The sequence below is a fragment of the Heterocephalus glaber genome, unplaced genomic scaffold (assembly GCF_053883595.1).
Source record: "Heterocephalus glaber isolate CG9 unplaced genomic scaffold, H.glaber_assembly_v1.0 deba00001586, whole genome shotgun sequence".
Classification (NCBI taxonomy): Eukaryota; Metazoa; Chordata; class Mammalia; order Rodentia; family Bathyergidae; genus Heterocephalus; species Heterocephalus glaber.
The window spans coordinates 1-288,358 of NW_028258364.1; the positions used below are offsets into that span (position 1 = coordinate 1).

At 38.3% G+C, this 288,358-nt stretch overlaps 2 protein-coding genes and 1 pseudogene across 4 annotated transcripts; 1 reads left to right on the top strand and 2 right to left on the bottom strand.

The window, feature by feature from the left end:
• Positions 1–7,497: 7,497 nt before the first annotated feature.
• On the bottom strand, positions 7,498–47,308 carry LOC147823384 (microtubule-associated tumor suppressor 1 homolog). 3 transcript variants are annotated; one of them, XM_087193240.1, is made up of 9 exons: positions 46,483–47,308; positions 45,792–46,032; positions 18,367–18,581; positions 17,524–17,629; positions 16,375–16,448; positions 16,143–16,238; positions 13,060–13,176; positions 10,362–10,459; positions 7,498–9,699 (listed from the first exon to the last, which is right to left on the bottom strand). In XM_087193240.1, the coding sequence occupies exons 5-9, from the start codon at positions 16,426–16,428 to the stop codon at positions 9,522–9,524; spliced, it is 543 nt and encodes a 180-aa protein (XP_087049366.1). In that variant the 5' UTR covers positions 16,429–16,448; positions 17,524–17,629; positions 18,367–18,581; positions 45,792–46,032; positions 46,483–47,308; the 3' UTR covers positions 7,498–9,521. The 3 variants fall into 3 exon arrangements, with proteins under 3 accessions (XP_087049366.1, XP_087049365.1, XP_087049364.1); XM_087193239.1 differs by having other exon boundaries at positions 13,060–13,185; positions 45,792–45,974; positions 46,483–46,989; XM_087193238.1 differs by having other exon boundaries at positions 13,060–13,185; positions 46,483–46,989.
• Positions 26,751–26,859, top strand: LOC147823385 (U2 spliceosomal RNA; annotated as a pseudogene).
• Positions 47,309–62,119: 14,811 nt separating the features above from the next.
• Pde5a (phosphodiesterase 5A) lies at positions 62,120–206,630 on the bottom strand. The gene is given in 22 exon segments (XM_087193237.1): positions 62,120–66,296; positions 68,430–68,513; positions 69,412–69,486; positions 70,239–70,302; positions 72,293–72,370; positions 74,175–74,275; positions 78,342–78,429; positions 86,246–86,340; positions 89,481–89,606; positions 94,271–94,417; positions 113,295–113,354; positions 114,796–114,971; positions 132,847–132,934; positions 133,892–134,000; positions 144,924–144,991; positions 147,229–147,366; positions 150,932–151,021; positions 152,551–152,622; positions 176,586–176,675; positions 191,926–192,257; positions 192,260–192,513; positions 206,176–206,630. Coding segments are annotated over 22 exon segments (2,589 nt in total). The 5' UTR covers positions 206,292–206,630; the 3' UTR covers positions 62,120–66,158.
• Positions 206,631–288,358: the final 81,728 nt, after the last annotated feature.

Below are 288,358 nucleotides of genomic sequence, written 5' to 3' on the forward strand. Positions count from 1 at the left end.
CATGGAGTGTCCAAAACAGCCACAGCTGTCATGGTGTCAGTTGGTGATAGGAGATGTGACTGTTTGATTGACAGCTGTTGTGACTCCCTGAAAATTAATGGATCTAAAACCAGGGAATCTTCGAAGGGTGGATGTGTTCATCTAAGCTTACTAGGAGTTGGGGGAGGTTGGGGATATTAATGAAATGGGCCCCATATCCTCCCTGTCTTTTTGCCATGTTTTAATTTCCTTTTTCATTAAGTTTAGCGGTTCAGTTTTAGGTAATAAATACAGTTACACTCATCATTGGAGCTTGTACCTTTAGACGATTTATGGTTTTTTTTTTGGGTACCAGGGGATCAAACTCGAGACCTTGCACTTGCAAGGCAGGCACCGGGACCACTGAGCTAAATCCCCAGCCCTAGATGATTTATCTTAATTCTTATTTTTTTCCCCATTTCCCTGCCCTCACTTCATGCCCTCCACCTCTCCCTATTTACAGAGACTTTTTTTCCATTTCTCATATTTTTTTCTTTTCCCTTCTTTCCTTTCCCCTACCCTTCTCACTTCCCCAACTCCTTTAGACCTTTTCTTCCTATTTCACATTATCAATTAGTATCAATTATATGATTTGAAGCTTATTTACACTTTCAGTATTTCACACCAGAGAAACTATTTGTTATTTACACATGTGTGTCCTATTTATTTCACTTAAGAGTATGGCCTCAATGTGCATCCATTTAGATATAAATGTCTCTAGTTTCTCATTATTTATGGCTGAATAGTACTCCATTTTATAGAAAAACCACATCTTCTTTATCCAGTCTCCAGTTGATGGGCATTTGGGCTGTTTCCAAGTTTTAGCTATTACAAACTGTGCTGCTATAAACATGGGGTTGTCATGTTAATTTAGAGGTGGTTTCCCTTACAGCTTTTTAAAAAGCCAGCAGCATCTAGAGCTGCTGGAGTGGGGGAGGGACACCTCTGCTGCCCTCTGTCAGAGTGGCCTGGAGAGAGGCCACAAAGTGACCTGAAGGGCAGCAGGAGGACATTGGGGCAAGTTGTCCTAATCTACCCTCCAGCAATCATTGGGGAGTGAAGGGGAATGAGAGGCAGGGTGTGGCAGCTGTTGGCCAAACCATGCCTCCTCTGGTGTCATAGGAAAGAAATAGTCTGTATCGCCACCTCTCACAGCAGTCCAGCCAGCTTGTGTTGTGCAGTGCACCTCCATTGTGCACCTCCTTCTGTCTCCTCTCAGGAGATATCCTTCCCCTGGAAAGCACATTCTCACTTTATACATGTTGAAATCCTTCAGGACCCTTTGGATGTTGGAGCTTTTCCTGGGTATCCTACTGAGAAGATTGCTGCAGGATTTGCTCTAGAGGAACTTGAGAGCAGAGAAGGCTCTAGACATCGCTGCATTCCTCCTCTCCACTTCAGTGCCTTCCACTTTAATTTGCACTCGTGAAGTGTTTATGGAGCTAATGAATAATTATCTTATAACCAGGAGCTTGCTTCCTGCCCTGGGCTGGCTGAGTCTGGAGGAGGACTCCATCATTGTTACCTGGTCATTGTCCTGGTTGAGAGGCATAATGGCCCCTGACTATGGAAGGTGTCAGCTTCCTCCTTTGTGCTATCCTAGGACTTCTGAACCACCTTCACAAGAGAGTATCCTGGGCTGAATGCAGGAAGCTTCAGAGCTCCACTGATGGGAATAGAATTCCATACCTATAAAGGCCACGGGAGCCAACTGGAGACACATTCCACACACACACACACACACTCACATGTATGTGCATACACATGCACACGTGCAAATGCAAAATCTGAAATTTTGAAACAAATGCTCTTTGAATCCTGGCCTTGTCCATCACTGAGCTCTCCATGGGTCAGAGCTGGAAGGCTAGTTTGGAAGAAAATGGCCTGAGGTGAGCTGATGTGTTGGGATATTCAGAGCTGCTCCAGTTGATGTAAGTTCTACTGATTTTATTTCACTTTTTTCACAGCACCTTTTATTGCTCCATTCACATTTCACATCCTCCATTTCTTTCCTCTTTGGAGGTGTTCATTGGTTACAAGTGAAAGCGCAGTCGTTGGATGAAGCATTTCTTTACAAACAGTGGCTCTGTAAGTTTAAATAAATTTTTTCTCTATTTCATGACAGTTTTAGCCCTTCCCCCCAAGACTGTAGTCTGTCTTCCACCACTTGGGCTGCTTGCTGCTTGGACTGTGGAAGACCATTAGCAGAAATGGACACTTTAAATCCAGGCATTAAACTTTAATCCTGCTAAATAATTTATTTCCTGTTTTATATGGTCTGCGTAGAAGAGGGGGTGGAAATATGCAGAACGTTTTCCAGCGCATTTCCTTCCTTCCGCCCCCAATCCTGCTAAAGGTACAGCAAGCTGACTTCACGATGGTGCTAGGGTTATTCCCAGGTGTTAGACTTTTATGTGCCCCACTTACTTTCCCAGTGGGAATGGCGTCTTGTACATTCTGTCACTGCAATGTGAACAAGTGCCGGGGCCAGAGAAGGTGCTCAGTGAATTCATTCGTTAACTGCTGGCTTTGTACCCTCGTTCTGAGCTCTGCAGCAATGTGGCTAGGCACCATGATCCACAGGGGGAGACCTCCACCTTCACTTTCTTTTTGCCACTTTTTATCTCCTGAAATCTAGCTCCATCCTTAAAACGGAAATTGACTTTTTCCAGTTGCCCAAGACTTTCATTCCGCCAAATGAAATGTGTGTGCGTGCGTGTGTGTGTGTATACATGTGTGTGTGAGACCACAACCACACCCAGCCACCTCCTACACCAGCCCAGACCCCAGTGCTCCTTCCTTGGCTGCTTGGTAAGTGAACCATGCACCCCTCTCACTCTTCTGAACAATACGTCTGTGACTTCCAACCTCTGCTTCTGTCTTATTCTGGAATTAATGGATGAAGTCGCCAGTCACTGTTAGGCTGCTTCCACACACTGCATAGCAGGGCCACAACAGTGAACACTGCAGACCAGATCCCCGCAACCCCAGCATGGCTCATAGTTTCCTGAGCAAGTACGCTGTGGTTGCTGCCTGCTGGTGTCCTGCAGTCCCCCTCTGCCTCCCCCTACCTTTATATGTCTACCTCGTCTCACCTCCTCTTCAAACTACCTTCAGTCTCTTCAGCCCACAGGTGCAATCCCTTTCAGGATTTCTTCCATTCTTATGTGAGGGTTCCTTTAATTATTCTCAGATATTTCCATGTATATTAGTTTTAACTCCTTAGCCAGATTGTGGTTTCCTTAAGTTTCAGTGTTTTTATTTGCTATGTTCTCTCTCCAATGCTGAGTGTGTTGTTTGTCATTGCTATAGTACGGTAGTATCCACAATAATCACTACTTAATTATGTGTAATTAGAAATAATTAGGGTAATACACTGAACTTGACATTGCATGAAGTGGTTTATAGGCCATTTCTTATCTAATGAATGGGTATTCAGCATGTACTCAAGTGACTTAGGAAGACTTGCTCAATTGGTCAGCAGCTGTAGGTCTCAGGATGTCACTTCTGTGACTGAGACTCAGCTTTTCCATCTCTGGTCTCACCTTCCTGTTACTGTGAGATACAGAAGAAAGGTTTATTTTGACTTACACTTACAACTTTGAGGTTCCAGGCTGTGATTTATTGGCTTGTGGATTTGGGCCAGTGTTAGCACATCATGGTGGGGGTTTGTGGTGGAACAAAACCCCTCTCCTCATGGGTGGAGAGCAGAAAAAGAGGAAAAGGAAGAGACAGAGAGGGTCTTACTCTCCCCTACGCCCACAATGACTAGAAGACCTCCCCCACCCCCTTCTAAAGGTTCCACCGCTTCCTAAAGGTGCCATGGGCTGGGTTCAAGCCTGCAGCACAGGAGCCTTTGAGCGACCCAAACTACAGCATCTACACAATGGAGAGCTGGATGCCTGCTTTTCAAGGTTCTTGCCATTTTCAACTGTCTGGTTCAATCCAATTTCAAATCACTCTTGTTTAGGGAATCCTTACATGTACTCTATACAGATTTGTCACTTAGGGAATATAAACCAAATAGGGCTCAGTCCCTTCCTTATTACGATCTAGTGTAATAACAGGAAGCCGGAGGTATCCAGGGATAGAGAACAAGGGAGCAAATTACTTCACGAGGAGAAAGTGGGGGAGATTCCTGACAGTCTATTGTAATTAGAAGCTTCGTGAGGGAGGAGAGATTTCCTTCCAGTGTAAAGGAGGCAGTTGATGGAGCGGGAGTACAGAGACACCTCTTGGCAGCACTGGTGACCACAACAAGCTATTCAGCAGTGAATCAGGCAGGGCTCTGTTTAGGAGCCACCAACTGGACATTTTGGGTGTGTTAAATTTCCAGTGGTGAACATGTGGATATTGATGTAACATAAAACAGGAGAATCTTGACTACATCCAAAAAGTATGTGGAGCTCAGAGAAGTGAAGCATTTGGACATTTGAGATGATCCTCTGGCTAGAGCCATTTATTTTGGATCCCCAAAAGCTGAGAGTCAGCCACGGGAGAGCATCCATTGTGAGGATGATAAATCTGGATTCCTGTCATGCTATTATACAATTAATTACAATTGGCCAATACTAGTGTTTACTGGGCAACATGTCTTTCTTCAACTCGAAAAGGAATTGAAGTGTCTTGCAAACATATTTGCCACAGGACAAAATAAAAATACAAGAGAGAAAATAAAAACAGAAATAATAGGGTGAGACCATAGGAAAAGCCGAAGGTCCACCAGAGGTGGGCTGCATGCTGGATATTTTCCTGTAGCTGGGATATAATACTCCACACCCACGATTTAAAGAGGGGAGACAGTTATTTTGGCTCACAGGTTTTAGAGGATTCAGTTCGTAGTCGGTTGGCTCCAAGCCAGGAAGAACGTGCTGGAAGGGTTCTGTGGAGGAAGCTGCCCATGTCTTGGCAGTCAGAAAGTAGAGTCAAGGGGGAAGCCAAAGAGGAGAATACACCTTTCCGGGTCACCCCTCTAGTGAACAGTGGCCTCAAAGAGGAAGGAGGGACCTCAGTCTTTAAAAGCCTGATCTGCTGGGTCTACTAAACATTAATCTTACCTCCTTCCGGTGTTGTCATAATATTCTCCATCCAAGCCGTGCCCTGTGATGGGAGCTCTGAGCAGACACCCAAGTGGGAATATAAATATAGGCCTGTCATAAAGGTGCTGTGAAGCCAGAGATCATTTAAAGATAGACTTTCCATAAAAGCAACTACAGCATATTTAGCCTTTGTGCATGTTCTGCTCACTGAAATAAATAGCTTTGCTACCAACATGGAATAATCCCTTTATTGCCAGAAGAGATTTCACTTCTCAGTGGCCAATATACTTCTGACCTAAAAGCTGTCATGACTGGGAAATAACTATCCCTGAAGAGTAATATTTTCCAGCATCCTAGTACCAGGTACTTGTTATTAAAAAATGTTGCCACACTGGGACGATGTTAATAATGATTCCCAACAGAGGGCTGATATTTTTTACATTGTTAATTTCTATTTTATGAGCAGAAAATATTAACTTAGTAACATTAGTATTAAATTGATTCAGAAAACACTACATTTTAATCACTAAATTTGGCTGAAACATCTCAAAAGTGACCATTTCCGTCTAGAAAGGGATGTCATATAATCTAGGGCATCATTTTATCCATTCAGAGTACAACTTTCCTCCCTCTGAAGTCCCATGGCTCTTATGCCTAATCGTACCTCTTCTCTCCAAGGCCGAACTAGGAGTTCTTCTTCATTTACAATGAGTGCTTTGGGCTTCTGATTTTAAATTGTGAATAAGAACCACTTGGGGAGATGTAAGAGAGCAATATAAAGATGGAAGCAGTGAAAAATTTGGTCCATATTTTTATGCTCAATACCAGTTCCATTTAGAGTTCCAAAAGAATATGCGTTTTATTAAGTATAAGCTTACTGAAGAAGAGGGCAGAAAGAAATCACCAAACAGCATCCCAAAATTTAAGACTCCACTTGGAAAAAATGCAGTCTTGACTGATTACACAGTGGAAAAGCTCCCAGAACCCATGGGCACTGCATACCAAATACAAAAAGCTCACACAGAAGTGTGAGTTTTGCACTTCGAAAGGAACAGTGTGTTGGGTGGATGGGAGCTGTTTAGAGCAGCTTGTCGCTCTTGCTTCAGTCTGTGTTGGTGTCATTGAACAGGATGAAAGGCCTGTAACAATTCAAGATACTTGGAGGCTGATCCACAGAGGACTCGGGCACACCACAAGAATCTCCCAGAGTATCCTCACAGTTGAAGACTTTGAGACCATCGATGCAGGCTATTACATCTGCACTGCTCAGAATCCCCGAGGACAGACTACAGTAGCCACCACTGTTGAGTTTTCCTGACTTGGAAAGTGAAGTATCGTGAACTGATGGAAAGCCCATTTGTGTACACAATCAATCTTGGGCTTTTTATTAGTGCTTTGCCAGAGGCTGATATCAATAGCAAGTGGCAATCCCTGCCTGTGAGTCAGACCCAGACATCCCAAATAAAAGGAAGTCATCCATCTATTAACAGAAAGCATGTATTTCTGACAGAAAGCATGTATTTTGATTGCTTACCTATGTCCATGTTTTTTATACTAAAAAAGCATATACACCAACAACCTTATATAATCATTTCTAGTAAATGAGCAAGTTTTTATAAAAAATTTAAAAGTGGGTTAAGTGCTTGTTTTTTAAGTTGGCTTAAAGGATACTAAGAAAGATTTGTTGACAGTAATACTTCAGTCAATATATAGGGTTCTCTTTGATGTAACAATCCTACTACATCAGATTTTTTAAATGTACTCATACATAGTTCAGCTACTTATCTACAAGCAGCAACTTAACTTTCAAATGCTTAGACATACCACTTTTCCTCAGTAGCAATTTTAAAGCTAATGTGATTTTACAAAGGTATCAAAAAAATCAAGCATAACTTGCTTCTTTGTAAATGGATGAACTCTAAAGTCCTAATTTTAGATTATTCAATAAGAACTAGAACATGTGTTTTTAGAGGTTTAACTTTCAACATAGATAAACAGATTAAGAAATATTTAATTTTTTGAATGGTGTCAAAAGTTTATTTGAAAAGTGAAAGGTGAAGGGGTAAGGGAAAAACTGGCTCTGCAGAGCACACTTGAGCCAAGCGAATGAAAGGAGAAAAAGAGCAAAAATAAAAGTACACCCTGGTCTAGAAGGGTTACTGTGAAGAGTCATGCTAGACAAGAAATATTTAACCTTGTCTAGACCTATCTTTAAAAGTATTTAGACTGCAGTGTATTAAAACCAGGCAAAATTTCTCAAATACATGTCTTTGAATTTAAAAAAGTTCAGCCCTAACTCTAGCTCCGTGAGCCAATTTTAGTCCATGACAAATTCCATGGTTTGGACTAGAAATTTCTGTGAAATGGCTTAGGAGACATAATCTTGGTTATAAGAAGTACAGTGAGTGACATTTTGAAAAGTAAAATAGACCAGAGGCTGCAATTCTTATATTGGATATTCCAGCATTATTTATTTGATCAAAATAAAAAATTTTCCATCCCTACAAACAGCACAGCTACCACTGTTTACACATCTATTTTGATGACGTGCCAACATTTTGCATCCTGTGTGAAACATTTGGTTTAAACAAATCTCAAAAATTCTCTATTTTATTTCCTATCTTCTCTCCTGTTGTCTCCCATCCTCTGAGAACATTTTTGTTAATTGCTGTAAGATTTCCGAGACACCTAAACAATATGGAGGATAGCAGGGAATAGCATGAGATTACAATGCATAGGGGATGAATGGCAAACCCAACTTTGGCTAATGTCATTGAGAACAACATAGAAGTGGGAGCAGAGATATTCCAGGAGCGGGCAGTGAATCTATGACCCACTTATCGGAAGCAAACGTGGAAGTTACATACATAATAAACTCGTGGAGGTTAAAGACATCAAACACAATCACTATTTAAAATAAACATGCATGATGAATATCAATTGGCCATGTATTGTATTGTACATGTAGCTGATGACTCAAATACCCACCTCTAGTTTCCTAATCTGTTCTTACTATAGGGGCTATTTGCACAGCCATCCAATGCAGATTAGTAAATACTGACACATCACAAGATTGACATGCAGGGAGGGATGGGAGGAAAAGCCACAGTTGTCCTACCACCTTCCACAAAGTTTTGAGCTGGGGGTGGATAAGGGAAGTTCTAAAAAGTTCAAATGTAACTTGGAGAGTTGTCAAGCCACATTTTCCACTTGTCAGCTGGCTATGCTGCTACCTTTCTAAAGAAAGGCGTGCTCCGAGGTTACCCTTAAACTAGCACCATCTTCCCAGGCTATTCTGTTCCATTAAACACAGTGTTATTGCCTTAATCAAGGTGCTTTTACTTACCAGTGAGTGCTGAATCCTAGCCTTCTTACTTCTAGCAATAACTGCCTCTTTCTCATCATTCTATATGAGTTTCCAAAACTGTGTATCAGATCCAGGTCTTAGTTTATATGGGAAATGAGCTGGCTCTGGAAAGGCCTAAGTAGGAGGTATAGGGTTTGCTTTTGTGGCTGTGGATGGTAGAAAAAGGAAAGGGAGAGATAAGGATAATGGGAGAGAAGATAAGAGTTTAAATCTGTAAGGATAGCTTAGCTCAAAGGTAAAAATAAGGAACAACAATCCATTGGTACTGCATTTTTTCTTTAGATTTTTAAAAAAATTACGCTTCTATATTTGCACATAGCCTGAGAAAATCGATCATAGTAGAGTGTTAGGATTATGTAACCTACAGAAACGTCTAATAGTTTACTGATGAGGATGAACATTGAAAAACTCTCAAGTTACTCTAAAAAGATATGGAGACTACACAGACACTGACAAGTCAGAGCTTTTATCATACCCTCTCTGCTATGTCACAGGCTTGAGTACAGTTGGTGGTAGGTAATTATAACTCAAGCAACTACTGCTTTGTCTTCTATGGCTTTTGTTGAAATGTGTACACTACGACCTGATTTAGTACATACCCAACTATATTGAGCTTTTGACTTTTGTCACACAGTAAAGAAGGCTGCACCAGACACATGACACTCTCACATCCATTCCATTCATATACCCCACCCACAGTCAGAACGAAATAAAAATCACAAGAAGGTGTCGGTGGGGAAGAACATTACAAAGGTTATAAATCTTTATCTTGATAGGGCCCTGAGTTTTTCCTCTTAAGCTTAGGTGAAAAAGGCAATGAACAAGGTTCTCTCATTCCTTAAGTGCTTTGTGCAACAAGTTCCATGTCAGTGCTGAAATCTTTTTTAGAGGAATCTTTGGACAGAGTCAAAAGTCTTCCTCCAGAGTTCCAGTCTCCTATGTAGCCAATTTTGGTGGTAGCTGCTTTCCAGTTATCCTGCAGAAATTCCATGCGAGCTAATATAGCTCTTGCTCCCATGATGGTTATTAGGGCCGGTCCTGCAGACCTGCATCCAACTGCCCTCAGAGTCTGAAACGCTAAGGCTGGGGAAGGAGCCCTAATTCCTGGGTGACTGAAAGGGGATGGCTGAGGACGTGGGGGACCTCTTGGGCCTGCACAGGTCCCCATTGTGCAGCTTCCACAGCAGTTCCTCATTCTCCATGGAGAGTCGCTTGTTGACTTTTGACTCCTTCTCCAGCGACTCCTGCAGCACGGCCTGTTCAGTGGAAAGTTGCCTTGAACACAAAAAAGAGCCAGAAACCATGTGAATTTAAGTTAAAAACCAACTTGAAAAACTTCAGCATTTTAACTTTGAAAGTCCAAAAACCTACAGCATTGAGAGAAAATAGAAACCTGCAGAAGGTCATGGGTATTAAAGCTGGCCAAACCCAGCCAGATATTAAACCCAAATACCTGAAACATAAGCCTGAGCAAAAGAGATTAAAAAACAAAAAAAGGGCTGCACCTTTGGGGCAGTCTGTAGTAGGCTACGTGACACAGGTATGCAACATGTTTTATGACTATCTTATATTTGGAGCTGTTTTCTTTTTTTAAAAGACTTACTTATCTGTTGGTGCTGGGTTAGGGTTAAAAAGCCAAGGCCCTGTGGGTGCTAGGCAAGTGCTCTGGACAAGCCACACCCACAGGCCTGAATGTGGTCTCAGTCAGTAAGGCAGGGACTCTGGGAGAAGAGTTCCCCACTCAGGTCTCTGTTTAGTCCAGGCCATTTTGGTAAAAGCATGAACAGATCAATCTAATTTTTCATATTTTGGAAACTAGTACTTTTGTAACCACCTGCTTCAAATACATTTCCGGGGGGACATGGAGGAGTGTGGAATGAACTAACATGTTCAAGGATGGAAGGCGATCAGGAAAAATGGGACTGGTTTATTTTTACCTTGAAATTGCCATGTGCTTGTCCATCCGAGCTTTTAATTCTTCGTTCTCCTGCTGGGATCGCTTCAATTTGTCAATCAGAGTTGTGTTGTTGTCCACCTTGGCATAAAGAAGAATTCCAACTTCTATTATACAGTAGTGAGAAATACAATTCCTTTGTTTCTTAAGATATATTCCTGACACGCTCATATACTTTGGAGAGATTTAATTAGATAAATTTAAAAGCACATTGAGGTATTTATACCCTGACCCACGACAAAGAGACTCTAAAGCAACAAAATAGAGCATGTAGATACTATGTATTTAAAAAAAATATGCCAGGCCACTTAAAAACTGACACGCCCAGGTCACATTTTTAGAATCTCCTCTGAGAGCTGGTGCCCTGCCCCGGGGAACCTGGGCACTGGGCCTGTTCTCTTTTAAGGTGGTATAGCAAATGCTGCAGCTGAGCAGCCTGTGTTTGTCACAGCTACTCCTGTCATGAGTTTTGGGTGAAAAAACCCAAAAAACAACTCACGTGAAAACTTGTATGCCAACAGTTCATAGTTCTTGGCTGCTTTTAGTAAGGCCTTAAATACATTTCAAATTTACAGTTACTCTTCAGCACTTATCTCTGAGTGGCCACACAAAAGTACAATGCAGCAAAGTTCGTAGAGCATCCAAATGAAAGAAGTAACACTACAGAAGGTTTCTCTCCTCGGCTCAATGCAAAATACACCTGTTCTCCTGCCTATGCTGAACTTTCAAGGGGAGCGAGCTGATCAGCTGAGAGGATTAAAGACATTTAATCACTTAACATGATGGGGAGCTGATTTCCATCCCAGCTCACTTTCTAAAGCCACGATTTCATTACTTAATAGGCAACAACACAGCTTGGTCAGAGTTAATTTTAAGGTACTGTCATTGCAGCATTATGATTACTCTACTTTGACTAAAGTGCCTAGTTTGGATCTCTATTCTGAAGACATTCCAGTATCAAGAAAATGCTCAGGGCAAGCCATTCAGGTGAAACAACTTCCTAGAAAACAAGTCTACAATAAAATAAAAAGGGACTATGAAATGCTTGGTAACTATGGAAATTCAAAATAAAAACATAAGGTGGGAAAATCTGGAATTACAGACTGGGTGGTGATTGATCTTAAAATACTATCTGGTCCAGGCCAGGGATTTAGCTCAGTGGTTCCGCCGCCTGCCTCGCAAGCGCAAGTGCAAGGACCTGAGTTTGATCCCCAGTACCAAAATAAAACAAAGCAAAACAAAACAACCTATCTGGTCCAATCCTTCATTTAAAAAAAAAAAAAAAGAAAGAAAGAAAAGGAAACTAGTCCTGAAAATGTCAGAGCTAATTATTGGCAGAGCTAGTTTTCACATTCATATCAAGTTTTCTTCCTTAGTCAACCTCAGGCTGTAGCTGTCATCATAACAACACATGCTTGTGTACAAACATATAACAATTGGACACCAACTGATAGTAACAGGATACCTCTTGGGTGTGACAAGAAACAAATACTATGGATCAACAAAAAATTAAAGCATGTTATTACTTCTACAACAGGGTCTGTTTTTTATTGCACATGATCATCTAGAAAGTTCTGATGCATACATGGCATATGGGCAACACATTAACAACAGGATAATCTGAGTCATCACTGCCTGCCTGATTAGCACAGCTAACACACCCGGTCTAACAGCGTGACCTTTGGCAGCAACCGGTATGCCTGCTAGGTTGGGCCTATTAACCGCGAGTTCCTTTCAGTTCTTAAAACAAAAACAAACAAAAAACAAGATTTCTTGATGATATGAAGTTTATATACATATGTACACACAGACAAGTCATAGTCTCTAGACCAAACTAAATCAAATCTTCAAACTCCAAATGAACAAAAAACAGACAAGGGTGACTTCCAGGCTCCCTATTGTTCAGGGCTGCTCTGGGTTTGAAAGAGAAACTTATTCAACTATGAGTCACCCATAACTAGGGGGAGCAAGGCAAGTAGTGCTAGGTGATGGGCACAGTCAGGGGCAAAGCACAGCAACACCTGGGATCACTTAAGCTGCTTTGCCAGCCCTGCCAACTTGGTTAGAGTGCTGGCTAGCAGCAGCTGTGTCAAGGCCAAGCCAAGACTGACAATGAACACTCGGCAAGCTCCTCAAACACATGGTGCTGGGTAGACTCGGCACGCACACATTTCTGTTCTCTGTCCTGCATGCTGTGAATTAAATTTATTCATATTTTTCACAATGCTTGCTATTTGTCCAAATGGATTAATCTTATTAAAGCATAATTATTTTATATTTTAATTTACTGAAAAAAAGATGAGGATTTAGACAGATTACATTGCCCCAATGGTTTGGGTATGTTAAAATATTGATTTTATATTATTTAAAATCTTTTCTTATGCAGGTAAAGATTCACACACCACTGAACATGAGCTCATCTGTTTGTTATAGTTTGTCCAAGAACTGAATGCTATTTTAACATGGGCCTTGAAAAATAAATGTTTGAGAAGGCCACAATAAATCAGCCTTGAATAAGCTTGGAAAAGAAAATGGAACTTTTACCTTTTGTATGATTTCAAATATCTTTAAGTAGCAGCTAACTCAAGTCCACAATCCTAAATCTCCAAGCTCAATTCCTATTTCACAAGTATTACCCCATTTGGTAAGATCCTCAATCCACTGTTCTGAAGGAGACATACCAGTTTTTCCATTTTCATCAACTTGACATCCTGCTGATGCAGTTTCTCATTCTTGATCTCTAACACAGCTTTCAGGCTTTCTACTTCTTGCTCCAGATACGTGATCTCAGGGTTTTTCTGGAAAGACTACAGGAAGACGTTGCTCTGACTTATTTCACAAAATCACATAGTTCAAGTTCTTACCATAAAGAATCTTTGACTGGATTTAGATGTTAGATGAAGAAGCAGCAAAGAACTTCCTTCCTCTTAACAGTAATTTCAAAGAAAGAGGTGAGAAAGAATAGCTAATATTTTAATCTCAAATAATTTGGTTATAATAGTGAAAACAAAAAATATCACTTATTAGTAATATCGAAAAAATATTTGTTGCATCAAACATGTTACTAGAAACAATAAGGAAACCACTGTTTGCAATACAAGAAGAGAGGTCTGACTAGAGATTAGCCACAAGGTGTTTGGAGGGACAAAAGGGAACAATAGTTCTCTCTAAGCAAAGCCAGTACCTGATCAGAAAGGGAACAATACTACATTTATAGAGCTCACTTGAAAGTAAGCAAAATAGTAATCAGGTCTTGAGTCTGAGTTTTTTCATGATGGTGCCATGTGACCTGTCATATTACTAGGGCAGTCATAACACTATCATTTTATATTGTGACATCCCAATATAAAACGATAGTATTATGTGGCATATAGCACATACTCTACTATGATTCTTCCCAAAGTGAACTCTTGTGAGGAGAGATATCTACCTTATGCCTTGCTTAATGGAAATTAAACTGAACCATCCAAAATTTTGATACAAATTAATAGTACAAGATCTACTGGTAAGCTGTTTAACGAGGGCATTTCTTAGATAAGATTCAGTGTTGTGCATATCAAAACCACCCTTTGGGGCAGTTGATTCCATTTTGGACCAATTCTTTGGGAGAATCCAAACGCCTTCCTTTAAAGAAAGATGAAAACTGTCCTGGAGGTTAACGGATTACTCAGAAAAGGTCAGGAAAGGTACCAGAGCCAGAAAGGGTCAGGACAGGGCAAACATCCAGATCTTCATTTCCAAGCTTCACAAACCTTTCATGTAATATTTTTACATATGATTTTTCAGAAAATAACAAACCTTACTTTTTGCTGGTGGGAACAGCATAATTTCTTCTGTTATTTTTAAATAAGAGCATTTACAGCCAGTACCTTCTGTATCACTTCTTCTCTGTCAGCCTGTCTCTTTCTGATCTCACTCTTTTGTGCTCTTTTTCTACAACCTCTGATGCTGAGGTGGGCAGGGTTCTGGTTATTACTGCTCCCCTAGACCTGTTTCTTCCTCTGCTTTTCAAAACTGGCTGCAGTAGAAGAACCCTCTTTGTGTTCCAGGAAGCTCTTTAAAACCTATTCCCTGAAACATTAGTGAGGTCTACACTTTGTGTGTAAAGACAGGGTGTCACTATGTAGTTCAGGCTGACCTTGAACTCACTGTGGAGGCCATCCTCCTGCCTCAGCCTCCCGAGTGTTGGGATTACAGGCGTGTGCTGTCACACACTGACTTTGGCTAAGATTCTTCCAGAATAAAGAATTTTGAAATTTTCTTGAACATGATCTCAGTTAATTTTATCAAATGTCTAGGGGATTGTCCAAGCTGATCGTCGGAAGAGGATCTCACTGAGAGTTCTACAAATGTACTTGGAAAGCTGGCAACAGATTTTAAGTGTCAAAAATGCTTTGCTTCTGCAGTTCCAGAGCATAAATGTATAGAATGCAAACAGTGGTACTAAAGACATAAGCAGGAAAAAATATCCCCCGCCCAATAAATAAGGGTGAGAGTAAGGACACAAGTCGTAAGAGAAAGCCGGGTTTACAAGACCAACCAGTACTTTGCCAAAGAGACAATTATCCATAAGATGACACAGTATTTATCCATAAAGAAGAATGATGTGCTAAGGCGTGCTACCACACGGATGAACCCTGAGAACCCGGAGCCTCAAGTGAAGGAGACAATCACAAAAGGCTTACATGATGTGATTATTTTCATGAAATGTCCAGAACAAGCAAATCCACAGAGGTGGAGTGTAGACAGGTGGCTACTCACTGCTGGGGTACTAAGAGTGGGAGGTGAATGCTAATGAATTGAGTTTTCTTTTTTGGATGATAAAAATGTTCTAGAATTAGGTACTGGTGACCAATGTACAACTTTATGAATATACTAAAACCCAATGAATTGTACATGCAATGGACCATCGAGTTATGACAGGCTTGACATATGAACAACTTGGGTTACTATCAGATTTTGTTTTAACTTACAGCCAAAGCCTTGAGTTATGACCTGAATGGTGGGTGCTTGTGCTTCCAGATGGTCTCAGATAAAGATTTAACCTTTAAAGAGTTCTGGAAGGAAGATTACAACATCCTCTCCTGTATGGGGTTCATTGTGAAATCCTGGGCCAATATCTCTCTAAGGACACTGAGATCTGCCTATACACAGGAGAGAGACTTTGAAGATTGTGTAGAGGAGCCTGAGACTTCAGTTGACCAACTTGAGTTACAACCAGCCCTAGTGAATGAAATGAGTCTGTAAGTCAAGAGTCCACTGTGTTTGTTTTTTTGAGACAGGGTCTTACAATGTAGTCCAGGCCACTCTTGAACTCATAACAATTCTCCTGCCTTAGTTACCTGAGTGCTGGTATTACAGGTGTGTACCACCACACCTGGCTTGAATTGTATATTTTAAAATGGTGAACTCTGTGGTATGTAAATTATATCACAGTTTAGTGGTTACTAACAAAAATAAGGTCTTTACATAAAAGATTGATAGTTTTCTTATTTTCCTACAGGTATTCACTTAGACCAATCAAAATATATTGGATTTCATCTGTAAGTCAATTCTTAGGATGAAAAAGAGACACCAGTGATCAAAGAAGTTGTTTTAACCAGTTAAACACATATACACACACACATACACACACACACACGCACACAAAAACCTGCAAACTCCAAACCTGTATTACTTCTCTGGCTGCAGAACATATAATTGACCCTAAAAGGCAACTGAGCAGAAGGAAAAATGAGAAATGACAGATTAACACAAAACTCACTAAATTTGCCTTCTCTTTTGATACTCTTTTTTGTTCTTCTGATTTCAGCTTTTCATTCAAAGCATCATTTTCACTCTTCAGATCACTGATTTGTTTCTAAAACACAATGACATGTAGAACGTTAGTTAATAAGAAGATGCCAGAAACAGGATAAAGAGACACAGAAACATACACCCAAGCAAGCCACATAGACATCAAGAAAGGTGATGGGGGGAGATTCAGATTTACCCACCTCCAATGATTCCTGCTTCTCATAAAGTAAATTCTCAAGTGATTTCTTTTCCATTTCATGGCTTTTCTTGATTTCTGGAAAGAAGGGATTTTTTTTTTTTTTTTGCTACCGGGATCGAACTCGGGTCCTTCCGCTTGCGAGGCAGGTGGTGGAACCACTGAGCTAAATCCCCCAGCCCCAGAAGGGATTTTTTTTAAAGCAATACTATTCAATGAGATCACTGTGCTCCACAATTACTGAAGGATATAATGTAGGAGCTGATTATGAAGTTATGACTGTGTTCCTTTACATCTGTCTGATGCTGTTATTGAAACTGAGCAATCTCTTCTCAGAATAGGCTTATGAGGTGGGTAGGGTAGAGGTTCCCATCTTACAACTGGGCATGCTGAGGCCAAGAGACCTTAGATAACAGAGTGAAGGTCAGGGTTTCAAGACACTGGCTTCAGACTCCAAACAGAAGTCTGAATGTAATCACATTCCTAACAGGAAGAAGAAAAAACCATGTTTACTAAATGTCTACCTTGAACCAGTCACTTTTATATCTCATCACCTGTGACATCACATGCTTCTGTTTTTCTGATAAGTCCTGCTAAAGGTCAGACAGCCAGCTAATACACGCCCATGTGCTGCTGTGTAGGATGCAGCTGGTTTACTGTAGGCTACAGCTGCACTGCAACTAAGTTCTGGCAGACTGGCTTTTTGTTTTTTTCCCCTCCACTCAGCCTTTCTGGTAATGAGAGGTGAGATAATAACAAAAGGTTTGCTCTTCTTCCGACAAGTGCCATTTGCCTTTCCCAGCAGTGCTGGTGTGCAAGCGTGCCCAGTGTGGATTCTCCATGCGGCCAGGATTTACACTAGCGTCTTCAACTTCCCAGAAACCTGAAGTAGCAACCACCACTCACCACCACCACCAAAGAGGCCTTCCAAATCTTTTCTTCCTAAAATCTTGCGTTTATGACAAACTATTATTTGACTGCTTGGTGGCAAAGGGCATCCATTAACAATTAACAATGCAAAAAGAAACCAAAACACGCCAAACAAATACCACAGGGCATTCTCTGAGGGGAAAAGTTATAAATCATTTCCATCTTTAAAAAATACCAAGCTTTTCCATTATATCATGTTTAAATAGCATGAAAGGATGCTTGCCTGAAAGGGAAGTTTCATAGGCTTCCTTTAGCAAGTCTATTTTCTCCGAGTGGCTAGCTTCAACTTCCAACTTAGAGGTTTCATGGGCAGCATTTAAGTTGTCAAACTGTAAGAAACAAGCAACACGAAAATTTACCAGGGAAACAAAAAGTCCTGAGTTGAACAAGCAGCAACATTAGGAGACTTTATATACAAGCATGTTTGAGTTTATGGGGTACCTAACACATCTAAACCACAGCCCAATGTAGAGTGGCCACTGCTGACTCTCTACGCTGTCCTCCTGGGGGACACAGAGCTCACGCTCTGCAGAGTTCATTAATGGCAACGGAGGAGCTCATCATAATGAGTAGGATATGTTTCACAGTGCCTGTCACACTGTCCACTATATCCTCAGCCCCATCACATGTAGCACCGCGTGATGTCACTGTATCAAACTAGCAGGCACTCTGTAAATTTCCACTATATTAAAAACTAAGCAAGAAAATTTAAAAGTCTGCAGCATACTAGTTAGTGGGAGGAAAGCGTTATTTTAAAGGTGCTTTTTTTAAAAAAAAAAAAAAAAAAAAAAGAAGAAGAAATGCAAATCAATGATTTAGTAGCATAATACCAGCATAGTTCCAAAGGCATTATTTCTAGACAGGGCTGTCTTAAATTTTATCTTTTCTTTTTCTCTTCTCTTCAATTCAACATATGTACACCATTTTGACCACAAGAAAAAATTCAACTAAAACTTTTTCCATCTACTAAAGGACTAAGAAAAACTCATACAAACATGTGAACAGCAATCAGAATTCAAGCAAGCAGCCATGACTGAGAACACGCTCCTGTTCCTAAGGCACAGACCTGCTCTTGCAACTGAGCTTTATACTTCTCGGCTTCTTCAATGTAAATGTTCTGAAGCTTTTCACATTCCCCAGTGTAAAATTCCTTAAGCCAATTTTCTAGCTCTGTTCGATCAGCCTGGTGCTGCTGGTTTAGCTTCTGGACAAATGCTTCATATGCTGCTTGCAACTCATTCCCGGCTTTTTTTAATTTCTCACAGGTGGTTGAAGCAGCAACTAAAAAGAGATGAAAAAGAAAAGGGAAAATGCCATTTAATTTGTTCAATGTCCTAAATTCACAATATAAATACATAGCTGTGATAACTTTAGAGTTATCACATAATAGTCTGTCAACAAAACACAGTAGCGTCTCAGCTCTTGGGGACCAGAGTTATCATTTGGATTGTAAATGTTCCCCAAACCCCGTGTTTAAGGCTTGATCCTCAGCCCACAGTGCTACTGGGAAGTGGTAGGACCTTTAAGAGGTACAGTTCAGGTCACTAATTATTCTAAGGAATATAAAATTGGTTGGTTCCTGGAATGAGTTTCCTCTCATGCTTTATGTTTCTTTGGGAACATGGCAAGTGGCAATAGAAGTAACCAATACACATTGTCACAAATGATTATTCCTTCAGCTATAAATGAAGATATATTAAAATAATGACAAGATTAACGCCTAGAAAGAGAGGCCTTAAAAATAAGATACATCCATAAATAATGAAGGGATGCAATCAATAGTTTGGATGGTAAAGCCTTGCTCCCCAGCATGGCACCACTGGGAGGCGGGGGTGCCCTCAAGAGGTGGGGTCTAGTCAGAAAGTCTTTAGATTACTGGGGCTGTGCCCTCAAAGGGGACTGTGGGACCCCAAGCTCCTCTTCTCTCTCATTCTCTTCCCAACTATGAGCAGGGTTTTGCTTGGCCCTGCGGTCCTGTCATGAAGTGCTGCCTCACTCAAGTAAAGGGAGCAACCAATCACAGACTAAAGCCCCTAAACACATGAGCCAAAGTAAACCTTTTTTTGTGTATAGGTTAATTACCTCGAGTGTTAGTTAAAGTAATGGAAAGTTGACTAACTCAGAGGGAAAGGAACTAACATCAAACAAACAAGCAAACACTGTGATAAAAACAGCATGGTACTGGCAAAAGAACAGACCCAAGGATCAGTGGAATAGATTAGAAGATGCAGAAACAACTCCAGACATACTCAGCCACCTCATCTTTGACAAAGGAGCCAACCACCCTCATTGGAAGAAAGATAGCCTATTTAATAAATGGTGTTGGAAAAACTGGATTTCAACCTGCCAAAGATTAAAACTAGACCCATACCTATCACCATGTACTAAACTAAGATCAAAGTGGATTAAAGATCTAAATATTAAAACAGAAACACTAAACTTGCTGGAAGATAAGTTAGGTAGAACCCTTGAAGACAAGTTAGGTAGAACTCTTGAAGACATCGGCATAGGAAAAGACTTCATGAACAAAACCTCAGTAGCATGGGAACTAGCACAAAGAACCAACACCTGCGATATCACTTATTAAAAAGCTTTTGCACTGCAAGAGAAACCACCAACAGAGCTAAGAGACAACCTACAATATGAGAAAAATTTTTTAGCAGCTGTACCTCAAAGGACTACTATCTAGAATACATAAAGAACTGAAAAAAAATCAGACCCCCGAAATTCAAAGACCCAATTCAATAATGGACATCTGAAATGAACAGACATTTCTCAGACAAAGAAGCAAAAGCAGCAAATATATGAAAAAATGTTCAACATCACTGGTCATTCAAGACATGCAGATGAAAACAACACTGAGATTCCACCTCATCCCAGAAAGAATGGCTGCTATCAAGAAATCAACCAATAACAAATGCTGGCGGGGCTGTGGGGAGAAAGGAACCCTTCTCCACTGCTAGTGGGAGTGTAGACCGGTGCAACCACTGTGGAAATCAGTATGGAGATACCTCAAAGAACTAGGACTACAGGTCCCATTTGACCCAGCTATTTCCCTGCTGGGAAAGAATTAAAAGAATCCTACCACAGTGACATATGTGCACCCATGTTCATAGCGGCACAGTTTGTAATAGCTAAAGCTTGGAAGCAGCCCAAGTGCCCATCAACTGGAAACTGGATAAAGAAGATGTGGGGTTTTTTAATAAAATGGAGTACTACTCAGCCATAAAGAACAAAAAACTAGTCATTTATAGCTAAATGGATGCATATGGAGGCCATACTCTTAAGTGAAATAAATAGGACACATGTGTAAATACCGAATAGTTTCTCTAGTGTGAGAGACTGATAGTGTAAACAGGGGTTAACATCATTAAAACGAATAATTGATAACTTGAAATAGGAAAAAAGGTCCAAAGACGAAGGGGTGAAGCTAGGGGAAGGGGAAAGGAAAGGAGGGAAAGGAAAAACTATGAGAAAATTTTTTAAAAAAGGAAATGATGTCTATGTAAATAGGGAAGGGCGGAGGGGGTGAAGGGCGCACAGGGAATGGGGAAAAAATAAGAACCAAGGTACATCATGTACAGGTACAAACACCCAATGATAAATGTAAACGAATTGTATACCTAAAATGTACCAAGAAAGGAACTTAAGAAAAACAAACAAGCAAACAAATAAATAAAGCAAACAAATGAAACTACCCCATGCCTTGCACAGAATAGAGTCCCATTATCTTGCCTAGCCCTCCAGAGGGCCTGAGAAAATTGGATTCCTAAATGTATGTATGTATATGTGTGTATTTAATTTTATTGGTACATTTTAGATGTACATAATGACATTCATCATGGGGAATCTACACCTGTACATGATATATTGGGTTTTTCCCCCATTCCTCTCCCCTCCCTTCAACCCCTCTTCCCTTCCATATTTACAAAAGCTTTGTTTCCATTTTTTCCTTCTTTTTTTTTCTTGGCCCTTCCTTCCTTTCCCCCTCTTCCCTCGTTTCACTTCCCATTTGAACATTTTCTTCCCATTTTCCAATATCTATTATACTTTTTGGTCCTTATTTACACTTTCAGTTTCTCACACCAGAGGAACAATGTGGTATTTAAACATGTGTTCGATTTCACTTAAGAGCATGGTCTCAAGGTGCATCCATTTAGCTATAAATGTCTCAAGTTTATCCTTCTTCATGCCAGAGTAGTACTCCATTGTATGTTTTTAAAAAAACACATCTTCTTTATCCATTCATCAGTTGATGGGCATTTGGGCTGTTTCCAAAATTTAGCTATTACAAACTGTGCTGCTATAAACATGAGTGTGCATATACCAATGTGGTATGACGCTTTTAATTCTTTCAGGAAAATACCAAGACGTGGAATAGTTGGGTCAAATGGAATCTCTAGTTTTAGCTTTTTGAGGAATCTCCACACTGCTTTCCACAGTGGTTGCACCAGTCTACACTCCCACCAACAGTGGAGAAGGATTCCTTTTTCCCCACTGGCCTGCCATTATTTGTTACTGGTTGATTTCTTGATAACAGCTATTCTTTCTGGAGATGGAATCTCCGCGTTATTTTGCATCTCTTGAATGACCAGTGATGCTGAACATTTTTTCATATATTTCTTTGCCATTTCTACTCATTCATTTGAGAAGTGTCCATTTCAGGTGCCCATTTTTGGATTAGGGCTTTAAATTTGAGGGATCTAATTTTTTTCAGTTCTTTATATATTCTAGATACTATTCATTTGTCTGAGGAACAGCTGGTAAACTTTTTTTCCTACTCTGTGGGTTGTGTCTTCACTCTGTGGGTTGTGTCTTCACTCTGTTGGTGGTTTCTTTTGCTGTGCAAAAGTTTTTTAATAAGATGAGATCCCAGTTGTTGATTCTTTGTGATAATTGCTGTGCAATTGGGGTTTTGTTGATAAAGTCTTTGCCTACACCAGTGTCTTCAAGAGTTCTATGTATTCTATCTTCCAGCAGATTTAGTGTTTCTGTTTCAATATTTAGATTTTTTATTGATTTTGATTTGAATTTAGTGCATGGTGAACGATACGGGTCTAGTTTTAATCTTCAGCATGTGGAAAGCCAGTTTTTCCAGCACCATGTATTAAAGAGGCTATCTTTCCTCCAGTGAGGGTGTTTGGCTCCTTTGTCAAAGATGAGGTGGCTGAGTGTGTCTGGAGTTGTTTCTGGATCTTCTAATCTGTTCCACTGGTCCCACTGAGAGAGGGTAAACAATTTGCCCACAGGCACCAAGCTAGTAAACAGCAGGGGACTGGATTTTGGTAAGCAATGTTCTTGGTGTGTGGCCTGGATCCCTGGCACCCCACCAAGCTGCCTCTTGTATCAAGGCTGATGAGGCACATGAGGGGCCTCTCACTTGGAGACGCATTGTCTAACTGAGCAGACACAGACACAGGAGAACCAGCAGTACTGGGCCCACAGAGGGGCACTCAGGGTAGAACAGAAGGTTTGATTTTTAATTTTTTTTTTTTTTTTTTTTTGGTACCGGGGATGGAACTCCAGTCCTTGTGCTTGCAAGGCAGGCGTCGGCACCGCTAAGCTAAATCCCCGGCCAGATCTTTAATTTAAAAATAAATTTTTTTGTAAAATTGATTTACCTAAAATTTATTGGTCTTAATAATTTTGATTGTACAATTCAGTGGCATTAAGTACATTTACACTGTTGTGCAACCATCACTTTACCATCCATTTCCAGAGCTTTTACCACCAAGTTCCCCAGCCTCTAGCAACCATTACTTTATTTTCATCCTCTGTGAGTTTGACTTTCCTGGGAAGCTCATATAAATGGAATCACACAGTACTTGTCCTTTTTTTGCCTGGCTTATTTAATTTAGCACAATGTCTTCAAGGTTCATCCATCTGTCAGGATTTCCATCTTTTTAAGCCTGAATAATTTCATTGTACTAATATATCACATTGTAAAATATATTTATCTGTTGATAGATGTTTAGTTTGCTTCCACCATTTGGCCATTGAGAATAATGCTGCTACGACTCTGGCAGCACAAATATATGTTGAATCCCTCCTTCCAATTCTTCTGTGTGTGTGTGTGTGTGTATATCCAGTAGTAGAATTCCTGGATCATACAGTAATTCTAATTTTATTTGAGGGACCACCATACTCTCTTGCATCGTGGTTGCACCATATAATAATAGGCGTGGGTACAAGTTTCTCCATAGCCTCATCAAAGCATGCTTTTTTTTCCAAATATATCTAACAGTCATCCTAATGCATGTGAGGTGGTTTGGCTTAGGCTCACAGACTGTTAAATGAGCCATGTGATATAAATAACATTCTGGTGTCAACAGTGGAATTGTACTCCAACAGGAGCAATCGTGGGAGACTAGACTATTGCTATCTATAACATCTATGATATGAACTTTCAGTCAGGCTTGCAACTTTTTTTCTCCTTTATAGAACTGATATCTGAAATTCTCAAGGAATTAAGTGAAAAGCTATCTATGCCTTCATTGATTGGTTACAAGTATTTTTTCATCACCTGCTTTCAATGTCTAATACAGGGTGCACACAAAGAACCTTCAGAGAAAGGATCCCATACTTACAGTCCCACTGTTTTATCTGTGTACACTGCAAAGTCAGCTGGCTGAAGCTAACGTTACTGTGTTTACTATTTAAGATCAAATAGGATATACAGAAATTCTTTCACATTAGCCACCAGATAGGGCTGTTTCCTGTTTAAAAGCCCCAAATAGTGTGCACTTTTGTTGGCTACCATGCACAATATGATGGGAGGACAGATGGAAGGAGTGGGAGAGAAGAAAGTGGGTCGGGTGGGAGAGTGGCTGGCTCACTTGTTATTCCAACAATCCGCAGCAGCAGACCCAGCCCCAGACAGTGACATCACCCTGAAGCTGTGCAGAGACCTCTACTCTGTTTGCTGGGCTGGGCTGTACAGTATACACAACAGCTGGGCTGCAATTACCACTGGCACAAATGGCTTTCATTTCAATAAACTGGCTTGATTTCCTAAAGAAACATTTATTTGGCATAAGAAGTCCTGAACTATTTTTAAAAGGATGCACATGTAAACATTGTATTAAAGCTTCTCAGCGTGCTCCTCGTCTGCTGCGATACTGTGTGTGTAGGGAGGTCGTCACCCAATTTCAGGCCGTGGACTTTCCCTTGCACTTAACGCAGCACAGGCGAGATTTACAGTGCACCTGTGTGGGCTCCCATTCCTGCCCTCGGTCCACCCTTTTCTTGCTTACTCTCCAGAGTTCTACTTACCTTCAGTTCATCAAATACCAAAACCAAATATAAAACCATCAAGACTCTGGAATACGTAAGCACAGAGTTTTCCCACAGTGATAGGAGCAAGGTTTAAAGAAGTTGCTACACCAATACACAACCCATCTGCTAAAGTCAGAGGAGTCCTTTTGCCCTTGCTTTAACCATTCCTTTAGTCAGTCTTTAAAAGGACATTATGATTAAACACACCAAGAGACCACTGCCTGTAGAAGATCTGTTTGATTATAACTTTTGTACGCAGTTGTGAAATACAGAAGCTAGCTACCTTAAAGTGGAAAATGCAGTTTTCAGGGTTAACAAAACAACACAATCTACCAGCTCATTCAAAAAATCATCTCTAAAACTAAAGAGCACAAGTTGATACTTACGCCTTGCGACAGGCCAGCCCTGAGAATTCCAGGCCAACGAAAGAAAAGGAAAAATGCAAGACGCATCCTGATAGTTAATCATGGCTATCTAAGCAAGGAAAAAAATATTCCATAAGAAGTGGATGAGTGCTTTAAGTTTTGCTTTTTAAACAACTGTTTGGAGGACATAGAAAAGTGCCACGCCATAGCCAAATCTAACCTCAGGAAAACAGAACCAGGTTCTCCACAGGTCCATCAGTAGCTGCCCCTGCAGAGTGGAAAAGTAGCCATTGCTCAATTAGTCCTCATGGACTTTCGTTGGAGGGAATGGTTAGACTTATTATTTCCATCTCATAGCGACGTTTCCCTTTGTTGATGGATAAATGTTCTGTTTACCATGAAAAACATTACACAGCCATGGCCTGACATTAATATTCTTTTGAAATGACACAGAGCTTTCTGAATTTTATTATAATATATGCTATATTATGCTATAATATATGTATATAATATACATAATATATGTGTATATATGTATATAATATACAATATATGCTATATTACAATAGCATGCTTCATATGCGACAACAAAAATATTCTAATGCTCAAGAACATAAATAAGTATCTTAGTAGAGTCAGAATACTTAGGTTCAAATCTCAGCCATGGTATTTATCTGCTCTGTGACTTGAGCAGATTACTTAAGCTTTCTAAGTCTACATTTCCTCATTTTTAAATGGAGATAATACCAGTGGCTTGCCTATGGGATTAAATAAGGTAAGACCTATAAAGCACCTGGCTCTGTGCCTGATCAGAGTAAGTGTAAAATAAATGCTACTGCTTTTATTACTAACCAATTCAAATCAGATGTGAAGATTTCTCAGAGACATGCTTGGGATTCCATAAGAGAAGATAACAATTACTGGATGCAGTCTCCAGCTCCACTACCACCAAACAACAAATAAGCAAACATTCCCCCCCAAATAACAATAGAGAAAACCACACACACACACAAGAAAACAGTTAAAAAGAACCATTTCTGGTCTAGTACTTAGAAAAATTAATTATACATGCACACACACAGATGGTAGGACGTTACAGTGAGTATACATCTACCTCAATCTTCACCTATGGTTACTGTTATTATTGACATTATACACAACTGAATCCTCTTGAGTTTTACTTTTTTTCCTAAATCATTCCTAAAATAAAAGAAAGAAAAGAGAAAATAAAGCAAAGGAGTCAGGATTTCAAGGAAGGTCAGGCAAGTTTTCATGATGCCATACAGACATTGTGGCAGAAAGAAGGAACAAACAGAAAAAGATGACAACTCCACTTTCCAACTGTATACACATATACACACTTCCCTTAATGCTTCTGGCAAGCCTGCTGTGGGCAGCAACCTTTATTCAGCGGGCACCCCTTCTCTGCACTATGAGGGAAATGAGATGCCTGTGTCCAACTCTGCTTGCCGGATTCAGTCCCTCTCTGGTCACCTGGGGAGCTGGCCACCTGCACTGAGTTGTGGGCTCCTGCACACTCTTCTTTACTAACACACAGTCAATGCATTTCTCAGGGTAAATATTAACATCTTTATCTTACTTCTCCTGGACCCCATCTTCAGAACCACAAATGGAGACATGACCTTCTACCATAGTAGTATAATTGTTTCATAATAATATGTGAAGAAGAATTCAGGGCAAGGGACTATCTTAGTGATTCTCTTAAAGAAGGGTATAATCTGTTTTAAATGGAGATAGTAATATCATTGAACAAAATAACCAATAAACCATTTTTAAAAGTAAACTGATGATTGCTTCTCAGCCTTTTGGCTAAGATCAAGTGTAGTATTTGTTCTTATCAGTTGAAAAGTAAACTGGTAGTTTGTGAAAAGGCAGCAGCAGTTCATTAAACAACAAAAGGGTGGGACCCAGGGTATCTGAAAAGTTAGGCATTTCCAACTTGCAGGGCCCCTGTGATCTGATTAGCAATGTAGGAAAAATAGCACCTGTTCTGCCAACCTTATAGCTTGGGGAGAATGCAGTGAAATACAGAGTTATCACTATTCTTTGTCTAGCAAGCCTTCACAGACCAGGGAACAGTCACCTCCTCATAAGAGTTCCAGCTTTTGCTTCTCAAAAGGTACTTTTTCGCATGACCAAGAAGGTAGGCAAGACTCTTTTCTAAATTTTCAAAGTTAGCTGCAAATGGCTTTCTGATTGCTCTTGGGCATTATATTCATGAATCAACATGAACCAATTTCAAAGTCCTCCACTAATCATAACTTATGAGGAATTGACTTTTATAAAATGCCTGCACTATCAACTCTCATAAATATTGCTCTACCTTTCAAACTTACTTCAGACTTCACAAAGAGCTCTTGCATTTATTTCTCCATATAATAATGCTTTGATATGATCTGTAGGTATTATCATAAATCTCATTTTGCCAAAGAGGCAGGTCATCATCTTGACCTGGGAAAAGTCCTCAGGGCCCCTCAGTTCCATGGCACAGGCTACCAAACAGGATCTGATGGGCTACTTTCCCAACTTAAGAGGTAAAAGAGAGAAGTTAATTCAGACATACAGAGGATCTCTGGGGATATCAAGTCCTAACTGTCCTGTGGAGGCACTACTGAAGGCAGGTGGAAAATGGTCCCTTTTCTTCTCCTACACTGATTAGTCCTGACAAAGTTGTGCTGGCCGACAGGGTGGTAATCTGGCCCAGTGTGCCTATCTTCTGTCTTCTGACACGGGTGCCAGCAGGGCCTCCACTGTGCTGTGAGATTCTCCCTGCCAATGCCCGTCCAGCCCTGAAGACAGGTCTGAGAGAGCTTTGCTGATTTTCAGTTCACTCACTGGCCAATGACTGGCTCCAAAACACATGCTCTTCTTTTCACAACAAACATTCCATATAAAAATGAAACCATCTAGGGCCGGGGATTTAGCTCTGTGGTTCCGGCGCCTGCCTCGAAAGCGCAAGGTCCCGAGTTCGATCCCCGGTACAAAAAAACAAACAAACACACACACACACACACAAAATGAAAGCATCTAGAAATGACAGCAGATCAAAGATGAAAGCATGGCTGGGTGACTGACAGTGTATTCCAAGATTCTGGCCCAAGAGAAAGGAGTTTGAATTTAAAGAATCACACTTCAATCAAAAGAGTAAGCTTAATGTTAACAAATACGTGGTTCTGAGTCAGGTACTAACTAGTCTGCCTCTCATTCTCCCTGATGAACATTTTTAGAGCATGAAGGCCAAAGAGCTGGTAAGAGTCCTTGGCATGCATAAAATCTGGAAGCCTGATTTACCTGAATGGGACTCAATTCCCATAGCTGGAGCTACCTGGTATTACTAGTACTATGCTTATTTGGTTTTTATATGTTTTTTAGCATAAAAGAAAGAACATTCTAGACAGCTAGTGTGGTGTCAGAGTGTACTCCCAGGAGCACCTGTGTCAGAGTCACCTGGCTGATTATTAAAGTGCAGATGTCTGGACTCCCTCCCGAGCTGGCTGAGTCAGAATGGCTCAGTTCTCATGCCTTTTGATGGGTGTGAGAACTGAAAGTCTGCACTTGAACTGAGTCTATTTCATGACACAATAAAGCTTAAAAGCCACTGCTCTAGACAAATGACATTAAGTTAGGAAAATCAAAAAGTCAAGAGTCTGGGGTTAAGACAAAGAAAAATTACGCTTTTAAAATATGCTTTTAAAAACAGATACCACTGGTAATATTTTTCATCCTTGCAGGTGAAAGAAATGGCCTTTTACTTATAAATAGAGCCAGCGAATGTCCAAATTTAGGATAGACATGGTTGGAAAACAGTGAACTAAGTCTGAAGTAGCTATCAACCCCATCTCAAATAACTCAGCAAGATAAAGAGCTCTGTTTGGGTGTATAATTGTTTTTGTTGTATTGATAGTTTTAAAAAAATTATTATTAAAGGTGCTTCAAGAAAATCACTTCTGGAATTTTGTAACTCAAAAGTGACTTAAGTATAAAGACTTTTTTTTTTTTTTTTTCCTTTTTTGGTACCGGGGATTGAACTCCGGTCCTTGTGCTTGCGCAGCAGGCAGTGAAACCACTGAGCTAAATCCCCGGCCCAAGTATAAAGAATTTTTAAAGTTACTTTAAATATATAGCCCTGTTAAACCAAAATTATAGCCCACACTGGACTGATGAAAGAATTAACACATTCCTTAAGGTGTGAGGGAGTCTGATACTCAAGGGACTGGGTAAGTTTTGATCATATGACTTATATACTGCTTTTGACAAGTTACTTTTTAAGAAGATAATAAAACATTCTTGTTTAACAATACTGTACTTCATAAACTCTTGATTAGAAGAAAAAGATTCCAAAAGAGGTTATTAATGCAAACTAGTGTATATTTCAAATGATTTCCAACATTTAGAAAAGTTACCTGAAGCTTTCCCTGTTTTCATTGACAGTTGCTGAGAAACCTGGTCATCCTGGGTTCGTATCCAAGATCTTTGTTTTCGAGGTTTTTTTAACCTTAGGAAAGTTACTTAATTTTCCTTTACTTTCTTTTTTGTACTAGGGATTGAACCAGGGCCTTTGCACTGCACTATATCTCCAGCCCATTTTTTAACTGTAAACTTTGAGATGGTCTAAGTTGCTAAGCTGTACAGGATGGGCTCCAATTTATGATCCTCTTGCCTCAGCCTCCCAGAGTGCTGGGACTATAGGTATACTATCTTTCTTTTTATATAATGCAAACTACTGAAAGCTGAACATTGCTTGTTAGTAAAGTGTAGGTACCCAATAAATGTTACTTCCATATTCACCTCACTGTTTATGCACAGCAGGCAAAATCAACTAGTCTTTTATACTTTATGGGAATTCCAGGAATGTTTGGAAATTAAGGGTTAAAATACTATTTTCTTCGTAAAATAGAAGCAATCGGGATTAGTGCATAAAATAATGTGAGAGTTAACTGTCAGTTCTTATGGCTAAAAACTAATTTTGAATAGAAAATCACCTTTATCTTTCTTAATTTAGATGAAAAGTCTGATTCCGAGGATTAAAGTTAGTAAAGAGCAATAGTAACCCCAAAGATCATAAGGATGCCCCCTTATATTACCAGCTTTTACTCAACAAGACCCTAAACTAAAATGACCTACTTACTCCCTGAGAGGCAAAACGTTGACTGTGCATGTAGATCATTAAATTGGACTGTAAACTATATCAAAGGCTGACACTTTCAAAATGATCTAATGATTAACTGGGATTGTCCAACATATGGTTACAAGAGAATTTAGCGCATCTTTATTATTATGCATTCCTAAAGAAATGTTTATTATTAAAATAGTTTCTAGAGAAACATTTGTACATATGTTCCATTAAGTATTTATGTATTACAAGGAGAAAAATCACCTTTCTCCTGCTTCCATCCTCAGTAGGACAATCTATTCATTGGCTACAGCTTAAGAACCAGGGACCCAGGCTGGGGATTTAGCTCAGTGGCATCACGCCTGCCTCACAAGCACAAGGTTGCGAGTTCAATCCCTGGTACCACACACACACAACAAAAAAACCCCAGGTACCTGCCAGGCAGGAGGTGGGAGAGGTATAAAAGTGAAGGAGACACAAAGCTTGCCTTTGAAAAGCTCATAGTTCCGGATGGCAAGAGGAGGTCTATAAACAAATATAACAATAAAGACAAGTTTGTATAAAGTACAATGAAGGGCATAAGAAAAGGCAAAATGGATTTGCTTGAAAGATTTGGTCAAAACTCAACGGAAGACAAGATAGTTTAGCTAAGACTTAAAAATAAGCAAAAATGAAAAGCTGAGAGGCAAGAAGAGAAGGGTAGTAGAAAGAGGGACAGCACACCAGGCAGACAGGATAACATGCAAAAGAGATGGAAGAGGTAGGGATGTGCCCATGCTTAGGGCTTGGGAAGACAAGGATGGGGTGAAGTCAGGCTGAAAGGTCATGGCCATTCTGATCAGTGTTGTGCTTTAGTATGTCTAGATGTTTCCCCAAAGCTAGACAGAGTCATTTACATATCTTAAAAATGTCTAGTAGAGGACATGTATCAGATTTATTAGTATAGTCTTGGGATCATGTGGTGAAGAGAAATTTGGGCCTGGAGGCAAGGTGACCTGTTGTGTGTTCACTGCAGTGTCTTCTAGGTAGAGAAACTATGGAGCTTAAATTAGAATAGTAGTGCCCAGAATGCTGAGGAAGGTGGATCTGGGTAATACTCAGAACACAGACTGACATGCAAGTAGAGGATGGAGGGAAAGAAGTATGATTCAGTTGTTAGCTTGGGTGGTAAGTGAACTAACACTGTCACCACAGAAGCTGAGGATAGATTTTGAGAAATAGGTTTGAATGAGAAGACATTGCAGAAGGTTCAGGAAGCAAGGGGCTGTGCAGCTACGAAGGTCTGACCACACAAGATGGCTCACCTGGAGACAGCCCTATAGGAGGAAGAATGTGCCTACAGCTTAGAAAGGAGAGGACTAGGAAAACACACCCAGAAGTCCTCATCATTTGTATCCATGACCGCAAACCTTTCAGAGACCAAGTGCCCAAACTGCAACCCAAAACCCACTTATTTATCACAAAGTGCCAAGACTGCAATTAAACCTGAATACTGAGGTTTTAGTTTAGAAAAAACAACTCTACATTAACACCTTTTGTCTTAAAAGAAAAATATAATAACACATGTGCCATAGGTTCGCCACCACTGATCTATATGATAAGAGAGTGAAGCCATGGTACAGAGAATGGATGGGAAAACAGTGGATTACAAGTATTGGAGAGCTAAGTGAATCTGTGGTACCTCTACTACATGGACTTGGCCACAGTCATTAAACATGATCATAATGCAGGCTATGATGCAATACAGGAAAAGGGCTTGATCTGTTCACTTTTAAAAGATCAGAGGATTCATATAGCAATATAAGCACCTCTCAAAAACACTGGAATGCTTGTGCTGGGCCTGGTGGTACACACTTATAATCCCAGCACTGAAGCAGGGGATCGCTGCAAGTTCCAGGTCAGCATGGGCTATATAGCGAGACCCTGTCTCAAAAAACCAAATCAACACACACACACACACACACACACTACACTGGGTGAAAGAAGTCAAACACAAAAACAAACATAATTTATATGAAATTCTGAAATAGACAAAACTAACCGATGGCAGTAAAAATCAGATCAGCATTTGCTTCTGGGGGGATAAAGAGGAACCAATAGAAAGGATAAAAAGGTGCACAAGGGAGTTTTCTGGGGTCACAGAAATGTTCTATTCCTTGCTAAGGGTGTAGGTTATGTGAGTATATATGTTTGTCATAACTGATGGAATAAGAATCCATTATGCATAAATTATACCTTCATTTAAAACATCAGAGTATAAAGTTGTACACATTCATTTAAACAAAGACAAGGGACTATGCATATAAAAGTTATGTCAGGGTAGTGGAGCTATGGGCTATTCTTGCTTAAAATCTTTCTTTTAATACATTCTTCTTAAATAAAAAGGAACCTGAAAACCACAGACGCCAATAAATATTTATCAATTACCAATGAGAATGGAAGGCCTATTATAATTTTTTCCCAGTAGTAAGCAGGAAAGAATCTCTGCATTAAGGACTTTACTATCTGAAGATAAGGGAGACAGACACAAGATCAGTAAATAAACCAGTTTAAAATATCCAGGGATGACTGCAGCAAGGGGAGTGTCCTGGTTTTAAGGAGACTGAGTGAGAGGTTTCCAGAAGAGCTTTTGCAGAAGCAAGTAGTGAATCATCCTGTAGGGGTGTGGCTCAGATGGCAGAAGCAGGCAGGGTGCATCTGCAATGAGCTGGCTTAATTTGGTAGGAAGCACACGCATCAGGGAAATGAGAAGGTCAGTCAATGGTAGGGATGGACAGAGGGCCTGTATTATAGTTTGTGCCCAAAACCTCATGAAGTCTTAGATGGGGCTTTTTAAGAGGTGGCTGAATCTAGAGTGTGTGACTGATTCATGGTGCAATGCTAGGCTCAAGGGTACTAGGATTAAGGAAGGGTGTGAGTGCTACCTGCTCTAAGTGGTCTGGATAAAAGGGACAGAAAGGCTGTTAAAATTCCCTTGTTGTTTTGCTACCTTCGGTCCGCCATGAAATGTTGCCCCTCTGCCACGTGCCATCCTACCTTGGAGCCAGCTGGTTAAGGATTGAAACCTCTACGGACTGTGAGCTAAATAAACCTTTCCCCCTTTAACTTTGGGTGTCGGGTATTTTGTCTCAGCAACGAGAGAAAAGTAACTAAGATAGCTTGAGAGTCTGAAGGTGACAAGTACAGACTTTACCCAGGGTGCCTGGGTGTATGAGCTGTCTTTTTTTTTTTGGTACCAGGGATCAAACTCAGGTTCGGTGCCACTGAGCTAAATCCCCAGCCCTGAGCTATCTTTTATTCTTTGCAATTTTTTGTAGTTTGGGAACCTTGTCCCAACTCACAGAGAAGGTAAAGAAAAATTATCCAATGGGAGAGTGATATCAATGACCCTGCATTATTCATTTGGGGGGAAAAGGTGGATACCTTGGAGATGGGGATGATGATGACAATGCTAAAAGTGATGGGCGCTCTCTCCCCTTGAGTTGTCTGTGATGGACCAGGTCCTGTCCATTGTTTCATACACATTAGCATTCTACTCGGCTCTGCAGCAACCCAGCAAAACACATATAGACTTCATATCACTAATTAATAAACTGTACTCAAAGAATTAAGGTCACTTTTAACTAGGAATGAATGGACAGAAACTTAGACTATCAGACTCCACACACTGAACTCCCCGGTATCACGAAAGGCTTGATCAGGTCTCACTTCCATTTGTGTCTGAAGAGCCTGTCCTGAGGGATTTCTAATATTTCACTTAATTACCCTTCCTTCTTGTAATACTGTTTATGCCCTCACAAAACAACAAAGGTAGTTAATTACTACACTATAAAACTGCATATATCTTAATACCCGTTTCTCAGCAGTTAACACTTGGTGATAGATGCTTTACAATTACTTCATGTGATTCTTACAACTACCCTTGGGGAAGAACATTATTACTGACATATTAGAGAGAATAAAATTGGGACAAACACACGTAGCTTGACTTGCTCTAGGTCACCCAGCTAAAAGGGATTTGACTCTGGACACTGTGACAACATAATCCAGAGCACTTTACTGTTTCAAATTTTAAAATAGAATTTTGAACTCTGCTATGAAAACCTCTTTCCATCTCAGCTCATGCTAAAACTTCAAATCTAACTGGAAGCCTTGAGACATTCTTCCTGGCCAGTTTCATCACAAACGTTTAAAGGATTCTCTTCTCTATCCACACAGAACCAAACTCTCTCCAAAATGCTTTATCCTATTACTTGAGCAATGCTTTCTTATTCAAAAGCAGCAATGACACATTCCCTGTGTACAGCATCAGGTGACAGAACAGTACAGACAGGCCATCCATTGTGTCCTGACACTTTGACAGCAGCAGGAAAAAGCACACCAGGACACACACCCCTTATCACAGATGGAAGGTGAGAGTGGGTACAGGCTGGTGGCTATTTCCTGACAGGCTATGTGGCTAACTGGAGGTGCTGAGTACCTGGACCCCTATTTAAATTGCTTAACTATGTCACCCACTGAAAGGTAAAAGAGGATCCCCATTCAAGCAGAGTGAATAAGCACAGTGTTCCATTTTGGTTCTGGTTCTGCCTTAGAGAGAGACTGAAACATGAAACCCAAGGTAGGCTCATCTCTTCCTCTACTGGGGAGTAATGAATTCCAACACACACAAAAGGCCTCTTTCCTGATCTTCTAACTGAGACACAGACAAAAGCAAATTAAGTTGGTCATCTGGATAATCCAAAGGGCAGCATTTAAGCCAAGTCACATATCAGGAAGCCTTCAGTCTCTAAGGACTGGCTGCTTGCTCCTCAGCTGTGGTTTCCTTAAACTGTTTCACTAGAAGTCTAAAGTTTTGTTTGCCTTAAAATTACTTTTTCATAAAGTATCCTTAATTCCCATAGTCTAAAATAAGGTCAAGAATGATGTCTTGGCTAGGTATTAGTAAGAATCCGAGAGTGAACCAAGAGTTTGGCCTTGCCTCCCAGTGGGAGGTGAAAGAGATGAGGAATGCAGAAAGTTCTGACGCCACATGCAGTGCCCTTTCATCTTTGCCCTGATTGGGCTGGGGTTGGTGGTGGAGGAGGAGTACTCCAGTCTAGCAAGCTAGATTGGCGATGCTTAACATCTTCCCACTAGCTTGAATCACCAGTGTGGTACATGTGTGACTATCCCACTGGGTGGCTTGTACCACTGATGGTAGGAGTGGTACAGTCATGCTTAGAACAGTCATGCATGTACCACCAGTGGTTCAAGCCACCCAGCACCGAGACATACGAATTATGACCCATCATGAATGTGTTAAGCTCTGGTCTTGTCCATAGAAAAATGGGCAGATTATTTCCTAATTGGATGAACAATTTGCTTCTCTAGCTGTTACCTTTGTATTCATTACTTACACTTAAGTCTATGCATACTTCCAGTGGAGTTGGCTGGTAGGCACAGAAAGCTGCAAAGGGCAAGGAAAGCAGCCTTTTGTTGAACAACTTTAGATCTGGCTAAGGCTAGAGCAGGAAACTGGTTTTCTAGACTGGGGAGCCACTGTAGACTGGGGGACCCCACCCTAGTCAGCTCATTCCAACACAGGAAGGGGGGAGTGGAACCTTCTCTGTGCTGCAACAGGGTCTCCGGGGCAGAGAAGAACGGAAACAGTCTGGCTTCTGGAGAGGAACGCTGAGTGTGTCCTGCCCAGACACAATGCACCCTGTGATGCTGTGTGGTCATTCACCTTCAGCCCCATCCAAGTTGTTAGATTGGCACAGAATATGCCTTTTTTTCAGATGGACTGTTGTAACAAGCAGTGCCCTTTCAACTTTATACTCACTGCTCACAAACCACCCCCAGGAAGGGTAACGTAATTACTGTTATCAGAGAGGGAATTTCCAAAACACTCTTTAATAGTACATGTTTGCAATACATGACAGCTCTACTAATTTTTTTATAAAATCAATCAGGGGCCTACTTTACACCATCAAGCAAAGTGTAAGTTTTCACAAGTACTTACATGCTTTGTGTTTAAAGGTATAATTCATGTACTTATTCATTCTTTAATGATTTTTTCAGTACTCTGAGGAGTTACAAAGCCATGTCTGACAAGAGGCTTAATTAGCCTATCCAAGAAACTGAGAGCCCAGCTAAACTTAAAATGAAGACCTAGAAGACATTTCCTGTGTAGTAATGAAACAAACTCTGCCACTGAAATGAAACAAATGGGTCGACAAGACTCACACATCTTCTGATGCCATGCATTCAACACAGGACTCAGCGTTACCCTGTAAACCCAGCTCCAAGTTGAAGCCCAGCCTGGGAAACTTAGTGATGCAGAGACCTTGTTTCAAAATACATTTTTTTAAAAAGGGTTAAGGCAGGGGCCAGGGATTTAGCTCCGTTGTTCCAGCGTCTGCCTCACAAGCACAAGGTCCACAGTTCGATCCCCGGTACCCTCCCCCCCAAAAAAGGGCTAGGGCTACAGCTTTGTGCAAAGACCTTGTATACAATCCCCAGCACTTCAAAGACAGAAAAAAAAAGTCTTTATCAAGAACCAACTTGTTACCCACAATTATCTTTACCTACACTGATTCCTGTCCAAAATTCTAGGGGTAAGAATCAAACATTTTGTCTCTTCTCTCCAGCAGGTTCCTTTCTTTCTCTCTAACATTCTTAGCAGCTGAGCAGGACTCTACCGGCAGGAGGGGAGGAAAGGAGAAGGCTGGCCACAAACACTCCAGGGCTGGTGGGGCCTGGCACCTCAACTCCCAAAGCTTCACCTCCTCGTTAAACCCTCAATTCCTATTTTCTCTTTTGAAACTTTAGACCAACAATCCCACGATCTCATGAGCTACCTCACCTCTCCTTTAGAACAGGCAAGATAAATAAAGTCCTTTAAGTGACCGAAGCATGGCAGGAGATATATTTGTCAAAGTGGGAAACATGAAGAAACCAGAACTCTAGGGGTAGACTCTTTCGGGGAAAAAAGAAACTTTTCTGCACATTTAACATCTTTCTCAGCTATTTAAAGGCCCTCTCCCCAAATTTTCTCTCTTTCTACACTCAAACTACACTTGGAAGGGGCCAGGGATTTAGCTCAGTGGCACCGCACCTGCCTCACAAGCACAAGGTCCTGAATTCAATCCCTGGTACCAAAAAAAATTACATCGAGAAGACTAAACCTATAGAGGTAACACAAGAACACCACATAAACGCCTCTACTTGAATTTGCGTAGGAAATCCTCAAGTGTCTGGCTCTGAACCGCCAGAGTAGCCCTACCTGGTGTGAGGAAGGGAAGGACCAGGTCTGACCTATCTCCGCCACTTAGATACCAACTGAGGTGAGGACGGGGAGATGGCAGGGAGGCTCCAATACTGGCATATTGGAATTCTGAGAAAAGGGAGCGAATGAATATATCAAACAAGTCTTGTAAAGTCCCACAGGACAAGGTATAGAGCTCTTAACATGAAGGGTCCAGAATGGGATTTGGGAACCAAAGGGGCCACGAACTGGATGTTAGGGTAGACAGGGAAAGACACTGGCCTCACAGACAGGGAGGAGTAAGTGTGGGAAAGTGAGGCACAGTCACCCAAAACCAGGCCTGAGAAAGCCAGTCCCTGGAGCAGAGGAGCCAGAAGCCCCCGGGCCCTGAGGGTTCGGAAAGTGAGAGCTTCGCCTAAGCCAAACAGTGTCCCCACCACCACCTCCTTACCTCGGGGCTTCTCCCGGTCACTGATGTGGCATGGGAGGTGGCCATGCCTGGTTCCCACGGAAATCTCAGACTCGAAGTCTGGCTCCACTGGCCCCTTGCGCCGGCCCGGCTCGCGGCTGGCACTGGAGCGCACACAACACCTCAGAATGTTCCCCATGGGGCACCACTGCACCTTGGCTCAGTCCCACTTGAGTATCTCAGCAATGCAGAGCAGACTCTTCTGCGGTTCTTCCACCCACCCTCTGGCCAGCAGGCTGGCCTTACCCTCACCCCCACCCCCCAGCCCCCCAAGCTGACTGGTCTTCTGAGGGGCAGTGATCTGGCTTATTTAAAGGGGCCAGAGATCCCACAAATGCTAAGAGCCAAAGCCACTGCCAGAGATCAAGCCAGACTTCTTTCTCCTTCGGCCACCTCCGACCAAATGACTAGGTCAGCACTTGCCAACTAGAATGCATCCTGCAACACCTGGTTACCAGCAGCCAATCACGACCAGAGTTCTGTCCGCATGCCTGCCCAGTTGGCACCCAGGCATTTGATTCAAAATACCCTGGCCCACCTGGGGCTGTCATCTCCCTCACACATAGGGTCAGGATGCCTGTTTCCATTCTTCAGGTGCTGCCTGGAGCTTCTCTGGCTTTTGTAACTCTACAGGTGGTCTGGGTCAACAGGCTTTATAGAAAGCCCCGGTTAATAAGAAGCTGGTTCCATAGGCAATTCAGCTTCTCTGAGTGGTCCAGCTCTCACTTTTCTCAGAGGACGTAGCTGCACCCAAACTCTTGACTGTTTCTGTACCTAAATGCTCCTCTACTGTTAGTTTTGGTTTGAAATCCACTTCCTCTACATATTGGCTAAAGGAACAATTCAACAGGAAGAGATAATGATTATAAACATACAGTATATATACCAAACACTGGCACACCCAACCTCATAAAACAAACTAATTGACAAGAAAAGTCAGATAAACACCAATGTAGTTGTAATGGGGGTCCTCAATACCCCACTGTCCCAAATGGATAGATCAACTAGACCCAAAAAAATCAACAAAAAAGTCAAAGAGTTGAATCAAACCTTCAAACAAATAGACTTAATAGATGTCTACAGGGTATTCCTTCCAAAACCAACAAAATGCACATTCTTCTCAGCAGCACATGGGACTTTCTCCAAAACAGCCCACATGCTAGCCCATAAAGCATGCAGAAATAAATGCAAAAGAATCAAAATTATCCCATCTATATTATCAGATCATAATGAAACTAGAAAGCAATGGCAAAAGACAATAGAAATTATGCACACATATGGAAACTAAATAATGATCTTGAGTGATCAAAGGGTCACAGATGAAATTAATGAAGAAAGTAGTTACTATAATCGAACAATCACGATAGTATGACATATTGGAACCTATGGAACATAATGAAAGTAGTCTGAAGAGGGAAGTGTATAGAGGTGAATTGCCACATCAGGAAAACCGAGTGAACTCAAATAAATGAGCTAATGATGCTCCCCAAGGTCCGAGAAAAGCAATCCAAGCCCAAAGGTAGGAAATTATAAATATCAGAGCAGAAATTACTGAAATTGTGACTAAAAAAATACAAAGCATCCATGAATCAAAGAGTTGGTTCTTTGAAGGATAAAACAAAATACACAAACCCTTAGCCAACCTTATAAAACAAAAGGAAAAAAGACTCAAATCCATGCAACTAGAAATGAAAAGGCTGAAATCACAACAAATCCCACAGAAATCCAGAGGATCATCAGTACCTACTTTGAGAACCTGTACTCATTAATAAGAAGATGGAAAATTCAGAAAAAATGGACATAATCCTAGATTTGTATGAATTGCCAAGATGATATAAAAATTTTAAATAATCCAATATCAGCCAATGAAACTGAAGATATAATTTAAAATCTACCAACAGTGCTCACTTTGGCAGCACGTATACTAAAATCTACCCACAAAGAAAAGTCCAGGTCCTGAAAGAGTCACTGCTGAATTCTTCAAGAAATGTAAAGAAGACCTAATGCCGCTACTTCTGAAACTCTTCAGTGAAATTGAGAAGGAAGCAATGCTTCCAATTCATTCCTGGAAGCAAGCATTACCTTAATTCCAAAACCAGAGAAGGATTCAACCAAAAAAAAGAGAACTACCGGCCAATCTCCCTAATGACCATAGACACAAAAATCCTTAATAAGATACAGGCAAACAGAATGCTCCAAATCATCAAGAAAATTAGACAACATGACCAAGCAGGATTCATCCCAAAGATGCAGGGATGGTTCAACATGCACAAATCAGTAACTGTAATACCCCATATAAAACACAGCCAAGAAGAAACACCATATGATCATCTCAATAGATGCAGAAAAAGCATTTGACAAAGTCCAACACCCGACAGAAAACTGGAATAGATAGTCTTTATCTCAATGTGATAAAAGCCATCTATGACAAACCAACAGCCAACATCATACTAAATGGACAAAAACTGAAAACTTTCACTCTAAAATCAGGAACAAGACAAGGATGTCCACTGTCACCACTCTTTTTTCTTTTCTTTTCTTTTCTTTTCTTTTTTGTGGTACTGGGGATCAAACTCGGGTCCTTGTGCCTGCAAGGCAGGCAGCAGAGCCACTGAGCTAAATCCCTGGCATGTCACCACTCTTATTCAATATACTTCTGGAAACATTAGCCAGAGCAATTAGAAGAGAAATAAAAGGAATAAAGAAAGGAAAGGAAGAACTTAAACTGTCATTGTTTGCACATGACATGATACTCTACATAGAAGACCCCCAAAACGCCACCAAAAGACTTCTAGATTTAATAACCAAATACAGTAACATAGCTGGATAGAAGGTCAACACTTAAAAATCAATACCATTCCTTACACAAATAACAAACTCACTGAGAGAGAAATTGTGGAAATCACACCTTTCACAATACATCCAGAAAAGTGAAATACATAAGAATCAATCTAACAAAGGAAGTGAAAGACCTTTATATTGAAAACTACAGTACTCTGAAAAAGGAGATCAAAGAGGATAACAGAAAATGGAAAGATATCCCTTGTTTTTGGGTAGGAAGAACCAATACAGTGAAAACAGCCATACTTCCACAATTGTTATACAGATATAATGCAATCCCAATCAAAATACCAATAGCCGGCCAGGGATTTAGCTCAGTGGCACAGCACCTGTCTTGCAAGCACAAGGTCCTGCGTTCGATCCCCAGTACCAAAAGTAAAATAAAATACCAATAGCACATTTCAAAGAATTAGAGGAACAATCCTAAAATGTGCTTGGAACCGGAAGATACCTAGAGTAGCAAAAGCATTTCTGGGCAATTAAGGCAAGGCAGGGGCATCACAATCCCTGACTTGAAATTATACTACAAAGCTACTGTGATTAAAAACAGCATGGTACTGGCCAAAATAGCAGACCAAAGGATCAATGGAACAGATTAGACGATCCAGAAACAACTCCAAACACACTCAGCCACCCTATCTTTGACAAAGGAGTCATACACTTTCACTGGAAGAACACTAACCTCTTTAATAAATGGTGCAGAAAAACTGCCTTTCCACGTGCCAAAGATTAAAACTAGACCTGTACCTTTCACCATCACTAAACTAAAATCTAATTGGATCAAACATCTTAATATTAAAATAGAAACACTAAATCTACGGGAAGATAGAGTAGGTAGAACTCTTGAAGACATTGGTGTAGGCAAAAACTTTATGACCAAAACCCTGATTGCACAGGAAATATGACAAAGAATCAACAACCAAGATCTCATATTATTAAAAAGCTTTGGCACAGCAAAAGAAACCACCAACAGCATCAAGAGACAACCCACACTGTGATTAAAAAAAAATTTTGCCAGCTGTTCCTCAAAGGACTAATATCTAGAATATATAAAGAACTTAAAAAAATCAGACCCCCCTAAATTAAAGACCCAATCCAAAAAAGACCATCTAAAATGAATAGACACTTCTCAGATGAACAAGCAGAAATGGTAAATAAATATATGGAAAAATGCTCAACATCACTGCTCATTCAAGAGATGCAAATTAAAACAACACTGAGATTCCATCTCACTCCAGAAAAAATGGCTGTTATCAAGAAATCAACCAATAACAAATGCTGGTAGAGCTGTGGGGAAAAAGGAACCCTTATCCACTGTTGGTGGGAGTGCAGACTGGTACAACCACTATGGAAATCAGTGTGGAGATCCCTCAAAAAAAGAAAACTAGAGGTTCCATTTAACCACCTAGCCCCCTTCCTGGTATCTTCCTTAAAGAATTAAAAGCATCATACCACAGTGATATATGCACACGTTTATAGCAGAACACTTCGTAATAGCTAAATCTTGGGAACAGCCCACATGCCCATCAACTGATGAGTGGATAAAAAAAGATGTGGGGTTTTTTATACAATGGGATGATACTGTGCAATAAAGAAGGATGAGCTTGAGACATTTCTAGATAAAAGGATGTATCTTGAAACCATACTCTTCAGTGAAATCCATCAGACACACGTGTTTAAACATTGCATTGTTTCTCTGGCATGAGAAACCAAAACTCTACATAAATGTGTAATAGATATAGGGAAATGGGAAGAAAGTGTTCAAGTGAGAAGAGGAACAAGGGACAGGGAGGAGAAAAGGAAAAAAAGGGACGAGAAAAAAAGAATAGAAAGAAAGAATGGAAACAAAAGCTTTTGTAAATAAGAAGGGGAAGGGCAGGGGATTTAGTTCAGTGGTTTCCCCCGCCTGCCTCACAACTGCAAGAACCAGAGTTTCATCCCTGCTACCATAAAAACAAAAAAACAAACAAAAAAAAAATGGGAAGAGGGGAGGAAGGGAGGGGAAAGGAATGGGAAAAAAAGAAGACAGCTATACCATGTACAGGTACAAATTCCCTATGTTGAATGTCATCATTACAAATATCTAAACTGTACCAATCAACTTGTTTTTTGGTACCGGGGATCAAGCTCAGGACCTTGCGCTTTCGAGGCAGGTGGTGGAACCACTGAGCTAAATGCCCGGCCCAATAAAAATTGTTTTAAAAAGAAAAACAAACAAATCACAAACACAGCAAATGACCAATACAGAAACAAAGGAACGATAAATCGGCAAAAAATAAAATAAATAAATAACACAAGTAAGAGAATGACCATAATAAACCCACACATATCCATAATTAACTGGAATGTCAATGTATTAAATCCTTCAATTCTAAGACACACAAAGGCTGGGTGCAAAACAAAACAAAACAAAACAAAACAAAGTGCTGCAACCTTCAAGATAGAAAAGCTTTAAGGGGCCGGGGATTTAGCACAGTGGTTTCGCCGCCTGCTGCACAAGCACAAGGACCCGAGTTTGATCCTCGGTAACAACAACAACAACAAAAAATACATTGCGAAAGCTTTAAGGACACTCAGACATGGGAAGTCAATGGATGGAAGTAGATATTTTATGCAAATAGAAACCAAAAAACAGCAGACCTAGGTATACAGTAAGTCCCCAAATTACAAACATTCAAATCGCAAACTATCGCAGGTGTATTGTGTAAGACTCACTTTGTCAGACTTAGGAATGAATCTGACTTACAAACGTTCTCTGAGAATGAACTTGTTTGTAAGTCAGCAACTTCATCTACTTCTATCCGGCAAAAGGAACTTTAAAGTTTTTTCTGCTCTGAGTCAAATTCACTGGATAATGGTAAATGAGTCAATTTATTAACAAAACATAAAAAATCCAAAGACATATATACACTCAAGATTGGAGCACCTAAATACATGAAAAAATATTAATAGATCTGAAGAGAGACATAAACAGCAATACAAAAACATTAGCTTTTAATCACCTACTTTTGTTTTTTTGCTACCGGGAATCAAACTCCGGTCTTTGCGCTTGCGCAGCAGGTTGCGAAACCACTAAGCTAAATCCCTGGCCCTAATCCCCTACTTTTAACCACAGATAGAGCATCCTGATAGTAATCAATAAAGACTTGAATTTATACTGCAAAAGATATGTACAGAACATGCCACTGAAAAGTACAAGAGGAAAAGTGCACACAAAGCACTCTTCTGGATGGAGGACATATTAGGTCACAAAACAATTCTTAGTAAATTGGAGAAGACTGAAATCACAGTAAGAATAGTTTCTGACTACCGTGGTATTACACAAGAAATCAGTTGTAGGAGAAAAACTAAAATGTGCACAAATATGTAGATAGTAAACACCATTCCCTAAGCAGAAAATGGGTCCAAAAAAAGAAATCCCAAAGATATTCAAAAAAACAACTGTTACAGCAAAGTGCCACAGCTCAGCCTTACATCCAAGTGTTATAGCTCTGTGTTACAACCAATGTGAGTTATCTGAAGGTCTCTGGTGGCGAAGAAGTCAAGCGGTGCTCAGAAAGATGGAGGGATTTTTTATTATGCTGGAGGACTCAGAAGAGTTCATACTCTGAAGGCTAAAGCCCTGAACGGTAATGCAAGCAACCTTACATAGACATCTCTGGGGTAGGGGGTGGGCCCACCTACTGGGCGAGCATGCTCATTGAGGCAGATGGGCAGAGTTAACAGAACATTCTGGAAACCTTAGGTATAAGCATCCTGCAGTACAAACAGTTACACTGCTTGAACACAACATCCTATGGAAAACCATCGGGGGGGGGGGCAACAGAAAAAGGCCTGCCCTGTTGTGCATTATTTCTTTATCACAACAACTTAGGACAAACAACAATGGAAACACAACACACCAAGACTCATGGACTACTACAATGTACTACTCAAAAGAAGGAAGTTTATATCAATAAAAGCTTACCATAAGAAACAAGACCTCCAACCACCTACATTTAATATCTCAAAAGAATAGGAAGAGAACAACAAACTAAGCCCAAAGTTAGGAGGAGGAAGGAACTAAAGAATCAGAGAAGAAAATAAATGATACAGACAATAGAAAAACAGGAAAGATCAACAAAGCTGAGTTATTTTGTAAAAGATGAAATTGACAAAACATTCGCTGGGCTAACTAGGAATAAAACAGTTCTGGAATCTCATCAGAAAAGAAAGGTCACATTCCAACTGATACCCCAAAAGTACCTAGGATCATAAGAGACTACTGTGCTCAATAAATGCCTGAAAATTGTATAACATGAGCCAGGCACGGTGGCACACACCTGTAATCCCTGCACTGGGAAGGCCGAGGCAGGAGGACTGTCCCGAGTTCAAAGCCAGTTTCAGCTACACAGTGAACTCAAAGTCAGCCTGAACTGCACAGTGAGAGCCTGCTTCAGAAAGAAAAAGAAAGAGAGAAAGACAGAAAGAGAGGAGGAGAGGAAGAGAGGAAGAGAGGAAGACAGGAAGACAGGAAGAGAGGAAGAGAGGGACAGAGAGAGAGAGATTGATTTACAACCTGAAAGGAATTGCTAATTCCTGAACATATACAATCTATCAAGGCTCAGCCATGTAGAAACGGGATATCTGAAAGGACCAGTAACCAAGGACATTGGATCAATAATAAAATCTCTAATCAAAGAAAATCCGGGACATGATGCCTTTTTAGCCTAGTTCCACCCCATATTTAAAGAACAAATACAGTCTTTCTCAAGCTCTTCCAAAATACTGAAGAGGTCACAATATGCCCAAACTGTTTTTGGAGCTCAGTCTTACCCTGATAGCAAAGCCAGACAAGTTCATTACAAAATAAATGTACACGCAAGTATTTCTGAGGAACAGATGCAAAATTCGCCAACAAAATACTAGCCAGTCAATTTCGACACCACAGCAACAAATCAAACGAGCTATCAAATTATGAAAAGAGGGCCGGGGATTTAGCTCAGTGGTTTTGCCACCTGCCGCCCAAGCGCAAGGACCCGAGTTTCATCCCCGGTACCAAAGAAACAAAACCAAACCAAACAGAAACCAAGTTATGAAAAGACAGAAAAACTGAAATACATGTGATTAAGAAAAACAAAGACTCTAACTCCAAGCATGACATTCTTACCCTCCTTACCTGCTGGGCCCCGTTAGTTCTGCCGGTCAAGTTGCAGGAAGGCCTTGAGGGGCATGGTCAGCTGGGTATCCTGGGTGGACGTGCGCAGTGCTAGGCAGCAGCCTCGAACCCTGGAGCGTGGCACCAGATGTCCCAGGTAGGGGCCTCCACAGCTAGGTGTCTGGCGTCCCGGAAGGTGGTGGTCTGGAGTGGTGAAGGCAGTGCGTGAGTCCTCGGGCCCCAAACCACCCACGGACTGGCTCTGAGGACAAAGGCAAGGCTTCAACCTGATGCTCCCGAGGTTTAGCAGGAGGAAAAGATTACACTTCATTATGGTTTGCACACTACAGAAACACACACAGCCTCCACCCAACACCGGTCCCAAGGGAAAGAAGGTTGTGCAGGTAGAACAGATCTTAGATGGAGAGGCAGCGGGCGGGGTGGGGATATAAGGACAGGGAGAGGGGGGCAAAGAGGGACAGGAAGAGACGAAGGGAGGGGTAGGAGAGAAGAGACCCAGGAGAAGACTGGTAGAAGGGGGGGGATGGGGGGGACACTGGGGGGGGGGGAGGCCCCACCGGACCAAGGGAGTTGGAGAGTGGAGCAGCGGCATGGTCCTTGGGGCAGAGAGGAGGGTGAAAATGGCCAGGCCTCCGGCCCCAGCCGCTGGAAAACCATCTCTCAGGGCCTCAGCCTGGAGACTGCTCCTTACCTTCATAGCTGGAACGTGGAGTGACGCATCGGGTGGGACCTGCAAAACATTTGACTGCTTGCGCCTGAGCAGGGAAACGTGGGGGGTGGGCAATTTGGCGGAAGGGGCGGGGCCGAGCCCGGTCGCCTGTAACTTGGCCACACCCCCGGCCCAGGGGCCCTCTGCAGGTGCAGCCCTTCCACTCCTAAAACCCGGTTCAGTTCAGTTCCCCTCGGTCCCAGGGCCTCGGCCCTGTAGTCTTCCACACTGACTAACCCTCCCCATCCAGTTCTGGTAACTGGACCTTGGGCTGATCAAGGCCAGACTCCAACTGACAGGCCCACTGCCTGCAGGCCGCGCCCTCTCAGCCAATGGCGACACCCACTTTCCGGGGCAGGTGCCTGTGCAGTCATGGGCCTCACACTACTCACACAGCTGACCAGGAGGAAAGCATACAGTCCAGTGTTCCAGCTGCACGGGTAATGGAGCCTGAGGGCCCCAGGCCTCGGGCCTCGGCCCTCCCGCTGGGAGATTTTCCAAGCGCCGCATGGAGTCCCCAAGGGGGCAGAGGACGCCTTGCTGGCTCCCCTGGATTGCCAGCCCATCACCTTCAAGCCTGAGGAGATGAAGAAGGCCGGCAAGCTCCAGCAGGCCACGCCGCAGCACATCCAACAACAGCTGCTGGCCAAGCAAGTGAAGGCCTTCTCTGCCTCGGCTGCCCTTGCCCCCGGCCACCTCTGCCCTGCAGCCCATCCACCTGCGGCATCTCGCCGCGACCTCGGCCATCCTGCAGCACCACCTGGCCGCCACCGCCACCATTGGCATCCACCCCCACGCCCACACACAGCCCCCGGCCCACGTGCACCACATCCCCCAGCCCCACCTGACGCCCAGCTCCCTGTCGCACCTCACTCACTCCATCATCCCCGGCCACCCGGCCACCTTCCTCGCCAGTCACCCCATCCACATCATCCCCGCCTCTGCCATCCACCCCAGGCCCTTCACCTTCCATGCTGTCCTGCACGCTGCCCTCTAACCAACCCTGCTCGCTCCTGGGCCTGCAGAGGCAGCTACCACCGCCCTGCACCTCCACCCGCAGCACCTGCAGCAACCCCCCCCCCCCAAGCCACAGAAGTCAGGGCTTGGGAGTCTCCTGGGCTAGGGCAGGCGCCCCGCGGTTCCTCCCTTCGGGTGTGCAGCCAAGATTGCCAGCCTGGGCACACTGGGCGTGCAGGGTCCACTGTCTGGGAGCCAAAGAGTCGAGCTTTGGCTCGCAGGCATGGGCTGGGAGTGAGGCTGGCTTTGGGTTTCCTATCAGGGATCTCTTCCTCCTTCTGCTGTCCTCCTCTCCTGTGTCCCTGGGCTAGGGAGCTCCTGTCAGTGCTGCCCACAACTCCAGGTTGTCACCTCCACATGGCCCCCTCTTGCGTCTATCTTCTGTCCTGCGCTCCTCTCCTCTTCAGGCCTCAAGACACTCTCCTTGTCTCTGGGCCCCGAAAGGTCCCACGCCATGCACTCCTGCGTTCCCGATGCCCTGCTGCTCCCACTCTGCAGCCTGTGGGCAGTGTCTTCCCTGTCCTCAGTGACACGTTGCCCAGGTGAGGTGGGAAGGAAATCTGACCTGGAACCAGATGTGACCCAGTCCCTCGCCCAGAAGAGGCCTCCGCGTGGCCCCCGGGGAATCAGCCCGCTGCAGACATGCAGGTCTGTGCACGCCCTACCGAGGTCCTGAGTCACACAGAAGACACCGAATCACCCCGCTGCAGACAGGCAGCCACCTGATTCCACATTTCCAAGGCGCAGAGGACACCAGACCACCAGACCAAGGTACTGAGTCCCACTGTTCCCTGCCTAGAGGTAGGGGCTTCTGAGCCGTCGTCCCACTGCTCCTGGTCCAGAGGAAGGGGCTTCCCAGTCACCATCCCTCCCGCTGCTCCCAGCCCAGAGGAAAGGGCTTTTGGGCCACCTTCTGTCCCACTGCTTCTGGCCCAGAGGAAGGGGCTTCGGGGCCACCATCCCTCCCACCACTCCCGGCCCAAAGGGAGGGGCTTTTGAGCCACCATCCCACTGCTCCTGGTGCAGAGGAAGGGGTTTCCCGGCCACCATCTCTCCGGCTGCTCCCAGCACACAGGAAAGGGCTTTTGGGTCACCATCCCTACCGCTGCTCCCGGCCCCTGTCCCACCTAACCCAGCTCAGAGGAGGTAATCCCTGCAGGCGCTAACAGCCCCCCGCCCCAGTTGAAATGAGAAAACACATAAATAAGTCTCAAAACCAGACTTCCAGATCACCTACAGCAACCTCAAAGGGAAATGAGATGGAACCCTCTGATACTCAACCACCTGGACCCACTGAACTGGCAACAAAAGGGGATCTGGAAAAAATGAAATCAGAAATAATTTCTCAGATAACAGGAGAAATTGTGCCCCTAGTGCAAGACATGATTAATAAATCTAGAGAGGAGCTGAGGAACATGATGGAATCCCAACATAAGAAACAAATGGAATCCATAAAAGAGATGCAAATAGATTTCCAGGACATGAAAAACTCCACTGAAAGTCTACACAGCAGAATGAGCCAGTGTGAGGACAGAATTTCAGATATAGAAGATAAGATTGCAATTAGTGACCAGGAAAAGAAATATTGCTTCAAAATTATAAGGGAATGTGAGAAATCAATCCAGCAGCTGCTAGATGATGCAAAAAAGAATAACATAAGACAGATTGGGCTCAATGAAGAAACAGGATGACATAAAAAATCTCTTCACAGAAATGATGGCAGAAAACTTCCCAAGCAGGGGAAAAGAGCTTGACATACAGATAAGTGAGGCATATAGGACTCCAAATAGACTTGATCAAAAAAAAATCTACACATAGGCATATAATTGTTAAGATTCCAGCAACACAACAGAAGAACAAAGTTCTCCACGTAGTCAGAGAAAAGCAACAAATCACATACAAAGGAAAGCCCATCAGAATCACAGCAGACTTCTCCACACAAACCATCAAGGCAAGAAGAGCTTGGAGTGACATATTCCAAGCCCTAAAAGAAAACAGCCTCCAACCCAGATTGATGTGCCCTGCAAAACTATCTTTCAAAATGGATGGAGAAATAAGATACTTTCATGACAAAGAGCACCTTAGGAACTTCGTGAATACCAAAGCAGCACTCCAAAGTATTTTACACAAAAGCCTAGGAACAGACATTGAGGATCACAACCCCAGGAGGCAAAGCAGAATGAACCCATCTGGCATAACAAGAAATTACATGTAAAGGGGGAGAAGCCAACAAAAAGAAAAAGTCATGGCAATGACAAGTCAATACGTTTCAGTTATAACCATCAACGTTAATGGTCTCAATTCACCAATCAAAAGAAATAGACTGGCAGAATGGGTCAAGAAGCAAAATCCAACAATATGCTGCATCCAAGAAACACACTTAATTCAAAAGGAAACTCATAGACTGAAAGTGAAAGGGTGGAAAACAATACTGCATGCGACAGGAACCCGAAAAAAGGCAGGAGTAGCTATCCTCTTGGCAGATCAAGTAGATTTCAAACCAACATTAACTAAGAGAGATGAAGAAGGACACTACATCCTTGTAAAGGGAAGAATCCAAGAGGAAGAGATGACAATCATAAATATCTATGCACCAAACACTAGTGCACCCAACTATCTAAAACAAATACTAACGGACATGAAAAGTCATATATGCACTAATACAATTGTAGTGGGGGACCTCAACACCCCACTGTCACAAGTAGATAGATCAACTAGACTAAAAATAAGTAATGAAATACTAGAACTCAATCGAACTCTTGAACAAATGAACTTAACAGATATTTGCAGAGTCTTCCACCCCACAAAATCAGAATACACATTCTTCTCAGCTGCACATGGGTCATCCTCCAAAATAGACCACATACTCACACATAGAACATGTTTAAGTAAGTGCAAAGGAATTGAAATTATCCCCTGTATATTATCAGACCATAGTGTGATGAAATTGGAGATCCATAGCAAAAGAAACTCAAAAAATGTCATCAACAAGTGGAAATTGAACAACACACTTCTGAATAACCAATGGGTCACAGAGGAAATTAAAGAAGCAATCAGACAGTTCCTTCAATTAAATGACAATACAACATATCAGAATCTATGGGACACAATGAAAGCAGTCTTACGAGGGAAATTCATAGCAGTGAATATGCATATTAGGAAAACAGAATGAGCCCAATTAAACAACCTGATGCTGAACCTCAAGCTTCTAGAAAAAGAAGAGCAGGAAACCCCAAAGCTCACACAAGGGAGGAAATTATAAAGATCAGAGGAGAAATCAATGCAATGGAGACTAAGAGAACGATACAAAAAATCAATGAAGCCAAGAGTTGGTTCTTCGAAAAAATCAACAAAATTGTCAAACCTTTAGTCAACCTTGTCAGAAAAAGGAAAGAAAAGGCCCAAATCCATGCAATTAGGAATGAAAAGGGTGAAATTACAACAGAACCAGCAGAAATTCAGAGCATCATCAATACCTACTCCCAGAACCTATATGCCAATAAGATGGACAACACAGAAGAAATGGACAGATTCCTAGATACATATGAATTACCAAAGTTGAACGAAGAAGACCTAAAAATTCTGAACAACCCAATATCAACCAATGAAACTGAAAATGTAATTAAAAACTTATCAAATTATAAAAGCTGTAGTTTTCAGTGTAGAGGTCTTTTGCTTCTTTTGTTAGATTGATTCCTAGATACTTCATTTTTTTAGATGCTATTGTGAAAGAAATTACTTCCCGAATTTCTCTCTCAATGAGTCTGCTATTTTTGTATAAGAAGGCTATTGTTTTTTGAGTGTTGACCTTGGATCCATCTGCTCTATTGAATCTGTAAATTAGGCCTAGAAGACTTTTGACTGAGTTTTTTGGGTCTTCTATGTAAAGTATCATATCATCAGCAAATAATGACAGTTTCACTTCTTCCTTTCCTATCTTTATTCCTTTTATTCCTTTCTCTTTTTTACTTGCTGTGGCCAATGTTTCCAGAATAATACAATTTATCTTTTTCAAAAATATACTTGTTTCAAATACTTATACTTTCAAATACACACATGTCAATATTTTTAAATGTCTCTGTTTTATTCTTTTACAGAAATGTGTCTTATTTTTTTAATTAGCCCTTCAAGGATTGGATATTTATATTATTTGAAATTTGCATTATTATAACATTGTACAAATTTTATTTATTGTACATCTTTCTTTCTTTCTTTTTTTTTGTGTGTGTATGCTTGTATGTGTGTTGTGGGGGTGGACTACTCAGGATTGAACCCAGGGCCTTCACACTATGCTGAATCCATAGCCCTTCTGTTATGTTTCTTTTGATACAGAGTCTTGCTCAATCTCCCAGCTTGGGTTTGCACTTGACTCCCCGAGTCCTGGGCTTACAGGCATGTGCCCCACACCCAGCTACCTCTTTATTTCTTTAGAAATTCCTATAAGAGACTCTTTGGCAAATTAGTCCTAGTCAAAGTGGCTTTCACACAGATGAGTGTGAGTGCTCCACCCTCTAGGTCATGTCGGAAAAATCCTGGGCTGACTACAAATGCTTTGCTGCTCCATTCCAAACTGTTTGCTCTGTTCTGGCAAGCAATACTGTGCCATCTGGGAATTCCTTGCAGAACTGGATTCACAGAGTTGCCTTGACAAATAGCTTATAAAAAGAAAAATATAATTGTAGTTCACAAACACAAAGTAAGGTATTTATAATAGTAAAAATTCCAATAAGGAATACTAGGTATCCATTCATAACACACACACACACACACATGCACACACACATACACACACATATACACACACACAAGCATACACGTTTGTGTAGGTCATCACAAATGAATGATTAACTGACTTTAATATCACTGTCAGAGTATGTGGTATCTCCAACTAGTTCAAGGCACATAAAACGACACTTCCAAACTTATGCCGAAAAAGCTGATTGCAGCAAGTGCTCTTTGATTACCTTAGAATAAAATGCTCACCTCAACCCTGTTTTTCCCCTCATGTGAGAGATAACAGAAACCACTGTTTTTCTGTTTATCTGGGAGGAGGGCAGGTAATATGAAGGAAGGAGATTGGATGGAGAAAGCAGAATAGACAGAATAAATAAGGATCATCTATGCAGGAAACTACCAACATGGCTGGCTTTAATCTCTAACCCCTTCTATCAGTGGGTGGAGACGTACGTAACAATTTTCTCAGGACAGCATGATCAGGATACATGTTGCAGAGCAAGAAAGAGGATGTCTACCCTGTAAACTCCATTTACCTGGGGGTCGAAACTCACAGAAGAGGGCTTGAAGTGACTGTTCTCTCAGAGGCAGGGCACCAGTCCTTTTTGCTGTGATGGCACAGTGGTGAGAAGAACATGGACTGTGGAGCCAGGTCTCAGTTCATGCCCTCCGTGTGACACTTGCAGCTTGTGTGACTTAGAGTAAGTAACATAACCCTCTCTGCCCTGATTTTCTGCCTGAAAAATCAGATAAAACCTATACTTTGTTGCAAAGAAAAAATAAATTAATGTATGAAAAAGGTTTGGCACGTAGTTACTGCTCAGTGATGTCTTCCTTCCTCCCTTTATTCTGTTGGAAGCCTTTCCAGTAAGGCAGAGAAGTGTCCCCCGGTAACGTTATAGAAAAGATGTCTTGAAGGCTGGCATCTGCGTGAAGAGATAGACTGCATGCAGCAGTCTTGGAGGCTCAGGATGGACAGATGCTTCACTGTAGCTGCTGCCGGATGATCTCCAGGGCACTGTCCCCATATACTTGACAGCCTCATTTTCATTTGAAGTTTACACTAGAGAGGTTTTGAAGAGGCTGCAAACGAGGCAGCAAGGAAGGCTTAGGGATGAGTGGAGGACAAGTTCCTACCCTGCATTTTTACTTCTACTGAAAGCACCACTAATTTCACCTTCTCTCCTAAGTCTCTTTGGAAATACCTACTCTCTGTGATAGGACTTGGAATGTTCTCAAGAACTTCCCTTCAGTCATCTTCCCCGAGGCTCCGTTCTATGCAGGACCAATCTTTTCATTTTGATAAGGAATCACAGATAGTGAACCAAAGACTTCTAGGGTGGTGACTGGTAGGGATCTTTGCCCTTCCAAATTGCTCCTATAAGTTGAGCCAGTGCGTCAGGACAGATTTAGATGATACATCAGAAAGGACACTTTTGCCCTGTATTCCCAGGCTCTAGGAATGATTTGGTGAATTACTAGTATGCAACATCAGCAACAGATAAAATATCAGCTTTCCCTTTGCCCTCCTCAACCCGTGTCATGTCATGCTACATCCAATTGGTCTTTTTTTCCTCCAACCATGAGAGGCTTAATCTCATCATTCTGGCCTTTTGCAGGTCAAGGGTATGATCTATAAAGAGGAAGACTGATAGTGAAGCTCATCTATCAAGGTGCTGCTTTGGCAATGCTAGGTAATGCAGGTGATCATGGTGACCCTGGTTCTGCTGCTGCTGAAAGGCAAACCAGAGCAGCCTGTATTTTCACTTCTCTTCTCTCTACATAAATGGATTATTAGTATATAAATAAATTAGTAGTACTTCTGTCAAGAAACAGTCCAAATAACTTGAGAGTGAATAAGTTTCATGAGTTTGCTGTTTATACTCCTAGGAGTCTCTCTAATGAAAGTGCCATTTTAAACATTGAGCCATGCTTTGTGGAACTACGTCTTCTCTTTCTCTAATCTGGGGATCCTAAATAGTTATAAGAAAAATGCCATGTCTTAGATCACACTTTGAAGTGCATCAGAATAATCCAAAATAAAACACAGATTTCTTAGTCTCACCTTCATTAGATGGGCATGGGGCCAAGAACTAGTTCAAAATTCTTGATATGGGGTCCAGGAGTTACATTTTACTAAAAGATTCATCATTTGGCCACTTTAGAGAAAGGAACTGTTTTGGAATGCAGAATGTACCAGGTTTAATGTAGGAAGACCCAGGGTTCAAGGAGCAACTCTGCCAGGAATGAATATAATGCCTATACCTTGGAAATCCTGTAAAGGTGTGATAAGGATCCCTATGGGACAGTGCTTGGTAGATGGCAAAGCACAATCTAAGGTTAACTTTTTCTCGAGGTTCTTTCAATCATCAAGTTTTATCTACCTAAGAATAAAAGCTTTCATTCAAACCCCTAGGACTGAAATCTTTCTTTATCATCATCGTTGTAGAAATAATGATAGCAGTGGATGTCTACTAGTCCCCTAAGATGTAAGGACACTTAGATTTTACTAAGTGAAAGCAGCCATTCTAAAATGCCTAAATATTGTATTGATCCAATGATTTGTTATTCTGGAAAAGGCAAAACTATGGAGACAAAAAGGATCAGTGGTTGCCAGAGATTGGGGGGCTGGGGATGGAATGGAGGATGAGTAGGCAGAGCACAGAGGAATTTTGGAACAATGAAATTGTCCTGTATGATACATAATGGTGGATATGACACAGTTAGAAATCACCTAGGAACAAAAGACAAACACACTCCTGGGTCCTTAACCTGTTACTCATTCAAAGCATGATCTATGTTTTCTTCTGAGGCCGATGAGGGTGTATTTTTTACTACAGATGACCAATCAGTGATTAAAATTGAAGCAAAATTTGACCTTTATTTTGTAAAACTTTAGGTCAATCCCTTCTCAGCTCTGCAAATACTCATGTTGGCCATTTAGGGAATACCTGCCTTAAAAAGTTGGCAAAACAAGATTTATTGGCCCCTAAACTTACCTACCTTATTTAATTCCCTTTCAAGTCTGAAGATACCAGGATAAGAGTACTTGAGATCATTTTTAGGATTTACAGGGGCAGCCAATTGCCAGCTTTACAACACCCACTTCCAAATCCTCATAGAGCAACATCGGGAATGTCCAGCCATTGTCCTAAGCCTGTCGTAAGCGGGGCCCCAGAAAAAGCAGAGGCTCACAGACCACTGCATGGTGAGGTCATCTTGTGGGAACTGAACTGACCCTCAAGCCATAAGGATTCCTCTAGAGGTATGAAGCCAACACACTGATGATGATCAACGAGACCCACGCCCACCATTAGAACCCCTTAAAACTTGTCCCCACTCCATTTTTGTCAGGCCAGTCTGATTCTCCTCTTCACATCTGTACCCCCTTCAGTTCCTCAAACTGAAGCCCCTTCCCTATTTTCTCTTACTTTCCTTTGTTAGAGGACTTGATCTTTGTCAGAGCTGTGCCCTCTTTCATTGTCCCTTACACTTCAGTTTTTCCTGGTAATTCAGGCTAAATGCCTCATTTTTAATTTCCACTATCACTAAAGCAAGGACTCGTGGTAGCCAGTGACAGACACATGTCATTATATGTTTGTCCAAACCCACAGAATGTATATCAAGATTAAATCTTGTCTGGCATGGTGGCAACATCTGTAATCTCAGGTAAGGGGATCACCACGAGTTCAAGGTCAGCCTGGGATACATAGTTTAAGGCCAGTCTGAACTACATAGCTAGACCCTGTCACAAAACCAAAGAGAGAAAGGGAGAGAGAGAGGAATAGCGAGAGGGAGGGGGAGGGGGAGGGGGAGGGGAAGGGGGGAGAGAATTCCTTTGATTTTTAATAAATGAACCACTGATGTGTCCAGTGTTGATGGGGTAGGCAGTGGATGGGGGTTGATGGGCAGCCAAAGGATACTTGAAAAATCTGTGAACATTCTACTCAGTTTTGCTATGATTCCAAAATAATTCTAAAAAAATCACTAAAAAAATTACACAAGAATTGCATGATGTCATGGTTTAGATCTAAAATGTTGCCCCCAAATCTTGTGTTCTGAGGTGGGGCCTGATCAGAAGAGGCAAGTCACTGTGAGTGTGACCTGGAGGGGTATATTTTTGTCCTCCATTCCGCTTCTCTCTCTTTCTGCTTCATGACCACCCACCGTGACATGAGCAGCTTTCCTCTGCCAAACCATTCCCCATGTAGTTTCTGTCCTGGAGCTGGATAACTATGGACTAAACCTACTGAACCTATGAGCCAAAATGAGCCTCTCCTCCTTTAAATTGTGAGTGTTGAGTATTTTGCCCCAGCGACAGGAAAGCTATCTTATATATACAGATGAAGGCTGGAATAGACAAAGTAATGGCTCTTAAAAATGTTCACATAATAACTTCTAGAATCAGTGAATATGTTATGTATGTGGTAATAGAGTCTTTGTAGATGTGATTAAAGTAAGGATTCTGAGAGAAGATGATCAGTGGATTGTCAGGGTGGGCCGAATGTACTCAAACAGGAGGGTCATTCAGAGGAGAAATGATGAAAGTAGAGGTGGGGGGGTGACATTACACTTACGGCTTTGAAGGTGGCAGAAGATGCCATGAGCCCAGAGGGGCAGGCAGCCTTTAAAAGCTGTAAAAGTGAAGAAATGGGCTCCAGAAGGAATGGAGCCTGACTCATTTTAGACTTTTGACTTCCTGAGTTGTGAAGTAATAAAATTGTGTTATTTTAAGCCAATCAATTTGTGGTAGTTTGTTACAACAGCAATAGGAAATTAATACGGTGATTTTCTTAATGAAAATTTAGAAAAATAGATGAAGAAGAGGTACTTATATTTCATTGTCCAGCTCTCACGTAACAAATGAATTCACTTGGAGAGTAGTGCCAAGGGACCATCTCTTCCTGTTCAGGTACAAGAACACCCTGCTTGTGTTTCAAAATTGTCAAATTTGCTATTCTTCTCTAATTTCATGTCACCCACTGAGGAAAAAACCACAGCAATGTGCATTCAAAATGCCAGGTTTCTTTAAAACCTGTTTGCATGGAAATCCTATAGATCTTCCTGCCTCTGCCGTTTCCTAATACCATTTATGTAGGATGGCAATATTATCACTCCTGGCATTGTCCCATCCACTGTGCTGCCTGTGAAAACCAGCCTCTGATAAGAAAAAGTTGTTACTGTGTGTGTTTGGTGATCATCACAAATCCAACTGTTTTACAGAATAGGCTGAAGAAAAATGTAAATGATGATTTCTGATTATGTTAAAGTTACTTTTCAGAATTTTACAACATAAAAGAGAAACAATCCATTTTTCAATTATGCTTTCCTTGACAATTTAGGCCACATTCACCTCTTTCCTAGAATGTGATCCTCTTCATTGTTGGCCTCACTCCTGCCTCCCTCACAGCTACCAGCTGGAATTGTTTCTTCAATGTATCTTGCAATTATGAATGCTGGATGAAGAATATTCTCATTGATACAAAGAATGCCTGTGGCTCAGACATCACAACAGAAGACACAACCAAGAAAGCACAAGTTGACCTCAGTGATGAGACACAGGAGAGTACTTTGACTGGAAAGGCCCATTGGGAGTGCAGAGCAGCCATCTGGAAAGCCGCCAGTGGACAGGCACAGTAACCCCTGGAGAACTCTGTGACTCTGGCTGCTTTGGAGCCTTGGGGAGCAGTTGGGTAAGAAAGGGGTTTGGAGAACAAGTTTATGTTGGAGAATATGCTATGGTCAAATATGTTTACTCTAGCTCCCTGCTTCAGGCCAACCCATCCCATGGGCTAGATCTTTGGTTTGGTCCCATCCCAGACACACCTAGGATTCCAAACTTCCACTGGATTAGGGTAGAAAAATAAACAAAAATCCCCAGCATTTACCGTTATTTTATTAGATTAACTTCATCCCTTTAAAGGATGTGGACTGATGGCTGGCACCCTTCAAACAGGTCTGAGTGAATTGAATCAGAGATGGAGCAAGAGGCCAAGAGTGTCGCTTTAGGATCGTTTCTGCACATGGGAAAACAAGATGAGGAACCAGTGATTTCCCTACTAGCCTCAATCAGTACAGTTCTATGTCAACTTCTTGAGGCTCCATCGGTTCCCATAGTCTGGTGACCTCTGACTTCATGCATTATGAATTGTTTCCTGATGTGTTTCACAATTATGAATAAGGACTGGTGTAACTTGGGGCAATTTGTTAAGAATGTTTGTAGGTGTGTTCTTCCAAAGATCATATTTCAACTCTAAATCTGTGTTGATGTGAGAATGTGCTCAATGATCGATAGCTATTTCTATCTCTATCCATATCCAGATCAATCTAACCAGAGTCCAGATTAAGGTACATAGGTTTCCTTCATGTTCTCTTGTGAATCTGAGTGGATTCTCCTCCCCTCCCACTCCATGAGTTCATCAAGGTCATAGTTCTTCAGAGGTTTCAGCCTGGATTGGAAGACCATTCCTCAAATACTTTGTTTCCAGCTTGGGTGACATAGAAACTTCTTTATGACATAGGCACGCAAATATTTCCTGGTCCGATGTAATATTAGCTCACATACTTACCACTTACATTTTTAATTACCTTTGTTTTGTTCTGCAGGACTTCCCCTTACTTAAGAGCTCAGATGTGCCTTTAAAGGACATTTAAAAAATGTTATACAACATTTATGAGTATTTAAGCTTAATACTTTTGACTTTATATGTCATTCATATAATTCATAAGTATAATAATTCAAAAACATCTAAATAAAGTAGTGGACAAGACTTCAAGTTCTCCAGCCTGCCTTTTTTAGGGCTTCCTACACGCTATTCCATCTGCCTGGAACACTCCTCCCTGTGACTCTCGTGTCGGAATTCAGATCGTCTTCTCTCCAACCTCAGTGTGTAGAGCTACTTGTCCATTTGCCCTTGTGTGTGGAGCGCCAGGTATATCTACTTCAGCACTTGCCACAGCAGAGTCACCTATTTGTGAGCCATCATCTTCTGTTGGCTTCTTTGCTTTTTAAAAAAAACCGCAAATCTCTTTTACAAACTCATTGGTTTCTTGCCTTTCTGAATTTTCCTTGGAGCATAGCAATAAAAACCCTTACCAAAAATAATGCCATGAAGGTTATCAATTTATTACAGAAGCTTAGCAATTAACTTATTTTTCACAGTAGAAAAAGAAACATGTTTTTTAGAAAATTGTTGCTAGGTGTGCTGGCACACACCTGTAATCTAAGCCCTCAGAAGGCTGAGGCAGGAGTATCACTGAAAGTTTGAGGCAAGTCTGGGCTACATAAGGAATTTAAGGCCGCCATAGTGAAACCCTGTCTCACAAAACAAAACAAAATTTTAAAAAAGAATGAAAAAGAAAATTGTTTTCTTATTCAAGTTCATTTTCTTATGTTTTACCTCATGTTAAACTGAGAATTTCTAAAAAAAAAATGCCATATTGATTTTCTATTGTCCATGAGAATTACTTTTTCCCTTTCTTTATAAAATATTCAATTTTATGTCAAGTGAGAAAAGATCAAAATCTATTTTTTTCACTAAGTATTTGTTGCTTACCTTCAAAATAAAAGAAAGAATACAGAGAGATATTGGTAGCCCAGGAGAGCTTGGTGGTCCAAGGTAGGTCTTCTTTGGGTCAGGAGAATAAAATGTGCTTGTAAGAAACAGGCATGGCGGTTCACAGATAATCCTAGCACTTTGGGAGGCCAAGACAGAAGGATCAAGTCCCAGCCCAGCATGGGCAACCTAGTGACTTAGTGAGACCCTGTCTCAAAATAAACAATAAAATAAGGGCTGGAGATGTAGCCCAGTGCCAGACCCTGGGTTCGATAGCCAGTACTGCAAAACAAAAGCAAAACTAAAAAAAGGACACAGAAAAAATCCAAAACAAATCACAGCTAAAGAACTTGTTTGTAGGCCTAGGAACAGGATTAGGAAAAGAGGAGCAAAGGTTTCAAGAAACATAAGAAAGAGTCCTGCCTTCCCCTCCTGCAGAGTGCATCATGGGCTATAATAGGCTCAGGGTGACACCCGAAGCTACTTCCACGGGCTTTTCTGAGAGCAGTTTTAAACGGAGGCAGATTTGCTGTTGATCATATTATCCTCCTTGCTCCAAGCAGATTGCTGAGACCAGAGGATTCTTGACTTTCAGTTTGGGAACAGGGAAATGTATTTCTTATAGGACTATGCTGATTGGGGTTATACAGAGCCTAAAAACACTCCTGGTGGTTGTGCAAACAATGATATGAGGTGAAAATGAGAGATACAGCTCCCAAGGTAATTAATACAGGGTACATTGAAGTTGAAAACTCTTATGACAGTTTACTGCTTTTTTTAAAAGCCAAGGCAACTTGTTTCTCAGATTCCAGTTTAGAAAGAGGAGTCTTAAAAGGTGCCATTTGGTGGGATTGGTGCTAGAAAATTGAAAGAGCCAATTTAACATCCTTCAGATCCATCACCAACATTTGTACAGAAGATTAAAATGAGATAATCCAGAAAGAGAAATAGGCATGCATTTAACCAGTCAAAATTTTTTTTGATGCAAATAATTCTGATTTTGATTTCATTATGTAACTTATTTTAACTTTGAACAAACATTTTGTGAACTGGAAACACTTTTTCTCTCCTGAGCTTTAGGCTAAATATAACTTAAAATCATAAGGAATATTCTCTGCAACTTCAAAGTGTTTCTGTAATTCAGTGTTGAGTTCCTTAAAAATCGAAAATCATATCCTGACATTTCCACGTGTCAAATATAGGGATCCCTCTTTGCTGAGAGGCAGCACAGTTGATTGCGAGAATGTGGGCTCGAGGGAGTTGTCAAATGCTTCTCATTTCTATCAGAACGGTTGATGTTTCTGTGACTGGAATATTGAGTATGAGAGAGGCTTCATGCGATCACACAATTTGCTTGGAGAAAATCCTAAAGGCATGATCACCGGACAAAGGGCAATAAGCAAATCTTAACAATTGTATAAGGTAGTTTATTTTTCCTACTTTAAATATTACTGCAAATTTTCTATTGATTTTTGCCCCATTTATTCTCTTTAGCTCCCAAAAGTCTTATGAAAAAGTTTTTATTAATTCTTTGGCCAGTTAAGGATTACTTCTTTAAATACAACTAGATCTCTGGCGCTCTCTAGTGGTCAGAAAATTTAAAACATTCCTTTATGTGAATTTGTATTTTACTTTGCTCTCTAGCTTTGTGCACAAGGTGTAACCTAGATATTCTACCCCATGTGAAGAGGGATTATTTAGTAACAAAATAATGAATTCAGAAATTCTGTAATCACACCTCTATGCCTCTACACTAGGAAGCCTGAGATAGACGAACTAAATTAAGGAATCTGATCATAAAATCCAACTAAAACAAAACCTGTTAGGAGAGGGAAATACTGTCTCTAATGCTTTTGGGTAGCTCCGTCATTATGGCTGTGAGACCTTTACAATTTAAAATTGAAAAAGACGACTAAGTGGAATTAACACCTGTTTTGAAACTACACAGCTCTGGGCTTCATTCTAGCTCCTATCAATTGGCAAGTGTTTAACTCCTAAGCTTCAGATCGTCATATAGCACAGGCTGGTAATAATCACACCCCACAGAGCTTCTGTGGACTTGAAGCATGAAGGCCAGTGGAAAACTTTGCCCTCAAATTGGTGGCAGATGGTATTAAGGGAAGGAAGATGATTATTGAGACAGGTCTAGGTGAAGGCAAGGTTTTATAAAACCAGTTTTCTGCACTAATAGGATTGTTGTGGGTGAGCCTGACTTAAGGTTCTATTGGGCCCATTTTCCCAGCCTATAATCCCAAGTCTCCAATCAATTTGCCCCCTTAAAATACAAGTTCCCTAATAATCACACATTTGCATCTACTTGTCCATTCTTTTTATTTTTCCAGAGCATGGCAAAACAAGGAGACAACTGAATAGGTGAGGGGTTTGCACAACGGAAAACCACCCTGACCATCTTATGACTTCACAGGGACCAAAGATGAGCAAGTGCTCCTGTAAAGCGATTCTGCCACACGAGAGGCTGAGAGGATCCTCAGGGCAAGGAGAGGAAGGAAAAGAAACCGACGTCACAGTTATTTAAAATGACTTCAGAGCTAAACATAATATACATAGTAATGCCATTATCCTAGTATAAAAATAGTGCCAGAAACTATATATTTGTTCAAATACTGAAAAGGTATAAGAAGAATACAAATAGATATTAACAGTGGCTAGTGATGATTCATAAGGTTTATATCTTCAAGTGTAATAGAAATTTATATTTTCAACTATTTACATTGCTTTCAACAACCTTAAGACATACTTAACACAGGCTTTTGATAAGTATATGGAAAGGTGAAATGAGCTTTGATACTTTCTTCTTCGCTCCCTGTGGTAGAGCAGAAGGGGTCCCCAAACTGCACAATTTTACAGTCCATGAGAACTCTTGAGTTATCATTACGTGGCCTGTATATGGAAACATAATGGAATCTATGACTCCTTACATAGGGTGCTCTTTTAGCTGTCAGGAGGTTAAAGTGATTCACACTATCAGGATGCTCACTGATAGATTCTTAATGAAAGGTGCATAGCACATATGTTACAGATGAAAATGAAAGAGACAGAATATACTCTATATTTTCATGTTCAATTTGCAGGATCAGAAACTGTTAGGTGTCTTAACTGGCATTGCATGCATAGACTGTGAATTCACTATAGTAACTGTTCTGTCTCCACAGCTAGGCACAATGCCTTATATGCGGCAAGGATTCAATAAAAGGTGGGCTGATGCATGTTTGATACTGAACAATTAAACTGTACCATCTGAATTTTAACTATACCCATCACAGGAAAGGTTAGCAATTAAACTTTCTTCCTCTCATCTTAAATGTACTGTATATACCATATTGCTTCTGATGGCCCAATAATATTTAGGAGTACCGAGTACAATCTGGTGAAAACTAAAGGAAAACTGAAAATCAAATTGGAGCAGGTCTAATATTTGTCCTATATCCTGAAAATAAAGGCACTTTACTGCTAGGCAAGAATCTGTCTGTGATCCATTTCCTTGTAAGAATCCGATATTTCTAGTACATTTTCATGCACAGTACTTTCTTATCTCCAATACTGCTGATAAAGGAGACTATTCTTCATAATTAAGAGATCAGTGGTGACAGCCTCATCATCCTGGGTTTGTATCCCAGGCAAAACACTCAAGTAGCTCAAAAATCTCATACCGATTGTGATCTGAACATGGAGCTGAATGACTGTATATTGCCTTTGCTTTGTCAGTCTTGGAAATGCACATAAGAAGTGATCTATAGTATTAGGTCTTGCCTCTCTCACACAATATCCCATTTTGGACAGTGGTCTCCGAGGCTCACTGGGGATCTCCAAGTAGCTGCCTTCTCCACCACTCCACCTCAACCCTACCCCCAAGACAGGCTTTGGCCAAGCCGAACTACTTTAAAAAACACAACTTGTTCAGGCACACAGAGGTTAAGTGACTTGTACACAGGACTGTGATGGGCACAGGCCAACGTGCTGAAAAATGTAAGGCAATCTTACAGACATCTTTCAGCAAGTTAGTAAAATAGTGGCAACTTTTCTGGCTGAAAATTGAAATTAAATGCACCCTGTCATTCTGCTAAAATCAAACACCCAGCCAACCACCAACCAACCAAACAAACAAAAAACAAACAATATAGAACAAGAACAACTTCTTGCTAGTTATGGGTAGTATAAATACAGGGTAGGGTGAGGAAGTCCTATATGTATTTTTTTCTAACTTGGGAAGATACTGGCAAGGAAATACTCACATAAGAACAAAGATTCCGATTTGTGCCCAGATACCACAGATAATAATCTATGCATGGAATGATTTTCTTACAAACTAAAAATTCTTTTAATTAATTAACCAGTCCTAAAGAAGTATTCTTTTCTATATGAACTAAACTATCCAACAATAGGCATGGCAGTACCTAACTTCTTTTAACGCCTAAACTACTGAAGTGAAGTAAACTATTATCTAAAGGCAAACCAAACAATTTCTAATCTAAATATATCTTCTTGTTTGTTAAAATGGCACGTGTCCACATCCTCCACACACTATCTACCATGTCTTTAAAAAAATTCTCAATGACAGCAGAGAGGTCTAAAAACGCTACTGAAGTATATGAATATATATTTTAGTATAATTGCTAAATCACAATGTGTGTGAAAAAAGATAGCTTCACTAAATATTACTGTTCTTTAAATAATTTGTCTATACTAAGGAATTATGTAGGCATGCACAAGTGTTTACCAATATGTGGATGTGGCTATTATTTTAGGGAGTCCCTGTAATTTACACATCAGTGCCACCAAGATTTGACCAGTATGACATGAAATAAAAATAACTTTCTGCAAATACAACCATTGCAGTAACACATAGCAACCGCTGATAACTTTTAGGGTTAGCCTTTACCAAGACAAAGTAACAGCAATACAATGTAGATTTCTTTGGTGCCTAATTGATAAGGATAAAGCCACATAACTTCAAAATATGCGTACATAGTCAGAATTTTGAACGGGTTGAATTTTAGGCAAAGATTAGAGGGAAAAACAAATGAAGCACACATTTTAGAGAAGAGTCTTTGAAACTGTTGCATTACAGGCATTTTATCCAAATCAGTAGTAAAAAATCAGTTTAACACTTTCTTCTTGAAGGGGTGAGGGTGGAAACTAACAAATCAAATCTCTCTTCCTATTGCCCCCAAATCTGATCATTTATTCATATTTGGAATAGACTTTCCTTTCTTAAAGTAGCTGCTCAATTCAAAATCTATTTCTCCAAAGTGAATTCAGGGGCACCAATGGGCTCATATCCCAAGAAAATGTAAACTACTAAAACTTATGGGAAGGAAATTCCCCAGACTATGACCTAAAAGTCAGTATTTAGGTCACACACCCAAAATTCTTTGATTTTGGCTTGACTCATCCTATAAACCAGTGGTGGTGAACCTATGGCACAAGTGCCACAGTGGGCTGTTTGTATCACCGAAAGCTCTAAAAGGTTTGCCATCACTGCTCTAGACCAAAATATAGCAGTTTCTCAGTTGCATTCAAAACACGGATTCTCAGAAGGATCTTCCAACAGAACTTTTCTCTTGGCTGACCGGCACTCAGGCCCTTGCACTTCTGGATCACACTCATCCTCAGGAAGTCAGTGACTGCGTCTTCACCTGGTTTCTCCTGCTCACGGTCAGGTAGGGGATACTGCAGTGCTTTGCAGGCCATCTTGGGACAGAAGGGACTGCACTGAAATGACAGAATTCTCTCCTGCCTGTTCTTTCAAAAACAGTAAATCAATGGCCTACTGTGGTTTCTTTACAATACTGTCTCATAGTACTTGCTGTGTGTTTTTCAGTGTCTTAAATTTAAGACATTTTTGACAAATGTATGCTTTTCTCTTTAAAATCCTCTCAGCTGACATTTACTCTATCCTATGATGGCCTTAGATGTCCCAGAGTGTATTTAATTTTCTCCTAACCTACTTTGAGAAAAGAAAGACTCCAAACATTGTTGAAAGATTGGTAACTCAGAAAACACAAAAACTAGTTATTCATAATTCCCAATCACAAAACAACCTCAGTGCAAGAACGCCTCTTACACTGTGCAGTACCCAAAGTACCACAAACAGTGGTCTGATCAATGTGTTAAGTAATGATAGGTGTCATTAGTCACTTCAGTGGCATATAACAATTGTACAGAAAAAAATGTAATTGACCGTATTCATGCTATGCTCTAAAAAGTTGTGCAAAAATAAAAATTCAGCAGTGGCGAAGCATACACCCAATCTAAACAGTGCACAGTGAAACCAGGTATACTGCGGATACACAGTCTCGGCAAACTCTAATTCTGTGCGGAGCAGGCAGCTTAGTTCTGCTTGGCCTGGCTGTTTTCCCCATTCACCATGATCTTCTCCTGCTGCTCTGCGAGGGCCTGCCATTTCTGCCTGTTCTTCCTGCAGCCGTCTAGCAAAGGCATGCAGTCCTCTGATACGTGGGTCAGGGCCTAGAGCAAGAAAAAGAAAGGAAATAACTAGAAGGAAGCCAGGAAATAAGCCCTCTCCCAAGCCCTGTCCCGAAGGGCCACATTCCACACTCATTTCATGAGCAGGCCCCCTGCAGGGGGTTTTCCCAAGCTGCATGAAATCTACATCCACACCTCACTCCTGAAGGATTCCTCAGAAGCTGTTCAAATAAGGAGGACACACTGAGAGACAGGACAAGTGCACACATTCCAAAGCAACCTCACTGAATCATGCAGACAGCTCTGCATGGAATCTGCTTTTCAGGGAACAGTGCATTTGTTTCTATGTAGCACAGATGGCTCCCTGAATGCAGAGAGCTGCTGAGTTTTTGTGTTCTTCTACAGATTGCCTTTATACAATGGTCTTAGGTTTTCATCCAAGATCATAATAAAGGTTAATTAATAATTGATTTATCTTCCTTTTTGTTTCTCTGTACTGTCTGGTTTTTCTACAAGGAGAACATTTACTTCTGTAATAACAGTGAAAATATAAGGCAGTGTCACAGGATTTTCAACACATTCAAATGGAATGAATCCTTACACTTACATAAAACATAGAAGGTTAAAATCTATAGTAGGTGATGTGATTAACTATTTGCATGAATTCATAGAGATGGCAAAAATCAAAGGGCCTTTAGCATTTTCAGCTAAGGAGCTCTATCCAACCAGTAGGGAAGGAATCGGCTATGCAAAGAATGAGATGGTCCAGAGGGCTTACAAGACTGCTCCAAACCCTTCTGAGGAAGAACCTGTAAATAAGTAGAAGGCTAGGAAAAGGTGGGAGCTAGCAGCATTGTGCCCCTAGTGGCCTTTTTTCTTGTTTCTTTTTCTGGTTTCTTTTTTCTGGCTCTTTGCTCTTCTTCTCTTTCCTCCTCAGCCACAGCTTCTTTATGGATTTCTCCTGATGGCTAGAGCACTAGGGGGACTAGGGGTGAGAAATGGATTCCGGATGCAGTTGCCCACTAACTACCTGTTGTCTGGGGCAAACATTGTTTCCCTGGAAAAGGAACTTAATAAATTCAATTATTGAATATACGTAATACCTGAATTAGAAAACTCTAGGTTTCTTCTGGTTTTGATGTTCTGTGATAACTCCACAATAAATGTTCTTTTCCAAATTAATAAAAAGTCTCCAGTTTCAACTTCTTGGGATTTCACATAGAACCTCATGCATAGTAGGCAAGCACTGTACAGTATCACTGAGCTATATCCCCAGCTCCAGTTTTACATTTCAAAGACAAAGGCAGTTTCTACTTCCTGTACTTGGGCCATACACATCTAATCTGGTAAACTGGATATTTTAGGGAGAATCTTTATACTTGAAAAAACCCAAAACAGACAAAACCAAACCCCAAAGAAACTAAGCTATCAGAAGTATAGAAATGGGAGCCTGCAATATTCTTACAGCCATTTGCTGTTAGTTCTCAGAAAAATTCTCTTCATATTATATCCACAGTATGACAGTGAGAAAAGATTGGATAATTCTTTCTCCTTACTTAGGCTAAAATTTAAACTTAAAAAGTAGAATGCTAATGGAGAATCTGCACAATATACTTCCTGGAGGGCAGGCACCACGAACACACATTTTGTCTTAGCTTTCCTAAATCAATGTGTTGGTACTTAGCACACAGTAGGCACTCAACAGATATCCAGACAGAAAATGAATTAAAATCTTAGAGAAGCAGAAAATACAGTGGTTGATTCATGAACTTGATTCTTTCCATGATTCTGGTTGCAAAATGAGTTGGACAGGAACTGAATCAAATTCAATGGTTAGGTTCAATGTTGACCTTATGGGAAAATTTAATTCAGTTCTCGCCCTGTTTGGTTTGTGATCAGAATCATGAATGAGAATTGAGCTTGCGAATTGAGGTATCGCTGTATAAATGTGTTCCTTGGTCAATGAAAACATGTTCCTCAGGAAAAAAAAAAACCCACTATAGTAATTTTATTTATTTTTTCTTGATCTGGAAACAAAAAACATCCAACTACATTTAATTTTAGCCAAAAGGCAGAGAAGTAATAAAACATGCAACCAGTTGTTTAATTTCTTGAATTTGCTTCAGGTTTTAATTCCTAACACAATCTAAATTTAGCAAGTTTTCATATAAATACCTCATATAGTTGCAAGCAGATGGCATCTATAAACCCAACTTGCATACTTGGGATTTTGTTTTTCTTCTCTCTATTCATTAGATCCTGAAAATGTAAACAAAGACCCACACAAGCACATGTATATTTACTTCAAGAACAATGAAGGTTGGTTCAAAAACAATAGATTCTCTAATGAGAAGGGAAACTACAGATGTAGTGGGGGTGGGAGGGGCAGAGAAGGGGAAATAAAAAGAATTAAGATATGTTATGCATATGTACTAATTCCCCATGAGGAATGCAAACATGTATTAATAAATGTAAAATAAATATAAAAAATATAAAATATAAATAAATATAAAAAATAAAAAGATCACATAATGGGCTAGCTCAGAAAGGTCAGATAGCAATTACTTATGTGCATCTCCTGTACCCCCTGAAAGAAAAAAGACCTTGTTTCATTTTTAAAAGACAGAAGTGGTTTGAGAAGAATCTTTTATCTTGGGTTTGGGGGTCTACATTCTACGTGAAAAGGAGTACACATCGAACACCTTTGAATTCCTTCTGGAAATTTACCCTAAAAGGATAATAAACAATGGCACAAAAAACTTTAGCAACACTGATGTTTTTGAACATGCTGTCTGTAACAGTGAATACTGCTAACATCATTACACCAAAAGGAGTGGATAAATTATGGCCACATTTATTTCAAGCAACTGTAATATATAAAACACAAAGGAGCACCTGTTAGAATACAAAGTGGCTTATGCTATTTAAGTGGAAAAAGCAGAATGTAAAAATGTGGGTGACTTCAAGGGCCTTTTGTGTCCTCTTATTTGCATGTGCTTTCTGTAAGGAACATGTATAGCCCTTTTAATAAGAAAAAATGTTACAAAATAGAATGGGAAATTGCATGCCCAAGAAGAGATCTCATAGAAACATAAAAAAGAATACAATGTTAAAAAATTCATTTGAATAATTCCCACCAACAAAGTCTCACACTTACAGTGGGCTCTATGTTGAGTTCTTTTCTCTCTCTGTCTCCTTGATCGAAAAATTCAGTTGCTACAAGTTCTGCTATCTGAAATAAAAAGCAGACTGAGTTTTGGGAAGGAAAAGTTTAACGTTCTTTAAAGCAGAGGCTTTCAAAGAAGATAATAAAATCTATTGAATGTAATAGTTTGCTGCCACATCAATAAAATTAAAATAAAGTTGTAATGCATAGTAGAAATAATACTTCACTTGTTTTAAATATAAGAGTAATAATAAGACTAGAGTTTGTAATCTTGTATAACTAAGCATAAAAAAGCAACATGTTATTTCAACTCTACCAATTAGTGGAAAAACTGTGTGGCCACCTGCAGGCACAATCAGTGAGTTGTTTATTAAGCACCTGTTCATAAAAGGTGCAGTGGAAAAACACAGCATCAAACAAGTCCATTTATTGCAATTGGCTTTTTAAATGTCTTTTAATCTACAGGTTCTCCTCTTTCATCTCTTTAAATTTTTCTTGCACTTTTATTTTCAAGATTAAATGGATATGCTAAAAAAAATTCCCAAAGGGAGCCAGAATAGTACTGAAATTGAAACTTATTAACAATTCGATTTTTTCTCTGTTAATATCTGTTCTTTTCCTTAGTATATCACAGGCATTAAGTGCAAATGAATCTTCTAAAAAGGAAAGCTATTTCATGCCCAACTCTCTGCTTTTAATAGTGCTTAAAATTAGGGAAAAAGTTTCATAAGTACTTAGTTTAGAAGCTATCTATAAGTGCAAAGATATTTTTATTTTGGCTGTTTAGTTATTACATTTATCATCACTAAGCAACATACCCGTTGCTGAATAGGCCAAGGTTTTGTAATTGCAGAAAGATCACAGGCTGTCATCAACATGGCTCTGTTAGGGGAAAAAGAAATCCCAAACTTCTATTTACTTTTATGTGAATATATACCTTCAGTAAAACATCACTAATAAAGACATAAAATTAAACACCTCTCAACCATTAGGAAAAGTAGGTCACGGAGGCCAAAGGAACAGAGACAGAATTTACACAGGAGTGATCACAGTGTGTGGTTGTTTTGGTTCTCTGTGAGCTCTTGGGATTTGTCCTCAAACTCCTTATTCAGCTCCAGGTTGGCACAGAGAGAAATTATTACCCTTTGCATAAAAACTTGCCTGCTTTTATTATTTCTTTCAGTGTGCCAGCTATTCTCAGTGGCAGTATGATAAAAGCACTCTATTAATCATTAGCTACCAGGATATACCATCAGCTTACTGATGAAAGTCCTGTATCGGAAATGACAGCGTGTCAGGCTAACTCACAACCTGTAGTGCCTTCTATGCAAAAAGTCTTTGAATGATTAAACAGTGAAAGGAGAAGACCCTGTCAATCCTTCCCTGGTTAGAGAAACGCAAACCACAGCATCCCTGGTGTGCTAAGGAGGTGCTCAGGGGCTGAAAGCTACAGCTACTGTGTGAAAACTGTCCAGTCTTTAGTACCCCATCCCAGGTATCCCACGTCAGATCCAAGTGTCTGCCAAATAATCCCTTTAATTTGTTTGAAGAAGTAGACAAAAAGGCCATTCCTATAAAAGAAAAAAAGTCAGGGCAAAGCATCATTCGTCCCTCTAGTGAAACACACCTTAAAGTGTACTCTCGCTACCGGACTGATGCTCTATACCTTTTACCAACTCCCCCTCGGGAAAGGAGCACACCACAGGGATTTGTGATCACTGTTGGAACCCACTGTGGTGAAGGATTTTAGTAATACTTGCAATAAGAACTGCCTCCTCCAAGGAAGACTGTGCACCTAAATGAGCTTAACTACAACCCCCAAAATGAAGGGGTGGGCAGGGATGCTGAGTGCTAGGTCTGCCAGGCCCTTGGTGGGGGGTTGTAATAACCTTGGAAGAGCTCAGCAGGGAAAACCAGCACACTCCCGGGAGTTCGTGTTTCTTTTTAATTAGTGAAAAAAGCTGTGCACTACTTGCAGTGGCACGTCTGCACTTTTCTATTCTGAAAAACATGTTGAGGCTATTAAGTGATACATTACTATCCAGAACACACAGCTGGCCATTTGTATCTTGTTTCCTTCTAATTTGCATTTTTCTTTGTGTGCTAAGTACTCTCAATCTGTTTAAAGAAATGTTGATTTCAAAATTGTATCAGCACTGTTAGTTCTTTCTCTCCCTCCTTTCCTTCCTTTCTTCCTTCTTTTCTTCTTAACTTTTAAGACAGGGTCTCCTTAAATCACCTAGGCTGGCCTCAAACTTATGATGACCCTTCTGGCTCATCCTCCCAGATGCCGGGATTACAGGCATGTACCAGCACACTTGGCTGCTTTTTTTTCTTCGTTACTGACTCTTAATTCTTTTTTATTGATCCAGTTCCTGTCATGGCTAAGGCAGTAAAAGTGACAGCAAAAAGCTAGAAGGAGGCAGGAAGGTGTACTGATGAGGAAAAACAGAAGTCTTCATGTCCCCCAGTTCTGAATGTGCTATGTTTTTATAACCTGAGACAAGTGAGCACTTCTCAGCTAGCTTTCTGCTACAGCCATCTATAGAATGCTACCTTCAGCACTTCCATTCCAAACCATGAGAGAATGAAGAAAAGGGAAACTTATGGCTCTGAAATGATACTCTACTACTCTATCACATTTGAAAGGTTCATCTAGAACAAGAGAACAATTTATTCACTTGGATTCACAAATGCATTTCTTTTCAAGTGTATGTTCATATTCAGTTCTTTGTATGATACTCTACAGCCTCACAGATAATCATGTTGTAACGAACAATTGCAATAAAAACTAATAGGGGGAAAATTAACTGAGTAGCAGTTAATTTGTAACTTGCAACAGTGAACTCGTAAGGATAATAGACGGACTTACAAAAACAATTCCTTTTGATGAGGATCTTCCAAATTGAATTGATTTTTTCTTATAAGTTCAAAAAACTCTCCTCGTCTCCTTGAAAATAAAGAATTCAGTAGTTATGTTGAGTCCACAGGTTTTTATCCTTTTGCTCTTCAAGACTCATGGAGTAAGATATTAAAACATCTTTAATTGTGTTCTATCTCTACTTTTTCTCTCATCCTAGAACCCAGTATAAAAGCCATCATTTAAAATATTTCATACCTCTTTTCTTCTTCTCATTTGCTTTGCGTAGAACATGAAACCTCACCTAATTTTAATTACAGATCACAAATAATGGTAATTCAAATTTGGAATCTTTTTAATTAAAAACAATTATAAATGTGATGTCAAATGATTTAAGATATTTTAAGTTCATGGCATAATAGGATCTATAGGCTTCAGCTTAGCATCACCTATCTTATTCATGTATATTAAGGTATAGGGTAAAAAAGGACAATAAGTTGTGAAGGGAACTGAAGTAAAGAAAGACCAAGTTTAGAATACCATTTATTATTATTCTGGGAATATAATATTCAGTGTACTTCCTATGTGCCCAACATTGTTTCAAGAAGTCACAAAAGTTATTCTTTTCACATCTAACCAGAGACACAAGACTCAAGAAAAAAAAGACTTATGTAGTAAAATTGTCTAGTACTGAACATTCAATATGAGACGCAGGCTTCATAAGGGATCACAGGAGAGGTTCACATGATTAGGAAAGACTGGAAAGGCGTGGTGATTACTGATATTTTCAAATTCTTGGTAATTTGATAATCCTTATTCTGTAATTATTTTGAATAAACTGTAGTTTACTGTATTTTCGTTTGTTTAATTAAAGTTAGACTGCTCCAAAACTCAATGAAGCCAACACGATCATTTTTTCATATAGAAGAGTAGATATTTGTTGTTCGTTTTTTTATGTTTATTCTATTTGCTTTGCTTCTCATAGAGGGGGCTGGGAATCAGTCTAGTGGTGGGTGGGGAGAGACTTGTGCTACACAGATGTCCTGTTAGTGTGACTCCCGGCTTCTGGAGTACCCACACATGCATCAAAGATCCCAGTCCTTAATTGGAAACTAAAGATTGTCCAAAAGCAGGAAAATATTTTTTAGCTTTTAGAAAAGCAGTTTAATCATGGGAATACACAGTCACAAGTACCACTTTTATACATAGTCGTATTTTGGAACTCGTCACCTCCAATTTCTACATTCATACTCTTCTGCCAAAATCAAATAAACAGAAACAAGAATTGCTTTTCTTGGGATTTGGCTCCTTTAACTGCCCACCTAGGCTGAGACAACAGTGTAAAGATGTCATGAGATGGACAGAGGTTGAGGGAGCAAGGGAAGGAAGAGAAAATAGGCTAGAGCATCTTTAGATTGGCTCTGCTGGCCTGAAAGGAGCTCGAGATGGCTATTTGATGTGAGCAGCTCCAGAGACACACGGGTAGATAAATATTAATGACAGCGGTGTTTTCTGTAATTTTGAGCAGTAGCTAAACCAAAGGAGCAGATTTCTCTGGCTGCCTTTAAGAAACTGCTCCACAGATGATAAACAGCTTTGTCAGGATGTTCCTCTTGGTAATTAAAGACCTTCCAATGTGGATGCTAAAAGCTTGAACCAATGCAAATACTCCCAAGACCTCTTTTGGAGGGTATTTCTCTTTTTTCATGATTATTATTATTTTTTGAGTGATAAAAACTTTATTGGTACATTTTGGCCATACATAATGCTAACACTCATCATAGGGAATTTGCACCTGTACATGATACATCCCGCCTCTTTTTTCCCAGCCACCCTGCCCCTTCCCTCCCTATGTACAAAAGCTTTGTTTTGGAGAGTATTTCTTAAAACTTACTTAATGTACAGTGCTAGATCTGTAGCTAAAATAGCTTGCTTGATTATTTTCAGTGTGGTCTTATATTCTTCAATGGAGAGGCCACTGAGAATTTGATTGCCCTTTATTAAAAAAGACAGAAAAGAAAACTATTGTTAGCATTCTACCTGAAGTAGGCACTGACAATAACAAATTGTCTTAAGCATATGCCTAGTGTTCTGCACTCGTGAATATGAAGGATACTTGCTTACTTAAATACCATGAAATCAAGTCATATTTCCCCTCTACACACATCCACATCCTGTCATATAAGAAAAAAAAGACAGCTTCATATCTGCCTACGTATGCATGTTTGTTCAGCTATTCTACTCCTTGAGCCTTCTCCAGACCTAACATCTAATAGCTACATATCTTCCCTTTGGGCAGTTTAATTCATATAATCTAAGACCAAGCAAAACTGAAAAATCAAAGCCATATTGGTGGATGTAAAGAACAGAATTGTGAAGTTTTTAATTAATTGACTATTATAAAGTCACTTCTCTTTGGCTTTTGTAATAAAAACAGTAATATTTCTTGTTCTGGTGCAAATTTATAGACCTTATTCAGCATTGAGAACCACGTGTTTCCCTTAGGAATATAAGAATACAGATGGTTGGTGGCATAAGAAAGCATGGGCTGAACCATCTACAAGGAATACATAAAAAGGGAGCTGATCCATGTGTACACCATTAAAAGTTTTCCCCACATAATCATTTTTTATTTCTTGCCTATAATTTAAAGCAGAAAACCTCTATCATCTTGAACTAAGTGAAGCACATAGCTTGGGCACTCAGAGTATATGCAGAACATCTGTAAATAGAGCCAGATGTGTTTCATAAATCATAGGGCCAAGGAGAAGCCCAGAGGCATAGGAATAAGATCAGGAGGCAAAGCATTTGTTGTGAAGATGGGGGAACTGCTGGGAGTGCTGGGTGGAGGCCAAAACACACTGGTTAGAGGATCACCCCATGCGGCAACTATGGCATGGACCTAATTAATGACAAAAATCTGTGACTACAATCAAAAACATTTAAAAATATTAAATCATTTTAGATTTGAGGCCAACAGAAAACTATTCAAAAAACTTCTGATACTTTTAAGATAAAAAATTTCAAACAGAAAATGATATGTCTTTGGTGCTATATTCTTACTTTTCTCCACAAATGCAAAAGTGGCAATTTTTTTTCTGCAACTGTACTTAAAGAGAGGATTTATAGATAGCTCTGATCATGTGAGTCAGCCATATATACAACTGGATATGTTTAAGTAATAACTTATTATATAAAAGAAGTAACTGAAGCTGGCTGTCTTACTTTTCTCTCCTTGCTGAGACAAAATATGTAACACCCACAAGTTAAGGGAGAAAAGGTTCATTTAGCTGGCAGTTTGTATAAGTTTCAGTCCATAATCGGCTGGCTCTAGGGCAGGGTGGCATAGGAGACAGGCATCACAGAGGAGATACAGTCCACGGCAGGCAGAAGGTAGCAAAGCAAGCAAGCAATGGACAACCACAGCTCTTTCTATCCCTTATATTTTATTCAGGCTACTTAGAGCAGGTAGCACTCACACCCTTAATTTTAGTGCCCTTGATCCTAGCATTGCACCATGAATTAATTCCAGAACCACATACTCTAGGTCAAGCCAGCTCTGAAAAATCCCCACCTATGACTGCAGGAGGCTTTGGGGAACAGCTAGACACAAGCCTTAAGACTGGGTAGAGCGGTGCACCTCCATAATCCAAGCTAATTTCCAGAGACAGGGGGATTGCAAGTTTGAGGCAAGGCTGGGTAACTTAGTGAACTGTTTCAAAATAAAAAATAAAAAAGGGTGGTGATCTAGCTTGGTGGTAGAGAAGCCCTGGGTTCAATCCCCAGTATCACAGACATACACAGTAACTACAATAGGAATATCATTACATATGTTTCAAAAAATGGTTAGCATATTTTCTTACCTTGGAACTGATGTTTAATAGATATTAAAATAAAAGTTTTACTTCAAGTACATTGATTGCAAATTCCCAGCAAGTAGAGATGTATTTACAATGATGTAACATATACATTTTTGCAAAGTTTCAGCTTTGGAAAGCTACACACTAAAAATAACATGGTTTGTGGGCAAAACAGTGTTGGGGCACACCCCTCAGAACCTAAGCAACTTTGTAACCAGAGCTTAAACTGAATCCACAACCAGTGCCTCTGCCTGCTGCCTCAGCAGGCTGCCCTGGAGGATCTTAAACACACACACAAAAGCAGCCAAGCAGAAGTGCTGGATCATGGGGCCCTGGGACAAAGCTGACAGAGCGGGATCACTGAGACCTTGGGGCTGTGTAAAGGTGGATGCTAACTAAGGAAGAGCAAATGCCAAGAGCCCACAGCAGGGAAAGCAAGGGGAAGGGCCCTGGGCAAGAGTCCATTTTTATTATTCTTAGGATGGAAAAGGCTATATGTGTAGAGGTTCAGTGGAGCTTTTTCTTTTTTTTTTTTGGTTAAGGTCAAAATTCAACTTCCACCATTCTGGTAACTCATTCCCCTGACAATTCGTGTATGGACTAATATTAACTTCTACAGCATTACTGTTCTACTTACCAATCACACAGTTACTAATTCGTGCCAAACACTCACACATCGCGGCAAAGCAGTTATATCAGGGCACATGCAAACTTTCTAAGGAGACTGCCCAAGCAGCCACTGTGAGATGTTCTGGGAGGGGTAAGAGTGTGCTCCCCTCACCTTAAGTAAGAGAGAGGCCCAGAGGTCCTGTGTGTCTCTCGTAGTTTACTGGGTAGAGATGGGATAGAGTAGAATTTGTGTGTGACCTTTTTGAGAAGTCTAAAAGACAAGGCACAGGCTGCCTAGCCCCTCTGTGCCTATTCAGGGTGCCAGGCACAAACAGTGAGGCTGGGAATAGAATCAGTATGCTAAATGACCCTGGTCCCTACTTTCCCTTCATATTCTCCAGGTCTAGGGTAGGAAACTATAGGGAGGTTTGGAAGTGAGGATGGAGTTAGAAGAAACATAATGTAAGGAACAAGAACCGGAAACTTAAAGTAAGCTCTAAATTTGAACAATTAGCCAGGACTGGACACTGGTTTCTGAACTGTATACTGCATGTTGGAACCTAAAGCAACTAGAGGGCTTTTACTTATAAAACAGTGACCAAAGAAGGTCATGTGACTCCCTCAGTTTTCTTTCCGGGCTCAGGGAATGACTAACCCTTTAGGCAAAGTTAAAGATACATTAATGAAATTGATTTAGAAGTGTGTATGCCATGCATCGTGCTCCTTCAATGTAATAGTTAACAATTTTCAGTTTTATTCCCCATAACAAATGATGTGAGCAACGCCTCCCAATAACAAAAAGTATTAATAATTTCACCTCACAAAATTATTGTTAATATTCTACTGTATATTATTTTAATCCTATTTTCCTCAACAATAGCATGTTTAGTGTATCATATCATATGTTTTCTTACACTGATAAATATACATTTAGCCAAGTTGTCACACAGCTTTACTCCTTAATAAAAGTTTGTTAGTGATTAGAAGTTTCAATAATAAGAGAGGGATGGCAACATAGTTCAGTGGTAGAGCATTTGCTTAACACATGCAAGGCCCTGGGCTCAACTGCCAGTACTGCAAACAAACTTAAAATCACAACAACAACAGCAACAAAAATGAACAAAAACTGGGCCAGGGATTTGGCTCAGTGGTTCTGTCGCCTACTGTGCAAGCACAAGTACCTGAGTTCAATCCCTGGTGCCAATAAATAAATAAATAAATAAATACAAACAAAAACTAAAAAGGAAAGCATTGCTTTGTGGAAAAAAGAACCCCCTGGGTTGTATAAATTACTTTATTTGATTAAAGAAAAAAAAGAATACTTAACCAAGAACTCACCAAATACCAATGTCACTTGGAGTAACCAATTACAATGACCAAATTTCCCTGATTGATTGGCACCATTTAGACAGTATTGGTTTTCTAGAGAAGTGAAGCTGGGAGGATCTCAAATGTTTTGTCTTTGCCTTCTTTACCCAAAAAGGAATAGAGTATGTTCAAGAATTTATGGTGCTGGGAATAAGTCCAAAACCTAAAAATAAAACAGCTTATAGAGCTCTCTTTGAAAATTCCACAGTAAATTAGGTACTTACTGGACTATTAAGGATCATCAGGCACTGGTCAAAGTGGTGGTGCTCCATGATGGAATGGCAATAGAGTTGAGCAAGTGGGTGTTCACTTCTAAAAAATATTTTATTGAAGAAAGAAAAAGAAATCATTTTCCAAAAATATGCCAGCCAATCAATTCAGTCCTATTATTACTATTATTATTTTTTATTATTATTACTATTATTGTTTGACTAAACAAGAAGGTATTTCACAAAACTAATCAGACAAGTTTCTGTTCTGCTGAGAAAAAAGGGAGGTAATCTCTGGAAAATAAACACAAAGAGTCAGATTATTTTCAACTATCAATGTAACTGCTGCCAGTTTAAAGTATGAACAATTTCATTGGTTTTAATGCTGAATAAGACAGTAGATGTAAAGAATAAGGACAAAGAAAAAAAAGAAGAAGGACAAAGCTAATTTTCTTAAACATGAAAAAAAAACCCCTCTATTGTATTATGTGTGTTAGGGTTTATATCTAGATGTCACCCCAATGCCTCATGAGCTCACAGGCAGGGCTTTTTGAAGCTGACTGGATCCTGGAGGACTGGTGTAGATCAATTTATACCTAGATGTGAGGATGGGACATGGAACCTGCTGGAGGAGGTGGGTCACTGGGGGTGTGCTCGGCACAGTCTACCTCCTTGACGCACTGCTCCCTTGACTCTCGCTGCCTCCTGTCTGCCATGACATGAGCAGCTCCCCACTGTTGTGCCCCTCCACCATGCTGTCCTGTTTGGGAGTTAGCCCATCGTGGACCGTAGATGTGAGCCAAAAGAAATATCTCCTCTAACTTTGCAGGTGTTGGGTATTGTGTCTCAGCAATGAGGAAAGTGACTAAGGCGATATGTAAATTGTATTGTACCAATAATATTTTTCAGTGGCAAATCACAATTGACTTAACACCTCAAACCAGTTCACATGATAGCTTTTCCTCTGAAGTAATGCTCATGATGCAGGTCAGCATATTCATGAATGTACAGAACAAATGAGTAAGATGGAATGAACTGGGGTAATGACAGGCAAGGGGGCCAGTGAGTGCACAGACCCCCTGGAAGGAGGAAGGAGCCCAGTGAGTCAGAAAGTCCTCCATGTAGGGACGGGGTCATTCCAGTGTGGGATATCCTGACAGCTCTCTAATCTGAACTCGGGGGATCTGCGGAGACCCTCTGGCTGAGTCAAGAGAGGGGGGAAGGATATTATTCTTAGTTTACTACAGTGGGATGTCACAAATCAAGTGCTAACGCATGACAGACACACTGCTCCATGTCACAGTACTCGTGACCTTCCACATATGTATATAAAAGTTTTCAACATTGTTCAAAAGAAAGTTTCTGAAGATCTCTGTTTCTCAAATTTACAGGAAAGAGTGTGTATGAACTGCGAAGCACCCACCGAAGTATTCCATGATTATTGGAGTGATTGTTTTACTCTGCATTTGTTTTACAAATGAGAAGCTGTTGTTGAGGATAGAGAAGCTACCCAAGGTGGAAGCAATGTAATGTAGGAAAAAATGGGCAAAATGAGAGAAGCTTAGGGAAAGCAAAAACAGTGAAATAAAAATACAGGTGAGAGAATGAGAAATCTCACCTATTCCCCTGGTTAAACTATCACCTCTCTTGCAGACTTATTGCCCTGATTAACTCGTGCCTGCTTGTCTTTTTTCCCCTTCCATATTGAATGAGCTGTACTGTGGATCAGGCTCTGTGCTTATTGTTGGTGGACAGAAAGAACGTATGGAATAACAGAGCAGTTCTGAGAAAAGGAAGAACCTGTTGGAAATGAGACTGTGGATATATGGCTTACTGGGAGGTAATTATGAGACCATCACGATGCTTCTAGTATCCTCAACAAATGAGTCTGGATGAAGAGGAAAGTTTTCTGAGAACTGTTCAGGAGGTAGACTGGGTAGGCTTTGGCACTGGATCCAGATTGGGAGTGGGAATGAGGGAGATTAAGGAAAAAAGAATGGATGCTAAACTTCCTTAGGCAACCAGATAGATGAGGATCTCCCTGGCCCAGGAAAATGGAAGGTGATTACAGGTGGGGGATGAAGGAAGGGAAGCTGGCTAGTCAGGTCTTTTGGTTTTATGGTGCCCGAGAAATGCCTCACAGGATATAAATGCTGAACTTGGGACTGGGTTGAGGATACAGGTTTGTGATGCAGCAAAATGCGGGTGGTTATCTCAGGGATGGCATCAGACAAGATAAACAGGGAGCTGGCCTGCAATGACAGCAGTGGCCCAAAACAAACAGAATCAATGATGTTTCTTTTGAACACCACTTTTATTCTATATTCAGTATTTTGGCAACACTGTTTTTCTCATCACTCAGATTAGATGTGTTAAAGTTAACTTTAACATAGCAAATCACCACTTTCCCCATTCCTTTTACTTAAAATAAAAAGAAAATCTTTTTCTGGTATTCTCATTTATGTAAGAAATTCAAGGACACACAATTAGTTGAGTATCAACTTTATTCTGCCAAGTGTTAGCTGTTTACAAGTCTATCACCCTGCTGCCATGTAAATCATATCTCCTGAATTTGCTGACATTTATTTCCCCTCCTGATAAAAATTTCCACTTACTTAAAGTCTGTAACAGCGATGGCAAACCTTTTAAAACTCTCAATGGTACAAACAGTGACACCATACACTGTGATACAACTACTGCAGGCACTCTGTCAGGTAGTTAATTATATTTAATTTTTACAATCATCCTGTAGAGGACACGTCCATTGGCCACATCAGAATCCTCACTCCCAGCTTTTGCATCAGCCACTGATAAAGTGTCCAGTTTAATGCCCACTTTAAAAGGCTTCAGGCAGGTACCAATCAGAAGTCACCTTGCCCTGGCCCACTCTTGTACCTCTCAGGCCCTGAAGCTCACTAACCCACAGCTGGTGCCCATGGTGCTCTTTGTGCTCACACCTGTTCAACCTGGGAATGTGGTGGCATGGAGGTCACCTCTGACTAATGGGGCATAGGAGCTTATGGAGAAGCTGCCTTTGTCTTGCGGGTGAACATTTCTGGGTCTCATTTAATAAGAATCACCACAGGCACCTAGCAAGGTTGAGCACCAGTTGCCTGTATGGGTGGATAGCTGGTTGTCTCATGCGTCTACTGGATTTCCCTCCTGTTTCATTCCCAGTCCTGTTCTCTGGGTTATATTCACAAAAATGCTACATGCACAGCAACTGCAGTCTCAAGCTGTATCTTCAGATAACCTAGTCTGACATCACTCTAAAATGAGCATTTCTGTAGAGTTTAGTTGACTCCAGGTTCAGGGAGATTATCTAACCAGCTCAAGGTCGGTATGGCAGAACTGGGATTCAAATGTATCCTCTTCCCTGAACCACAGTGTCTTATGACACCACAGCACTTTGTGCACAGCATCCACTCACTGACCTAGTTAGGAGCCAGACCACAAAATGCAATTAGGTGACTATTACACAAACGAGTTAGAACTTCAGATGCACAATACATTTTTAGGATGATGCAGAAAGGACTGTTTTACATTAGAGAAAATTCTTGGCTTGTGAGATAGGCAGATGCAAATTGTGTTTGTCTTTACTTGCATTCTAAAAATACAGATTTATGAATCAATAAAAGGGTGACAAATGCCTCAGATTTCCTGTTTACAAAAATATGCATGGAAACCAATGTACTCAACATCCTGTTGCTTTTCACTCTTTTAAACACAAGGCTGCATTGCCTCACTATTTGAAGTTGCACCAGAAAGACCTATTTAAATCACCACTGCTGCTGGATTTTGTTCCCACTGATGTCAATGAGTGTTAATGGACCAGCACACTCTCCATTTACCTCCATCCTACACAACATAGGTCCATCTCTAAGATTGGCATCAGTGGAACAGATTAGAAGATGCAGAAACAACACCAGACACACTCAGCCACCTCATCTTCGACAAAGGAGCCAAACACCCTCACTGGAAGAAAGATAACCTCTTTAATAAATGGTGCTGGAAAAATTGAGTTTCAACTTGCCAAAGATTAAAACTAGACCTATATCTCTCGCCATGCTCTAAACTAAAATCAAAATAGATTAAAGATCTAAATATTAAAACAGGATACCCACATAGAAGCCAGACCAATATTGTAGAAACAGAAAGCCTTTGAAATCAATTGAAAAAAAATAAAAGTCCTGTGAGAAAAATGATCATGCCATGCTAGTCTTTCCCTTTCTCCAACACTAACACTGTGATACTTCTCATTCACATTATTACCCTGTGCTCAGATCTCTACAATTGCACTGCAACCTACGTCAACCCCACTTAGTTCTTCACATCATTATTTCTCTCCAAATCTACTGTCTTCTTTGGCCATTTTGCCTTCCTTTTCCCATTCTCTGGAATCATAATGATGCCATAGCCATTCAAGCCAATAATTCATTTAACTTTTTGACCCTAAATTTCTTTGATCTCTTTACACTAATCATTGCCTTTTTTCACATCAACAACAGACATGGGCTCACTTTGTACCACACTACTGGGTGCCACTAGGCATAGTATCTTGGCTCTTCTTCCTTAATCCACAATAGCACAAGGCAAGATCTTGAAGTTCTATCTATCATTTCAAGCAACTCCTATGAAAACAGCTAAACTCTGAAGAGTATTTGCTAAGTATTCCAAGCATTTCACATTTGTATTCCTCTAGTCCTAACAAAAATCCTGAGATGAGGACTCTCATTATACAGAGAAGGAAACAGGGATAGAGTTTAAATGACTAGTGTGAGGTCACATGAGAGAAGGAATCAGACTTTGAACGGAGGCATCTGATGTAAATCAAATTTTATCCATCATAACCACCACAGACACTGCAAGGCTGTGAAGGACTAAAGAGTTCCAACTGTTACATGGTAAGGAGTATATTTAGGTATAGCGTCTATTGCTATTACTATGACATTCTGACTAAACTTGCACTTTTCCCCCTCCAGTGGTGAGGACTGAATCTAAGGCTTCATGCACGCTAGGCAAATGCTCTACCACTGAGCTTGATTCCTAGCCCTTGGTATTTTTTAAGAGCATCTCACGAACTAGCCCAGGCTGGCCACAACTTGCCATTCTTTTGACTCCAAGTAGCTGGGATTTCAGGCTTATGCCTGGCTCGAACTTTCACTTTATTCATATTCAGATCTCCAGTTTCTCGTGACCTCAGCAATTACCTCACTCCTCGGTAAGTTCCTACATAGTTTGAACTTTGCAACTTGTGACTGTAAGTCTCTCACGCTGCAGACCCTCAATTCCACTGTGCCACCCAGGGCCCCAGCTCCCTCCTGCTCCTTCATCAAGACCAGAGAAGACCAGGCATAGAACGAGTTCAACCAGACACCCACAGCTTGACTGTGGAAATATTATTTTTCTGGTTTTATGCCACTTCTAATCTTGAAAATAAATTTACTGGATGATTTAGCCTCTTCTGTCGGCCAACCCGTTTATTATCTGCCCTCTGCCAAACCACCTTTACCCATCATCCTTGCCCTCCTCCTTTCTCTCTCCCAACACACAGGCCTAACTTTCCTGCTCTTCTGCTTTCACCAACAGCACCACCACCGAGCCACATTCTTGGACTAGAAGTCATCATTTTTTTTCTCCTTTCATGCATATAATAAACTGTTCAATGTTAACAGATTTGTTTTTCTTCTTCCATCTCTTTGTTTCTCACCTGGATTGGTATCAAAGATTTCTAATTAAGCTCTGTGATTTTAATTTCTACCCCTTTACCCTGTAGTTTAATTTTCATCTTTCTTCCTAAACAATTTCTTTATTACATATAGCAGTGGGTCCTTGGTTTTTACTATACCAAATGTAAGATGCACTATTTCATTTTCTGGCCCTCCATCAACAGGGTCTTTAACTTCTATTTAACTTCCACCCTCTGACATTTCATCTTTAGTCAGTGTGAGCCACCTGCCACTAATTGGGCTAACCATCATCGCATTTAAGAATTAGTTTTCTTTACATATTAGTTTAAACATTTGATGAATCCTGGACACAGTACCTTTTATAGAAGATAGTACTTTATATGGGAATGTTGATGGTACTTTTATTCTCTCAAGAATCCCCTGGCTAAGAAAATCCTACAATAAGTTATCATTCATTTACCAGTAAGGAAAATTTTTAAAAATGTCTGGAAAAATTCTTGGTTTCTTCTACTCAAACCACAGGGATGTAAGAAGAAATAAAAGTCTCCAAAACCACTTTAATTTAAACAAAAAGTTATTATTACTTGGTTGAAGTCTGCTTTGTGGTGCAAGATTCTGCAATCTATGACCTTGTTCCCAGGACTTTTTTTCTTTTAAGAGAGAAGATGACGTTTCTCCAGATGTTTTTTTCTGGATAATTATTTTTAAATAAACAAAGGAAAAAATAGTTGAGTGTTGTTTTTCTTTCTTCTTCACTATACAGAGTAACACAGCATGTTGCACAATCTACACACTAACAGTCCATATACTACTACTAATAATGTGGGGTTCAGTTTCAAGCCAGGGAGGGTCATGGCCCATGCTCACTCTGATCTTTTAGGTCATGCTAATTATGAAACGCCACACTATGTGGCTTGACGATGCGATAAATCTTTGGATATGATTTTCCCTTCCATAATGGCTCTTAGTGCCTATGTGAGGCTCAGGATCGCAATCACATGACCAAGCACAGACAAAGGACATGTTACCCAGTCAGTTCTTCAAAACATTTAGGCTTTCAAGAGGAAACAACCAGACTGTGGTACTTAGACAAGAGCCATCTTTTCCCATCAAAGCTCAGCATAGGACATAGCTGTTACATTACTACAATTCCCTTTACATGAAGTTTTCTGTTTATTTAGATAAAGGCACTGTGATTAGAGGGCTTTCTGAAACGTCCTCAAGATAACAGACACCTGTGGTTTCCTTAAGAGATCTACCTACTAGTTGAATCATTTGCATATTTAAAAAGATGTTAGGTAGGAAGCCATTTAACCACTTTTTAAAGACTTAACCACATAGCTGTAAGACAATAAAAGTGTCACAGCGGCTCAAACTTTTGACGAAAACTGATTTTGCCTTATTATCTCAGTTATCATCACAGATACTACTTAAGCGTGGTCCTTTCAGTTTGAAACTCTTGTCCAAAGGGTTAGTGTCTTACTCTCAAACTCTACAAATGATGCTGACGCAACTACCTGCAGGATTGGTTGCTAGGTTGTAACAGTATACAATGGGCCTTCTGCTTGGTACTGATGTGTGCAGTCTCTTAATATTTATACCAACCCCCTTTGTTTTTTTTTGAGACAGAGCCTTGCTGTGTAGTTCAGACTAACCTTGAGCTCACTATGTTGTTCAGGCTGGCATTGAACTCAGCCTCCCAAGTGTTGGAATCACTTCAATTTACAGATCAGAAAATTAAGCTATAAAGAAGTTAGCACTCTTGCCCAAGACCACCCAAGAACTGGGTGGCAGAGCTGGGATTTGAATCCAAAACTGAATACAAAGCCCAAGTTCTCCGATACTATGTCCTAGCGTCTCTATTAGGATCCAAAACCTCTTTCCACCAAACTTTTACTCAGTGAGTGGGACCATGCTAAGCAATTCCCAAATACTATTTTTCTATCTCAGGGTGAAATTCTACTCCCTCTAAATAAGTCTTAATAATTTACTAAGAAGATTTTAAGTCTTTTAGGTATTTTTTAAACTTCAGGCCTTAAACATGATCAACTTAGTATTAAACTCACATTATTTTTTCCATTTCCATTAAATATAACCAGAGTAGTTATGGGAGCTTGATCAATTAAAATTTTGAACCATCAATTTCTTCCTCTGTGGCTTTAATTTTAAAAACACAGCCCTACAATTTAAAGGAAATATTTTCTTGTTCAAGTCGGTAAATCATCTTACCGCTGGATATATGAGTTGTTCACACCACGGTGATCCAAATCGTGGCTGAGCGTAGCAATCAGCAATGCAAGTATCTCCAGGTCTGTCAGTTTGTTCTGTATGGTCAGATGCATTGGAGGAAAAGAAAAATATACATTTTGGCAAGATTAAAACTAGACCCCTATCTTTCACCATGCACTAAACTAAAATTGAAGCAGATTAGAGATCTATATATTAAAACAGAAACAATAAACTTGCTGGAAGATAAGTTAGGTAGAACTCTTCAACACATTGGCATAGGAAAAAACTTTATGAACAAACCTTCAGTAGCATGGGAACTAGCACAAAAAATCAACAACTGGGATCTCATTTTATTAAAAAGCTTCTGCAGTGCAAGAGAAACCACCAACAGAGCTAAGAGACAACCTACAATGTTGGAAAAAAATTTCAAATGCTGTTCCTCAGACAAAGGACTACTATCTAGAATATATAAAGAATTCAAAAAAATCAGACCTTCCAAATATAAAGACCCAATTCAAAAATAGGCATCTGAAATGAACAGACATTTCTCAAACAAAGAAGTAAAAGCAGCAAATAAACATATGAAAAAATGTTCAACATCACTGGTCATTGGAGAGATGCAGATGAAAATAACACTGAGATTCCATCTCACCCCAGAAAGAATGGCTGCTATCAAGGAATCAACCAGTATCAAATGCTGGCGGCGTTGTGGGGAGAAAGGAACCCTTCTCCATTGTTGTTGGGATTGCAGACCGGTGCAACCACTGTGGAAATCAATATGGAGATACCTCAAAAAATTAGGATTAGAAATTCCATTTGACCCACCTATTCTTCGGCAGGGTATCTTTCAAAAAGAATTAAAAGAATCCTACCACAGTGATATATGAGTACCCATGTTTTTTTTGCTGCACAGTTTGTAATAGCTAAAACTTAGAAACAGCCCAATTGCCCATCAACTGGAGACTGGATAAAGAAGATATGGTTGTTTTTTTTTAAATAAAATGGAGCACTACTCAGCCATAAAGAATGAGAAACTAGAGACATTTATAGCTAAGTGGATGCACAGTGAGGCCATACTCTTAAGTGAAATAAATAGGACACACATGTGCAAACACCTAATAGTTTCTGGTGTGAAAAACTAAAAGTGTAAATAAGGATCAACATGTATAATTGATATTGTGAAACAGGAAGAAAAGGTCTAAAGGAGTAGGGGAAGTAGAAGAGGTAGGGGAAAGAAAAGAAGGGAAAAGAAAAAATATGAGAAAAGGAAAACCATGGAAACAAAGTCTTTGTAAATAGGAAGGGTGGAAGAGTGAAGGGAGGGCAGGGGAACGGGGAAAAAATAAGAACCAAGATACGTCATGTAAAGGTACAAGATCCCAATGATGAATGTAATTGTATTGTACACCTAAAATGGACCAATAAACTTAATGGAAAAAGAAAAGAAAAATACACGTTTTGGCAAAGGGCATTTTCCAATTTTTTTTTCAGTAATCTATTTTTGGTTTTCTCAAAGCTTTATGTACATCTATGTAGTCACAAAGGATTCACTCTAGACTCCTATTCTGTAGGAATCAGCTGTACTTTGTCTTTCACAATGGGATTACTGCAAATGTCATTTATCAACCGACAAAGCTGAAATGCCTCATCAAAGAATAATCTGTCTACTTACAGTAAAATCACAACATTTTTTTTTCTGTGCTAGGGATCAAACCCAGGGCCTAACATATGCTAGGCAAGTGTTCTACCACTGAGCTACATGACCAGCCCCAATATCACTAATTCTTAAGTATATGTATGTGGAAAAATCATAATAAGCTTTAAATAATTGCTTTTTCTCTTTTGGTTCCCTGTAGATTGTGCTTTACTATTTGCTGGGAGTAGTTTCCTCAAAGGAATGCAGATGATGTGACTATTACACAAAACAATAGAAGATGGTTAGGAATAAAAGTTTGGCTTTCAAAAGTTGCATTATGTATTTCCAGACCAAACATAGGTTATATTTTAATATCTGCCATTTGTGTTATCTATACTTGTTCCCCTCTATTAGTAAGAAAACACAAGTTAAATCATCATGTCAGCTCTATTCTGCTGGGATTCTCAGTGCTGTAAATAGGTTTTAAAGCATACACAAAAATTATCAATTTATTATTTTTTATAAAAAGCAAGGGCAATTTTTCACAGTGATAATCCTCATAACCTCTGCATACTCCAAACAAGTTTATTCTATTTTTTATAAATGTTTGTTATGGCAGGAAAATAGTACCATGTTGTTTCAATTCTTGGACAATAATTTGTTTGTTTATTGGTTAATGGAAGGTGATGGAACCCAGGGCCTTGCACATACTAGGCAAGCACTTCACCAATGAGTTACTCCCAGCCCAATCACTTCTATTAGAATTAGTCAGTTACAAAATGCAATAGAGATAACATTTTTAGAATTTATTTTTTAAAAAGAGCAGAGAAATTCTGAATTGAAGCAGTTACATGATAGATGTCTGGAATCACTTACCTAGAATAACTAGTTGATTCCCACTGAAGTTAGAATCTAAGGACAGAGCTATGGATAAAATGTGGCCTGGAAAGGAACGAATTACTTGAATGTTTTCTGCATTGATCTTCCTTTTAAACAGCCTCTGATCAATGTATATGAAAACAAAACCTTTTCTTTGAAATAGTAAAAGTGTGTGAGTGGTCCCGAGAAAATACCATGGAGAACCCTGGGCCTCCCACAAAGCCAAGTTCGGGACTTGGGTGGTTTTTGAAGAATGCTACTATAGAACAGGTTGAAGGTGAACATGAGCAATATATACTCATTTTCTGAGGGAAATTTTTATTTTCCCAAAGACAATTAAAATACAACATGAAGTGCTCACTTCAGCAGCACATATACTAAAATACAACATGAAGTTATTTTAAAAATTTCTAAAATGTCATGCATATTTTTTTTTTTTTTGGTACCGGGGATCGAACTTGGATCCTTGCGCTTGCACAGCAGGCGGCGAAACCACTGAGCTAAATCCCCAGCCCATGTCATGCATATTATATATGAAAGAAAGTTAGCAACTAAATATTTTGTCATATTAATCTTCTTTAACAAATGATTTGCTGTGTCAATAGTAGTAAGTTATTTCCAATGAACATTAGTGCACATTAAAAAAACTTGAAAGAACATGCTCTATGTTTTATTGCTAGGTAATAAAATATCTTCAAGATGAGAGTCTGTAAAAAGTACCTGGATTTTGCCAGCTTTTAGGGCAGCAAACATGCACTGAGCTGTATTAAAGGCATGCCTCCAATTGTGATAGGCAACGTTCTTTCGATAATTCTTCTTAACACTTAGAATCCATCTGCAAAGAACCTTTAGGACATAAAATACAAGGAAACAATAGCTGTCAACACTTATCACACACCACCTGTCTCACAGGCACAGTACAAAACATTCACATTTCATCCTTGTGACTGTGAGGAAGGCAGTAGCAGTTTGAGCCTTTAACAGCTGAGGTAACTTGGGGGTGGGGCCCAAATTCAAATTTGAGCAGTTTGACTCCAGAGCTCTGCATGCTAAATTAGATGGAACATACACAACACCTCCCAGAAAGGTATTTTTGGCATGGGAAGGACACTGACTAGCTTTTTACAAGATATTATGTCCCTGTATCCTCAATTAGGAGAGTCTAGAAAATCACATATGTATTAATTCACCTTTAGAGAACAAGTTCTTCATGTTCCCAAGTTGTGCACTTGCAAAAGTGTTCAAGCGGAAGGCTCTGAGGGTGGACTGGGGACAAGGGAGACAGCACATGTGCAAGGACAAATTGGAGCTGCAAGTCCTAACACCACCGTTAGATTTTTGTCCTTTTAAACTATGCTGAAGTATTAAACACAGTTACTTCTTGGCTATAAAGGAGTAAAAATTTTAAGATAGCATATGAAAAATAAAGCCTGGGGCCCCATATGGAAAAAATGTACTTTAAAAGGTGGTAGGGGTAGACGACAAAAGACCAGATTGATCAGCAAGTCCCACAGCTGGGTTTAACTCAACTTTTAAGTGCTGTATTAAGTAAAATCCCTACGGACTCATGGACCCAAAGCATGGTTAGTCTGTCTCTGTTTTAGCATCAGACTCTATCTCTTTTCAAATCTGAATAATTTTCTATACTTTTGGGATTTTGTAAAAATAAATCTGTGCTTCTCCCTGCATATATCACTGTGTATGCTCCAAACACAAAGAGCACTGCACAGGGGAGTAGAAAAAGTGAAAGGGTAAGGGATTTTCATTTGCCAGCATTCAGCACACTGTGGCTAGCTATGGAAGGAGGCCACAACCAAGGCTTCATCATGGTTGCTAGAAACTGGGTAAAGCGGATTTGGCAGGAAATCAGTGCTTTCCCATCTTTCCTTTGCTTTTTAGGTCTTTTTTGTCCCTGTTTTGTAACTTAGTTCCTAGGGAGTTCTAATGATGAAGAACATGGGTGTCCCCTGACCTTTCACGCTCTGAGTTGTATTTCAAGTAGAAACTTTCTTCTTGCCTAAGACTGACATGTATTCACCCCAAGTATAGTGCAGGTTTGACCATTTCTGCATACAGTCTGTCATGAGGATGACAGATTAATCTTTCCAGGAGAAATTTAAGGAAAATTTGTAAGTTTTCTTTGATATGTTTAGAAACTACAATGGTATCCTGTAGAAAATTACTTGTGATTCATTAAAGCAATAAAAAAAATTCCTCAGAAATTTAACATACGGACATCTTTCTGTTACTTCGAAATTTATAGATAATTAAATATATGCTATATATTTAATATAGTATAGATAACTAAATATATATGCTATAAAATCTGAATGACCAAATTGACTGTATGAAACGTAATTCCAGATAGGCTACTGTACTACACATCTTAAAATGGACTTAATGGAATCGGACACTTAATGTCTACAATAGTTGGTAATTACATCTAAGTACAGTTTAAAGTACTATTATCAGGATGGTCTCAACAGCACACAGGAAAATTCAGGTTAGCTTGTATATATCTGGCAACCCTGAGATGGGTGGTAACATGGGATTTTGCACAGGACTATGGAGCAGTCATTTGCAGCATAGATTAGATGGCTCTAGAGAGTGCCTTCAATAATACGGAGTCTTCAACAGTTGTGGAGGCTTCCCTGACTGGCACCCTCAAGATGTCATATGAACAAGAGAAGAAAGAAACTAAACAGAGCTCAGTGCCTTCCTAGAAACCCAATCCAGTGAATATAAGAGAAGTGTGTGTATAACTACAGAAATCAACATAACATTGGGAGCACGAATTTATGAACTGCAAACAGTAGTGCAAAAGGCACAATGTCAATCCTAGAGCTCTCCTGCAGAGATTTTTGAGTCAGGCTTTAAAGAAAGAAGAGAGCAGTATATGGTGGTGTAAAATGCAGTGGACATAATTGAGAGGATAATGCACATAAAAGACAGAAGTTGAAAATAAGCAGCACATGCAGACTTGTTGGACCAGAGACAAGACTCTGCTTCAGAGATTGGCAAGAGGCATGGCTGTGAGCATTACAGAGTAACTCAAGATTCTGAAGACAAGTGGAGATTTAAAGCTCTACTTTTCAATATGAAATACCTTTTACCGGGGCAGCTTCATGATGTTAACATCCTCTCTAGCAATAGCATTTTAATTGTATCATCTTAAAATTATACTGATAATAATACCAGAAATAAACAAAACAGAAGAGGCAGTAAGGCAAGAAGACCAATCAAATGGTCAGGCCGATGGGGCCTGGAGTTGGAATAGTGTTTATTCAAACAAAAAAAGGAAAGTAGATAAATTAGACATTAAGAAGAAATATTTTTCTAAAGATAAAAATCCAAGAAAAGTTAAGAATAAAGATTGTTACAGAAGCTCTGAGTGATTATCTTCCTTATTCAACCCTCAAATGCTATCTAAAAGGCAAATAAGAAATCAACTTATTTCTGGGCAGGCCATTTCAACCTTTCGAGAGAATTATTACAAGTTTCCAGTGTGGGAGCTCTCAAAAGAAATGAAAAGGAACAGAGATGCTATTAGACATTGAGATTCTGACAGCTGTAAATGAGATCTTCACCCCATTAACAGAAGAGGCTTTAAAAAGTGAGCCCTATAGCATACCACAGAAAAATATGATGGTGGTGACAGCCATAGTAAAATCTGGCCTCTAAATGGGATAACTGACATGTGCTCTACACCTGTGTATTAAGCAGAATATCAGACACAAGTATACACTTGCATAGAAATATCACATAGATGAATAGATGTCATGGGCCTCACATCAGGAAGTAACACCATTAACTCTAATTCACAGAGAAGGAAATGGAGAATATGAGAGATTAATCGCCAAGGGAATAAAAGCTGATCACTGGAACATTTGTGACTCAAAATCCATTGCTTTTCTACTGCACCATGCTGCCTTGATTTCTTCACTTATAAAATGGGGATAGCAATAACAATCAAAAGACCTTTCCCAAGAGCTTGTTAAAATAAGTAAATAACAAGAGGGAAGTATTATTAGTCCATGGACAGTTGTTTGTGGTTTTGATTCAAGAAAGAGTAATACAAACTGGTCAAATTTTAAAAAGAACTAGACCTCATCTCCAGTAGTACTATATGAAGCTATGTTAATTTTAGCAATGTTTATTCACCCTTAGTTTTCTTTCCTAAATGAAAGGTCTTTTAGAATAAGGACATGGTGGAAATGTGAAACAATGCTGAGCATACAGAGGGCACTGAATGAAATTTTCTTGTATAAATTAATAGAAAGCTAAATAGTGGAAGGTTTCAAGATACTTAAATTTCCAAATAGGAAATATGTACACGGAGAACAGATAGGCAACTGATTAAAAAAACCCCCCAAAACTTTACAGGCAAGGTTGCTGAATTATTGTTCTAGACAGCCCTTTCTGTCCTTTTTCTGTTTGTTTGTTTTTTGGTGGTGGTATTGAACTCAGGGCCTTCCCATAGAAGGCTCTTTATATTTTTTATTTTGAGACAGGGTTTTACTAAGTCAGTAAGTTGCCCAGGTTGAATTTGAACTTGTAGTCTTCCTGCCTCAGCCTCTCAGAGTGTGCTAGCAGGCCTGGCCTTTCTTATTCTTTTTATTCTTTTTTTTTTTTTCAGTACTAGCAATCAAACCAAAGGCCTGGTGGTTGCATGATAGACAATTGCTCTACTTTTGAGCCACATCCTCAGCCTGTTTTGGAGCAAGGTTTGCTAAGTTGCCCAGGCTGGTCTTGAACTTGCAATCCACCTCCTGAGCAGCTAGGATTATAAGTGTGCATCATCACATCCAGGGCACCCTTACTCTTTGATTCTCTATACCCAGCTGTTACGAGACAAAACAGAATTCTCGAATATCTCCAAACCAATATTACAAGGTATTGATTTAAGTCTTGCTATTTTCTGAGAGGCAATTAAGGCAACCAACAGGTATAAATAAGTTTTCATGTTCATCCCAGGTGACCCTGTTCCAGCTAAGAGTCTGGCCTCACATCAAGTGCCTGTACTCCCTCACTGCCAGAGCAGCTCCCTCTGTTTTGGTCCTTCTTTGTACATTGTTATCACAATCTCTGCAACTGGATCATGTTACTTCCCTGCTTAGAATTCCTCAGTGATTCACATTATTTTCAGGATGAAATCCAAATTTCTCTGAATGGCTTACAAAGTTCTATATAATCTGGTTCTTCATTTCCTCTCCAGTTTCTCTTCTAATCACCCTCATCCTCGACTGGCTGATGTGTCCTGTGACCCTGCCTCTGCTCTTGCTGTTAGCAACATGCTTCTTTACTCTTTGACCTGGGGCTTGATATGTGGCAGGAGCCCGATAAATGTCTTTTTACTGGTTGATAGCTTGCATGAGATGACAGTACAGTAGTCACTGAAATGTAAATATCCCTATATTCCATACGTGTCCAAAGCTAATTCTCTCTTACAGGCACACATACACACCATGTGAGCGCATGTGCCCTTTCCACAGGACATCACTGCCTCCTACCTCATATTTCATCTGGAAGTTCTGCACAAGGTTGAGGTCAGTGAACATCCGAATTGTGCACAGTGCTGTTTCCAGATCCGACAGCTCAAAGTCACTGAAGCTGAAGTCAGTAATTTTAAGGGTCTGGGCAGATGGTACCACAGCAGCCTAAGGCAAGATGAGAAGAAGAAAAGAAATAAAGCTGTTAATTAAGGGCAGTGGTGATTTACAAAGCTTTTTTACTTAGCTACAGGGAAACAGCACACTGTATTTAGTTTTGCTTTTCAATGTTACTATACTGGGGATATAAAATGACCTCTAAAGGCCCAAAAATTAAAAGTTTGTGGTCTCCAGCATGGTTTTACAAGAAAGTCGAGGATCGGACAGAGCCTAGTGAGAGGAAATGAAGTCACTGAGGGTGTGGCCTTGATGGGGATATTGAAACCCTGGCCCCTTTTCTCCTTTTCCACTTCCTGAGCAACTAGCTCCACTTCATGTTTCCCGCCGTGATGTACTGCCTTGCCACAGGTCCCCCAAAGAGGCAACTGATCACAGACTGAAAACTCTAAAACCAAAGGCTAAAATAAACCTTTCCACTTTTAAAAACTGATTATATTATGTATTTTGTCACAGTAATGGAGATCTGCCCAAAACAAATGCAATACTCTAGAAATCTTTTATTACTCATTTTTTAAAAGTGGTTTTTTTTTTTTTTTTTTTAAATAAACTGAGCCATATCGGGTAACTAATATAGTTCCAGCTGAGGTAGGCAGAGGAAAGGAGAAAGTTGCCATCCTGGTATTATACCTATAACAGTAACCCCAAAGATCCAGCCCTTTTATACCTTCCTGGCTTGATTCAGTCAATACATATTTATGGAGTAGATATTCTGGAACTGCTCCAGTGCTAGAAGCTGAGAGTCAAGTAATGAGCAAGATACAGATAATATTCCAAACATTTACATTTCATTTTCAGGCCAATCTTAGGAAGTGGATACTCTAGGTTCATTTTTTTGAGGCACAGAAACTGAAGCACAAAGAAATTCATTTGCTTGCCCATGGTAGCTGCGTTAGGTATGGGATGGAGCCAGGTCTCTAGTCCAGGCAGGCTGGCCAGCTCTCATGTTGACACAGTCTCTCCTCTGCAGATAACCAGAGCTTGTCTGCACCACATTTGCTTTGCCCAGGCCTGATCATGAGACACCTGTGGTGCCTAATACAACCACTAACTTGGAGATTTTCATTTAGTAGCTCTGGGATGGGCCTTGAGAAACTGGTTTTGATTTCTGGAGAGGGATATGCTTCTTAATTGAAATCCTTGGTTTTGATTTTACAGTTAATTAATTGTAGCAAATATCTACATTTTTTCAAACATGCTGCACTTTTTTTCATCAATGCTTCCTTTATACCTGCAGATTTTTCTGTAAGTGCCTACTCTTTTTAACCAATAGAGTCCTTTCCTATGGCCCAGTTTCTATCCAAATAAGGATCAAGAGCACCTCACAGCTAGCTCCTCCCTGCTGAATCACATTCATTTTACCAGAACTTACATCTTCCTTTCTCCAAGACCACACTGGGATCTATAGGCAAGGTTGCATCTTATGTACTTTTGTAATTGTGACTACTGATGAATAGTTTTAGTATTTTTTGACTATTTATTAAATGAACGGGAGGAAATAAAATCTCATCTTCTTTGCTTAATTTGACTCAATAGATTGTATTTTTAAAGTCCCAAATCTTAGGAGGATGAAGTTCATTAATCTGTGTTAGACAACTGGCAGACCTGGCAAGGGCATCTCAATTTGTTTTCTTTGGTATTGATTTTTATTAAATTACTGAATCTTTTATACTGTTTAAAAATTGGAAGAATTTAACAACAAATCTCCAGCTTCTCCTGAAATATTAGGTCATATTGAGCTCTGTTTCCATGAAGCAGCCACTGGCTGAGGCCAAGGAGTCCTGGCTCCCTCAGAACAAGCAGAGCCCATAAAGGTTCTCTCCTAGATTACTGCTGGGCCTTGTGGGCCCTGGAATTTGCAGGAACCCCATTCCTCCATCCCTGGACCGCAGACCCTGTCAGCACTTTTTAAAGTGTTTTAACTGGATCAGGCTGAGATTAATCTGATAAAAAGAGGCTTTTATTTTGGGGCAGAGAAAAGAAATATTAAGAAATTGGAACCAGGTTTCCAAACTCTTAGATTTCCTATGAGTATCCGAGATGTCACTACTCTGCTTTTACCTTCAGCTTTTGTGAGTAAAAAAAGTCAAAATAATAATATCTCACAGAGGTATCAAGAGTTACAGATTTCCCTATAAATTTGAGGGTACTTGTACATCACCCCCTGCTCAAGTTGCCCTTCAGATTTCACCTAAATACACCAGACCTGTTTAAGGTTTCAGTGAAAGTTCACACTCTTAAGAATCTTTCCCCAAGACTAAAATTCACAAGGAAATATGCATTTTCTAAAGTCAGTTCTATGGGCTGAAGCAGGGAAAGAGAAAAATGAAAATTTTAGAGAAAGGCCTCAGTGGTTTACGCTGGCTTCTAGCATTAGAGATGAAGCAGCTATGTGACTTTGGAAAGTGTGGAGGTGGAAGAAGCCCACCTTTTAACTCAAAGCACGCAACAGCTGCTTTCCCTAAATGTATTTGCCAGACAAGAGAACAGATGTTTATTTTTCCCCTTAGGGCATCATTATTCTTATGGCAGGAAATTTTCTTTCTCTCCTTCCACAAAGTACATTCTACAAGCTGCAGGATACAGCAGCCAACTAGCCCATGCCTCTCTCCATTCTGCATTAATTCTCAGCCTTGCTTGTCACATTACACCACGACTCAAACTTCCTGAGCAGGCCCAGTGGGGACATAGAAACATTTTCGTTAAGAGCCTAGTGGTCAGTGATGCAGAGGTTCAGAATGGTGGAACTGATTACTAATGAGGCATGAGAAAATCAGAAATATTTTACAACTCTTATAATCTGCTTCCTTGATCATCACATGGAAATTCAACTTTATGTTGGCTTTGGAGAGACTTAGGATAAAGGTGATTTTAAGTAAAAGGTATTATTACCTATTATTCTTGCTTACCATTTCATAAAACAAAGTATTGTACACTTTGCTAATAGCAGGGAACAAAGTATGTGGTATTTCTAAGATAGGATATGTTTATGCAATTCTAGAATTGCATAGCTTCTCCTTTTAATATAGGCTTTATGTGTTAGAATATGCAAGGTGAGATTTTTAAATTTGATTCTTTTCAGGAAACTATAATTTACTGGGTTATGATCTTAGACTAACAGAAATGACACAGTTTAAAGATTCTGTATAATAATAAGGTATATAAATAGAAATATATACATGTTGAAATATACAGTTCAAAACCCCTGCAACTATAATGCCATCTAATACCATTAAGTGCTGCCTATGTCTTTATATGATAGTACAACACCTATGAAGTTTCAGGTAGCAGTGTTTAGATATTGTGTTGCTTAATTCAAATATGGTTAGGCACTCGTACAGCTATAGTTTCAATTTGTGTCAAATTAACAAAATTTGGAATGCAAAAAAAATAGACAAAACGCATTGGATTAAAGACTCAACTTACCAAACAGATTAGTGGTACACACACACACACACACACACACACACACACACACACACGAAGTACAATCAAAAACTGAAATTTAAACAATGACTACTTAAGTTTAAAAAAATCTGTTTTCTCTCCCTCTCTTTGAGCACATTTATCTTATCATTCTTGCCACCTTCTGAAGCAGTTCTGGAAGACCTCTTGCACTTGTGTCTTCTTGCACTGTCATGGCTGCCTTGATGTCCTGAATCAATTGAAAATGCTTACCTTTCATGGTAATTTGATTTTGGGGAAGAGTCCAATCCAGTGAAAAAGATGGATGTGGACACATCATGATGTTTTTATTGACAGAAATTGCTGTACTAGAAATGACACGTGACATAGAGCATTGTCATGATGGAGGATAAAACTGTTTGCTCACTCCTCGGGTCATTTTCTATACATATGGTTTCTTAAACGCTTAACAGGCCTTTATAATATTCAGAATTCCCAGTAGTGTTTCTGGGTACAAACTCCCCATGAACAATTCCATCAAGGTCAAAAATACAATCAACATCACTTTGAGGTTAGATCTTGATTAACATTTGCTTTTTTCATACCAGGAGAGCTTAATTGATTTCATCTGAGAACTCTGAACTTTGGTCAGGATCATAACTATAGACCCAAGTTTCATCTCCCATGATGACAATTCTTAAAATGCTGGAATCTAAAGAAATATAATTGCCAAATCCACTGAAATGAGGTCCATGATTTATAGTACATTAAAACACATCTTCTCTCAATCATTGCTTATAACTGCACTGAACAAGTTGAAACCCAAACACATACTATTATTAAGGTGTGATGTGCTGCTTCTGGTAGTGAAGATCCCCACCTTTCTGTAGGATGGCATTCAGCAGCTGCATTAAAAACACATATACATATTTTTCACCTTGAGTCTTTTATTTCATCATTCTTTTTTTGTATTAATTTCTTTTATTGGTACATTGTAGGTATACAAGACAATTACATTTCTCATTGGGAATTGTACCTTTACATAATGCATCTTGGTTCTTACTTTTTTCCCATTCCTAGCCCTCCCTTCACCCTCTCCACCCTTCCCTATTTACAAAGACTTTATTTCCATTTTTTCCATTTCTCATCATTTTTTCCTTTCCCCTGTCCTCCTACTACCCCTACCCCTTTGGACCTTTTCTTCCTATTTTACATTATTGATTATTCATTCTAATCATTGGTACATTTTAGGTATAAAATATAATGACATTCATCATTGGAAATTTGCACCTTCACATAGTCTCTCTTGGTTCTTATTTTTCACCCTTGCCCAGCCCTCCCTTCAACCCCTCCAGTCCTCCCTATTTACAAAGATTTTGTTCCTATTTTTCCATTTTCTCATATTAATCCCATTCCCTTCTACCCTTTCCCCTAGCCCTCCCACTTCCTTCCCCTTTGCCCCTTTTCTTCCTATTTCACATTACCTATTATACATTTCATCCTTATTTACACTTTCAGTTTTTCACACCAGAGAAACTATTTGGTATTTACACGTGTGTCCTATTTATTTCACTTAAGAGTATTGCCTCAATGTGCATCCACTTAGCTATAGATGTCTCTAATTTCTCATTTTTGATGGCTGAGTAGTACTCCATTTTATAAAAAAAAACCCCCACATTTTCTTTATCCAGTCTCCAGTTGATGGGCATTTGGGCTGTTTCCAAGTTTTAGCTATTACAAACTGTGCTGCTCTGAACATGGGTGCACATATATCACTGTGGTATGATTCTTTTAATTCTTTGGGGAAGATCCCCAGCAGTGGAATAGCGGGGTCAAATGGGACTTCCAGTCCTGGGTCTTTGAGGTATCTCCATACTGATTTCCACAGTGGTTGCACCAGTCTACACTCCCACCAGCAGTGGAGCAGGGTTCCTCTTTCCCCACAGGCCCACCAGCATTTGTTATTGGTTGATTTCATGATAGCAGCCATTCTTTCTGGAGTGAAGTGGAATCTCAGTGTTGTTTTCATTTGCATCTCTCGAATGACCAGTGATATTGAACATTTTTTCATGTATTTATTTGCTATTTCTACTTCTTTGTCTGAGAAATGTCTCTTCATTTCAGATGCCCATTTTTGGATTGGGTCTTTAAATTTGGGAGGTCTGATCTTTTTAAGTTCTTTATAGATTCAAGATAGTAGGCCTTTGTATGAGGAAGAGCAGGTGAAGATTTTTTCCCACATTGTGGGTTGTCTCTTCACACTGCTGGTGGTTTCTCTTGCTGTGCAGAAACTTTTTAATAAGAAGAGATCCCATTTGTTGATTATTGGTGCTAGTTCACGAGCAACTGAGGTTTTGTTCATAAAATCTTTTCCTACACCGATGTCTTCAAGGGTTCTACCCAACCTCTGTTCCAACTGGTTCAGAGTTTCTATTTTAATATTGAGATTTTTAATCCATTTTGATTTTAGTTGAGTGCATGGTGAGAGATATAGGTCTAGTTTTAATCTTTGGCAAGTTGAAGTCCAATTTTTCCAGCACCATTTATTAAAGAGGCTATCTTTCCTCCAGTGAGGGTGTTTGGCTCCTTTGTCGAAGATGAGATGGCTGAGTGTGTCTGGCATTGTTTCTGCATCTTCTAATCTGTTCCACTGGTCCTCAAGTCTGTTTCTTTGCCAGTACCTTGCTGTTTTTATCACAGTAGCTTTGTAGTAGAGTTTCAGGTTGGGGATTGTGATACCCCCTGCCATGTCTCTCTTACCTAGAATTGTTTTTGCTGTTCTGGGTCTCTTCTTGCTCCAAATGAATTTTTGGACTGTTTTCTCAAGTTCTATGAAGTATGCTGCTGGGATCTCAATTGGAATTGGATGAAATCTATATAGCAGTTTTGGAAGTATGGCCATTTTCACTCTATTAATCCTTCCTACCCAGGAACAGGGGATGTCTGCCCATTATCTGATATCCTCTTCAATCTCTCTTTTCAGGGTGCCATAGTTTTCAGAGAAGTCTTTGATTTCTTTTGTTAGGATGATTCCTAGGTATTTCAGTATTTTGGATGCTACTGTGAAAGGAATTATTTGCCCTGTTTCTCTCTCAGTGAGTCTGTCATTCATGTAGAGGAAAGCTATTGATTTTCGTGTGCTGACCTTGTAACCAGCTACTTGTCTGAATTTGGTTATTAAGTCTAGAAGACTTTTGGTGGAGTTCTTGGGGTCTTCTATATAGAGTATCATGTCAGCTGCAAATAATGACAAGTTGACTTCTTCATTACCTATCATTATTCCTTTTATTTCTTTCTCTTGTCTAATTGCCGTGGCTAATGTTTCCAGAACTATATTGAACAGGAGTGGTGGCAGTAGACATTCTTGTCTTGTTCCTGATTTGAGTGTGAAGGATTTCAGTTTGTGACCATTTAGTATGATATTGGCTGTTGGCTTTTCATAGATGGCTTCTATCTGTTTGAGGTAGAGACCATCTATTCCAATCTTTTGTAGAGTTTTTATCATAAATGCATGTTGGATTTTGTCAAATGCTTTTTCTGCATCTATGGAGATAATCATATGGTTTTTGTCCTTGGCTCTATGGATATAGTGTATTACATTAATTGATTTTCGTATATTGAACCATCCCTGCATCCCTGGGATGAATCCCACTTGATCAGGGTGTATGATCTTCTTGATGATCTTCTGCATTCTGTTTGCCAGTATCTTATTAAGGATTTTTGCATCTATGTTCATTAGTGAGATTGGCCTATAGTTCTCTTTTTTGGTTGGGTCTTTCTCTGCTTTGGGGATCCAGGTGATGCTTGCTTCCAGGAATGAATTTGGGAGTATTGCTTCCCTTTCAATTTCATTGAAGAGTTTAAACAGTAGTGGCAGCAGTTCCTCTCTAAATGTCTTGTAGAATTCAGCAGTGAAGCCATCAGGGCCTGGGCTTTTCTTAGTTGATAAGTTTTTAATTACATTTTCAATTTCATTGGTTGATACTGGGTTGTTCAGAATGTTTAGGTCTTCTTCGTTCAACTTTGGTAATTCATATGTATCTAGGAATCTGTCCATTTCTTCTGTGTTGTCCATCTTATTGGCGTATAGGTTCTGGAAGTAGGTATTGATGATCATCTGGATTTCTGCTGGGTCTTTCACCCTTTTCATTCCTAATTGCATGGATTTGGGCCTTTTCTTTCCTTTTTCTGACAAGGTTGGCTAAAGGTTTGTCAATTTTGTTGATTCTTTCAAAGAACCAACTCTTGGTATCATTGAGTTTTTGTATCGTTCTCTTAGTCTCCATTGCATTGATTTCTCCTCTGATCTTTATAATTTCCTCCCTTGTATGAGCTTTGAGGTTGTCCTGCTCTTCTTTTTCTAGAAGCTTGAGGTTCAGCATCAGGTTGTTTAATTGGGCTCATTCTGTTTTCCTAATATGCATATTCACTGCTATGAATTTCCCTCATAAGACTGCTTTCATTGTGTCCCATAGATTCCGATATGTTGTATTGTCATTGTGATTTAATTGAAGGAACTGTCTGATTTCTTCTTTCATTTCCTCTGTGATCCATTGGTTATTCAGAAGTGTGTTGTTCAATTTCCACATGTTTATGAAATTTTTTGTTTCTTTTGGTATGGATCTCCAATTTCATCCCACTATAGTCTGATAATGTACAGGGGATAACTTCAATTCCTTTGCACTGACTTAAACATGTTCTATGTGTGAGTATGTGGTCTATTTTGGAGAATGACCCATGCACAGCTGAGAAGAATGTGTATTCTGATTTTGTGGGGTGGAAGACTCTGTAAATATCTGTTAAGTTCATTTGTTCAAGAGTTCGATTGAGTTCTAGTATTTCATTCCTTACTTTTAGTCTAGTTGATCTACCTATTTGTGACAGTGGGGTGTTGAGGTCCCCCACTACAATTGTATTAGTGCATATATGACTTTTCATGTGTGTTAGTATTTGTTTTATATAGTTGGGTGCACTAGTGTTTGGTGCATAGATATTTATGATTGTCATCTCTTCCTCTCAGATTCTTCCCTTTGCAAGGATGTAGTGTCCTTCTTCATCTCTCTTAATCAGTGTTGGTTTGAAATCTACTTGATCTGCCAAGAGGATAGCTACTCCTGCTTTTTTTCGGGTTGCTGTCACATGCAGTATTGTTTTCCACCCTTTAACTTTCAGTCTATGAGTTTCCTTTTGAATTAAGTGTGTTTCTTATATGCTGCATATTGTTGGATTTTGCTTCTTGACCCATTCTGCCAGTCTGTTTCTTTTGATTGGTGAATTGAGACCATTAACATCCATGGTTATAACTGAAACATATTGACTTATCATTGTCATGACTTTTTCTTTTTATTGGGTTCTCCTCCTTTACATTTAATTTCCTGTCATGCCAGATGCGTCCATTCTGCTGGGCTTCATGGGGTTGTGATCCTCAATGTCTGTTCCTAGGCTATTGTGTAAAATTCTTTGCAGTGCTAGTTTGGTATTCACGAAGTTCCTAAGGTGCTCTTTGTCATGAAAGTATCTTATTTCTCCATCCATTTTGAAAGATAGTTTTGCAGGGTACATCAATCTGGGTTGGAGGTTGTTTTCTTTTAGGGCTTGGAATATGTCACTCCAAGCTCTTCTTGCCTTGATGGTTTGTGTGGAGAAGTCTGCTGTGATTCTGATGGGCTTTCCTTTGTATGTGATTTGTTTCTTTTCTCTGACTGCTTGGAGAACTTTGTTCTTCTGTTGTGTTGCTGGAATCTTAACAATTATATGCCTATGTATAGATTTTTTTTGATCAAGGCTATTTGGAGTCCTATATGCCTCACTTATCTGTATGTCAAGCTCTTTTCCCCTGCTTGGGAAGTTTTCTGCCATTATTTCTGTGAAGAGAATTTTTATGTCATCTCCAGTCTCTCCTGTTTCTTCATTGAGCCCAATCAGTCTTATGTTATTCTTTTTTGCATCATCCAGCAGCTGCTGGATTGATTTCTCATGTTCCCTTATAATTTTGAAGCAATATTTCTTTTCCTGGTCACTAATTGCAATCTTATCTTCTATATCTGAAATTCTGTCCTCACACTGGCTCATTCTGCTGTGTAGACTTTCAGTGGAGTTTTTCATGTCCTGGAAATCTATTTGCACGTGTTTTATGGATTCCTTTTGTTTCTTATGTTGGGATTCCATCATGTTCCTCAGCTCTAGATTTATTAATCATGTCTTGCACTAGGGGCACAATTTCTCCTGTTATCTGAGAAATTATTTCTGATTTCATTTTTTCCAGATTCCCTTTTGTTGCCAGTTCAGTGGGTCCAGGTGGTTGAGTATCAGAGTGTTCCATCTCATTTCCCTTTGGGGCTGCTGTAGGTGATCTGGAAGTCTGGTTTTGAGACTTATTTATGTGTTTTCTCATTTTGACTTGGGTGGGGGGCTGTTAGCACCTGCATGGATTACCTCCTCTGAGCTGGGTGAGGTGGGACGGGGCCGGGAGCAGCGGTAGGGATGGTGACCCAAAAGCCCTTTCCTGTGAGCTGGGAGCAGCCAGAGGGTTGCTGGCCGGGAAACCCCTTCCTCTGGACCAGGAGCAGTGGGATGGTGGCTCGGAAGCCCCTCCCTCTGTGCCGGGAACAGTGGGAGCGATGGTGGCCCAGAAGCCCCTTCCTCTGGGCCAGGAGCAGCGAGACAGAAGGTGTTCCAAAAGCCCTTTCCTCTGGGCTGGGACCAGCGGGAGGGATGGTGACTGGGAAGCCCCTTCCTCTGGACCAGGAGCAGTGGGATGATGGCTCATAAGCCCCTACCTCTGGGCCGGGAATAGTGGGACTCAGTACCTTGGTGTGGTGGTCTGGTGTTCTCTGCGTCTTTGTAGTGTGGAATCAGGTGGCTGCCTCTCTGCAGCGGGGTGATTCGGTGTCTTCCACATGACTCAGGACCTCGGCAGGGCACGCACAGACTTGCCTGTCTGCAGCGCGATGATTAGGCATCTTCCGCACGACTCAGGACCTCAGTAGTGCGCGCACAGACCTGCCTGACTGCATCGGGCTGATTCAGCATGTTCTGTGTGACTCAGGACCTGTGTGTCTGCAGCAGGCTTATTCAGTGTGTGTCTATTTCATCATTCTTGAAAATATTGAAAGAAAAATCAACTCTGAGAGTGGGATTCACTAAGAGTAGAACTGGAAATACCTTTGCATCTAGGATTGTCTTGGGCTAAAGAATCAGTAGTTGGATTTACAAAAATATTTGTTTCTCAGGGATCTTAAATCAAAACCCATTGTTCTACATACATACCATCTGAGTGATAAAGAATTAAATATTAAATTGATCATCAGCTGATACAGTCTGAAATCAGCTACCAAATTTGTATCTCAGCATTAAATGCTTGCTGGTCATAAAAAGAAAACCTAAATGCAAGGTAAAGCATGTGGTGAAAAGGCATGATGCTCTGATGTTCTGCCGACTTTATCACTCTGAATATGGTATTTAACCTCTCTGCCTACTTTTTCAAATCTGTAAGGTGAGGAAGTTGGAGCAGCCTGTCTCTAAGGTTTCATCTAAGGACTCTCAGATTATGGAATGTTTGCCTTTGTGGCCACAGGACTCCAGCACCTCTTACTGCCTTCTCACTCTGAAACCGAAAGCCATACTATGAGTGGCATCTGAACCTTGCAGGGATCTTCTCAAATAGGGCCCACATTCCATCCCTGATTCTCAGTGGCACTTACTGTAAACTGATGGGTGCAGCCTGTCCTTATGGTTTTGTTATCTTCTCATGTGCGTGATTCATACACATGGCCCCACTTCCTCACAGGCGGGAGAGGAGTGAGTCTACAACTGCTGGCTTAGAGGACCCTCTACCCTCTGTGTGTGTATAGAGGAGTGTTGGACTGGATATGTGTAGCCATTCTTCTTACTGCAATAAGGTTCTAAATGGAAAACTGAGTCTCCTGAAATTGCCATCTGTTTTAAAGGTAAACTAATACTCTTTCACTTGCAGGCCTCTTTAACTGTTTCTCTTCTGCCTAGAATGCACACACTCACAATATCATAGAGCCAACCCTTTCTCATTGTGTAAGTCTACTCTGCATCAGGGAAACATGCACTGGTCCCTGTGACAGATACCATAGCAAGACCCCATTAGTATCTATTTCAACCCTTTTCTGATGGCCTAAAAAACACATTTCTCTGGCTTTCTTGTAGCTTGGAGTATAAATGGATTTGTTTCTCCAAAGGTATATATTTGGAAGAAACTAGAACTTCAAACTAACACAGTGCTAGATGAGAAATGCATTTTTTGAGGGGGTAGAAGTGGGGCTCTCGAGGATGAATTGTGGTATAAGCAGTACTTTCTGATTCCTGACTTATCTAGCATGGTTAACTTAGGAGGGAAAGGGTAGCCAAATGGCTTTCTGATTCTAGTCTGTGAAGAAGATCCCATAGAGAGCTAGAGTAGCAGTTTTCTGGCACTCATTCCTGGCGTCATTCATCATGCTTCTAATAATTTGGTAGAACTTAATTATTTTCTGTCTAAAATAGCTAAAATAGTTTTTATTACCCACAATTGAATACTTATGATTCTCTGGCAATAAAAGTGTTTCAGGTGAAAGACTCTCAAGGTCAAGAATTTAGGATTGGAGAATTGATGTGGATGTATTTGAAGGCAAAGGGGGATCAGGATTCCATCACAGCAGTGGCTCTCAAAAGTTTGATCCTTGGATCACCACCACCACCAGCAGCAGCATCTTTTTAAAAATGCAAATTCTTGGGCCCTAACTCAGACCTACTGAGTCAGAATGCTGGAAGTGGGGCTTGGCAACTTGGCTGCTATAAGTCTTCTACTGATTCTGATGAATGGTGAAATGTGAGGGATGCAGCATCAAGGAGAAGTTATTAACAGTTGATGGCACTTAATAGTCATTTAAATGATCATTTGTGGTTACTTAAATGAAATTCCTTTATGTGGACCCGGTATTGATTCCCATGTCACAGTATGAAGGGCAAAAACTGCAAAGTGGGTTGCCTGCTGCTTCCTTCATTGGAGGGATTAAAAAAAGAAAATAAAGGGCTCTATACTTCAAATTTTTGACTGAAATCATGGTCAAGAAACTAAAGTTTTTATAGGTGCTCCTAAAATATCCCTGCACCACTGATGTAGCCCAAACCCAGATGCAGTCTTATACTGCAGGTTGCTGAATTACAGTGTAAGTTAAAATCACAGACTTGCCCCCTCTACGTGAAAGTTAGAACACTGAGCAGGAAGGAGTAGAATGCCAAGAAACAGAATTGAGGCACTTGAACAGATTTGGATAATGACATGTATCTCAGACCATTCACTTGAATCTAGTGTCTCTATTTAATTTCATGATGCCCTGAATCTCAGTCATAGTGCTTTTAATGACTGTAATTCTATAGTATTATATAACAATGTTCTACATACAAAACTTTATTATTATATCTGGAGTACCTAATATAATGCCCATATGGGGTAGGAAGTTGATTAAATAAGTTTTTTAATTCATCAAGTGCCTAACTAGTTATGCAGAAATGTTCTCCATATTATGCAGAAATGTTTCATATAAATTTAATTTGGCAAAGAGCTATGACAAGAATAATATTAGTATTAACACTGTGGTGGAAACAACAAATATGTTGTGATATATGACTTATTCTTCATAGTTCAATTACTCGGTTTACCTACTTTTTAAAATCTTTAATTATACTTAATTTTCTTCTTTCATCTGCATAATGAATTTACTGTAGTCTTAAAAAGTCAGTTTCAGCTTGTTACAGAGTCACTAAGGTTTGATTCTCTCACTTTCAAGAAATTGGAAACCCAGGTTGAAAAAGCGGTGACCCAAAAGTTTTCCCAAAACTTCCAAAAGTTAGCAGCTCTGGTAAGAAGATACTTACAGAAGTCAATTCTGGATTATGAAAGTAGAGAACTGGTTACACTTTATGAACAACAGGTGTACATCTGTTCTCCTAACACATGACGCTTTTTCTTCCAGTAAGTTTTCCACCTATCTGTATAATTTCTTGAGTGCTTATTATTAGAGTTGCTTGTGTGAAAATCATTGGAACATAAAGACCTAAAAGCTATTAACAGACACTGAGAAGTGATTCCCCCCCCACCAATATTACCACTATTAACAGTAATTAATACTTAATGGAAGTGTATACACCAAAACTCTGGTTACCATAACTCTGTAAGATAAGTACTTTTATTATTCTTTTTTACAGATAAAGAAATTGAGGCACCGAGAAGTTATACACTTGCCTGAGACTATAGTGCCCTTTAACATGGCTGGTTTTACTGCCAGTTAGCAGGCTATTTTATATATTTAACCAATTGTTAAATTACTTCTAAGTTTATAATAATTTCAAGGATAAAGTAATAAAATCTAATTGAATGAACTTCAGGAGCTAGATATATATGTATTTAAATGTTAGATTACAGAGGTTATAGGATATAGGCTTTCTACAAGTACAAGTATGGTCTTGTAGAATCTATTAGTTGACTGATTGATTCATGCAATCACTCAACAAAGCATAAACCATATTCTTGTTATGTAATCAGTAGGTGGTAGCTATTATTGTTTATTATTATGATTCAAGAACTGATAGTCTGATGGAGAAGGTAAGACACATGTATAACTGAAATACACAGCATTTTAAGCACAGTAACAGAAGAAAGCTGGTAGTATATACACAAGTGGTCCCTAATGAGACAGCAACAGAGCTACTGTTAAGTCCACATTTCACTACCTTCTTAGTCAAGGAGAAGCTTTCCTGAGCTTTATCAATCCCCCAGGTTGGTTCTTCCCTTCAGCTATTTCTCATTATGAAGGCCACTCACACAAAATAAGGGCCACATCGCAGTCCCTTCATACAAGTATGGAGGGTGCCTTTTTGTTTAGTCAGCAGATTAATAAAACTTTTAAGAAAATAATATACAGTAGATGGTCTCCTTGAAACCAACAAAACATGTATTCATGGGAAATAATACACATGGGTAAAGTAAATACAATGATCATTTGATAATTATTGAGTTTCTTATTTTTGGTAGCTGCCTCATGAAAAAAGCTTATATTTAGCCTGTGGCAAAGTCCCTACTAACTTCAGCAGGACATAATGACATGGACCCTCTGGCTACATAATTCACACTTTTGTGTGTTCTCTACACAAAAAAGGGCACATTGCTATCAGGGGCATTTTGCCTGTCATAGGTCTGAGGTATCAAATCTCAAGAGGCAAAATAAAAACATGGAAACAACCTCTCATAGCCAACTGTAAGAAAAGGGTTCTTATTCTCGAAGTTATTTATTAAAATAAGTCTGAAAAGAACTTTCTCTTCCATAAAATGTCAAATTCTTCCAATTAGTTTCAGTGATTTACAAAGACATTCTGTTTCATTATTCCTTGATATTCATTCAGTATAAAGGTCAAGAAGAAAAGACATTTCACTCTCAATTGTTCTTTTCTTTAGGAAAATTATTTTCAGGGATAAATTAATACAAGCTATTTGGTAGGTCGAGCTGGTGCTGTGTGGTGAAATCTCTTCTCAGGTGCCCAACCTCTGTGTCAGCCCTGACCACGATCTTCCTCCTGGGGCCTCTTCCACATATAGTAGCTTAGCTCCTGCCTTCGAATAAATCCTCTGTCATAGCCACCACAGTACACACCACAGAGGGCAACTGTCTCTCTCCCTACTTTTAGAATGATCAAAAAACATACAAGCTAATAGACTTTCTTTCTCTGAGAGGGAAGAGAATCCAAATATAGATGAGAAAGAAATGCATGTACATTAAAAGGGACATGAGTATGAATCTCAGTGTGTGCAACCAAATCTACACATAGTAAAAGTGACTAAAGCATACAGAGACCAGACTCATTCTTTCTTTAATAACTAGATCAACATGTAATATGATTTTTCCTTCTTTCTGAGAATATATAAATGGATCCCTTCAAACCTCAGTAGGGAAGAAGCACAGACTATAAAAATCTTGGATAATGAACTTAGAGTTTTTCAAAATCATATACAGAAGGCTGTAATAATGTCAAGGGGATCGAGATAGAGGGAAGGAAGATATCCATTCAATCTAAAGCAGGAATAGGGAATGAAAAAAGGAATTAAGATGTGTCATGTACAGGTATCAACTCCACACAAGGTGTAGAAGAATTATGTACTGCAAACACGTATTCCCCCCAAAGGAGGAAGGGGATCAAGAAATGGTAGAAGAGAAGGGAGAGAAAGGGATTAAAAAAAAGAAATTAAGATGACTTATGTACATGTACCAGCTCTCCAGAAGGTTTGCAAATATTATGTACTAAAACATGTATTGATAAATAAAAAAATTTAAAAAATAGTTTGAAAATTTTACATTTGTAAGTACAACTTCAAAGTCAACTTATGACAATTGGGACTGATACACATAGATCTTAGTTACCTAGTTACATATAGAACTGACAGGAAAACTGTGGTGTTTAGAACTATACACAGTAGTGTGCACAGGAAGCTCAAGAACAGTGCTTCTGCACTTTGGAGGTAAAAGGACTCCTGGAAGTCATCCACTAGTGAAATCAAAACCACACAGGTAAGATTAGTGTGTCAATGAAAGTGGGAAGAACCAAATGGAGAATCTAGTAAGTCTTGCCAATATGAAAGAGACATAGCCCAGTTAATATAAAGGACTTCCATACAAATGAAAGTATCAGTTGATAGCACACAGGAAATCCAAAGGATTGCTTCAAAGTCTACTGGATGTCACAGGTTACTATTGTTCAGCGGCACTGCTTACCAAGAGTTAAAGCTTAAATCATCTGCTCAAAATGTTTCCAGCTTATAATTTAGCTATCTATTAGATTTATTAAAAAGGAAAGGACTGTGATGACTACCTTGCTGTGAGGAATCTGGTCTGTATGCTAACACTGACTTGGGCAGCAGAGATTTGGGTCAGTTTCTGGCTCTGCCTCTAACAACTGTAACTGCAGCAATTGCATATGTGCCTGATCAACACTGGTTCTGAAAGGTTAAGGTCAAGATGAGATGGATTCTGTCCTGGAAAATTCCCCTCAAGTGGTCACCTTCTTCCCTTTGCTATTTTGGAATAGGAGGCCCTTCAGGATCATAAAAGTGTCTGACTGCTTCTAGCTATATCACCTATGATCAAAGACACTGTGGTAGAGCTATAAGGACTGAATGGTGCTGCCACCGCCGCAATGGCAACATTGAGAAGCTTATGTACTTTCATATACACTGTTCTTATTTACTGCTCTTCTAACAAGAGCAGAAGACAGAACAGGCAATTAGTCAATCAAACACATATTCACTTCTATTGTTTGTATAATAAATATTTGTTATATTCTGATATTTTAACTTTCTAATAACCATAACCAGGTCAGCTGGGGTTCTTTTTCTGTTATTTCAAAAACTTGTGTCTAAGGATCATTAAAAGGCACATGGCAAAATGCTCAGTTTAAGTCCTTATTTCTTTTATACCTACTTTTAAGTGAAGAAAAGGTTAGATTAAAAATGGGATTAAGAAACTCAAGTAAAGCTGGGGGAAAATAAGGATGCTGTAAATAATTACATTTTTGTAACTAGAGAACTTTTCTGGATACTGGCAGAATATATTTCAGTATATTATTTAATTCTTACGAGTTTTCAAAAATGAAAGGAAAACATTTATTTTTTAGAATACTATTATTTATTATTTATTAGATTTTCAATTTATTTTAGGTTTTAAATAGAGATAATCGATCAGACGCATGACAAAACAATTTTGGTCATTGGTGGATGATGCAAACACCTGTGTTCTTGGGGCTATAAAAATTTTTATTCAGTTGACAGAAAACTAGAATTGAAATCAGTTGCTGAATTTCAACCAGTTTAAATGAATTATTTGACCCACAGCTATGTGAACCTAAATTTCTCACTGCAGCTGCCAGAAATTTATTTTCCAAATGGGACAACAGATGCTTTTGAACAATATGCAATATAGCAATTTTCAGTTATTGTGGAGTGTTTTTCTGTTGCTAAAATTATAAACATAATAGAGAAAATAATTTTCAGGTTTTTGTGAAAGATTACTGCTATTTTCAAAGTGAAAAACAAAGTTAAAAATACTAGTGGTTTTTAAAGCATTATCTTTAGAAATTACTCTATTTGCCTTTTTTATTTATCTAAAACATCACACATGGCAGAGCGTAACCTTGTCTGCATTTGAGCAATAACTTAATAACCCCATGGTGTCTGTGCACTTCAACATGTATCTTTCCAAGAGATAATTTCCAACTCACAGAACACATTTAGTTGAAAACTATATACTTGTAGAAGGAATAGACAAATGGGCCAATTAATTTTGAGTGAATGATACTTTGAAGTTAAATGCCTCTATAAACAACTGAAAAATTATGCATCACTTCAGATGATATTGTGAGTGCATATGATAAATATAGTAAAGTCTATATGAGCCACCCCTGAAAGATGTGTAACCTTTTATGTAAAAATCATGTGAAGATTCTTGTACTGTTCTTGGCACATAATTCATTTTTCTACTCTCCAATTCAACTGGGAATATCTCCAAGTCTTCAGTCTACATCCTCTTTCTCATTGTCTCTCAGTGCCGTACAATGAAGTGTAAACTTGTGTATAGTATCCTGTGTGGCAGTGTGACTTGAACAAGTCACCTAGCTTCTCCAGGTATCAGTAGGCCTTCACAGCATAACTGTGTAGCTTACTTGAGAAAATGTATGTAAGGGCCAAAAGATTTAGCACCTAGCAAGCCATGATGACAATTATAATCTCAATATGTTCACACTTTATATTCCTTATGTAGACCTTATCTATATCATCTCAAGGAAATTTAAAATAAAAAGATTGCAACATCATATGTGCCTCAAATCTTCATGTACCTCAACTGAAGCAATCCCAAACAAGGCTGAGAACTCTACTTACCTATCAATGTGCTTTTCTCTCATCATACGCTAAGCAACAATGTGATGAGAATTCAGTAACTGACCTTTATTTGAACCCAGTTTCAGATAGCATGCCATGAGCCATATGGTCAGAAATCAAAATCATGCTCAACCCCATACAACACAGAGTTGGTTACTGGTAACAAACTTTAAAGTCTTTGTTGTCATTATTCTCTCCATCTCCCCTGGAACTGAAAGCTAAATTTAATTTTGAGCTTAGAAAGATGTAAAGATTATAACAATTACTGGAAAACAAATCAGAATGATATAATGTATTACAGAGTCAATATATGTTATTACTTGTTTTGTAGTAGGAGTAACTTTGTACTCTTGCAAGCAAAGAGTTGATTAAATATTTTTATTAGTGTCCATGTAAATATTTACCACATTTGATTAAGTATCCAGGGGACTGCAAATAGTAGAAGCAGGTATCCCGAGGAAAGCATATATATGTATTAAGTGAATATAGCTGTGCTTAGTACATTTTAAAAAGAAAGAAGAGAATTACCGCTAAAGATTGGAGCTCTCTTGTTTCTTCCTCTGCTGCTGAAGCATGATACGACAAAACCTACAGGGTAAGACAAAGAGGAGCCATATTACACAGGAGGGGATGAACGAATGAGGACTAGAATTTCAAGCTTGGAATTCTGCTAAACCTTCTTGGAGAGAGAAGTAGGCACCTCAGAATGGCAAATCTTTTCACTGTTTTCTTCAACAGAGGGAAAATCTCAGATTGAGTTTCCATTTCTTGCTTCAGAAAACAGGTATATGCCTTACTCTCAAAGACAACTCTTATAACTTTCATTCTGACAAACTGTTAATATAACAAACACATTAGTATTTATAAGCCCCCCAGAAATAACTATTGGCTCAAACCTGGTCTACAGTTTATTTTGGAAGATATTTTAATACTGACTTTAGTTTTGCTTGTGTACAGAATTAGGGGGAAAAAAACTCTGTTGTATAGATTGACATTTTAAAATTGATCTCTAGAAAACAGTTTTGAAGTGGCTCTCAGATGAGGCTGGTAACCACTGGAGAATTCATACAGAGAACTTCATGGCTGGGATATAATGTCATAGATGTAGAATCCCTTTATACTCATCCAAATCAAGAGCTCAGAAGAGTAGTGCTGGCCTGTACAGCCACCCATTAATAGTTCAGGACACCAAGGCTCAGGGACTCTCGTGACTCAGCTGCAAGCCAACATCTAATAAGAGGTGTGACAAGGAATTCCAGGATCCAACTTTCTACTCCCAACATGTACACCTAGCATTACCCTCAGAATGTTGGGAGTCAGGCTTACTACCTTCTAACTTAACATGAGAATCATTTCCATTTTTGAAAGTGATCGACTGTAAGAGGATAGTATTTGAGACATTCTTTTTCAGCTAAGGAAGTTGTAGTTTAAATATCTATCAGATTTTTAAAATAAACATTGTAAAGTTGTATTTTGACAGACAACATTCCCAGCCTTTCTGTAAGACTTACCAAATCAGAATGGTCAGAAAGAGGGTTCCACAAGTCTGTAGCTACACAAAGAAATCATTCCTGCTTTTCCTTGATTTTCTTTTCCTTTTCTCATTTTAATCCTCTAAGAGTCCCTAGGGAATTTTTCATGTTTGCTGCTGTCTTGGTTTTTTATTTTTGGAAGAGTCCTAATGGACAGATGAGGACACTCAGACAGTACAGAGAAGGGACAGGCCACAGTGGCAGTAGACATCAGTGTGAATGGATTACAAAAGTCCAGAATGACTTTTGCAGACAAAGCAGAGGACTAAGGGAACAAGCAGTAGGAATCTTGGTTTGTCAAATGGCCTTTGACAAGCTTCTCAAATACTCTGTCTTTGTTTCCTTAGCTCTTTAAGGATAAAGATTTCCTATGCAAATCACAGGAATTCTGCTGAGGCTCTAATGCTGGAACCAACCCACACCATGAGGTGCTGGCAAAGAAAGTAAAAGCTGAGTGTTTTGCTGCAGACTTGGGAGCCTGTTAGACATGAGCCCACCTCTAATGTGACCATCTGCTTGGCCATGGCTCTCTCCACCGCTTCGTACATCTGTGTGTTCTGGATCCCCAAGCCACAAAAGATGACAAAAGCTTCTAGAAACTGTTCATCATTGCGGTTGAAAGGCTTAACTTTGCCAGAATTCTCCTCCATCTTATTAACAAGTTGGCAAACCCCTGTAACAATCCAAGAAATTAAGCAAATGTTATTGTGAATTTTCACAGCTTTTCCTAGCTTTAATACACATAAAGATTGTCTTATACTTTTCTTGTAGAAATGCCTACCATCTCTAAATATGCAAATGGACCTCTCCACAAATGTAAACTAGAAAAGTTTACTGTTTGTTTATTTTACTGAATTAATTTACATGAGAATTAGTTTCACACAGTCCTCAATGTACACTGTCTGTGTTCAAAAAATCCTAGAGTACTATTTTCTTCCAGACTTTCAAATCAGTTCAGTACCCCAAGACAATTTGTCTTCAGGAAACTAACTGAATTTTTGTACACTTGCCAGGAGAACAATTTTGATGCACATCAGAATTTTGAGTCACAAATATTTCCTTTCCTTAGAAACCAGAAATTAAAACACAATAAAAAATACAATTACATAGAAAATAGAATGCAGGCAATAGGCAACTCATACAGGTAGTCTTAAATTTCAAATATGCACTTGGGTATTGAGAAGAATCACATCTGTGGACAACTTTTTATACTTCAAATAAATGCAAATAAAAATGACTATTCAGAAATGAAAATAGATCATATCTTTAAAGACTGTCATAACCTTTCAAGTCCTGGCCTCTTTTAGAAAACCAAGCATGCTGTCAAATAAGAATGGAAGATTATGTCAATGTTATAATAGATCTTTGTTTTGAGCTGATCGTTCTGTAAGATTCTGAGCCTAGTGGTCACTCCATGAGGAAGGAGTCTGGTGATGCAGCCTACCTCTGGGTAAAATACATTGTTAGAGTCTTTATCAGTCTGTCTCTGAATATAAGGGACTTCTACTATTTGTGCCCTGTGGGAGGTAGATGTGAACATCTCTACTTTGCAAGTGAGGAAATTGGGTTCTCAGAAAGGTTGTGTCATTTGCTCAAAGCCACTTAGTGTGGGTTTCAAATTCAACCCCTGGCTCAGCCTAGCCATAAAGGCTCTCTCTGCAGTGCATACTGCTGCCCACAGTGCTCTAGGTGCATCTTGCTTGAGCTGTTGCTTGACCTCTGCTTTTCCACAGGCCTGTGCTGCTGCCCACTACCCTGCTGCCTGCCTCTTCATTAATCCCTATTCCTCCTTCATGATGAGCTGCTGGAGGCCTCCTGCCTTCTCTTCTCTCTGGCCTTAACATGTCACCTGGAGCACCATGGTAGAAAAACATCTATCTCTCTTTCTGGGCTGCAACTATCTTAGAAATTATTCATTAATTTAGTAATTAGTAATTATTTTATTATTTATTTGAAATTATTAATTAGTCAATTTGTTTGTTTATTTATTTATTTTTCAGTTCTACTTCCTCAGCTAGCAAAATGCCTAGCACGTAACAGAAACTCAAAAAAAAAAAGGTGAATTAATTAAAAAAAGCAGGACTGCAGCTCTGATCCAAATTACTTTCCCATGAAGATTATAGTTTGTCATCCCTTATTTTTCCTGGAGAATTTCATAGAGTCTAAGGATAGATGGTTACATATTAATTTCCCTTATCATCACTGCTGCTTTTCTCCATTTTTAATGCTATAAATGATCTGGACTCTCCTTTTCGGCTCTTCTTTGTTTACTTGAAGACATCTACAGGCTATTCTATCTGCACAAGTGCTGGAGGGACTATTTCTCTAACACTATCTCACTATCACTGAAACTTTCAAACAAGACAATGAATTTAGACAGTGAAGTAAAAGCCACACACTAAATTACAATCAGCATTCATTATCTTAAAAACACATATCTCCATATATAGTAAAAACAAAAGGGTCATGTCCTCTAACCTTTGTGAATCCCCACATGATAAACATGGAGCTGTTCCTGTAGAATGGTTTCTGGCCATTCTCCAGATCACATTTGCCTGAGAGTCTTGTGCTTTGTGCCCTTATCCTCCCATCAGAGAGGAATTGCCTTTCAATAGTTACTGAAGTTATCTTCTACATGATGGCCCTTTTTTATAAACAAGATTTTCTTTTATTAGTAAGAATTACAGCAAGGAAAGTACAACAAAGAGGGGCTGAGATGTGGACATCAAGTAGTCTGCTAGGCTTCTGGCCTTGCTAAGTAAGTCTCCTGCTCAGTGGTTCAAATCTGCCTCAGTCACAATCCACTGAATGAATAAATGAAGAGATATTATCCCATATCTCTGGAACTGCTCACAAATCATTTGAGTGGAATGTTAAGTGCACAAATATCAGAGGTTTGCTGTAACAACTACAGCTCTGAGCAGAACAGCTAAAATGTGTCTGTGTTAGACTCTACTATCAGAGATACAGAAATACTGACTCACAATTAGGCTCAAGCAAGAAAAGGGATACAGAAGACAATTCTTCCATCTAAGCAAATAATTTAATTTTCCTTTGCAACTGGAATGGACAGTCACATTTATATAGCACTCATGATAATCCCACTGATTTCTCTACATCCTTCAGAAAATCGGATTCTATCAAACAAATACCTATGTTAAAAAAGTCATGAAGGTTTATAACAAACAAATGAGGTTCTTCATTTGAGAAAATTAAAAGCTTGAGTACATTTCCAAATAAGCTTTTACAACTACATCACTAATGATCTGAAAGAATGAATAATGAAATTTAAAACTGGTAAAGTGAGATGTCATACCATAAAAATCTGAATCATTATATCATATATAAAACATAATCATTAATAACAGAACCCAAAATAAAAAAACTACTCAGCCAAAACCAATTAATAACTGCAATCATAAATTAAAACAATATTCAAAACATATACTTTTTCACATTTTATTTATTTTTTTGCAGTATTGGGGATTTCAATTTTAATATTTTTGAAATAATTTATAAACCATAGTTTGTCATATATTCTAGATTTAGGTCTACACTTAGACTTCCTGTTCTCTTCCATCATATGTCTTCTAGCATATATAACAGTCTTTTTAACTATGTTACTTTTACAACATCATTTTAATTTCTGATAAAGCAATTCTATGTCCACCAACTGATTTCTGATACATCATCTAGATGTAAATGTTGTAAATGTTTATGAATGTTGATCAACCCTATTTCCCTTTTATAAGTATAGGCATAAAAATTGGCATAAATCTAGTCTGGGGAGATACAATGTCTTAGAAAATAGATTCTAGTCACTCAGGAAATGTTATTTCACTTGTTAAGATTTTTAAGTTCCTTGGTACTACTTGGTACAATCACAGGTTTCCTCATACACATGGTATATATTTCTGGCCAAATTTATTCCTGTTACTTTAGTGAATAGGATATTTTGACACTACTATTTTCTAACAAATTTTCTTGACATATATTTAAGTTATTTATCTTTAATAAATTTGAGCCCTTTAAAAAGTACTGTCATATTAAACAGGTATTTCAATCAATTCTCTTGGAATTATCCATTTAACAAGCATATCATTTGTAAGTTATTTTATTTTGACTCCTCCTTTTCCGCAACTCCCTTTATTTCATCTCCTTTCATTGCTTCAGTTAGAATTTCCTATGAGCAATAGCTTTATTTTTTTTTTCCTGAGCAATAGCTTTTTAAAAGCAACTTTTATATAACTTTCTCAATTACTTCCATGAGAAATTTTAAACTCCAATTAATATTGGTTATCATCAATCTTTGTAAAATATCTTCCATTTCACCAAAGAATATTACCTACTTGGTACACTGCATTATCTAAATTCATTTATGATTTCTTCTTCATCTGTGGTTATAGTCCCTCTCTTACTCCTGTTCCTGAGTCTCTCTTACCCTAATTATCTGTTATAAGTTTACTATTGTTAAACTTCCTCTATCTTGTTTAACTATCTTTTCCCATTTAAAAAATTTATTATTTCAATTTCATTCTTTTGCTTTCCTTCTTCCTATTTATTTATTTTGGAGAGGCAGCATAAAGCACTGGAAAGAGAAGGGTGATGTTTTTGGAATTTCTTCAGCTGAGAGCTTAGCTAAAATTTCATTATTTCTCGATTAATTATAATGAAATATATATATATATATATATATATATATATCCCTCTGAGTATAGCTTTGACCATGTGGCTTGAGTATTTAAATTGTAGTGCTGCAACTATTACTTTTACAAAATTGTACTATTGACTTTTGATTCCTTCTTTGTAAATTAAGAGAAAGTTCTTCAGATTGCAAGTGAGTTTCTTCCTTCCAATGACTGCTTTTATTATATATTTCCAATTTTGATGCATTGTGATCCATGAGAATCACTGTGACTCATTCTACTTTTCAGAAATTATTTTGTGTTGTATATGTGTAATGTCATTTGTAGTTTTAAATTTTGGATGGCTATTTGAAAATAATTTGTATTATTAAAATTATGAAATATAAAGGTCAATCTACAAAAGGCAAATGAATCTATTATATTCTCTATATTAATCAATGATAATATTTTCTTATTTTTCCTATCCTTTAACACTCTGTGAGAAGTACACCAAAGGGTCCATTATGACTATAGCTAAAGTTCTGTCCATTTCTTCTTGTAGTTTTTAATAGGTTTGGTTTTCACATGTCAATACTAGTTTATTAGGAGAATTCATGACAATTATATTTTCCTCTGTGAGTTTTAATTATAATCAAGGTAAAATGACCCTTTATATTATGTTTTTATTTTAAATTCTGTCATCCCTGTTTTTCCCATTTTGTATCAGATATGTTCTTAGAAATGGCACATTTTTCAGAAGCGTCTCAATGTTTCTGGTCCAGTGTACATATGCTTCTTTGTTTTCTATTGCTACTATGAAGTTTTCCTTGTTTTTCTATTTCCTTAACCAATTAAAGAAATTTTAAACTTTGTTTACTTTACTATGTAGATTTTCACTCTTACAATTTTAGGCTATCACTTCTTGGTTTTGTTTTCTTCCAATTGCTATTGTTCCCTACAGTTTTATTTTCTGGCACTTACTATAACTAAGTATAATTTACAATTCTTTAACAAGGAAAAAAATGTGGATACTTTCAGTAATACAAACAATGTGCACTGTAGAAAACAATGAATGATTTAATTACACTTTCATTGGGAAAATCTTTGCAAATATTTTGTAAGCTAATAAACAGTGATATTGCTAGTGAAAATAACTTTATATAAAGAACAGAATGCTGCAGAAGTCAAATTTAAATTTATATGACCGAATATTTATGCCTTGGAATTGTACTGTAACACATAGACGAGAAGATTACCTCTCCAAATACTTATCTAAGGTTCACACCTGAGTAATTTACTAAGCAAAGCCAAAATAATTTACAGAGCAAGATAAGATGATATGGCCTGACAAGTAATTCAAAGATTTATTGATGCTTACAAAAATCATCCTGTAGGCATGCCTGCGTCCCACATTTTATTGATAGAAATGAACTAAAATAAGGTGTTTTTGGAGCCTCAGAATGATGCAGGTGCCTGAGCAATGCAAATAGGCCAGTAGGACAAGTTAGGACTCAGAACAGGGATAAATATCTCCAGTGTGCATTATCAGGTATTCCATCATAGAATATATTTCAACAAATTTAGATGGCTACAATGCTGCTAGGCAATATAATCTTAAGGGCTCATCATTGTAAAAGTAGTCCACTGTTAACTGAAATATCACCATGTGGTGCATGATCATATAGAAGACTTATAAAATTCATTGTGGAAATCTAAAATACAGTCTTCTTATGGTGTAGATGAGACACAGTTAGCATTGTTACCAGTTTAGAACACATACTCAGTAATAAAAAGATTTATCTCTCATATTTTTCTCTCATACTTCTCTCTCAAACACTGTATCATACCACAGCATAATTTTTATTTTTTAGACTTATTTTACTAATAAGGAGACAGAAATGTAAGCTACTTAAAGAGGAGACATTCTAAACATACTTGGGGGGATGGCTGAGAATGAGATCAATTTCTTCAAAATATGTCCTGAAATTGGTATGGAAAATAGGCATCAAAATTTCTGGTAAACATGATACAAGAAAAAGGCATTGTTAGCCTAGTAAATAGGGGAAATCATTGGTTAAAACAAATGAATATTGAATGAGGAAACTTTTTCCTTCACAGTACTGGAAGCAAAGTGGTAGTGGAAACACTGTATTAGGCAGAGTACTGAGAAAACATTTGTTACTGTGAAACAATACCTCAGGGAATAAATCTGAGGATACAACAGGCTCCATGATGTTCCAATGTCTATAATTCATCTAAATGTCAGTAATAAAAAAATGAGGAGGAAGGAAGAAGATCACAAAAACCACACGGGCTTTTCTGTCTTTCTGCATGTAACTCTATGGGGATTCTCTATTAGAATTATGTAAGAGTGGAATCTGGCCTGTGATAATGTTAAGACAAATTATTCACAATATCGATACTTTCCATCCTGCATCTGTGGGTATGTAAGTATAGTCCAGAATTCAAATTCTTACTTTTGTCATACTTATAGCAAGGAACACTGGAAAATTTTCCCTCTGATGTTTGGCTAACTTGAACTCTTCTCCTGGCCCCACAAATGCATTCTGGAAACCATTTTTTTTCCTTTCTTTTAACTTGCACAGAATTTGTCTTTTCACAAAGAAATATTTGGCTCTGTTATCAAGTAGAGTGACACAAAATATATGCTAAGAGAAGTCTGATTATTTCAATTAGTTTTTTTGCTCCTTTGTCTGAAACAGTTATAGGTTCATGGAATGTGAATTTTGAACAGATCAGAAAGGTTATTAATTGCACAGAGAAGGGTAATGTTCCCATAGTAATTACATGCAATTATCTAGAGTAAAGGAAACATCATGCTGTGAGTCCTATGTTCAGTCCAGTGCTTTCTTCATTTCCTTGAATTTGTCCACATTTACCATATAAATACAGTGATAAAAGAGCCTGAGTATAATTTTCCCCAGTGATTTCCCATCCTGTTATTATGCCAAAGAGACAATACTGAGGACAACTGAAGAGATGACTTCACGTAGTAAGTTGCCATTCTATCTTCTTATGACAACTTACTAGTAAACATCACATGTCTTCTGTAGTACAACTTCACATTTTCATTTAGTTAGCTTGTATAAATCTTTACACTTATATGAAAAAGCATTTTTAAAAAAACATAGCATAATGTGCTTTGCCTTTGATTTCCCCCAGGAAATAAAATTTTATAAGAAACAATAAGACTTTCCTTTGGTATCATACTAGAAGGCACCTTTTTCTTTTATTGCTTATTTTAGAGCTGATTGGTGATAATTTTAGAGGCGAGCTTACTTTTTTTCTCTAGGCACTATAGAAGAGCGCAGTGGACCACACAGCCCAGAAGAGTTGGCCTGCAAGCATCTTAAAGGGGTTACCACATGCAAATCACCAAGCATGGGATTTGACCCTCAGCCTGGTAGGCTAAGAAACTAGATTGGTATGCTGAGGACATATCCACCCCTCTGGGGACTGACAGTGACTAAGTTGACAATGCTGACTTATAAAACCAGAATAATATTAATGTACAAGAACTGTTATCACTGGAACAACAGCATGTGTTCCTGCAGCTCAAGGCCTTAAGTCCAGTTCACTATAGGAAACTACTTCTAAGCAACAATACACTTGAAGTATATGAATAATGCATTCTCTTCCCATGAGCTGCCCTATATCGGAAAGAAAAATAATCCGAACAAGGGAAGTCAAGCTGGCGTGCCCGAAAGAAGAGCAAGAGATGGTGGATTCATGCAATGTTCAATGGCATTAAGCCAATGTATCCATTTCACAATAAGAATGTATATCAGCACAGGGACTGGTATGTTGAAAAATTACTGCCTACAACCTGCTGCATCGATCTGCACCCAAGAAATGGCTTGCCATGTGGTCAGAATTCACAGTGCACACTGATAAAACTCTCTGCATCTTTCTCCACATTAACCAAAAAGTTTTCCTCTCCCTCAGAACTTGGATAAGCACTTTTAATATCTGTAGCTTTAAAAAATTTTTCATGAGTGGTGATAGTGGGCATCCTTGTCTTGTTTCTGATTTTAGTGTAAAAGTTTTCAGTTTTTGACCATTTAGTATGATGTTGGCTGTTGGCTTTTTATAGATAGCCTTAATGAGGTCAAGATAAAGGCCTTCTATTCCAAATTTCTAAAGGGTTTTTATCATGAATAGGTGTTGGATTTTGTCAAATGCCTTTTCTGTGTCTATTGAGATGATCATATGGTTTTTGTCCTTGACTCTGTTAATATAGTGTATTACATTTATTGATTTACAAATATTGAACCATCCTTGTATCCCTGGGATAAATCCGACTTGGTCAAGGTGTATCATCTTCTTGATGATGCTCTGTATGCTGTTTGCCAGTATCTTGTTGAGGATTTTTGCATCTATGTTCATTAGGGAGATTGGCCTGTAGTTCTCTTTTGGGGTTGGGTCTTTCCCAGGTTTTGGAATCAAAGTAATACTTGCTTCCAGGAATGAATTTGGAAGCCTTGCTTCTCTTTCAATTTCCTTGATGAGTTTAAAGAGTAATGGTGATAGTTCTTGTTTAAATGTCTTGTAGAATTCAGCAGTGAAGCCGTCAGGACCTGGGCTTTTCTTTGCTGGTAAATTTTTTTAATACATTTTCAATTTCACTCATTGTAACTGGGGTGTTTGGAATTTCTATATCTTCTTTATTTAACTTTGGCAATTCATATGTATCTAGGAATCTGTCCATTTCTTCTGTGTTTTCCATTTTATTAAGAGTAGAGGTTCTCAAAGGAGGTACTGATGATGCTCTGGATTTCTGCTGGGTCTGTTGTGACTTCAATTTTTTCATTCTTAATTGCATGGGTTTGAGCCTTTTCTTTCCTTTATTTGGTAAGGTTGGGTAAGGATTTATCGATTTTATTTATTCTTTCGAAAAACCAACTCTTTGATTCATTGATTTTTTGTATCACTCTCTTAGTCTCCATTGCATTGATTTCTGCTCTGATCTTTATAATTTCCTCTCTTGTACGAGCTTTGGGTGTTCAACATCACTGGTTATTCGAGAGATGCAGATGAAAACAACACTGAGATTCCACCTCACCCCAGAAAGAATGGCTGCTATCAAGAAATCATCCAATAACAAATGCTGGAGGGGGTGTGGGGAGAAAGGAACCCTTCTCCATTGTTGGTGGGAGTGCAGACTGGTGCAACCACTATGGAAATCAGTATGGAGATACCTCAAAGAACTAGGGTTAGAGGTCTCATTTGACCCAGCTATTCCCCTGCTGGGTATCTTCCCAAAAGAATTAAAAGATTCATACCACAGCGATATATGTGCACGCATGTTTATAGTGACTCAGTTTGTAATAGCTAAAGCTTGGAAACAACCCAAGTGCCCATCAACTGGAAAATGGATAAAGAAGATGTGGGGTTTTTTAATAAAATGGAGTACTACTCAGCCATAAAGTATGAGAAACTAGAGACATTTATAGCTAAATAGATGCATATTGAGGCCATCCTCTTAAGTGAAATAAATAGGACACACATATGCAAATACTGAATAGTTTTTCTAGTGTGAGAAACTGAAAGTGTAATTAAGGATTAAAATGATTAAAATGAATAATGGATACTTTGAAATACAGAGAAAAGGCTCAAAAGCGTAGGGGTGGCAGGAGGGGAAGGGGAGAGATCAGAGTTACAGGCGGGAACCTGGAAAGAATCCATATATAGATTATGTTTAAAAGTATAGGAAGAGGCAGAAGACGACGAATTACCCAGCTGCAGACAGGCAGGTCTGTCCACACCCTACCGAGGTCCCCAGTCCCTCTGAACACTCCGATCAGCCCACTGCAGACAGGCAGGTCTGTGCATGCCCTACCGAGGTCCTGAGTCACACAGAAGACACTGAATCACCCCACTGCAGACAGGCAGCCACCTGATTACACATTACAAAGACGCAGAGGACACCAGACCACCAGACCAAGATATTGAGTCCCACTGTTCCTGGCCCAGAGGTAGGGGCTTCTGAGCCATCATCCCACTGCTCCTGGTCCAGAGGAAAGGGCTTCCCAGTCACCATCCCTCCCGCTGCTCCCAGCCCAGAGGAAAGGGCTTTTGGGCCACCTCCTGTCCCGCTGCTCCTGGGCCAGAGGAAGGGACTTCCGGGCCACCATCCCTCCCACCGCTCGAGGCCCAGTGGGAGGGGCTTCTGAACAACCATCCCACTGCTCCTGGTCCAGAGGAAGGGGTTTCCCGGCCACCATCCCTCCAGCTGCTCCCAGCCCACAGGAAAGGGCTTTTGGGTCACCATCCCTACCGCTGCTCCCGGCCCCTATCCCACCTAACCCAGCTCAGAGGAGGTAATCCGTGCAGGCGCTAACAGCCCCCCGCCCCAGTCGAAATGAGAAAACACGTAAATAAGTCTCAAAACCAGACTTCCAGATCACCGACAGCAACCCCAAAGGGAAATGACATGGAACACTCTGATACTCAATCACCTGAACCCACTGAACTGGCAACAAAAGGAGATCTAGAAAAAATGAAATCAGAAATAATTTCTCAGATAACAGGAGAAATTGTGCCCTTAGTGCAAGACATGATTAATAAATCTAGAGAGGAGCTGAGGAACATGATGGAATCCCAACATAAGAAACAAAAGGAATCCATAAAACAGATGCAAATAGATTTGCAGGACATGAAAAACTCCACTGAAAGTCTACACAGCAGAATGAGCCAGTGTGAGGACAGAATTTCAGATATAGAAGATAAGATTGCAATTAGTGACCAGGAAAAGAAAAATTGCTTCAAAATTATAAGGGAACATGAGAAATCAATCCAGCAGCTGCTAGATGATGCAAAAAAGAATAGCATAAGACTGATTGGGCTTAATGAAGAAACAGGAGAGAGTGCAGATGACATAAAAAATCTTTTCACAGAAATAATGGCAGAAAACTTCCCAAGCAGGGGAAAAGAGCTTGACATACAGATAAGTGAGCCATATAGGAATCCCAATAGCCTTGATCAAAAACAATCTACACATAGGCATATAATTGTTAAGATTCCAGCAACACAACAGAAGAACAAAGTTCTCCAAGCAGTCAGAGAAAAGAAACAAATCACATACAAAGGAAAGCCCATCAGAATCACAGCAGACTTCTCCACACAAACCATCAAGGCAAGAAGAGCTTGGAGTGACATATTCCAAGCCCTAAAAGAAAACAACCTCCAACCCAGATTGATGTGCCCTGCAAAACTATCTTTCAAAATGGATGGAGAAATAAGATACTTTCATGACCAAGAGCACCTTAGGAACTTCGTGAATACCAAACCAGCACTGCAAAGAATTTTACACAATATCCTAGGAACAGACATTGAGGAACACAACCCCAGGAAGTAAAGCAGAATGAACCCATCTGGCATGACAAGAAATTAAATGTAAAGGGGGAGAACCCAACAAAAAGAAAAAGTCATGGCAATGATAAGTCAATACATTGCAGTTTTAACCATCAATGTTAATGGTCTCAATTCACCAATCAAAAGAAATAGACTGGCAGAATGGGTCAAGAAGCAAAATCCAACAATATGCTGCATACAAGAAACACACTTAATTCAAAAGGAAACTCATAGACTGAAAGTTAAAGGGTAGAACAATATTCTATGCAACAGGAACCTGAAAAAAAGCAGGAGCAGCTATCCTCTTGGCAGATCAAGTAGATTTCAAACCAACACTGATTAAGAGAGACGAAGAAGGACCCTACATCCTTGTAAAGGGAAGAATCTGAGAGGAAGAGATGACAATCATAAATATCTATGCACAAACACTAGTGCACCCAACTATATAAAACAAATACTAACGGACATGAAAAGTCATATATGCACTAATACAATTGTAGTGGGGGACCTCAACACCCCACTGTCACAAATAGATAGATCAACTAGACTGAAAATAAGTAATGAAATACTAGAACTCAATCAAACTCTTGAACAAATGAACTTTACAGATGTTTACAGAGTCTTCCACCCCACAAAATCAGAATACACATTCTTCTCAGCTGCACTTGGGTCATTCTTCAAAATAGACCACATACTCACACATAGAACATGTTTAAGTAAGTGCAAAGGAATTGAAGTTATTCCCTGTATATTATCAGACCATAGTGCAATGAAATTGGAGATCCACAGCAAAAGAAACTCAAAAAATTTCATAAACACGTGGAAATTGAACAACATACTTCTGAATAACCAATGGGTCACAGAGGAAATTAAAGAAGCAATCAGACAGTTCCTTCAATTAAATGACAATGTCAATACAACATATCAGAATCTATGGGACACAGTGAAAGCAGTTTTATGAGGGAAATACATAGCAGTGAATATACACATTAGGAAAACAGAATGAGCCCAATTAAACAACCTGATGCTGAACCTCAAGCTTCTAGAAAAAGGAGAGCAGGACAACCCCAAAGCTCACACAAGGGAGGAAATTATAAAGATCAGAGGAGAAATCAATGCAATGGAGACTAAGAGAACGATATAAAAAAATCAATGATACCAAGAGTTGCTTCTTCGAAAAAATCAACAGAATTGTCAAACCTTTAGTCAACCTTATCAGAAAAAAGAAAAAAAAGGCCCAAATCCATGCAAATAGGAATGAAAAGGGTGAAATTACAACAGACCCAGCAGAAATCCAGAGGATCATCAATACCTACTTCCAGAACCTATATGCCAATAAGATGGACGACACAGAAGAAATGGACAGATTCCCAGATACATATGAATTACCAAAGTTGAACGAAGAAGACCTAAAACTTCTGAACAACCAATATCAACCAATGAAATTGAAAATGTAATTAAAAACTTATCAACTAAGAAAAGCCCAGGCCCTGATGGCTTCACTGCTGAATTCTACAAGACATTTAGAGAGGAACTGCTGCCACTACTGTTTAAACTCTTCAATGAAATTGAAAGGGAAGCAATACCCCCAAATTCATTCCTGGAAGCAAGCATCACCTGGATCCCCAAAGCAGAGAAAGACCCAACCAAAAAGGAGAACTATAGGCCAATCTCACTAATGAACATAGATGCAAAAATCCTTAATAAGATACTGGCAAACAGAATGCAGAAGATCATCAAGAAGATCATACACCCTGATCAAGTGGGATTCATCCCAGGGATGCAGGGATGGTTCAATATACGCAAATCAATCAATGTAATACACTATATCAATAGAGCCAAGGACAAAAACGATATGATTATCTCCATAGATGCAGAAAAAGCATTTGACAAAATCCAACATGCATTTATGATAAAACCCTACAAAAAATTGGAATAGATGGTCTCTACCTCAAACGGATAGAAGCCATCTATGAAAAGCCAACAGCCAATATTATACTAAATGGTCAAAAACTGAAATCCTTCACACTCAAATCAGGAGCAAGACAAGGATGTCCACTATCACCACTTTTGTTCAATATAGTTCTGGAAACATTAGCCACGGCAATTAGACAAGAGAAAGAAATAAAAGGAATAATGATAGGTAATGAAGAAGTCAAATTGTCATTATTTGCAGCTGACATGATACTCTATATAGAAGACCCCAAGAACTCCACCAAAAGTCTTCTAGACTTAATAACCAAATTCAGTCAAGTAGCTGGTTACAAGGTCAACACACAAAAATCAATAGCTTTCCTCTACAGGAACAACAGACTCACTGAGAGAGACATAGGGCAAATAATTCCTTTCACAATAGCATCCAAAAACCTGAAATACCTAGGAATCATCCTAACTAAAGAAATCAAAGACCTCTTCTCTGAAAACTATGGCACTCTGAAAAGAGAGATTGAAGAGGATATCAGAAAATGGACAGACATCCCCTGTTCCTGGGTAGGAAGGTTTAATATAGTGAAAATGGCCATACTTCCAAAACTGCTATGGAGATTTAATGCAATTCCAATTGAGATCCCAGCAGCATACTTCATAGACCTCCAGAAAACAATCCAAAAATTCATTTGGAGCAAGAAGAGACCCAGAATAGCAAAAGCAATTCTAGGTAACAGAGACATGGCAGGGGGTATCACAATCCCCAACCTGCAACTCTACTACAAAGCTACTGTGATAAAAACAGCATGGTACTGGCAAAGAAACAGACTTGAGGACCAGTGGAACAGATTAAAAGATGCAGAAACAACGCCAGACACAGTCAGCCATCTCATCTTTGACAAAGGAGCCAAACACCCTCACTGGAGGAAAGATAGCCTCTTTAATAAATGGTGCTGGATAAATTTGGCTTCAACTTGCCAAAGATTAAAACTAGACCTATATCTCTCACCATGCACTAAACTAAAATCAAAATGGATTAAAGATCTCAATATTGAAATAGAAACTCTGAACCAGTTGGAACAGAGGTTGGGTAGAACCCTTGAAGACATCGGTGTAGGAAAAGATTTTATGAACAAAACCTCAGTTGCCTGTGAACTAGCACAAACAATCAACAAATGGGATCTCTTCTTATTAAAAGGCTTCTGTACAGCAAGAGAAACCACCAGCAGTGTGAAGAGACAACCCACAATGTGGGAAAATATCTTCACCTGCTCTTCCTCATACAAAGGTTTACTATCTCGAATCTATAAAGAACTTAAAAAGATCAGACCTCCCAAATTTAAAGACCCAATCCAAAAATGGGCATCTGAAATGAACAGACATTTCTCAGACAAAGAAGTAGAAATAGCAAATAAATACATGAAAAAATGTTCAGTATCACTGGTTATTCGAGAGATGCAAATGAAAACAATGTTGAGATTCCACTTCACTCCATAAAGAATGGCTGCTATCATGAAATCGACCAATAACAAATGCTGGTGGGGCTGTGGGGAAAGAGGAACACTGCTCCACTGCTGGTGGGAGTGTAGACTGGTGCAACCACTGTGGAAATCAGTATGGAGATACCTCAAAGACCCAGGACTGGAAATCCCATTTGACCCCACTATTCCACTGCTGGGGATCTTCCCCAAAGAATTAAAAGAATCATACCACAGTGATATATGTGCACCCATGTTCATAGCAGTGCAGTTTGTAATAGCTAAAACTTGGAAACAGCCCAAATGCCTATCAACTGGTGACTGGATAAAGAAAATGTGGGGTTTTTTTATAAAATCGAGTACTACTCAGCCATAAAAAATGAGAAATTAGAGACATTTATAGCTAGGTGGATGCACATTGAAGCAATACTCTTAAGTGAAATAAATAGGACATACATGTGCAAATACCGAATAGTTTCTCTGGTGTGAAAAACTGAAAGTGTAAATAAGGACTAAATGTATAATAGGTAATGTGAAATAGGAAGAAAAAGGGCAAAGGGGAAGGAAGTGGGAGGGCTAGGGGAAAGGATAGAAGGGAATGGGATTAATATGAGAAAATGGAAAAACAGGAACAAAATCTTTGTAAATGGGGAGGACTGGAGGGGTTGAAGGGAGGGCTGGGCAAGGGTGAAAAATAAGAACCAGGAGAGACTATGTAAAGGCGCAAATTTCCAATGATGAATGTCATTATATTGTATACCTAAAATGTACCAATTATTGGAATGAATAATCAATAATGTAAAATAGGAAGAAAAGGTCCAAAGGGGTAGGGGTAGTGGGAGGCATAGGGGAAAGGAAAAAATGACGAGAAATGGAAAAAATGGAAATAAAGTCTTTGTAAATAGGGAAGGGTGGAGGGCGTGAAGGGAGGGCTAAGAATGGGGAAAAAATAAGAACCAAGATGCATTATATAAAGGTACAATTCCCAATGAGAAATGTAATTGTGTTGTATACCTATAATGTACCAACAAAAGAATTTAATACAAAAAATAAATAAATAAGTAAATAAATAAATAAATAAAAGTATAGGAAGAGATTAGATAGAGGCTAGGCTGGATCTCATCAGTAGGTTGGGAAGGAAGAGTCACTGAGATCAAATGAGAGAAGGGTACATTTCCAGAAGAAGCACATACAACTATGTACAGTACACAGTACTTGATAGTATGATTAATGACTGTTACTGTTTTATGTACTTATCATAACATGCTGTGCTTTTCATCCTTTAGAGCATAATCCTCCTTATGTAAAAGAGTTTACTGTAAAAGTGTGCTGCTATTCCAATGGCAGCCTCATGCATCTTGTGTTTAACTGCATATTTGGATAATATCAAGGGGCCATCACAGATGATTGATGTATACCTTCTCAGTTTGTACTTAGAAGTTGGCACTCTGTGTGGTACTTTGTGATACACACGGATGAAATTGCCTAATAACATATCTCGGATTATAGTTCCACCACGTGTCACATGACTGTATTGAAATTTAAATTTAAAAAAATTTGCCTATGTGGAGTCTACTAGCTAATTAGAACTTTTTTCCAGACCACTATTTGTTCAATATTAGTTTTGAAAATCTTTCTAAAACAAATTACATCCTTTGATGTCTTGTTAATGCTTGAGATTTTTTTTTTAAATTATATGGAAAAATGTTCAAGTACTTTTCAGTTTTGCTTTGGTTGAGTTCTATACATTTGAATGTTATTAGTTTTTTCCCTTGCATTGCTTTCCTTTGAATAATTTTAATTTTTGTATATATGTGTGTTTAGTGAATGATAATAAAGTTACACATTGAAAAAAAATTTTTCATAAATGATATTACTTGTCCTTTCCTCTATCTGATACTCTTCTTTAGTAAAATCAGCCAAATCTTCTCACCTGAAAACTATTCAGACCTTTTAATGTAATTTTATATAGCTAAGTGTTGCTTCGTTAGAGTTTTACTTTTAAAATTTAATCTTTAGGGATTTTGTTTTTGGAGACAGGGTCTTGCTATGTAGTTTAGGCCAGGCTTAACCTCACTATGTATCCCAGGATGGCCTTGAACTTGAGGTGATCCTCCTGTCTCAGTCTCCACAGTGCTGGGACTACAGGTGTCCACCACTGTGCATAGACAAATTACAATCTTTAGAAGGCACTTATCTTTTCTTTACTTCCAGGTTCTTGGGAGAACATAAACAGGTTAGACTTATTTTCACAATCACATATGTCCTGCCTTACAAATATACTGATAATTGGAAACCTTCTGTTATGTGTCTTGATATCCCCCAAAGCCTCATGCCTAGTACAATGCTAGGCTCAAGGGCTCTAGGATTGAGGGTGTGAATGCTACCCACCCTAAGTAATCTGTATAGGATATAAGGGGCAGAAAGATGCTATTAAGTTCTTTTGTTGCTTTTGCTGTCTTCTATTGCTATGAACCATTGCTCCCCTGTTACCCTTCCGTGGTGCCAGCTGATTATGGACTGAACCCTCTACAAACTATGTGCTAAATAAATCTTTTCCCCTTTAATTTTGATTGTTGGGTATTTTGTCTCAGCAATGAAAGAAAAGTAACTAAGACACATTCCATTTTTTGAGATTGTATTATTCCACCATTCCTGAAGTTAATGTTTTTCTCTAACCTGGATATAAACATGTAAGATCTTGAGGGCAGGGACTTTTACTTTGCTCACTGATTTATCCCAAGTGCCTAAAGCAGTGCAGTCAATAAATATTTACTGAATGAATAAATGAATGTGATATTCGAAACCACATATTTAAAAACAATTAAAAAAAGGAAGACACTGAAGCACATTATCAACTTGATGTCTCATTTCATCTACTCAATTAAAACCTATCACTTTTACAAAATTCTTGTGAAATTGAATTATAATAATGATAAAATACACAGTGCAAATACAAAAATAATATTCTAACAAATGTCAGCTGGCTTTATCAACACAAAATTATGTCAAAATTCTTTTATCATTCTATTTTCATTTTTTCTCATACATTTTATTCTTTAAAATTACATTTGAGAGAAAGAAGTATCTGGAGATACGTTGTTTTGAAGTAAGCACCGAGTATAGGTCAATGGAAAGGCTTTACCTATGACTTTATTCTTCTTTCCATTTTTTATAGGTGTACAAAGCAAACTTCTAATGCACTGCTGGTTTACATTTCCCATGTTTTCATTCTAAACAAAAACAAAAACAAAACAGCTAAAAAGATAGACACTGATTTGTCTAGATGCCATATTATCTATATGGTACATCTGAACCTAATATCTTCGCCTCTTGTTAGTTAGATATAAAATAGGAGTATAGAAAATGACCAAATCATAAGTTAGTTCATGTAAGCACAATATGAAGCAATCAGCCTACTTTATTAAAAATAATATTCCAGATTTTTTTTTATTTTAAACTTCCCAAGTAGCTTATAGTAATATTCAGTGAAAATATTTATTCAGTATCTACTATAACAGTGAAGTAGATGCTTCTATTTAACAAAACTGGCAGAATCCAAAAGCATCAAGCCACCTAGGAAACTATGTACAACAAACCTGTTCTTCTTTGGTAATACCACTGGGTCTGCTGCCCACACTGGCAAAGTGGGAAAAAGGTGCCCTGATATGCAAGAGCAAGATCAAGGCAGCTGCTTCAAAGAGCAATGCTTTTCTGAAATAAGATGAAGGAAAATACTAGAATTCTGTGTTTTCAGGGTCTGAGGAAGACATCTTCATTGTTTCACTATGAAGGAAAACAGCTACCCATTTTCTCACAGTCACTATGGTAGATATGTAAGTTCAAACCAAATGAAACTTAATTTTTTAGATAAAATAAAAAACTCCAGCAATACTATTGAAGGACTGCCAAAGACATTATGTAGGTAATAGTTAAGTTATTTCACAACTGGTATATAATAGTTGATTAATACACATTTAAAAACTGGAAGAAGTACAGAGAAAAATACTCAATTGTAGCTCCCAACAGCATGTTATTAGCTATTCTATTCCCCTTCATTAGATCAGGAAAGCACAGATTGCCCCCAGTCATCATTTCTAGAGCTGGTCCTTCAGCTGCAGAGCAGCTGTATGTACAGGTCTGATGGGAAAACAGCCTTTCAGCTCCAAGGCCCAAATCGGGTTACTTACTGTCCAGAGAAACCTTTTGTCCTTGCTGACATCTGGGATATTAAGTGGTTCCATAGTGTTTTTGACATACTGAGCATACATGTAATTGATGTTGTTTGCATCACATTCCCTGTGGAAACAACAGATATGAGTTCCTTCTGTGCAACGAGTAAACTCAAGCAAACAGTTAAATAAATGATGAAAAAGAAAGAACACCAGTCTTAACTTATAGCATAAAAACTGTATCATAGTTGGAAAACACAGCTTTGTTTTGCTTTCTAATACTGAGGATTGAACCCAGGGGCCTGGCACTGAGCTACCTTCACAGCCTTTAAAAAAACTTTTATTTTGAGATAGGGTCTCATTAAGTCATTTAGTTCCCCAGGCAAAGCAATTCTTGATCTTCCTGCATCAGCCTCCCAGGTAGCTAGGATTACAGGCATGCAGCACCATGAACCTTTAAATGCATCTGATGACTTACAACTTTGGTAGTTACTATAATTTAAATGTTTTGAAAAGACAAAAATCTCACAATTTTTAAGCTATCTAAAACAAAAATGTCATTAGTAATCTTATTATAGGTTAAGCATCTATAACATAAAAATGAATAATCTGAAGATACGAAAAGATCCAAAATCCAAAACTTTTGAACACTAACACTAACATGAAGCCTCAAGTAGAGAATTCTACACCTTCCCTTTTACAGAGAGGTGCAACTGAAATAAGGCATGCTAAAAGTATTGCATAAAATTACTTTCAGGCTCTATGTGTGAGGTGTATATGAAACATAAATGAATTTTGTGTTCAGATGTGGGTCCCATCCCCAAAATATCTCATTATGTTTATGTGAATATTACAACATAAAAAAAAATAAAAAAATCTATGACACTTCCAACCCCACGCATTTCAAATAAGGGATACTCAATCTGTACCTTTGTAAATGTCATTTAATGTGAAATTCATTGAATATCTCTCCATTCTTATTTTCTCATCAGATTACAGAATCACTAAGGTCTAGCACTTCTCCTTCCTCAATTATTTATTTTATGTATATCTATGCATTACAACAACCCTGAACACATTCTGTGACTAGAGGAATTACAAAGCGGGCCTAGAACATTTTTACTAAGCTCTTTTCTCTAGGGGAGTCTTTTTCCATGTTCCCTGTCTTTTTCTTTCCTCCTTTTCCTTAACATAGTCCCTATGATTTAAGTTTCATCTCTACATTATTTTTTCTACTTTGAGATCTTTTATGACACTGTTTTTAAATTTTAAAATGGAGTACTACTCAGCCATAAAGAATGTGAAATAGAGACATTTATAGCTAAATGGATGGACCTTGAGGCCATACTCTTCAGGTTTTTTTTTGGTACCAGGGATCGAACTCAGGACCTTGCACTTTCGAGGCAGGTGGCGGAACCACTGAGCTAAAACCCCAGCCCTTGAGGCCATACTCTTAAGTGAAATAAACAGGACACACGTGTAAATACCAAATAGTTTCCTTGGTGTGAGAAACTGAAAGTGTAAATGAGGATCAAAATGTATAACAGATAACGTGAAATAGGAAGAAAAGGTCCAGAGGGGAAGGGGAAGGGGAAGTGGGGATGGGAGAAAGGAAAGAAGGGAAAGGAAAAAATGAGAAAAGAAAAAATGGAAACAAAGTCTTTGTAAATAGGAAGGGGTGCAGAGGTTGAAGGGAGGGCAAGGGAATGGGGAAAATAATAAGAATCAAGATATATTTATTATGTACAGGTACAAATTCCCAATGATGAATGTCATCATATTGCATACCTAAAATGTACCAATATACTTATTGAATTAAAAAAACCTCATCTTCCTCAAATTTTTGAACGAACAATATTTTCACCAGTTTTTCCAGTCTTCTGTTTACTGGGTTGAGCAACAAGTATAAAGCTAATGTCAGAGGGCACACTGTCAGTTCTGGGAGGGGAAACAGGATAGGGCACATGTTTTCATCAGAAAACTCCCTGTGTTCTCTGGGGGTGGGGATGAGTTTGGCAGAGGGTCAGGTTATGGCACCAACTTCAAGAGAAAGAATGTGCCCATCTTAACTGTAATATCACTAACTGAAGAAATAGACTTGTACAAAGACTTGTAGCAGCAGATATTTTAAAATGAGATCTATGACTCAGGAAAAATGTCCACTTGTTTTGCCTTCTCAAAGTTCCAATATTTTGCTTATCTTCTTTCCTTCACACTAAACATACCCAAACTACTTCCCGATACTGGTTTCATATTGTATTCTTGGGCACCAGCAATACCACAAACATTTCTAACGTCTGGGCCTCATTCCTGGCCAAGATATTTTGGTTTCTCTTTCTTTGCTATTTATTTTAGCTTGAGTATAATTTGGTCAAACAGTACCCATCACTGGCCAGGATTATGTGTAAGTGGAAAACAATGTAGAGAAAATGACAGAATAGTAGCATATGACTAAATGAACATTAGATGGAATATTTCTCAAGAATATACTGATAATCTGCAAAGGCACACAAACCATCATGTGCATCAGACCTAAGAACACACTCTCGGGGTCCTGTGTCCTACATACTATCTGGATGATACACAAGAGGAGATTATGAGTAAATGCAGGTTTCAGGTTAATAAAATGATATCCAAAACTACAAATACTTTTTAAACAGACTCGGGGACAGAAAATAAGAAGCTATAGTAAAGATAGGGAAAATCAAGGCATGGCCACTGGAAAAAGTACTACTTTGGAGAAGATGCCTTTGTATCAATCCCTTGAAAAGTGACAATAATAGTAATAACTGTTACTATTTTCATCCCCATCATATGTTAAAAGCAGGAGCCAGAAAAAACATAAAATGCTTAAACAACTTGTCAGAGAGCATAAATTCAAACTTACGGGAGTTGACAGAGAGAAGTAAAAGTACTAAAATTACTTATTAATGAGCAGATACCTAATTTCTTTTTTAATTACCTGAAAGCTTTAAGTTTTCCTGATGATTACTTTAGTGAAGAATGCTTTTTAAATTTAGGAGAGTTTGACATGTTTATTTTTCCCTCTGTAAGAAATGTTGGTAATTTCTTCATCCCTGCACTCCATAAAAACAGCTTGAACATCTGTCCTCTGAGAGGCCCTCTCAGCATTACATGGGAGTAACGCAAGCTCACATACACAGGTCTGTAACTGTCATCAGGAGCTTTCAATCTAGGAGAAAGCTGTGGCCGAATGAGAAACACAATGTCTCATCACATGCACTGTCTGGGCAGAGTCTAGTGCATAGGTGTCCTCTGTTCATCAAGAACTCTTCCCTTCTCCCCTTGTCTGGACAAGGAGCCACTGAGAACAAAAACTGACTGGATTTCTCAGCCATCCTTATGGCTTACTGTCACCGCAGGACTGAGTTCCAGTAGGCTGTAGGAGGCAATATGTCTGACTGTTCCTAAACATATTACTAGGAGACTGCTAACAGACGCTCTCTGCCTACTGTTTCCCTGTTCTCCATTCTACCATTTCAAACATTGATATGATGGCTGGAGCTGCATCCTTGATCCTGAAGGGAAGGGCTTAGGATGCAAGGTGGGGAAGCCCAAAGCTACCTGGTTCCCCGAAGCCTATGTGACACAGCTGAAGCACCAGCCCTGAGCTGCCTCCTTCTGGGCTTTCACAGCAGACAGTAACCCTGCATTCCTGTTGAAGTTATTTTTATTTTGGATTTGCATGATTCAGTTAAACCCAGCTGGTAACAATGCAAATGCCACACATGTAGAGAAGATGGCCACATAGCACCCAATGGGATGGATTAGGGAAGAGGTGGCATGGCAAAAATGCATGACTGGATGGCTGAGACTTAAAAAGGAAAGAAAAACATCACGAATGAAGGGAGGGTGGAAAAAACAGGCAGAAAAATAAAAGCAATATAAAACACATTAAAGTGGAAGAGTCCTATGCATATTTGGAAAACACTAAACAGTTACTGATTGTGTCAGGAATAATAAAATGATGACTTCATGTTGAAAACGTTAGGCTAAGAAGGACTATGGAAGATTTTGACAGTGCAATACAATGAATATAGATGTCATCTTTTAAATAACAGGAGTATTACAGTGGCCTCTCAGAGCTCCGACTGCAGGAAGTGTAACTGAACCATGTCTCTGCTTGCTATGCTCTGGAACCCAGCAGTACGTGACACCTCCCAGGCTGCTCCTACACACAGACAGAACACATCAGCAGTACCAAGGTAGCGCTGTTCGTATGGGGGGGGGGGCACTCAGGACTCCATTGACAGGAAATTTGGGCCAGAGGACCTCCCAACAGCCTTGCCAAACTTTCCTTAGAACTCTCAGGCATCTGAGACCCTTTACACATCCTGTCCCTAACCCTCCGCAGTCTGGGTCAGGCTGTCATATTGGCCTGGCTCTCCTGGCCTTTTCTAGATATCTGCCCTTTTACTTTCACAGGCTCTTTCTCCTGATAAATTTCTGCACATTTAAACCAGGCTTGACATCTGCTTCTTGGAAAATTTGGGCCAAGTCAGACATCTAAGTTTTCTGCATACTGGTGGGTATCAATGATGTAATATAAGAGTGAATTCCTGGGAAGATAAGAATTAGGAATGGGAAACTCAGAAAGAAGCATTGGTATTTTTAAAAATTACATAGGGACCATTTTAGGCCAAAGATTGTAGAATACATCAGAAACACGGAAATAATAACTAACATTTAATGAGAAGTTTTCTGAAGCATTTTATATGCACTAGGTTCATTCAGTGATTACTATAGTTCTGCCACTGCAGATGATGTAATTGAAGCTTCCATAGGTTTAAATAATTACACAAAGATCTATAGCTAGTAGATGGTGGTATTTAAATTTAAAAACAATCAGTCTGATTTCTACTTAATGACCAATTTTTTTCAGTTTTTTTGAGGAATCACCATACTGACACCCATATTAGTTGTACCAATTTACTCTTCTACCAATAGTAGAGAAGTGTTCCTTTTGCCTCAAAGCCTCACCAGCATTTGTTATTGGTTGATTTCTTGGTAATAGCTATTCTTTTTGGATTGAGATGGAATCTCAGTGTTGTTTTAATTTGCATTTCTCAAGTGATCAGTGATGTTGAACATTTTTTTCATGCATTTATTTCCTGTTTCTACTTCTTCATCTGAGAAGTGTCTATTCATTTCAATGCCTGTTTTTGGATTGGGTCTTTACATTTGGGGGTTTGATTTTTTTGAGTTCTTTATAATTCTAGGTATTAATCCTTTGTCTGACGAATAGCTGGTAAAACATTTTCCCCATTCTGTGGGTTTTCTCTTCATTTTGTGGTTTCTTTTCCTGCACAAAAGCTGTCTAATGGGATGAGCTAAAAGATTAATTCTATGTATCTGTCCCTTTATAATTAAAATGTGCTAAGCCTGTTTTTATAAAGAGCATAAAGTTAATTAGTATGGAATTATACCACTCAATATCTATTTCTCAAAATAAAGAGCTAATACAAAGTATATCAGCTTCATATTTACTTCTTCCTTCTAACTGCCTGCCACTCTGAACTGTAGCACAGAAAGTAAAACCTCGTGCCACCCATTCTTTGGGAATTCCTGGGCACCTCAACCCCCAGAGCTTACTGTGCTTCTTCCCACTAATGATATGACTCTAGTAAAGGTGTACAATATTACCTTGAATACTTTTTAGTTTTATACTTAACAGCTCAAATTACAGTCAATATATTACTTTAAGTTATAAACAATAATTAGTGGATTGGTTGGAAAAATCTCAAGAATCATGATTTCCAACTCACAAATAACTGCCTAAAAAGAATGATTTACTAACTACTAGCATGAAAATACCCAGCACCTCATCTTGAAAAGCATTTAGTAGTAAGAATTGGAGAGTGTTAAATCCAATCCATAATCAATTTTAGAAATACAATAGTCTACTAGTGAACAATAAGCATCAATATCTATTTAGTCCTTTTTCAAAATGTTGAGGTTACTAAACACTGGTTCTGGTTTACTTTTCATAAAATTAGCCTGACATCTAAATATTAAATTAAATTTTAACAAAATATTATCACATGACTATGAGGTCGTTTACTGTATCAGTAGAATAAAGGCTGATTTTTAAAATATTTAGCTGACATAAGGCATTAATACTGAATGAATTTTATTACTGTAAAATCAGTTAACAAATCAGTAAATTTAATCTCATTTAAGGTGATCACAATAAGCTCATTGTCAATAACCCTAAAAAATATCTTTATATAGGAAGAAAAGGTCCAAAAGGGAAGGGGAAGTGGGAGGGGTAGGGGAAAGGAAAGAAGGGAAAGGACTAAATATGAGAAAAGGAAAATTGGAAACAAAGTCTTTATAAATAGGGAGGGGTGGAGGGGGTGAAGGGAGGGCAGGGGAATGGGGAAAATATAAGAATCAAGATACATCATGTAAAGGTACAAATTCTCAATGATGAATGTCAGCATATTGCATACCTAAAATGTACCAATAAAATGAATGAATGAAAAAACTCTTTATACTAAGACTATCTTTGAATAGTTAAAATATTGTAAATGGGAAAATAGCTTTGACTGGGCTTACAAAGAAAGAACTACTGACATTACTAGACAATATTCTAGAAATAATAAGTTTTGATTTAAATACACACACTTAACAAGCTAAGCATTTTAAGTCTCTGGAGTCAGTTTCAGAAAAATATAGATTTTATTTGTTTTTTTGAAGCTGAACATTCACCAGCAGAGGTCACTATTATACCAGGTCTCTGGATCTGTTTGGCTATACTAAAAATTAGACCTGACTGAACTTATAATAAAAATCAAAATCCCAACACAGAAAATATATAAGTATATAACTGCTGCATAAAAATTCAAAGGTAAATCTAAATGATTAATCATTTTATACTTTTAATAAGCACCATCATGCAATTTTCCAATTGCCCAATGGAGATAAATATATATGCATATTTACATATTTTGTATATTCATATCATTTTATATACACAGTGATGCATAATATACAATCCCAAAAGTAAAATATTCACATTCTGTATTTACATCTTTTATCTAGAAACATTCTACATTTTTTTTGAAAAAAGCAACAGAGATATACCATCATCAAATCAAGATCATCTATTTTGCTTCTCCTAAGAAGAAACTTCATAATTGTGATTAGCAGTACTTATGAGGAATAGCCTCGACACCAGGACATGCACATAGTTCCACACATTCAAAAAAGCTTCAGTACTAAGTAAAACAATGTCAAATATGCCAGAACACACAATGACAAGAGGCTTGCAAGGAATGGAAATGGAGATGAGATACAGCTTTTAGCTCATTGCCAGCAAGGCCAAGAGGGAAATAGGCCAGCTACTCAGTTGTGACCATGTGAACCCCAAACTCCAGGGTAGCAGAAAAATCTCTGGAAAGAGAGAGACCATGGTGTATCTGCCTCAGACCATGGTGTATCTGCCTCAACTCTGCACCTCATACCCAAGTCAGCAGTCAGATCTATCTTCTGAGTCCACTGAATTCCTCCAACTTACATTCTCACTCCTTTGTTAACTCAAAAATTCTTTTAATGGGAGAAAAGGTCCTTCATTTATTGTTAAAACAGTAGTCTAGCAATAATGAGGTTTGATTTAAATACATACACTTAATCTAACAGCTTTAACTCACTGGGGTCAATAATTTCTCCATCTTGATAGGGTCAGACTTCCAAGGATGGAAAGTATGAAAGGAGATAGAAGGGATGAGGAAAGGGCACAGCCAAAGGGCTGGAGCAGAAGATACTTTCCACAGCCCTCATGGTGCTCTTTGGGCCCAATCTTACTTAAGAAGCTCAGAGCAAAACCAGCCTGAAACCAGCACTGAAGCATTATGTTCTTGGAGCTGTAAAGTCGGCAGTTATAATTTATATGATGTAAAGATGATTTTTCTTTTACTTTATATCTCACATTTTATTACAAAAATTTTCTTCTTATTTTTTTATGTGAACTATTTGAATATACAGAAAATGTAAAAGATACCTGAAGGTAAAATGAACACACTCCTCCTGGATCTGACATTTAAAATTTTGCCACCCTTACTTTACCTATATATGTATGTGAAGATGTATTTATTTAAACATTTAAAAACTATTTACTTACTTATATTTGGCTGAACCATTTTAAACTCAGTTGCAGATATCACTATGCTTTGTCCCTAAATATTTCAGCATAAGTCTCCCAATGATAAGAACATTTTTCTACTGATGCCACTATCTTCTTAATTCCAAAGAAACATTAAGAAATTCCCTATCATGGGCTAGTATCTGGTCCACATTAAAATTTTCGATTGTTCACAAAAATGCTTTTAATAGCTGTCATTGTTTTGAACTACTACAATCTCAACAAAGTTCAAGGATTGCATTTTGTTTTTACTTCCTCAAGAACGTTAGTCTTTACCCACTTTATTCAAAGATACTATTTACAGAGACCAGGCCACTTATCTGAGAGAATATTCTATAAATGTTCACAGAGGTTATCTTCAAAGCACCATCACCAAGGAGGTTAGTTAACTGAAGACTATACTAATTGTTATAACACTCACTACATTAAGTCTACTCAAATGAAAAAATTTGGAAGTTTAATATCAAAAATTGAAATAAAAGCCATAGGGGAGGCTTTTAGATATAGTAGTAATAATGAGGGGTAAAACAGTTTTTAACACAAAAAAAATAAATAATATGACATTATGCCCCAAAATTCCTGATACCTTATCTTGCCAGATTTACATTCCTTAGAACTTAAATTGCTTACAATCCACTATCACTTATCAAACAATGCTAAGTATTTGCTAAGAGGGGGAAAAAAGAAATATGAGTAAGAACATTTGGTATTTTAAATCTATTCCAAGAGTAGCACATACAAAACTGGGACAGTATCATCTGTATCCTCCATCATATAACTACATTACATTGTTTATGAGTAAGAGCTATCAGTAAAGAAATGAACACAAATTTAAAAATAACACAAAGAATTAGACATGGCAAATAAACACATGAAAAAATGTTCAATATCACTGGTCATTCGAGAGATGTAAATGAAAACAATGCTGAGATTCCACCTCACTCCAGAAAGAATGGCTGCTATCATGAAATCAACCAACAACAAATGCTGGCAGGGCTGTGGGGAAAGAGGAACCCTGCTCCACTGCTGGTGGGAGTGTATATTGGTGCAACTACTGTGGAAATCAGTATGGAGATACCTCAAAGAAGTAGGACTGGAAGTCCCATTTGACCCAGCTATTCCTCTGCTGGGGATCTTCCCCAAAGAATTAAAAGAATCCTACCACAGTGATATATGTGCACCTATGTTCATAGCAGTACAGTTTGTAATAGCTAAAACTTGGAAACAGCCCAAATGCCCATCAGCTGGAGACTAGATCAAGAAAATGTGGTTTTTTTATAAAATGGAGTACTGCTGAGCCATCAAAAACGAGAAATTAGAGTCATTTATTGCTACGTGGATGCACACTGAGATGATACTCTTAAGTGAAATAAATAGGACACACGTGTAAATACCGAATAGTTTCTCTAGTGTGAGAAACTGAAAGTGTAAATAAGGACTAAAAGGTATAATAGGTAATGTGAAATAGGAAGAAAAGGGGCAAAGGGGAAGGAAGTGGGAGGGCTAGGGGAAAGGATAGAAGGGAATGGAATTAATATGAGAAAACAAAAAAATGGAAAGAAAAAGTCTTTGTAAATAGGGAGGGATGGAGGAGTTGAAGGGAGGGTAGGGGAAGGGGGAAAAATAAGAACCAAGAGAGTATGTAAAGGTGCGTATCTCCAATGATGAGTGTCATTATGTTGTACACCTAAAATGTACCAATAAAAAGATATACAAAAAAAATAACAAAAAAAAAAACATGGAAAAGAACTAAATGACAATAGAGATCTAACATGATTTAGTGATAGTGGGAACAAATACTTTATGATCAGGACTATAAGCTTCCTTTTATTATTAGTTAAATTCTAATGGCTAATTCCAAATCAGAACAAAGTTTGATCTTTTGGAGAATTATTTCATACAGTGAATGATGTTACAATTTGTGGAGAGCTAGGTATAGTATTATTGTGAACAAGTTCACTTAAGATCCACAACTATATATACACAAGTACTGTATTTCAATAATGTATACAGAAGAGTTTGCTCAGAAATCTATAAAATTTCCAGCAATAGTCTGTGTCTGTTAATGCTGACTACTGTTAACTTGACTCCATTAGAGAGACTCATGGAGAAGTGATTGGATTGTGAGGACACCAACCTCATCGATGGGTGGACCCATTGGGGATTTCATAGCTGAAGGCGCTATGAGGAAGAAAGACCTACTTGGAGGAAATAGGCCACAGGGCACGGGGCAGGACCTTGGGGTCTCCTTTTTTTTTTTGTTACCGGTGATTGAACTCGGGTCCTTGCGCTCGCAGAGCAGGCGGCGAAACCACTGAGCTAAATCCCTGGCCCAAGGACCTTGGAGTCTATATCTGGTCCCTGGCCCCTTCCTCGCCGACACTCTTCTTCTACTCTGCCTCCTGGCTGTCATGGGCTGAGCAGCTTTCTTTTACCATGTCCTTCTGTCATGCCATTGCTGCCTTGGAGACAGCTAACCAAGAACTGAAACCTCTGACACCATGTGCCAAAATAAACCTTTTCTCCTGAAAGTTGTATATGTTAGTACTTTGTCCCGACAACAGAAAAGTGACTAATACAGGTCAATTATGCAAATGAAAAAATATAGTAACTTGTGGATCTTAAATGAACTAGTTCATAGCAACACTATACCTAACCCTACACACATTGTAACCTAATTCACTGTATGAAATAATTCTCGGGTAAGTCAATGCAGTGGAAAAACTACTAACATCAAATAAAGTATTCTGACAACTAAAGTTATTTGTGTGTGTGTGGGGAAACATAGCCCATCACTTATGTCTTACATCAAACTAGGCATGAAAGAGCAATCTGGCCAGTATAATATACCTATAATAAAGACAAATGGAGAATAAGTTAACTTACCGTGCTAAAGTATCACATGCTTTATCTAATTCCTCACACTCCATGTGAAACACGCTAGAGAAAGAATCCTGAAAACAAAGTGACAACACAGATTAAAGTTTGATAAGGTGATGAAAACTACATGCACATACACACATACACACACACTGTGCAATCCACTAAAGGCACCAATTGTTGTAGTATATTTATGTTTACTCCCATCTGAACTGATCCAAGTACTCATCAATAGCATCCCCAAAGTCCCATTATTAAAAGCTTTCTTCATGTTATTTCTGATTTTCACTTGCAAGAAGGTTTGAGTGCCATTTCATTTGTTTGCTTTTTGCCACCAGGTGTTAGTGCATACATTAACTTCAAAATTTTGGCCCAGGAATTTAGCTTAGTGCTCCTGCCACCTGCCCTGCAAGTGCAAGGGCCCAAGTTGGATCCCCAGTACCAAAAAAAAAAAAAAAATTTCTCTTTGCTTGTTTAAAATCCTCAAGTTTGGGCTTTTAAGCATACATTGATGAATATTATTAATTCTCAGGAAGCAAATCCTTTCTCAGTGAGAAGTATCATTCAGTAATATTTTATGAGATAATTAAAATAATGATGAAATCTTCAGTAACCTAGTAATATTTTTGAAATTACTTTAAGAAGGAAAATACCCATTTGCATTAATGCCATATTTACAACTGAATAAAGAATTGGAAAGAAACAAAGAAATAAAACAATGACAGCATAATTGGTGAAGGGGAGAGCTGAGTATATTTTTAGGGGCTTACATTTTTATTTTTGGCTATGTTAAATATTTTTAACTCAAAATAACTGTAATGTCATTAATGTCATTACAGTAATGTCACTGTAATAACTGTAATGAGCAAAAAGTCATCTCATTCTTTTTCTAAGCCCAACAATTTAAAATGTCAAAAAGTAAGCAAAATATATTCAGGGGCACATTGTTTGAGTTGTAGTTCAAAACATCACTAAGCCAAATCAGTCTGCTACCATGACAGGTGCTAACTGGTAGAAGATTGCACTGAATATTAATTAAAGTGATATTTAAGTTGCTTTAAATGGAAATACTTCGTGTATAACTTTCAAAAATTAAATCCTAAAGAGCAGGTCACAGAGCAAAAACAATAAATTGACATATTGCACTAATGAATTCTGACCTGATCTTTAAAAGGCTTCCAGGTATCTTGTAATCACCTCTACATTAAGGATTGTATAACTGATTGAAAATATGAAATAGTATCTAGAAAAATGTTGAGTATCTTTTTGAAGAACAGCAAATTCTCATTTGATATCTTATTAATAAGAATTTTTTATTAATCAACTCATCCATTCTGACATATACATTCATACAAAATGATTTCGGTGATAAGGGATCCTACATGCTTAATATCTAAACCAATTTAAAAGTTTTAATAAAAATTAACAAGTAGCTTTTTACTATTCAACTTCCCCTAACCACATCAATTCCAATATTATACCTGGATTGTAACCGATCCACACACAAGTGGTAGTGTCACTCTTTTTCCCAGCAGCTTACTAATGAATAGCCTAGTTTTAGACTAATGGAAAAAAGTAATCCACCACATCAAAAAGCAATATCCCAGAAGCAACAATTCACAGACTGAGAAGGGAAAAAACCTGTGTGAAGGAAAACTGCCTCAGGCCAGGGATCTGACTCACAGGAAACTCAAGGCAGAAGGCCTGTCTGCAAGCAAGCAGTTCTCAGGAGCTCCACCTCTCCCCACACACCTGGAGGCATTTCTTCACATTACACATCAATGGACTGAAACCAGGCAATTATACTTTAGAGGTTTCCCATTGTTGGTAAAGGCTAACAGACTCCCAAGTACCTTAAATAACAGCCTCTACTGGGCCCTGCCTTCTGGTTCTAAATAATTTGTGATAAAAACAAATGACTATATACAACCCATTCAAGAGTGGGTATCTAACTTTTCACAACAACCTGGGCACCATCACTCCTGACTGTACGAAGCTAGCACAATGCAGTGACAATACATTTCTCCTTCCAGATAGTGCAGTCACTGACAGAAGCAGCTTACAGATGTTCATTCCCATGAGACCCGCTTAGTGGTGGGGGACACAGTAGAAAGGTGGCATGAAAAGCACCTCCACTCTCACCCCCAGCTTCGTTTAACCAGAACAGCCTCTACTCTAATCAACTTTAAATATTCTTATACGGTTGAGTTTGAGAGAGGGTCTTGAGGCTAAAATGAAGCTTTGAAGCAGTGCTTTTAGAAAAGTAAGTTTCTGAATTTCTGAAAAATAAAAAGCCATACTCTGTACTCACGGAGCAATCTTCATCCACTATGAAAATGGTGCATTTCTGCACCTGCATAAAGGAAATAATAGTGGCAGCTATTTTCTTCAGAATTACTTCCAGTGATTGTTGTTCTTCAAAAATTAAACTAGCAAGGTCCAGCAGCACCTAAACAAGGAAAATGAAGAGCTAATTGCTTTGAAGTTATTTGTAATTAATAAAGCAAAATAAAGATCTACAAGGGTTATGCTGTTCATATAATCTAGAAATTTATAACCAAGTCTCAACTCAAGTATTAAATTTGTTTCTACTTATTAACAAAACTCCCTAATGATTGTGAATATGGTTAGTATAAAAGTTAAAATCACAGGCTTTTAAGTCAGATTAATCAGTCATGAATTTTGACTTCCTTTCGTGCTAGGTTGTGACCTATGGCAAGTTTTATGAGAACAGTGAGTACTGAATAATTTAATGTTTATAAAGCACTTTGAAAAGTATCCGGTACGTTATATACAATTACTGCTGTTGTTCCAAACTATTGAGATCAACACTTGTTAACATTATTAATATTTCAGACTAAGTACTATCCAAGGTAAAGTTTAAGAATTCCCTTTGTGTCTTCTGAAATGTCTCTTTCCCCTGAAAGCCAGAGAATTTCATCTGATTTCACAAAGCATTTATGTAATGGGAGAAAGAATTTTCCTCTGGAAGATTTACTTCAGGAGATACCATCCTAATTGAGGTGTGAAGGATGATCAGAAAACAAACAGATGAAATGTGGAAGGAAAATCGTTCAAGAAAAAAAGAACTGAACTGAGAAAAAGCAGAACACTGAAAGTTTTGCTCAAATGTTATGGGAGCAGAGAATACAGAGAAGAACCAGGTGATGAGAATGCAGTGTGCAGAAGGATCCTCAGAGCCTGGCATGATTTTGAAGCAGTTTGTACTGTGACAAATGCAGAACGGAAGCAACATGGTCACATCTATGTTTGTAAACATGAGGACTGGGTAAAGGTGGCAAGAATGGAGCAGAAGAGTTAGCGGATTCTGCAATTTGAGGCAACAGAAGGTCAAATATCTTATTAGCATGAGTTCTAAAAAAATGAAGAAGAAAAAAAAAGAATGAAAAAGGAATTGCACAGAACTAATGGGGTCACTTAAGTCTCCAGACTCAAAGGGCTGACCTGACATGCAGGTACCAGCAGGATGACCAAAAGTCACCTTACGAAATGAAGTTCTGAAAACAAAGCTAAATACTACAAAAGTTTCTGAGGAGACAATACACAGTACCCAATATACAAAATATGTATTATACATAATATGAAAGTATATTATAAGTTATATATTTACATATAGTAGATAACTAACAAAATATTTACAAGTCAAGAATTAGAATAACATGGATGCTAGTTACATCTGTAGGAAAATGTATACGCATCAAAAACATGATGTTAAGTGAAATAAATCTCACGCATGAGCTCAAATACTGTATAGTTTCTCTCACTTGAGTAATTTGAAAGTACATATAAAGAGCAAAATAGAAGACTGATTAAAAAAATGGGAAGATAGATCTTTTGCAAATGGGAAGGGGACCAAGAGTCTGGGTAGGGGACCAAGAGTCTGGGTAGGGGGAAGGAGGGAAAAGAAGGAGACACAAAAACATTTAAGATTCATCATGTACGTGTACCAACTACACTCAATGAATGTAATCTTTGTATGTCATAAACATGAACTAATAATTATAATAATGAAATGCAGAAAGGGTATCCAGAGAGGAAGAGGGAGGTCAGTGAGGAGAGGAAGGGGAATAAAAAGAATCAATATATTGTATGTTCGGTACATATACCCACTCCCAAAGATGAATGTGAATATTATGTACTGCAATCATGTATGAATAAAAAATTTAAAAAGAAACACAATGAAGATTTTAAGAACTGGACAAAAATTTTAAAACTTGGAGCCAAAGTGGTAGGATGGTAAAATAGATATTTTCATATATGCAATTATTCAGAAAGTTTACCTCATCAATTAAAATTCTTATTCATTCTGTCTCTCCCTCTTCCTCTCCCTCTCCCTCTCTCTTGGTTTATATCTAGATGTCCCCTCAAAGCATTATGCAGTCATAGGTGCAATTTTTTCTCGATGGCTGGATCGAGAGTGTGTGATGCTGGGATCAGGGATGTGATGCTGGGATTGACTCATGGTGCAAAGCTAGGATTATAGGTGCCTCATCCTGGGTGCAAGTGCTACCAGCTCTAAGGGCAGGTAGCCTGAATAGAATATAAGGAACAGAAAGAGGGCTTCTGTAGTCACTGCTTGCTGCTTCACTATTTCACTGCTTTGCTGCCTTCTGCCCACCATGAATTATTTCTCCTCTGCAGTGATACTCTGCCATGCCACCCTTCTTTGGAGCCAGCCAACTATGAACTGAAACCTCTACAAACTGTGAGATACAACTAACTTGTCCTCTTTTAACTTTGGGTGTCAGATATTTTGTCTCAGCAATGAGAAAAGTAACCAAGACACTCTATCTCTCCCCACTGGCACATTTGTCCTTCCCTTCCTTACTTTTTCACTCCTTCCCTTCTTCCCTTTTTCTTCTTATATACTGAGAAACTGAACCCAGGCCTTTGTGTTGAGCTACATCCCTAATCCTTTCTTATTTTTTATGGACAGGCTCTCACTAAGACACTAAGTTGCCCAGGCTGGGCTCTACCTTGTAATGCTCCTAACTGGGGTTACAGACATGTACCACCATACCTGACTTACTAGTATTGTTTTCTTAAATATTTAATTAAGAGTGTGTTGGAACAAAAGACAGTAGTAACCGAGCAAGAAAAATTTATAAGGATTGAAAAAAATAAAAGCATCTTTCTAAGAAAGCAGTGAAGGAAAGTTCTGTGATGACATGTGTAGAGCAGACATACGTAGAAAAGCTTAGCTGGAAGAACATGGGTGGAGAACTCCAATTTGACATCTCCAAGAAAAAGAAGAACACAAGAAAAGGCCTAATATAAGGGACTCTTTGGGGAGGAAAGAACACAAAAAACACAAGGCTACACTAGAGCAAATAGTTCTAGGGGAGAAAGAAAAGGTTAAAAGTTGTATGGGCCGGGGATTTAGCTCAGTGGTTCCGCCGCCTGCCTCGCAAGTGCAAGGTCCCGAGTTCAATCTCTGGTATCAAAAAAAAAAGTTGTACAATAAAAGTAATAAGGATAGTATTTATATAGTCATAGTAATAAGAAACATTATTTTGAATTGCAACTTTAGAATTAAACTAGACAAAGCTTAAGAACAGTTCATTGTGGAGGTTGTAGAACAATACATATGCTATCAGTGTGGGCAAAACAGAAGAAATCCAGGTGGCAAGAGCAGAGCTATGGAGTGGGAGCTGGGAAAGAGACAAAGAGAAGGACAGTGGTGCTAAAGTGAAAAGGAAGTCTATAGTTGACAAAACAAGAACTAAAAACATTATTCATGCAGTAACTTTGAACAATGATTTAATGATGCTGGTAGGGTTAGGGTATTCAAATCAAGGACTATTATCTAACAGCGCTAAAGCAACCAAGCACGAAGAATAGGAAACAGAAGTAACTATAACAATTAGAAGAAACAAATACATTTAGAAACTGAGACTATTTGATTTTTCATCATGTGCTTCCATTACTTGGATTAAAAATTGACAATATTTTAAGAAAGGATACCTATTCTCTCCTTTAAGTATTATACTTACCTGATTTCTCTTATTCTCCAGCAGTGAAGTTTCATAGAGTTGAGCATTGTGAAGAACAATACCACAAAATGCCAAATAAGCAGCAAAGTCCTAGAAAACAGAAACAACGTAAAGCCAAATAAAAATTCCTTATAAAATCTTCTACTAATGTGGCCTGAAACATAAAAGGCACTAAAAATATATACTGTTGAAATAAACATTAAAAGCCAAAAGTGTAGACATTTGCTTTGCATAAAACTCATGCAAACTTCTCAAATTAAAATGCTTCAAGTTTATCTTTCTTTATGGCAGAGTAGTACTTCCTTGTGTATAAATACATTTTCCTCATCCACCCATTTGTTGATGAACATACATATACACCATCTCCAAGATCTAGCTATTATAAATTGTGCTGCTATAAACATGGGCATTCATGTATCTCTGTAATATTATGATTTTAATTCTTTAGGAGCGAAGTTCAAATAATCCCTGCGTTACTTATTTCATTATTTCAAAAATATTTTAATATATACACTAATTTATTTCATTTATGCTATTAATTTCTCTTAGTTCACTGAAAAACGTTTTTGTGTTATCATCTATATTTTCTTTTTTGGAAGAGAGAATCTTTTCTATGTCTTGTACTCTGAGTAACTACTTTGAAGATAATGATACACAGTGTATTAACTATTGTTATTCGCTTATTATTTTGTTAAAATTTTTTTTTCACGAAGTCAAAAAAATTTTTTTAAAAGATACATGCTGTGTTCGAAAGCAATTAAAACTCGAGGACCAGCACAGGTGCCAATACAGTCCACAGCATGGAGACAAAAATAACTGCCTTGTTTGGTTGTCCTCCAATTAAAAAAAAAAATTCAAAAATTCAAAAGCTCCTACTAATTTTCAGAGAAGCAACAAAAATAGCAATGGACTTGGAATAGGAGGAATACAATGGGGTGTGATATACATATAATTACATTTGCAAGAGAAGAAATAAAATCTACAGACAGAATGAATTATGAAGAGATTTAAGAGCATTCTTGCAGGGAAAGCATGTCAATGTGGTGTGCAGAATATATTCTTTCAGAGTTGGATGAGAAGCGTAAAAAAATAATAATAATGCTGACTGCTGCTCTTTCTGAAGCTGAATTCACATCATCTAGCCTGAATTTGCACCTTGGCGCCCCAACGTCTGTGTGAAAAGCTTATAAAGCACTGGGAAACTGGCTTCAACAGGAAGCAATTCCAATTCTCAGCCAAGCCGGAGTGCTGAACTTGGAGCACTGCTTTCAAGGGTTTTTTACTCAAGGCTGAAACTCTTCATAGCAGCGATGAAAGGTAAATGAGAGAGATAAAATACTGTAAGTCACCCTCTGTGTGGCTCCACCATGTACCCAGCCCTTGGTGACATAGTGAGGAGGGAATTTGGGAGTTTCTGCAGAATGAATAATTCAGGTATTTGCTATTCAAACCAACTCAGTCTTTAGCTAAGGGTACACTTTTGAACATTTCAAATCATTTTCAATCATCATGTTTTTCATGATCAACAACTTTAGCAACAGCTAATTCTACAGGTCAACATACAAGAAAAAGAAAGCATCTTTCCAATTTGACATAATCCCAAACTGAGGTTTTGGTACCTTTTCATCTTTTTCAGTGAATGTTCCGCCATTTCCTGATTTCTTGTTGATGGCCTGAGCTACACCAACGACCTGGTACAAGAAGAGAAAAGTGACACATTTTTTCTTTGACTGGAATTATCAGTAGAAATTTCCCAAAGTGAATGCGATCACAACAGAATATTTCATGTGCTATAAAATAAACTAACATGAAGCTACAAAACAGAAAAGCAAAAGCCCCCAGTACTTGCATGAATATTGCTTCACTGAATATATTCTTTTTCTTCTCATAAGAATACTAATGTTTTTAAATTCTTGTGACCCAAACTATATTGGATTCTGTGATTCACTCCACAGTTTGTGTTAACTAATTAGTAATCACATTTTAAGTAAATAAATATAAACAACAGATTTCCTTACATTTCAAATAAAATGTGTAATAAAATGAACATTGTGTATTTGTTTAAAATATTTCAAAAGGGCTAAATGCCCTTTTACTAAAAATAAAACAGAATTCAGTGGCCAATGATAAAAGGAATGCAGGAGATCATTAGGGTGCAAAGAATTCCTAACATAGCAAAGTAGTCCAACTTCTTTTGAAATTTCTGCTTTTGAAAACTGACCTTCAAAAGATTTATTTTTGGGGAAAAAGGTTATTGAAAACTCAAAACATAAATTAACATGCAGAGCCAACAGATTAGAAGTCATTTGAAACTACCTTAAGATGACTAAGCTGAACCCAGAATATGTCTTAAGGTTTCACAAAAGATTTACCAAGACTTTAAAAACACTCATCTTTGTGTTTGGAAGTATTTTTTACTTACCTGTTAATTTCCAGCTTCAGTTTCAATGATATAACCTTATTTTTATAAAGACCTTCAACTTACTTCCACTTCCTCTTCATTACTTAGAAATTTTACTCTTTTTTCCTTTCGGAATTTAGTATCAGTGGAATAAGCTAATGTCCCTCACAGTCACACTGCAGGAATATGCAGTCCTTAGTCTTGTGTGCAAGGTTCATCTTTGCTTTCTCAGCTCACTGTGGTCCCTTAGCTTTAAAAAAACAACATATAATTCCTCTTTAAAACAGCAGAACAGGGAAGGGAACTACATTGTTGTCTCATATAGTTTTTTGTTCTTCTCAACTCACTCTCTCTCTTGATAAAAGAATGTTGTTAAGAAAAAACCACAATTATTCATTTATCCTAAGCCATTTGATTGCCTTTAGTTCAGCTCTCTCTTACTTTTGTACACTCTTCAGCCCTTGAAAAATTTCTAGATGCTCCAGCTTCAAAGACAAATGGCTAAGAAAACCTAAGGTCAACACATCTGGATGGCAGCTGGGCATGTTCATTTGAAATGTAACTGATGAGGACCACTGGAGTCAATATAGAATGGTACAACTCTAAGTTGTTTATTTTAAGTATTCATCAATTAATTCATTTATTCAACGGATGCTCAAGTATTTACTATGTTTCACAGAGTGATAAAAACTGAGAAAAAGGATACCCTGAAGGAGCTCAGAATCAATCACGCATGAAACATAATGCATTCATGGCACAGTAGGACGACATGATGAGTTTTATGACACATGTGGCCAGAGATTACTAGAAGCGCTGAGGCATAAAGGAGAAGGCGTCTTACAAATCATGACCTGCTCACTCAGAAAGACAGAGACAAAAATCCAGGTGCTTTTTAAGTGGTCAACTATATTAATATTTTAGTGCATCACGGTACTACCATAAATTTACTGTAAGATGGAGTCTCTTTCAAAGTCTTTAAGAGACTAAATAAGATCAGTTGTACAACATATTTTTCTGAACTCAAGACTGGTTAAAATGATACTGTTTGTTAGGTGAGGTGGTTAGAATCACTTGAAAATGAGTTCAAAGTCGACATGGGCCAATTGGCTTGCTGTGTTCCACGGTCGCTGGCTACAGATACCTTACCCTGGTCAGTAATATGTACAGTGGGTGGATGGGAAATAACAGGGTAGGGTGGTGGGCGATGGAAGAGAAGAGGATGTATAATGTTTAGTGGGTGGGTCAGGGGAGCATCAATCTAGAATAGAAAAGTAGAACCAAAATACAGCATCGCCAGCCGGTCAGCAAGGTCTTCTTTTTCAGCAAGAAAGCACAGGCTCCTGTAGCAGACCTGGATAGTGCCCAGGCCATACCCGTTATTGAAACCTATGTCTCAGTTGCAACTGAAGTTCTACACTCAAGAAGCATTCCTAAGGTAAGCATTCCTTCTATCTGTGGGCTGAAGATTTTTTTCCTTGGTAAAAAAATACTGTCCTCAAAGCCATTCTACAATGTATGCCATGATCTACATTTTCACTCACAGTTCATGCAGTTCAATAACTGGATTTTCATTTCTAGAATTCCTTTTGATTCTTTTTATAAACTTGTAAAAACCTAGTGCCTGTTCTCCTTCATTTCTTTGAATGTACTTATTATGACTGTAAGTTGATCCTTAGCAGGATCTGTTTTCCAGAATCTCCTGTTCCCTGAGTCATGGAGGGTCCACACCCAATGATTCCCTGTTTGTCTCTGCACTGTACTGGAGGTGGAAACTTGAACTCCCCACTTGTGTGTGGCAGAGGCTCTTGTCTCATGGTTCACAAGTGTCTTTTCTTTCATTCCCTGCTCCAGGCAGAAGGCAAGCTTCCTTGCTGCCTGTCCTGGCTGGTGGTGGAGCTTTGCTAGGCTCAGTTGCATGAACAGGATTTCACAGACTTCGACTTTCCATGGAGTTTGGTGTCAGCTCCCCTTGCCTCTTGCTGCAGGTTGGACCTATCCCCAACTCTTTAGAGGGTACCCTCAGGCATGATTCCCACCACACTCAGTCTCAGGCACTGTGAGCCCACCTGGCTTTTGGTTGCTCACTTCTCTTACCTTAGATTCTCTTTTTGATTTCTAGAACCTATGGTTTTTCCTAGTCTTGATCTCATATGAATATTTCAAAAATTGTTTATGGTGAAATTTTGTCTTCTACTTGATGGAAGAATGGAGGATATTCTTCTGCATCTATTAAGTCTTTAAGAGTCTAGTTCATGGGCTTCAAAAACATACTCTGTATCCTTTAAACACTAGACATTTTACTAGGCAGATACTCCTCAATACTCACAGGGAATTGGTTCTGACCACCAAACCATTCTCCAAACCAAAATCTGAGAATGTTCAAGTCCGATAAACAAAATGACACAGTATTTGCACATAACCTATACACATCCTCTCATATACTTTAATTCATCTCTAGGTTACTTATAATACCTAATACATTGTAAATGCTATGTAAATAGTTGAGATATTGTGTTGTTTAGTGGATAACAAGGAAATAGTATGTGTTATTTATAGACCTGATGTTCCCAAATATTTTTATTCAGCAGTTGGCTGAATCCATGAATGTAGAACCCGAAGATATAAGACCCAACCATATTTAATTTTTTCCTCCAATATTAAAGAAAGACTCTTTGACCAGAAAAATATATCTAATATGTATATTTGCCTCTGTGTCCAGATGATGACATTTTACAAATACTACTGATTAAACAAGGAGATTAAAAAATAGAAGAAAAGGTATACTGTTTGTCCAAGGTCACAAAGACAGCCAAATTCTCTGAATTAAGAAGCTGAACAAAACTAGCACTCTGTCCTCCTTGTGTTGATATAAAGTCCTCTCTTCTGACCTCAATTGCCCTTTTAAATAAATGAGTTCATTTTCTACACATAACTTTTAACTATACATTTTTAAATGTCAGTAGTCAATGACAGTTTTTAATGCAAGTACATATGAGGCTTGCCAAGTGAGGAGCAGTCCCCTAAAAAGGTCAGCCGTCAGAAAGTTAATTCATTGCTGCCCACCCTCTGGCTACCTGTACCTTCAAATGCAGGTGGACACTGGTATTTTTTTAAGCATAAAGAAGCCTCTCTGCTTTCTACTTTACTGGCACTTTCCACAGTGTAAACAGACACTATGTCCTCACGGGGTTGAGTGTTCTTTTAGGAATGCAAAGGGCAAGACTTAACTCTTGCTGGATGAGCAGCGTGGAATGTGACAGCTGGTTGCTCCAGGGGCAACTGATCACAGCTACAGTGCTCTTCTTCAATAAGCAGCTGCCCCAGACATTTACTGAGGCCATGCAAATCTCAATACATTTCCCTGCTCCCACTTCTAGGGGATGCTCAGCATAGAGAAAAGCAAACGAGAAAAGGAACAGACTCTGCAGACCTCAGCTCTCCCTCCCAGCTGTAGAATGCCTCTGTCATGATGACAAGATTCTGGATAATCTAACCAGAGCTAAAAATCCGTGTTTCTCCAAGACAGCTAGAATTTAACAAGGAGTTACTGGACAATTCTCACCAGCTCTTTTCCTTCATTCATTGACTTATTGTGCCATAAATATTTTATTCAACTGATAATTACTGAGTGCCCATTACATAGCAGTCTCTGCTGCAGGCAATGAGCACAGGGGCGAACAAGACAGAAAAAAATCCCTGTCTTCACGGAAGTGACATTTTAGTCAGAGAATGTTACGCTCCAAAGGGAATCTCACTTCCTCCTCCTTCTCCACCCATTTCATAGATGAACAAACTAAAACAAAGAAGGTTGGTACTAATCCAGGCTGTTTTAACTCTCTTCCAAATTCTATACAGTCATCAAGATATGATACTATTCCCTGTGATAGGCAAAATATTGGCTCCCATAGCCTTCCTCGTCCTAATCCTGGAACCTCTGAGTATGTTACCTTAAAAGGCAATAGGAAAATGGCAGATTCAATAAAGTTAAGAATTGAGATGGGAAGATGATCCTGAATCATCTGGGTGGGTCCAAAGTATTCACAAGGCCCTTGCAGGGGGAAAAAGAAAGCAGTGGGGTCAGATTGAAAGAGAGAATTGAGGATGCTGTACTGCAGATTTGAAAGATGGAAAAAGGCATCAACACACAAGCAACCTGTGGAAGCTGGGAAAGATAAGAGATTAGATTCTTTGAGACTCCTCACAAGAACACGGCCCTGCAGACACCTGGATTTCAGCCAGTAAGAACTATTTTGGACTCTGATCTCCAAAACTATAATATATTTGTGTTGTTTTAAGCCACAAAATTTAAGTTGATTTTTGTAGCAGCAATAAAAAAACTAATATATTCCATTAAACTATTAAACAGTCCCTCATTTTTCCATTCCTTTTTCCACTTTCTCTCACCACATACACTATTTTGTTTCACCACACAAATACACACTTCCTTTGAAGTTCCTGATATCTCATTTCTAATTGTCTTCTCCCTTTGGTCCATCTTTGATATTTAAACTAAATTTATCTTCTTGGGACACTGTTTAGCATATACAGATCATTTCATTTCTCAAAAAATTTTAATGGCTTCAACTATCTATTGAATTAAAAAGAAAGATGTCCTAACATTCCCCACCCTCAACTTGAACTGTAACCACTTATGTAGGCCTTTGAGTTAGAATATTACAAACAAATGTGCTTTGTTCAAATCACTCGTTAAAGTATTACCTTCTACTGCCTCTATAGAAGCTGAGCTTCCAAAGAGCCTTCCTTTCAAATCTACCCCTCTGAAATTCTCTGTGGCAGCTGTGTTTGCCATCCATCTGGCAATGAAGTATTCTCCTTTTTAACCTCATTTTCTCTGCTCATATCCTGACTCTCCAATTAGATTTTCTATGGACATGATTTATATCTTATGCCTTACGGAATCATCAATACTTTGCATTGTTCCAAATGCACTGAAGACTTGAGAGATATTTGTTGTTAATAATGGAAGAATTGTCAGAGATGAAATTTTATGGTGATGCATTTATCAGATAATTCACATTCCAATACAGTGAATTACATTTTTCATTTTTGTTTTCTACCCTTTGCTCAATAGTAACAGATCTGCACACATCTGAGAACTTCATATGACAGTGAGAAGTTCATGTTCTGAAGCCTGTAGCCATGGAATTGCAACTTAGAGGCTGGGAGAGGGAGACTTTGGGATTTTGGAAGAGGGATTAAGTAAACAATTCTTAACTTTTTTCGACAATTAAAAAAGTATGGAAAGATCACAGACAAAAAGACAGTAAGCACCCATGTCTTTGTCATCTGAAACAGGGACAATGCAGGGCCTCACCTCCAGTGTTTCAGATTCAGTATATCAGGGTTTGGGCCTAGGAATTGTATTTCCACAAGTTTTTAAGCTGTGCCTCTGGTCCAGGGACAAAAGATATTTTTAGAACCACTGACACACAATTACTAAATGTATATCACTGTACTTGGTGATTTCCTTATTATTATTGAATTAAGATAAAATTAAATTATATTTTCCTTTTCCAGTCTCTTTCTTTTCCCTCTTGTCCCACCTCCCAAGAGTCAACCTTGTTCATTATACTCTTATCAAATATATATATATCTATAAACAACACATAGCATGTCCATCTTTCTAAAAGATTATGAAAATAAAATCCTATAATATGCACTATTTTTCAACTTGATTGTATTCAACGTTGCTTTTTTAGATCAAATGATATAGATCTGGTTCATTCATTTTACACACAATATTGTAGTTCCTACCAAATTTTAATTCATTCCATACCAAAATGATAGCTGTTTTAGTTGTTGGCGGTATTTTGCTATAACAAACAATTTATAATGAGTATCTTTCTATGGGTTTCCTTATGCACATATACAAGAGCCTCACTGTAGTTAATTATCCAAACAGATTGCAGAAATTAATAGTTTTAATAGTAAACGGTAAGAGTTTCTGTTAACCTCTTACCCTCACCAGCACCTCAGGCTTTTTTAATATTTGCCAATTGATGGCTATAAAACTATCTCTCATTGTTGTTTTAATTTGAATTTTCCTGATTTCTAGAAAAGATGAACATCTTTATTGGCTACATTGGTTTCCTCTTCTGTGTTGTCTATGTGAGTCTGTGCTAATTTTGACTTTTTATTTGTTTTTGTTGGTTTGTTTTTGGATCATTGGGCATTTATGAACAGATTTGAGAGGCAAAGATGTGATATTCCTTTAAATGTTCAGCAAGATTAATTTTATTTAATTGCAATCTCTTTTATTCACTTGTTTGTGCATCCTCCACACATACCTACTAATTTATCTCAAGAGAAGGTTTATGACATCTCGTTGTCAGACAAGTCGAGTATGAATAGAAGAGAAGGATACTTTTGGTTTACTCTCACAGCCTAGGTGGCTAGGAACAGGCGGCCAAGTGGAACAAAAGCTTCTAGGAAGTTGAAAGATGTGCAAAGCAATACGGGTAAAAGTAATTGGCATCAGATAAATATAATCCATGCCAGTTTCCAGCAGCGTTAATACATCTCTTTCTAGCCAAACACACAACAATTCATATGCTAAATAGTTTGCCTAAAAAAAGACAGTGAGCCTGCCATATGACAGCTATTTTCCATCTGTTAACTCATTTCTTTAATCTTTACCATGATCTCATAAGTAGATATTATTATTCCTGTTTTATCACAGGGTAAGCCGATGTTCAGACAAATTATGGAAATAGTTCAATAATGTACAAACTAAGATATGTTCTTCAGGTCTGACTGCAAAGCCTACATTATTTTTACTACTACTTCCATCCCACCCAACCCCACGCTGGAAAAAGGGAAAGCAGCAGTAGTATAAAACACAAATTCTTAAGGACTACAAAAGTGTGATTGAAAGATAATTTTTGAGTGTTTAAATTTTTAAAAACTTATTACATTTTCAAGAACAATGGGGTAAGTGTGTTCAAAGTGAGGGAGACTATTTTGAGGAAGATTAATAGCAATCTGTCTTTTACTGTAATGCTTTTTAAATTTAAACATTCACTGTATTTTATGGCCACCTCTCATTGATCAAATATTTATGGCAATTTCCGTCAAATACAAACATCACAAGTGACCGCATCCATATTACTCACGGGATCTAGCACTGTGCAACTTCTGGCTCCTCCCCACAGTTAAAATGACCATGACAGGTAAATGTTATAAATCCATTCAGGACATCTAGGCAGCCATGGCAGCACAACTAAAGCTACTCAGGAAAAAGGACTTCCAAAACTGCTTCAGAAAGTGGCAACAGCAGTGGGATAAGTGTGTTCAAAGCAAGGGGGAATATTTTAAAGGGGATTAATGACAGTGTGTCTTTTACTGAAATAATTTTCAAAAACTTAAACCTTCACTGTATTTTTTTATCACAGCTTGTATTTTTATAAATTAAAAGACTCCCAAAGACCAAAGGTTCCTGTACATATTAATGTTTTGCCTTTGGATTCCATCAGTATGCTTATGTCAATGCACATTTTTATAAAAGGGAATGGACCAATTTCAAAATTATAACTTTAAGAAACAAAGACACACCTAAAATGGCTATTAAAAGATGTTTTCTTTGACTTGGATTATAAATCTTGTGGCAAGGTTTTATAGCCAGGAACCACTTACACATTTAAAAAAAATCTTATGTATCAAGGAAAAACGAATAATAAATGTGGTCTCAAAAAATAAATAGATACTATAAGAAAAAGCAAAACTAAATCACTGTGATAAATACCAGGACAATGTTGCCTGTAGGTGGTCAGATTCACTGGGGTATTAAGTCAATGGCGTATATACCTTGTCAAAATTCATTAAATTGTGTATTGAGATCTGTGTACTTCCCTTTATGTATGTTTTCTCTTAGTTAAAAAAAAGTATTTAAAGAAGTGAATTTGTAAGTGCTCCAGGTATGTGAGTCAGAGGCCAGGCGCTGGGTGCCCTGCTGTCTGGAGAATGGTAAAGCAGGCTGAGGTCCTGACCCTTTGCTGGGTGGTATTGGGCAGGATGGATGCTCCCAATGGGTCCAGGGAGTGAGCAGCTGTCCTGCCCAGCAACATTCTGCAATGGGAATACAGCTAACCTGAGACTGGGTTCTTTCCACACAGTGGATACTTGGCATAAGTCTTGATTTGTGTTTATTCTCATCCTTTTTCATAGAAGAAAATTCGTCCTCCCTGCCAAATACTACATCATAGGAACCTTCTGCTTTCTTATTTAGACCTTTCTGTCCCTTGGGATAAAGATTCAGTCCTGAGACAGAATAGCACATAGCCACTGTGAACAAAGTCTCCTCCTGTGCCCTTTTAAAATGGCCGGAGATACAAATTACATAGCAGAAAAGAGCCTGCTGTCTTTCCCATGGCACGGCATGTTCAGTGTTTATTGCTGTTGTTTAACTTTCCATTCCTCCATTTGTCTGGCCTTGCAATATCCCACCCCCTCCAAGCAGGAAATGGATATTTTCCGAATCCCTACTAGGTGATGGGCCCTGTGGTAGGCACTATCACATTCTCTGTCTCAAAGGGACTTCAAAACTTCTCTGTGTGTTTGTACTTCATGTTGAAACTTTACAGGCCAGTCACACAAAGCTTAGAGGGGCAGAAAATTGCTCAAGAAAGGGGTCACTGCTGTTAATATGGGTCATTTTTGCTGAAAAGTCAGAGCTCCTTTCATACTCCGCCTCTTTGTTTAACTGGGAGGAACTCCAAAATTACAATAAAAATTGTTTATCAACATACAGCATATAAACTGTACTTTGTATCGGAACACTTCCAACACTGTTTGTACTCACCCTTTCACATGATATTTCCAAAAATGACTTCAGAGCCTTAGGTCTACTTAATAACTAAGATTTATCTTAAAGGCAGTGTCCGGTCGGCCACCAGGTGCTGGCCTGTGAAGCTTAGGCCTACCTTGGACAGTGTTACTATATCTGGGCTCTGTCAAACCAGGGACAAGTTTGTTCCAGCACTGCCTGCAACTGTAATGGGGCTGTGTCTCTACAGCCTGGTAAAATGCTGTCCTGATAAAAAGTCCTGCTAATTACAGGGTTAAAGATATGCACACAATGTGGATCTAGTACAAATGGAGAGAAATGACACAGTAACAGTGGCAAAAGCAAGTTCATGCACTGAAATATTGAAGAGATGGAACCTCATTTAAAGATGAGGCAATGTCAAAGGGGTCAAGAGAATTCCCTCTGACTAGTCAACTGAATGCTTAGCTCCATGCCCCTGGGCCTGCAGAGCTAATCCTGTCTGTAGGTAGAAAGCTAAGTGGCAGCCTCTGTCTCACTAGTGAATGCTTAGTTAGAAGTGTCACCATGAAAGAGACAGATCCTCATCCACATAGCCACACCAGGCTCCATGGAAGGAAGTAATTCACATTATTGAGAATTACAATTTGCCATTCTGGATTTTATTACTATACTCTTCCAGTTTTCAGAGACTTAGTAGCTTTCCAGGTATAACCACTAGTAAAGATAAAGAAAGGCAATTACTGCATGGAGCAGAAAATACAGCCTTAGACTAAGATGATATGGGTCTGATATGGGGCTTGACCAAGTCCATATTTCCTCATCTAAAATGTGGATGACAATATCAACAAACAAAAGCTATCATCAGTCCCCAAGCATGAAGATCCTATTCCTTGTTCTATTTATTCCACAGCCTTGGCTGAATTTCTACTTGAGAATCCTTAGTTTGTCAGCCAAGTTTGGGTACTATGCTTCAAGATGGTAAAGAAGCACACTGAAAAAGAATCATACCGTAAATTCTCAGATAAACTAGATTGCTGCATACCATAAATGAAGATTAAATGTCACCTCTTCCATGAAACATTTTTGTCTCACCTTGCTCCACGGAGCTTATGGTTTAATGAGAGGAGACAGACAACAGACAGACAAGTAAGTCAACATGTGGTGTGTCAGATGGTGACCAAGTGTCTAAGCGTTAAGGAGAAACCAGAACAAGGAAGCAAGATATTGGTTTGTATTTAACAAGGACAGCCAAAGAAAGTCCTAGTGAGGTCTCATTTGAGTAAAAGCCTAAAGATGTGGAAGTGAGCCATGTGAATAGCTGGGGGAAGAAACTTTCAGTGAAAGGGCACAGCAAGTGTAAATGCCCTGGGGCTAGAGCTTATCTGAGAAACAGCAAGGCTCCTAGTGTGCTGGGGAGGAATGAGTGAGAGTGGAGGGAGGTAAGATCAGTGGGAAAGGTCCCAGGGGCATGACGAGCTACAAATGTAGGGCCTTGGTTCTAGGGTGAGATAGAAAGCCAGTGACGGGGGAGTGATGATATCTAACATATTTTATAAACTCTAGAGTAAACTGTAGACAGTTAAAGGCTTAAAGCAACTATACCAGTTGGGGAGCTGTCATAATAATCCAAGCATTGCATAATGATGGCCTTGATCCAGGAAGTTAGCAGTGCAAGGAACAGTGATAGAAAGTAAAGCCAACAATGTATGGTGACAAACTGATTATCCACTGTGAGAGAAAGAAGTCAAGCATGGCGCTGGCAAATTTAGCCTTTATGGCTGGAATGACAGACTGTTAACAGAGATGGGGATGAGTCTGGTGGATGGAACAGGTTTGTGGGAGAAAGATGAGTTTGGTTTTGGATCTGAGTTCAAGAAGACAGGCATAGATGAACAGAGTGAGGAGCTAAACAGATGAGTTTAAACCGAAGACATAGGTACAGCTCCAATATCAATTTGCTTAGCTTGTAAATGGTGTTTCATGTTTCAAGCTACGAAAGCAGACAAAATCTTGAAAGGAATGAGTGAAGTCATAGAAAAAAGACCAAGGCTGGGCCATTAGCACTGTTGTAATGAGCAGGCACCCATTGAGGAGACAAAAAGAAGTTGTCAGAATATAGGAGGAAAACAGGAGTCCAAGGTCCTAGGAAGCATTAGAAAAAATGTGCCCTGTTGGAAGAAGTGACCACCAACCAAGTTAGCATGCTGCTGGCAGGCTGGGAAACAATCACTACATCTTGTCCAAGGGAAGTCACTGGGGCCTTGCCAGGAGCAGTTTCCTAGTGAAGGTGAAGCCCTGAGTGGGAAATGTTCCAGAGAGAATGGAAAGAAATGGAAGCGGTAAAAATGGACTGGACAGCTCTTTCACAGAGTTTCGTTCTGACAGTGGTCAGAGGAAAGAACTGGGCTCTGAGAGACAGGTGCTCTGGGGGATGTAGAGCTTTTGTTTTAAGATGGGAGAGACAGCCACTTATTTGGGTGCTGATGAACAGATTGGGTAGAGAGGGAAACTGCAAGGAAGAATCAGCTGCCAGCCACGTCTGAAACTGTGAGCCGGGAGACAGTCTGCTACGGGGGTGGGTTACTGACTGAGTGAGGCTCATCCCCAGGAGGCAAAAGAGAAAGAAGAGGACCTGTGGCCCAGGAGCAGGGGCAAGACTTGGGGGGAGCCCTTCTAATTGCTTTATCTTCTCCTGAGAGAGTATGCAAGGCCATCAGCTGATAGGAGGAGATTTGAGGAGAGAGGAGAAAGTTGTAAAACAAAATTGTTTTAAAAGAAAGCTAATTTCTGTTTATCATCAACTGGTTGCATATTTTAGGGCTACCACAGATATCTCCCCTAATAACTTAAGAACCTCTAATGTATTTTAGAGTCTTCCTTCTTTATTGTTCCTCTATCATATCAGTTACTCAAGCTGCCAAGCAGAAGTAACAAATCTACTCTCTTTGTTTCTTCCTCCCAAGCCTTGGCCCATCTTGCCTCTGGATTACTGTAAAAACCTTGCAAGCATTTAAAAAAAAACATTTCTGGGGCTATTTATTTACTTATTTTTAGAACACCTGTCGTGTGGTACATTCACAGGGGCTCCAGCTCCTTCCCATTGGTTCTCACAGTGTTCTTTTAGTAGAGCAGGCTGGTACTTTAGCTGAGCCCAGATACCTTTCTCTTTGGCTTCTTTTTTTTCTGAGTATTTTTCCCTTCACACATTTCAGAAAGTTGTCTTGGCTCTTAGACGATATGCTCAATGGGTACATTAATCTCTTGGCAAGAATCTTGCCTTAATTTGCTTGTTTACAACAGTGCCAGCAGCATGCTGCTGGGTAACACTGAGGACTCTTCCAATTTTTCCATGGTAATTTTTTTCCCTTTTGTATTAGCATATGTTTGTGAAACATAAGTGGGAATTGGTAATACACATATGTCATCTTGATCTTTTTTATTTCCCTTCCCTCCCATCCTCCCTGCCGCCTATCCCTCCCATCCACAGACCCTTTCCCAAATCCAAAGTCCATTTCCCTGTTTCCTACAATCTATATTTGCAAGGCCTTCCTTTTAGAACAGCATCCATTCTCTGGATGTTTATAACATCACCTTTCATATAGATTCACATGTATGTGGTCAAAGGAACAACTCTATGTTTTCTAAAACACCAAAAACAAACACGGGGTGACCCTCTCCTTTCCTCTGTGGTTTCCACTTTGGTGAATTATTCAAAGATAGTGGCTCCTGCCAAAAGCCCTTATCACCTTTCCTGCCCCTAGAAACAGTACATGAAAAAATACGGAAAATATTTATCAAAACCTATCAAGTGTCAAGTTATCAGCTATGGACTAGATAGTAAACAAAATAAAATACATGTATTTAATGCTCTGGCCACACAGATCTTTAATAGCAAATGTTTCCTGGCCTTTAAAAAAATCAGCACCTGTTTGCCTAGTCATAGAAGGCTCTTCATGATCTGGCCTCTGCCTACCTGTATGGCCTCATTTGCAAACACTCCCTTCTCCCAGTTGATACTCAAGCAAACACTGTACCAAAGTAACATTTGTCTCTACTGTATTTGGAACATGAACAGAGGAAGAAAACAACAGAGCAGAAAATATAATAAAAGAATACTAAAGAGCATTCCTGTGGCATTAAGCATTACATGCAGTTAATCCCATCCAGAACCGTATTCGTGCTGTAACAGTGTAAATGTCTTTTAATCCCTCAATCATGGGCCACCGTAGACATCTTCCTCTTTTTCTCTACAGCCTTCCTCTTTTAATTCTCTGCTTCCTCTTTTCCCATTGACTCACAAACCAATTTTGAATATCAACTCGACCCTTTTGTAAACCCAGTCTATGTTGCCTCTGATGGCTCACATAATGATTTAGTGCATGTGAGGATGAAAAAACAATGATCTTATTTTTTTTTAATTAACAAGCAAAGTTTCTCTTATTATCTGGGCAGTTTTAAAAATTGCTTTATGTGTTATATATAATAAATAATAACATCATACTACTTCTGGTGGATTTAAAATATCTCCAGAAATTCTTTGATACGACTCCTCAGGATGTAGAGCCTAATTCCCCTTTCTTGGAGTTTGGGCAGGACTCAACTTCTTGTTTCTGAAGAACAGAGCACTGCTAAGGTTCGGGTGGTATACGACCTTGGAGACCAGATCATACAAGGCACTGTTGCATCCTCCTTGCTTATTCTGCTTTGGATTGCTCACTCTGGGGAAATTAGCTGCTGTGTGCTGAGGACACTGACCAACTTATAGAGAGGTCCACACAGCAAGAAATTGAACCTCCTGCCTCTTGGAAGTGAACACTCATGCACAAATAGAGAAGTCCCTACCCACATCTGAACCAGAAATACCCAGCTTGTTAAGCCATTCCAGAATTCTTGAACCACAAAAACTAACTGTGAGATAATAAATACTTGTTTAGAATCACTTAGTATAATTTGTCAGGTTGCTGGTTATCAAATAATTTATAACAATCAAAAGATCTGAAATTCTAAATCCAGGTCATTTTCACTTTATTTCAGTAGTATGAACTGACACATAAGCAAAATTCAAAATGTTGTAATGTTACCCTTTTAAATTCTTTAATTTAAATTGAACCTGGATTACTAATTTTCACTCTATGAGAAACAAGAAGTGATTTTCAGATAAGGTATGAACATAAAACTTTACATAATGCAGATATTGACAGTAATTGAATTTAAAAGGAATGTAAATTATTTAACACTCCATAAAGCATTTTATCTATGTAATTTTAGCTTTCCAATGATTGTAGTGCTTTCATGTGTATCTATAGAGAGCAACAATTTCATTGACAACTACCTTAGCTCTTTAAGAATGTGTGAAAACATGGAAATTATTTAGTAGTCAAAATCCATCCAGGGTATAATTATGCAGTGTTGGGTCAGATATTGTACAAAGACATTTTTTATGCTTATCTGCAACTGGTTTCAGATATCTAATATTCATTATTCAGTTATTATGTAAAATTTATCAAAATTAAATTTATAAATAATCTATTAATTTAAAAATGTAATGCATTGCAACAAGTATTAGAATGCTTAGCCTGAACAGAGCAATGAAGATAAGCCTGTTCTTGAATGAATAAAACATTCAGTATTCAGTATGAATGAAATTTTCTGAGCATTGAAAACAAGATATTTGGATACATAGTGCCAGCTAATCTCAGGCTTTTATTCACCCTTTCTTCTTCCTGGTCCCACAGTGGAGACTCAGGGATTTCACCTATTAGCACTGTTTTTCACCTGTTTTTAAGTTTTTAAGTGTTTTTTGCCTTAGGGAAGTGGCTAATTTCTTCTTTGTAAAATACACTTGTTTATTATTTAAAGGGCAATGTGGAAAAAGCTAAAGAAAGGCTCATCACCACCACGACATTAAGTCCAGAACAAAAAAACTGTGTGGAGCACTTCTGTTTTGTTTCTAAAACAAAGCTGCAAGAAAGAGTACTGCCTGGGAACAAATACAATTTATAAGCTATTAAAAATGTAACAGTCAATTCTTTAAGACTGAAATAATTCTAGATCAGCTGAGTCTACTGCTACTCTGCTTATTTTTGTAGTCATATTTTCACCTATTTTGACTAAGAATTGAAGGATTACACATGCATAACATTCATTCGCACCAAGTTCACCTGCCAAATTTAAAACAGCACCAGTGAACTCTGTGGGCCTCGACCACAGGCCAGGGTCTCTCTGTCTCCACCCTCCGTGGAGAGCAAACTTCCATCCTGGGAGCGCATGCTTCCTCCCTTAAGCCTGTGGTCAAACACAGGAGCAAACACAGAATTCAGCTTTCCTTCTCCCATAGTAGATACCAATCCAGTGTTGCCTCTCAACTCAAGTATTGATTATCAGACTCATTTAAGATTTAACTTGTTCCCTTGCATGAATATTAAATTTTTGGTGTACAAGATCTACCTCTCCAAACTAAAAGAAATTAAAAGCAAGTATTCTCCTTGCTTCACTTTTTAAAAAATGTCTTTACTGCCTAGACCATTGCTCTACATATTTCAATGATTCAAGAATTACTAGTCAAAATAAGATGCTTTAGAGAAAAGTAAACAGGATTATTTTTAAATGAGATAAAGTCATAAAGCTTCAATTTTAGAAAACATTTACTTTTGTAAATTGTGGTTGGAATTACACATCCTATCACATTTGTGCCTTATTTTGTAATATTTTTGGAGGCATTAAATGGCTTTTGATTCATCAAAGTATCTATCTCATATAATTCTCATAAACATTAGCTGATACTTTAAAAAATATTTTCAGATTTTTCTTAAAAGGAAAATATACCTAACTAGATATTTAATTACTATGCTCCACCATCACGTTGTAAAGAATTTATCATAAATCTTCCACTGAAACTATCATATTTGCATTAAGGAATGCAAGTATATTATGAAGTATGATGAAATAAAATGATATGATAAAAATGAGGAGAGCTCTGATTCCAAATTGGATTTCTACCTGAAGTTAATATTCAACCACAGTGTTCCAGCCTCAGCTGAAAGACACTGTTGGACAGAATCTCCAGCTCAGATCAATAAGAAATCATCAGAGCTTGCATTATTTGATAATGTCCTTTCTTGTGCCTTTTTCTGCTTCTCCCCGAAAGGTCTATTGAGAAAAAAAGCAGTAGGCCACAAGACAAATAAGACTTTCTGTGTAAGTTATATCCAGGGTTGGTTACATTGCTGCAGTCCCTATAAATAAAAAAGAACACTCATCCCTACCATGTCACAACAGGCGGATACTTTGGGGGAGGACAGTGTTTCAAAAATAGGTCATCTGAGCTAGAGTGAAAGAGTTGAATTTCCCTGTACTTCTTTACTAAACATAAAAGAATTGTCTGGTTATAGAATTAACTAATGTAAGTGAAAAAAATATAAACTGGTCCATGTCTGTAGGTCTGAGAGAAGTTTAACAGCAGTCCTAAAAATCCACATACTGGCTGCACTTTTTTTTCATTATGCTTCATGTGGATACCAGAGTTCTTCTCTGGAGTACACTGACCCAGATTAGTATGAAACATGTTCCTGTAACTTTTCTGTCCTGGTAAAATTTTTCTCGTGATTCCTCTTAAGATGTTGCAGAAGATGTGATGATGATATCGCTCTGTCTCTGTCTCTGTCACACACACACACACACACACACCCTCATGCGCAGTTTTCAAAAGGGTCTGCACAGCAGTCTGAACACTAACACTGAGAAGCCACCAGAAGTTAGCCAGGTCTCCTGGTTGTGGCCACGTGAACACATCAGTCACTTTACTCTCTCCACCTGCCAAAGCAACAATCATTTAAAAGGGAGGAAAGCAGAGCCCTCATCCCTGGCAGAATTTGTAAAAAGCCTCTTGTCCAAATTATGACCTTTTAGTCCAATTGCTTAGATTTGAAAGTCAGCTTTGACAGTATTTAGTTATGTGACTTTGAACAAGTTTCAGTCGTAATAAAATAATGACTGCTTCCTATGGTTGTTATGAAGATTAAACCAATTCATATCTTCGAGGTCCTTAGAATGCTTTCTACAGGACCTGCTCAATAAATACCACAGTAACTTTTCCACACATAAAGCAGTTATTTCTAAAGTGATATCCAAAGTTCTACTCCATAACCCCAAACCACTCTCTCATACATACCCTGGACTGGCTCTCTTCTCTCCCTTAATTTTTCCTTTTGTCTTTATTCATTTCCTCTACTTAGTAGCTCTTTGACCTTTTCAAAATAAATTATTTTAACCTCCCTAAGCTTCTCTAGTTTTGTTTTTGTTTTTTCACTTTGCCCATTAACCCCAGACTCTCAGGCAGGGGGAGGAAGAGTGCAAAAACATACCCTTTATGATTTTTTCCCCAAAGATCTACTGTTGTTGGGAGCAATGCTGCATAATTCTAGGGAAAAATCATTTGGTTAGCCTAGTTCTCTTGCCTACAGCCCAGCTACAGAATAACTGTCACAACTGAGACTTCAGTGATCCAGTGATGCTGTGATTCTCCAGGACAAGAAGCATCCTGGGAGCTGAAAACATCCTGGGAGAACAAACATCTGCTCAGTTCCTCGTTGTTCTTGGACTGTTAACATCTTGTTTACCCAAGATGTACTGAACTCTCTGCAAGCCTTTTGTTACACCTTGTTTATCCCAATGGGAACTACTGAACTCTTCTGCAAGTCATTTGTTACATTTGTTTCTCCGGATGTACTGAATAAAAGGTGCAGTAAGCTGGGGGCTTTTGTCTTTGCTGCCCAGAGCAGCACTGATCAGACCCAAAGCTGAGCTTCTTCTCAGTCTCATTTTTCTACCTTTCCTGTAATTCGCTGTGTGCTTCCGTGGCCCGCAGGAGACCAGGACTCACTGCAGAGGTTCTGGTAACGTCCCCTTTCCCTGTTCCCTACATTCTGTCACAGAAGTTTAGGAAGGGTTGTGAGCCCTATTTTGACACAGCTCTGCTATATCTATTACACTTAAGTGTATGACATAAATAAAAAGAACTTCTGAAAAAATTTTAATTAGCTGAAATATTTCACAAGAAGATGCAAAAACAAAATGTAGATATTTCAGTGAATCTTAAAAATCTTTCCAAATTTTCTGCTCTGTGTCACAGTTCAAGTTTTAGAATTTAATATGACTCTACTCCATTCAAGCAGCTTTTCAAAGCTGGCCTTCCTGTGTTGGGAAACCTCTGTCACTAAAAGGTATCAAGGTGTTCTATAACCAATCAGTAAATAGTAATTCAATAACCATAGTTCTTTTTATGTTCTCAGGTATGTAGTTGGAATGGGACCTGGCTTACTCAGTACAGTTGAACTTAACACAAAGATAAGAAGACTCCAGATGTATTTAACTTCACTCATGAGAAAAAGAGTGTAAAGCATTTTTCTTTTAATTTTAACACTTGTTAGAGGATAATGAATAGACTAGTTAAGTCAGGGGCTGTGAGAGTTATTATTTGTTTCCAGCTGGCTGATTATAGTGTGGCTAACAACATCTCTGTAAAACTCTTTCATTCCTTGTCTTTCTTAAAAACTTTGCTAGTTCTGTCTCCTTTTCAAAAATACTAGGGGGAATTTACTGACCACTTCCAGTGTGCCAGGAACACGGATAGGCCCTCTACACTCATGAATGAGTTTTATCCTCCCAACAAGCCCTTTTCTTACCCCTGTTCTGCAGATGAAGAAAGTGAAGCTCAAAGAGATTAACCAGTTCTATCCTGGTTAGTCATCAAGGAAGTGGTTAAAATGGGATTCAATCCCAGAGCAAACAATCTTCACAACTACTCTCGAAAACCTCACTGGAACTCTACATTTTGATTTTGAAAATTTCATGAGAGAAAAAGAAGAGTTGTGTGTGCATACAAAGCAAAAACTGCCCTGAGTATGTTTACATAGCTAAAATTTAGAGATAATTCTGGAAGTCATATACTGCGTCTTGTTATTGCCCTTGATTCCTGCTCAGTCAAGTTACTTTTTTATACAACAGCCATGCTGAGAGTCTATCTACTTTTCTGTTTCTCTTCATTCCTTTCTCCTGAAGAAGTAATTCTCACAGGAAATAACTGCAGACTGGCCCACGAAAATATGGGAAAAGAGGCAGCAAGAGGAGAACAGAGAGGGTCAGCAATACATTTAAAAAGCTATGTTTTGGAAACTCTCTCTTGATTAAAGTGACTAAGTCTCCAGTGAAGTCACCAAAGGGATTTTTTTTTTAATCTCATGGAATGCTTGGTGTGAGTGAACATTTTTGGAAATCAGTGAAGAGCCCAAGCTTCTTATCAAGTTGTCAGAGGGCAAAACAGAGGCAGTAAGAAAGGGCAGAAAGGCACAGGGAAGGACAAGAGAAAGCTCAGGAACCCAACCAAACTCTGAGGGAGAACTTTGGACTCCTGGGTAACTGCAACTGAGCCCACTTTAATCAGATCTGTATTCTTGTAATCAAATTTAAGTCTTCCCCTCTACAGTGGCTAGAATCAAGGATGTTAAACAACTCAACTTCTCTTATTTTGCTACTCTGGTAGTAAGAAAGTAAGTAGAAAGTACTTCTACATTCTCTACTCTCATAAGAATGTAATATGAGATAGCCACTTTAGATGTGAGTTTGGAAATTTTCCAGAAGATTAAACATATATCTGCCATACAACCTAGCAATTACCCTACTATATATTTACCCAAGAGAAATGGAAACACAAGTCCACACAAAAATCTGCATGCAGACATTATAGCAGCTTTTATCAGAATAGAGAGAAACTAGAAAGCTCCAAATGTCTATCAACTGCTGAGTGGATAAACCACTGTAATATAGATCCATACCATGAAATAAATCATTTAGCAATAGAAAGGGTGCACTAATGATACACACAACAATGTGGGTGAGTCTCACAAGCATTGTGCTACGAGAAAGAAGCTAGATACAAAAGACCACAGACTACATGGTTTCACTTATGTAGCATTCTAAACAAAACAAAACAAAACAAAAAATAGTGACAAAGGGAGCTGAGGGACATCTGAGGTGACAGAAATGTTCTGTGTCTTATTGAAGTGGGGTCACATGACTCTATATACATTTATCAAAACTCATCCATTGTCCACTTATGAGCTGTCTTCAAAAAATATAGTGACTGTTTAAGTTACAGTAAGACATATTTGCCATTAATCATAAATGTATCTAGTGCAATGTCATAATTACCTCCATGTCCTCAAACAATTCAAAACATTTACCTTTCCTGGTCACCTGCATTTAGGGGAATAGCTAGAAGTTACATGGTACAAGATCTGGTAAATAAGGTAGATGAAGAGCACCATGTTTATATGAACCTGCCTTTCCATTGGATGGCACTCAACAGTAGCCTTCTCTATAATTTTGATCACACTTTGAAAAGACATTCATGAAAGAGGACTCCAAGAATTGCTTCAGAATGTGGCAAGAACAATAGAATAAGTGTATTTGAAGTGAAGGGTGATATTTTGAGGGGGATAAATGGCATTGTGTCTTTTACTGTAAGACATTTTTAAAATGTAAAATTCACTGTATATTTTGATCTCACCTCAATCTGTGGAATTTTCAGAATGTCTCTGTATTTCTTCTCTATTGCCAAGGCAAGGAACACAAGGTTTTACCATGATAATATTGAGACCTAGAGGAATGAGATGTGGTGGGAGACAGCTGGAACTGGGTAGATATAGTACTTTCATAACATACCTGCTACAAGGCAAGATGAACAGAACTGTGATTTGAGGACCCCAGACATCATCAATCTGGTACTTGTTAGAAAAGAATCTCATGTTCCATCTAAATCTACTGAATTCAGAATCTGTGTCTGAACAAGGTCTCCAGGTGATTCCTATGCACTTTAAGGTCTTATAAGCACTGATTTAGAAAGCCATGTTTTAGGAAAATTCCCAGGGCAGGGATATGCAAGGTGCACTGAGTGGAAACTGCCTGAAAGTCTGGAAAGTCTTATAAGAACATTTAAAAAGTTCAGGCATTGCTTTAAGATCTGAATTATGGTGCGGGGAGAGCAAATGAAAAAGAAAGAAACTGAAATGGGAAGCGCTAATTGGAAAAAAAAAATCAATGGAATCTGGTAGCAGAGTGGATGGAGAAGGGTACAGAAGGATGTCAGAATATAAATCAATTATAGATGCTCCTTGACTTATGATGGGGTGTTGCCCCCCAAACCCCAGCCAACACCAAAAATACCCTAAGTGGAAAATGCACACACCTAATCTACAAACATCCTCGCTTGGCAACACAGTGCACTCCAAGACACCACTTGCTCACCCTCCAGACTGGGCTCGCTGGGGACTCTCAGATGCTGCTGCCACCCAGCATCATGAGAGAGAGTTGTCTACTGCATATCACTAGCCGAGAAAAAGATCAAACTCAAAAATTCAAAATAGACTTTCTACTGGTGTATTGCTTTTGCACCTCCAAAAAGTAAAAATACAAAAACAAAAACACCTCAAACCATTGAAAGTTGGGGACCATCTGCATTTCTAATACAACTGGAAGTGGTTCCTGAACTTGGGCATAAATTATTGTCATCACATGGGAACTTGAGGCAACACCGAGCCTGGGATCCAATCCCAGAGATGGTGATTTAAGGCTGAGCATTAAATTAGAATTTTTAAATGCTTCCCAGGTGATTCTAGGTGATTGTAGTATGGCTAAGAACTATAAATCTTAAATATTTTCTTTTGGTACTGGGGAACCAACTTGGGACCTTGCACTTTTGAGGCAGGTGGCGGCACCATTGAGCTAAATCTCTGGCCCCAAAAACTATAACTCTTACAGTCTATTTGCTTTCACTAAGAGTAGTGATTCTCAACGTTGGTTATACTTTATAATTATTTGAGAGAGCTTTAAATACATGACAGCATTCTGATCCGATCCTTAGATATTCTAAATTAATTAGTATTGATGTTTAAGTTTAATGCCACCTTGCCTGGGTTCAGGGATATCCAGGCTCCTGGAAAATGTTATTTCAGGGTGGGTCTGTGAAGGCAGTTGAGGAAGGAAACAGCATTTGCCAGTAGAGAGAGGAAATGATCCTCTGATGGGCAGGCATTATCCAATTATCCAATCTATTCAGTACCAGGATAGAACAAAAAGGCAGAGGAACAGAAAAAGTTCCCTCTCTTTTAAAGTGGAGATGTCTATTTTTCCCTCCCACCTCAACGTCAGAACCCTGGTTCTTGGGCCTTTGCACCCTTGAACCCAGTTGCTGCTTGGATGCCAGCAGTTCCTCAGTTTCTCAGACTTGAGGGCTCGAAATAAAATTACACCACCCAGTTTCCTGGTTCTTCAGATTGAAAACAGAATATCATACAGGGAATTCCCATAATAAATCCCCTCATATATTTATACACATCCTCTGAGATCTAATTCTCTGGAGAACCCTAATACAACTGGTAATTTATTAGAATTCCCCAGTTGGTCATAATGTGCAGTCAGAGTTGAGAATGCAAATTCATTCAGTTTAATTGATATTTTATTAATTATTTTATCTCAAATAAGTGTAAAATGAAGAAGGAACTCAGTAGTAGCAGAATCTAAATCTTCTAATTAGATGAAATAGAAATGAAGATATTTTCATTTTGTTACAATTTCACACTGAAATTTACACAGTTAGAATTAGCTATCATTTCTTTTTTATGATTTTAAAATTTTTATTGTTGGTGTATGTTTATGATACATCATAATTAAGTTCATGTTGGGGCACTGGCAAATATACATATTGCATCTTGATCACATGACTTCCTCTTACTCCCACACTTCCGTTCTCCCTTTCTTGTCTCCACAAATCTAGCTCCTGGTTTCCTACCATGTCTTTTATTTTGCTCCTTATTTATATTTTCAGTTTCTCATATAAGAGAAAACGTGATACTTATCTTTGTTGGTGTTAGAGATTGAACCTAGGGCCTTCACACTGGACTACAGACTCAGTCTTTTTTATTTTTTGTGATGGGGGTCTCACTAAGCCACTAAATTACCCAGGCTAGGTTCAAACTTAGGATCCTCCTGCCTCATTCTCCAATTGGCTATAATTTCTATTTTTCAAAATTTTAGTTTGAATGCAAAGAAATCAAGTGATGATCATTACAACTGGTTGATCGTTTATAAAATGAGTCAGATACTTAAAATATAATGTGAAATAAACTGATTCTAATCACAACCATAATTATATATCTTAAAAGAATAAGGCAGGGGAATAGAGGAGGTAGGAAATGACATGCATAAAACTTGTTCTAAGACGAAGATCAGGATTCAGCCCCATAAAGTACATAAAAAAATCAAGCAGAACATTTAAATTATTTATATGCTAATTTAAAAGCCAACTAGTCATTGTAGTATGATTTCATATTATGTGCAAAGTAAAAACAATTTTTTCCAGAAAGAAAACAATATTTCCAAATGACCTTTTATAACATGAAAAATTGGCTTACCTCTTCCCTGTGATTCTTAATTGGCATACAAAGAATACTCTGGGTCTTGTAACCTGTAATTTGGTCAACTTCTGCATTGAACCGAGGATCCTAGTAATGAAAAAGAAATTTAATGCAATGACTGACCTGCACAAAGATCAATTTAATCTTTCTAATTTATTAGATTACAGAAATTTAACCTTTGACCTAAATTGTTACTCTATCAATTTTAGCATTACGAAAGGCATTAAATCATGTAAGTGCATATCATCTTTGACAAAAACACAGCTAAGGTTTTAGCAGCTATGTTTGAGGAACAAATAAAAACCCCCAAGCCAGACTTGAACAAACATTAAAAAATAAAAGACATCGAAGATATTAACTAATTAGAGAATCTGACAATTTAAGGAAAAATGGTATTTTTCAAATTTTGAGGTACAATTTGCCTGTTCCCATCTATCTCACTTCCTGATTTTACTGTCATCCTTGGAAAACAAACTCTGTTCTAAAACATTTTCTAAAAACCTACCACTTCCAAGTCACCTTTCCAGTAAATGGCTTCCTTTGTAATTGTTTTGGTTTTCCTCAGTATTCTGTACCTGAAGTAGAATCTCAAGTTTTCATAAGAATTCTTTTTGTTTGTATAAAAAAGCTGCATAGACTTAGTTTGTAAGCAATTACTTAATCTTTTGAATCTCTGCTCTTTTTTGCAAAGCACATTATAAAGAATCACAAACGACTTTCGAAATGTAAAAAGTTCTAAATGTGGGTTGCAGAAAGGTACAAGGCAATTTTCAATTGAACTTTAGATTAGGAAGATCTAAAATTAGGCTATAAACTCTATGAGTTTTAAATTAATTAGTGTATCTCCATACTTAGTTTTTGTTAAAATAAATGAGTATCACAGTTATCAAAAGTGATCATTTTAGCTTATTACCCTGTAGTGTAAAGCAAAACTTGTCAGGCAAGAGTGAAACTACAGTGAAGAAAATCAACAGATACAAATACATGATGTAAAGTTAGAAAGGAAACAGACATTCTAGAACATAAACATCTGAATGAGTGTTGCTCTCTTTAAAGCAATAGCCTTGGGAATTTACACACCCAATCTAAGAATAGCATCACTGCTCCAAAACCGTTGCATTTGGAAATCCTTCCAGAGAATATGGAATATCCACACTGGAAAATCGTCATCTTTGAAGGTCATTTCTATTTTTTCATTAAATTAGTTTAAAGTCATGCAAAGCCAAAGCTGTGAATGAAGTAGGTGATTACATTAAATTCCATCAAATGGGGTCAGAAATGAGGCCAATTTTCCCTTGAGAAGGCCAAACTTGGCTTTAAAGATATTTTCAGGAGAAAAGTTATAAAATGGTGGAAAATCAGCATAAATATTTTATATTACAAATACTACAGCATTTTTGCCTTTTCTGCAAACATACTCAAGGTTATATTAATTGAGATACACAGAAGGCCATAAATGTTTCTAGTAAAATAGTTCTTGTTTTATCTTTAGATATTTAGGAATTTTATCTTTAGATTTCAAGGAAAATAGATAGGATTCTGATAACTGATGAATTAAAGCCGCAAAAAATTACTGTCAAATAGTGAATTATTTCACAAACTAATAAGTCAAAGTGTGAATAAAAATGCACCTCCTGAAATTAACATACTAATTAATATTAGAATTACAAGGCTAGTTTATAAAGAAGAGGATTTAATCCAACTAGCTAATTAAAGCAATAATTTGACAGATGGAAATTAGTAGGACTTCATAGCTTTTTTGGTGTCAATTATTAGACTGAAATCAATAGCAACCTTGGATGTCACTCTTCATTGAAGTGAGTGGGAATGAATATACCCTTCAAATGAACTTTAAGTGAAGGGCCACCTCAGTGTTTCCTTTAATAATGTAGTCAGTGCAAAGGCAGTGAGTAAGCAGAGAACGACTCCACACTTCAGGTCCAAGACACATCAAAGAAAAACTGGAACACTATTGTTACTGCAATTATTGCTTTCACTGTTTATGAGAACATGACAGTACGAAAAAACACAGGGACTGGCTATCACTTGCAAAAACAAAGTAACTTACTGGACTCACCTCCCTCGGAAGGTAACCATAAGTCTAGACACAGACACAGACAAGAGAGGGGAAAGATACACACTTACTATGGGACACTCTGGGTTTTTGCCTTAAGTACTTTCTGTTTGGAAAGGCAGGTGCCACCCATATAGAGCAATAGTTTCAAAAAAGAACTGAAAGGAATCAACATAGAAATGCTATGTTAGGGCAGTCAGAGGAGATTGGTAGGGGAGGGCTGCAGAAGACTGAGTGGCTGTTCACTTTGGATATGTACAGATCAAAATTCTGAGAGGATTAGCAAAATTAGCTGCTGAACTCTGAAAGCTGAATAGCGATACCAGGTGGGGAAGTGTATCAGGAGTTGAGAATGCACTAAGTCCTACAGACATTCCAACTGACACAAGAAAAGGCCATTTCTTAGGAGTAAGGACTACATCTGACAGGTGAGGATACTCCTAAGACTAAATTTGAAATTGAAATACATCCACAATAACACAGTAATACTGAGCTTGAGAGGATTAAAAGGATCTGCCAGTAATTTTACTGCCTGCCAGAACAAATCTCATTCCACAGTAAAATATACATAGTGTCTAATATACAATAAAAAATTACTATACATGTGAAGAAATAGGAAAATGCAACTAACAGTGAAGAGAAAAAGTAGTAAATAGAAAATGACCACAAGATGATTCAAATGTTGGCATTAACAGACAGAGACTTTAAAGCTACTATTCCAAATGTATTTAAAGACATAAAGGAAAATCTAACAATAATAAACAGATGCGAATCTCTCCAAAGAAACAGCTAAATGGAAATTGTGGAACACAATGTATTAAATGAAAAGTTCATTGATAAGTTTAACAGCAGACTGGAAATAGCCAAAGGGGAGAGATCAGTGAATATAACAAGAAGGACCACCTATTCAGATAAAAGACTGAGAAGGGGAAAGAAAACATGAAACATTAACAGTGTTGGTGCTTTCTTGGACAATATCAAATGGTTAATATATAAAGTATGTAACTGGAGTCTCAAAGAGAATTGAGTTAAGGAATACTTAAAGATATATTACAAAAAATTTGCCAAAGTTGATGACAACTTTAAACTTACACACCTGGTGTGAAAACAATAACAGGGTGAAGCATACAAAGTGAAAATGATACAAAGAAGAGCTGAACTCTCAAGAAAAAAATGAAGACTAAAAAAAGGGGGGACTCTTAAAATGTTGAAATTAAACTACTATCAACTGAGAATTGTCTATGCAGTGAAAATAGCCTTCAAAAATAAAGGCAAAATAAAGCAATTTTAATAAACTAAAATTTCAAGGATTTGTCATGATCAGACATAAGAAGTGTTAAGGGCAGTTTTATCATCTGCAGGGAGGGATACCTACAGAATAAAGAGCTAAGAACTTGGCTTGAACACATGCAGCACTATATAAACAATAAGGAAGCCTAATTCTTCATTGTGGAGAAGTAAATACCAAGTAGAGAAAAGAAGAAAAATAATGCACTTTGAGGTGCTGCATTGAAATTGCAAGAATCAGCATAAACCCAATGTTTTAAAGATATTAAGCAGATAGACATAGAATATAGGTGTGGGTGGACATTTATACATTTTTCCTAGTTCTGGCTGCTCACACCAATAGAAATGAACACAAACCAAAAGTAATGAGCATATCTAGTTTCCATTCTTGATTTCTAAATATTCTTCCCTCCACTAAAAAGAACCAGGGCTCCTTGGCAAAAAGAATGATTGCAGAGTGGCACAGAACACGCCGAATCAGCCCGCTGCAGACAGGCAAGTCTGTGCACACCCTACCGAGGTCCCGAGTCGTGCGGAAGACACCAAATCACCCCGCTGCAGACAGGCAGGTCTGCTCATGCCCTACAGAGGTCCTGAATCGCAAGGAATATGCAGAATCAGCCTGCTGCAGACAGGCAGGTCGGTGCACGCCCTACCGAGGTCCTGAGTCGTGCGGAGGATGCCAAATCACCCCGCTGCAGACAGGCAGCCACCTGGTTCCACACTACAAAGACGCAAAGGACACCAGACCACCAGACCAAGGTACTGAGTCCCGCTGCTCCCGGCCCAGAGGTAGGGGCTTCTGAGCCACCGCTGCTCCTGGTCAAGAAGGGGCTTCCCGGTCACCATCCCTCCCACTGCTCCCAGCCCAGAGGAAAGGGCTTTTGCGCCACCTTCTGTCCTGCTGCTCCTGGCCCAGAGGAAGGGGCTTCCCGGCCACCATCCCTCCCGCTGCTCCCAGCCTACAGGAAAGGGCTTTTGGTCACCATCCCTACCGCTGCTCCCGGCCCCGTCCCACCTCACCCAGCTCAGAGGAGGTAATCCATGCAGGTGCTAACAGCCCCCCACCCCAGTCGAAATGAGAAACCACATAAATAAGTCTCAAAACCAGACTTCCAGATCACCTACAGCAACCACAAAGGGAAATGAGATGGAACACTCTGATACTCAAACACCTGGACCCACTGAGCTGGCAACAAAAGGGGATCTAGAAAAAATGAAATCAGAAATAATTTCTCAGATAACAGGAGAAATTGTGCCCCTAGTGCAAGACATGATTAATAAATCTAGAGGAGCTCAGGAACATGATGAAATCTCAACACAAGAAACAAATGGAATCCATAAAACAGATGCAAATAGATTTCCAGGACATGAAAAACTCCACTGAAAGTCTACACAGCAGAATGAGCCAATGTGAGGACAGAATTTCAGATATAGAAGATAAGATTGCAATTAGTGACCAGGAAAAGAAAAATTGCTTCAAAATTATAAGGGAACATGAGAAATCAATCCAGCAGCTGCTAGATGATGCAAAGAAGAATAATATAAGACTGATTGGGCTCAATGAAGAAACAGGAGAGACTGGAGATGACATAAAAAAATCTCTTCACAGAAATAATGGCAGAAAACTTCCCAAGCAGGGGAAAAGAGCTTGACATACAGATAAGTGAGGCACATAGGATTCCAAATAGCCTTGATCAAAAAAAATCTACACATAGGCATATAATTGTTAAGATTCCAGCAACACAACAGAAGAACAAAGTTCTCCAAGCAGTCAGAGAAAAGAAACAAATCACATACAAAGGAAAGCCCATCAGAATCACAGCAGACTTCTCCACACAAACCATCAAGGCAAGAAGAGCTTGGAGTGACATATTCCAAGCCCTAAAAGAAAACAACCTCCAACCCAGATTGATGTACCCTGCAAAACTATCTTTCAAAATGGATGGAGAAATAAGATACTTTCATGACAAAGAGCACCTTAGGAACTTCATGAATACCAAACCAGCACTCCAAATAATTTTACACAGTATCCTAGGAACAGACATTGAGGATCACAACCCCAGGAAGCAAAGCAGAATGAACCCATCTGGCATGACAAGAAATTAAATGTAAAGGGGGAAAACCCAACAAAAAGAAAAAGTCATGGCAAAGACAAGTCAATACATTTCACTTATAACCACCAATGTTAATGGTCTCAATTCACCAATCAAAAGAAATAGACTGGCAGAATGGGCCAAGAAGCAAAATCCAACAATATGCTGCATACAAGAAACACACGTAATTGAAAAAGAAACTCATAGACTGGAAGTTAAAGGGTGGAAAACAATACTGCATGCGACAGCAACCCGAAAAAAAGCAGGAGTAGCTATCCTCTTGGCAGATCAAGTAGATTTCAAACCAACACTGATTAAGAGAGATGAAGAAGGACACTACATCCTTGTAAAGGGAAGAATCCGAGAGGAAAAGATGACAATCATAAATATCTATACACCAAACACTAGTGCACCCAACTATATAAAACAAATACTAACACACATGAAAAGTCATATATGCACTAATACAATTGTAGTGGGGGACCTCAACACCCCACTGTTACAAATAGATAGATCAACTAGACTGAAAATAAGTAATGAAATACTAGAACTCAATCGAACTCTTGAACAAATGAACTTCACAGATGTTTACAGAGTCTTCCACCCCACAAAATCAGAATACACATTCTTCTCAGCTGCACATGGGTCATTCTCCAAAATAGACCACATACTCACACATAGAACATGTTTAAATAAGTGCAAAGGAACTGAAGTTATCCCCTGTATATTATCAGACCATAGTGTGATGAAATTGGAGATCCATAGCAAAAGAAACTCAAAAAATGTCATCAACACGTGGAAATTGAACAACACACTTCTGAATAACCAATGGGTCACAGGAAATTAAAGAAGAAATCAGACAGTTCCTTCAATTAAAAGACAATGACAATACAACATATCAGAATCTAAGTGACAAAATGAAAGCAGTCTTATGAGGGAAATTCATAGCAGTGAATATGCATATTAGGAAAACAGAACGAGCCCAATTAAACAACCTGATGCTGAACCTCAAGCTTCTAGAAAAAGAAGAGCAGGACAACCCCAAAGCTCATACAAGGGAGGAAATTATAAAGATCAGAGGAGAAATCAATGCAATGGAGACTAAGAGAATGACACAAAAAAAATCAGTGAAGCCAAGAGTTGGTTCTTCGAAAGAATCAACAAAATTGACAAAGCTTTAGCCAACCTTGTCAGAAAAAGGAAAGAAAAGGCCCAAATCCATGCAATTAGGAATGAAAAGGGTGAAATTACAACAGACCCAGGAGAAATCCAGAGGATCATGAATACCTACTTCTAGAACCTATACACCAATAAGATGGACAACACAGAAGAAATGGACAGATTCCTAGATACATATGAATTACCAAAGTTGAACGAAGAAGAGCTAAAAATTCAGAACAAGCCAATATCAACCAATGAAATTGAAAATGTAATTAATAACTTATCAACTAAGAAAAGCCCAGGCCCTAATGGCTTCACTGCTGAATTCTACAAGACATTTAGAGAGGAACTGCTGCCACTACTGTTTCAACTCTTCCATGAAATTGAAAGGGAAGCAATACACCCAAATTCATTCCTGGAAGCAAGCACCACCTTGATGCCCAAAGCAGAGAAAGACCCAACTGAAAAAGAGAACTATAGGCCAATCTCACTAATGAACATAGATGCAAAAATCCTTAATAAGACACTGGCAAACAGAATGCAGAAGATCATCAAGAAGATCATACACCCTGATCAAGTGGGATTCATCCCAGGGATGCAGGGATGGTTCAATATACGAAAATCAGTTAATGTAATACACTATATCAATAGAGGCAAGGACAAAAACCATATGATTATCTCCATAGATGCAGAAAAAGCATTTGACAAAATCCAACATGCATTTAAGATAAAAACCCTACAAAAAATTGGGATAGTCTCTACCTCAAACTGATAGAAGCCATCTATGAAAAACCAACAGTCAATATCATACTAAATGGTCAAAAACTGAAATCCTTCACACTCAAATCAGGAACAAGACAAGGATGTCCACTATCACCTCTCTTGTTCAATATAGTTCTGGAACCATTAGCCATGGCAATTAGACAAGAGAAAGAAATAAAAGGAATAAAGATAGGTAATGAAGAAGGCAAATTGTCATTATTTGCAGCTGACATGATACTCTATATAGAAGACCCCAAGAACTCCACCAAAAGTCTTCAAGACTTAATAACCAAATTAGTCAAGTAGCTGGTTACAAGGTCAACACACAAAAATCAATAGCTTTCCTCTACATGAATGACAGACTCACTGAGAGAGAAATAGGTCAAATAATTCACAATAGCATCCAAAAAACTGAAATACCTAGGAATCAACCTGATGAAAGAAATCAAAGACCTCTTCTCTGAAAACTATGGCACTCTGAAAAGAGAGATTGAAGAGGATATCAGAAAATGGACAGACATCCCCTGTTCCTGGGTAGGAAGGACTAATATAGTGAAAATGGTTATACTTCCAAAACTGCTATATAGATTTAATGCAATTCCAATTGAGATCCCAGCAGCATACTTCATGGACCTTGAGAAAACAATCCAAAAATTTATTTGGAACAAGAAGAGACCCAGAATAGCAAAAGCAATTCTAGGTAACAGAGACATGGCAGCAGGTATCACAATCCCCAACCTGCAACTCTACTACAAAGCTACTGTGATAAAAACAGCATGGTACTGGCAAAGAAACAGACTTGAGGACCAGTGGAACAGATTAGAAGATGCAGAAACTACGCCAGACACACTCAGTCATCTCATCTTCGATAAAGGAGCCAAACACCCTCACTGGAGGAAAGATAGCCTCTTTATGAAATGGTGCTGGAAAAATTGGGCTTCAACTTGCCAAAGATTAAAACTAGACCTATATCTCTCACCATGCACTCAACTAAAATCAAAATGGATTAAAGATCTAAACATTAAAATAGAAACTCTGAACCAGTTGGAACAGAGGTTAGGCAGAACCCTTGAAGACATCAGTGTAGGAAAAGATTTTATGAACAAAACCTCAGTTGCCCATGATCTAGCACAAACAATCAACAAGTGGGATCTCTTCTCATTAAAATGCTTCTGCACAGCAAGAGAAACCACCAGCGGTGTGAAGAGACAACCCACAATGTGGGAAAAAATCTTCACCTGCTCTTCCTCAGACAAAGGTCTACTATCTCAAATCTATAAAGAACTTAAAAAGATCAGACCTCCCAAATTTAAAGACCCCATCCAAAAATGGGCATCTGAAATGAACAGACATTTCTCAGACAAAGCAGTAGAAATAGCAAATAAATAGATGAAAAAATGTTCAACATCACTGGTCATTGGAGAGATGCAAATGAAAACAATGCTGAGATTCCACCTCACTCCAGAAAGAATGGCTGCTATCATGAAATCAACCAATAACAAATGCTGGTGGGGCGGTGGGGAAAGAGGAACCGTTGCTTCACCGCTGGCGGGAGTGTAGGCTGGTGCAAGCACTGTGGAAATCAGTATGGAGATACCTCAAAGAACTAGGACTGGAAGTCCCATTTGACTCCGCTCTTCCATTGCTGGGGATCTTCCCCAAAGAATTAAAAGAATCATACCCCAGTGATATATGTGCACCCATGTTCATAGCAGCACAGTTTGTAATAGCTAAAACTTGGAAACAGTCCAAATGCCCATCAACTGGAGACTGGATAAAGAAAATGTGGTTTTTTTATAAAATGGAGTACTACTCAGCCATAAAAAATGAGAAATTAGAGACATCTATAGCTAAGTGGATGCACATTGAGGCAATACTCTTAAGGGAAATAAATAGGACACACATCAGTAAATACCGAATAGTTTCTCTGGTGTGAGAAACTGAAAGTGTAAATAAGGGCTAAATGTATAATAGGTAATGTGAAATAGGAAGAAAAGGGGCAAAGGGGAAGGAAGTTGTAGGGCTAGTGGAAAGGATAGAATGGTATGGGTTTAATATGAGAAAATGGAAAAATAGGAACGAAATCTTTGTAAATAGCTAGGAATGGAGGGGTTGAAGGGAAGGTTGGGCAAGGGTGAAAAATAAGAACCAAGAGAGACTATGTAAAGGTGCAAATTTCCAATGATGAATGTCATTATATTGTATACCTAAAATGTACCAATGATTAGAATGAATAATCAATAATGTAAAATAGGAAGAAATGGTCCAAAGGGGTAGGGGTAGTGGGAGGGGCAGGGGAAAGGAAAGAAGGGAAAGGAAAAATGATGAGAAATGGAAAAAATGGAAATTAAGTCTTTGTAAATAGGGAAGGGTGGAGGGGGTGAAGGGAGGGCTAGGAATGGGAAAAAAAATGAGAACCAAGATGCATTATGTAAAGGTACAATTCCCAATAAGAAATGTAATTGTGTTGTATACCTACAATGTACCAATAAAAGAAGTTAAAAAAATAAAATGAATGATTCTAGGGCTGGGGCAGGAAAACTACAAGACATGCCTCAAACATTCTGATAAGGCAGAAACTGACAAAACACTTAAAAAGTCATGAGGATGTATCACAAACACACAGGAGTCAGCAAATCTGATATCATCTGAACATCAGAAAAAGATAATAGATCATAATTCATTAAATAGAAAGCCATGAGCCCAAACTGATACTGGAGAAGTGAAAATTCTTCCTTATCCTAAAATGCCAGGTAATAAATACAGAAGATATAATGGGAGTTAGGAAACCAGTGGATGATCAAACTGATACCACTGTAATAATCAAATTTAACACCACGAATACTAGGGTAAACTTATCACATGTGTGTCTTGATGAGATACACCAAGATCATAATGAAAAACGCATTTGTTCCTTGTCACAAATTTCTGGCACAGACCTCCTAAAATTTAGAGAATTTCTGAGTGACAGGAGAAAATTTTGATATCCATAAAAAGATCCCCCCAAATATGGCTGTGTTCATGATGATGAGATGGCTTATCTAGGAGTGGAGGGTGTACAGGCTTAGGAAGCTCTAGGATGGGCTGGGCAGGTGAGTAAAGGGTTAGAACTGTCAGTCCCACCACCAATACTTGGGAAGCTAAAGAGGCTGCAGATTGAATCCAGCCACCAATGACCAATAATTTAATCAATCCTGCCTACTTAATGAAACCTCAATTAAAAACTCAGAAAATGAGGTTGAGAGAGCTTCTGGCTTGCTAAACCTATGAGGGCCAGGCGTTCTGGAGAGAGCCAGGAAGCTCTGTGCCCCAGGTCCACACACCTTGTCCTGTGCAACTCTTCCATTGGGCTGTTTGTAACGGTATAATAAGATTGAAACTGCAAAGATAGGGCCTTCCTGGGTTCTGAGAGTCTTTTTATCAAACTACTGAATTTGAGGATTGTCATGGACACACCGAACCTGCAGTCAACCTGGAAGAAGAGTCATCTGGGGGTTCCTGTAAGGAGTGTGGGAGCTGGGAATTCCTGTGGGTACCCTGGGGATCCCATGTGGAGTTGGTGTCTGAAGACAGGGCAGTCTTGTGGGACTGAGAACTTAACCTGTAGGGTCTGTGCTGTAGGGTCCCAGATCAGAACTGAATTGGATTATGGGACACCTAGCTGGTGCTGGAGAATTTGTTGTTGTTTGAAAAAACAAACAACATGAACGTTAACATCTATGACAATGTTCCTAAAAGAGTCTAGTTTAAATTTATTTATGAAGGACATTCTACAAATAACTAGCCTATTTGCTCCAAAAATGTCCAAAGTCAAAAAAGATGAAGAAATGCTAAGATACTGTTCCAATTTGAAAAGAAACTGAAGAGATATGACAAGAATGTGCAATATGTAATCCTGGATTAGATCCCAGATCATAAGGAAAAATAATACATATATGTTATTTATTAATGGGATAATTGACAAAATTTTTGCTCTGGACTAGTAAAGGTATTGTATCAAATTAGAGAATAGCATTATATCAATGAAGAGCACAGAATTTCCTAATTTTGATTAACTATCATGAGGTGTGTTAGAGAATATTATTATTAAGAAATAGGGCAGGGATTTAGCACAGTGGTGCTGCCGCCTGCCTCACAAATGTAAGGTCCTGAGTTCAATCCCTGGTACCAAAAACTAATACAATAAAATAATGAAACATATTTCTTATTATGTTGTTCAAAAAATAAGTGTATATTACTTATACTCATTACAAAGTGTGAGAAAGGAAATGATAAAGCAAATGGGTCAAAAAACAAGTAGAGAATCTGAAAGGTATATGAAAATTTCTTATACTTGCAAGCCTTGTAAATTTTCTGTGAATTTCAAAGAACAGCAAAAAAAAAGAAAAAGAAGGAAATAACATGAAGGACTTGCAAATCTGAAGGTTCATTTTCTCCCACAAAACGGTACTTTTATGATGTCAACAAGTAATTTGAACACTGAACAAGCACAGATACAGCCGCTTCCAAAATGTGTTCCTTAGGGCACAATTAAACACCATAGAGTTTAGTAGATTTACCTAAGTTAAAACAGTTGCTAGCTTGCTTTCTTCTTACAAAATTTATTTTGGGAATAATTTTATTCAAGAGTAATTTACTTGAGAGAGTTCATATTACTTTGGAAAAGTATCTTGATAAAAAAAAAACAAAAAACAACCTTGAAGTAGAAAAGGAAACCTGCAGGGTGAGAGAAGGTGAAGATTTGTTTCTCTGGAGAAATGATGAAGGGAAGGGAAGAGGCACAGGCTACATGCTGAAGGCCAGGCAGGAGGAAATGTGAGCATTCCCTGAGAACTTCTGTGTTCTCTCCAGAACTCCAGGCGCCAAGGAGGGTCTACCTGGAGAAACAACAGAGTCTGAGATTTGCGTCCCAGTTAAGAGGGATGTTTGAACAACATAAATCCTTAAGACAGGGATTCTTGGGGAGGCTTAAGACTTCCTCCTTAGGACACAGAAACAAGGTCTTCAAAGCAATGCTTTATTGGTATTGGGTAATAACTAGTTTCTCATAGGAGAAAAACAACAAATTATTAAGTTAACATCTTCTTATATATTAATATTTTCTTATTAGGAAGAGTTTTGGTGTCTTATTGTTATTAATAAGGGCCCTGCCACAGTTAAGAAGTTGTACAATCAGCAGATGCAGGTGACGTGTGATGCATCAATATACAGGCAGCATTTACCAACTAATCCTTTTAATGATATTTGTGGTCCAACAGAACCACTGCTCGAAGTTGTGGGTGTTGCCTTATAATTTAAATGTTATAAATATTATTATCAGAAATAAAATAATTGTACTTTCAACTTTGTGTCATTTTATATTATTTTCTGTAGCAAAGTTTTAAAAAATGAATCAAATATTAGTAATTCTTACAATTAAGTTATTTCTATTATTATATTTTTTCAATTTTCTGCTTCAATCTGAGCATTATAATATTTCATACCCAACTCTTGGTTTTCCTCTACTACCTTTAAAACATTCTGTGGTCAAATAATTTTAAGAAATAAATGGTGTAGCATTTCTACAGATGAAAGTTTAAATAGGGCCCAGAAGACATTAGAAGGTATTTTCACAAAATGACTACTTTCGTAAAACATGACGAGACAGTATTTTGATGATCAAAATTGTGAGTGAGACTAAATTATCCATTAGACAACAGACTTCTACTGCTAATACAATGCAAATGACATCATAATGTAAGTCAGATTGCAGATCAACTCCCAGAACTTATAATGAAATTCTTAGAGATGAATGAATTTATTTGTAAGACCACTATAAATACAGGTCAGGGGACCATGGGTAAAGTGGCAATGTGAGGAATTCAAAGGCTAAGGCGTCACTCTGGTAGCAGTGCAAATCAAGGACCTTGGTTGTTTAGGTGCTGGTACAAGAATTAAACATTATTAACTGCAAAACAAAAAATACATTGTCAAAACTTTAAAAATGCTAAGTAGATTAAATAATATCTGTGACATTGCATAACTGTCAGGCCTGGAGACACGCAGGACCACGCAAACAAATGGACGCTTTCTCAGCAAAGCTGAAGAATATTTATGGTCCTACTGTACTTGGGACTGTAGTGCCATTGAAAAGTGGAAACCCAGCTGTCACCTAAGACAGGAAGGGAATTCTGCAAATTTGGCAGCAATCCTTCAGCTGTGTCCTTAATACCCCTCTTGGAGTCAGCTATGGTGTGACGTTACTACAGAGCTCAAAGAGGTCACGGAGACAGCTCCATGAAGACTGATACATTTTTCACAGAAAATCAGAACTGAAAAAATTGCCAATCTTGAACAGATTCTGAAAAAGTAGCTCAGGATTTAGCCTACCTGAATGATCATATCTTGAATCCCAGTCCCTCAGTATTCTGTACCACCATCACTATTCAGTCATCCATTTTAACACCTGAGTCATCTTTGATTTCTCTTTTCCCCTTTCTTCTACCTCCTATTAGCTCCCAACTTCAGCAGATTCCAATTCAACTGAAACCCATTCTTTTATCTCTCAGGCCACAGTGCAGTTTGGGTTCTCAGTTCTTCATACTTAGATTGTTAAAAGAATCTTCTATCCTCCCAGCTTCTAGTATTTTTCTTTCTAATTCATTTTATGATCAGAAAGATGAAAACTCATCCTTCTAAGGCACAGTTTTAATTATACTGGTCCCCCTTTCAAAACATCTTCAATTATTCCTCTTGGCTGAGTCACGGCTGGCTCAGCCTGCCATCTGAGGCCCCAGTACATTCCTGGCCATGCACCCATAGCTCCTTCCGGTCTGTTCTGACTCTTACACTTACATTTGCATGGTCCATCTTCCCTGTCTCTTCTTCAAACTTCCAGCTCTAACATTCAAACCCCATATGCTTCCCAGGATCTGTGTCATGCCTTGTGTCCTGGAAGATACCTTTCTCAAGCTCCTGGACTGGACGGCATATTCTGCTTCTCTGAACTGGACCACAGTTTCCTTGGCACTTAACGATAATCTGCCAGAAAGTTGAAATATCTGCTAGAAATTCTATTTATCTATGGCATCAACTCTTATTTTTATCCAACCCATATTTATTAAGACTTCTCTGCTGGGCACTTTAACAGGCCCCAGGAATACAGAACACAGCAATTAAGCCTCTTCAACTTACATAAAGCAAACCAGAATTAACAATGACTCTTCACAGGGCACTGTGAAGTAGGGAGCTAGCACATCTCTTCAGTCAAGGCACTAGAAACTACTTCACAAACATACAAAGTATCATTTCATTAAGATGCTTTGTTTAGCAGTTACAATTCTAATTATAAAAGGGATTATTTTAAATGGGAATTTGAAGAAGTTTAACAGCGTAATCTTTAAATCATAATTAAAGTCCTGTGCATAGCTGTAGCAAAAGTATCGTGCTTGCTCAGGCAGCACATATACTAAAAAGTAGAAGCATCATCTTTCCACTGAAATATTTCAGTGCAAAATCTTCCATTTAAAAAAAAGACACCTTCAAGTTTATTTGTTTAAAACTCAAAGGAAACAGAAGATGGGTTGAAAGAAAATCAGACTTTCGTACCCATGGGGATGAATGAATTTGATTTACTGAATGAAGATGATGGAGTGAAGGAATGAATAAAAAAGATTATGGGGTTGTTTGCGGTTTTTTGACAGTTTTGGAGCCTATCATTTTAGAATCTCAGTAAAATTATCTTCCATTGTGATTAAGTAAATGAACATGGTAAGATTTCCCTCAGACTCATATCCTTGATTGAACCGCCAGAGAAGAAATCGGAATTTAAAAGATGATAAAGTTCTTACTATACATTTAATTTCAAAATGCATATAAAAATTATTACATCGCACTTCAAACATTCCCTCCATTCACAATCGTGGTCCAATTTTCCAGGCATTCTCTTCCCTACTGCCTGCCTGAAGTTCCTACTTACCTCATATGCATCTTTGATGTTCAAGGGCTCACCAAATGCTGCCACATGTCCCACAATGCCTTTGTTCCACTCCAAACGGATACAGTTATTTGAAGCTTCTTCCAGTGTTGAACCTTCAGCAACATCAAAGAGGCGGCTGATAAGAAACTTGTCATTGGAGCTGTCCTCACAGACAAGGAATAGGGAATAACGGTCAGCGGCAATGAGTCCATGGATATGTAAGAAAATTTTGTGGCATAAGGCTGTGACATCCAAATGACTAGAAATATCTTTCACTAATTCCAAGAGTCTTGAGCACTGGTCCCCTTCATCATTATCGAGCCTCGGGGGGTTAGAGGCATCTGTTCCTTCTTCTCTGAGTCAGAAAGGAAGCTCACAGTTCCCTCAGAATCTTTGACAACGATGGGTCTGAGAGGGCGGTCGAATTCTGAGGCAGAAATTTTCCTGGTTGGTGTTGCAGGGGCACTGGTGTCTGCCCGAGGACTCTGCTGTGAGGGGCAGGAGCAAGACTCAGCGTGGCTTCGGGTGCCTTCCTTGAACACAGGGATGGTGTGAACTCTTTCAGAAAACCATGCATTGACCATTTCTCTACAGAACAGAACAGGCAGACAATTAGGTATTTGAAGAGGAAGGCTAGGACCCCTGAAAGCCACTAAACGTCTTCGGTGTAGGGTCATAGTCACTCTTCTTAAATTCTCAGCTATAGGATAAAATTGATACTGCCTCTTTGGGTGTCAAGCAGGCATTATCTAACAAATTTTAAAATGCATCTGTCCTTTGTTCCAGAAAGTGTATACATGTGGCAAAGAGGGTACAAGGATACTCTGAAACTGTTTTCTATAACAAAGACAAGCAGCAACCTAATGCCACCCATAGAAAACTGACTAACATCATAGCACATTTATATAATGGAATATCAGGCTGATACTAAACAGTGATTATATGTACTGGTATAAATAACCTCCATGGGGCTGATGTGTAGCTTAGTGGTAGTTGTATGTGCTTAGTATGCACAAATCCCTGGGTTAATGTGAACATGTATGATATAAAGGTAAAATGTAGAAGATGGGATTCAAGAAATCTGGCTGATAGTTCGGAACAATCACTTCTATGGTCTAGGGTAGGATCTCTACTTTCCATTCTCTTCCTTGACACTTGGTATTCTTTAAAGTATATACTAAACAAAAAGCATCATTTTGTCTAAACTTGTTGAGGCAAACATTAACACTATGAAGCTAACTGAAATGGCTGACTCAAACCCATTCTACTATTCAATGGCAAAACCAGAAATCAAATTCAGGTTTCCTATTCCAGATACTATGGCCTACAAAGAGTACAAAAGTTCCCAGAGGATTGATGGTTGTCATGAAGAAGGCACTCCACAAATCTAGTTGAATTTGAAATTCAAAATCAAATTCAAGCAGAGAAGGCATAAAGGTGAATAAGACCACGCACAGTAACACAGTCTTTAATTTTATCCTTTGTATCAGATCATGAAGAATGGCACACTATTACACTGAGGTAAAAACACTGTTCCAAAGGATTCAGAGAACAAAGATTTTTGAGAATAGTATCCTTAAAAAAAAATGAACTGCATCCCATTATGTCTGTTTCTTTAGAAACAGGTCATGTTTTATATATTGAAAGCAATCCCCTGAAAGGAATGTATAATGAATGTGTTTGATAGAAGAGACATTCTAAGGGTTGACAGATTTAGCAAATAAAAATACAAGACATTGGCTGAAATCGAGTTTCAGGTAAACAATGAATAATTTTTATTAAAAATAAAATCTGGAATTCAAATGTAACTGGGTATCCTCTGTTTTGTCTGGCAGCTCCTGTCATTCTACATTGTTTTTTCTCAAACTGAAATTGTTGGTAAATAGACAACAAAGTTCTGTGCAGAACACCAATGAGTTACAGACCCTCAAATTACTAATTTCATCACGGTAAGAGTTCAAAGGACAACCACATTATGGTCCTGCATATGACAACTGGACTTTCTGAAAGTTCTTGGATTAACAGTTTATGATAAAACTAGAGTGTAAAATTCCTCCTTAAATCAAGCTCTTTTACTTCACTTTCAAAACCATACCATATAATATATTCCAATGGGGGTGGTAGGGGTTGCAAGTCTTTATCCTTTAATTGTATAGTCATTAATTGCTAATGATTCTTGGGATTGTAAAGCTCTGAGGGGCTGTTTTTAGCTGTGAGTTCTGGGTTCTAATTTCAGCATTTGTTATTAATGAAATGTGTGACTAGTGGCAAGCAAGTTTCTTCCTTTGAGTTGCAATTTCATCCTCAATAAAAAGGCAAGATACCGTTAGTTCTGACCTCTTTATTAAGTGTAAGTTGCTGTCTTCAGCAAGGTATAAATTCAATACCAAACTAGCAAACACAGGATAACTGTAGTTCCAGCTACAACACTACACAGATGGGACGTTGAACCAATCATAACTTCCCTGGGGCTTATTTTCTGTGAAGATCAAGTTCTTCCACAGTAACAGTGGGCTGGAGTATCAACAGGCCATTAAGACCCCACAACAGCTTATATTATCAACAGGCCAAGGAGGAGGTGACTCTTGGGTCAGACAACTCACATGCCCTCTTTCTGCCCCTCAACTTCCTCTTTGTCAAGCAGCGGGAAAATCTCCTGACTCTTTTTCTCCCAGAACAGGGCTGATGTAGAAGACAAATTACAAAATATATGTGGAAGCATTTCAAAATCTCCTTAGAAGCTGAAATCAAATTCAAGAAGTGGAGGCATAAAGTGAGTAAGACCAGTATATGAGAGATCTCCTAACACTTAGTACTCATTTCAATGGAGATACCAGGAGGGCCTGGGTAAGGAGAAAACATCATTCATTTCTTCGTCATGTTCCCAGTGGTGCAACCCCACGGGCGGATGGGGACTCCAAGGTTTCTGGGTATAGGTAACTTTACCTACATGCCTCATAAACACTCAAGGTGCTTAGCTGAAGTAGATAGTTCAGGATGTCATTTTTTGCCAAATCCGCTAAGTTCTTTTTTAAGAGTTTAAATTACACCATAGCCAACTAAGCAAAAAGAATGAAACAAAAACAAGAACCACTGAGCTGTTTTCATTTTTTGCTACAAGCACTAATAATTTAGTGTTTAACTTTCACGTATAACCGCGTCTTTGCTAAATGCTCTGCAAACTGTTTCAAGTCTTTCAGTTGATTTAACTTTTACAAGGTTGTTAATGAAAGACAACAGATCCTAGGTGCTTGAAAGAAAGTCTGGGCCAAGGGAAAGGCAATGAAAACGGATGCCAAGAATCTATAATCAGTGACAAGATCCTGATGTTGAACATCTCATCCACATCTTTCCCTCTCCTCACCAAAATCTGTTTTACTATCCTCTAGTCACTTACTTCCTACCTTATTTTATGACACCAAAAAATTCTTACCTCATAAACAAATTCTATTATACATCTGTTTTAAATGGTAAAACTAAATTTGTTTTGTTTTTCAACTTTTACAATGTTTTAAAATCATTGGAGAAACCACGAAGGATACCCGAATCAGTGTCAGGAGTGATTCTGGTAGCACTAATGTGGATATCACTTATGGTGCACACTTGTGTATCCCAACGATGATGTTCTAAGTTAAGGAACTCTTTACCACCCCGAGCACCCCAAGCATAATCTGTATTAGTTAGATGACAGGAAGTAAAGCCAAATGGAAGTTGTCAAAAATGGGCCACAAGTTCTTGTCATAAAAGTGATTTAAATTTTAAATCCTCAACTTTTTAAAACAATGAATCCAATCAGAAATATATTATCCTAATATTCTACTTTAGGGAAGACTCTTGTAGCTCAAATCGCTCATAGAATAATGACAATATAAAAATCAGCTTCACTGAGATGATGTTTAATGCATTTTGATTTCAAGAAGCTGCTACAGCACCAACAAGCGGTACCCTTAAAGATAACGGTGCAATGTGGACAGAGAAGAGGGGAAAACTCAGGAGTTCATGCAGAAGTCTGGCTCCTACAGCTGCTATGTGTTCGTGTCAATGATTCTGGGTCTTCAACATGTGGAGGGGTGAATCAATTCACTCGTGACTAATCAAGAAAAAGAGCAAAGGAATTCTAGGGGAGAGGAAGCTTAGAAGATGAGTTGTTCACAACAGTTTTTAGGAACAACTTTACTTTAGCAAAGTTACATATGTGGCAAAAATAAAATGCTACATACTTCATTCCACATATACTATTTGTTCCATTTTTAAAGTATATGAAAAGTGATAGCATTTTTAAAATGATAGAATCTGGGCTAGAGATTTAGCTCAGTGGCAACACACGTGCCTTGGAAGTACAAGGTCCTGAGTTTGATCCTTGGTACCGAAAAAAATAAAATGACACAATCAATCAAGTTAGTGATTAAATTAAACAGTGCCAAGCTAGTAACACTTTTTAATGGATTTTTAGGTAGGTATAAGTATGCAGACCGAGTATGCTTCATCTCATATTCTCTAAACATTTTATAATTTGGGTTTTAATATTTTTTGAAAACAATGAAAGGTCACACATACTGTGTGAATAATCCAAACTTCCACTTTCCAATTTCTCATATTCACTGGATTATTATAATTGCATCACAGGAAAGAAGACTACAATCTACAGTTTCTGTTTTAGAAACTTCTCACTAGATTGCTCATAGCTCCTTCCAAATGACAACTATCTGAAAGTATTAGATGGAAACACTAAATGCAAACCTCACTGATAGAATACAGGGAAGAGAGTTCTCCCACAGCATTTCAAATATGATTTGCTAGCAAAAGGAATATATACATGTACACACACTCACACACACAACACACACCTCTGTGTCCTTAAGGGACCATGTGGCAAGAACTTTATGTTTTATCAAAGTCAAACTACTCATTCATATTATATAACAAGTCGAAAGACAGAAGTGTCTCAAAATACATATTCAATATACCAGATGTTTTGTAAGAAAATTAATTAAAATTCTGATATAAACCTAATAACCTTAATGAGTTAAAAATATAATTAGATAAAACCTTCTTGTGGAGCAACTAGTTTAATGTGTCTTGTACTTTTGCCTAAAATAATATATCAAAGGATAAAAATTCTTTGAAAATATACTGTACTTAGGATATTTTTTTCTAATACTAAAACTATAATTGTAATAGCTTGGTCCCTAAATTTTCAAGCTACTCTATTTTAAAATGTCATTTGCGATTTCCCACTTTTTATACTCTAAAATTATATATGGAAACTACACTCACTTGGGCAAAGTCTCCAAACACATCATTAAGTAATGTGTGAGCACATCAAGAGGCCAGAAGAGAAACTAACCTCTTCTGAGTTACATTCCTTGTGGCATTAACTCTATGAGTTTTTACTTTGCTTTCATTAAGACCGACTCTGAACTTCAGTATAGTGTGGCGCCTCATAAGGGCTTTGGTGGGACAGACTTAGATTTCAACCCGAGACCACTTCTCTCTAAGAATAGGACATTAAGTATATTATTTATTCTCTCTGAAAAATGGAGATAATGACATTTATCTCATAGTGTTCTTAAGAAGATTAAAGAAAATGATGCACATTAACTGATAACATGAAGACTCACATACAGTGTTTAATACATGACAGCTAGTCTCAGTTGAACATGGAATATAGTATATTTTTTAAAAGTTGATTAGTTTTTTAAATAAAGACAACCTTTTCAATGGGCTAAACAGAATAACTAGATATTAGCCACACTTCCTTTTAAGGTCTAATTTTTAAAAAATTACAGAAACCCTGTATATAAAAAAAAATTGGTTCAATTTTTTTCAAATTAAAACTGAAAAAGAAATGGACTTTCCACATTAATAACTATACTTGTGTATGACATAATTTTCTGATTTTACATAAATATTAGGAAATGAACATTTAGCTTAGAAAAATCAATGTAAGAATGTAAAATTTTTTCAGTACTACTTAGAAATTAATTCTTTTCAAGAAATTCATTTGGAGATCCCCCAAATATCAAAGATGCAACTAACAACAAATATAAGAATATATAAAATAATTATCTATGACAAAAGGTCACAGCAACATTTTATAATAATAACTTAGCAATAATTCTAAACTGTAGCCTACTTTTAATATTTGATATAACAATGCTTAACCCTCTGCCAGAGGCCATTTGAAGACTAGAGTTGGCCTGGTTAGTTCTTACCCAAAAGGGCTTATTTGGGAAAATTCTAAAAGGAAGGTAACACCACCTCTGGGCTCAAGGATGGCCAATGCACAATCGCATGAGCAGTAACTTTTAGGAGAGATTTCCACGGTGCCTCAAACAAAACAGAAGAAAAAGTTGCAGGCCCGAATAACCCCTAAAACACAAGCATTTTCATGTCAATAAGTCTACTACTAAAATGTTATCCCTTTTTACTTTCTTTTCAATGCTTTTTTCATCAGTCTTCTCACTTAATCACTAGTGCCTGAATTACAAAGAATGAACTAAATATTCTGCCTGGAAAGAATGGTTGTATGAAAATCTGCTAAAATTATCTGTAGAAAAAAAAAAAATAACTCACATAAAACATAACATTGGAGATACTTTCCTATTCTTGGATCCTTACTTTATACAATTTTATTTATGCTGTTTGCATAATTTGACCTAGATCCTCTACTCAAATTTGGAAAAATACAAGAATGAAACTATTCAATCTGAGAAGTTGATACTTTGCTGTGTTAGTGAGAATCAAGAACTGTTAGCGCTGAGGGAGATTTTTAAGCTCATTTATGAAGCTCTCTGTCTTAATTCTTTACCATCTCAACTCTCACCTTAACGATACAGCTTATTGACTTGAGCCAATCACAAAGTTCATTAGCAGCTAAGCTAAGAACAAAATCTTAGAATCGAGTTCCCATTTCAATTTCCTTTCCAGTATCTTACACAAGTCCAAACCAGACTATTTTCAAACTATCCATACAAAGTCATCTAAAAACAACACACTTAAGGTCCATAAATTCCTATTCTGTGATTCTAATTTAAAATTACTGGAATAGGGAATGACTATCAAAATTTGTGATTATAATTTAGGTGCTAACATTCTCAGTGTAAAAACGGTAAACTACTAAAAATATCACTACTAAAGCAAGATAAGCAAATATGCATTATGTCTTATAATTCTCTTAAGAATACTATGAGGTAAGTATCATCATCTCCATTTCCTTAAATTTTTTTTTATTGGTACATTTTAGGTATACAATATGTTTACATTTGTCATTGGGTGCTTGTACCTGTACATGATGTATCTTGGCATCATCTCCATTTTACTCAAAGTAGGTAATGTAACTAAAGTCATCCTCCTGGGTAGTTCTAGAGTTGAAAACTAAGTCTGTCCTATCTAAGACTCTTAAGTAGCATAAATAAAAATAAAGTTTAAAGGTTTCATAACAGTGGTTCCCAACCAAATAATACAGCAAACCCTGGAGGGCTATTTGGAAATGTGTGGGAACAGATATGCTTTCACAATACTGGGGACACTCCTGGCATTTAGTGTCTGAGGTCCAGGGATTTTGAATGGCCTGAAATGCACCAGACAGTTTCTCTCCACAAAACTGTCACCATCAAATGCCCATATCTTCTTTTAGAACCATGGTTTAGATGAATAAAAGATTAACTGACTCTAATAGTCAACAGAATGAGAGATCTGGGGCACTGCCATGATACCTCCAATAATCTCTACTCCCAGTAATTCACTTGGGTCTGGCATGGTAAGGAAATCAATGCGCTGCCTAACGTTATGTAGTATTTCCAACTTTTCTCCAGCTATAAAAACATCTCAGACATTTACTGGGATCAAATATAAATAAAATGCAAAATAACTTCATATGGTTTTATATTCATAATTTGAGAGTTGGAAGGGACATAATGTTTTGTCATTTTTCTTGCATTCACAACCCAATGGTAAGAAAGATGTGGCTTGAAGGAAAGAAAACCTACTACATCTGAAAGAAAACATAATTACTGAAATCTGTGTGATAAACATATAAATTGATTTGCTTTGCAGTTTAGGTACAGGAGACCGGACTAGATTAGGCTTTCTCAATCCAAAATCCCTTCAAAACAAGTACGTATGAAGTAATGCCCTGCAATTTTAGTGTGCAGGTTTACATTTGTGTTAATGAGAAAATAAAGGAGGTAAATTTAATGGGCAAATATGCTTCCACACTAAGTCAAAGCCCAAAGCTGATTTGGTATGCTATAGGAACGATTGTTCAGGGAGCCCATGAGAGAAGTGAGTCATCCTAGGGCAACTGTAGCAAAGGCTGCCTGACCCCACTTCACTGTACATTGGAGAAGTAGGGCCATATTTACTGTGCAGGGATGATTTAATGAATGCTGCAAATTTGCATCTGGCTGTAGTTTTATCATTTTTTTCTAAGCAAAAATTTGTTATTACAGTTGCATAAATGCTGTAATGATGATGAAATCATGTCCACTTTTATTTACTCTTCTTTTAAGAATTCTACATTCAACTACGATTAAATAAAAGAAAGTCAACGCTAGATACAGCAGTATCTGGAACTTCTGGGTCCTCTCACATCATTTTCTCTTGGGGATCAGCTCCCCTCTACAAACAAACACACATCCCAAAGGATAGATCACTCTAGGGGCGACCTGCCTGAACAAAGTAGACAATCCTACCTTCCTGGATTCAGTGACTGGTTCAGAGTAGGCAGATGACACAAGCAAGGCCAAAGTATTTGGGGAGGACTGATGTGAATAAGAAGGTACTTCTCTAATATCAGAAATTTAAAACTCATATAAGCTTATCAAGAAGAAATTTTTCCAGCACACAAGTATGTGGAAATATACATCTTTATAAGAGGATTTTAAAAAGCTTTTAAGAATATCAAAATGATTCTTAGGAACTTATGACTCAGTCTTTTATTTTTACCTGCCTTAAACATTAGATTGCAATAAATATAAATTTCTACCATTCAGAGAAAACGAATAAAGCACTTACATTGTAAAATACATACATAATTCAAAATAAGATGAGAATATCAAGTTAGTAAATAAGACTAGAGAGTTTACTAGCAAATGAATGATTCACATCAAAAGACTTTCTTCAATTTTTATTTCTAGGTATGGAGCACTTTTCCCTGAGAACCTGATATGACAGAGAGTTCCAAACCACATCTATCAGCTATAACGCCAGTCAACAGAATCTGCATGTGTGCAGCTAAACTAATTTCACAGGAAGTCCTGCAAAGTCAGTTGGCTGGTCTGCATCCTATATTCAGGAATTAGCCATTTTCCAACCCTCCACTATCAATCAAGTCATTGATTTTATTTAATTGTCCTGGAGTTCTAATTAAAGAATTTTCATCCTAGAAAGAGGTTCTTATCTCACGACCACTTTTGAGAACAATATATATATATCACCACCTATAGGATTAATAAATTATTAGGTTGAAAAGTGTTTGGGGTATAAACTAACAAATACTACACAGTTCTCTTCAGCTGTTCCAATTTCAAAAGAAATCATTTCTGAGCATGATTAAAAGGCACTAGGCAGTTTGAGCAAAGCCGTAAACTAATTTGTGTTTTCAAATCTAGAGAAACAGGTACATCTTGGTAAGATGCATTCTCTGAAAGTAGATAAGGAGTTAAAGTACAACTATACGATGTGGAAAATGTTTCAAATATTCTAAAAGAAATGATATTAGAGATGAGAGTCAAGTAATCTATTTAGATAGAATTTTTGCTTAGTATAATTAAGATACTGAAACAATGCCTAATCTCGAAGTGCTATGGATGTAATCTCATGAAAATATAGGCAAGTAGGTCTTCAGATCACAAACTGAAAAAAGAGCTATTTAATTTTACAAGAAGCTTAGTAAAAAGTTTGTGTTGCACTAAGCAAATCAATTTACTTCAAGATATTCATTTCACTAATTGCTATTCATTCAATCCACCACAGTATTAGGAATCAGGATCATGTAATTCAGGCCCTAAAATGAGTCTGAATTTAGAACTCTAAAAACATCAGAGTTAGAAGAGCAATGAGAACAAACATTTAAGGGCTTCTATGGAATCTTCTAGGCAGAAAGTATTCAACCCACAAGCATTCTTCAAGGACACTAAAAGCCAACTTAGGACTGGCTATAAGGAATCTAGTTATAAACAATACAAGGAAAAAGGGCCATTATTGCACCAATATTACCACCATAAAATATTATAAATAAAACAGAAGTCAGGCTGGGCCAAGGTCTCAGTTTTATTATCTTCAATATCAGCCACTGCTTAACAAAATATGCTTAAAACATCATTTGTTTGAACATTGTGAAAAAGTTTATATTTTCATATAATTATAGAACTAATACTTTTTAAGAATGGAGCACAACATTTATTTTATATCCATCATCTGAATTAATGTAAATACCTTCCAACTATAATGGCTACTGCTTTTGGAAAGGGGAAAAGAATGACAAAGGAAAAAGAAAGAATCCCAAACACAGGAACTGGAAATAACTCATTTGGCACAGCTTTGCAGTGTCAAATAGAAAATCTATCATAGAAAGCTACATAAGACTGTGTGAAACTTCTGTTTCTGAACTTTGATCCAACCTGTCATAAAACTTGAGCTTATTTAATATCTCCCATTTTCATTATTTTTTGCATGGTAGAAAACAAGGCAATAGAAAGTCAAATATGTCACCTCTTCAATACTAAATGATCTGAAACATCACCCACAAATCGCAGAGCTGATTAGGAACTAATGAAAGGTAACATTATTCTAATATGCTGTCAAGAATAACAACAGCTGTTAAGTGGCATTAGCACCAGGAAGGCTTCAACTGGAAATGCATGCATATTACAGCCCCCAATTAACACAGTATCTCAGGCCTGCAAGACTACAAGTTGTCTAGAATAGTGAAGATGAGAGACCCCCCCCATGTATTTTACTCTATTCAAATTAACTTCCATGCCAATAGTTTGTGTTTGAATTGTTCAAATGACACCCTCAAATTCACACAAACAGGTTGTGATTACTAAAAAGCACCTATTTATATACTGTAAGCAATAGTTTTTAATGAGGTGCTTAGCTTGTATTTGAAGATAAATATAGGAAACAAAACTTCATAGCTGTTTTCAAGTTCAATTGAAATTTACAGGTGTTTGAGTAGGAATGCTGGAACCTTTATTTTGTTCAAAGATTACCATTAAAAGTAAACCATTTGGTCTGGGACAGAGAGGCATGTGTGAATGTCAAATGACAACAATTAAAGGATGTGGAAATAGTTCCATCAGCAGTCTGACTGCTGATGCAGATGGAAAAGCTGAATGAATCTAAATTTATTTTAAATCTTAAAACGTTCCATATGCTCCGTAAAACTATTCTATTTCGTGGATTTCCTAAATCACATGCAGTATTCATTTTACACTTAAAAAGCATAAGAAAGTGATGATGAGCTTCTAATTAAAAATTTAAAAAGCTTAGTTGTAAAGTTAAAATATATGCAATAAATTTTTACCAGGATAATATGAACCACACTGGGCTTAACAATTTGGCATTTTTACAGTCAACTGGTGTCAACTTCTTATTCTTATTTTAAAAGTCTCCAGTTCATGCTTCCAACTATAAAGCCAAACTGGAATTGCATTTCATGAAAAACCTCTCGCTGTACAAAAATTCTTAAGACTATATTCTTTACAAAAAAAAAAAAGAAATCAAGACTATATTCTTTACACTGTCAACTCTCAGCATTTTATAATTCTTAAAATTGAGGGCCTGCGCTATCTTTATGTATCTTATACTTTCGTTTTCCAACTTATACTCCACATCAACTACTTCTCACACACACACACACACACACACACACACACACACACAAAGGCACAAAGTGTTCAGCCCATAGCCAACATCAACTCTACTATAAAAACCTTAACTAAAAAATATTTTGGAGTCTCATGCTCCTAAATTTTACAGTGAACATTGCAATTTCAAAAACTGCGATTTTAATCCTGTGCTACTTGAGAGAAACTGTAATGGAAAAAGAAATGTAACAACTGTTCGGATTTATTTTCCAATAATATGCTGCTATACTTTTCAAAGATTTGGTAGGCTCAGACAGTGAAGTGTTCTTATGGATGACTAGTTTTAAACTACCACCAAACCATCTCAAACTTAAGTTTTTAAAGAGGGAAAACAAAGAAAGGGACGTTTATGTTAACTAGACTAACTTTATTCCTTTACTTGTTAATAATCTACCTAAGGAACACCTCCAACACACACTAAAAAACCAGCCTAATTCTCCTGCCCATCCCCTTTCTCAGAGCTCTAATTCAATGGGGAAAAGACGGGGGAGTGCGCAGAAGTGAAAGCTCTAGGTACCTATTGCCTGGAGTAGCAGGTGACCCTGAAAACTGTTGACTCGCAGCAGCAATCAATAATTCTAGACCCATAGGGCCCTAGTACCTCACTCCAAACTCGCAAAAAGTGCTGTTCAAAAGAAACCACGTTCCTTTCAGGATTATCCTCTGACTCTCCAGATCTAGGATTTTGGAGAAGATTGGGAAAAGGGATTTTCAAAGGAAAGCCAGGTCTTTAAACAAAAGAATGTAAGATTTGTCTCGGAGCCGTGGCCTCAGTCAAAAAAGAAAAAAGAAAAAAGAAAGAAAGAAAGAAAAAACTCAAAGGGATTAAATCCGCACCAATTCTGAAATGTTCATTACAAACCCAAATTTAAAAGGCCCAATCTAAGACTCCAAGGAATGCATCTGCGGGACAGTAAAGAAAGACAGAAAATCACACAGTCAACGAGGCATCTCCCCGCTAGTGCAACTCCAGTGCTACCAACCAGCACCGGGTCCTCTCTCGCGCGCCACGAGGGAAATTGGGGAGGGAAGTGCTGAATAAAGTACCTCGTTTTGTCTCCAAAGGGCAACATAGCAACCGTGGGAAGTTCGCTTTCCAACTCCTGCGATCCTGGACTCCAGGAGGCTCCGTGGGGGCGACCACGCGCCCAGGTGAGGCCCGGGCTGGGAGCCGGCTCCCCTAGGGCCCCCGCGGCCACGCAGCCACTGCCGGCCTCCCCCTGGCTCCGCGCTGCGTCGCCCCCTGGCGGGGTGCGCCCGGCAGAGCCCGGGTCGGCGTCTCCACCATCCCCGCCCGGCAAGCGTCGCCCGCCCGGCCCAGGCGGCCAGCACCAGCTGCCCGACAACCGCTGCCCCAAGTTGGCGGCGCCGGGGCCCGGGCCCCTTACTCCGAAGAGCGCGGCTTCGCACCAACTCCTCCAGCTTCGGGGAGCCCGCGCGCCTCGCACACTCTGCGCCACCCTCCTGGTCTCCCCGCTCCAGTCTGTTTCCCCTCCAATTCTGTGCGAGCGTTTCCCACGCGCGCCCGGGCTGCACTGTGCAGCCGCCTCCTAAAGGCCAGGCTCCCCCCTCCCCGCCCTCGCAGCCACCGCCCGGAGCTTGGCTTCCGACCAGGAGGAGCGGCCTCTGGGGTCTCGGCGGCCGCGCTCGACCCGCCAGCCCCCCCGGGATCCGCCAGCCACGGCACCTCCCTCGCGCCCTTTGTGTGTGAGCGGCGAACCCCGACTCTGAGTCCTCTATGGGGAGGCGCAGCCTCGGGCGAGAAAGCAGGAGAAAGGGAGCGCGCCGGACGACCCGGAGACTGGCAGGGGGCAGAGGCGACCGCACTCACTTGGGGAAGACTCCGGCATGTTGCAGCTTGGGGTTCCCTCGCGGTCTCCTCCCTACCCCGCTTCCCCGCCCCGCCAGGGCCAGGGCTAGGGGGGACGGGGGAGGAGCGGAGCCACTGGGACCGAGTTGGCCACGGTGCTTCCGGAGCGGCGGCGAAGGGGCTCGAAACTGTTTTGGTTTTGCTAAGAGGGTTTAGGAGGACCCGGAGGGGACAGGGGGCCGGAGGGAGGCCCGAGGGAGCTGATCTTGCTCCTGAGGAACAGCAGGGACGCGGGGACCGGGGCGGGGGGGCGCACTCAGTTTTGTATTTGAACTTTATAAGCCAAGTTGGCTCGAATCCGGCGCTTGAGGTTTTTGACCGCACGATTAAAATCGGGGACGCGCTCTAGCCCGTAACAGGACCCAGGACTTACTTCAAAAGCCAGGAATCGGGGGGACAAGGGTTGTTTAATGGTGAGCGAAGGGGGAATTCAATAGGGGAGGGAGATCAGCCCCAGGTCACTCTCCATGCCCCGGCCGGGTCTTCCATGGGTCCTCTTCTTACCTGCTGGCCTTTCTAACAAAGTAAGAGAAGGTAAAGTCCCAGTGATCGTCCAGCCACGCTTCGACCGAGTCCTGGTCCCGCTGCGTCCGCCTGGGGCTGGGGCCGGCCGGGTCCATGGTCGCCGTGCGCGTCTCTGCGGCTCGCTGCGGCTGGTTTCCAACCCAGCTAGGCTCCCTCCCTAGGCGGAGCGGGACGCGGCCCCGAGACCCTCTCTCTTCGCCCACTGCAGTGGGGCAGGCTGTAGCCCAAAAAGGCCGGCGCGGGGCCAACTCTCGACCGCCCCGCCCCGCCCCGCGCGCTCCTCGGCTCCCAGGTGTGGCGGGCGAGGCCGCGCAGCAGTCCCGCGCCTTCCTGGGGTTTGGCAGAGGCCGGCTCTCGCAGCCTCCGGAGTGCCCTGGCCCCGAAGCGACCGCAGGGGCGACTGGCGAGCTCTCCGGAAGCCCAGTGGCCGCGAGGACAGGGAGCCAGGCGGCCGCTGGGGTGCGCTGTGTGCTGAGGCGGGGGCTGGGGAGCGCGCAAAGGTGACAGTGGGTGTGTTCGCAGTGTCCCACTCTAGGAAGCGAAAGGTCACAAGGTGGGGCACGCATCCCAAATCCAGAAGGCGGCCGGGAGGGAAAGTTTCGCCCGAAAGTGAGAGAGACGGTGCCCCTTGGGCGCTTTTCCTCTGCCTGGAAGCACCTCGAGGGCGCCACCTCGCTCTTCCCCAGTTCGACCCCAGATCCCGGAGGACGGAGACCGACTTCCCTCGGAGCTCAGCCCAAGCGGTGGCTGCAGGCGGGGGGTGCGGAGAGGTTCCCTAGGAGGTCAGGGAATTGAAGTCTATGCCACCAAGACAGATTTGCAAGTGTAGGTGTGCAACTTCCGACACATCCACACCCGTGCTTATTGTTAGCGTTGGCAACAATAATTGTAGTTAAGTGCCGTTCTTCTTTGGTTCAGACATCTTTAACAGAAAGAGAAAAAGTCAAGCAATCATGGTTGTTTTTCGTATGCTGTTAGAAATCAAGCGCATCGCTCGCTGCTGCACAACTAAGTCAATTTGAGAGCACCAGCGCTACCGGGGTACAGTGGAGAGCGACCATTTAGCCCGATTCTCAATTAATTCATCATTTTTATTTAACTGGAATTAACATGCCCCAAAGTATCCATTAAAAGGGGCTCAGACTTCCTACCCTATATTGTTTGTCCCTATCATGCTGAGAGAGAAAAAGAGAGAATTGGTTTCTTCTTTTCCTTTGTCCTCATCCCAGTCTTCCTGTCACGAATTTGCAATTTTAATATGGCATTCTGCAATGACCTATTTCTTTGGAAAGAATTAAATCTGGAGTTGTATGTTGCACAACGCGTGAATGACACCATTAGAAGTGATATACCAAAAGTAATTTAGCTGACATACTTTTAACAAACCCCCCTCAAGATACACTTGGCAAGACATTACTCAGTACACAGAAACACATAATTAAATTGATGATATGGGAACGTTCCAATCGCTTATTTTCCTGAACTGAATAATCGTCCTTTTGTAACTTTGGTTTCTCTGAAACTTTAAAGGTGTATGCAAGTGATCACAACCAATGTAAAGCAAGTGGAGAAGTAGAGTGTGAAGTAAGGCATGAAAAACTTTTAAATGAGATGTAATTCCTAATTTATTACTGTAATAATGAATACAATGCTCAGGAGATAGAGACTTTCTCCTTATTACTATTTGTTTTCTTATGGAAATCCATTGCTCCTAACAGGAGATCAATTCATTTAAAGTGGATTTTTGGCTTAGTTGTTGTTTCCGTTGGCTGCCCTGGTTAAATAGACAGGTGTGATGATTTAAATGTTTGTGCCCCCTCCATAGTTCATGTTGAAACTTAATCCCCCAGACATCAAGTCTTTTACCACCTTGATCTTGGACTTCCCAGCATCCAAATCTATGAGAAATAAATTTCTATTGTTTATAAATCACTCAGTGTATGGCATTTTGTAAGAGCAGCACAATGGGCAAAGATAATGGGCAATGGTCAAATGTCTATTTTCTCTTCTCACCAGAAAGGATGAAATGATCATGATACAGGGCACCAAATAATCCAAACAAGGGAAATATTATAACTCCCAACTCGCTAGATATCTGAAATGCCCAGTTTGTGTTCTCTAAAATTGAAGAATGAATTCTAGGAACAACAGAGGTTAAGAGTAGGAAGAATTTATTGAGAGCAAGATTCAGTCTAAGAGAGACAGAAGAGGAGCTGGAAAGTAGGTTGCTCACCCACCCCACCTCTCAAAGGTGTTTTATTAAGCAAAGCCACTAGATGAGGTGGGTAGAAGATGGGACAAAAATACAATCAACTAATAAGATTACAAGTATCACCCCTTAGGTAATATAAATCCAATGGGAAATCATGAGGTGGGACAAAACTGTGATCAACCAATAAGATTATAACAAGTATAGTCACTTAGGTAATATTTATTAAATGAGGATCAAATGGGGAAACTAGTCAAGTAGCAAACTTGGTGGAAGGAACAAGGGCTTCCCTGGAAGGGATGGCCTAGGAAGGTTTTGGTCCCAGTCCAAGGTAATTGATACCTATTTAGAAAAATCTATCACTTTTTCATCTCTAGGGGAAGTATGTAAGTGTAGCACTTTTTCCTTTTTTATAATACTGACCTTCAGTGAATGTGTCTTGATTGTCTTTTATATTGACTTCCTCTAATTGTCTACACGATATCAATTAACTTAGTTGTCTACAATAATTTGAAATCAAGGTTTCTGAAAAATTGCCACAGTAAAACCAACACACATATTCTCCATTCTGTGAATCCCAGTTTTGAATGTTGTAAGTGGTGGGCTGGGATTACTGTGAAGGCCTTTCACCCGAAAAACACAGCAAGAGCCTGGAGAACAGGAGTGTTTCAAACTGTTCTAGGTTCTAGACACTCAGATACAATTTGTGGCAAATATGTCTTGTAACTTTAAAGTACATATTTAAAGGTAAGCATATTTTGAATTGGCCTTATGTTGGCCTTTTGTTTACCAGATCTACTTTATTGTTTTTCCCAATGTGGTCAATTACTTTTTTTCAATTTGTGTTAACTTGTTGGAGTTCATTGCTCTAAGCATTTCAAACCTTAGTTTGTAATGAGTTAAAGAATAAGTAAAGAGTAAACATAAATACATGCTGGATTTTGTCGAAGGCTTTTTCTGCATCAATTGAGATGATCATATGGTTTTTGTCCTTGGCTCTATTGATATAGTGTATTACATTTATTGATTTGCATATTGTGAACCATCCCTGCATCCCTGAGATGACTCCCACTTGGTCAGGGTATATGACCTTCTTGCTGATCTTCTGCATTCCATTTGCCAGTATCTTATTAAGGATTTTTGCATCTATGTTCATTAGTGAGATTGGCCTATAGTTTCCTTTTTCGGTTGGGTCTTTCTCTGCTTTGGAGATCAAGGTGATGCTTGCTTCCAGGAATGAATTTGGGAGTATTGCTTCCCTTTCAATTTCATTGAAGAGTTGAAACAGTAGTGGCAGTAGTTCCTCTCTGAAGGTCTTGAAGAATTCAGCAGTGAAGCCATCAGGACTAGGGTTTTTTTTAGTTGTTAAGTTTTTAATTGTGTTTTCAATTTCATTGGTCCATATTGGGTTGTTTAGAATTTTTAGGTCTTCTTCGTTCAACTTTGGTAATTCATACTTATCTAGGAATCTGGCCATTTATTCTGTGTTTTCCATCTTATTGGCGTATAGGTTCTGGAAGTAGGTATTGATGATCCTCTGGATTTCTTCTGGGTCCGTTGTAATTTCACCCTTTTCATTCCTAATTGCATGGATTTGGGCATTTTCTTTCCTTTTTTTGATAAGGTTGGCTCAAGGTTTGTCAATTTTGTTTAGAAGTAGAAATGGCAAATAAACATATGAAAAAATGTTCAACATCACTGGTCATTCGAGAGATGCAAAAGAAAACAATGCTGAGTTTCCACCTCACTCCAGAAAGAATGGCTGCTATCATGAAATCAACCAATAACAAATGCTGGTGGGGCTGTGGGGAAAGAGGAACCCTTCTCTACTGCTGGTGGGAGTGTAGACTGGTGCAACCACTATGGAAATCAGTATGAAGATGCCTCAAAGAACTAGGACTGGAAGTCCCATTTGACCCAGCTGTTCCCGTGCTGGGTATCTTTCCCAAAGAATTAAAAGAATCCTACCACAGTGATATGTGTGCACCCATGTTCATAGCAGCACAATTTGTAATAGCTAAAACTTGGAAGCAGCCCGATTGCCCATCAACTGGAGAGTGGATAAAGAAAGTGATTTTTTGTTGTTGTTGTTTTTTTATAAAATGAAGTACTACTAGCCATAAAAAATGAGAAATTAGAGACATTTATAGCTAAATGAATGCACATTGAGGCAATACTCTTAAATGAAATAAATAAGACACACATGTGTAAATACTGAATAGTTTCTCCAGTATGAGAAACTGAAAGTGTAAATAAGGACTAAAAGGTATAATAGATGATGTGAAATAGGAAGAAAAGGGGCAAAGGGGAAGGGGAAGTTGGAGGGGTAGGGGAAAGGAAAGAAGGGAATGGAATATGAGAAAATGAAAAAAAATGGAAACAAAGTCTTTGTAAATAGGGAAGGATGGAGGGGTTGAAGGGATGGCAGGCGAAGGGGGAAAAATAAGAACCAAGAGAGATTATGTAAAGGTGCAAATTTTCAATAATTAATGTCATTATAGTGTATATCTAAAATGTACCAATAAAATAAAATTTTAAAAAAAGGAATAAACATTACCAGTAAATAAGTTGAGAACATGTTACCACTGATATTTTAACAAGCAAATGTTAAATTAAGTAACAGTAGGGGCCAGGGATTCAGCTCAGTGGTGCCACCTGTCTCGCAAGCATAAGGTCCTGAGTTCAATCCCTGGTACTAAATAAATAAATAAATAAATAAATATTAGGTAACAGTACATTGGAGTCAATGTATTTCCATTGTACTGGAATAAAATCTAAACTCTCTGATATGGAGTGTAGTCGGCTTTCCATGATGGTAACAAATACCTGAGATAATCAGTTTTAAAAGACAGAGGGTTTATTTTGACTTTCAGTTTTGTAAGTTACAGTCCATGACTGATGGCATCACAACACATTATGGCAGGAACACATGGTGAAGGGGTCCATTTGCCTCGTGGCCATGTGCAAAAAAGAGAGAGGGCGAGATGAGCATCCCACAGTTTCCTTTGAGCACACACCCAGGAACCTAAACTTGAGTTTTTACCACCTTCCAGTAGCATCATGCTGTGGATCAAGCATTTTTAACGCATAGCCCTTCAGGGGACGGTTGAGAACCAAACTACTTGACATGGCTTATCAAGTTATGCATTTTTTGGTTTTTACCCACCTCTGTTGAAAGTTTTAGTCACACAGCTAGAAAAACAAACAAAACCATAGATGATCAAATTCTTTTTCAAAAAAAGAAACACAAATTATAAAAGTCATAACACTTCCCCCAGTACTATACACAACATCTTCTATTCCTTTGCCACAAAGTTACAACACATGAAGTGAAATAATAGTAAAGTATACAAAGCAACTTCATGCCCACAAATTCAATAATTTAGATGAAATGGATGAATTAATTGGGGGAGGGCACTAACGCAATCTGACACAAGATGAAATTCAGAATTTCATCGAAATAAAATTCAATAACATATTGATTTTATTCTATAAAAACTTTCCTACAAGGAAACCTTCAGGCTACTGGTGAATTCAATCAAACACTTAAGTGAAAAGTAATAAAATACCAACATTATCCCAACCCTCTCATTAAGCCAGAAAAGCTCTGATAATAAAATATGACATATATTAAATGAAACAATATTCCTTGTGATATAGATATAAAAATCTTAATACATTATTAGTAAATTGAAGCCAACATTACATAAAAATATTTTGAAGGACAATATCCAATGATGAGGTGTGATTTATCCCAAGTATATGTCATTTACATAACATTCAAAGATCATTTAATGCAATTAAGCATATGAGCAAAAATTGGCAAAGGATTATCTCAGTTGATGCAGAAAAAAAATGACAAAATTCATTATTACTCTTTCATGATTTTCTTTTCTTTCTTGGTACCAGGGATCAAACTGGGGACTTTGCACTTGTGAGACAGGCAGTGGAACCGCTGTGCTAAATCCCCAGCCTCCTTCATGATTTTTAGAAAATTTCCAGCCAACACCAATTGGAAAAATAATTTTTAATTTGATAAGGAACATCTATAAAAAAAAATCCCCCTGGAACAAGGAAACCCACTCTTACTATTTCTATTCGGTATTGTCCTAGAGCCTTAAGCAGTGCAGTACATCCAGAAACAAAAAAGAAACACAAAGCAGAAAAACTGAAAAGGGAAAGGTAAAACATTCAATGTTTGCAGACAATGAGTGTCTGTCTGTGAAGAATGCCCAAGGAATATACAAAGCAATGACAGGAATTAAGAGATGAGTGAACAATGTCACAGGATAAATGGCCATATACAAAGTCTATTGTCTATCTGTATACTGGTGCTATGGGCTGAACTGTGTCCCACTGCAACTATGAATTGAAGTCCTAATTCCTGATACTCAAAATGAAGATAAGACTTTTAAAGCGGCCCTTAAGGTCTGTGAGTAGGCCCCACTCCGATCTGACTAATGTCTTTAATGAAAAGAGGAGGAGATTTGCACCCTCTGAGATGCCACAGATGCTCTTGGACACCTATGGGGGCCCACCCTATGGAGTGAAAGCAGAAGCATGGTCTATTTACAACCCAAGCATGGAGGCCTCAGAGGGAACCAGCCCTGCTGGCACTTTGATTTTGAGCTTCTAGTCTCCAACACTGTAGGAAGATAAATTTCCGGTAGTTACACCATTTGGTCTTTGATAACTTCTTTGGAAACCCTAATAAAATAATACAAATAGCAATGGGTGATTAGAAAATAATATTTCTAATAATATAATAATTAAATACTTAGAAATAAATTTAACAAATATGTGTATACACTAAAAGTAATGAAGCATTACTAGGGGAAATTTGAGTTAGAGATCTAAATCAATGGACATATATATCGTGTTCATTGATTGGAGGACTCAATAGTATTTAATGTACTCATTGGATCAATACAATTCTAATTACAATCTCAGCAGGCATTTTCATAGGAAATGAAAATCAGATTTTAAATATTATGTGGAACTATAATGGACATAGAATAACAAAAACAATCTTGGAAAAGAATAGAACTGAAAAATTTATGCTTTCTAACTTCAAGACTTAGTACAAAGCTACAATAATGAAGATGTATGATACCTGCATAAGGCTAGTTAAATGGAAAAACAGGATACAACAAAGAACTTAGAAATACAATTTGTACAATCAACTGATTTTCAATAAAGGTGCCAAAGTTATTCATTCAAGAAAGAAAATCTTTTTTTCTAATTAGGGCTTGAGCAGATAAATCATTGAACGTGTGTTCATGAGTTAGGAATTAAACATTGACTTAAAAACTGAATGTAGTTTCTAGGAGATAACACAGGAGAATATCTTCATAATTTGGAATTATCAGTGATTTCTTAGGAAACAGAAATCAGTAACTATACAGAAATGACAACAGCATCTAGATTTCATTAGAATCTTCTTCTCTTTGACAGACAACATTAAGCAAAGGAAAAGTCAGTTCTTACCCTAGAAGAAAATATTTACAAAATGTATACCTGACAAAGACTTGTATTTAAAATATATAAATACTACCCACAAGTCAAAAATAAAGACAAACACTCTAATAGTGGGAAAACTGTTAAAAGTCTTAAGTAAACCCTTTAAGAGTAAGATATGTGAATGGCCACTAAACATAGGTAAATGTACTCAATACCACAAGGCTTTTGGAAAAGCAAATTAAATAAACAGCAGTGAGATATTGCTACCCATGCTATGGAATGGCCCAAACTAGAAAGAATGACGATACTAAATATTGTTTGATATTTCATCGGTAGCAGCCAGAACTCTCATACACTGCTGCTGGAAAGAAGTTAAACTTGTATAACCACTTTGGAAACAGATTTTACATTTTCTTATAAGGTTCAACATAAACTTACCCTTTCTCATATCAGTTCTGTCCCTAGATATTTACCCAAAAGAAAAGAAAATATATGTCCAAAATACATTTATACAAAAAATTTCAAAACAGCTTTATCCTTAATCAACAAAAGTTCTCAAATCCCAAATGTCTCAACAGGAGGATGGATGAAATTGTTTTAACATTCATTAAATGAAATATGACCAATAAAAAGGAATGAACTACTACTATATTCAAGAAACATGATGAGTATCATAAATATTATGCTGTGCATTCAAAAAGATACATAATGTATGATTCCATTTACATAAAGTTCTAGGACAGACAAATTAAACCTACAATGAAAGTAATTAGAACTGTGGTCACCTCTCCAAGGAGAATTGCCTGACATAAGCTTGAGGGACATTCTTGGGTGAAGACAGCTATGGAATGAGTACATAAGTTTTTCAAAACATATCAAGTTGTACACAAATGAAATTACTGTTTAAAGTTTACCTCAAAAAATCTATAAAAATATCGAAGTCTAGTTGGCAGGAGAATTAATAGTTCTCAAACTACTTTGTGTGTATTCTGGGTTTGTGAAACAAGGAGCAGATACACTTGTACATATAATAAGATCAAAGAGTCTCACTCTTGAGGGAGTTACATATATGCAAAGGAGGAAGACCAGAAGTGACATTGTAGTTCTGAAGTGGAACTGGAGGCTGAAATTTTTATAAACTAATTGAAAAAAAGTACGTGTCATGTAGGGAAAAGCCACACAACAAGGAAATACAGGCAGTTCCTAGAAGCTGTAGGCATCCTCCAGCTGATACCCCACCAGGAGCTCCAGCCAGCAAGAGAATGAAACCCTGACTCTTAGAACCATACAGAACAGAATTCTTCCAACAAGTTGAGTGAACTCCAAAGTGGATGTTTCCCCAGCTAAGCCTCAAATGAGACCACAATCCCAGACAATTTTATTGCAACCTTGTGAGCAACTAAAAAATAGCTTAATAATTAATGTTCTAATAATATGAAGTCTTCCAATCCCTGGACATATTATGGATATAGATAGTATATGGATATGGACAGAATATGAATATACTATGCATATGCCATGGACTAGTATATCTATACACTTATTCAGATATTTAGTTTTTTCCTAGCAATCTGTTGTAGTTTTTAGAGTAAATGTATGACATATGTACAGTTAAATTTATCTGTGTGTATATTTTAGTTCTATCATTGAGAAATACTAGAAGCAATGACATGCCAGTAGCAATGAGTACGTTTAGTACCCAGATTTGGTTTCTAAATACCACTCTTCACGAAAAGAAACCAGGAATCTTTACAGAGAAAATTCCAAGTCTGGGGAAGGGAAAGTACAAGATGTGCTTGGAAAATGTTGTTTTGCCAAAACATAAGCAAGCCTTAAAGAATGACAGAAGCAGACGAGAAAGGTGGTGGATATATACTGAAGAGGATTTCTAATGGGCAGATCTGGAACAATGTAAATATCAAAATACATAGTAGTAACAAATTATAAACAACCGACTACAATAAAAAACTGATTCTACACTGAAATAAATAAATAAATAAATAAATAAATATTATTCCTTATAGTAGAGTGCCATCTAAAAGTATAAAATGTATTGTGTCAATTAAAAAATCATTAATGACTACTAAATCTAATAGGTGAGAGTTTGATGATGAACAGGATATTTACAGTCCTAAAGTGTTCCACCACAAGTTAACTTATTAGTTACCCATGGAAAAATAAGTGCTTATGTTAGGAAGACCTTGTGGATACCAAGCTAACCAAGTGATTAATTTAATATCACTTACATTGGAATTTAAAAAGTACTATATACCTTTTAATAGAATTTACTGAGAAGTATACAGCGTCACTTCTGTGTTATTCCTGCAAAAAAATGCAAATCCTGAATCTGATAATGGGAAATCACCAAACATAGAGGCTCTCTATTAGTTATTTGTTGCTATGTGATTTTACCACTGATGTTAGTGGCGTAAAGAAAAGTACATCCGTTGTTTTCCTGATTCTGAGAATTATGAGTCCAGGCTTGGCTTAGCTGGATTCTCTGCTCAGCGGCTTGCACAACGTTGCAGACAAGATGTCAGCTAGAACTGTGTTCTTAGTCAAGGTTCAACTAGAGAAGAATCCACTTCTAAGTTCACTCAGAATTGAGCTTCTGTGACTATCGAACTGAGGGATTCTTTTTATTGCTTGGTGCTGGCTGGAGACCTTCATAGACTGGCCACTGGAGGCTGGTCTCCATTTCTAAAACCACTTGTAGTTCCTTGCTAAGTGGAGTTCCCCAAATAGCTGCTGTCTTCCTCGAAACCAGCGAAAAAGAAGGGCTACACCAAGATGGGCACTATAACCTTAGGTATAATAACATAATTATGCAACCATGTGCACATAATCACGTACAACTCATCGCCTTCACCATACATGTATTCTATTTTTTGGAAGCAACTCAAGGTCCTGCCTTTACATAAGAGGAGATGACAACAAGGTGGGGATCATGGTGGCCACTATCATTCAACAGTCCAAATAACACTGTGAAATAAGATACAATGACAGGGATATGGTATGTGTTGTGTAAATATTTGTTGGATGAATTTCAAAACAAATATGAATGTTCTCTTGGAGTACCTTGATAGTTCTCCCATGTATTGTATGTAGACATGTCAGCAATCAATCTTTTAAAAAGAGCTAGTACTTTTAGTGGTCTTAATGAGTCTTACCACACAGAACTAGAACTTTTTACACTTAGCAGTACGAGGGTCATATGAAAGAACATACTTTTCTGTTCATAGTGCCAGAGTACATATTTTAAGTTGTTACACATTAGGCTTAATATCAGCCTCATATTTTAAATTCAGCCTAATAGTTTAGATATGTGAATTAAAATTAGATCCTGATTCTCAATTTTATGGACAAAGCCAACTTATGAATAAGAACTCTTATTGTCCAGTGATTCCAGTGAGTATACAGCATTCCCTTTCCCAAATCAAACATCAGGTTTTCTACCAAAGTGTCTTGTAGCAGCCAAGAATTCAGTTTGATATACAAAGGCTGATCCATGTGAAAAGATTTTACACACAGAGGATGGTGAGCAGCTGCTCTTTATATCAACAAAGGTCACACAGAGAGGAAATAAACTGACATTGAAACAGGAGGGATTTGGATACCAGACACACTTTCCAGACAAATGGATGTAATACAGATGGACTTCTGATAAAAAGCAACTGTGGAATTTTTCTCTAGAGATTTTTACAAACAGGGTGGACAATCATCTGTTGACAATGCTTTAAGGTCCTGTCTGAGGAACAGATATACCCAAGGAGTCCTAGAGCTACCTTGCTATCCTTTAACCTGCAAATGCAGAGTGTGTTAAATGGAGGAATTATGTTGTTTGATAAATAATATTAGTCACCCAAAGAAATATAAACAAAACACCAGACACTCATAGTCAGAACAAATCTATTCCTTCCATCCACTTATCTGTTAAAGAAGAGATTCCATTCTCGAGAGAAAATATCCTAGTCAAAATGACTAAAAATAAAATAATTAGTTTAGGATGAAGTAGCAGGAAGTGAAACACTTTTAAGTCAACTGCATCAAGGTGTGACATACTTAACTAAAAACCAGTTTAAAAGTAGGTCATTTAAAATAGACTTTAAAAATTGAAGGAACAAAGATGTGTGTTTTTGAAAGAAAATCTAGAAAATCTGATCTACAGATCTTGAATTTCTAGACTAGAAAATCACTTGTCTTTTCTTTATAAGTACAAAAATTTCTTTGATGCTAAATTTCATTTTAAAAATTTCAAATGGACATGATTCACAGATGGGATTATATACCTTGCTCCTTCCCAAACATGTAAAGAAAAGTGTAATTTAATTATCACATCAGAGAAAAAGAAAAGACCTCATGATTACAAATAATTTTTATCTTTCAGAAATAGCTTTTGGATAAACTTTGAATCAATTCTTTTCAAGCAAGTTTTTACAATTTATTAAAATGAATTAAAAGTCAAAGAAGACCTCAAAATCAGGTTTATTGTAAGTTGTAAAAAAGCTTTTACTCAGCTTTGATAAATGCCTTGAAAATACTCTGTTTTTGAAATATACCAAACACTGCATGGAGATCTGGACTAAGCCAAAATGTATTCTTTATAGATAGATACTCAATTTTCTCAGCACTTTCTTACAGGAATTTAACAATATATTGAAAGGCGATCTTGAGACATTCCAATCTGGAAATTCCAGGATGAAATTTTCAGCTAAGCTTCAGAAAATGTTATCTTCAAATCATAGCACTTCCAAAAAAAGTAATTAATAAATCAAAGCAAAGAAGGAGCTACATCCACAGAACAGGCCCATTCCTTCAGTTCATTTGTTTTCAGTCTTCTCTGCTTGTGAAATCACTGAGATGCATTAATTCACTCTTCACAAGCTCTTCCACCACGACGGCAAGGCATACATCATCACTTTTATAGTATGACTAAAACCTTCATGTGAATCTGAAAAATATCTCAGTAGTTTTTATAATTCTGAAATTTATCAAAATAAGCATCTTCTCTGAAATATTTACCCAAGAAGGCCATGTATATTATAAACTGTGTTACCATTCCTGCAAACATTTTGGTCTGTTGCTTTCAGAATCTACATTCATCTTGCATCTCTTCAGGAGTGATAATAGTTTGGTTTGTTTCTTTTATGCTTTGTTTCTTTTAGATGCTAAAAATCATCCATTTATGGTCTATTGGAGGAATTAAAAAGTTTTGGTTTGGTTTGGTTTTGTACAATAAGAAATAGCTTATAATTTAATGGGGCTGATTTTTGTTCTTTGGATTGGAAATTGATATTGGTTTTCCAATTCCTAGCTATATGACCATGGACAATTTACTTAACTGCTCAATGCCTCAATTGCTCACCTAAAAACAGGAATAACAATGGTCTTCATAGACTTGCCGTAACTATTAAGTAAAATAGAATAAATATACAGTACTAGAGTACCCAACACACATTTAGAGTTCAGTAATTCTTGGGGAATAACAATATTGTAGGGACTTCAGGCCCTCTTCTTACTATAAAATTCATTTCTTCATCTATACAAATTCAAGACATCATTCAAAAGTCACTCCAAATCGAGTCTTCAAAGTCAGCTCTCTGGTGTAATTCATTTTGTACATCTGTCTCTTTCCAGTCATTCATAAGGTCCTAAAGATTGAACTTAAATTCATCAATGTTTTGCTATATCCATGTTCCACCTCTAATAATTGTCTTCAGTCTGAAAACACTTGCGTTTTCTGTGTTTGAAGAAGAGTGATCTTTCTGAAGTACAAATCATCTGTAGTCATTTCCCTCCTAAAACACATTAGTGACTCTCTACTGTCTTCTGGATATAGAACATAGTTCTCAGCAGAAATTACAAGGCTGTTTGTGATGCTTGCCTGCTATAGAAGACTCAGTCCCACATTTCCTCAAATGTAGCATGCTTTTTCTTTTCTAGAACTTTGCACATGACTGAATTTGCTCTCACCCTGGATTTCAGCTGCCATTTAAGAAGTCTGAATGCCCTGAGACTGCCCAGGAAGCCATAAGAAGCTTTGCATGCAAGAAATTGCATGGAGGGAGAGCAATACCTAGTCATCCTTGCCATCTCCAAGCTGTACTAGCCTTTCCAGGTAGATATGTGAGCGAAGACATCTACTTGAAAGACATTCCAACCCTAGCAAATGTGTTGTGCACAAGAACCAAGGAATCCAGCCAAGAGCAGAACTGAGGTCCAAAATATATGACCCTCTTGAGCTGTCCCAACCAACCATCTCTAGCTGCTTAAATCAACCAGCTAAGGCCCCAGGCATTGTGAAACAGAGACGATTCACTCATGCTATGTCTTGCCAGAATTACTGACCCATGAGCATAGTACATAATTTTGTCTTACACTAGTAAGTTTAGGGGTGGTTTTTAGTATAGCAATAAAGAACCAAACACTTGGCAACTTCTGGGCTAGGTCATCCATGGTTAGCTATGTCTTTCTGCCAAAGTTCCTCTAAGATATCGCTCTCCAGGTAACTACTTTTGTCTTCTAGGATATAGGAGGTAATGGCTCCTTGTCCTTGCCAGCTGTGCTAGCCTTTGTTATTGATTTCAATATTGTCCCGTCTATGATCTGGATGTACTAGAAGTTTGGTGCCTGCTATAGTGATATCGAGGTGGTGGATGTTTGAAGAGGTAGAGTCTAGTGAAAGGTAACGAGGTAAGCCCTTACAAGCGTATTATTACTCTTTTGAAATGTAGGTTATGTCTTGGGGGACTGAATTAGTTCCCAAGAAAGCAGATTGATATAAAGGAGTAAGCCTGGCCCCTCCCTGCTCTTCTGCTTCCTGACTCACTATGTAATGGCACCTAGCATGGAATGATGCAGGCAGAGGGTCCTCACCAGAGGAAGAACAGGTGCAGTTATTCAGTCTTGGGCTTTCATCCACCAAAAACCATGAGCTATAGAAGTCTCTTCTCTTACAAAGAACCCCACTTCAGGTGTTATGTAAAAGCACTGCAAACTTGATCACGACAGTCCCCTGTTTAAACTTTCCTGGAGCAGCCAGATTGATGTGAAATGTTACCCACTAGGATGCCGGCTGATTTAATGGCTCTCACATACATTTCTCAAAATATATGACGGAGTTGAGAAGAATTCAATAATCTACAAAGGTGATTCAAAATTATGCTTCAAAAGTCACCCTAGCAAAACTGTTGATATACTTATTGCAAGTATTTATATCTAGCAGTTAATGTGTTATCCTAAATGAGATACTTCAGAGGAGATTGGATTTTTAAGGCCAACCATAATGTTTCTGGATTCAGTGAGTCGAAAAAATTCTTTTGTTTGTGAGGAAAATCATCACTCTGTGACCCATCGCATGTGTCCTGTATTATTTTATTCAGCAGTTAAGTCTCATTTGTTGTATTCCAGGCCCCCTTCTAAGACCTTTACAAATAACACCTCACTGAGTCCTCCTCAATGAGTTTTTTACAAATAATACCTCTTTGCCATTTTATAGATGCAGAAACAAGCATGTAGAGATTACATAATTACCCCAAGTTCTCACTGCTTGTGCATGACGGGGTTAGTACTTAACAGCCAGCCACACAGTTCAGAAGCAGAGTCTGCACACGCTGTCATTTTCTGTTCTGTTAAATCCTACCAGGAGAGATATGGAGAACAGGAGAACTGAATCACCCTGGTCTGCTGTGAGATTAGGTTCAGTACATCCTCTCCTCACAGGTATCAGAGCATTGGGGAGAGAAAGAGATCGAGAGATCCTCAGATGACAGACACTAGACAGGACAAGTATAGTAGTTTCTGCCACTGTGTAACAAATGACCTTAAAGTTTAGTGGCTCTAGTAAGTTTTTATCTTTCACAGTTTTTCTGAATCAGGAATTCAGATAGAGTACACCAGTGTCTCTAACCCAATATATCTGGGGTGTAGGTGACAGACTTGAAGGCTGGGGGTTGGAATCACATGAAGACCCATTCACCTTGATGTGGTCCTAGCTGGTCTCCCGTTAGGAATGCCCTTCTCTCCTCCTTTATCTAATTTCAGGGTGCTTTGAGAAATGCTACCCACAAATTGACACATAGTTTCATGTATGGGAGTTACTAGTTTGGAGAACCTGTCTTGAATGACTATTTAAGTGTGAAGTCGGATTTATGAAAAAAATAGAGGCTAAATTCAAATTGGGTAAAGATTATTTATAAAAGTTGGGAAGAGTTTAAAGAAACCAAAAAAAAAAGCGATTATGCAGAATCCCAGGAACAGCAACAGCAGAGAGTCTGCCTCTCCTGGAACTGCGGGAGCAAAGGAAGGGAAAATTTTCCTGAGCTATTTGTTAGTAGGTATTTGTGGAGAGTAGCTGATAAGAGCTGTGGCCTTACAGATGAAATGCAAATAACCAGGGATGACCCAAAAGAATAGAAGAGAAGGAAGAAACACACTTATTTTATTTTATTTTATTATTTATTTATTTATTTTTGGTACAGGGGATTGAACTCGGGACCTTGCGAGGCGGGCAGTGGAACCACTGAGCTAAATTCCTCCCCCCACCCTTATTTTATTGTCCTCGGATTTTCTACTTTACTAACCCAACTGAATGCCATAAGTCCAGAACATACAGATCTGCCTCCCAGAATCACAGAGGAGGGAAGACAACAGGCCTGGGTAGGTAAGCAGACAGTATCTCTGCCACACATATTACTGGGAGCTTGGAAGAGAGGGTAAGAAGTGAATGTTCTTTAAGAAATCAGCAATTGTACCTTTAGAGTTTTAGGTGAATGCTACTATAATTTGTCATAGCAAGATTAATAGACTCAATATTATGTTAAATCAGATAAAATTACTATTATTGTAAGTAAAATATTAAACAAATGTTGGCAATTTCATCTAGCTCAACTTATTATTCTGCATACTTTCCAATAAAGTTATTAATCCATAAACTGCCCATATTGATGCCTAAAAATGTAACTCCCTTGTTTTATTGTTTGGCATTTTCAAAACTAGAATTGCCTAAAATATTTAAATGGAACAAATATCTTAAATTTCATTGTTGTCTAGGGATGAACTAAGATAATATAAATTCATATATATTAATTAGCTTTAATCACTCCACAATTATGGGTATTTCAAAACATTGTGCTGTACATGAAAAATATATTTAATTTCTACTTGTTACTTAAAACAAATTTATAAGAATAAAAATAGTCATCAATACTTTTAAAGTGGCATGTTGCTTGGTACAGCTTATGTCAGACTGTCCTTTGGTGTTCACCTGAAATGGTTTGACCTAGTTAATTTGGAGTTTGTCTCCAAAGGTGGACAACTTTGAAAACAGAGAATGGTGACAGTCTGATTGCTAGTTTTCATGGAGGTCGGGAAATAAATAAGAGAGGTTCAGTGTCATGGAAAGGGCAACTTTTCCATTTTATGTTTAAATTGTGCCTTTGGCCATATTTCCCTCTAATAATGTATTAGTAACTTATTGGATAAAGAAACACTGAGATTTTGATGTATTTTCTTACTCTACCATGCAACCCAGAAGGTGTAAGTCAGGATATTGGTTAATGTGTATTTTAAAGGGAATCCTCACTGCATTTAAACATTCTGACTCCTTCAACCACTATGCATATGGTGTAAACAGAAGTTGATCTTTGTTATCTAAAGAATTAAGCGACATGGTGACAGTATAGAGGGCCCAGAAAAATGTCTACATCTTAATCCCCAAGCTCTGTGGTAAAAGTAGTTTTGCAAATGTGATTCAGTGAAACATTTTGAGACATAGGGATTATCCTGTATTAGCCTAGTGGTTCCAATGTATCACAAGGGTAATTAAAGAAATATGTAGAAGGGCTAAAACTAGAAGAAGATGAGGTCCTGATAACAAGAGAAGTTGAATGTAAATGTAAATGCATGCAGATTAGGACATGCTGTACCCATTAGATAGGGCAATGTGCCTAGAAATACCAGGAATCCCTGGAAGTAGGAAGACGCAAGGTTTGGAATCTTCTTCAAAAGGAACCAGCTGTACAACACAATGATTTTAGTCCTCTAAGACTCAACTGGAAACTCTGACTTGCAGAATTGTAAAAGAATACATACAAGTTGTGCTAAGTCAATAAATGCTGTAATTTCTTACAGCAGCCGTATGAAATTACAGAAAGTATTTTCCCTGGTTATACGAACATAGGGTGAGAAGGTAGTGATGATTCAGAATACAGTCCTTTTGACACTCCATACTGTCTTTTTGAAAACCCTGACATGGAATTTGAATGAAGACCTCAGAACCCTCAGGAGATTTGGACTAAGACATGTGCCCAGAAATTGGAACTTAAAGGGATCTGTAAGAGAAAGCTGGGGTAACTGGCCAGGACATACAGAAGGGCAATGGGATGCTGGGAGCAAAGTTTGTTTGGGAAAGGAGATGGTGACACATGAAGTAGGCACAATAGAAGATTCTGAGAATTCTGTGAAGTAGGGCTGGGTGATCTGGCAGGGCTTGTAATTTAGGTTAGAATTCCCGCAGTGCCCAGCCACCCAGACAAGCTATCATGCTTTTAGGGAGTAATGACTGAGTAAGACATTATGAATAAAATCACTTTCTCTAGGAATCCAAGTGAGAGACATCCCTGAAGCCAGCGCAAGGCCTTCGACAAGTGCAGGCAAGGGTTAACAAGGAGCTGAGAAATTGTTAAAATCAAGTTTCAATAGTGACATTGTGTGACAATGAGAACCAGTAGTGACAACAGCTGGACTAGATTTTAGTCCCCTCTCCTCTTGGTCTCCAGGCGAGGATTGTCCAATATGAGAGTGAGTAAAAGCTGTAAGTTCTCTGTAAATGAGTGAAGGGGATGAAGATAGGGTGGTGTTTAAGAGGAGATGCTGGGCTATCTAGTGACAAGATCTGTTTACACTGATTAATTAGTAAAATAATAGATATGAATAATTATTCTCTGGGCTTTGCGAGTAGATCATATTAGCTACATATGGGGTGTGTGTGTGTGTGTGTGTGTGTGTGTGTTGGAAGTTTTTTAAAAAGGACCTTTAGGCTACCCCTTGTAAAATGGATCCACCTCTTGTGTAAGAACAGAGATTGGCTTTTGGAATCCTAGAGACATTTCTTGGTAATGTTGTTTTTTGCATTTGCTATTATAAAAAATAAATCTTGTTAAAAGTCCAAAATATATAGTCAGATAGCCGATCTGTTGGTCACAATTTGTTCATATATAGTAACGGTATTGTCATTAACTGATCTAGTAGTAATTATTTTCCAGTACATTCTTGAATTTATGGTTTATGTTAAACACTATTACTTAATAGTAGTGAAATAACTATAATATTTAAAGTAGTGTTTAATGAGTATCACCACATATAAAGTGGTACATTTAAATATTATTTTCTGGCCGGGGATATAGCTCAGTGGCACTGTGCCTGCTTTGCAAGCACAAGGTACTGAGTTCAATCCTCAATACCAAAAAAACCCCCAAATAAACAAAAAAATAAATATTATTATTTTCCATGTTTGATACAAAAATCCAGATTACTTAAGCTACACCATCACCTCTGAAGGTAGAAACAATATCTTAAAATTTTATTTAATAGAAATATAATCACTAACTATAAAGAAGATCTAATTGCAGTAGAAATCAATGGAAACATAAAGTCATAATAAAATCATATTCATTAATAACTCAGTGTTAAATTTGGAAATAAAGTATCTCCTAAAACCCTTTTGAAATCTTTATCACTTTGCCTGTTTAATTCCCTTTTAAATATCTAGTAAATGTGTGGCTCAATTCAGATACATTTATTCCTTGTGTTATTTTTTCTAGAAAAGCTAAAAGATGTGGGTTTATCAAATTGCTTTGGCTACTTTAAGAGCCAAATAGAAGATGTTCCAGAAGGGGAAGCAAGTTATGTATGGGAGAATAGCTCAGCTACTCATAGGATCCAGAAAAGCCCTTGATGCTTCTTCAAGCCTTATTCATCCGTTGGTGTATCCATTGACAAGGAATTTTGAATGCTTCCCATGCAAAATAAATTGTAATTATTTAAAAGTGATGTGTGGAAATATAATGACTAAGAAGGCAGCTATTAGTCCATTTATTTTCCATTCCTTTTGTAAGGAAATGTATCCTTCTGAGCTTGTTTCATTTGGATATGTACTTGTAAAGTAAATATTGTTGTGGTGGCTTCCTGTTTAATGTCAGGCTAGTCAACTGACTGCAGAAATCCAGTTGTGTTAAAAGTTCCTTCAGATGGATTTTAATGTAAATGTTTTCAATAATTTGCTATTTTACCCACTACCTCCTACATTCAAATTTTTATAGCATTTTGACTTTCCATTTTCTAGGAGACTGGAACTACTTTATATTACAATAATAATATTATTTTTAAGTAATGATACTATGTCCCATATAAGTCAGCATTTAACATATGACATATTCATTTTTGGATAGAGATTAAATTAGCTATTCTAGTTTCCTGCTGTTGGAAGGTTACTTTTCCTGCCTTATCTTCAAAATTAAGTTTCACCAAATCTATCATCCTTCCTACATCTCGACCCTGCCTGTCCCACAGTTCCAGCAGTGAGCATGGCTGCCACTCCTCTGCTTTGTTCTAAGTCCTCTTCCTCTCTAACTGCTGTCAGTCAATTGCAGTGAGGCTCTTCTGGCAACTTCTTTCCTGCATCATCATTCTCCATGCACTAATGCATCCCCAAGCATAAACAACATGCTGTAATAGTTTCCATCTTCCATATATTATAAGAACAGAGGGAGTCCTCTGCTGATTACACTCCCACCCCAGCTCTGCCCATCTCTCTGCTCCCCGGAAACTAACAAAACAATCTCTTGAACAATTGTGCTTTTTTTCTATTTCCTTTACACACGCGCACGCGCGCACACACACACACACACCTCAGTAAGGTCACAATGACCTCCACTTTACCATATCCAGTATAAAACACTCAGTCCTCATCTAACTTGACAGCAGCAGTGTTTAGGACAGCCAGTCATCCCTTTGCCCTTTGCTTTACCTATCTTTCAAAACACTGCACTGGTCTGCATTTAGCCCTGTTTCCTGGGCTGCCTTGTCTTTCCTGATGGCTGCATTTGGCTCCTCTTCCTGAAGAGCACTCTGACATCTTTAGTTCCCTTCTCTAGTCACCCTTATTATCTTGGCCATCTCATCTCTGAGCTAAAAAATCCCCAAATCATATCCGCAGGAAATGTTGAGCAGGACTCATTTTTATTTCTCACTGGGACACATAAAGAATGAGAAAGGAAATGTTTAGTACCTTGCTTTCTTATTCTTATTCCATATTCACCCCCTCATTCTGTCTGCTCTCTTTAGGACCAAATAGTATGTTTACTTGTTCATTCATTTGACAAATACATATTGAGCAATATAAGCAAGCTCTATGCTATCTGTCCATAAAACAGGTTCTTGGTGGTTTCTGGTCCTTGGCTTTGTTTGTCCTGTGTCTTTTTTCAGGGCACACAGGCATGCGAGTGTGCGGGCGTGGGGGGTTAGGGGGTGGGGTAATTCATTCCCAATATGTTATAATGACCCTGCAAATTCATATTTCTAATTCAAAGCTTCTCCTTCTGCTGCAGTTTAAAACTCTACCTTCGAGATTGCTATACCTGGAAGAGATATTCAGATTCAACATTACAATTTAAACAGTATTTTGTTAGAAAAATGAACAACTCAAACAGAACTTGATATTCTTCTTGCCCATCAGAGATGAGTTATTCTTTGTTCCTCCTGTTCCCTCAGTTCACAGTGCCTTTCTAGGTGTCTCTGTGAGTAGTCATCCTAACTCTATTTCTTCTAGTTGCACGTCATCATTTTCTTGCCTCAATCATGTATTCTCTAAGGATCCCTGATCTTGGAGTCCTTCCATTCTTGCTCCACATTTCTGTCAGCATGATCCACCTAAATTGAAATCTGAATGCTTCATTTCCTTGAATATAATCTTTGAAGATTTTCCACCTCCCATAGAATAGAGCTCACTTTTCTTTCACATAAGATCGCAAGCCTTACCAGCTCTTCTGCAAAGCTCTAACTTGTGGGTCTGCAGAATGACTTGCAGTCCTGTGAAGCTGATCTGCTCTCGCAGACCTCCTAGCCTTTTCTTTTTTCCTTAAATTTTTTATACAATACATATATATTTTATACAATACATATATATTTCCCATTGGGAACTTGTACCTTCACATGATATATCTTCTTATTTTTTCCCCATTCCCTGACCTCCCTTCACACCCCCACCCTTCCCTATTTACAAAGACTTTCGTTTCATTTTTTCCATTTCTCTTCATTTTTCCTTTCCCTTCTCTCCTTTCTCCCACCCCTCGCACTTCCCCTACCTCTTTGGACCACTTCTTCCTATTTCACATTATCAATTATTCATTCTAATCATTGGTACATTTTAGGTATACAATATAGTGACATTTATCATTGGAAATTTGCACCTTTACATAATCTCTCGGTTCTTATTTTTTCCCCTTCCCCTGCCCTCCCTTCAACCCCTCAATGCCTCCCTATTTACAAAGGTATTGTTTCCTTTTTTTGATTTTCTCATATTAATTCCATTCCCTTCTTTCCTTTCCCTTACCCCTTCTACTTCCCCTCCCCCTTTGCCCCTTTTCTTCCTTTTTCACACTATCCATTATACCTTTTAGTCCTCATTTACACTTTCAGTTTCTCACACTAGAGAAACTATTCGGTATTTACACGTGTGTCCTGTTTATTTCACTTAAGAGTATCATCTCAATGTGCATCCATGTAGCAATAAATGACTCTAATTTCTCATTTTTGATGGCTGAGTAGTACTCCATTTTATAAAAAAAACCACATTTTCTTGATCTAGTCTTGAGCTGATGGGCATTTGGGCTGTTTCCAAGTTTTAGCTATTACAAACTGTGCTGCTATGAACATGGGTGCACATATATCACTGTGGTATGATTCTTTTAATTCTTTGGGGAAGATCCCCAGCAAGGGAATAGTGGAGTTAAATGGGACTTCCAGTCCTAGTTCTTTGAGGTATCTCCATACTGATTTCCATAGTGGTTGCACCAGTCTACACTCCCACCAGCAGTGGACCAGGGTTCCTCTTTCCCCACAGCCCTGCCAGTATTTGTTAGTGGTTGATTTCATGATAGCAGCCATTCTTTCTGGAATGAGGTGGAAACTCAGCATTGTTTTCTTTTGCATCTCTCGAATGACCAGTGATGTTGAACACTTTTTCATATGTTTATTTGCTATTTCTACTTCTTTGTCTGAGAAATGTCTGTTCATTTCAGATGCCTATTTTCAGATTGGGTCTTTAAATTTGGGAGGTCTGATCTTTTTAAGTTCGTTATAGATTCGAGATAGTAGGTGTTTGTCTGAGGAGCAGCAGGTGAAGATTTTCTCCCACACTGTGGGTTGTCAGATCTCCTAGTCTTTACATGTGTTTCCACAACTTGAAATTCTTGGCCTTCACTCTGCATGTCTTGTGAATATGCTTTTTCCATCATGACTTGGATGAAATTATACTCTCTTTAAAGCCCCCTAATCCCCGATGATACCAACCAAAAATACATCTTCTCTGTGTTACAACATTTTCATAGCTCCTAATGTATTTCTGCACATTTCATGTAGTGTCATCATTTGTCTGTACATCTGCCTACCCCACTGGAAACAGAAATCTGTGCAACAATAACTTCACAACTTTAGTCTTTTTATTTTTATTTCATCTTTTTAAGAACAGGGAATGTCTGATGTGTACTATCCCTTTAATGGATATTTTAGAAACTAAAAGTTTAGGTTATAAGACAACATTTTTTAAATACATAACATCTGTTTTCCTAATGTTAATTACTCACTTTTCATTTATTCAACTTATTTCTAAAATTGAAATATTATTCACATATCATAAAATTCACCTTTTAAAATAAAGAATTCAGTAGTTTTCAGAACACAGACAAAGTTGAGCAACCATCATCAACTCCAGAAGAGGTTTATTACCTTCAAAAAAAATCTGATCCCATTAGCAGGCACTCCCCATATCAACCCATGCCAACAAATTTACTTTCTGTCTTTATAGTTTTGCCTGTTCCATTAATGAATATAAATGTGGACTTTTCTGCCTGATTTCTTTCATGTAATATAATGTTTCAAGTTTCATCCATATTATAACATGTACAATTCCCCTTTATGACTAAAGAATATTCCATCACAGATATTACATGTCTTTCTTTTCTATTCTTCAATATATAGGCATTGAGATTATTTGAGCATTATGAATATTGTTCCCATGAATACTCATGCACAAGTTTATGTGCAGACATATATATGTCTTCAACTTCTTAGTTATATGCTTAGGAGTAAAATTGCTGGGTCATGTGATAAAGTAACTGTACTATTTTGCATTCTTATAAGGAGTATATGAGGGTTCCAATTTGTCTACATTTTCATCCACATTTTTTGTTGTTTATCTTATACCTCTTTTAGTGAGTGTGAAGTACTATCTTATCATGTCTGTATAGAATATGAAATCATATTCAGAAAATGGACAGACATCCCCTGCTCCTGGGTAGGAAGGTTTAATATAGTGAAAATGGCCATATTCCAAAACTGCTATAGAGATTTAATGCAATTCCAATTGAGATCCCAGCAGCATACTTCATAGACCTTGAGAAAACAATCCAAAAATTCATTTGGAGCAAGAAGAGACCCAGAATAGCAAAAGCAATTCTAGGGAACAGAGACATGGCAGGGGGGTATCACAATCCCCAACCTGCAACTCTACTGCAAAGCTACTGTGATAAAAACAGCAAGGTACTGGCAAAGAAACAGACTTGAGGACCAGTGGAACAGATTAGAAGATGCACAAACAATGCCAGACACACTCAGCCTTCTCATCTTTGGCAAAGGAGCCAAACATCCTCACTGGAGGAAAGATAGCCTCTTTATGAAATGGTGCTGGAAAAATTGGGCTTCAACTTGCCAAAGATTAAAACTAGACCTATATCTCTCACCATGCACTAAACTAAAATCAAAATGGATTAAAGATCTCAATATTAAAATAGAAACTCTGAACCAGTTGGAACAGAAGTTAGGTAGAACCCTTGAAGACATCGGTGTAGGAAAAGATTTTATGAACAAAACCTCAGTTGCCCGTGAACTAACACAAACAATCAACAAATGGGATCTCTTCTTATTAAAAAGCTTCTGCACAGCAAGAGAAAGCACCAGCAGTGTGAAGAGACAACCCACAATGTGGGAAAAAATCTTCACCTGCTCTTCCTCAGACAAAGGTCTACTATCTCAAATCTATAAAGAACTTAAGAAGATCAGACCTCCCAAATTTAAAGACCCCATCGAAAAATGGGCATCTGAAATGAACAGACATTTCTCAGACAAAGCAGTAGAAATAGCAAATAAATACATGAAAAAATGTTCAACATCACTGGTCATTCGAGAGATGCAAATGAAAACAATGCTGAGATTCCACTTCACTCCAGAAAGAATGGCTGCTATCATGAAATCAACCAATAACAAATGCTGGCAGGGCTGTGGGGAAAGAGGAACCCTGGTCCACTGCTGGTGGGAGTGTAGACTGGTGCAAGCACTGTGGAAATCAGTATGGAGATACCTCAAAGAAGTAGGACTGGAAATCCTATTTGACCCTGCTATTCCACTGCTGGGGATCTTCCCCAAAGAATTAAAAGAATCATACCACAGTGATATATGTGCACCCATGTTCATAGCAGCACAATTTGTAATAGCTAAAACTTGGAAACAGAACAAATGCCCATCAACTGGAGACTGGATAAAGAAAATGTGGTTTTTTAAATAAAATGGAGTACTACTCAGCCATCAAAAATGAGAAATTAGAGATATTTATAGCTAAATGGATGCACATTGAGGCGATACTTTTAAGTGAAATAAATAGACCACACATGTGTACATACCGAATAGTTTCTCTGGTGTGAGAAACTGAAAGTGTAAATAAGAACTAAATGTATAATAGGTAATGTGAAATAGGAAGAAAAGGGGCAAAGGGGAAGGAAGTGGGAGGGCTAGGGGAAAGGATAGAAGGGAATGGGATTAATATGAGAAAATGGAAAAATAGGAACAAAATCTTTGTAAATAGGGAGGAATGGAGGGGTTGAAGGGAGGGCTGGGCAAGAGTGAAAACTAAGAACCAAGAGAGACTATGTAAAGGTGCAAATTTCCAATGATGAAATGTCATTATATTGTATACCTAAAATGTACCAATGATTAGAATGAATAATCTATAATATAAAATAGGAAGAAAAGGTCCAAAGGGGTAGGGGTAGTGGGAGGGGCAGGGGAAAGGAAAGAAGGGAAAGGAAAAAATGATGAGAAATGGAAAAAAATGAAAATAAAGTCTTTGTAAATAGGGAAGGGTGGAGGGTGTGAAGGGAGGGCTAGGAATGGGGAAAAAATAAGAACCAAGATGCATTATATAAAGGTACAATTCCCAATGAGAAATGTACTTGTGTTGTATACCTACAATATACCAATAAAAGAATTTAATGCAAAAAAAAGAATATGATATCATCCTTTCATAAAAGGGCTATAGAGACTTCTATTTTAGCTCAAATCAGTAAACAAATGTAACATTTTATACTGAGCTGAAATAAAAAGGAGTCAAACATCTGAAAAGACAGAAATACCCATATTCTTATCTAAATATTCTTAATGTTTCATAGGCTTTATCATATTTTAAGTTATTTCTTATTCTTCTAAAGATTCTGTACTATATTCTTCTTTTTTTTGGCAATATAAGGCCCTCAGGTGCAAACTTTTTAATTAAAATTTGACTTACTTTAATTTTGAGGGAAAAATACAATCTAGCTCCCATCTTCCTTTCTGGCCTATTCATGTTACCTGACATTGTAGGAGTAAGGATAGGAATAACACATTTAATCTGTAGTCCCTTGGGACTCTGTAGACCTTTTTTCTTGTATTCTTAACCAGTTTTTCCCTATAAGTAGTTCTTACCCTGTTTTGTCCAGACTTAACCCATTTAACTTAATCTTTTTTGAAAAATTAGTAAACTATAAATTCTTTTCTTCTGCTCACCACAGTTTTTGGTATTTGCAGTACATTTTAGAATTTGGATAGTTTTACTTGAACCTGACCTTTGTTTTAGCAGCTGCTTGTACCTTTATGCACACATTCCTTGGTTGAGTCATATAAATGAGGTGTCTATGATTGTGGTCAGCATTCCAGTCTTCAGAGGAGGAGAGAATTATTACAGTTTACACACAAAAAATTACAAGAATGATTTGCCCAGATGGATTCCCCAAGCTGATAAGATATGGCCAGATGGTGTGAGCCATTTTCTGCAGTGTTAGAGCTTTTGAGAGATGTCTGTTGTCATATCCACATATATCCTGATGGAATGGTTGCTTGTTTTTTTCCTTGCATATGCAAATATTCATCCAAAGACCTTGTATTCATATACTTTAAGCATTTCTCAACTTGTCTGTAGGCTTTTTGCTTAGTCGTTAAATGAATGTTTCTTTCTTTTATTCATTCACTGTTTATTCATCCTGGAGCCATAGTGGTTTGCCTATAATTTTCATTTTTATTAACATTTAAACACTACCTTCTCAAAGCTCTTTGACCTTTCTTCAAACCAGCATGTGTTTATACATTTGTGTATAATCTAATCCATCAATTTTAGATGACCTTACTTTAGATAGTCTAGTTTAAATATTACAACTTTGAAATTGAAAACGTAATTAAAAACTTACCAGGCCAGGGATTTAGCTTAGTGGTTCTGCCACATGCCTCACAAGTTCAAGGTCCTGAGTTTGATCCCCAGTACCAAAAAAAAAAAAAAAAACCCTACCAACTAAGAAAAGCCCAGGTCCTGATGGCTTCACTGCTGAATTCTACAAAACATGTAGAGAGGAAGTACTGCCACTACTGTTTAAACTCTTCAGTGAAATTGAAAGGGAAGCAATACTCCCGAATTCATTCCTGGAAGCAAGCATCACCTTGATCCCCAAAGCAGAAAAAGTCCCAACTGAAAAAGAGAACTATAGGCCAATCTCACTAATGAACATAGATGCAAAAATCCTTAATAGGATACCGGCAAACAGAATGCAGAAGATCATCAAGAAGATCATACACCCTGACCAAGTGGGATTCATCCCAGGGATGCAGGGATGGTTTAACATATGCAAATCAATTAATGTAATACATTATATCAATACAGCCAAGGACAAAAACCATATGATTATCTCCATAGATGCAGAAAAAGCATTTGACAAAATCCAACACTCTTTTATGATAAAAACCCTACAAAAAATAGGAATAGATGGTCTGTACCTCAATCTGATAACAGCTATCTATGAAAAGCCAACAGCCAATATCATACTAAATGGTCAAAAACTGAAATCTTTCATACTAAAATCAGGAGCAAGACAAGGATGTCCACTATCACCACTCTTGTTCAGTATAGTTTTGGAAACATTAGCCATGGCAATTAGACAAGAGAAAGAAATAAAAGGAATAAAGATAGGAAATGAAGAAGTCAAATTGTCATTATTTGCAGATGACATGATACTCTATATAGAAGACCCCAAGTACTCCCCAAAAGTCTTCTAGACTTAATAATCAAATTCAGTCAAGTAGCTGGTTACAAGGTCAACACACAAAAATCAATAGCTTTCCTCTACATGAATGACAGACTCACTGAGAGAGAAACAGGGCAAATAATTCCTTTCACAATAGCATCCAAAAACCTGAAATATCTAGGAACCAACCTAATGAAAGAAATCAAAGACCTCTTCTCTGAAAACTATGGCACACTGAAAAGAGAGATTGGAGATGATATCAGAAAATGGACAGACATCCCCTGCTCCTGGGTAGGAAGGACTAATAGAGTGAAAATGGCCATACTTCCAAAACTGCTATAGAGATTTAATACAATTGCAATTGAGATCCCAGCAGCATACTTCATGGACCTTGAGAAAGCAATCCAAAAATTCATTTGGAACAAGAAGAGACCCAGAATAGCAAAAGCAATTCTAGGTAATAGAGACATGGCAGGGGGTATCACAATCCCCAACCTGCAACTCTACTACAAAGCTACAGTGATAAAAACAGCATGGTACTGGCAAAGAAACAGACCTGAGGACCACTGGAACATATTAGAACATGCAGAAACTACGCCAGACACACTCAGTCATCTCTTCTTTGATAAAGGAGTCAAACACCCTCACTGGAGGAAAGATAGCCTCTTTATGAAATGGTGCTGGAAAAATTGTGCTTCAACTTGCCAAAGATTAAAACTAGACCTATATCTCTCACCATGTACTCAACTAAAATCAAAATGGATTAAAGATCTAAATATTAAAATAGAAACTCTGAACCAGTTGGAACAGAGGTTAGGTAGAACTCTTGAAGACAATGGTGTAGGAAAAGATTTTATGAACAAAACCTCAGTTGCCCATGAACTAGCACAAACAATCAACAAGTGGGATCTCTTCTTATTAAAAGGCTTCTGCACAGCAAGAGAAACCACCAGCAGTGTGAAGAGACAACCCACAATGTGGGAAAAAATGTTTCCCAGCTGTTCCTCAGACAAAGGTTTACTGTTTAGAATATACAAAGAACTTAAAAATATCAGACCACCCAAATTTAAAGACCCAATCTAAAAATGGGCATCTGAAATGAACCCACATTTCTCAGACAAAGAAGTAGAAATAGCAAATAAACATACGAAAAAATGTTCAAAGTCTCTGGTCATTTGAGAGATGCAAATGAAAAGAACACTGAGATTCCACCTCACCCCAGAAAGAATGGCTGCTATCATGAAATCAACCAATAAGAAATGCTGGCAGGGCTCTGGGGAAAAAGGAACCCTTCTCCACTGTTGTTGGGAGTGTAAAATGGTGCAAGCACTGTGGAAATCAGTATGGAGATACCACAAAGAACTAGAATTAGAGGTCACTTTTGAACTAGCTATTCCTCTGCTGGGTATCTTCCCAGAAGAATTAAAAGAATCATACCACAGCAATATAAGTGTACCCATGTCCATGGCAGCATAGTTTTTAATAGCTAATTCTTGGAAACAGTCCAGTTGCACATCAACTAGAGACTGGATAAAGAAAATATGGTTTTTTAAAATAAAATGGAGTACTACTCATCCATAAGGAATGTGAAGCTAGAGACATTTATAGCTAAATGGATGCACATTGAGGCCATACTCTTAAGTAAAATAAATAGGTCACACATGTGTAAGTACTGAATAGTTTCTCTAGTGTAGAAACTGAAGGTTTAAATAAGGATCAAAATGTATAACAGATAATGTGAAATTGGAAGAAAAGGTCCGAAGTGGAAGGGGAAAATTGGAGGGGTAAGAGAAGGGAAAGAAGGAAGAGGAAAAAATAGGAGAAAAGGAAAAAATGGAAATAAATTATTTATAAATAAGGAGGGGTACAGAGATTGAAGGGAGGGTGGGAGGATGGGGAAAAATAAGAACCAAGATATATCATGTAAAGGTACAAATTCCCAATGATAAATGTCATCATACTGTATACCTAAAATGTACCAATAAACTTAATGAATAAAAAAAAAGAAACCTTTGGCAGTTGCACTGGCATAGATGCTAGCAGGAAGTGAGAGTGATGTTTGTCAGAGTGGCTTAATTTGTTGATGATTGTTTCATGTTATAGTAACCTTCACTTTCATCTTATCCACTGTAGCACAGTGAATAAATACAGTACTAATATAAGTTATCCCTAATTCACCTTATTATACTTTGAGAAAATAACAAACACATAGCACAAGACACTTAACTTACACACTTAGCACAGTACCTAGAATGTATTCCTGAGGCCAAAGATAGTTGGGATAGTTATTATTTTTAAGATTTTACGTATCTTCTCTAAGGAAGGCAGTTACCCAAAAACAAGTCTTTGGTGTACCTACTTAAGAGAATGGAGCTAACCATCCAGCAATTTACAAATTTTTAGGTTTAACTGAATCACCCATTTTATTTATTTGACTCCCCAGAGTTTACTACCACGGATCAACTGACAAAAGATATTATTTAGAAATTCTGTAGCTCAATTATTCATGTTGCTTTTCTCAAAGGGAATGGGCTAGACAGTATGGTAAAATGATTTAGGATTCTAAGTCAGCAGTTGAGAAAGAGAATGATTATGAGCTAAATCAATAGCTGTGAATGAAAAATCAAGATGTGATTGATGTCAACTGTAAGTTCTTTTAGCAACATTGTCTCTTTCTTTCCTTACAGAACAATCTTTTTTGAGCAATGATGGAAATCAGAAGTAAAATTAATCATTTTGATTTTTAATCATCATGATTTTATTAAATGCTGTGGCAAAGACCACCACACACAAAAAGGGTAATGATTAAAAAGATAAATAACCAAAGACCGAGAGCATTCAGGGCTCAGACATGTATTTGCAGACAAAATGACCTTGATAACAAATCAATTAAAATTTAGGTGATTATTTCATTAGTTTGACTACTCTTGGTGTCTTTATTCTAAATCGTAACTTTATTTTAAAGAAACAAGTTATCTGATTAGTAGATATTTTAATTATTTGGTCCATTGCTTCTCAAAACTTATGTGCATAAGAATTATCTGGAAATTTTGCTAAAATGGAGATTTTTGACTCAGTAGGTCTGAGAAGAGTTTAGGAGGCTGGGTTTCTATACAAGCTTCCTTGAAAATGTGGATAATACTGGCCCCAGGCCAAGGCCAGCACTCTGAGGACCCTGAGAATAAAGTATTCCAGGGAATGTCAGGCTTTTTGATGAGTAAAGGGACTGGATATATTATTTTCTATTTATCAACATTACTTTGCAATATGTCAGAAAAGGAAATTAAATTAGGCTTCCTAGCACTACTTTGGCTTGCAAAGGTAAGCTAATTACTGTATTTCTACTGTCTCAAGGACTTTTCAAAATCATAATGTTCTACTTTGATTTAGATATTATCACTGAACTGTGTGATCTAATTTGGCTTTGAAAAAGTTGTCCAAGTAGATAATCTGGTTTCCCTTGGTTCCATGTTAACTGCTCATCTCTTACCTTTTCTTCTTATGAAGGTTCTACACTTGGTCTAATCAGAGAGCAAATGACAAATAATAACAAGACAAAAGAGAATACAGTTTAAAGCTCTTGCTTATATAAAGAGTACTGTTTTTAAGACACCATGATAAACAAACAGAAATGTGTCTAATGACCTCCTTACTTTATCCCAGGGAGATGGGTGTTATTTTGAAAGGTGAGAACACATGGTCAGTTAAATGACTGCAGTGGTAATAGCTGGAAAGCCCCAGAGTTGAGATAGGAGCCCAGTTTTTTGTTGTTTTCCTTTTTTTACTCCAAAATCCTTCAAAACGCATTCATGAAACAGATTCAAACATATATCCAGGAGATGAAAAATTCCATTGTATTGCTTCTTGGCCTTTTGGCTAAGATCAAGTGTAAAAATTCCATTGAAAGTATGTGCAGCAGAATGAGCCAATGTGAGGACAGAATATCAGATATAGAAGATGGGATTATGATTGATAAGAAAAAAAAGATTTCTTAAAAATAGCAAGGATTCATGAAAAAACAATCCAACAACTGCTAGATGATGCAAAGACGAAAAACATAAGATTGATTGTAGTCGATGATATAGCACAAGATAGCACAAATGACATAAAAAAACCTGTTCACAGAAGTAATGGCAGAAAACTTCTCAAGTATGGAAAAATAATTTGGCATACACATAAGTGGGGCATATGGAACTCCAACTAGCCATGATAAAAAAACTACATGAATATAATAGTCAAGATTCCAGAAATTCAACACAAGAACAGAATAGTAAAAGCCATTAGAGAAAAGAAACAAATCACCTATAAAGGATAGCCCATCAGAATCACAACAGATTTCTCAACACAAAACTTCAAGTCAAGGAGAGCTTGGAGTAAGGTATTTCAAGCTCTAAAAAAAACCCCTCCAAACCAGATTGCTATGCTCCAAAGAACTATCTTTCAAAGTTGATGGAGAAATAAGGGATTTTCATGACAAAGAACATTCAAAAAAATCATGACCAACAAACCAGCACTTCAGCATGTTGTGAAGGACATTCTACAGAAAGATAATGAGGACTACAGTTCCATGAACCCCAGCAGAATGAATCCACCAGGGAAGGCAAGTAATTAAACAGAGGAGGAAAAAGGGAACCAGCAACAGGAAAATAATATGACAAGGATAAGTCAATATATATCAGTTATAACCATCAATGTAAATGGTCTAAATTCACCAATCAAAAGAAACAGACTGGCAGAATAGATCAAGAAGCAAGATCACACAATATGTTGCATACAAGAAGCACATTTAATTTAAAAAAAATTCATAGAGTGAAAGTTAAAGGATGGAAAACAGTACTGCATGTGACAAGAAGTAGGGGTAGTTAGTCTATCTACAGAACAAGTGGATTTCAAGTCAAGACTGATCAAGAGAGATCAAGTTCACTACATCTTTGTAAAGGGAAAAATCTAAAAAGGAGAGATAACAATCATAAATACCAGCACACTTAACTATACAAAACAAATATTACTGGATATGAAAAATCAAATAAGCACTAATACAATTAAAATGGGGGACCTCAATACCCCCACTGTTACAAATAGACAAATCAACTAGACAAAAAAAAATCAACAAAGAATTATCAGAACTGAACCAAACTTTTGAACAAATGGACTTAGTAAATGTCTACAGAATGTTCCACTCCATAACATCAGAATACAAATTCTTCTCAGCTGCACATGGGACATTCTCCAAAATAGACCACATACTAGCTCATACAACATGCTTAAGTAAATGCAAAGGAACTGAAGTTATTCCATGCATATTATCAGACCATAGTGCAATGAAATTGGAAATCAATGGCAAAAGAAACCACAAAATCTTCATAAGGACATGGAAATTAAATAACACAATCCTGAATAGCCAGTGTGTCACAGAAGAAATTAAAGAAGAAATCAGGGACCAGGGATTTAGCTCAGTGGTTCCAGTGCCTGCCTTGCACGCACAAGGTCTCGAGTTCAATTCCTGGTACCAAAAAAGGGAAGAAATCAGACAGTTTCAATGATTAAATAATAATGACAATACAACACACCAGAATTTATGGGACATAATGAAAGCCATCCTATGAGGGAAACTTATAGTGTTGAATTCCCATATCAGAAAAACAGAGCAAGCTCAATAAACAACTTAATGTTGAATCTGAAGCTTTTAAAATAGAACAGCAAGTCAAACCCCAAGGTTTTACTAGAGAGGAAATTATAAAGATCAGAGCAAAAATTTATGCAATGAAGATTAAGAAAACAATACAAAGAATCAATAAATCAAAGAGTTTTTTCTTTAAAAGATTAAATAAAATTGACAAATTCTTAGCCGATCTCATAAAAAAAGGAAGAATCAAATCCCTGCAATTAGGAATGAAAAAGGTGAAATCTCAACAGATCTTGAAGAAATCCAGAAGATCATCAATACTTACTTCAAGAACCTGTGTTCTGCGAAGATGAAAAACACAGAAAAAATGGACAGATTCCTAGATACATATGAATTACCAAAGGTGAATTAGGAAGATATAAAATTCAAATAAACCGATAACAGTCAATGAAATTAAAGATGTAATTAAAAACTTACCAACAAAGAAAAGCCCAGATCCTGACAGATTCACTGCTGAATTCTATAATAAATTTTAAGAAAATCTAATGTCACCACTCCTCAAGCTCTTTAATGAAATAGAAAGGGAAGCAGTACTCTCAAACTCATTCCTGGAAGCAGGCATTACCCTGATACCAAAAGCAGAGAAGGATCCAACTGAAAAAGAAAACTACAGGCCAATCTCCCTAATGAACATAGGTGCAAAAAGTTCTCAATAAGACACTGGCAAAGAAAATGCAGCAAATCAAGAAGAGGCCCCACCACCCAGCAACCAGCAAGCAGACGGTGAGGACCTCTGCAGCATGGAGTGGAGTTCAGTCCTGCCTGCGCCCAACCCCCTAGCAACCACCTTAGCCCTGTGAGACCCTTCAGCACTCCCTAACCGTCCCCACCCCTGTCCTCCTGGCTATGCTGGTACCTGGTTCCACACTACAGAGCCACAGGGTATCATAAAGGCCATTGTCCATTGTCCTGAACTCCAGAAGACAGAGCAGAAGTGAATAAGAGAAAGAGGGCCTCTCTCAGGCCCCTTGATGAAAATTGAAGCCCACTGGAAAAGTGAAGAGAATCTCTGCAAGAAAGGCACACCAGACCACTGTAGGTGAGTTGGAGAGATCACCACCTCCCATTGGAACCTGGACTCTTCAGGGGAAGAGCAGCTGGAACCTGCAGTAGAACTTTGCAGAGTTAAACCCTGCAGGAGGACAGGGAGCTCAACTTGGACTTGCAGCCAGAAATCTGCCTGAATCTCAAGGGTCTGTTACTGCTTGCTGAGACTCATTGACTTATATCTGCACACTGCTGCCTATGTTGTCTATTATGACAGCAGAGACATACTTTGAAGGAGGCCCTTCATTTTTATTTTTTATATGTTATTTTCAAAATTACTTTTCCCTCTTATTTTTAATTTTTAATTTTTTTCCTACTCTTTTCAAATTTTTCTTTTTCTACTTTTTTCTTTACTCTTTTCTTTCTTGCTTTCTCTCACTCCCTCATTCTCTTGCTGTCCCACATTTTTCTTCATTTCCCTTTTTGTTCCTGTTCAGGCCCTAATTCATATTTCTTCTTTATTTTTCTTTTCTTCTCTTTTCCCTTCTCTCAATTGTCATTAGTTTTAAAGGAAAGTAAATACAGTTTCTAGCCTCCCTCTTGCTGTTAGGTGGTTCTGTTCTCATTTTTGTTCTTTCATTCTGTCTTTTCCTCATCTTCAACAGTTTCTTAGAGTTTGTGTGATCTTCCTGTGTCCTCTGGCCTCACTGCTAACCTTTCCCTATCCTTCTACCTATCTATTCCTCCCTCCCCAACTCCTTCTAACTCCCCATCCCGAAGGGTAAAGTTGCTATATTGAAGACTTTATTCACTATAAACACATGTTACACTGGTCCTTGATTTTGATTTAATTCACACAGTAAAAGTGATATGGTTTTGCCACCTGCTGCACAGGTGCAAGAACCCAAGTTCAATCCCTGGTACAAAAAGAAAAAGGTGATTGATTAATAATTATCACAAATTGCCATTTTCTAAGCTGTGCTTGATACCATGGTGTTGCTGATTGTATCACTTGGGCTAAGGTATTGTGATTCATTTAATCAGTTGTCCTTCCTGATATAATGAAAATGAGAGAGCCTCAGAGTCATTAAAGACTCAAAACCTAAAGACCAGATATATCTGGAAGACACCTCTGAGAAGCAGTCATTCCATAAGTGTTCTAAATACAAGCAACAAAGATAATTACAATAAGCAATTTTGAAGTATCAGTGCAGGAATTAAAGCAAGGACAGTACCAAAAATAAAAATGAGAAGACATTTAAGCAAGGCACAAACCCAGACTTCCACCACACTGAAGGCAAATTCTGGGGGAAAGGAGATGGAAAAGTCTGATAATTAACCACCTGGACATCCTGAACTGATAGCACAGGAAGTAACAAAACAGATGAATGAGGCTCTAGAAAAATTCAAAATAGAAATAATCTCCCAGATAACTACAGAGATGGTGAGCAGAGTGAAAGACATGATTAGAGGCTCTACATCAGATACAGATTAAAAAAAATATACATGAGCTCAGAACCATGCTGGAAGCCATGAATGCCCAGCATGAGAAAGAAATGGAAACCATGACTGCCCAACATAGGAAAGAAATGGAATCCATGAAACAGATTCAAACAGATATTCAGGAGATTAAAAATGCCATTGAAAGTATTCACAGCAGATTGAGTGAATGTGAAGATAGAATATCAGATATAGAAGACAAGATTGCAGTTAGTGACCTTGAAAACAGAGATTTCTTATAAATCATAAGGGACCACAAGAAATCAATCCAGCAGCTGCTGGATGATGCAAAGAAGAATAACATAAGACTGATAGAAGTCCAACAAAAAGCAGGAAAAAGTACAAATGACATAAAAAACTCTTCACAGAAGTAATAGTAGAAAATTTCCCAGACAGAGGTAGAGAATTGCACATACAGATAAGTGAGACATATGGAACTCCAACTAGCCATGATCAAAAAAAATCTACACCTAGACATATAATAGTCGTGATCCCAGAAACCCAACAGAAGGCCAAAATCCTACAAGCAATTAGAGAAAGAAACAAATTACATCCAAAGGAAAGCCCATCAGAATCACAGCAGACTTTTCAATACAAACCCTCAAGTCAAGGAGAGCCTGGAGTGAAGTATTTCAAACCCTAAAAGAAAGTAACTTCCAACCTAGACTGTTGAATCCTGAAAAATTATCTTTCAAAATCAATGGGGAAATTAGATACTTCCACAACAAAGAACACCTGAGAAATTTCATGACCACCAAACCAGCACTCCAAACAATTCTAAACAATATCTTAGAAAAAGACAATGAAGGTCACAACTCCAGGAGGTCCAACAGAGTGAAGCCACCAGGCAAGGCAAAAAACTAAAGGGATGGGGGGAAATTAAGAAATAAAAGAGACATTAAAACATCATGACAAGGATGAGTCAATATCTATCAATTATTGCCATCAATGATAATGGTCTCAATTCACCAATCAAAAGAAATAGATTGGCAGAATGGATTAAGAAACAAAATCCAACAATATATTCTATACAGGAAACACACCTAACTTAAATAGAAATTTATAGACTGAAAGTAAAAGGATGGAAAACAGATCTCCATGAGACAGGAACCCAGAAAAAAGCAGGGGTAGCAATCTTATTTGCAGACAAATTAGATTTCAAACCAAAACTATTTAAGAGAGACAAAGATGGTCACTACATCCTTGTGAAGGGAACAATCCAAGGGGAAGAGATGACAATCCTAAATATATATGCACCAAATATGAATGCCTCCAACTATACAAAACAAATATTAATAGACATGAAAAACCAAATAAACACTAACACAATTGTAGTGGGGGACCTCAATACCCCACTATCACAAATAGACAGATCATCTAGACAAAAAGTTAGCAAGGAAATTCTAGAACTGAACCAAGCTATTGAACAAATGGACTTAATAGATGTTTACAGAGTGTTGCACCCTACAAAATCAGAATACACATTCTTTTCAGCTGGACACAGGTCATTATCCAAAACAGACCACATGCTAGCTCATAGGACATGTTTAAGTAAATGTAAAAGAATTGAAGTTACCCCCTGTATATTATCAGACCATAGTGCAATAAAATTGGAGATCAATAGCATAAGAAACCCCAAAACCCCACAAACACATGGAAATTGAATAACACTCTCCTAAACAACCAATGAGTCACACAGGAAATTAAAGAAGAAATTAAAGAGTTTCTACAAGTAAATGACAATGCCAGTACAACATATAGAAATTTATGGAACACAATGTAAGCATTTCTACCAGGGAAATTCACAGCACTGAAAGCTCATATTAGGAAAACAGAGAGAGCTCAAATAAACAACCTAATGCTGAACCTCAAGCTCCTAGAAAAAGAAGAGCATGACAAACCCAAAGCTCATACAAGAGAGGAAATTATAAAGATCAGAGCAGAAATCAATGCAATGGAGACTAAGAGAATGATAAAAAAAAAATCAATGAATCAAAGAGTTGGTTTTTCAAAAGAGTAAATAAAATCAATAAACCTTTAACCAACTTTATCAAAAAAAGGAAAGAAAAGGCTCAAATTCATGCAATTAAAATGAAAAAGGTTAAGTCACAACAGATCCACCAGAAATCCAGAGGATCATCAATGCCTACTTCGAGAAGCTCTGTTCTAATAAAATAGAAAACACAGAAGAAATGGACAGATTCTTAGATACATACGAATTACCAAAGTTAAATGAAGAAGATATAAAAATTCTAAACACCCCAATTACAATGAGTGAAATTGAAAACGTAATTAAAAATTTACCAACAAAGAAAAGCCCAGGTCCTGATGGCTTCACTGCTGAATTCCACAAGACATTTAGAGAAGAACTATCACCATTACTCTTTAAACTCATCAATGAAATTGAAAGGAAGCAATACTTCCAAATTCATTCCTGGAAGCAAGTGTTACTTTGATTCCAAAATCAAGGAAAGACCCAACCAAAAAAGAGAACTACAGGCCTATAGTTCTCCCTAATGAACACAGATACAAAAATCCTCAACAAGATACTGGTAAACAGAATACAGAGGATCATCAAGAAGATCATACACCCTGAGCAAGTTGAATTTATCTCTGGGAAGCAAGGATCATTCAACATAAATCAACTAAATCAATAAATGTAATACACTATATTAACAGAGCCAAGGACAAACACCATGTGATCATCTCAATAGACGCACAAAAAGCATTCAACAAAATCCAACACTGATTCATGATAAAAAAAACCCTACAGAAAATTGGAATAGAAGGTCTTTATCTCAACTTGATTAAGGCTATCTATGAAAAACCAACAGCCAACATCATACTAAATGGTCAAAATCAGAAAACTTTCATGCTTAAATCAGAAACAAGACAAGGATGCCCACTATCACCACTCCTTTTCAATACAGTTCAGGAAACATTAGCCACAGCAATTAGACAAAAGAAAGAAATAAAAGGAAAAAAGATAGGAAAGGAAGAAGTTAAACTGTCATTATTTGCTGACAATATGACACTTTACATAGAAGACCCAAAAAACTGTGAAAAGACTTCTAGACTTAATTGACAGATTCAGTAGAGTAGCTGGATATAAGGTCAACACTCAATAAACAATAGCCTTCTTGTACACAAATAACAGACTCCCTGAGAGAGAAATTTGGGAAACAATTCCTTTTACAATAGCATCCAAAAACATGAAATATCTAGGAATTAGTATAACAAAGGAAGCAAAAGACCTCTACCCTGAAAACTACAGGACTCTGAAAAAAGAGATTTAAGAGGATATAAGAAAATGGAAAAACATCTTTTGTTCCTTGGTAGGAAGAACCAATATAGTGAAAATGGCCATATTTCCAAAAGTGCTATATAGATTTAATGCAATGCCAATTGAAATCCGAACAATATGCTTCACAGAACTAGAGAAAACAATCCAAAAATTCATTTGAAACCTGCAATTCTAGGCAACAGAGACATGGCCCTGGGTATCACAATCCCCAACTTGAAACTATTCTACAAAGCTACTGTGATAAAAACAGCATGGTACTGGCAAAGAAACAGACCTGTGGATCAGTGGAATAGATTAGAAGATGCAGAAACAGCTTTAGATATACTCAGCCATTTCACCTTTGACAAAGGAGCCAACCACCCTCACTGGAGGAAAGACAGCCTCTTTAATAAATGGTTCTGGAAAAACTGGATTTTAACCTGCCAAAGATTAAAACTAGAACCCTATCTATCACCATGCACTACTAAGATCTAAGTGGATTAAAGATCTAAATATTAAAACAGAAACACTAAACTTGCTGGAAGATAAGTTAGGTAGAACTCTTGAAGACATTGGCATAGGAAAAGACTTTATGAACAAACCCTCAGTAGCACGGGAACTAGCACAAAGAATCAATAACTGGGATCTCATCTTATTAAAAAACTTCTGCACTGCAAGAGAAAGCACCAACAGAGATAAGAGACAACCTACAATGTGGGAAAAAAAATTTTAGCAACTGTACCTAGGACAAAGGACTACTATCTAGAATATATAAACAACTGAAAAAAATTAGATCCCCCAAATTTAAAGACCCAATTCAAAAATGGGCATCTGAAATGCACAGACACTTCTCCAACAAAGAAGTAAAAGCAGCAAATAAACATATGAAAAAATGTTCAACATCACTGGTCATTCGAGAGATGCAGATGAAAATAGCACTGAGATTCTACTTCACCCCAGAAAGAGTGGCTGCTATCAGGGAATCAACCAATAACAAACGTTGGGATGGTTGTGGGGAGAAAGGAACCCTTCTCTACTGTTGGTGGCAGTGCAGACTGGTGCAACCATGTGGAAATCAGTATGGAGACACCTCAAAGAACTAGGACTAGAGGTCCCATTTGACCCAGCTAACCCTCTGCTGGGGATCTTCCCCAAAGAATTAAAAGAATCATACCACAGCGATATATGTGCACCCATGTTTATAGTGGCACAGTTTGTAATAGCTAAAGCTTGGAAACAGCTCAAGTGCCCATCAACTGAAAACTGGATAAAGATGTGGGTTTTTTTTTTTAATAAAATGGAGTACTACTCAGCCATAATGAATGAGAAAGTAGAGAAATTTATAGCTATTTGGATGCATATTGAGGCCATACTACTCTTAAGTGAAATAAATAGGACATACATGTATAAATACTGAATAGTTTCTCTGGTGTGAGAAACTGAAAGTGTGAATAAAGATTAAAATGATTAAAATGAATAATTGATAATTTGAAATAGGAAGAAAAGGTCCACGGGGGTAGGGGAAGTGGAAGAGGAAGGGGAAAGGAAAGAAGGGAAAGGAGAAATAATGAGAAAAGGAAAAAATGGAAACAAAGTCTTTGTAAATAGGGAAGGGTGGAGGGGGTGAAGGGAGGACAAGAAATGGGGAAAAAATAAGAACCAAGATACAGCATGTACAGGTACAAGTATGCAATAATAAATGTAAATGTATTGTATACCAAAAATGTACCAATAAAAGAATTTAAGGAAAAAAACCCCAACTGTGGATGAAAAATGTAATTAGGCCTACAATGGTGGTGTCTGATAGTTTTCTTATCATTATTCCCTAAACAATGCATGCAACAGTTATTTGCATAGAGTTTACATTGTATAAGGTATTATAAGTAATGTAGGGATGATTATGAATTGTAAGGGAGAGTATGTGCAAGTTGTATGGTAGTACTATGTCATTTTATCTATATAACTTGAACATCCACAGATTTTGGTAGTTGAAGGGGGTCCTAAGTAACAATACCCTGTGGATACCAAGGAATGAGTATATGGTCTTGAGGCTCCCCCCCCCCCATTTTTTTGTTGTTTTTGTACATGTTTGCAATACATGGTTATATTCCTTGGGAAAACAAAGATGATTATACACCATGACTATGTAGGATTCATCTCAGGGATACAGGGGTGGTTCAACATTAGCAAATCAATAAATGTAATACACTACATTGACAGAACCAAGGACAAATAACCATATGACCATTTTAATAGATGGAGAAAAAGCCTTTGACAAAGTCCAACACCTATTCATGACAAAAAAAAACACCACAGAAAATTGGAATAGATGGTCTTTATCTCAAGCTGATAAAAGCCATCTGTGATAAACTAACAGCCAACAATCATACTAAATGGACAAAAAGAGAAAGTTTTCACTCTAAAATTAGGAACAAGACAAGGATGTCACTATCGCCACTCTTATTCAATACAGTTCTGGAAACATTAGCCAGAGCAATTAGATAAGAGAAAGAAATAAAATGAATAAGGATAGGAAAGGGAGTTGAATTATCATTACTTGCAGATTACATTATACTCTACACAGAAGATTTCCAAAGCTCCACCAAAAGATTTCTAGATTTAAGAACTAATTTTAAATAGAAATTTATTTTATCCCTTTGTCACAATGAGTAGAGGTTTTATATTCCCTACTGTTCAAATAGATCACTCTTTCTCCTTCCTATCCTTCCACAATTAATCTGCTGACACTACAGCTGCAGCCTGCCTATACCTTGTGAAGATGCCATCTTCAAGCCCAAAGAACCCAAGCATGCATTTTCAGACTGCTTTAGATAAATTGTTTTTTTCATTTTCATATGACTTTTGATCTTTCTAGCTTTTGTTCTGTATAACTGACTAGAATTGATAATTTTTCCAAAAGACAAAAGAAAATCCTACCACATACAGAAATCAGTTCAAGGCAGTGATGAAATCTAAATGAAACAAGTGAAACAATAAAGTTTCCAGAGATAACCCAGGAGAAAATCTTTATGAACTTGGTGATGAGAAAGTCTTTTTAAGCAGGATATAGAAGACATTAATGATAAGGAGAAATAATGATAAAGTGTATTATATTAAAGTTTCTGTTGACGAAGTTATAATATTAAGCAAGTACAAAGACAAGATGCTAAATGAGAGAAGGTATTTGCAATGCATGAAAAAAGGACTCATGGTCAGCATGCCAGAAAAACAAAAGGAAAAAAAAATTATAACAAATCAGTAAGAAGATAGAACATATAATAGAAAGTATTTCAAATTATGTGAATTTCACATAATTTCCCCCAAACAGTGTATTCATCTTTCTAATAAGCTTATTAAAATTTTCTGAACTTTTTTATTGTCAGGAAAATATACATAAAACCCAAAATAATGTATTACTTTGGACCCTCCAGGATGGCATAATTAATTAAACGAACAACACCAAACTCAGAAAATGGCATGGAACACTTGGAACTCTCGTGTATTGTTAGTGGGACTCTAAATTGCTACAGCAACTTTGGAAAACCTTTTAGCAAAAAACACTTAAGCTGAACAAATACACGGCCAATGGCTCAATAATTTCATTCCCAGGTACACGTGTAGCAGATATGTGAACAACAGAAAGCCACATATATAAATACCTTTCCCTTAGACATTCATGAATGTCAGAACTGGCAAAAATCCAAACATCAATAAGCAAAGAATGGATGAATAAATTGTGTTTCATTCATTCAATGAGTGTACTTAGAAATGAATATGTATGAAAAACTGCTACATGCAACAGTGTGTGTAAATCTCATAAACATCACGTTCAGCAAAAGAAGTGAGACATAAAAAGTACTGATTCTCTTTAAATGAGGAACAGAAACAGACATTGTTGACCCCTAATGTTAGAAAAATTACTTAGGGAAGAGTGAGTGGCAAATGACAGGGCATCGGGGAGATTTCCAGGGTACTGGAAATGAACTATGTCCCGATCTGGGCGTATGCTTACCTAGGTGCGTTCACTTCATAAAAAAGTCACAGAGTTGTGTACTTACATGTGGGAATAGTGCATAACTTTCCTTTATGTTTATTATTTTTCCAATAAAAAGTAAAATATATGGAGTTGAATTATTGAAGGTCTTTGTGTTTTCAATGTTAGCTATTACTAGTTTTTCTCCTTTGACAAATAAAAAAGAATTTTCTTGGTCTCATTCCTTTGTTTTGCATAACTGAAATCTGTTTTTAAAACACATTTTATGATACCCGTGAAATCCATTTCTATTACTATTTTATTGTCCCTAGGTTTTGCCTGTGCTATCGTCTGTATTCTTTTTAGAGTTCTGATTTTATGCAATTTTTTTGTCACTTTTCTATTTCTGTTTTATGTTTCAGTGAAGCTCTGGTAATAATCTCATTTGATCTTAGGACAGATATATTATCAAACATTAAACAAAGACCTATCACCTTGGGTCTGAAGTATCACCTCATTCCATGTAGCATTTAAAGAAACAAAGGTCTCCTGTGAGTGATAGGACACTTACTTCCTGAAGATGTGAGGCTTAGCTCTAAATAGATTCTCCTTGAAAAAGAGGCCTGATGGATGATAGGAGTAGAAAAGCAGAGTTGCCTGTCAGCAGTGAGAATCTGCTGTCACTACAGTGTGCTGTGAAGAGCTTCACACTCTTCATCACCACCATCCATGACATGATTTCTACAGGATTTCCCCTCTGTCTTCCCTATTCCTTTCACATTTTGCAATTACAAAACCCGTGTAAAGAAAAGAGAGACGGGGAAACAGGAGAAGATTATTAAAGAAAACTTTCATTTCTTTAAACTGTGTTATCTCCCTTAAACGCAGAACACTGCACAAGTCAGGAACGTGTGTTCCCCTTTCTCTGCTTGGCTAACTCAAAATTTATAGCTTGCACTTTACCTTACTTTGTTCAATTAATCGTCCTTAAAACACCCCACAATCATAGCTTTGAGATGAGGCCTCATGACACTTTTAGTTGAACTTAAAACATGTTGCTCTTTTCTAATTAATTGGATAATTTATTAAAGTGTATCCTGGGCTCCTGCTTATCTTGCTCTATGATAAGATAAATTAGATGGGGCAAAGTTACTAGGACATCATGGGGATTCACTTCGCAGCTATTTCTCTAAAACTTGACATAGTTTCCAACGTTTAATTATGCTTAATATATATTCTCTCCACTAATAATTATATAATGTTTTGACCTTGGATTCAGAAAACAGAAGGCGAAGTTCAAATTTTCTCCTTTAATTTTTTTTTGGGGGCACCGGGGATTGAACTCGGGACCTTGCGCTTCCTAGGCAGGTGGTGGAACCACTAAGCTAAATCATCCCAGGCATCTCCTTTAATTTTTTATTATATTTTTTATCATCATCATCATCACCATCATCATCATTTTGGAAGGCACTACGCTGTTATAGCTTAGACACTTCTGCAAAATAACTATGTTGGACAAAATGAACATTAATCATTTTTGTATCAACTCTGATTAAGAGACTCAGTTGTAAGAGTACATTTTATAAGAAATTATTTACACTTGATTGATTTGGAGATGTCATAGCCAATTACTAAAACCTTGGTCAGAGAGCAGTGAAGAGCTTCATTCTAGTTTATTTATTGTCTTCCACAACAAAGGTCATTTCCTTCCCCTAGTTACAAATATTCAATTGATTCCACACAATTATATAATAAAAATATAGTTCATGAATTTTCTGAGTGTTTTCAATATAATTTTTCTTTGATCAAGTAATAATATTGAATTAATATTTTCATATTTATTCTAATTTTTATCCTTCTTCAAATATTTCTGGTTGTTTTCCCTAGCCAGGTGGGAATGTTTTAAAAAAGACTTGGATTCTGAGATCATCAGGTAAGGAGTCAGGCTTACTGTACAAGGGATTCACACTCTCCTAATTTCAATTGACTTTCCTATAAAAATGAGAATAAAAATAATTACCATAAAATTATTTCAAGGATTTAAATTACATACATATGTAAATATTTTTGCTATTATATTTAACACATCTAGATGTTCAAAAGATGAACTGTCTTCTCTGCATTCTTTTCTTTTTTTAATCCAAAAATATGTCATTGTAATAGTTTGCAATCTAGATTTTTTTTTGGTACTGGGGATGGAACTCAGGACCTTGTGCTTGCAAGGCAGACAGGTGCTGCTGTGCAATCTAGTTATTTGATACAGCAATCTGGTTTTGGAAGTAATAAGACATGAGACATTTCTTTCATGAGTAGATATCAGATCCATTTATATTTTCACACTATTTTTTTCTTTTGAATTTTGCTGATGAAGCTTGTATTCCAAACAGGGTAAGAACATAATGTTTGTAAATTTCATTGATAGGAATGAGAATACTTGCTCTATTATCTCAAAAAAAGAGAACATAGATGAGAATTTACTTTGTGGTAGTTTTGCATTCTCCACATTTGGACAAACCTCTGCTTAAGATTTGAACATAATTATAATGTTTTTAAAGAAATGCACATTTGATTCTACCAAGTTGAATCTGGCTTTTAAAAATTTTGTTAGCTAGAAAGGTTGTAAATGAAATGGCTGGAGGGGACCTTAGTAGTAATCAATCTCCTTCTTTTATACCTGAAAATTTTAGGGAAGTGAAACAACCTGCCTAACGTGCTCATTGAAAGTTAGTCAATGAATCTCTCCTTCTCTTCTCTAAGTGGTACGAGGTATTCCCAAATGCTGAGAAGACCAAAGGGTCAGTGTGTGAATGGCTAGGGGTGGAGGACTAAAAGATCCAGCTGGGGCCCAAGGTACAAAATAAGAAAGAGTTGGGCATGTAGCTCAGTGCAGAGGCCCAGGGTTCAATCCTCAGTCATGGGGCAAAATATATATATATATATATATATATATGAATCAGTTTTCCCCAACTGAACATCTAAATCTAGAACTTAGTGCCTCCTGTGGGTACAGCTGTCTCTGCAAAGCTGACTCTATGTTCTCATGCCCTGTCAGCCCCACAAGAGTCCAGGCCAGGCTGGCAAACTCAGACACAGAAGAGTGCAGTTTAATAAAGATGTGCCCTCCCCACTTCTGCACATCTGCATAGTGACTCTTGCCAGCCATCCCCCAAAAGCATGCCTTATAGATCAGATGTTTTGAAATGCCAGAAAGTATTCGTTGTAAATATTAATTGCTCTGTATTCTTACTTAGAGTCTTTGCTTAGCCTGTGTCTATAACTATTTATGTACTACCAGGGAAAAGGTCAACTTAGTTCTTGCCCAAATTATCATAATTCCATAATTTTTGGTTATCATTTAAAATATTGTTTGGCAGATTTCTCCCCTAGCCTAAAAAACTTAGTACATCCCTTCACAAACAAAGTTCTTAGAAGATTCTACAAAAGTATCATTTTTTTCTTATTGAAATTAATACAGGGTCATTTCTCTGAAGATTCAAGGGAGTAAAATTCCAAATTGTGTAATTTCTCCATAAATCTCCAAGCTCCAAGTCAGAAAAAAAAAGTGTTATATAAGAGCACAGGACTATTCATTGTATGGTATTCAGGATAAAATTAGGAGAAAGAGTGAATTTCTGGGCACAAACAGCAGACTACCCTTAAAGGTCAGAACCCAGTAGTGGAATATAAGGACTTTATTAAGTTACCCCCTTAAATAAAGCCACTTGATATCAGGCAGGAATAACCATAAGACAGACTTGAGGACATGTAATTTTAAATTTGGCTCTTTATATTCTCAACAGGATTCAAAGCATCTAAACAAAAAGAACAATTAATTTTTAGAAATTTTGCACCTAATACATTTGCAACCAGTAGTGTGGAAAAGTATTAAAAGCATAACAAAGAGCCCAGTGAGTAATTCGCATAAGTGATCTCTGTTAATTTTTAAATCTTTTGTGCATTTGAAAAACTCTAGGAGCTGAAGTATTTGAAAGAGGGGGAGGGGCTAATGTTAAAAGGTCTTGGATGGTAAGTCTCCCTCCAGAATCAACAACTCCCTGGGGATAAACACAGGTTAGTTTTAGCTTATTGTTTTATAATACTTGCCTCTTTTGCTCAGTGTTTTTCTTGCTCCTCTTCTCTCTTGCGCCGTCTTCCCAATAAAGCCTTAGTTTTGAGTATAGAGTAAATTAATTTAGTATCCTCAGTCTCTGTCATTTTCTTTCACAAATTAAATTTGTTACATATATTTGACTGCAAAAAATTAATTTAAAAAGACATTCTTTGTCATGTAGTAAAAATGGGAAATACAATCATTCCTTAGCTAAATTGGTGGCCATCTTACAATTTTTTTTTCATTTCTACTTAGGGAGAGGGTAAACTACAGATTCTGTAAGAGGTGGATTGTGCAATCTGTGTTCATCTCTGGACTTTCTATGCTTTCTTGGATATAGGTGGGATCATGCTACTACTACAATCATGGTGCTATTTATTGGCACAGAGTGGCAGTTTGGGGTCATGTATGGCTTTATTTCTTCGAGTCATGATTTATTAGTCTCATAACCATTTTATCACTATGAAACTGCCTTCTTTTAAATCCTGTTTACATTCCAAAGATTTCTGAAGAGGGTACTCAAAATATAGACCATCCCTTTTAAGTCCTTGTTGTGCTATAGTTTATGAACAAAAATCAATGGCGCATATGTTTCTGTGGTTCTTAACCTGTATACAGGGATAAAATTGCTTTTAGGAAATATAGATGATGATGTCTGAATGGAGCCTGGACTCAGATTATTTTTTTAATTAAAAAAATTTTATTAGTACCTATTTGAGGTACACAATAATTATATTCATCATGGGGGTGGGTACATGTACATAATACATCATAATTCTTTTTACTTCCTCTTCCCCTCCTTTCTCTCCCCTAACCCTCTCTCCCTACATTTGTTATTCTTTTCCCCTTTGCAAAAGATGTATCTTTTAACCTCCTTTTCCTCCTTTCTGAGATGAGGCTGCTGAGACTGTGGAGTTGAGAATCACAGAGTGGCATTTCACAGCTGTCCTCTGCTAAATGTGGTGATGCATAATGGTGTCAGAGAGCCACTCGGCAGCCTGCCTGGCTTCGACTCCTAGCTGCCACTTCTACTGGTGTGACACTAGGCAAGGTACTTAATCCTTCTTCAGGTGTGTGTGTAAACACAGAACATACATCAAAGAACTGCTGAAAGAATTACTTGAATTGATGTCTGTAAAACTGAACAGTCTAGCACATAGTATGTAGTAGATAATATATTAAGAAATATTTAATTCTTACATCTGGAATTTAAAAATTTCTACCAAAAGACAAGGAGAGCCTCATTATTTGTGATTCATGCCTTTTAAAGTAGTTAACAAGTTGGTGCTCCTAAATATTGGACTAAGATGTTTTACTGTTCCCTTGTTTCCTCATCCCCATAATCACCCAGTGTAAGCTTACGGAAACTCAATGAACGATTATACTATTTCATTAGAATTTGATTATTTATACCTTTACTTAATTAAAAAGAGGACTTGGGGAAAAAAAGGACTTGGGGCAATAGTCTTACACAATGTATACAATTACAAGTTAAAAGTTAATAAAATCAGAGCAAATGAGGAACAAATGCAAGAAGATAGATTAGCCTTTTAAGTTTGGCTCCCCAAAAGGTCCCTTATTAGGTACTGTACTCTTTTAGGACAGGCCCATCTCATTCAGGCCTAAATTTGTCCCAAAGTGACAGTTTACATTATATATTCAATAGCCTTCTTGTTAATACAAGGAATGAAAAGAAGAGTTTTATCATTACTATTTTTACAAGCAGAAAAGTGTAGGCTTTAGAAAATGAGGCACATTTTTCTAGTTTCTTTTATAGGTCAGAGACATTGAAATATCAATATTCAGATGCCTTTTGCTTTACCTGAAAATGACATAATTTATATCATATTAGGTAAAATATAAATCCATTTAGTATATTTGGTAGCCATTAGTACCCACAAAAGATAAGTGTTTATATTTAGCATCCCAAAAATGAGCCTAAAGTATGTGCCAGATATTGGTTGCATTCATTTCCATTTCTACGATTCATTTTTATCAAATCATGCAACTGTGTGTGGTCAGCTCTTAAGTCTATAAAAGGAGACTCATGAGAAGTTGAGAAGCCTGGCCCAGTGGTCAACCACAATCTTCTCTGGACATCCTTCCCCTAGTGTCAAACAACTGTCATGGGTATAACGCTACAGCTGAGCAAGTGGGGCTCCCACCCTGGCCGGCCAGCTGGCAGGCAGATTGGTTAGCTTGAATTCTCTGAGCAGCCACAGAATGTGTGGTGTTCTTGTGGCTAATCCACTAAGATGAGAGAAAGACAAAATAACTGTCAAGTTTAAATTTGTTAGAAAGCCATTTAGTGCTCCAGTACTGTTGACTCCAGGATGGATTGTGGAAACATTTCATTCTCTGTGTTGGAAGAGGCAGGTTGGTAATGTTGCACATCAGTCACTGACAACATTAAACCATTCTACATTGTCTTGATTGGTCAAACTATTCCATGACAAAAGATTTCCAAGGATCTGTAAAGTTATGATGTCCTCCTTCAAGGCTTTCTGGGGAATACTTAGTACATGGGTCCATATATATGCAAAAGTCTCTTTCCCATACCTAACACTTGTCTGAATCCCATTAAGAGTGATATGTTGGCAAGAAAAAACTTTGAATTAGAATTATGAGTTATCTTAGTCTATTTTGTATTGCAGTCTGAGTATCATAGACTGGGTAATTTAAAAAGCACAAAAGTCTGTTTGACTCACAGGGCTGGATGCTGGGATGTCTAAGGATGGGAATAAAAGCAAGAGTGCAAGAGAAAGAGATGAGAAAGAGACAGAAAGAAATCAGGCTGAGCTCATTAACTTCTTTTTTATGAGAGCAGAGCCCTCAGGACTTAATCAACTATTAAAGGTCTTACCTGTTAACTCCATTCTAATGGCAATGAAACTTCAACATGCGTTTTGGAAGCCACATTCAATCTCCTTGCTAGTCTAATTTTAGTTTGAATCTTACATTAGACTCAAACTGACTAATAAGTTTTCAATTCTCATATCCTCACTAATCCATTCCCTTGAGTGGATGGTGTTAGTGTAGAAACTCCACCTGTGTTTTTAATGCAGCTCATAGATAATTATAGCTTTTATTTTTTTCTTTGGCTTATCCTTCTTTACTACCATTTATTCCCTTGTAGGGTAGCTGTTATTAGCAGAAACAATTTTTTCATTCATTGGCTAGTATATGGCCCTAGACCAGGTGTTGTGGAGAGTACAGAGAACAACAAAAACCAAAAAACACTTAAATGGTAGTGAGAAAATCATGGATTTTATGTCTTATTTGAATGTGAATCATAGCTCCATCATTAACTTGCTGTGAAAATCTTATATTCCTATATTGTTAATATAAATACTCATTCCTTTGTGTCTTGATAATGATAGTTTTGTAGAAAGTTTTGAAGTCAGAAAGTGAGAGTTATTTATTTTTATTATTGTTTTTGCTATTTTGTGTCCCTTGAATATTCACACAAATTTTGGACCAGCCTTTTAATTGAAAAAAAAAAAAGATGTCTTTAGGATTTTGATAGTGATTGCGCTCCATCTGTAGATTTATTTGGGAAGTATTGCCATCTTAACAACATTCAGTCTTTCAACCCAAGAAGACTGGATGTCTTTTCATTTACTTAGGTCTTCAATGACTTAATGGTATTTTATAGTTTTCTGTATTCCTGTTTCACTTTTTTTGTTGTATTTGTCTCTAAGTGTTTTATTTCTTTTGATAGTGTTATTAATGGAATTAATTTTTAAGTTAATTTCAGCCTTGTGGATGTTAATTAAATTAATTTTTGGACATTGGTCTTGAACATTTCCTTATCCATGGATTAAATACCCCTTGCTTAAAATATTTCCTGATATTGTCCTACAGAAAACAAACAAATAATAAAGCCAAAATTCCTTGTATTTGTCTTTTTATGGAATAATCGTTTTCCAGGCCTCTGCTTTTAAAATGCACACTCAAGGCTGACTCATAACTGTAACAAAACCAAGGAGATTATTTTCAGCCAGCAATTGAAGAGGTGATAGAGGTGGCTTGGAGATAATGAAGGAGAGAGGACTACACTATAGGCCATTTTGGGCTTATCATAGGTTCCTATCTTCCCTTGCAGCAAAATGTGGCCATGTGATGGACTTCTAGCCAATGGAATGAAAATGGAAATGGCATGTGTCTCCTTCCTAGGTCTAATCCAGGAAAGCTTGCCACTTGATCCTGTTCTTTCTTCATTTGATTTGCCAAAGGCTAATATGGACATATAGTATCTGAAACAACATGTTAAAGAGAATGGAACCAAAACAGGAAGAAGTCTGGGTCTCTCAACTTCTCAAAGGAGACTGTCTGTTAGTCGAGAACTCCAGTTTTGGATTTTCTATGAATGAGAAACAAATTTCTATTGTATTGAACTATTATACATTTTAGAGTTTATTTCCTATGGCAATGAGTTTTTTCAAAACAAATAGAGAGAAAAAGGTGTTCAAAAGAAGACCTGGTTTTCTATCCACAAGTCCCTATTTAGCTCTGTAGTTTGCACTGCTTCAAATCTCCTATAGGCATGTAGTTGGGGAGTAGAATCATAAGCATGCACTTTTAAATGTAATGTTTAAACTAAAGTCATGAAATATTTTATATAATTTATTACTGACTTGAACATGATTTCAGAGATTTACGTATTTGAGGACTGAGAAAACTGGCTACATTTCCAAGATGTCCTAATTTGATTTGCAGTGAAATCTGTTTACAGAATGCATAGTGGCATTTAGAGATCAAATTCAATTCTCTACTTGAAAATCTCTGACCATATATTTGAATCAAAGCTTTTCTCACATATTGCATCTTTTCTAGAACAGTATTTATCACACAAAAAAAACTTTCCTTAGAAATCTCCCCTCCCAAATTTTTAATATATCCATCCTTTGGCTTCATAGGCATACTGAGTAAAAGCCCATATTATCAATTTAATATAACTATATCTGCCAGAGATAATTTTTTTATCACTGAGGACATCTGCAATGACTCTGTAAAATATGTACTCTCAAAGTGCAAAAAATACAAAAAGATCTAGCTTTTCTAATCTTACACTTAGAGAAAAAGGAAAAGTAAATAATATACTAAAGGCGGAAGACGCCGAATCAGCCCGCTGCAGACAGGCAGCCACCTGATTCCACATTACAAAGACGCAGAGGACACCAGACCACCAGACCAAGGTACTGAGTCCCACTGTTCCCGGTCCAGAGGTAGGGACTTCTGAGCCGTTGTCCCACTGCTCCTGGCCCAGAGGAAGGGACTTCCCAGTCACCATCCCTCCCGCTGCGCCCAGCCCAGAGGAAAGGGCTTTTAGGCTACCTTCTGTCCCCCTGCTCCTGGCCCAGAGGATGGGGCTTCCGGGTCACCATCCCTCCCACCACTCCCGGCCCAGTGGGAGGGGCTTCTGAGCCACCATCCCACTGCTCCGGGTCCAGAAGAAGGGGTTTCCCGGCCACCATCCCTCTGGCTGCTCCCAGCCCACAGGAAAGGGCTTCTGGATCACCATCCCTACCGCTGCTCTGGCCCCTGTCCCACCTCTCCCAGCTCAGAGGAGGTAATTCATGCAGGCGCTAACAGCACCCCGACCCAGTCGAAATGAGAAAACACATAAATAACTCTCAAAACCAGACTTCCAGATCACCTACAGCAACCCCAAAGGGAAATGAGATGGAACACTCTGATACTCAACCACCTGGACCCACTGAACTGGCAACAAAAGGGGATCTGGAAAAAATCAAATCAGAAATAATTTCTCAGATAACAGGAGAAATTGTGCCCTTAGTGCAAGACATGATTAATAAATCTAGAGAGGAGCTCAGGAACATGATGGAATCCCAACATAAGAAACAAAGGGAATCCATAAAACAGATGCAAATAGATTTCCAGCACATGAAAAACTCCACTGAAAGTCTACACAGCAGAATGAGCCAGTGTGAGGACAGAATTTCAGATATAGAAGATAAGATTGCAATTAGTGACCAGGAAAAGAAAAATTGCTTCAAAATTATAAGGGAACATGAGAAATCAATCCAGCAGCTGCTAGATGATGCAAAAAAGAATAACATAAGACTGATTGGGCTCAATGAAGAAACAGGAGAGAGTGCAGATGACATAAAAAATCTCTTCACAGAAATGATGGCAGACAACTTCCCAAGCAGGGGAAAAGGGCTTGACATACAGATAAGTGAGGCATATAGGACTCCAAATAGCCTTGATCAAAAAATATCTACACATAGGCATATAATTGTTAAGATTCCAGACACACAACAGAAGAACAAAGTTCTCCAAGCAGTCAGAGAAAAGAACGAAATCACATACATAGGAAAGCCCATCAGAATCACAGCAGACTTCTCAACACAAACCATCAAGGCAAGAAGAGCTTAGAGTGACATATTCCAAGCCCTAAGAGAAAACAGCCTCCAACCCAGATTGATGTACCCTGCAAAACTATCTTTCAAAATGGATGGAGAAATAAGATACTTTCATGACAAAGAGCACCTTAGGAACTTCGTCAATACCAAACCAGCACTCCAAAGAATTTTACACAATAGCCTAGGAACAGACATTGAGGAACACAACCCCAGGAAGCAAAGCAGAATGAACTCATCTGGCATGACAAGAAATTAAATGTAAAGGAGGAGAACCCAACAAAAAGAAAAAGTCACGGCAATGATAAGTCAATACATTTCAGTTATAACCATGAATGTTAATGGTCTCAATTCACCAATCAAAAGAAATAGACTGGCAGAATGGGTCAAGAAGCAAAATCCAACAATATGCTGCATACAAGAAACACACTTAATTCAAAAGGAAACTCATAGACTGAAAGTTAAAGGGTGGAAAACAATACTCCATGTGACAGGAACCTGAAAAAAAGCAGGAGTAGCTATCCTCTTGGCAGATCAAGTAGATTTCAAACCAACACTGATTAAGAGAGACGAAGAAGGACACTATATCCTTGTAAAGGGAAGAATCCAAGAGGAAGAGATGACAATCATAAATATCTATGTACCAAACACTAGTGCACCCAACGATATAAAACAAATACTAACACACATGAAAAGTCATATATGCACTAATACAATTGTAGTGGGGGACCTCAACACCCCACTGTCACAAATAGATAGATCAACTAGACTAAAAATAAGTAATGAACTCAATCAAACTCTTGAACAAATGAACTTCACAGATGTTTACAGAGTCTTCCACCCCACAAAATCAGAATACACATTCTTCTCAGCTGCACTTGGGTCATTCTTCAAAATAGACCACATACTCACACATAGGACATGTTTAAGTAAGTGCAAAGGAACTGAAGTTATCCCCTGTATATTATCAGACCATAGTGTGATGAAATTGGAGATCCATAGCAAAAGAAACACAAAAAATGACATAAACACGTGGAAATTGAACAACACACTTCTGAATAACCAATGGGTCACAGAGGAAATTAAAGAAGAAATCAGACAGTTCCTTCAATTCAATGACAATGACAATACAGCATATCAGAATCTATGGGACACAATGAAAGCAGTCTTACGAGGGAAATTCATAGCAAGTGAATACGCGTATTAGGAAAACAGAATGAGCCCAATTAAACAACCTGATGCCGAACCTCAAGCTTCTAGAAAAAGAAGAGCAGGGCAACCCCAAAGCTCATACAAGGGAGCAAATTATAAAGATCAGAGGAGAAATCAATGCAATGGAGACTAAGAGAATGATACAAAAAATCAATGAAGCCAAGAGTTGGTTCTTTGAAAGAATCAACAAAATTGTCAAACCTTTAGTCAACCTTATCAGAAAAAGGAAGGAAAAGGCCCAAATCCATGCAATTAGGAATGAAAAGGGTGAAATTTCAACAGACCCAGCAGAAATCCAGAGGATCATCAATACCTACTTCCAGAACCTATAGCCAATAAGATGGACAACACAGAAGAAATGGACAGATTCCTAGATACATATGAATTACCAAAGTTGAACGAAGAAGACCTAAACATTCTGAACAAGCCAATATTATTCAATGAAATTGAAAATGTAATTAAAAACTTATCAACTAAGAAAAGCCCAGGCCCTGATGGCTTCACTGCTGAATTCTACAAGACATTTAGAGAGGAACTGCTGCCACTACTGTTTAAACTCTTCCATGAATTTGAAAGGGAAGCAATACTCCCAAATTCATTCCTGGAAGCAAGCATCACCTGGATCCCCAAAGCAGAGAAAGACCCAACTGAAAAAGAGAACTATAGGCCAATCTCACTAATGAACATAGATGCAAAAATCCTTAATAAGATACTGGCAAACAGAATGCAGAAGATCATCAAGAAGATCATACACCCTGATCAAGTGGGATTCATCCCAGGGATGCAGGGATGGTTCAATATACGAAAATCAGTTAATGTAATACACTATATCAATAGAGGCAAGGACAAAAACCATATGATTCTCTCCATAGATGCAGAAAAAGCATTTGACAAAACCCAACATGCATTTATGATAAAAACCCTACAAAAATTTGGGATAGTCTCTACCTCAAACTGATAGAAGCCATCTATGAAAAACCAACAGTCAATATCATACTAAATGGTCACAAACTGAAATCCTTCACACTCAAATCAGGAACAAGACAAGGATGTCCACTATCACCACTCTTGTTCAATATAGTTCTGGAAACATTAGCCACGGCAATTAGACAAGAGAAAGAAATAAAAGGAATAAAGATAGGTAATGAAGAAGTCAAAGTGTCATTATTTGCAGATGACATGATACTCTATATAGAAGACCCCAAGAACTCCACCAAAAGTCTTCTAGACTTAATAATCAAATTCAGTCAAGTAGCTGGTTACAAGGTCAACACACAAAAATCAATAGCTTTCCTCTACATGAATGACAGACTCATTGAGAGAGAAATAGGGCAAATAATTCCTTTCACAATAACATCCAAAACACTGAAATACCTAGGAATCAACCTGATGAAAGAAATCAAAGACCTCTTCTCTGAAAACTATGGCACTCTGAAAAGAGAGATTGAAGAGGATATCAGAAAATGGACAGACATCCCCTGCTCCTGGGTAGGAAGGATTAATATAGTGAAAATGACCATACTTCCAAAACTGCTATAGAGATTTAATGCAATTCCAATTGAGATCCCAGCAGCATACTTCATCAATCTCGAGAAAACAATCCAAAAATTCATTTGGAGCAAGAAGAGGCCCAGAATAGCAAAAGCAATTCTAGGTAACAGAGACATGGCAGGGGGGTATCACAATCCCCAACCTGCAACTCTACTGCAAAGCTACTGTGATAAAAACAGCATGGTACTGGCAAAGAAACAGACTTGAGGACCAGTGGAACAGATTAGAAGATGCAGAAACAATGCCAGACACACTCAGCCATGTCATCTTCGACAAAGGAGCCAAACACCCTCACTGGAGGAAAGATAGCCTCTTTAATAAATGGTGCTGGAAAAATTGGGCTTCAACTTGCCAAAGATTAAAACTAGACCCGTATCTCTCACCATGCACTAAACTAAAATCAAAATGGATTGAAGATCTAAATATTAAAATAGAAACTCTGAACCAGTTGGAACAGAGGTTAGGTAGAACCCTTGAAGACATCGGTGTAGGAAAAGATTTTATGAACAAAACCTCAGTTGCCCATGAACTAGCACAAACAATCAACAAATGGGATCTCTTCTTATTAAAAAGCTTCTGCACAGCAAGAGAAACCACCAGCAGTGTGAAGAGACAACCCACAATGTGGGAAAAAATCTTCACCTGCGCTTCCTCATACAAAGGTCTACTATCTCGAATCTATAAAGAACTTAAAAAGATCAGACCTTCCAAATTTAAAGACATAATCTGAAAATGGGCATCTGAAATGAACAGACATTTCTCAGACAAAGAAGTAGAAATAGCAAATAAATACATGAAAAAATGTTCAACATCACTGGTCATTTGAGAGATGCAAATGAAAACAATGCTGAGATTCCACCTCACTCCAGAAAGAATGGCTGCTATCATGAAATCAACCAATAACAAATGCTGGCGGGGCTTTGGGGATAGAGGAACCCCGGTCCACTGCTGGTGGGAGTGTAGACTGGTGCAAGCACTGTGGAAATCAGTATGGAGGTACCTCAAAGAAGTAGGACTGGAAATCCTATTTGACCCTGCTATTCCACTGCTGGGGATCTTCCCCAAAGAATTGAAAGAATCATACCACAGTGATATATGTGCACCCATGTTCATAGCAGTGCAGTTTGTAATAGCTAAAACTTGGAAACAGCCCAAATGCCCATCAACTGGAGACTGGATAAAGAAAATGTGGTTTTTTTATAAAATGGAGTACTACTCAGCCATCAAAAATGAAAAATTAGAGACATTTATAGCTAAGTGGATGCACATTGAGGCAATACTCTTAAGTGAAATAAATAGGACACACATGTGTAAATACCAAATAGTTTCTCTGGTGTGAGAAACTGAAAGTGTAAACAAGGACTAAATGTATAATAGGTAATGTGAAATAGGAAGCAAAGGGGCAAAGGGGAAGGAAGTGGGAGGGCTAGGGGAAAGGATAGAAGGGAATGGGATTAATATGAGAAAATGGAAAAATAGGAACAAAATCTTTGTAAATAGGAAGGAATGGAGGGGTTGAAGGGAGTGCTGGGCAAGAGTGAAAACTAAGAACCAAGAGAGACTATGTAAAGGTGCAAATTTCCAATGATGAAATGTCATTATATTGTATACCTAAAATGTACCAATGATTAGAATGAATAATTGAAAATGCAAAATAGGAAGAAAAGGTCCAAAGGGGTAGGGGTAGTGGGAGGGGCAGGGGAAAGGAAAGAAGGGAAAAGAAAAGATGATGAGAAATGGAAAAAATGGAAATAAAGTCTTTGTAAATAGGGAAGGGTGGAGGGCGTGAAGGGAGGGCTAGGAATGGGGAAAAAATAAGAACCAAGATGCATTATATAAAGGTACAATTCCCAATGAGAAATGTAATTGTGTTGTATACCTGCAATGTACCAATAAAAGAATTTAATAAAAAAAAATATACTAAAAGGAAATGAAAATACTTGAATTTCTCATGTACATATGTAGAGGCCAATTAAGTAAAAAATTTCAGTATTTAAACTCTAGTTTAGTCTTCTCCAGAGATTGTACTTGGTAACATACTCATTAAGCATTGGTAAGCTCTACTTCCAAAAAAATCTCTCCTCTAAGAATGTGACACAAGTCCTCAAATTTATTTATTTTACCTTGCAATACGTCCAATAATAATGATGGTTTTATTGAATTTTTATCATGTTTTAGAAACTATGTAAAGTGTTGTTCATGAATATTTTAATTAATTTCTCACCCTACCTTACATGGAGGCAGTCATTATTTTCCACTCTCTTGGTGAGAAAATTGAAGCTGAGATGGGTTGAATGACCTGCTGAAGGTTGTATCTAGTGTGCTGGAGAGTGAGAGATGTGACAGTCTGACAGCCTGCTTGTGAAATCCACCCTCACTATTACTGAAAAAAATTATATATTTAAACTTCTTTCATTAAATGTAAGTTATTTCATCATTTTTACTAATGATGATACATATTGGGCATTAGAACAATACTAATGCAAGAAATTAAAAGACAAAAATTATTAGCACCTATCCTTATATTAGTACATATATTATGTTTATTCTTATGGTTTTGTTAAGTGTAAGAAGTTACTATAAGCAATATCGCACGTTATTGGTATCTCTACTTATATAAGTACATTGGTGCTGTATACTATATATATAAGACTGAGTCAGGGTTTAAATACTGGGAAATTTTTAATAGGTTATTACCTATATATGTAGAGAAAAATTATTTAATATATATTATATACATACATGTGAATACATAGACTATATTATATGCTAATATAGTACAGTAGAATAAGTGTATAATTAACATAAAGTATGATTGAATAAAATATGAAAACAATCATTATTTTGTAGTAATTTGGGAAAAATTTAGCATTATTTATATGAAAAATGTAAAATGTGACACACATGAGAGTTTTAAAAATAAACTTCTTGAGGGCAATTCTTTAAAAAATCACCATCATTAATGTGGTATTTAATACACAGTTTGAATAAATAAATGAAGAATGCTATCAAATAAAATTTCCTTTAGACCCGCTTCACATTCTAACAAGTGTTTATTATTTCACATTTTTGTTATCAGTTATCTATATTAATTTATAAATAGTTCTAAACTAGTTCTTAAAACTAGTTTGTGCCCCTATATAAGTTAAACTTTTGATCTATAATGATTTTACATTGTAAATATAATTATCAGATATTTTCTCCATTGTACAAGAGTCAATGCTAGTCTAGTTCACTTCATATGAGATGATCATGGTTTCTAAACAGATAGATTTGGTGTTAATGGAATTGTACTGAAGCTGTACTAACATGATAGCTAGAAAGTCATGTTCTATGGTTGCATGACCCAGTGTGACAGCTATTAGCTGCAAGTGGACATTTAAATTTAAATAGATTAAAATGAAGTAAGATGGAAAACTCAGTCAGTTGCACAAGAGGAAGCCACATTGAACTGTATGGACACAGAAGGTTTCCACTGTCAAAAAAAAAAAGTGCCACTAGACATATTGCTCTGAAAGGAGGTAGAATTGATAATACAAATCAATTATATTTGCAGATAACTTAAAAACTTCTAGTCTGCTGACAATTTCATTTTGTCTGTATCCTTCTCCACACATTCCACTCAAACATGATCTGTGTACACTGAGCTATAAGTCTAGTTTCCTTCACATCATGATGCTGAAGGAGGCAGTCATCTTGGGTGAAATAAGCCCAGAATTAAAGGAAGCAAGAAGAAAAGCAAAAGCAAAAGGCATAGAAATACTCAAACTCTACAACCAGCTGTTGTATGATCAAGTAATCTGTGGAGTACAGTGTGACTCATCTGTTGGGTGATTAGCTTAAAATCAAACTTACACAAGGCAAGAAAATTAGAAACACCAAATATAAATAGACAAGGATAAATTCCAAAGCATTAAATAATCATGTCATTTAATTTTTGTAGAGGATTGATTTTTTTCCCCTTGATGCTTTAACCTACAGCATTGGGATTTCCAGTGGCTCTCTTCCTTTCCCTTCTTTCTTGATTGCTAGGTTTCCAAATTAAGTTCAAATTAAGTTCCTCCCTAGATACTAGGTACCTATTCTGAACTTTTCCATCTGAGATTCCCCTTTCAAACCTAATGTAAAAATGATTATAACCAAATGGGTTTCCAAGGTAATGACACAGTATCAGTTCTGTTGCCCAAAGTTTCCGACTTACCTCATAAATGCATTCATTTTTATTCTCTGCCTGACTCAATAATGACAGGTTACTGTAATTTCATCTTCCTGAAGCACCCCTTCTATTTCTCAAGCTATATGTAATGTCTTTTTCTCAAACACAATGTAATAAATATTAGATTTCAAAAACTCACAAAGAGAAACAAAAAAGGTTGTTCACACTAGCGCAGAAATTATTCACTAGAGGATAATCCTATATGTCAAACTCTAGTTTTGGGAAAAAATTGCAGGAAGCATTGTCTCATATATGCTTCTAAATGTAGTTGAAACTGTTAAGATCAAACAGCTATTTAACAAAAACCTTTCATCTTTCACCACCCATAACCCTGAGTTTTATAACTTCTGATTTGTTCACACAATGCATTAAGATACATAAATTTTTATCTTGAGTAGAATTAATGGAGAATACCTTCAGAAGTATTCCACGAAGTCACAAATCATTTTAGTGCCTTTGTTGGAACTCACCAAAAAATAAATATTAAAAATCATAACTTTATGGTAGTATGGATTGAGTCCAGGGCTTTCACACTAAACCATATCCTCAACCTTTTTTAAATTTTGATTTTGAGGCAGTGACTTGCTGAATCATGAAGTTGACCAGGCTAAGCTCAAACTTGCAATCTTTCTACCTCAGCCTCCTAGTGTGCTGGGATTTCGGCTGTTCATCACCATTACTGGTACCTACTCAGGCCAGTGTGTCCAGTCACTTGCTGGCCATCATCCGACTTAAGGCATGTCCAAGCCATCATGGGCACCATCTGAGATTTACTGGAATTATTTAATTTATGGAACAGAAATAGGAGAGCTGCAATGTTTTCTTCAGGTGAAATTTTGATTGCAATGTAGAGCTTGGGAGCATGATAATTTTTCTAGAAAGTCAAGAAGTTTCAGACTTGATTCAGAACTAGTACAAGACCAACATTTTTACTGGTACAGATGAATACATCAGGGAATAGAATGAGTGGAACAAAGTGTAGTAAAAATCCATACTTGAGGCTGTCATCCCTACTGCTAGAGGTCAGATATGTGAAGGACATGTGTATAGATTTTCTGAAATCTATTTGAATGAAGAATTTAGAAATCTCTTCAGAAAGTCATCATCTTAAAGGAAAGACAGATTTAGTTTCAACAAACTTATCCCCATAACAAAGCCTTCACTAGCAGAGGTTCAATTTTGAATATAGCCATTTCAAACTTTATTCCTTTGGGGAAGGGAGATATGTGGTCTGCACTTTCAGTCTGGTTTTTTCCTTTCTAGTAATGAAAATCCTTGTGAGGTAATTTGGAGCTAGATTAAAGTGCTTTCCTGCTCCTTCTCAATAACTCAAGGTCAGCACGGTACACATTCAAAGAAGCAGAGACCTATATTTACATGAAGGTAACCTTGCAATTCCTTCCTTTTCATTTTAGGTGATGTCTCTCAATAAAATCAGACAACATTAGAAGCTCTTAATCTGTGCCAAGGATTAGGGACACAGTGGAGAACAGAACAGACATTGTCTTCTTGAGAGCAGTCATAGTCTCACCAAGGAATCAGTCCTCAAAAATAAGTACTTCATTAATTATAAAACTGCAAAAATGAAAGAGCTTGTGACAGGGGAAAATCTTATTGAATAGGGGTACAGGTAAGGTATGGCTTGGAGTGGGATTTAAAATCTAGCTGAGGGCTGTGTCAACTTAATCAGGTAAATAGCGTACAGATGCTATTAAATTAGCAACAAAGAACATGTGCAAATGAAGAGAATATATCTACTATGTTTGAAGAACAGAAAGAGCTAGTGTGGTTATTGCAAAATAGAAGGGGAGAAACAGGGAGGAAAAAGTTGTAGTGGTTAGCAGGGATCAGATCATGAAGGGTGCAGTCACCAATGTTAAGGATTTAAGTGTCCTAAGGGTATTAGGAAGGCACACAAGGGTTTTGAACAGGAAGTGATAATGGTTAGCACTGCCTTATTGAACTTCACTTAAGCTGTTTGTCGGTGAATGGATTACAAGATGGCCTGTAAGACAGAGGGCCTTACCAAATGCTCCGAGGAGCTGACTATAGTGAAGCACACTCAGGGATCCCAGCGGTGCCTCCAGAATGTAAGGCCAAGTGCCTTACCAAATGCTCCAAGGAGCTGAAGTGGAGCACACCCAGGAATCCCAGCGGTGCCTTCAGAATGTAAGACCAAGAGCCTTACCAAACGCTCCAAGGAGCTGGCTACAGCGAAGACCACCCGGGAAGGAACACACCAGCCAAGTTGGGAAACAGACCTTTATTAATCTGACCAGATGGCACTCTCAAAGCAAAATAGCTTAGAGAGGCAACTGGCTCAGAATCCGAGGCTGTTTTTATAGGGGGTTGAGGGGGAAGTTAACATATCAAAGAAAAGGGGACAAAGGTTAGTGGTCAACTGTCACATATTGATGGTTAGCAGACATCTGCAGCTTGTTCTAACAATTGTGGTGCCTGGAATATCAGTTCTGGATAAACAAAGAGATGAGTAGTTTACTCTGGGACCCTAGGTCTGTTACAGATCCCTATCTAGCATCTCTAGACTAACAAACATCTCCATCCATTAACTCACATTTTAATTACAATGGGGCTGGAATATCTAGAGTCCTTAGACTAACAAGCATCTCTATCTATTAACTTACATTTTAATCCCAATGGGGCTGGAGAAAAAGGGGCAAAGGTTATGCAGTCCCACATTCCCCACTGATTTTTTTGGAACTTAAGTAATCTTACGCACAAATGTAGGTATCTATTGTATACAACAACATGACAATAATAAGCATGTACACACAACTATGATGACAAGCAAAAGTTGTTTTAACCATTGTAGGTTGGGCAACCACGAAGTTAACCATTTGAACAAGTCCCCGCCATCCTCATTATATATTTTTTCAACCAGATCTTTTAATTGTTTTACCTTTTCTTCTATCTTTGGACCATTATTGGTAAGATTGAAACAACACATATTTTTTACTCTTTCACAACCTTGGTGGTGGAGGAGCAACAAATAGTCTATTGCTGCTCTATTATCTAAGATTGTCTGTCTCTGTTCTTGTAACTCTTGGTTAACTAATGCCAAGGCTGATGAGGTAGCATTTAACCCTTTGACCACCTTGCAAGCTAATTTTCACACTGCATTTTTAGCATGGACTCCTATAGAATGTAGGGCAACAAAAGATGCTATCATGGTTATTACTTCTGCATCTGTTAACAGACCTATATCATCATCACATCCCGGTGTAGTGTAAGGTGACCAACGTTTAGTTCTGTTAGGCACAACCAAATCAGTCCTGTCTGGCAACACTACAGCTAGATGACTCAAACAGCAACAGTTCTTGGTTAAATTTGCTGGAATATAATTAAAGGTTATTTCTTCACAGGTATAAAATCATCCTATGGGCAGGGAGATATGGCAATTATTATACACAATTTTTGGTTTTATGTGGCAGGACATCCCTTTTGACTGTTTTATCCTCAGACACTTGGTTGTACAATTTTCATACATAGCACATTCAGTTTTGTTTGACATAATTACCTTGGCTGTATATAATTTGACTGCATTTTTAGGTTTACAGCAGGTGTCATGTCCCCAATTATAACTATCTGTGTAAGTAAGATTTTTCCCTGGGATGTCTTAAAATAGGGTATAGGGTCATATTAACTCTAAAGAGGTGCATACCGGAAGGAGACAGCTTCTTAGCACATGATGGAAATTTACATCAGCATTTAAGCAGAATTTAGACAAGTTAAGCGAGTTTGCCAATTGAATCTATACATTTTTTGTGTGACCTAGTCCTCTTGGGGGCAATAATGTCAGTGTCCCAGAGAATATCATCATTAAGGTGAAACATCTTCAACCCGTTCCAGTCTTAGCTTTTGGTCACCTGGTTGGCTGATAACCTTCCATTTGTCTTTCTTGATGTCTGTGAGGGGTCCTGCTTTTAGATGGTTGTGATGTATCCAGGCAGAATGTCCAGCCACCTTTACCATCAAGGGAGTTGACAGGACAATAGGAACCGGTCCCTTCTAAGGAGGTTTCAGGGTCTTGGAATCAAACCTGCAAATAAAAACCAAATCTCCTGGCTTATAGGGTAAAGGTTGTAAAGGGTTTTCATTTGGACTAGTCATTTTTTTTTTTGTAGTGTCTCATGTAGCTCTGACTGAAGCTGATGAACTGTCTTTAAGGATTTAAGGAGTCGAAGGTGGGAAAATTTTTCCTTTAATTCTACATCTATTAATGGAATGATTGGGGGAGATCATCCATAAACAATCTGGAAGGGGGACAGCTTGAGGGGGGGCTTGGGAGTGCACCTCATCCGGAGGAGGGTAAAGGGGAGAAGCTCTACCCAATCTAGTTCAGTCTCCAAGCATAATTTAGTCAGAATTTTTTTAAAGTTCGATTTGTTCTTTTTATCTGTCCTGAACTTTGAGGCCTATAGGAACAGTGTAGATTTTATTTTATTTCAAGGATATTACTAATTAACTTAGATATCTTAGCCATAAAGGCTGGACCATTGTCAGACCCCAGAGCTAAGGGCAAACCAAAACGGAAAACTATTTTTGTCAGGAGTCTTTTAACTGTTACTTTTGTTGTCTCCTTTTTAGTGGGGTATGTTTTTACCCATCCTGAAAATGTATCTACAAAAACTAGCAGGTATTTGTACCCATACATGTCTGGCTTTATTTCAGTAAAGTCTAATTCCCAATGTTTTCCTGGAGTTAGCCCTCTGTGTTGGACCCCAGGGTGCCCGGTTACCCGATTAGCATTTACCTTGAGGCAGGTGGGGCATCGTCTCACCGTGTCCTGGGCCTTTTGGGCTAATCTCTGGCTGACAAAATAAGGTTGCAGGGCAGCCATCATCCTTTTTTTTTTGCCGAGGTGGGTGGACTCAGGTAGTTCTCGCAGCAATGTGTCTGCTACAGTGGCTGGGAGCACCACCTTTTTATCCTTAGTCATCTACCATCCATGTTTTCCTCAAGTCCAGCGCCTCCTGTTCATTTCTGCTACTTTTTTATCTGTGTATTCAGGTTTTTCTGGGAGTACCTGTGTGGGAAACAGAACCATTTGCTTCTCCACTGATTTTTGGGCAGCTTGTTTTGCTGCCTGGTCAGTAGCATTATTACCAATTATCTTGGGGCTAAGCTCCTTCTGGTGCCTGCGGCAATGGATGATGGCGACCTCTCCAGGCAACCAGATTGTTTGTAGCAATGTCAATATCTCAGTCTTATTTTTTAAAGTCAAATCTTGTCCAAAGGTCAATTTGTCAGCCTATCGGGTTAAAGCAGCTGCTGCTGTTATTGTCCTCAAACAAGTAGGCCACCCTCAGGCCACTGGGTTGAGCTTCTTTGAGAGGTATGTCATAGGCCGTTTCCATGGCCCAAAAGCTGAGTAATCACTCCCTTAGTTACCCCATTTTTCTCTGCCACATACAGGGTAAAGGGCTTGTTTAAGTCTGGCAATGCCAGGGCTGGTGCCAATGCAAGTGTAGTCTTAAGCAATTGAAATGCCTGCTGGCGAGCCTCAGTCCATTTGAGGGGTGTATTTCCTCCTGCAGTGGCCTCATGCAGGGGTTTGGGCAATCTCAGCAAAGCCAGGAATCCAAATCCTGCAATAGCCAACTGCCCCTAGGAACTCTCGCACCTGTTTCTTTGAGCCTGGCTTCGGAATCTGGAGAATTGCAGATACTCTCGATTCTGCCAGCATCCTCTTTTCCTTTTCAAGAATATAGCCCAAGTAGGTTACCTTGGTCTGGCAGAGTTGAGCTTTCTTCCAGGACATCCAATATCCCAGTTCCTGGAGGGCTTTCAGGAGGCCCTCGGTGGCTGCAATGCATTCCTTATCGTTTGAAGTCGCCACCAGGAGGTCATCAACATACTGAAGAATAGTCGCCTGGGGAAACATTTTTCTTACCTCTTGCAGATCTTTGTTGAGAGCTTCCCCGAACAGAGTGGGGGAGTTTTTGAACCCCTGCAGCAGCCGGGTCCATGTCAGCTGTCCAGTGGGTCCGGTCTTTAGGTCAGTCCATTCAAAGGCAAAGAGGGGCTGGCTCACAGGAGCTAGAGGCAGGCTGAAAAATGTGTCTTTAAGGTCTAATACTGAGTACCACACATGACTGGGAGGGATGAGACTCAACAGAGTATAGGGGTTTGGCACTGTTGGGTGAATGGTCTCTACCCGGCTGTTTATTTCCCACAAATCCTGTACTGGTCTGAAGTCCGAGGTGCCAGGCTTCCTCACAGGAAGCAGGGATGTATTCCAGGCTGACTGGCAAGGGACGAGGGTGTCGGCTTTCTGGAGTCAGTGGATGTGTTTGGAGATCCCCACCTTGGCCTTGTCAATCTTCTTTGTCTACCAAGAGAACTCTATCTCTTTTTTTTTTTTTAGCCTCTTTTTTTCTCTTTCTTTTTAACTTTTCACAATCTCTCTTGTAATGGCCCTTTTTTTTTGCAATATGTACATTGATCTTTTTCTAACAAGGGCCATATTTTACTTTTATCTTTTTTTAAAATTTCCTCTGTATTTCTTTCGGATAAAACCTCTATTTGTCAAGGCTGCAATGTTCGCCCTTCCTATCTTTTTAGCCATTCTATCCTCAAAAGGATCCCTATTGTTAAACACCTTCATTGCCACACTCATCAACTTTTTCCTATTTTCTCTCTCAAATCCTTCCATCCGCTGCAGTCTTTTTTTTCTAATATCTGGGGCCGACTGAGTAACAAAAGCCAAATTAATTGCCTGCCGATTTGCAGGGGCATCTGGGTCAATTGGAGTATACGTACGATATGTTTTCAACAGACGCTCCAGAAAGGTAGAAGGGGATTCCTCAGGTCCTTGAAGGACCTTGCTTACCTTGCTCAAGTTGGTAGCCTTTGAGTGGCTCCCCTCAGGCCAGCTAGGAGATGCTGATGATAGGTTTGGAGAGCTTCTCTCCCGCCCGAGGAATTAGCTTGCCATGGGGGACGGGTGGACGGAAGTATACAGATCACTGGTAGAGAAAGGGATATAGACATAATGACCCTGTTCTACTTCCCTAAGAGGCAGAAGAGGAACTGAACTAGTCTCTTCAGTGAGAGCTCCGCTGGGACCATAAGGGGCCCCTGTTCACTTGTGGGAGGGGGAGGTCCTATAACAAGATCTAAGGGGTCAGGATCTTGTGAGAGCACCGGCTTGGGAGCCCGGGTTTTGGCCTTTTGGGTTCCCTTGGGGCCATAACCAGAATGCGAGAGTTTGTTCACAGGGAGCAACGCTGCAACCATGCCGGAGGCTCTTGACAAGCCCGAACCCAGATATTTATATATGGAAACTGATCAGCATGGCTAGGGTGCCCGGTGACTTTTTTCCATACCGCCCTGCAGAGACCTGGGTCAAAAGAGCCCTCAGCTGGCCATCCAACTCCGAAGGCTGGCCATTCCAATTGACACAGGGAGCGAAGTTTTCGGCAAGAAAATTTAACCCTATATTCGTTCTCCTGTTCTGGGGAAAAAGCCAATTTAAAATTAGTGAGAAAACAATCCAATGGGGTATTTCTGGAGCAGGATCCTCCCATCTCTGTCCTGATGGTTTAGAAAGAAATATAAAATTAAACACACGACGGACAGGACACTAACGTACAAATGTCAAGACAAATAGGCGCCACAACAAAAGCAAAATTAAACCTTCCCTTGTTCCTCGTCAGGAACCTTGGGGTCAGGGGAGACTTACCGGCCCGTCAGCCACCTCACTCCTGACAACAAACGGTTGCAACCAGCCAAAACTTACCTCTGGAGGTTTTCTGAGGTCTGTGCCTGAGTCTCCTGCTGGATCCCGCCACAGAGTCTCGGCTGAACCGGGGTTCTTTACCCGGGCATCTCGCTGGGGCCTCCAAAATGTAAGACCGAGGGCCTTACCAAATGCTCCGAGGAGCTGACTATAGTGAAGCACACTCAGGGATCCCAGCGGTGCCTCCAGAATGTAAGGCCAAGTGCCTTACCAAATGCTCCAAGGAGCTGAAGTGGAGCACACCCAGGAATCCCAGCGGTGCCTTCAGAATGTAAGACCAAGAGCCTTACCAAACGCTCCAAGGAGCTGGCTACAGCGAAGACCACCCGGGAAGGAACACACCAGCCAAGTTGGGAAACAGACCTTTATTAGTCTGACCAGATGGCACTCTCAAAGCAAAATAGCTTAGAGAGGCAACTGGCTCAGAATCCGAGGCTGTTTTTATAGGGGGTTGAGGGGGAAGTTAACATATCAAAGAAAAGGGGACAAAGGTTAGTGGTCAACTGTCACATATTGATGGTTAGTAGACATCTGCAGCTTGTTCTAACAATTGTGGTGCCTGGAATATCAGTTCTGGATAAACAAAGAGATGAGTAGTTTACTCTGGGACCCTAGGTCTGTTACAGATCCCTATCTAGCATCTCTAGACTAACAAACATCTCCATCCATTAACTCACATTTTAATCACAATGGGGCTGGAATATCTAGAGTCCTTAGACTAACAAGCATCTCTATCTATTAACTTACATTTTAATCCCAATGGGGCTGGAGAAAAAGGGGCAAAGGTTATGCAGTCCCACAGGCCCAAATGGATTTGAGCAGCCTGGTTCAGATGTTATTGCAATAACTAAACCAAATGACATATGGACTTCAGACTAGGATGGTGGTTCTAAAAGTGTTGTCTATGGTCCTGTTAGCATCCTGGGGATCCTTTCATGGTGCTAAAAATTATTTTCATAATAACACTAAGACATTATTTGCTCTTTAAGTCATTTTGATATTTTTAATGATGGTAAAAAATCCATAGTTCTCAAGATTGCCAAGGCTGAGATAATAAACTGTTGGTGGTCTCTCTAGAGGGAGACCTGAAATCTCGGAAAGCACCAACTTTTAAAGAAAGAAAAGGAGACAGCCTGGGAGACGAGCAGCAGTTTAATTCCTCTGATACTGTTCGACAATCACAAAGGAAAGAAGCAAGGCTTTTATACATGTAGGAAAGCAGCTTAGTTATTCTGGCTTTCTGATTTTAACCTCTGGTGACAAATGACTTTAAGTGACTCATAAAAGCTACAGCCAAATTCACAAGTCCCCTGTTTCTGTTCACCAATCCCGTACATCAAAGAGCACACGGTAGCCCTCTTCTTATCAGATAGTATCAAGAGAGCAGGATGACTTTAGCCAAAATCAAGCCCACCGGCCCACCACAAACATCACAGATGTGCATAGTGAGTCATATCTCTCTTACCACCCATAGAGTCATTGGGTCGCAGTCCTCTGATCCCAGAAAATGGTAAATAAGAGAACTAGGAAAACCTGTTTTTCTCCCCTGAGATTTTTACAATGTCTCTTAAAGTTTTCTGGCATTCTTTTAACAAACAGACTTGTGGAAACTTAATTTTCTCAGTTAACAAACTTCTTGTGATCAATTCTTACAACTAGACAGCTGAATTCTACAATTTCCCACAATAAACTATGCTTATTATCATTAAATTCTTCATCTTAACATATTCTCAGTGAAAAACTGCAAGTTTTCCTTAAGGATATCCTTGATGAAGCAGAAACATCTATTAATTTTATTAACTCTGCTCCCTGAGAACACATCTTTTAAAATATTCTGTCTGATAAAGTGGTGAAACATTTTGCTGAAGCAGCTCAAAGTTGTTACCAGTTCCCCAGAGCAGAAGCTATTTTTCTCATGTAGTAGAAAGAGGTCAGATGCTCAAGGCTGCACAAGACCAAAGAGAGGGAGGCCTGAGAGTGGATGCTGTAAAACCCAAAGAGAGCAGATAAATCTAAAGTGGCAAATATAAATAGACCTGTGAGTAAAACTGTTGAGCTTCCTGGTCCTGCTTGTAATATGGGGTGGCCCTGGAAAGCTATTGCTGGGTGGGTATGAACAGTAGGATGCCAGAGCAGGCTTATGATGGATCAAGAGAATGAGCACATGCACCGCTTTCCAACTCTGCTGTCAGAAATGTCAAATTGGTAGCTTGAAAACTGACATGATGTCTATATTTACACCATGTGAACTGAAAAACTATGAATCCTGCTTTTTAGTCCTGGAGAACCAGTTGTTAAATATTTACCAAAACATCTGTCTTATTACTTTCTTTGTCACTGAGGTCCAATATCTAATATTCACGACTTAAAGGAAGAGAGGTTTATTTTGGCTCACAGTATGATCCATAGTCCAATGGCTCCAAGGCAGAAATGTCATGGTGGAAAGGCCTTACAGAAGGAAGCAGCTCACATCATGGCAGTCAGGAAGCAGAGAGAGAGAGAGAAGGGCAAGGAAGACCAGTGTCACATGGGGCTTCTGATGAGGCCTCATCTCCTAACAGCAAGTGAACTCTGATCCAATCACCATCCAAACATATGAGGCTTTTGGGGAACTTCACAGATCTAAATCATTGCACCACTTCTGGTCCAAGCTGGTCTCTGAATTTTTTCTCCCTCTCAAATTCCTAAGACAAATTTTTGGCTCTCTCCAATAATCCTTGTTTGAAATCATTTTTGTTTGACAAGAGAATTCGAAACCATATGGTCTTTCTCATTTGAGTAATGAAAAGTACAAATAAAGAGCAAAGTAAAAGATTGATAGAAGGCAACAGGGAGATAAATCTTTTGCAAATGGGAAGGGGTCCAAAAGACTGAGGTTGATGGGAGGGGGAAGAGGAGGGGATGTAAAAAGATGTAAGATGTGTCACATACATGTACCAAATACTCACAGTGAATGTTAACATTATATGTCATAAACATGAACTAAGAAATTCAATAATAATAATGAAAATGAGAAAAGGAGATCTAGAGACAGAGGGGAGGAGATAGTTGAGAAGAAAGGAAATAAGAAAGAATCAAAATGTGTTATGTACCTACTCCCTAAGATGAATTTAAACTTCATATACTATAAACATGTACTAATAAAATTTTTAAAATGGTCAATGTCAAATGACCATTAAATGTTAAATGTTAAATATCTAGCACATAATATGTAATCAATAAATGTTGAATATTGAACATTAATTGAATCAAAAGTGGGTCAAAAGAAGACTAAGAATGTATATTTTATTTGTCGTTTATATAACATATTCTCTGTCTTCTCTAACATATATTTTGAATATAGCACTTACATCATTTTAGAGTTATTTATGTTTAAATGCCAAAAATCCATCCATTGAGACAAGTAATAAAGTTACTGAGTTCCCTAATTTCCTATTTACTTTCTTAAAGATATATTTAGAGAAGAAACTAAAATCTTACAATTTTTTTCTTAATCATGTATTATTTTAAACAGTTCTAGTCTTGACATTCATTTAGGGCAAAAAAAAAGAGGCTTAATAATTTTAAGGGAGGGCCTCCATTCAGTCATGCTTTAAAGTACTTTACATTTCCTCTTGCCAATAATTAGAACAAAAAAAGCTCATTAATAATCAATTTTCAGTCACCCAACAATTAATGAAAGAATCTGTGGAGATTTTTAAAAAATCTCATCTTTGCTTTTCTTTATTCACTTCTTGGCTTCCTGCCAAAGAATCTTTGCATTATTCATTAGCAGTAACACTACGGCATGACCCCGGAAAATAAAGGACTCTGAAACACAATATTTTCTTTTACTATTTTTTAGCAGTTCCCCCCAAACTGATGTTGCAACAGGAGGTCAAAACAATTAACTCAAATGAAATTTGTTAATATTTATAGGTTTCAAAGATCATTTGCTATAAAGATGGATCTGCTTAACTTTATACACTAATGAGTAGCCAGAAACACTGCTTCAATAAAGTTAAGTTTTTAAAAAAATCCCCAAGAATCTTAAATTTTGGCAACTTCTAGGAAGGATCAAAATTTTCTGAGAGTTATATAATAACCCCTCTTCTTCTAAAAAGCCTTCAGATCTTACAATGTTAAAATGTATTTCCATAGCAGGTAGTTTGTCATAATGAGTGAATTTTGAGCATGTTCTTTGGAAGATAAACAGAGAAAGATAAACAAAATGTTGGGTTTCAGTTATAGCTGAGCTTTCCAAAAGAAACAAAGTGACTAGTTAATCCTTAGAGTACTGGAATTTGCTGGAGTGTTAACCAAAAGAATATTTAGGAGATTGCCTATGTGTCTGTGTGTACGTGTATTCAAAACCCTGCCTTTGCTCTGAGGAAGAGCAGAAAGAAGGCCAGACCACTGACCCCATAGTTCCTACTCACGTAGGGTGTGTGTGTGTGTGTGTGTGTGTATGTGTGTGTGTGTGTCTGTAGATGGAGGTGAAGTAAAGAGGAGAGCTGTTAGCATCATTGTTCTTTTTAACACACAGAGGTAGGGAGACAAATCTGTGATCCTTTTCCTGATAGGTTCCAAAGTGGCTGTGGTAAAAACCAACATGGGCTCATCTATTCTGGTAAGGTTTCAGGCCGTCTAAGGTGGAAGATAATTTGTGATGGTGGTTACACCAGGTTTCTAGTTTGAGAGTTCAACTTAGCTTTGCTACAACTCAATTGGTCTTTTTGCCTCTTCACTAATTGTACTTGTGATGTGTGTGTAGTTTTCAGTGATCTCTCAGGGTACTGGAAAATCTAGCCACATACACAAAAGCTCACAACGAACATTCAATTTCTGTTAAATTTACAAAGCAGCATCAGAGAAAATACATCAAATATTGTTTTGGGCACAGAAGGGAAATCTAACTCCCTAAACCCATTCTTGATTATCACACTTTACCTGAATCAGCATCATCTTGCCCCTCATCCTCTCACATCTACAGCAGACTTATTTGTGACTTCACTGGGATTAGAGGAAAAGCTCCTCTCTTGGGTGGCAATGCATAGGAAAACAAGAGCTGAAAGAAGGAAACCAAGACACATAGGCACAGTTATAGAAGGGCTCATCAATATGCTGTGGTCCCAGAACTGTTTCCTGCCCTGGCTAAGGCCAACATTTTGGGCAGTTTCACATCCCCAATTCCCAAGACTTTTCATGTGTTCCCACTCTACCACTTACTGAGCCCAGTGTCCAGCTGTGGTTCTGTTATTCATACTGAGGTTCCAACTGACTCTATGCATTTGAAGACCAATGGTTTGGATCCTCTGTTAGCTTTCTTGAATTTTGGCTTGTTCTTGTTGAATTCTTAACCTAGTTTTAACAATCCAGGCTCTAGTTCCCAAGCTTTGCCATACTAACTGGTGCCCTGATTGACCCCACTAAAGTTATAATGCAGTGATATATTTAAAAAGGATGAAACCGAGTAAGACTGATAGTAGCTGGTATATACATTTTTATTTTCAAATGAAAAACTATCTTACTAAAATATTTGTTTAAAACCTACATTTACTACAGATAAAATGCCCTGTTTCCTTCTGAGAGAATGCTAATAAAAGTTGAGATACAGTATCATTTTCTCTACCTTTTGGGCAATTCAAAATAATTTATTGAAGTTTGTGGATTTGTGATAAAATGATAATGTATATAAAGACATTTAAAATAGTGCAAGTATTTGACATGTTTATGATTATATTATTTTTAAGTAAAGCTCAAGATAAAGCAATATCTTACCTTATCAATGGATCCATAGTTGAATCAGATGTCTGCAGGAATTAGCTTTTTCATTTCATAAAGTTTTAGATTTTAATGTCTCAATTAGGAAATAATTTCTTTTTTTTTTATTAAATTCTTTTATTGGTACATTTTAGGTATACAATACATTTACATTTATCATTGGGTGCTTGTACCTGTACATGATGTAGGAAATAATTTCATTAATGCTTTACAGAAGAATAGTATCAAACTGAGGTATAGTAATAAATGGTTCTTTCAAATATATTTACCTTATTTTTTTAGTTTTGATAATATACTGAAAATACATGCAAAAATACTAAAGATTTGATGGGGAATTTTATACTTTTAGAATCCCTCTTTGTATACTTCATGTAAAACCAGCGTCCTTTGAATTAATATTGTCTTTTGGGGGAGAACAGAAGATTAGATATAGCCATCTAAAATAGTTACAAGGAAAGAATCTGGGAGAATGACATGTAATTTACTTAACAAAAAGAACTTGAAGTTTTCCACATTTTAAAAGATAGGAAAGTTAGGTAAGTGGGTAAATGTGGGTTTGTGTGTGATTCATGTTGTTCCATGGAGACAAATTTGAATGCTCTTTAATACATGAGTCAGTTGAACTTACTAAATATTTTGAAATTGATATAACTTTCTGACTTGCTTAGGATGTAAGGACCATATCACTTTGTAAATAACTTAATGAATCCATGTGGGAATGAAGTCAATAAATTTATTTTTAGTTCTAGATGGTATACTCTTAAATGAAAATAGTTATCACTGGAAAAAATGCACCTAACTGTATTTTTTTCTAAACACCAGTGGACAAATATGCTGAAATCAAAGTTACGTCAGAAAAACTGACCCCAAATAATTTGCTGGAAGTTCCTGTATACTCTGAACTCATGGAACTCTAGCTCTGGCTGGAGATTCTGTAAATAAATCTTGCACAGCATCATGGACTAGAGGTTAGAGGCTATTTAGTATAAATAAGCAAAAACAGAGCTTGTGCTTGACATAGTATGTTACAGAAGATTTTCCCCCAAGGTTTTCAAGAATTGGAATTCATAATAAAGCCAAATATAACTGTGAAAGTCTAATGAGTAGAAGGAAATTATCATCAATTATATGACATTTTTAAACAAGTACATTGGGACCATGAGCTACAGACTATTTGAAATATCCTTATGATGCTTGCTCTGGGGATGTGCTTGCAAATTTAATTTCCAAATTTGGGATATCATTGAACTTTATTAAGGTAAAAAATAACTAACTGTGTGTGAAGCACAGTAGAAGGCTTTTCATTTATATATCTTATAATAACCAACAAGATAAACATTCTGTCCTCAATTTACAGGTGAAGATTTTGAGATTTAAGCTGCAGGAACTAATTCTGTAGGGAGTTCTCAAATATTATTCATTCTTTTATTCATTTATTTATTTATTTTAAAGAAGTAAGTAAACTTATGGTTCATTCATTGAGAAAGATGTTTATCTATTACAGACCAAAGGAGAAATGGTGTGGTTCCCATGTCTGTGGAAACTCCAGGAATGATTGAGTATGTGATAGGTCATGAACCCAAGGGCTCTTTCAAGAGTGAGATGGTAGAAAAAGAGATTAGAGTCTGGAGAAGAGGATAAAGGAAAAAATAGAACATATACATAAGCATTTAAAAGATGGTACTACATATACAATATGTGTGTATCTTCATTTATTTTATTTAATTTTTATTGTATTAGCACATGAGTGTAGTACATAATGTTTACATTCGTTGTTTGGAGTTGGTACATGTATTTACATAACACACCTTAATTCCCTTTTTCATCCCCTTTCTTACCTCTACCTTCCTCCTCTCCCCATCTCTTGATACCTTTCCCCTTTGGGAAACTCTATCTCCCCACTTCCTATTATCTATCTTTATTTTGTTCTTTATTCTTACTTTGGGTTACTCATATAAGAGAAACCATACAATATTTAAGCTTGTGTGTCTGATTTATTTCACTTAACATTATGGTCTAAAGGTGAATCAATTTTCCTACAAATGACTCAAGTTTATTCTTCTTTGTGGCAGAGCAGGAACTCTGTTATGTGTACATATCACGTTTTCTCATCCATTCATCTACTGATGGCCAAATAGTATGCTACCAAGATTTAGCTATTATGAGTTGTACTGCTATAAACATGGGTACAAGGGACACCTTTTTCTTTTTTAGTGTAATTCCTTTTCCAGTAATTATTGCACACTCAGAAATCAGCCTATTCACTGGCCATCATATCCATGCATGTGCACACACACACACACACACACACACACACACACACACACACACACTAGGAGATATGAAATAATTCTAGTAACCAGAGGAAGCACTATAAACTTCCCACTCTCCAGTATCTTGACTGTCAGTTTCCTGAGGAGGAAAACCCTGACGATTCCTTAAATTCATTTCATTTTAATTCATTTAAAAAATATTATCTTTATAAAAAAAAAGGTATTATCTTTCTCAGAAGACCATCTGCCATGCCTCTCTTCGATTGTTCTTCTATCCCTTCTTTGGGGTCAACTTGACAAATAAGAACAGTGATTTTCACCTTTAGAAACCCTTCTCTCCATTGAAAAAAGAAGGTAAGGCTAAAATAAGATGAGTGTTGCTTCCATGACCTATCTTATTTCAGTTTAAGGATGACTCATTTAAAGCTTGAACTCTTTTTGACTTCCCAGCATGAGAGATCCATCAGCAATCCATGACCCTAAGAGAAAAAGACAGACATAGGCCTGGCAAAGTGCAGTGTGAAGACAAGGTTGTGTTTATCCCTCTTTCACAGCCTCTTATGAGTCATATTAGTGTCTATGTCCATCTGGTTCAGTATTTTATTATCAGTAGAAAGCCAAAAGAAGATGGCATCAAATTGAAAATTTAGGGACATCCCAGTTTCTCTTAGTAATATTTAGTCATAGGAATTTAGAGCTACAATGAACTTTTTTTCTCCAAAGTACAATACCCTCAATTGCTTTAGAAAGAAAGTAACAAGAAGAATACAAACTCACATGCAACCAAAGTATTGGGTTTTAATACACATATTGTCTCTCTCTCTCTCTATTTTATATTCTTTCAACTTGTTATAGTAACCATCAATGCTGGAATTGTTATCCTCAATTTATAGGTGAGGATGCTGACATCCAGATGATTTATAAATACTTTAATATTTTTAACAGCAGAAGGAGTATAAACTTAAAAATTACTCTGCACCTTAGAAAATTTTTGTAGCACACAGAGTTGATGTGAGAAAATCAGTTGTTACTTGTTGCATAGTCTCAGCAAGTCATGATGATAACCTGGTTATCACTGGATGCTGGAGAGGAGATAATAAAATTAGTAGAAATTTAGAATTTAGAACCAGTGGCACTTGGTGATGGTTTTGCTGTTGGAGGTGAGGGAAGGAGAAGAAAGAGTCAAATTTGACAATCAGCTTTTGGCTTGAACTGTCTGGTTGGTGGAGCCACTTACAAAGATGAAAAAGTGTGATAAGAAGTTGTGGGAAGGGGAGGTGAGGAAGGGAGTAGAGAATGAGTATGAGGAGCAATGAGCTCAGAAACTGATGGCACCATACTGGGTGCTTTTGAATTGGAAGTCTGAGAATACATAAATACTCCAACAAATGCCCTCTTAAATCTTTTCCTTCCCCTTATCCATGTGATCATCCAAATGCTACTTAGACCTTGAGTTTCAATGCAGATGTTAACTACATTTTTTGGATAGTGATAGCGGTTGACATTCATCAAATCACTTAAGCTAAGACTTGTGATTCCCTCAGATTTATCTAGGTTTTAGGTAACTTGAGTAAAAAGGTATTGTCTCAGAGGAATTATTATTGTAAAAGGAATCTCACCTCAATCTAAACTAGGATTTGGAATTTTGGTGTGTATTTAGTAAAAGATGCAGCTAAAACTTTGAAGAGGCTGTGTGGGTTAGGTAATTGACACAGCAGGAGAGTATCTTCAGGGAGGAGTGCTTCTGGGGTCATGTAAGGACAGAGAAATGAGCAGACAAGAGGCTGTTTTTTACTAGTGAGTACCATGGACTCATTCTCAATGAACTGCGTGCAACCAGGGGCTGCAAGATGAATCTGAGGGAGGTGTTTTCACTCCACAGAGGTACTTACCAAGGATACAGGTAAGGGAACAGCATCATTTTGTTACAGAAAATAATATCAGAGATGAAATATGCCATATTTTATTTCCCAGCCTGTTAACTGTATGATATGCCAAAGTTCTTGTTCTCTAGAAATAGATGAATGAGTCCCAGGAACAATGGAGATTAAGAGTAGGAAGACATTTATTGATAGGAAAGCTCCTGAGGGGTAGGAGAGGTCCTGAGTAAATAGCTAGGGACCCCACTTTACAGAGGAGTTTTATAGGGTGAAACCCACGTGGGTACAATGTGGGCCACAGCCATGAACATCCAATAAGGTTACAAACATAGTCACCTAAGTAATGGTCGTCCAATTGGGAAACAAGTCACATAACAAGGGTAGATGGAAAGAACAAAGATTCTCCTAGGAAGTGGTGGGTCCAGAGGTCTCTGGTCACCCACTGGGGTGGTTGATGTCTATCTAGACTTCATTAGGCCCAGTGTTTGTTCTTTTAGGAAGTATGTAGGTCTGATCATCTTGTCTTTATCTTGAGGCCTGGTTTTCAGCTGATGTGTCTCCAGTGCAGCTGTGGTGTTGTTCTACCTTTGTCCTAACCCTCTCAAGGACCTAGCCCTATCTGATTGCCTATAGTATTTCCACCTAGCTCATCTATCTGTAATAATTTTCACCCCCCATATAGACCTCATACAGCCTGGTTCTGAAACAATAAAAGTTGTTTGGGTTTAAAGGTCTGTACTTTGGGAGAGCCCAGATAGGACTCAGCACTCTGGGCCAAAAGCCAATGCCAAATACCACTCTGAAGAGCTTCCACTGGCCAGGGCCTCAACACAGTCTGCTAGGCAGAGGATCTGAGAGGAGTGCTTGCCAGCTCTGTTCTGTGCATGTGAAGACCATGGAAATGGAAATAGGCAGATAAGACACCATACGCATAGAGGGCTGTGAGACTTGAGCTACGGCAGTTACTGTGGTTCAATTTGTTACCACAACTGGTGAGGCCTGGGGGAAAGTGAGAGTTACAGTAGAGAAGAAGTTCTTAGGCTGAGGTGTGCTGCAGATTAACTGTTGAGGTTTTTTTTAAAAACCCATGCTCATGTTCCACTCCCATGGGATTCTGATTTAGCCTAAGCTGGCATCTTGGCAGCAAGGTGATGAAACATCTCCAAGGGTAATTTTGCTGTTTGAGCCTGGTCAAGAGCCAATATATCAGAGTCAGAGGTGGAAAGAACTAGTAAAAAGAAGAAATTTATATTTTTGGAATTATTTCCCTTTTTACTTTGTTGCTTTAAGTCCTCATCCCCTTCTCCTCAACTTCCCACATTCAGATTACAGTAGCTTCTATTCTTTAGTGTTGGTTTTCTTAATTCCTCACTGAAGCCTCCACTGAAAGACAATTACTGGAAGCTTCAGCCAGGCTTAAACCCTTAGATTCTTCTTACTTGGATGCAAATGAAAGGAAAAGTTAAGAATGTAAACATCCTTTATTCTTCTTTGGAAGAAAATGGCCCGCAATCTGATTTGTTTGATCAGCTCAATGTTAAATAATTGTGTGAATATTTTTCTTGAAACATCCTCTCTCTTCCACCATTTCTAAGCTTGCTCTACTGTTTTTTTGTTTTGTTTTGTTTTTTGCTTAAAAGTTATCAATGGAAGTTAGACATCAAAGCAACTTTAGCTCCATTTTTCTAGACTGACTCCACATGTTTCAAAAGCAATTCTCTGGAGTAGTAAGGCATAAAAACCATCCCTCACCATACACATCTTCATCCATGCATCTGTAAACTGAGGGAGTATGGTTTTCTTCTCTAAAAGCTATAATATTAAAAAGAAACTGGCTTAGTCTAATTTTGTTTCATTTATTGCTTTATTTTCATTTTTATATGTTATTTTCAATCTAATGGAATTCTTACGATAAGAATGTAGTAACTGCAGTATTTTTCTAGTGTAAAAAATTTAAACAGTCTACTCTGGTAATTGAGGAAACACAATTCAAAGTTACATCAGGAATTAAGCATCTCTCTCATTTACTTTCCAGAAATCAATGAAGACATAACAGATCAGCTCCAGTTTGAAAGAGCCAATTTAGGCAGTCTTTCTGTGTTGTGTCTCATAGGAAGGGACATGAGTTTCTAAAGAAAAAGGTGATACTTTTAGTACAGGGGGAAGAAAGGAGAGTTTGGTCTTGGGAATGGAAGAACCTGATGGTCAGCTGAGTGCCCTTGGGAGGCCTGATGCAGCCAGCTGCTGGGAAACTAACACAACTGCTCTATTGGAGGGACAGACGTTATGATCAGATATGTCCAACTGTCCAAGGGGCTTTTGGTATCAAGAGAAAAGGAAGTGCTGTTCCTTTCAACTGAGAACTGTAGAATGTCCCACTCATCTTTTTTTTTATGCTTCATTTTCTCTTTTAATAGCCTTTTGAGAAAAGTTTAAAAGTGAGTTGTGCAAACCAGTGTTTATTGTAAACATCTGACTATTTCACATTAACAGATGTCATGCCTCTCTTTTAAAAATTCACAGATAATATCTTGGATTCCAATGAGCCTTGATCAAAAAAAATCTACACAAAGGCATATAATAGTTAAGATTCCAGATACCCAACAGAAGAACAAAATTCTACAAGGAGTTAAAGAAAAGAAACAAATCACATACAAAGGAAAGCCCATCAGAAACACAGCGGACTTCTCAGTGCAAACCCTCAAGGCAAGAAAAGCCTGGAGTGAAGTATTTCAAGCACTAAAAGAAAACAGCCTCCAACCCAGATTGATGTACCCTGCAAAACTATCTTTCAAAATTGATGGAGAAATAAGATGCTTTCATGACAAAGAGCACCTTAGGAACTTCGTGAATACCAAACCAGCACTCCAAAAAATTTTAGACAATATCCTAGGAAAATACAATGAGGATCACAAACCCAGGAAGCCCAGCAGAATGATTCCATCAGCCATGACAAGCAATTAAAGGCAAAGGGGGAGAATCCAACATAAAGAAAAAGTCATGACAATGATAAGTCAATATGTATCAGTAATAACCATCAATATTAATGATCTCAATACATCAATCAAAAGAAATAGACTGGCAGAATGGATCAAGAAGCAAGATCCAACAATATCCTGCATACAAGAAACACAATTCAAAAAGAAACTCATAGATTGAAAGTTAAAGGGTGGAAAACAATACTCCATGTATTGAAAAGGAAACAATACTCCCGAAATCATTCCTGGAAGCAAACATCACCTTGATCCCCAAAGCAGAGAAATACCCAACTTAAAAAGAGAACTACAGGCCAATCTCACTAATGAACATAGCT

Coding starts and splice junctions, on each gene's coding strand:
- LOC147823384 (XM_087193239.1), bottom strand. CDS start 16,428: ATGGAAAAGAAATCACTTGAGAATTTACTTTATGAGAAGCAGGAATCA. Junction 10,460..13,059: donor TGATGAAAATGGAAAAACTG/GTATGTCTCCTT, acceptor CTTTATGCCAAG/GTGGACAACAACACAACTCT. Junction 9,700..10,361: donor AAGCACATGGCAATTTCAAG/GTAAAAATAAAC, acceptor TTTGTGTTCAAG/GCAACTTTCCACTGAACAGG.